The sequence below is a fragment of the Diadema antillarum genome, unplaced genomic scaffold, assembly GCF_040938485.1.
Source record: "Diadema antillarum isolate AM-2024a unplaced genomic scaffold, OU_Dant_1.0 seq00001016_RagTag, whole genome shotgun sequence".
Classification (NCBI taxonomy): domain Eukaryota; kingdom Metazoa; phylum Echinodermata; class Echinoidea; order Diadematoida; family Diadematidae; genus Diadema; species Diadema antillarum.
Genome location: NW_027271851.1, coordinates 318,674 through 586,435, shown reverse-complemented (window position 1 = coordinate 586,435; position 267,762 = coordinate 318,674). Strand labels below are relative to the sequence as shown.

Below are 267,762 nucleotides of genomic sequence, written 5' to 3'. Positions count from 1 at the left end.
TGTGCTGTACACAAGTTTTGTTGTCCCTGTTCTGCCTCAATTTGACTTTAGTTTTTGCTTCTTTTAGTTTCGCTACTGCATATGGCATATATTTTGTGAGTCTAATTTTTCGTGTATCAGGACTTCCTGCTAATTTCACGGGTGGGTTGCATTTGCGATTAAGGAGCACATCACTGAACGGAGGTATGCACGTACATCATATTCACGTTAGGATCAGAGTTGATTTTCTGTGTGTTTTAAATTTCGAAGGGCACCTGACTCATGAAAATAAAATATTAGGCATATACAGCATTTGCTCAAACATAATTGCATTCATGGAAGCAATATTTCCACAAGGCAGAGCCATAATAGCAAAAAAGAAAATGATGACAAGCATGATATAAAGTAATGAGTCCAAAATGGCCTCCTTTCACGAACGGTCAATGACATCTGTGTGACCACAAGTGACAGTCACATGATCAATACCTTCTTCTCATTGGTGGTTTTTGCCTATTAAAAGGGATTCCGTGATTAATTTCTCTCTTTTTAGCATTTTTCAATCTAAAGTAAACTTCCCCTCTGGGTCAGTTTCTCCTTTAATTTGAGACTGGAATCATGTTCATAACAAGATGTGATAACATGACAATTGTGTTGATAACACAAGAACGTTCACAGCCTTGTTTTTTCATGCTTGTTATTCTGCCATTACCTACTCGGCAGAAAATACAATCTGGAGTGCCCAAAGGTTCAATACCCCTGCGTTCTCATGCCTTGATTTATGGCAATCATCTGTGTCTTGCTATACAGGCACACCTGACACCAAAACAGTGAATCTAATCTCTGCAAAAACATCCAAACTGACTACGGAACTAATTTCCCCTAATGGCACCCTCCCCCACAGTCTTTAGTAAACATATTTTGTTCTCTGGACTCACAAAGGTGCATTTGCACCTGTGCCAATTTTTCTGTCTTATATTACCTGTGCAGACTGTAGTCACTTCATCAACACATGGCAGTTGTCTACTGAAAGACTACAGTTAGTATCAATTTCTGTTGAATCCATTCCACTACACAAACAGGAAGGCCAAGATAACATTTCTCTTGTGCTTTCTATCTTGGGCAACTTTGTAAAAACAGGCTTATCACGTCGGTCTTCTGTTGCTCATCCATGCTGACCCCCACCCATATTTCAGGATAAAAGCACTTTTAATAATAGCGACAATTTTAAATGTGACACTGTGCTATACAAGTATTGTGAATGACTATCATTATAATTTTATGAATAAATGAGTGTAGCAATTAACTCTGTTGGCACCTAATCATGATCTGACTGTACTTTGCCTTCATATACAAAAAGCTGCAACAGGCCAGATCACACTCTACTTCAAATTCAAGTGGTGTACGAATGAATGTGTCAGGGCATGCGAACAAGGAAAAGTGAAATAACACACTAAACAAATTTCATACTTTGTACACAGGGTGAGATATCCCATACATTTTGTATATGAGAAAGCTGGCTATCAAAGCTGAATGATTATGCAAAGAGCGACAATTAACTACTGCTATTAAAAGAAAAACTACATCTCTGCTGATTTTCTATCAGTAAGACATACAGTATATGACATATCATAAATCATACACAACTCCTAGAAACCTCTGTTTAGTAAGGCTGTACTTGCCTCAATGACAGTACCAAACCTTAATGTCATTTTGGCTGACTTCTTCCTGAGGACAAAATTTGTATCACCAGGTATCTTTACATGAATATAGATACTGTTGTAAAAGCTGCTATTAATTTTCACAAATTACTTTTGGGCCGCAAATTCAACAACACATGAATATATCGCCGTGTACTGTGAAGTGGCGTGCACCTACAACATTTTGCCAAAATGTCTGTGATCTCCTCATTCACAAAAATATCTGTACGCAAAAATAGACAGCTTTTACAGTAGTACTCACCAACGGTAGGCTTTATTAGCTCTCATTATAAAGGAATAATACACTTAATATTGTGTGTGAGATGTTGATGTGCAACATAGAGGCAAGATGTGAACGAAAGTTATTGATGTGGAAAACAGTGACACTTTTAGATGGTGTGCTAAGAAGAAGCTCTGAAATGACTTCAATCTATAATTCAATTTAGGTCTGATATTTGATGTCTACAGATTCAATGGGACACCATGATATAGACCTGTTTGGTTTTGGTGCTGTTTTTTAATGTATCATTTCAGCCAGAACTGGGGGCTTCAGTATACCTATTACATTTAGTGATTTATGCCTCGACATAGCAATGCACCTGACTCATTCCATAACCCATCAAATCATCTTTTCTTCTTATTGCGGAAGACACAAGAAAATTTTTGAGACAGCTGTGAATCGTAAGAGACAGACCATAGCTACTAGTGTTTCTATCAATACGTATAACATCTGAATGAAACGTAAGACCCAGACAAAATACATAACTTTTCTGAAACAATTCTTATATATGTATACACAATCATAAATTCAGAATACTACACAGTGGTGTCTTATTACAGTGGTCATAAAGATACTTGATAAGTAACTGGGGTTCATTGGACATAGCAGTCTGTCTTACAATACCAAGTGGAAAGTGGTTACAAGTGGTTATAGTCTTTGGCGACAAGTCAAGTAGTTTTGAAAAGTTTCTGTAACAGTATTCATCTATAAGAAGAAACCCTTGGCTTGTTAATGCGTTGAAAGAGCTTGTCTGAGATGTAAACCTTGTTACTGGTTCCATTTTACATGTGTACAGCTCTGTGGCAGAATGATCAGCCTGCGAAAGGAGAAAAAAAACCCTGCATTTGTTTAACTTTCTTTTGGAAATATCAAATATCATACATACCAGCCATTATCACATTGAATGCCCCCTTCCCCCCCCCCCCTCCTATTTTGTTTTCCTGTGAGAGGACAGTCTGAGTTCTACTGCCAGGGAAAGAATGAAAGAGCTTTACATTGCATTTATTATCTTGAAGATGTGCATTGAAGCTCATCTAGGGGAGTTATTGTCTCAAAGAAGTATGATATCATGCAATCTGTAGAGGATCTGATAGCTTTCAAGAGCTCATGGTTCATCCAAATCTTTTGCAGCAAAATAATCAAATTTGGCTTCATTCCTTGAAAGACTTTCCTTACCTTCAGCAGAAAAACAAAATGAAAAAAAAACCAAACAAACAAATGGGTAAATCCTTCAAATTTTTGTCTTGTTAACATTTTGTAACATATCCAAAACATACTGCCTTATATATTCTTTCTACTTCCTCTTTCATGTGTTGTTTTCACTCATAGTAACTGGAATTTAGATTGATAGAAATACCACATAAGTCATGGAAAAATAACCCTTGCTTCCATTTAAAGTTAGCAATACCAAATTTAGTGATTAGCAATAGCTGTTTAATAGAGGTCAACATACTTGTTGCATTACACTCATGAATACAAAACTTTAGCAGAACAATACAGGACTATAGTTCACACAACTTGTGTGAATCAAACCACATTTTATTAGCATTGGGTGATGAACAAGAAATTCAAGCCATAATTCTTCATCCAAACTTCATGTCATCATGTTAACAGGCTGTAATGTCCCATTACCTGCTTTAGTCCGAAAAACGAAAATACTTTACCTGCAATGTCTTTTGTTATTATGGGTACTAAAAGCAGAAATTGACAGATAATGGCAGTGCCAGAATCTTGGATTGGAAGGTATTTATGTGGGCGTATCCAAGATATCTACAAAAGAATATTGTCAAATATATGGCACATACATGTACTTGGATATTCATTTGGCCACATATAAAGTAGTGATATTTAGATAACATAACACAAGTTAATATACATTAACACTGCATGGTCCCTATTAAGATTTCATATTTCATATTTCATGTCCAATTTTGATAAAACTTTTACCATTCTGATAACAAATACATTGGTATTCAATCTATTCATTACAGTGACCTTGAACAAGGAGTGATCGTTCTCGGGGGGGGGGGGGGGGGGGGGGTTGGGGGTTTTGGGGCTTTTTTTTTAGCTTGTTATCAACAGTCATGAGGATGCATCCTACTTTCTTCTTGGTACAGAGCATTCTTTATCCGTGTGAAATTTTCTGCAATAAAACTTGTAAAGTGATGTGCCATGACAAGATAATTTGCAGAATCAAGTGTGGGATGACCCTGTTGAAAATCAAAGCATGAAGTTTAAAGGTATGATGTAGCACAATTATGACAAAAATTTGCAATATTCGAGGCAGAATTTGACGAAATTTCATAGACTCAAATGCTTAAAAAAAAATGGACATATATCCTCGGCTGTGATTATTTTCATTTTCAGTCAAATGTTAAAAATCAATTGAAAGCCAAAAGGGCACTATATTACCAGATGTTTGGAACAATGCTTATACTTGTAAATCTACCCACTTTCGATTAATTTAACTGTATCTTTCATGAAAACTGATCAACACTCAAATCTTAGAATGCGATAGCACCCTTCTGGCTCTCAGCTGACGATACTTGCTGCCTTTTGCATCCAAGGTGCACTGTTAAGTAACAATGAAAAATCACGATTGTTTGCCTGTTTTAGATAATTTAGTGATGACTGCATGAAATTCAAACTTGGCGGAAGGAAGTTCTTCACAGAGAAGTTATCCTAAAAATACGACTCATCATGCATTTTACAACTATGAGGAAGCGTTCACAAAGCAATATACAATGTTTGTGAGCTAAAAAATCCTAAATCCCAAGGATTTACAGAAAGTCCGCTGCACTATACTGTAAAATGAGAAACACTTGCCACAAGAAACTTTTGCGAATTGGAGCCAACAGCCCTTTTCATGGTATGAAATTTTCACAAATTACAGGCCATACATGCTTGTATGATTGTATAAAAGAAAAAAGAAAAAGAAAATGTTGGAACAATGATCTTGGATCCTAACAACAGCGCGTTTAATATCATACACACTACACCTGACAGTGATCTCAGTGTCACATGTAGACACCTGCACCGCTTTATGCATTACCATATGCATATTATCTACAACATGGATTTGATTTCTGTGAAGAAAAAACTGAGGATTTATAGCATGTACAGATAAATTGAGTATATATTCAAATTCTGTGTGCAACTTTTATCTGTTTATGCATTTTAATGATATGTGAGCGTTCAATGGCTTTTGCTTCGTAATTGGCTTTTGCTTTTTAATTACTGTCCACTGTATCCATACATAGTAATGAACAAGCTTCACAAATGCATGTATTGTAGGTCTAGACTAGTTCTAGACTATGACATTCTAGACTATGAATTTGAGTTTTGCTCTTGTGCCATCCAAGGATGCCTAGGAGGAATGTGAAGTGCTGAAGCATTCTTTCCAGGCATTATCACTTTTGATACAAGACAGTGCCTTCTCTAGTTGACTTTAGTGCTACCTCATCACTACTGTAGAAGTTATGAGCTTTTATATTTATGAGACTTGTATAACAAAAAGTTTGTTACAAATTGAGGTCAATAGCATAAGATATGACCCAAAACTGTTTCTGGTTTTGTTTTTGTTTTTGTAAGCAATTAGAACAGAACAAATCAAATGAAATAAAAAGAAGATACTGGTATAACTATATTCTCGAGGCTGCAACTCCTGGAACTTATAAAAACCATGACCATGGCCAGTACTTAGAGAGACTACAATTAAATTTCATTGTATTCCTAGTACTTACTACAATAAGCTTGGGATGTAATAGAGCAACCACACAAATTCATTTCAAAGCGCAGGTCCACAAAAGGTAAAAGTTGATGAGTACAATATTATCAAGCCACCAAAAATGGTAGAAGTTTCATAACATTTGGATGTAAAGTGAAAAGAGTTACTGAAAGTTAGAATATCACGTTTTCATAACACAGCAATGTTGGCTGGAAACATGCAAACTGAGTGAGTTAATGACGGCACTGCTTCACAATCATCCTCAAATATGTGTAAAAACTTTTATGAATATATTATGTTTCAGATTGGTGTTTAAGCAGCTACATGTATGTACTGTATAACCCATAAACCTTTACAGAACATGAGACCTTGCTCCTAAAAACACAACAATGACTCACTGTGAAGGGTACAGAATACTCTTGCTGACATCATTTTTTTTTTTGTAGAAATCAAAAAAAAAAAAATATGAGTACGAAGAAGATTTGTGTGTAGTTGATTGTGAGACTTGTGACATCCATCTTCTTTGTCTGTTTATTAAACTGCAGCCAAAAGCACCATTTAGATAATGTGTGTGCTATTTCAAAATCCCATAATTATGATCTTCTTATCTTGATTCAATGAAGCCTTGATCACTCTGATTAATAATCCCCTTGAATAATAACATGTAGGCTTATCGTAGTATTACCTATGAAAACAATAAATACTCAAGAGACACGGTCCCTGGCTTGTTACACATCCTACATTTCAATTCAATTCAATTCAATAGTGTATTTATTTCCATCATCAAAAAGAAAAGAAAAAGTTGACATAATCCAAAGTGATACAATTTTTTCATTTTTCTTACACTCGTCTGATGAAGGATTTTTTTTTCCAAATACAATATAAAGTATATGCACGAATTTAAAATGCCTAACCGTGTATTTATAAGGTTTGTTTGTTTGCTTTTTTATTGTTGTAATTGACCGTTTACCATAATTATCGTGCAGCTGTGTGAATGGGGGGGGGGGGGGGAAGAGGACGGATTTAACGTGTGCAGCTCTGTGTTCAGCCTTCTTGACCGTCCTCAACATGAACTGCAATGTCAAGCAGCAGTCAAAGCCAACGGCGAGTGAAACAAAGTAACAAAAGAAAAAGAACAAAATCCATTAGAAAAAGGAGAGGCAGTTTCCCTTGAACTTCCTCTATACGGAAATCATTCGTTTTTTGGTTGATGCTAAAGATTGCAATACGTAGGCGTAGCGCTGGACTTCCCTTCCCAATTATCCGTAATCGGGGCTTAGTGACGGGATGCGATGCCCGAGTTGAGGGAGAGGTACCAACCTCACTATCCCACGTTACACTAAATTGATATTAGAACTCAAATGCAGCCTATAATAATCATGTGCAAGTGTTATAGTGCTAGAGCGCAATGGTGTAGTAGAACTGGACTACTATAACAGGAGAGTTGGGGTTCGAATCCCGCTAGGCGCATTCTCAGTATGACCTCGGAAGAGAAAATACATAAAAATGGGTACCTGACAATGCTGGGGCAAGGTCCTCTTAACCCTCTGCACGCCAAGTTATTTTCTTGTCCAAAAGTATGTGTGAGTGAAATTTAAAGGACAAGTCCACCTTCATATACATAAGGATTGAGAGAATGCAGCAATATTAATAGAACACATCAGTGAAAGTTTGAGGAAAATTGGACAATCCATTCAAAAGTTATGAATTTTTTAAGTTTCTGCTCAGTCACGGCTGGATGAAAAGACTACTATAGCTTGTGATGTCACATGAGTACAACTATATAAAGAAAGAATAAAGAAAATTCAATATATTTCCATTTTTCTCGCATAACAAAAGAACACTCGACTTCTCTCTTTCAGAAGGCAGGGGGAATAATATTACCCTTAACATACAAGTCAGTAGCAAGTCAAAGAAATGTGCACTTTATTCAAAAAGTAAAGTTTTGTGAAATTCTCTTTTTATTTTCCTTGTATAGTTGTACGCATGTGACATCATACACTGTAGTAGTCTTCTCTGCCAGCAGTGACTGCGCAGATACTTGAAATATTTGTAACTTTTGAACGGATTGTCCAATTTTCTAATATTGCTGCATTCTCTCAATCCTTATGTATATGAAGGTGGACTTGTCCTTTAAGCACATTTGACTCAGTGGCACAGAAAAGGTTAAAGGGGATGATGGCTAGTAACTGATCAGTGGGAATCAGTGAGAATGCTGGGGAATGATTGTTCCAATCCTTGTGGGATTCATTTAAGAGTAGGCCTACATTATGTATCTATTGTTTTGTGAAAATTATTTCCTTCAGAATGGTCTCATATTCAAGTAATGTGCAGTTTACCGTTAACGATCGCCCCGTCACTATACAGGCATGCTAACCTGGAAACATTGAACTGTACATTACTTGAATATGAGTTCATTCTGAAGCAAATAATTTTCACGCAAAAATAGATACATAATGTACTCTTAAATGAATCCCACAAGGATTGGAACAATCATCCCCCAGCATTCCAACTGATTCCCACTGATCAGTTACTAGCCATCCCCTTTAAAGAGAGCAGTGCTTACTCTATACAGCTGCCATTCTTGGTAATATCACTATCCTTATTGTGTGTTTTTTTTTTCACTTATAGCGAGCTTTAGATCTACGACGCGAACGCTAAAGACGAGGCTATTAGGCCAAAAATGGTGTTCTGCACATGCGCGAGACAGCTGTTTCAATATTCTTGTTCAACCCTATAGATGCTACGTCGTCTTAGCGTTCGCGTCGCAGATCTAAAGCTCGCCATTATCATAATGATAACAACGAAGTGCGCAATTCTCTGACTGCGAAAGTATATTAGACATTTGATGCAGTATCACATAGAGAAATAGATTTCACCATTATATTCAACAAACAAACAGAGACACAGGTAACAGCACAAAAAAGTTCAATGTTTGTCTCTTGTAATAACCCGAATACTAATCGTTCGTTGATAAGGCTATATAATAAGATAAGAGTCAGCTTTTTGATGAAAGAAAGATATCATTGAGAGTGGTGAAGGTTCAGGTGCGAATTTCTTCACTTTGTCTCCCTCTACAAATTAAATTTTATATGTAGAGGGAGATATAGTTTTTTGTTTTTATTTTTCCACCTGAGAAGATGGCTGAATAGCCCATATTCAGCTGCACTAGCTGGTCCTCCGTGGGGTCCAGTTGGATGTGAGGCGGGACCACTTCACCAGGTTAAACACCCTGCTCTTTGCGATGAATGAATGAAGCGGGATCTTTACGTGCATGAGTTGTGACTCTTTCACACATGGGACCGCCATTTTATGTTCTATTCGAGGGACAGAGTGTTTGCCTCTTACTTATAGAGGGGACGGTATATAACACAAGATTATTCATCAAGAATCGAACCCGGGTCCTTTGGATGTGGAGACAGACTTGCTGCCAACTGTGTCAAATCACGGCCTTATGACAGTGCCAGTGGCATGACAGAGCCAATATAGAACACAATGATGTAACACATGTAGAATAGGCTCATATATAAATAAATGTATCTCATATACATATATATATATATATATATATATATATATATATATATATATATATACATACATATATGCAAACACAAAAACACGAAAACAGTAACAGCATGTAATACAGAGAGCTAAACCTATAAGAAGTTTGTTCTTATAATGTCGCACATGGAATTTTGTTGATACAAAAGATCCGTGGTACCTGCTCTAATTAGTGTGGTTGAAAATAATGTGGCGATTAACCTTTGGTTTTTGGGGGTTTATGTTTTGTTTAGTTTGTTTGTTTCGACTCCGCTTATACATCGAAACTGCCATTTGGAAACCTTGGAAACAGAACAAAAAAAAATACGAACCAACTTTAGATTGAATGCTTCGTAAGCGTGGTCTAAAAACACACCTTCGAACCATTGAGCAAAACCACCACCGTGCACCACCACCGAAAACAAAACAAGGCAAAACAAAACAAAACAAAACAAAAAACACATACCGCCTATCCTCTATGTTGATACCTTCCACATTTATGGGCTAACAAGGGAAAAGTAGCGTCAGCAGCATGCTTTCTCAAATCTAGCAATCAACATTTTGATCGGGATTTTCAATACTTGATTTTCAAAATATACAGCGATATTTACGACTGGACTGGACAAAGTGCATCTTCAATGGTTCGCTCAAATAAATCGGACACTGGCTGCAACCAAAGGGTGTGTGTGCTTTGTGTTTCCAAGGCCACCATTTGCAAAATAAGGTCATGTAAAATGCTTAGCAACGAATCGAGTGTATAAAATCAATCCACTATTCAACATCTGTTGCACGCTCAGGCTGTTTATTTACGCATCACTGTCCGAAATCTCACATGGGCCTCGATAGTTGTGAATCAGATCTCCCATTTATTGTCATATTCACATATTTTGTTCTTTCTCAGTTACCGTCAATATGATGACCAGTCAGCCTATACGCTGAGAGCAGGAAGTTTTTCTTACAATATTCCATCTCCCTCCAATCATTTGATGGTGAAGTAAGATATCGCACACCTCCAAGTATTACAAGAATATAACATATCATCTTCTCACAGTCCCACACCAACTTTAAGAAATATGTGTATGTCCAGTCTTTGCTGATGTACACGCCTATATAATACCATATTCCACTTCTACACAGTTGGGGCCGACACTCGGTCAAGCTCTTTTAATGATAATGGTCTCGTGGATTTTTCTCCACTTGCACACGACTGATGTGCAACTTGATTTCTCGTTTTGTGTTACAAATGCCAGTGATTACTATTGATATAACATTGACTATTCCTATTGTGTTATTTCGATTTCACACTAAAAATAATAATAATAATAATAATGAATAAAAAATCCTATGGTTTGAAGTACTCATTGTTTTCCGGGATCTTTAAATATTTGAAGGATTGTTGATACACCTCGTCACCTCGATTAACCATTAAACGTTCAGCTTCCCGTGCAAGCATGTTTAGTTGTTTTATTAGTATTATAGCCACGAGTACTGGACGTGCGGCATTTATCACTAAGGGTGAGCACTCGATCGTTCAAGACATCCTTATCTCATGATAAAAATCATCTTTGAATGTAGAGATACCTCCTGGTTTTGTCTGTCACTATAGATACCTCTAAAATGCAAATACACATTGCTAACAATGCACCACATTGAAAGACCTATGCTCACAAACAAACACATCCAAAAATACACGACGCACGCTCTTATATATAGGTTAAAACATGTTACTGGCAGCCCAAAAGTTTTCCCGAAATCTGCTAGGCATAGCAACAACTTATGCATGCAAACTGGATTCCAAGTTTTGAAGAGAAGTGAAAGGTATCAGGTCAATAGCCATATTTCTGAATAACTGAAACCGCCTAATTGAAGGAAAAAAGAACAAATACAGGAACTTACGCGCATCAACCCAGCAATTGCCGATAAGATCCCCTTGTGCCCATACTGCGCATGCGCTGACACTGAGTAGGAGGCAGACGGGAATCGTGTGTAATCCTGGTAGAATCATCACGTACAGTCTGTGTTACAGGATATGTAACGGAAACAGGACCTGCAAGATAGAAACGAGTAAAGAGAACATGTTATGCATATGCCCTACGTAAGCCTGTACAATAGCGAACACAAGTTATAGTTGAGTCGGAAAGGGGGGTTCCCATGCACCCTATACATATATTTTTTTAATCTACTTCATCTAGACCAATTTTGTGCGTAGATTTCAAAAATGCAATGTTAACAGGTCAAAGCGTGTCCCATAGTGTCAAAAATCCATTTCCATGGTAACGCATGGTGAAAATTTCAGTATCTCATAAAAATACATGTAACCTTTGATAAAATTGTTCCAATTATCATGGCTTTGGTCTCAAATTAATTATTAATTGTTATGGGGTAAATTTGATATTAATTAACACCTTATAAACCCATCCCTAAGTAGGCCTATCTGTTTCTGTATGATCAATATTCCACTCCCATCCAGAAGGCATATATGCGTAAGCACTGCGTAATGATAATAAGTACTTAATTATATGTTTAATGACGTTGACAAAATGATAATTACAGTAAAAACAACCATGAAAGTACTCATAATTATTCAGCGCTAGAACCCCACGAAGACACTCTAGTTATTAATGACCTATAATGAACCAATAAACTTTACAAGCACATGTATTTTTTTTTCAGGTGCGAACATATATTTCAGCAGTCTTGAGAAATCATACTTTCGAACTCAAGTTTCCTTCATTAAGAGAATAATAATAATTATAATGATAATAATAATGATGAGAACAACAAAATAATAATAATGATAATAATAATGATGAGAATAATAAAATAATAATAATGATAATAATAATAATGATAATGATAATAATAATAATAATAATAATAATAATAATAATAATAAAAATGATAATAATGATAATATAATAATAAAAAAAATAATAATAATGATAATAATGATAATCGCATGGTTCCGACATGGCTGTATTTGGGTGTTTTGAGCCAAGCCAAATCATCTTTCCTATTAGCATTGGTCTATTCCGACAGATCATGTCTCAAATCTCGACAGAGACACAGCCCTTGTTCTGCTTAAAGGGGAGTTTCGGACCAGTCAAAACGTTCGTTTGAGAGAGAGAGAGAGAGAGAGAGAGAGAGAGAGAGTGAAATCTCATAAGCAAATCAGTGAAAGTTTGATCAAAATCGGTTGGAAATTCAAGAAGTTGTGAAAATCGTGAAATCTCGCTAATTTTCATAATAAACTTCTTGAATGTAATGCAAATAAGAGAATTGATGATGTCATCACCTCGTAACTTGCCATATTCGAGTAGTTCGCACAAAAAAAAAATCATGAAATTTCCAGATTTTGTTCAAACGTATAATGATTATATGCTCTGGATAGTCTTAAAATCCTAATATTTCTGACTGGTCATTATTTTGATCCAGCTAGGAATAACACGATGTTTTCCGCTTTTACAACAGGAAAAATCGTCTTTTTTTTTCAACATGATCAAGGGAAAATTGTGAAGTGATAACATCGTCAGCTCGTTCACTTGCATTACCATACCAAATGTTTGAGAAGTACACTGCAAAAATTAGTGAAACTTCTTATTCGTATGACTTCCCTAATTTTTATCCGACTTTTAAAAAAAGTTTATTCAGCTTTTTTTTATACTCAGACTCTTCAGACTATAACTTCGATCTGTTCCGGAACTTTCCTTTTATGCTCGCTCAACACAGTGATTAACAGAAATTTTGATTGCTATGATACGTTGTGTCGGTGATGAAAAGTAGTTTGACTTCATTCCAAGGACCTAATTTTATAGGTACTTACTATTTGCTCAATTATTTCTTCTATCAATTCTACCATTCCAGCCTGTTTTCCCCCCGACAGTCAGATAGTTTGATGAATCACACGAACCATAGCGAAATTCATTAATTAGATTAATTGCAAGTATCCTTTTATCCAGCTGTATGAAGTATCAACGCACTTGTCATTTCAATATCATCATAGTAAAGACATGATGCCAATAGTTTCGAGCGTGCATTATCTGATGATTTATAACTTGACGAAATTATCATAATCAATGGTACATTCATTGCAATCATTGGGCTTACGTATAAAACGGAATGTATAACAAGAACAAAATCGAAGTAAACGACTGCGCAGTTACAATCTGCGCATGAGCAGACGGTCATTGGTATCTGCCCTGCGATGGTATGGCCGAAATATTCGCTTTCAGATGTTTCAAAGGAGCATGCTCCCACCTCCCTGATTAACCCGTACAATGGACGACACATATGCGTGGAAGTGAATACTATAAGTAGGCCTACACCTTTTCTTCCCAAAGTACACTCCCATGTTTTTGGTCGTTGAAAAGGTGTTATGAAAAGTAAAAAGCAAGTGAATTCATCGATTCAAAAGATTCATCGTGTATAGAAATGACGGCAATCAAATACAGTAAGATGAATACATACACACATACGTACAGAATACATACTTATACATAGCCAATAAACTGTTCCGTGAATGTATATAGCATGAACGCTCATAAAACCGTAATGATAGTTGTAGCTTTCCTATAACAGTTAATTGAGACCGAAGCTTTGGGATATGCGGTCTCAATAATGGCAGGTGAGTGCAGATTTTGTTCAGGTTCGTTCTGCGAGAGAGAGAGAGAGAGAGAGAGAGAGATGGAGAGAGAGAGAGAGAGGGAGAGAGAGAGAGACAAAAGAGAGAAAAGATGAAGAGGTGAGATGAGACAATGAAAGAGGAGGAGGACCGGGTATAAACACACAGCTATAGTCCTCATCCCATCACCCTTAAGAGAATAAGGAAGTCCAATCGCCCACAAATGCTTGAGTGAGCACGAACAATGGGTGCGTGACGTCATCGCATTTGCATAACAATAGGTCGCATTAGCATAACAATGGGTTAATTTGCATAGGAGGTTAGGGCGCCCTCTTCGGTATCTAGGCAACGGGTAAACAAACAAATCGCGGGTTGATCGGTCGTCATAGCAACAAGCAAACACGTCTCTCGATGAAAAGAAGGATTAAAGGAGTTCTTTTGTGCAAAAGTTATTTCTGGACGCGAGAACAATGCACGCGCTGTCGCGATTGTTCGAATGTTTGCTTGACAACCAAACATAGATGGCGTGACTACGTCGATCATCATTGGTCGATGCAGTTTGCGGGAACTGATACGATTTGTCAAGACGGTACACGTGATCTACGCCTTAGCAACGGGAGAAGCGATGTAGCGGGTATAAAACGGCGCGCCGTTCAAATCCTCAGTCATACCTCTCACTCTGCTCTTACAACAACGCGTACCAAGCATATCAGCGACGTCTGCAGTTCTCTGTTCCTACTGTATAACGTAAAATGAATCCAGGTATCTACAGCAATGCGTCTATGGCCATGGAACTCGCCGAGGCTACTCTCGCGGACGAACAGCGAGAAAAGGGGTGGCAGGTGGGCTACAGTGAGAGGGAGGAAAGAGCCTACTTTTTTAATGCGGCTCTGGGCGCGACTCAGTGGGAAAGTCCGGCCGACGGTGTGAGTAGCGAGACTGACGGCCCTCGAGCCGGCCCCTTGATGGAGCAGAGGCCTTTGACTCCCACACCTCCAGCCGGTCTGATACCACCCCCGACTCCCAAGCCAGCAAGGTACACGAAGGACGTGTTCAGATTTCCAGAGTCAGCAGGTCCCACCAAGAGAAGGATGAACTCGGTAAGTCAGATTTATCAGCTTATTTGTAGGCGAAGTTGTTTAAGGGATGGGTAACTCTTCATATCGATGTTATTGCATTTGACTCATCGCGAGCTATATTAGCATCTTGAGTAACCCCTGCGTTGTGTTTGATCTCACCATGCGCAGGTCTCCGAAGGTGTTGAGGATCAATCAACAGCACGGAAGAAACTGAAGCTGAACATCGAGCCAGCTCAGGCCCAGGATGTGGAGAGTGACATCACGTTCCCCCCAAACGTGCATCCTGTGAATATAGGGGGTAAGAGATTTGCAGTCGTCAAAACTTTCAACAAGGCTGTGTACGTGAACCTCCGCGAGTACTACACGGACCCCCTCACGGGCTCTCGAGCTTTGGCTGGAAGGAGGGGCATCAATCTTACTCTCGAGAACTGGGAAAATCTCTATAGTAGAATGAAAGAAATCGATCGTGCTGTGGTCGAAATGAAGAGGAAGGCCGAAGGAACGGATTGCTGAACATGGCCAGTCAAGCAATTTATCAGATACGTTTAAGTAGTATTAATTAGATATTACTCTTGTGGACGGTAAACCTAGATTTTGTATTTCTATTTCTTTGTTTGTTTATGTTTTCTATTGTAGATGACATCAAGGAGTTCTGCAACCTCGTGGAAAGTTTCGTAATTATACAACTTTTCGCGATAGTCAGCGCATTGGGATTACCTAGCCCTTTGGACTGCGAAGGTTGCCAACAGAATTACCCTACTTCGTACCACGCATGCGTAAACTTCAAGATGCCGTACCATTGGGACCGGGATAGAATCGCAAAACATATGGTTAGAGGCGCTCATAAAGTGAGCAAGGCCATCGATAATGGCAGACTTTTCAAAAAGTGGACATTATTCTTGAAACATGCCCGTCCTGACTTAGCGGCTCTCGATGCTTTCCCAGCTGACGCTGTACATTGGGACAGAATGGTCCGAAACAGACTGTTTGAATATAGCGTGAATACCGATCAGTTCCTGGATGGCTATCAGCTGCTATACGACAAGTGCAAAAGTTTTGACTTCATTTCTTTACAAGAGGTTATCAATATACACAACCCTAGCGAGAAACACAAATGGGACAGTAATTTCGAGCAAGAGTACGGGAAGACTTATAGTTTTCTGGTTTCGGCAGACCATGATTTAGCGGATGAAGAAAATGAGGATCATCCGGACGAGGAAGAAGGAGAGTCAGGGCATTGATACATTGAAATATTCATCGCTGTATGACGTAAATTTTAAGCGAAATATTGATCGTGTCAACGTGTGTATTTAATCAATAAAGCGTGCCGTGAAGAACTTGAAACATATCTTTGATTACTGTCTTGTATTTCCAAGTTTTGCGTATTTGACCGGTGAGTGACCGAGTGTGTGAATGCATGTGTGTATGCTTATATATATGTATACATACACATATACATATATGTATGTGTGTGTGTCTTAGAATAAGCGCTAAATGGCGCTATAGATCTTTGTGTATGCGTGTGTGTATGTGCGTATGCATATATATATATATATATGATACATAAATATATATATAATACATAAATATATATACATCTGAGATACAACTTACTCTTAATCTACGTATAAACAAGACGCGTGAAATGAAAAGACAACAACACAAGGTTCGTTCTATGTACATATCACTCTTTTTTTTATTATTTTCCAATCACAGCAAACACAGCAATCCGTATGATACAAATCGATACAAAGGTAATCAGGGCTGAAACAAAGCCCGGGAAATCTGATTTAACACTATGTTGGGATCATGTACCGACTTGTTCACTCGATAGTAATGGTCGATAAAGTCTCTGACGTAATGGTCGTTGTGATGGGTGTCCGAACTGAAATGAGAAACTATGTTTCCGAGAGTGCTTCCTCGAGAGCGATGGATGAGGTAATAAATGACGTATTGTCCGCACACTGTTGACAATTCTCCCTGGATACGGTGCCGGTTATAGGTTTCCGCGCCAATGGTATTCCTCCTCAAAAATGTCTCGATGCCCTCCGTCTGCACGTTGTTGCCGTAGGAATCGAAATATTCTCCATTTCCCCTCCCGTCGAAGTAGACAGCCACCCAATGGCTTCCAGGTAGCGAGGCAGGGTCCAAATTTACCACGTAAGCCGATGGTCTTGGTACGGGATCAGTGGGTAAGAGATCGGCCGGGTAGACCCCTTCAAATATCCTTCGGGTCCCCCTGTCATGACGTAATACTCGGCGAATTTCCACGCTGTCCATCCTCGTTTACACTGTGTAGTCAAAGAGGACGTTCCTGGCTCGATCAATTTCCAGAATGTTGTCAAACTCGGCATAAACTACGATGTTCATGCCCTCGGTCAGTTGGTTGTCAAAGTGCATTTCCAGCCTCAGGTTCCCCTGCCTCTTCAGGCTGAAGTGTTGGCCGGATGACAGATCGGGAGAGAGGTCGAATGCGTAGAGTGCGTAACCTCTGTCGTAGTCCTCCCGACTGATGTGGTTGCCTGTGTCCTTGAACATTTTATCAGTTCCGGAGAACAGCGTCTGGTAGGCTCTGATAGAGTTTAGCCCCGGTGTGTCTCCGTAGGAAGGGGTGATGGGTTTGGACGGCACTTGCACACCGTCCACGTACAAGAACAGGTAGTTCACTCCAAAGTGTTTGAAGTTGAAGGGATTGTGGCTGTAGCTGCCGTTGAATGCCTTGTTGTTGACGCAGCCTATGATGATGCGTTGCGGTATCTGTCCCAGAAAGAGGTGGTCCTGCTGCAGAGTCATTTCACCTCTTGGCACGGAAAGCACTTTACACGTCACACGACGCACGGGGTACTTTGCCGTGCCTTTCTCCAGAGCCTTGGCGTGTCCCAGCATGACGGATGGAGCTACCCTGACCTTTCTGACAAAGAGGGAGCAGTCCTGGATGACGATTTTGTAGGCCGCATTTTCCGTGGCGGACATCAGGCAGAAATCGGGTTTGGTCCTGATGAGTTTGACGCGCATATCAACCCCATTCAGGAGGTGTTTGGGTTGAAAGAAGAGATCGTTGTGTAGAGGACCGATCAGTTCCACGCTTTTTGACTTCTTGATGAAGGCGTGTCGCTTTTTCAGGCCAAGGTTGATTGAGTCGGTTGCCAGGGGATCGTTTTGATCCATTTGCCCAGAAGTGTCTTTGTAGAAGAGTGCGGTGGTCAGTTGGGTCTGTTTGGCTTCTGGTCCGTACTGTAGCAGAGACTCAATCATGGCGCGATAGGGATAGGTCGGGGTAGATGGCGTGATGACGCGGTCATTAAGACTCACATCCACTTGAGAGAAGAGCGAATGCAAGAACAAATTGACCGGTCCTACCTGATCGGTATCGACCAGATTGTCGCCATTGGGCTTTGTCACCTTGGCCTTCACGTAGAGTTGACTCTGCGACAGGTCCAGATATTCGCTTCCAGATCCCGCTACGTGGAATTCGATGGGTCCTCCGTCCGAAAACTGAGCCACGGGGTGATATTCCACCCATTGGCCCTGCTCTATGCTGGTTTGTGTGGGAGGGATGGTGAACAAATCCAACTCGGACTTGACACATTCGCACGAATCCTGATGCACGAATGCCATGGTTGCAGTATATCTGTACGTCCTTACTCGTCAAAGATGTCGGGAGATCTTGTCTGAACGTGGGTTCTGGCTCGACTGATGGTTCCGGGATGACGTTGTCTCCTTTTATTACGATGACTCGTGGCAGGCTGGCGCTTCTTGCCCGCTCTGCGTCTGGCTTTCCTTTTCCTGGGCATTCGAGATGCAAGCCGTTTGGTCACTGCATCCGCCGCGAACTCCACGCCAGCACCCAGAGCTTCTCTGGCCAATTTCTTTCCTCCGCTGGACAGAGCTTTTTTCACGATAGCTTTCCCACCTCTCTTGAATAGAGGTTTAAGCAGGGGTAGAGCAGCACGCAGACCTCTGGCCAGTAAACCTCCGATGCCATAGCCTTGCTGTATTATACCGCCCGAATACACCGGTAATCCATGACCGACTTGATGCGTGTAGTAATCTGCGTACATGCTCGGAGATACGATACCCACCATCTTGATGGCACTATTTTGACGTCCGTTTTCTCTCAATTCAAGAAAGATGGAGACTTCTTCCGAAAGTGTAGTTTCACGACGACCTTTCCACGTTGAAATGGAATTTTTCTTCCGGTGGAGTCCCTTATATCGATTTCGATCGTCTGGAATAGCTTCCTGGCAACCGGTACGTAGTGGGGGCGTTCGTACATGATATTGATGTCTTTCCCGTGTCTGTCTCGAACCGCAACGGTGCGTAGCAACGGGGCCCGGGCATCCCCCACAATCTGATGTTCCACGATATCGCTGTATACGTAGAGATTGTGGATGAGATCCAAATCTACGGGGTAACTGGCCTTACGGGAATGATGTATTCCCTGGTCATCTTCGAATCCTAGCATAGCTGCTAATGTACCCGAGAACTTGACGGCGACTCCAGCGTCTAACATCGTGACGTAAACCTTCTGAGAAACGCTGTTGTAGCCCAACTCAATTCGTCCACGAAACCTCTCCGGTACTAGCGTGAGCATGAAATGTTTCGCATTCTCGTAATAGCCATCTTCCAGGGGGTAATCAATCCAGGTTTCGCCATCATTCGTGCTGTACATAATGCGGGAGTGTGGGTCCGAACGGACGTAATTGTACCAGCGATGCGGATAATGTATCTCCACCAGTCCGGCTTCCCATTCTCCCTCTAATATCACGGTACTGGGAAGTTTGACCTTGAATGCAGAGAGGGTGTTTTCGGGATATTCTCGCAACGAACTATTGCTAGGCAACGTCACGTAAAAGGACGAGGCAGATGATGAAGCCATGGTGACTCTTGTCCTTGTGAGCCAAAGTTGACGGAGGCTTTTGTTTTATTACAGTTTCACGATGTCAGTGACGTAACTGTTGAATTTGTCGGGATATCCCTGCCACTTCACCAGGTATTCCGTGATACCTCTTCTTTTCCGTCTGCCGATGATGCGTTCGATCTTGTACACATCATCGCGGGGTGGGGTGACCTTTTGAAGCTCTTGGGCGTAAAAGGTGCCATCCACGCGTTCTCCCCCAAAGTCTTCCAATCTGTACACGGGAGGGGAACGATCCACAATGCCGATGACTTTGAAAATTTCTTCGGTCCATTTTGGTAAGTAGCCTTTTCTGAATGGTTGGGTTGTCATGGCGATCCTTACTCGATCACCCTGCTTGAAAGGATGATTTTTCCGCTTCCGTCTCCTCCGATTGTACAGGTCTCCGTACAGCGTCAACCACACATCTTTTTCGTTGGTATCACCGACTTCCACGGGTGCTCTCCCTATGCTCGAATGCGTCCTCCGATTATAAGCGGAGACCAAGCGATCGATAACATCGATGTATTTGCGGGTGTTCTTGCTGGTAAAGTATTTCCACATCCTTTCCTTCAGAGTCCTGTTGAATCTTTCCACCACGCTGGCCTTTGTCTCGTTATGAGTGGTAAAGAAAGTGATTTCGCTGTCTTTAAGCAACTGCTGGAAGGCTCTATTGGTGAATTCTGTACCCTTATCCGACTGCAGCTTGTGAGGCTTCCGCCCTTCGGCTAGTATTCTTTGAAAGGCCTTCACCAAGGTTTGACCTTTCTTGTCCTTCAAGGGTATGACCCACGCATACTTTGAAAATATGTCTATGCAGGTCAACAGGTGTTTGAAACCTTTGTTCCAATTGGCCAGGCTCTGAAGATCTACCAAATCCACCTGCCATTGATGGTCAATGCCGTAGACCACAACTCTATTCCGTCTGAATCTTCGCCTCAGGCCTTTGTGTAGTGTGTATGTTGGCTGTTGACTCAACCAATCCCTGACTCGGTCCCTCCTCACGTCGTTTCTTTCGCTTTTGGCAGCGCGGTAGACACCCTCCACACCACCAAAGCCTGCGGGATGATGCGGATCGTAGTATATCCTCTCCAGCAACTCTTCCATCTGGTGTGTCGTTGACGCGTATGTTGATATTTCCCTTGCAACAGGCCAGAGCGCATCTCACGCGTTTCAGTTCCAATCCGATGGATGGAGTCCAACACCCCATGTTTGTCCGTGAAGTCTTTGTTACGGAATGACATCGTATTAAGGGGGACGCTTCCATTAATAGGGAAACCAGACTGGTGAGGTTTCGGGCTTGGCTCTGCGTTTCTTTTCCGACGATGGTAAATGAGATGCCCTTGCGTACATGTGACGGGATTCGTCCAAACTGATCCTACCACGCGATGCTATCGAATGTTCCCTGCCTTCTCTCTGCATGAAACGCCATCGATCTTCGTTCCCAATCAGTTCCTGCGGTGGCCGCAGAGTGGCCAGAGCGTGAGCAAACTTCTGCCAGCCGTGGGGGTTGAACGATTTTCTCTTGCGCAACATATCATTAATCAGATCGATGATGTGCATGCCTTCGCTTCTCTGACCACCAACGATCAATTCTCCAGCCTCGTTGAATCGGAGAACCCGCGACGGTGCCTCTTCTACCAATGTGACCAGCTGTTCCGCCTTCTTTTTGAACGTTTTCGGCACGCTCTCAGCCACCTTCTGGACCCAGGATGTAGCGCTGGATTGTGCTCCGGCTGCATCCGTTCCACCTGCGGCTAATCCCGTAGTTTCCGTGGCTGATGGGTAGGGCGTGGTTTCCACTTTAACGGTCATGGATTGGTTCAGCTTTTGATGCATGTTCACATAACTCAACAAAGCTTGCTGATACAACTTTACTCTCTCATCAACCGGAATATCACGTCGGCGCAAAATGCCTTGCATTTGTTCGTCCAGTCCATCCAGACCTTGATAGGTGGGTGCCAGGCTGTGTTGATGGGATGCGTGAAGCTGTTGGGCCACGTCATGAGGAACAAGCACCATTTTCCGAGCATGTTGCATGTTTGCGAATTATTTCTTGGTTCTTCTCTGTCTACGACGAGCTATACCCTTCTTGATGCCCCCTATGACGAGCTCGCCCAAAATGCTGAGCACGGGTACAGCTAGCGCGCTGATAAAACCTCCTTTCTGATTGACTAGTTTCTTTTTCTTCTCTGTCAGCGAAACGGTTCTGCTTCCGAGAGTTCGAAGAGTGTTTTTGTGACACCGCAAGTTCCGCTTCTGCTGAGAGGTTAGCGGGACGTTACCGTGCAAAATGTTCAGCGCGCATTCGCAAAGACATTCCACGAGGTCCTTATTTGCACCCTTCAGAACGCCGTTCCTCTGTGTGCGACTTCCCTTTGCCAGGACGTGGAGATAGGGAGCGTTTGCCTCTAGTCGCTGAGACATGACGAATGACGCTGTCGATGCTACTCCGACGATATTTATTGCTAAACTGATACGTGGAAGCTATGATACAATGTTTTATATCGATCCAGTCAACTCGAAACGAGTCACTTCATGACGTAGGCGATGTTCTGTTCCCCCGGGAATATATTACTCCTCAGCTGCAGACGTTCGTCCGTGTCTGGCTTTAGGTCGATGACAAGATAGCCGTAGGGTTTAGAAGTGGCATCCTTGTATGCTTCATGAAGAAATTTCCCATTCTGTGGATAGATCTGTTTGGCGAGATGAGTTATTTGCGAACCATCTCTGGGATTCTTGAACAAGATCATGTAGTGCGCGTTGAGACTGATGGTCCGACTCTCTTTGCCCTGGTGAAACAAATTTTGACTGATCAGAATGACCGACAGGTTTCTGTGATGACTCCCTTTGGTAAAGAGATGAGAAACCCTTTCGTCCTTGTTGGCTTGAGACATGAGATCGTCGAGAATGATTAGATTGGAATTCCGACGATCGAATAAGTTTTCACGAGAAAAAGCATACGATTCAAATTTCTTTTATTAGATATCTCATTGAACGTGGCACATTTCTGTACAATTTATAATTCACATATTACAGAAAGGTGTTTTACATACATGCAATTATTCTAACAATGTTGTAACGGCTGGATAAGTGCATTGAATGTCGGCATCATAACGCGAATTGTCAGTGGAGTTGATGGAACGGCAACACAAGGGACCCGCAAATTGGCTAGTGAAATGGCAAGACTATTGACAGGTTGGCAAGGGACAAGAAGATATGGCAAGAACGAAATCGGCATAGAGCCAGCAAAAAGGCAAAGAGATAACAGTGATAAAAACATTACACAGCGTTGCACGGGGTACGCCTCATTCAAAATGTGCGCATCGATAAAATAACAAATCGCAATTCATGCCGTGAAAATATTGCTATAAATAATAGTTCAAAAACCATCGTGAATGGCGCTTAAGAAGAATAGAGGCAAGAGGGTAAAGAGGGATAGTTGAAGATTAAGCTTTCGGATTCAGTATCCGTAAGGAACAGTATTGTAGTCGTCTATTCTGACCCGTTTGTCGTAGACAACGCGATGGATTTTGCTCTCCGTTCGCGTCACGACACCCGCGTCCTTCGTGCGCGCGATTCTGTGGGGGTTGGTGACTGTAGTGAGGCCGCGCTCACCCCGAATCATCTCTTTAAAACTGTCAAAGTTGACAAGTTGCGCATTGCGATGATTCAAGGTGATTCCTCGCACCTTACAAGCCCCCACAACTTCGGCTTTCTCTTTGCTGGAAAAAACTTTGTAGGTGTAGTTTTTGGGGCCTTAAGCAATGAGTTCGGTAATATAACTTCCAACCCCAAAATCTTTCTCCAGCTCGTCCGTCATGTCACCCAGGAAATTTCCCGTGGGAACATCATCTACATCGTCGTTTTTGAGGTAGATGATGGAGTCCGTGTCAGTGTACAGAACGTTCTTCTGCAGCTTTTCCAAATAAGTGTACAATTTGAGTCGTGCGTGGCAAGTAGTGAATGCTGCCAGCACGACGTTTGTATTTGGGAGCACTTCTAAAAACTCGTCCTCGGGGACATATTGTATTTGCGCGAGGTTTTCGTGCGGAAAGTCAACGGTCTTGACCTCTACAGTCGGGTTAGTGAGGATGGAGAAAAATCTCTCCGGACTTTCGCAGTATTCGGTTTTTGTCAAGTTGTTTCGCTGCCCCAGTTTGCCCCAGAAAGAGTTGAGGCAGATTTTGGAGACGGCGCGCAACCCACCGTTCTTTTCAATTTTGCTTTCGTCTAGCAATACCCCCTCTTTCTTTTCGTAGGAATCGATGTAATTTTTCCTTGCCTCTAAAATGTCGGCATTTAACAGATCAGTTTCCGAAAGACATTCTGAGGGCCATCCGCTCGACTCTTGTTTGACCTTTAGAAAGAGGTCGATGTATTCGCTGAACAACCCTCCCTTTTTTGTTTCGGGGTTGTATTTTGTTTTGCGAGGGTAGTGCCAGACTTCGTAGATGTCTACGATTTTGTAGCCAAGTTCGACGGCTTTTTTTAGTTCCTCACTAACCCAGGTAGAGAGCAGGGCCCTTTCTTCATCGGAATGGTCACAGGGTGTTGTTTGTTTGTCATTGGCGCACGTTCGACAGAGAGGAAAGAGAAGTTTGCCCTCCTCACTTCTGTAGGGGAGGACAGGATGAAAGAGTTGGCGTGGAGGACACACCATACATTTTACAAGTCCGAAGTAATTGCCAATATCGTCAAAGTTGTCCGTGATCACGGTGGGATGTCCTAGCGGAAATTCGGCATACTTGCAAACCCAAGGGTATAGACTACAAACATCGACATACTTTATGCGTTCATCATTCTGTACCCTATGGTACAATTTTAGCGCATTTGTTCTCCCCCCATAAAATGCTTCGCGCGGTTGGAGGGGTTCCTGGAACTGGAGAGCGTCAACAAAATTTGCCACCGCCAAATCTTCCTTCATCATTTTCCTGAATTGGCACTCCCACATGGTTACCACCGTGTACCCTTGCTTTCGTATGACGTTCAGCCGGTACATGGTGCGGTCATATACATCTTGGACCGTTTCATCGGATCCCGGCAGAACGACATCCCGTCGAGGGTAGCAGCGTGGACAACCGTGCCACAGATCCCCCAAAAATTCGTAAATGGTGTTCGTTGTTCTGTCGTAACCATCGACGCGAAACCTGCCAATGCGATGCTCTCCCCCGTTCCTAGCATGATTAATACGTACGTCGTTTTGGTGGCTAATCCACTCCAACCATTTTAACGCCAGAAGAGAATGTCGATCCTTCCATCTATACCCGTGAGTTGGTATGAGACCTATGGAATTTGGTTTCAGAAATTTGGTCCTAAACACGGTGTTACAAGCCGAAGCAATGGTAATGTTTTTGAAGGGGTCGATATTGCCCGTTACTTTCATGAAAAGCGTACGAAAAGCCATACAGCCCTCCATGAGAATTTGGACGTCGGAACGACAGTATGCCAGAATTTCGTCTTCAAAATCAAAATGATCGTTCCTGTGCACTGAGTACCAGGCTTTGAATTCTAACCGCTTATTTTCAGACATCCCATCGGGATCGTAGTAAGACTTGTCCGGAAGTGCTCCCTTGTAGTCTTGGTTCTCGGTCTTGTTGAAAAAATGAGGGAAAAACCCTTTCTTTAACTCTTTGAGACCAAAGGTAGAGGGAAAAGAAGAAAGAGGCATGGCGAGAAAGCTCAGAGAATCAATGACTTTTACATCATTGACTTTAAGGCTGAGAATCTTAGCACCATTCATGATGACTTCGGGTACAATGCCTTGTCTGTGACAGTATTCCTGAAGAAACTGGGTATCGTATGAGCGGGCGTTGTGAGCGATGGCAGTTACTCCCTCGTGATCCTCCTCCGTGCCAAATAACCATTCGCAAAATTTGTCCAGCGTGTCGTCCCCTTTGAAAATGTGTTCCCTAATGCCACAGGTAGTGCAAACGTTGCCCCCCTTATCCGCAAAACAGTCTTGACACACTTTCAGTGCAATGCACAAATTTGGAATGTGTTTAAAGACAGGCCCGTGGTCATTTTGCGCCACTTTGTCATCCTGTCTGCATTCGAAATAAAAAAAGATGAATTTTTGTTTCTTGCATTTCTGCTTTTTCTGACTCTTTTTCTTATTCTTTTGGTTCAGGTTGGGATCGGGAAGAGTTCTCATAAAACACTGATGCCCTTCTTTGATCACCCGTGTTTTGCATCGCTCGCAATATCCCATCCTACAATCGTGTTTTTCTGATTTTTCTCTCCTTCTGTCGATTAAAACGTTGCACTTCTTGCACCTGTGCAACAGTTGACAGATGGATCGCTGTTTTTCAGTTTCCAAGGGCGTCCGATGAATTTCGAAACACCTTTCGCTCTTGAAACACCTGCCACAGTCAGGACACTGTACCCAATTCTCTAAACGACAGTTTTGTTTGCTTTTGCAGCAATTGCACGTATCGAGGCAGACGTGCTTCGATACTTGATCGTACCCCTTGAAGCAAACCCTACAGAAATAACTCTTACGTAGGAAAGCGGGCATGGCGACGATGACGTCATAGTGCCCGTTATGAAAGAAAAGGGTCAATAATTTGCCATTCTCCGGTCCCTTGTATATTAGGCCATGCGTTCCACCATTGACATACACGGCGATTTGGTAGCCTTTGTCATGGAGATACCTCTGGAATTGTTCTATTTCCGGTAAACCGCATTTTTTGGTTTTGTCCACTCCAGCCGCTTCGTACAATTCCGTGGCTTTTAGAGTTTGTGTTTTAAATCGAGCTGGTTCCGTAATATGGCGAAATGTTTGCGGGTCCTCACTTTTATTGGCATGGGCCATAGCCACTGCTAAAGCCCTCCCGCAACAGAGATTATCTTTGTTCGAAATTTGAATGAATCTCTTTTTCTTTGCGATGAAGCGGTCCAAAGGGATCGTGTTTTCGCTAGATTTGCCTCCCTCCGGCATCTGAATGTGGACAATCTTTAGATTAAATCCCCCCAAAAGCCGAAAATCTTCGTTGGACTGTATAATTTGCTCAATGATGGACAGGATTCGTTCCACCACCAGCTGATCTTTTCTCGTCAGAGGTATACCCGCATCCTGCTTCAAATTGGGAGAGGATATGACAAAGCCTACCTCATCGCCATTATCAAAGTTTGCCGTTACACGCGTTATGATGCTTTCAAACAATGCACTTACCACATCGTGTACAGCGTAGCGTGCCAAAAGGGTCTCTAAAGGGCGTATCCTCAATCTGTAATCCACGATGCGCCCTCTGAAACGCGGCGCCTCCCTTTCTTCCCTCTGCTGAATGGAGTAGAACTCTCTAATCCGTTCCTGAAAAAAAAAAATGAATAACCGACATGAAGATATATCTCGCCATATAATACATACATACACATACATACATACAGATGTCATTAGGTAATCTAAATACGTATATCTGATGCCCACACTTACCGAAAGATTTTCTGGCGCATTGACATCCCTCTGCGAGACATCCCGATCCGATATCTGGCTGTCGGAAGGTTGGTCGGGATTCTCGGCACTGGTTGACTCCATCGGCTCGGAAAATAAATCCCTTTGCGTGTCCACGATAGAGTCAAGTTGAGAGGGAGCGTTGAGCGAGTTGTCTGTCGGTGAATGAGAGGATGGTGGGAAGGACTCTTGCGTGCCGTATATATCCTGGCTGTCCAGAGTCTGAGATTGTTCCCACGGTGTCATCTATGTCAATACAATGATAAAAGAAAAAAAATAGGACAACAGTGAGGCTGTCACAACGCACTATCCTATATGAAGCGAATAAATATGTATTGTGAGCAGACACTTACCACCACGTTATCACCTTGGCCAGCTTGGGGAATATCGGGATCGGAGTCTTCACTCTCCAGCTCGTCCCAGTTGAGGAGTCTCCTGCGCTGCTCCACCACTTGCTGCCTCTGTTCCCTCCTCCTTTGCGCATGCCACCTCCGTCTAGCGCTCGCCATATATGTAGTGTAGAGGGCTTGATGTTCGCGCTCGTCTTGGCTAGTCCATTCAGGAGTCATGTTTCCGGACATACTAGACACGACAAGGCAAACGGAGAAAAATCTGCTTACAATTTTTGTCACGATTATAAAAATCAATAGCACTCACGATCATGCGCTAAGATGTCGAGAACGTAAATTATGAATGTCTTTGAGACCATATGTTTTTCATGCTTACAACAGTACACGTATACAAACGCTTGACGTAGAAATATTGACCTAAAAAGTCACGTTATCTTACCATTATACTCCCTACCTCAATCACAATCTGCATACGCCTTAAGCGTACATACTTGGCTTTATCTATTTTAACTGTCAATCTCGTTTGATACGGACAACACGTTCTCGTCTCACCTGTTCAACGATGTAATCCAACGAATAATATGTAAAATCGATACACTTTTCTGAGTGCCAACGTTCACTGCAAGTCAGAACTTGTCCCGATGATGTCTGCTCTTCCAGAGTTGCTTCGTCGTCAGGCTGCGGAGCTCGAATGATGAGGCCGTTGTCAAGACGGCGATATTTATACAACTTTTATGTTTATGTGCCCGTTACCTATGGTTACAACAAATACCACTTGATGACGGTTGCTACGGATGATGATTATAATTCCTATTGATCGTCATCCTGTACTACCCACATGCACCACTGGCACTGACCCTTGTGGAAACCCCTGACCGAAAGCTGTCTTTGTTCGCCCCTATAATCCCTTTGCACAGACACACGCTTTAAGATTTGGAGTAAAGTAGGGGTCAGTACCACTTTTGGTCCAGGAGTTATAATGTCTCAAACTTGAAAACTCACTATATAAAAATGACCACTTTAGCTGTGACCAAGACCTTGTTGGTCATAAAAAAGTCTGCGCGCACCAAGACTACTACACGCACCACCGGCACTGACCCTTGTGGAAACCCCTTACCGAACGCTGTCTTTGTTCGCCCCTATTCACCCGCTCTGGGTCCGAGGATTCTAACAATAGAAACGATTTGCGATATCGATTACTTTCTCCTTGGCCTTTTTACGCACGGAGCTCTTGCCTTCATACACTGTAGCGGTCTATTATCGATTACTTTCTCCTTGGCCTTTTTACGCACGGAGCTCTTGCCTTCATACACTGCAGCGGTCTACTATCGATTACTTTCTCCTTGGCCTTTTTACACATGGAACTCTTGCTTTCATACACTGTAGCACTCTACTAGACAGTGATGGTGCAGACAGTTTCACGCTGACCGTGCCTCGAAGGCGTCTCATTGCCGTGGAAACGTACATTCTGCAACGTGGAAACTACCTCTAACTTATACCCGCATCTCTTGTCTACGGATTTCGTGTCCTTTAATCTGCATCTCTTGTCTCCGGATATCTCCGACCAGAGTTACAACACATAGTTGTATACATAATCATCATGAACAACGACCTTCTGGAGCCGGTAAAGGTCATCGCCCTGATACAAGCTGTGCTTAGTCGATTATGCTGCAAACAGTTTCTCGCTGATCGTGTCACGAAGGCGTCTCATTGCCATGGAAACATACATTCTGCACCGTGGAAACTGCCTTCCAACATGCCTACATCTCTTGTCTACGGAAATCACGTGTCAGAGCTAGTTTCCCCCTTATCTCATAGCTGTATAATCGTCATGAACAACGGGTTGACGAAACGGACAGACGTAGGTAAGTCCCATTATACCCGATTTGCTCCATATCCGAGTCAAGAACGCGAGCATTATTTTGCCGTGGCAACCGAGAAATCATTCAAACAGGTGCCATTTTCCTCTCTCGTCTCTTCTACAATAAAAAACCGCCATTTATTCCCGCCATTATTTAAAAAAAAACCGTCATTTTTCGAATATTCTACCGCTTTCCCGCCAAAAACCAACCGCTATGTTGTTTGTTTACCCGTTGCTTAGTTACCAGAGACGTCCATGACCTTTCTGCGTGACCTCCTATGCAAATTAGCCCATTGTTATGCTAATAACGTTACATCATCGCACCCATTGTTCGTGCTCACTCAAGCATTTGTGGGCGATTGGACTTCCTTATTCTCTCCCTTAGGATGCGCAACGTCATACATCAAACAGTTAACCCTTTCTATGCCAGGGAGTTTGGACAGTGTGTACAATACTTATGGGATTTTCAATACCAACTGGCACCCATATATAGCACACGAAGAGTTAACCATTACTGAACATAAAGTAAAATAAAGTCTTAAATAAGTTGGCAGACGGATCCTCGTTGAGTCACACGGCTTCGTCCTACCAGGTCCATGGTCCTACACATTCATTGGGCGGATCATATAATTTACAGTCCATATCGGTAAAACAAACAAACAAACACGCAAACAAACAAATAGTAATGAGCCTTGACTTTAATTTCATGCCATCTGTCATACAGCATTCTTGAAAGATGGATGACAACACCTACAAAATGTTGAAAAACTTTCAATAATAACCTAAAATGCCAATCCCTCCTATAATGGATCGTGTGATTATGTTCTCTGCACATGATCTTGATAGATTCGTATACAAAACGTCAAAATATTCAGTGTAAAAGTTCATTAAATCTGTCATACAAACATTTCGTGTTCCGAAAGTGTTTTATTGCGTCTTACTTATATCTTTTTTTATTTCTCAAGTGATGAAGCCGCCATTCCAGAAACTCAAATTAAGTTTTGTGATATGCCTATACGAAAGGACTCCGCATTTCAGTCCAAAGGATGTTTGTTTTCATATAAAGTTCACTAAAGCAACGAAAAGTGATATGTACTTTCGAAAAGTGATATAGGCCTACTTACGAACTTTGTTTGGTCAATATAGAGATAATGTAGAATGAAGGCACTGGTGGATGGTATTTATATGCGATAATTATTGTCATAGAAATAAGTACTGAGCACATGAGCATTTCCCTGAGTGTGGGAGTGTACAAAACGGCGAGCTCAGGGATGAGGTACGGGAGGGGCACCCGGGAGAGGTTGTGGTGCTGTGCGATCAGGCCATCGAGGAACTGATACGGGTTTGACTGGCTAATCCATTAACATGCTTCTAAATAAACTGTACATGATGTACCGTATCATCGCTCACAACTCGTCCATTCACATTCCGTGCTCTCCGCGGTTTGGGAGTTAGGATAGCAAATAATGTTTACATCGCATTGGCGTTGACAGGCAATACGTTAGTCAAAATTTGAAATCTACCTATCATAAGTATGTCTGCTTTGCTCATATCATACATACAATCTAGACAATATAATCTGGAAAAAATAATCTTGTTTGATCCTCACTTGACGTATTTGACATTGTGACAAAGTTTTGATTACGATTTGATTACAAAATCAGTTGTCACTCGAAACAATCTGGACTCGTCCTACCAAGGAGGTATCCCTATATATACACCTCCTTAAAGGACAAGTTCACCTTCATAAACATAAGGATTGAGAGAATGCAACAATATTAGTAGAACACATCAGTGAAAGTTTGAGGAAAATTGGACAATCGATGCAAAAGTTATGAATTTTTAAAATTTTTGTGTTGGAACCGCTGGATGAGGAGACTACTACAGCTTGTGAGTCATATGCGTACAACAGTATAAAGAAAATGTAAAGAAAATTCAACATATTTCCACTTTTTTCGCATAATAAAAGAGCACTTGACTTGCCTCTTTCTAAAGGCAGGGGGAATAATATTACCCATAACATTTGTCGATAACGAGTCGGGGGAATGTGTACTTTTTTTCAAAAGATGAAATTTTGTGAAATTCTCTTTATATTTTCCTTATATTGTTGTACGCATGTGACATCTAAGTTATTCACACATTGCAGTAGTCTTCTCATCCAGCGGTTACTGCACAAAAACTTCAAAAATGCATAACTTTTGAACGGATTGTCCGATTTTCCTCAAACTTTCAATGATGTGTTCTACTAATATTGCTACATTCTCTCAATCCTTATGTTTATGAAGGTGAACTTGTCCTTTAACTCGACTATCGAACAGAGCTCCTGTTTATGTAAGGCACTGCATCCATATCAGAAATGGGCGTGGCTGTAGCACTTGGCTTCAAATCAGAATCCGGGAGCATTAACGTGGCAAGGAAGAGATGACGAGATGGATTTATCTACAGAATGTAGCTTCTGAAGACGATCTTTTTTTCAATACTTTTTTTTTTTGGTCTTTTTTGGTCGGGTAAACAATTAATTTCTCCTAAAGCATCAGAAATGTAACAAAAGTTTCTGGATCGTGACCTCAATAGGAAAGAAAGTCCATACATATTTTTACCATCCAGGGCAACATTAATCCTAACATGATGAAGGCCAAGTCGTAACCATGACATTACATGATCAATACACAATCCGCTTTCAATTTTGCCGTCATTACCTCACTTCTCCAAACAGCGTTCATGTTGATACATGCTCTCTAACGACATTCAGTTCGATGTTCATGATTACGCAAATACCGTCAGGGAATGAGAAAACCTTACAGTGTCACCGACAATGATTCCAACTTCGTTCCCTGACATAGGAAGGGCTCAGAAGTGAACAGCTGGTCTATAGTAGGTATCATGGTACTGCAAGAAGGCACCAATAACGGGGAGGAAAGTGGACAAGCGACTTGTAAAACTCGCCAAGGCGCCACGGCACCTTCGCGGCCTGAACATGGCACTCATCCAGTCTCGTTCAAACTTTTCAGGTCGTCCACTCGTCCTGAAGACGTCTTAAAGGGATGGTGTAGTTTTGGTTGAGATGGGGCTTCAGGTTTCGACTTTTTGTGAGATGATGAGAAACCTCTTATGAAATATGAAAGAGCATGTAGGCCTAATTCTAAGAGGGATTCAAAGATTATTTTATGAAAATGGGTTTTGAAATGATCGAGATATCCCAAAAAAAGGAATCCTATTTAGAGGTGGAACCCACCTTTTATTGGGATCGCGTTGTTTTACTTTGTTTTTGGACATCTGAGCCATTTCAAAACCGATTTTTATTAAATAAAACTTTAAATTCCTCTTGGAATTTTATGCTATGTAACATTTTATAAGTGGTTTCTTAGTATCTCGCAAAAAGCTCAAAATTCAATCCTCATCTCAACCAAAACTATACCATCCCTTTAATACCGAGTTTCAACGAGTCGCCTTATCGCATCACGTACAGTAGCAATTAGCATCAGGCCTTGGTTGTTTTGAAGTTGTAGCCAGCCCCCAACAAGAATTTCACCCTGCCACCGACGATCTCTGCAGGTTTACATTCCACAACAGCCATCCACACGTTGGGGTTCAAGTCCACCAGATGTCCGAAGGCGGACCCAGATTTCTGACCTAGATAGCTATACAGGGATATCATCGCACTGCCCGATGGCGTTGGGTTGTGGAGCCATTCTTTATACTCGGGTGTCCACACTGATCATATTTGTAACAGGGTGTCTCTTGTAAACATGTTGACATTCTATGACGTTAAAGCAAATGTGATTTTGTTTACAGATATATAGGGGGAAAAAAGACTTCAAAAGAAAGAAAGAATAATCCAAAACAAACAACCCTGAAAGTTTGACTGAAGTCGCAGGCCTACTCTCAAAGCGAAAACGTTATGGAATTGCAAAATTTTCGTGCTTTCACGAAACGCTGGTGACATTGGTCCCAACAACGATAATTATATCAAACCAGATGATGTGATGACAATCCCTCTCATCTGCAATTATTTCTCTTTCATCCTATCCATGACTTTACAAAGAAGAAAGCACTAATTGCGTAAGAGAAATCCAGAGCTGAAATAATTCAGAAATGACGACCTTTTAAAAGGGCATACAGTTCTAGAATAGTTATCTAAGTAAACTTTTTCTATTTTAAGTGTGCCAGCGTTTATGTCACTCCATCCACTGAAGTCAACTTGTACTCGGAATGAAGCGCGACTTTAAATGGATGGTGTAGTATTGGTTGAGGTGAGGATTCAACTTTCAACTTTTTGCGAGATACTTAGGCCACAAACCACTTTATGAAAGAGCATACAATTCAATAGGAATTTAAAGTTTATTTGATGGAATTTGGTTTTGAAATGGCTGAGATATCAAAAAACAAATAGTAAAACAAAGCGATTTTAATAAAAGGTGGGTCCCATCTCTTATTAGGATTGCTTTGTCTTGGATATCTCAGCCATTTCAAAACCAACTTTTGCTTAGTAAACTTTGAATTCCTCTTAGAATTATATGGTCTTACATATTTCATAAAGGATTCCCATTATCTAAAAAAAAAAAAACAACAACAACAAAACAAACGTTGGAGACCTAAAGCCCCATCTCACTTGAAACTGTACCATCCCTTTAACTCCGCGAAAGTGAACTGGTGAAGTCGACCTATTACACTTTATCGTGGTCACGGTGACATTGCGGTTACAGAGTGATTTCCGCAAACCTTTGACAAATAAGAACATCATTTTGGCCAATTACCTGGTCACCTGACAAAAGTCGTCAGGGTCAACGGCTCTTTATTCCGACTCACCAGAAGTCCTGGCAGCCGGTCAAATAATTATTTCTCATGATATTATTAGATACAACTAGCACATACATAGAATTCTTCACATTTCTTTACATTTTTATATCATATAAAGAAAGGACCATGATAATCATGATTCTTTTCTTATCATCTCTTTCCCATACTTGATCGACAAAAAAAAAAAAATCCAAAAAGTGTAACTAACACAAGCCACCATTACAGAGAAGATGTTCGCCACAGGATATTATTATGACCATTGCATAGGCTGTTTTCCTAGCTAAATCTTTCAGCTGTATATATTATGTTAGAGACCATTGCAAATTAGCGTTGATGATAAATATTCATGAGGCCAAGTGAAGATCACTTTCAAGCAGTGGCAAATTCTTGTCACAATAATCGTCACGGAAAACTCTCATGTCAAACTCATCAAAAATTGAATAAACACTAATATTCAAGTTCCCTGGTAATTTTATTCCGTGTGACATCTTCACATAAAGATTGACTGATACAACGAAGGCCTACAAATGACAGAATTGTCTAAAAACGACTGTCTGGCATGATAGCGGATGAGTGAGTCGCCACCGGGCGTTTCGCCTGTATACGTCCCGCGTTCGCTTTCTTTAATGCAACACAATCCCCATCCCACAAACAAGGTGTCAGGACCTTCTGAAAGCGACTCCAACTTCCAGTACACATTAAATGGCTCGATGGTATAAATTGGATGTTTCGTTTAGCCTTGATACATGTGCGAAAGACAATGGGACGGAAAACCTCAAGAAAAACAAGGAATGATCATTTCAAAAAAGAAAACCGGCATCTTCCTGGTGAGCGTTGAAGTCTAAAAAACGACCCATCAAATCGTGAAATGTAAACAAGCAAAGAGAAATTGTGGTCGTTGTAACATATACGGAGGCACATGTTTGGGTAGCCAGTCGCCTGTGTGCGTCTCTCATAACACGTGATAGAAAATGATACCCTCTACTTTTTCTTTCTTTCTTTCTTTCTTTCCTTTTATCATGGGCTCGTTCATTGCCCTGTCGAGATGATCCTTCTGCTCGGTTTCTTCTTCCAGGCTATTCATTGCCATCTCAGTTCAAAAGTCGTGTCAAGTTTACATTATTTCGACTGATCTCATTTTCTCATCTCAATCAATGGGTGTTCTCGTTTACTGTACTCACATGCTGCTTGTTGTTTGTTTGTTCGATTGTTTCTTTGTTTGTTTGTCGGTTGGTTGGTAGTACCGAACTCATAGCTAGGATCCAGAGGAAAAGAAAAGTCAGTGTCAAACTCTGATGTTGTACGAAGTGCTCTCATTGTAACAATGCTCAAAGACTCAAATCAGAAGGATATGCACGTTGGATTCAATAAGACAATTAATAAGATAATTCAAAGAAATAAGATTCCTGTTCCATGGCATTCTCTGCCCCTCGTACACCCAAGTAAACAATATGTTGACATTATGTTACCGACATTTATCTAAAATCAATCCCCCCTTCTCTCTCTCTCTCTCTCTCTCTTTCACAACAGAAAGAAAATCACATTTTAAAGGCATCATTTACCATCTCCAGTAATTGCAGATGAAACAAAACCCAGCTTTTGTGCTTCAAAATAATTCTAAAATGGGAGTTAGGGATAGAAACAACCAATGTAAAAACATGAATCCGTAGAATAAATGTTAAGTATTGTTGAATGTACAAAATGTGAACAATATAATAAAATTGTTTCTAGACTAAACCGTCTAACAGTTATAGTTTATTGAGAAAAATAGTATTATCTCCTTATATTTTATGCTTTATTGTATAAATTTCAACATGGTAGGATGTTTTGTGATACAACTGACCTACACTTTAATAAATTATGCATCAATGTGATAACTCGGACATTTTCCATCACTGCTACCAATGGTAAACAATACCTTTAACCACCTCTTTCTCAAAAGAAAATTCGCAGATATCTAGGTACGTCAAAATTAAAGAAAAAGCACTGTCAGTGCAAAAAGACAATTGTTGGTGATGCAAGCAAGCTTCCAGTCGACTCGATGAACTATAACAAATTCCAACCACATCCAAAGTGTTTGATCTGTTAAAACATGGATGTAGAAGTGAAGCAGCTTTCATTTAAATAAACAAAAGAACGATTTCTTTTTGGTCAGACGGAACAATGACTACGAGTCTGATAGATATAACTCTTCCGTTTGCCATTGTTAGCTGTCCATGGACCATGGTTTAATCTCTCCGAGAAACGTGCTATGCTGTGCTTTGAAACAAAACATACGATTTTGTCCTTATCAACCAAATCACTACGTGACAGTAAGGGAATCTCCTCTTCATGTTCAAGCTGACTTTGTGAAAAAGGAAGTGAAAAAGAACAATGTAAGTTCATCGATACTTTTGTCAATAATTCACCCATTATGACCCCATTACCCTTACAAATTTATCATTACGAATCCGTTGCAGCACCTTTTCTTCTTGAATTCAGGTCACAACGAAGAAATCTAGCGAAGGTTTGTGAGCTAGCAAAGTGGGGGTCTTGTCCGGCTATATACCTAATATAATTTGCATACCATGATTCTGACCGATATTACTGCTTCTTGAAAATACGACTGTAGCAGCAAAAACATAGGAAAAGAAAACAAAACAACAAATGAATATCTATTCCGACCTATCCTGATATCAATGGAGCGTTCCGCAGCTCTTGTTGTTACGGGGAGGTGCAATTTATCAACGACTGCTTGATTTTATTCTTTTTTTTAATCATATGGCAAAGTGGGTTTTCACCAACTGACAAGAAAACGTTGCCACGACGGAAGTCAGAGTTGAGGTGCTCATCCCGTGTGAAAATAGCTCTGGCTATGCGGGAGGGGTATATAGTATCAAGCCTCCTTATGAACGGAAGTCCATCAATTCACTGCTTTCAAAAAAGACACATTCTAAATAGAAAACGTCCATACGAAAATACAGCACGCACACGCACACGCAGACCAATAAAGAGCGGTCTCGCCATAACGCCATCTTAAGTGATCATTTTGCGATAATTTATTGAGCAACTTCCTCAAGCCGTTATGAGAAACTGATGGCGAATTAATCTAAAACGGCAATGGATTAGACCTGCTGTTTACACCATCCCTAAATACACTATCTTACCGCATCCGCACTTGTGCTTGTAGAGCTAATAGTGTTCAGTGGTTTTTGTGATGTGTTATTCACTGAAGATCAGTCCTCAGATCCCATTATATTTGATATCCATTGATTAAAACTATGAGAAGAAAGTGATTGTGAGGAGGATGACAATCATGGAAGTATGGGTATAGTGATTGTGGCTGGAATAATAATACAAACAAGAAAACCAATAATACACAGCAAAAACATTGGTGTTAGATTTAACACCATGGGTGTTAAATCTAACACAGATCAAATGTCAACAGAGGACCACACCCACAGGTGTAGAAAGTATGTTGTGATGGTGTTGAAAAGTGTTCACCTGGCACTTCGTGGTGATATATTTTTGACAGTGCGCTGGTGTTAATTCAACAATGACACCTCATGGTGTTGATTTGATATTGCTGGTGTTAATGTCAATGGTAAAACACCCGTCCAGCTTCAACAGAAGACCACATTAAGTTACTGCGGTGTACATGTGTTCGCACCTTTTTTTCTTCAAAGATCAAGTACTTTATCGGAAAATTCTTGATCGTCTTATTGAAGTTCAAAATCAACAAGAAGAACAGTAACAAAAGTAACAAAACAAGAAATTATTTTAAAAAAAAAGTTTTATATTTTGAAATAACACCCGGAGGTGTTAATCTAACACAATAAATGAGCACCGCAAATTTAACACCAGCTCGGTGTTTCATATCTAACACCGGATTTTGTGCAGTGCAACTACGATAGAAATAACATATTTTCATTATTATTATTATTATCATTATCACTATACTGTTATTTTCGAAATTATCATCATCACCATCGACCATTCACGAGATACCTTCACGTTGTCTTAAAGTTGTTTTTGTTGTTTGTTTGTTTTTTTACCATGAAAGCAACATCGAGGCTTCTATGTTTTTATATCTTTCTGGCCATTTTGTGGACTTCCAAACCTTTTTTTTTGTCCTTAGTCTCAACATATTTTTCTTCTTATCTTCTTCCCCATAGGGGCCAACATTTTACAAGTACTGTCTTTTCAGCAGGTCCCTCCTTTTATCGCACATTGTATTTTGTTTACTTCAACATTTTGATCACTTCAGTACTCATTACACTGTATAATTACTATATAGGGTTTCACTATATTGTTATATACTCTGTTCATATTATTTTGTTTACCTTATTCTCTGTTCCAAAAGAAATTCCCTCTTCTTTTCCATGTTTTAATTCACGCTGAACATGACGGGAGGTAAAATGTCCTTCCTGTAATGTCAATGTATGTTAATAATAGGTATCTCTTAATAAAAGTCGTTTGCTTTCCCAACCCATGACACGGGAAGTCTTAGTAATTTGTTTTCTTGGTGGAATTGAACAAATAAAATTGAACTGAATTGAATTGAATTAAGTGACTCGAATAACAAGAAAAACAGGAAAACAAAGAAACTAAATAAGGTAGTTTCTATGTCTATAATATGTAGTTTATGAAACACCATATTTGATAATATAATCATTCTCTGTTAAAGAAAGACAGGATACATTCTCACTACCTCACTCAATTATTCATTATCACAAGAAATCAGATCAGGAAAACTCCTTCAACTTTTCCTCTACAACACTTTTCATGAAGAGAAAACGGAAGATATGAAATGATCATGGATGATATTCATAAGGCTCTAAAGACAATAAATGTAAAAGCACCTTGCAAAGAGTATATACCAGTGAATCTACATAGTCAGCCAAGCCATTTGTCATGACCCAACGAAATAAATCATGGTATATATAGGTCCTGCAAGCAGAAATATACAGGCATGGGAGATGAATTTTTATTTTCCAGTAGAGCCTACTATACATAACAACGCACGGGATAGAACGTGCTTCATTTTAAAGGTATTGTTTACAGTTAGGAGCTTCAAAAATGTTCTAGATATTACATTTGATGCATATGTAGGTCAGTTGTATCACAAAGCATCCTACCACATAAAACTTTTGCACTAAAACCTAGAATATTAGGAGATATCACTATTTTCTCAATAAACCATAACTGTAGGCCTACACGGTTTAGTGTAGAAACAATTTCATTATAACATTTTGTATATTCAACAATACTTGACTTTGATTACACAGATTAACATTTTTGATTGTTTCTATCCCTAATTCACATTTTAGAACTATTTTGAAGCACTAAAACTGGGTTCCGTTTCATCTGCAAATGGTAAATGCCTTTAAGATCACTCCGCCCTACCCCTCACTCCCCCCCCCCCCAGCCCTTGACTCGTTGAGGAAGCGGCACAGTAACGACCCAACACCCCACCTCTCCCCCTTCACCCCCCCCCCCCCTCCTCCTCCTTCGTGTCACTTCTGTCATCCAGGGTATATTTACCAGTCAATGCCAATCCGGATGACGGCAATTAATCAATCAAGACATTTCTGGCAGACCGTCAACCTTCTGAGGGAATCACTGATTTTGTAGAAAACCTTCAGATGGGTGATTCAACCGATCATGCAGATTTTAGCATGTTTTCGTAACTTATGAGGAACGTTTAGGTATGTCTGACTGTATATTCTGTATTTCTGTCATGTTCTGTTTTCATTGAGGAGTTGTTAGTTGATGCAAGTATATATCAGCGATAAAAAAAAGAACGAGCAACCACAGTTCTATAATATATCAGAAAGAATTTCGCATACGAAACACATTGCATTCAATGTGGAAAACAGCTAATTCATGACGTGGTAATTGTTAGGAATAAGCTACAAGGTAAACTGGTGATGCAGAATCACAATGTTACCATTAAGACAACGGAAGGATCAAAGTCCAGACATTGCCATATAAATACACAGTGTATTCATATCCATTTCAAGTCATTTTGTAGAGGTAAAGATTAAAAACAAAAGAGATAATAGAGAGAGATGCTGCAATGAAAACACAGTATATAGGGCCTACATCACATTTTACACATCCGCTTGTTAGGGCCTATTTTGTTTGTTTCCTTTGGATTTGTTTTATTTCTGTGGGATTGCGGCGAAAACATGCGCTCTAGCCAGATATCAGCACTTTAACATTACTGCAACGATTTACACGTCCATTTACATGAAGAACAGAATCGTTCTCTGCATTTCTATATAGAGCGTAGGTATAGAAAGAAGAATGTGGAATTCAACTGATCATGACTGTATCTAAAGTGATGGGAGTGACCTGGAATGAGCAAGTAACTTTACAAGTAACTTTACTAATGATGACGATTATGATGTATACAGCTATAGCACTTCAACAACAACTTTGTTGTACTTCCAGTACTTCACTGATAGTGCATGTAATGGTCGTAACATGGATAATTTCAGTCGCCTTTATGTAAAAACATTAGATTTTAAAAAAAAAATCATTTGTTTACAGATGTATTCCAATTTTAACCACTATGAGAGCATAATGTGATGGAAATAAAGTAAGACAGAATGAATGAATAATCAAGAAGCACTCTATGAACAATGTAGGCCTATAGACTTAGATCTGAACGGCAAATAAGTTAGAAAATCGAACGTCTTGAACTCCATAGACTGGACTAGCGACATTATTTTAAAGCCTGACTCAGGTATATATTTGCCTCGAGCACAACACATAGCTCCTTGTCATCAGACCTGCCTGTTTGATTTTTCCTCCTTTGCCCTCCTCGAAAACAAAAACAAAAATAATAAATAAGAAAGAAAGTAGGACACGAAGTACTTTTGATGACGTCACTTCACGCGAAAGATAGCTGGCGGGAAATTCTCCGCGCGCTACGGACACCTGTGGCTCGATAAAACGCGATTATCTCTCTCGATGAGGAATCGTGACAGGCGTTTATTGAGTGGTGACCGTGATGACCGTAACTTCTTCACAAGAAAACAGGTTTCTAATTCATATCTACTACAGTTTACTCACCCTACCCTTCTCGACTTTCTTTGCGTCTCAACATTTCTCTTACTCTGTGATGGTTTGCTTATTCAGATCCACGGAAACAGGTGATGTACTTAAATCGTCCCTGGTCCCCGCAATTGTATCCTTTTTGCCAGATGATTCAGGAGTCTCGTTTTCAACCCCTTGCTAATTTCTTCTTCAGCACATAGGTTTTTTCAAAGAAGGACGTGACCCACACGCACTAATCTATATAGTAATGGGTGGATGAAATTAACATACCACAGAAAACTGGAACGAATATTAAGGTATTGTGAATAATCCATTCAATACAGTATTGAGAAGTACAGTACTTCTCAGTGAGTCCTAAAGGGCGTCTAAAGATGGTTGTCTTTGTATAGGGCATGCATATTGTGACTGCGATGTCATTCGAATAGCAGCTAATGGATGTTAATGATATCAATATCCGCAAAGAATTTTCGTGTTTTGTTTTTGTTTGTTTGTTTTTTTTGGGGGGGGGCAAATTTTGTGAATTTCGTAGAAAATTTGCGTTTTTTCAAGCAAAAATGTACCTTATGGCCATATTCTCCTATAAATGCCGTTGTTTGCAGATATCGATTTAAGAAAGAAAATCAGTACTTCTTTCATACCATGGCATAGCTGTAATAAGGAAAGGGCATGGCATGTGAAAGACAGATCTAGAAATAGGTTTCACAGGTCGATCTGTCCTCAAGTTTCTGCCATGTTTCTGCCACTTGACTAGGAAAAATAAACTGCATTTATTCATTAATTGATTCATTTCATTCATTCATTCATTCATTCATTCATTCATTCATTCATTCATTCATTTATCATTCATTCAGTAATCATTCATTAATCATAATTCATTCATTCATCCATACAGTCAATATCAATCAATTCATTCATTCATTCATTCATACAGTCAATCAATCATTAATTCAGTCAATCAATCATTCATTCAATCAGCCAATCACTCATTCATTCGATCATTCAAAGCACATAATTTGCATATTTTCATATATGTATACTCATCACATCCTGATCAAAAGATCGACGCATCTCTTTATGGGAGATAGAAGGGTAAAGAGGTAATTTTCTATTTCTTAACAGCGTGGCGCCGGGACATCAAATTGGACAAAAATTGTTCTGTTGCCAAATGTCATTCACAACTTGTCTAGGTCACAGATAGTGTGGTTATTCATCTTCCGTGTATTTTATGAGTCTATTTTTGCTGTACACTCGTTCTACGAGGGGTATTCCAAAGGATAAAGGCAAGAATGTACAGTAAACATATTTATCTTCCTTACCTACTTCGCAGTCATTTTCGTCTTACCGCAAAAATGTGTACCTACTCATCATCAAGTATATAAACATATATGCCCACATCTGGTCTGGATTACTTTAAGAGGCCTGGGCTATGTGATCGTGTGGCAAGTGAATGGGTGAGTATTTCACGAAGAGCATGGCGTGGACAACGTTTATGCTTTCAATAGTTAATTATACGTATAAGTGTACAATACAGTTCTTTTGATAAACTTGGGAATCAAAAAGACATACCGTATAGTATTGTAGGGTTTTCGAGATTTGAACTTTTCATTATCCACCTACAAGCGTAAAATGTTTGTTCAACCGAAAACACATGACAAAGATAATAAATCTGGAAAAAAAGTCACGATTCCATTATCAGAAGACAGGTCTGTTTAGGTAGATTAAAAAAAAATATGAACGATTGTTGTTATGCTTGAAGTTTCAACTCGGACTCCAAACTTCATCATCCCTTTAAACCCAGATTAAATGGATCACGGCAGGTCGGAAGGAGGTAGGAGTGGGGATTGTCAGAGGTTTTCCTCACAATACACCTGCTGTAGCAAACAGACTCACCTGTTATATACATGAGCAAACCCTAGGGGCTGGATTTGTCCAAATCAGTTTACTCTTCTCACATCAGGTTTAACACAGGCCTATATCATTCACAAAATTAAATTAAAAGTACCGGTTCCACTTTTAGAAATGATAGGATATTTTGAGAAGTATTTGCTCGAGCTTTTGTCCAGCTAGGTCAACAAACAACCAATGTTCCGGACCATTTGACTACCACACATATAAGAAAATATGTTGTAGATGAAATTCTTGTATGATTATAATTGCACCTACATAATTGTGTTGAAGGACGAAAAAGATACGGAAGCTTTAAAGTTTCATTCTATACTTGACGACATGATGAGATAATTATTCTATCTTGATATTCATATCATGTCATTATTATTTGAGACATACATGATCTTGCCAAATCGACTTCCCTAAAAAAGTGTACTCGTATGTCGACGTGGCAACATACAGTACTTTATCTCTCCAAGTCGACTTCCTACAAAGTGTATGTCGACAGGGCGACATGATGTGAATATTAAGTCAGCTTGAAAAGATGAAATATCTCTCTAATTGTATGTCATCAAATAGAATGACACTTAAAAGCTTCCGTACGATGTCACTGCACAAAGTATTCATCCCGCGGAGTAAGATTTTGTTTCTTTGTTTGTTTCTTTGCAATTTCATCACCATTTCCATCATCATCCCGATTAAAATAAAAACAATCACCCTATAGACTGTGGTAGTAATAGCGGTAGCAGCAATAGTGGCAGTGGGTGTATAGAATCAATAGTAAAAAAAAATAGTATTACAAATGCTTCATATAATGGTACGCATTTGAAATGTATACACAACAATTATTATTCATAATATCATATATGTGATAACATAAGGAAAAGAAATTAGTCGGGCGAGTTTCAAGAGAAAATAATCCTCTATTTTCGAAGCATAGTGTAATATATAGGCCTAAGTTACAAAATATTAAGTAAGTCTGTGTATAGCCGGAGACTTTATCCAAATTTTGGCCAGTCGCAACATCACAACTTACACACATGCATTACACTTTCACAATAACGTGATCTTCGAATCAGCCATCCCTACGTACTTGATTTTTTTAAACACAAAGTCATAAACAGTTATACACTTACATACACACAGACATATGGACACGGATTTTTATGGCCGCAATTATTGGTATTAAAAGACATCTTAAGAAATTAATGAATATTAATAATAAGCATCGTTCGGCCCCTCTCCTACTCACAGGACCTGCCTTATCTCTTAACAACCTTCTTTACTTACGGCTCCCTGTTCATTGCTCGCTTTCTCCTTTTTTTCAACATTATTTTCTCTCATTGTCTCGTCTGCGCTACTTGACTCACTTCCCGCCAAAGAATCGTCATCTCAACCCATATAAATTTATGATTTCTCCTCCAGACTTCTTCGGGATGGTTTCAGATGCGGCAAAATGACAAAGTTTCCTCCTATGTTTAATCCTCTTCCGCTATGATAAAGGACAATGGGGTATACTAAAAGGAAAAGGATGACTAATGAAGGAGTATCTCTTACTATTAAAGTGAAGAATATTATTGAAACTTGTCACGTGATATAATCACTTTCGACAGCCGCGACGCAAGAATATTGAAGACATTTTCCTATTCTAAGATGATGGTAAACAGTCCCATCAAATGAGCGACTTGAATTTTAGTCAATAGAACTTCATCAAATGTGATGATTCACATAGCCTCTAACGCAGTTATAACTTCCTGATTTCCGTGTATCATAATAATAATTATGTTTTATTGCTCCACTATTGCTCTGTTGTCATGGCGTTCGTTTCCAGTTGACTGAGAGCGATAGAATGTCGTATTTACGCTTGTATATAATAGACCTACGCTACACAATACTGCAAAGACGTCTGTGACGAACGAGCGTCATAGGAGTTATAGTTAGGATCTCGGCACCATTTCATCAAACATTTGGCAATAATGACAGTTAACTTGGCGAATGTTCTAATTCAATTAGTTATATCCTGGCTGTCAGCACCACGGTGAATATTCTTGTAATAATGTGCAGAAATTGGATCATTGGATATGACCCCATTTGATGCGTTGCAAAACGCATTGCAAAAGACGATTTGCATTCATGTATATAGGTCTGTTTGATGATCGCCACTATTATAGTGGGTCTGCATATTGGTTACTGTAATCTAAGGTGTCTGGTCAAGGACAGACCTAGGAGGAACACTATAAAACACAGTGTGGGAATGGCTTTTTTTTCACATACAGGTATATCACGTTTAGGTCGATGATCAGTGGTATCTTTGATCCATGCAAACCTAATCTCAGGATGCAAATGACGCATGTGGGTCGCAACAATTCCAACTGAGAGGGAGACTACTGATACTGATAGGGAAAGAGTTTTCCTTCACCTTAATGGAACCAAATTTGCATCCTCGACAAAGTTACATTGTAATACCTTCGTATCATGCATGCGGAAGACGGGGTATGGCAACATTGTCCCTCTCGTCAAACAATATTAAATATCAATACATAGATTCCTGCTCCGTGTGGTGAGATGAGGCCCTTGCTCAAGATGACATTACAAAAGAATGAACGATTAGTATCTCCTAGACTAGGACTACAGCTCAAATGGTTCAAACACGACTGGACAGTACAGTGTTCGATGGTAAAAGTGGGGGTATGATGAAGTCGTGAGGTGGCAAGAATCGCGATCTGAAACGCGTCCCTTTCTGACCTCATTCTGACATAATCACGTCATTGTGAAGCCTTTGACATAGGGAATAAATTGAAATATTACCTTCTTTCTGGTACTGTCTTTCAGTTTCCGCAATGATACCCTTATTGACATATTGTTATCATGCACATCCTAGAAGATTGCATCAAACGGTACATTAGTAGCAAACAGCATCGTTGGAGCTAAAGCTGAACATTATTCTCTGATTGCTTCATAAACTGAAAAGATGATAACATTATGCAATCTCCATTTGAAAAAAAAATATTGTTAATGTGGAACAATGATTATGAGAGGCTAACGATACCTTACGTATCCCTCATTCGTCTTCAGCGTCGGAATTTATCATGCCCGCAGCTGCAACATCTGAGTGTCAATCGCTTGAGGCAAGATGATTACTTGGGTATGTGAATCACATCCGTTTATTCTGCGCTCTGCCACCATTTGCGAGTCAAGATATTTGAAGCGCACTGAGCTCAAGCGATCATCTTGCGCCGAGTGACATGATAATGCTCCCTATAAGATTCACTCTGCGAGGTATTGCGGTTCGATCAGTGTAATAGTGCTGGTTTCGCGTGGATGAGGATATTTGGGTATCGTTTGTGCGTTCGAATACTCCTAGAAGTAGCTTGCTGGCTGACATCACCATGACCCACGTCGAATGAGTCCAGCTCCCATTACCTTTAGCCTTGACCGAAGACTAATTTCCACCCTCAACTTCTACAATGTACACCCGGAACAATGATTTGTTTAAGTGGATACGCTTCATATCTTGTATCATATATTGTTATATGAAATGTATATTGAAAATCGACATAATGATGTGATTGGAGCAAAGTACAGTGGTTTTTAGATTAAAACAAAAAAGTAGGAAGTTTATTAAGGAAATTAAAGGGTCAGGTGGCCAAAAACGTCACAGCAGAGTCATATAACTTGATTGTTCATGTATAATTATACTTGAGGCATTATAACTCATCGCATGCATTGAAACCGGATAAGGCTTTTTATGCATTGATTGATAGATAATAATTTATTGGAAAACATGCAAAACTATTACATTAAAGGCTACATTATAATGATATTGCATATCATATGACATTGCCAAACACAATTATGAGAAACAACATAATTATATAAAGACTACGCAACGTTTCAATAATAACAAGTATAACAATAATATCCAACACTACATCCAGCGTCTTATTAAATTGAAGGGTAATTATTCAAAATATATTACACTGAAGTCAACTTTATCAAAAACATAGTAATTCTTAATAAATTATCTGAACTGGGAGCATTACTCTGAGTAGGTTGCCAACACAAACCAAATCTTTTTGACAGCCTGCTGTCTTAATGATCTCTGTGATTGACCAGAATGTTTAATTGTCACTTTCTACAGGACTTCAGTTTGATCGTACAATGCTCACGCTTATCCGATGACTTAAAGGAATACTGAAGATTTCAATTTTTCAAAACTACAGATTTGTAATGTATTTTTTTATCCACACTTTACCTTAGGTAAATATATATACATAATTCGTAATATAATCTATATTTGGACTCTAATAATCAGCGTTGTTGAATTCCGTTCATTATTACTATCATGATAATTACTGCATAGAGTTAAGATTACGGTTAACATTCGTTTTACAAGGGAATCTGAGGGAACATAATTATCACACACATTTAATTTAAAGAAAACTTGACTCTTATCCATACTTATAGGGGAAATAAAGCCATAAATAACTTTGATGGCTCATACAGAGCTGTACATTCTGGGTTAAAGTTCACATGTCTGTGGTCTTTCTTGTGTTTTCATTTCCGTGTCCGGGCTTGGACGCGAAATTCAGCTAATCCTGTGGCCCGGTCCACCTCCGAGTTAGACATTCTCGTTGGAATTGCTGGCTTGAGCATTTTCCGTTTCCACTTCCACCCCAAAATTATCTGAGTATAACAGATTACCATCTCGTCTTGTTTCAGTTGAGGGAGGGAGAGAGAGATAGGGAAGAGCGAATATATAGAGTGCAGAGACATGCTCATGATATTATGCACGATATATTTATAGCGACCTCCGATGTGCTTAGCCGTCACAAGCCCATCGCCATCACAAAGACTTCAGACACTTCCGGGAAAAAAAGAGAGGGGTGGAGGGTTGTTCTCTCTTATATTCAGTGCTCTCGAACGATGCATTCATGTGATGTTAAAAGGAGGATACGGTTTCGATTGAGATGGGGCTTCAATTTTCCGACGTTTTGTTGGTGATAATTTTTTGGGATAATGAGAACCCTCTTATGAAATATTAAAGACCGTACAATTCTAAGAGGAATTTCATATTTATTTGATGAAAATTGGTTTTGAAATGGCTGAGATATCAAAAACAAAACGATCCTTAAAAAGGTGGGATTTACCTTTTATCAGGACCACTTCCTTTTACTTTGTTTTCTTTCTTTTTTTGTTATCTATTTTTGATATTTTGAAACCGAATTTCATCAAACTAAACTTTGAATTCCTCTTAGAATTGCATGCTCTTTAACATTTCATAAAGTGGTTTCTACGTATCTCTCAAAAAATTAAAAGCTGAATCCTCACTTCAACCAATACTATACCATCTATCCCTTTAACAGTGATGATATCATCAGTTTCTTATTACGCAACTCTCTCCTCGAAATTCAGATGGAACAACGGCAACATCAAAGGAACATTTTGTGCTACCGTGTGTTTGTTTGTTTTTGTTTTTAACTAATAGCTGACAGCACGATGATCTTCGTACTAGGTGAAAAGGTTTAGATCTTCTAACGATAGTATAATGCGTTATGTTGTTGTGTTATATTCGATGAGATTATCATATTCGCGAATTTTTATAATTACTCATTCGATGTTTTGTTGCCAAACTTACTAAATAAGTTGTATGTTGAACTGAATTGGATATTATGTTTATCTAATGATGTCCAGAAAATTTATATGTGTTATAAGACAGTGTTGCTAGGGGTTTGTTTCTTCACAACGTCTTTAGATAATTATTGAAATTGTAGATTTCCTTCCAGCTTGAAAAAAAAAAAGAAATTCCGGACAAAATAAATAGGAATGAAATCGTAGAAAAGTGGAAGAAGAAAAATTTCTTCTTTTTCGGGGAGGTGATTAAAATACCAAACGGCTTAAAAGAATGTCAACACAGAGAAACGGTGAAAGAAATGTAGGCAACTTTACTTTTAATTAAAAAGATAGAAATAAAGAAAAACATAACTCCTTGACACCGACTAAATTGAGGACGAAGCGATGACACAATGATAACAGGGAGATGGAGAGAGACCTCGATCCTTGACAATAAGTGATGATGATGATGATGATGATGATGATGAGGAGGAGGAGGAGGAGGAGGAGGAGGAGTAGGAGGAGAATGTAGAAAATTTTTACCTATATACAGTCTGATCAACCTGGCCCACTATACATGCTGCACCTAACCAGACTTTGAGCTGCGTTCCTGTGGTAAATACTCTTACTTTATACAATAAAAAAGTCTAATAAGTGAGACAAGTTAGTGCGTCTGGAGGTGAAGCCAAAGTAGAGAAGACTGAAACAAGATCTGACTTCATCACTTGTCACACAGCTCCGTTTACAGACGAGCCTTTGGAAGAGGAACGCCACCCCATCCCGCCACACACATTTTCCCCTTGACCACTACGATATGAGGCTATTATTTCTAATTCGAGGCAATGTTCCAATTACTGGGGTACGACCTATTAACTTGCAACGCCTTTCAACACAAGAAGGCCGTCTGTTGCGGAGATGTCAGAGAACTTGGCAGTAGTTTGAACACCTCGTGATCTGGTGCACTTTTTTTTTCTTATTCGCACTAGCTACACTAGCTATCATAGCATCAATTTTATTTCTCCTTTTATATTCCCATGACGCTGAACACAATGGACAGCTGCATGTGTGATATTACTGTATGAAGGGAAACTGCACACCTCGTTCAGGTTGACTACATTAAAAAAAAATAAAATAAAAAGCAAGTCATGTAAATAGAGTGGTGAGTTTACAAAAAATGGAAGAATATTCTGATATTTTAAGTTTCCGTTCCTAAATCCAAAAAGCGGTCACAATTATTACATTACATGAATTACGTAAAAGGTGATATTAAATGCAATCGCTTTGCAACTCTTTTGATTTGAAAAGCAAACAAAACAAGCACAAGAAAATCACGCAATTTTGATCGACGAATACTATACCAACTATACACAACTATACTGGCTTCCTATATGTATATAAAATTGATAAGATGTCAAAATTCTGCAGTTAATTGATTTCATTTCTCTTTTTGATAAAATGTCAAAATTCTGCAGTTAGGCCCCTAATTGATTTCATTTCTCTTTTTAAATGCGTAAATAATGTGGTATAGTACATACGTGATAGGTCATTAGGAGGCTCGTTGTGAGATATATATATATATATATATATATATATATATATATATATATATAAAAGAAGGTGTGAAGAAGGTGTGAGGTGTGCAGATATATAAAATACGGATGAACCTGATGTCAACCGAGTGAACTTGTTGCAATACTTCTATATATATATATATATATATATATATATATATATATATCATATTCCTCATTATATTTTCAAATACGATTGTAATGTATGGGTACTCACAAAACTAATCACTGCCTGGAACAGAGAATGTAGAAATTATGCATTTGGTTTATCTAGGAAGAAATGTGTAATAATTGAAGGAAACACAAGGATAAATATTTTGATAAAATGTCATTATCGAACATTATATTTCTACAGCCAAACTGCATTCCGCCATCGTTGAAAACAAAGGCACAACTCGGGAGAAGCACGCAGAGATTTCAACAAACGTAGTAGGTGGTGCTTATCGGATCATTGTGGCAGTGTAGATCTCTAAACAAGACATTTCCTTTCCCGATAACACTTTTTCGGCGAGACTCGAGCGGAAAATTATGTTTATGACTTTCCCCAAACATTCAACTCCGTCCATTCTGCTAAGAATTTCCTCCCCGATGACGGCACGCACATAAGGCATTCACCTCCTTTTTCACTCGAGTTGACGTTCGAGACAGAATGACTGATCTATTTTTGAAGTCTCTCTTTTTTTTTTTACGAATCAAGGTCATTGCCATGGGAAATAAGAATCAGAATTACACCATCCATATCCTATCTATAATGAAGATTATTAATAAGGCAGTCATCTGGTGTCATAAACTCTTTGCAAGTCACGTTAGTTTTGAGTGCAATATTTGTTTTATTTTGAGAGTTAGTTTTGAAGGTCGCTGTCATGCCAAAGGTACACGTTTGAATTGAAAGGACGTTGCATGCATGGAGCATCACAAAACTGTTCAAGGTAAGTATGTTCATTGACCACATACATCATGGTGGATCGCCATTATACAAAAACATAATACATGTATAGGGAAAATGTCTTCAGAAATTGATTGGACATGAATAATCTATTAACAGTGTTGAAATAATCTTATCTGTGATGTACCTATTTATGTTCATACCCTTCACACTAAAAAATAAAGGTTCAAATTTGCACCCTATTTGTCCCTATACAGCACCCTGGGGTGCATATTTGCACCTTTTATTATGCAAGTAGAAAATTAAATATCTTAATATTCATATTCGTACCTACAAAGATGCGGACATATCCATTAGAGTGTAAGTTTGATCTTACAAGTAAAACCTTGGAATTCGTCATCCAAATGTTTAATTCACAATGTATTAATGTTTATGGTGCATGTTTGCACCCTTGATTAGCACAAAATTGAGGGTGCAAATAAATTCGCACCCCTGCAGGTTCAAAATTCAGCGTATTGCACCTCTAAGGGTGCAAATTGCTTAATGCGGTGCAAAGTTGCACCCATTAGGGTGGTTGAATAGGGACAATTTTGGGGTTCAAATTTGAACCCGTATTTTTTGGTGTGTTCATTGATATATGCAATATACTATATTCATACAAACTATATTAGCAGATGCGAACCAACCGTAACTAAAATAGAATGACACTAACGACATACATTTTACGCATATGACAATAGTGTGTTTGTATGTGTATGTGTGTAGGGGTACGTCTGTGTATGGCCTATGTGTGTGTGTGTGTGTGTGTGTACGGGGGAGGGGTCGTGAGTGTGTGTAGAGAGAAGAATATGATAATTGATAGGGAAAGGTTTCTTTTTCTGTAGCTCTATAGGGTCCGTCTATTCATTGTCGACACGCAGTGTATATTTTTAAATCACACGCACGCAGGACGATCATGGGGAATCAGATTCGGAAGTTCAAGTTACGCATCAGAAGGGTATTCCCTAATCGACAACATCTGACTCTTGAAGACTACTGATACTGCGGTATAATAACTTAGACAGGTTCTCGTTATACATGGGGGGGGGAGGGAGGGGTGAGGTTCAACTTACCATTAAAAGTATAAAACGTTATCTCTTTTTCGAGTTTGTTTGTTTCTTCTCAATGCACCTTAAAGAAGACGAAAAGTATGCAAAAGGGAACTCAAAGACAAAGAAAGACTTTCACTAAAATATCGACACTTTCTTCTGGCTTTACTGTTCCTCATTTCAGACTTTATCAGTACAAATCTCTCCCCATACACAATCATGTAGCACTAGAAACACAACATTAAGGCCTCAATGATAAATACGATTTAAACATTTCAGCAACTTCTGATGATATGACTGTCTTACAGAGCTATCGTCACTCACGGGTTATCTACATCAGTTACCCTATCATAAACCCCTAACTGATGCCTGAAAGCGTCCGTCTATAATATGTTCTCGCGGAACGTTATCACCATGTAGGCCTGTACAATCTTCTCCGTAAAGCGATATATAATGAGCGTTTCCCGAGAGACTTGAAATTAAGAGGCAAAAGATATAATGCGTATTTCCAAAAGTGAGTATCATAATGTTGTCTTGTGCTATTACAAACGTGAATGATCCATTGAAGTTTCCATGTGCTTTTTTGTGAGACTGAGATATTACAGAGAGCTGCTACTGCAGATGAGCTGCTAAGTTCTGTGACGTCACAATCGACGTGATGTAGGCTACATGAGAACTAATCAACGTCTCTAGTTTAATAGGGATCCGGGGATTCAAGCACAGCTATATTTCCTGTCTTATTAGCATCGCCTTACCGCATTCGTTTAACGAAGCAATTAGCGTCAACAGTCGATTTGCTGTTGTAGTTTGTATAGGCAACTTTCGTAAATCGAAAACCGATAATATCTTCGAATCAAAACTGAGTTGCCAAACGACGTTGATGCCTCACAATTATTCGGGAAGGTCAATCAGCAAAGACGGGAAGGGTGATCAGAATTCTCGCGAGTCTGGTGACGCGATCATCTGTGATTCAATCGCGCCACACAGGCTGCCCAATTACCAAGTTCATTAATAAAGTAATCTACGACCTCATGCAGGTCAGCGTGACATTTCATCTGGTAAAGATGTTAGGGGATTGTCAGAAAATATGCAGGCTGGACAACACAACCTATACATAAGGCAGAACGAGGCTTCGTGCGCATTTTGCATAAGTATACACTCCGCAACCTGCACGGAAAATACGTATGTTAGGTGGCCGTCCGCATAAACAGTCGTGAATTTCCTCTGTAGTAAAGTGCATTATTCTGGTCTCCATTACATTAATTTGTTTCTTTGTTTATTAATCAGTCTCTTGATTAACACAAGTAAAATATGGCAGGAAATTGATGAAATTATGAGCACAATGCAACGACGTTAAGAATCCTGTTTACATTTTAAAACCCGAAGATCAGCTTGCTTGGGTATCTCAAATAAACGACTTTTTAAATATTTTTATTCATAATTCCAATCCCATTTGTTGCTATCGATGTCACTGACTTTATTACACTCTGAAAAGCATCGACAGCAACGAAAACATAACATTTTTTACATATTCATTTCGGTAACTTTTAGGCCTACTCGAGAAAGTCGCTTTACTTCTTCTCCAAACAAAATCATGAAAATGCTAATTTCTATTTTTGTTTTCCGACTACGAAGCAAAATGGTGAGTGGTCAGCTGTCAATTATCTTTTACTCTTGGATATAGTGCCCGATGACCACGATGACTAGTGACATTATGTCCCTATAGGGTAAATCATCTCCGGCTAAAAGCAAGACTATACTCGTTCCTTTACCCCTGGACTTCCACAGCTATAAGTCCAACTCCCCCCTCCCTTGGGCTTCACAAGCTGATCTGGCTGATCTCCTATAGTTGCCATACTATAATAAGTCATGATATGGGATCCCATCGGTTGTCATAGCAGACCTTAATCGTCACAGCTAAATTCGTCACTCTCACTTCGATCATAATCCCATTATTGTATGAAAGACGTGCGCCACAAACACCCTCTATAAACGGATCGTCAACTCTTGTGCTTATATTTAGGTATATGAAAGTAACGATAATAATAGTAATAATAATATAGTAATGATAATAACAATAAAAATAATAATAACGATGATAATGATGATGACGATAATAATAATAATAATAATAATAACAATAATAATAATAATAATAATAATAATAATAATAATAGTAATAATTCAATTCAAATTCAAATGAATTCATTACGAATTTTCTGCATTGAATATATATCACAAATGAAATAGTCATTTCTTCCATTTTTTTCAAGACAATGAAACATGCAGTGCGTACATCCGAACATAATCGAGATAATAGTGGGTATACGTGTACAGATTGAAGAAAAGAATAAGAAAACACGTCAATTGCGAACCACTCGGGATTGAATCAAATGATCAGACTGAATTATGGCGCATGTATTGGTAGTGTGAATGCAGAAGACTGTCGTCAAATAAGCATATAGCTTGAAGATACGACAGCCTTGACCAATTGATTATGATTTCTGTGATAACAATAATAATCATTATAATCATAATGATAATGATGATAACAATAATAATCATAACAATGATAGAATCATTAAATAACGGTAACAACCACAACTTTAAGAAACGTGTTTCACGATCAGGCAAACAGTGGAACTTTTCTATGATAGGAAACCTTCAAATAGTTCTAATCCGTGTCGATAGATTCTAAAAACGATCTCGACAAATTACTGGAAGGTTGAACTTTTAAATACTGTGCTGCAAATTTAAAACCATTCGATAATGGTCAAGCAAACTTGGGAAGACAATCTTCTGAAGTTGAAACACAGGGTAAAGCCTGCATGCGGGAACAATCATCGATGTTCCCTTCTAGTATACTATTGAGTAGGAAAATGTCCTTCAGAGTAGAGACTGATAATCCGTGGATACTTACCCCGTACTAAACTTGTTCTTCTTCCCATATACGTCTGATCGGATATTCTTTTCTCTCTTCAGTGAAATTGTTTATCCAATTTACATAAGGGAACAGTAATAATGAAGTTTCTTTCTTTCTTTTTCTTTCCTTTTTTTATAACGTAAGAAGACTTCACCTATCGATAGTCCTGATCCAACACGTTATGATCAAATTTAGTGTCCGGTTCTATAGCGATGATGCGCTTCGTTCGATCTTGTTTTCAATTTCCAGGAACAAAATGGCACGTTGTTGTGGCAATTCTAGATTCAGTTAGGTACATGTATACTGTTACAATGGAGGCAGGGTACAGTAAGTATTATCATTCATAGACTAACATCATACAAAGTGTTAAGGAATGTAATGACACGTTGTTGTGGTAATTCTAGTTTCAGTGAGGTACATGATTATATACTGCTACAACAGAGGCAGGGTACAGTATCATCATTCACAGACTCATATTATGCCAAATGTCCAGGAATATGACACGTTGTTGTGGTAATTCCATATTCAAGGAGGTGCATGTATACTGTTACAATGGAGGTAGGGTACTAGCATTATCATTCACAGATTCACATCATGCCAAATGTCCAGGAATATTATCACACGTTTAATTGTAGTGGTAATTCTAGATTCAGTGAGGAACATATACTGTTACAATGGACGCAGGGTACTAGTATATCATTCACAGACTCACGTCAGGCTCCTCTACCAGCAAATAAACATATATACTTACCACAGCGTCTGCTTATAGGCCCAGATGAGGGACGAGATAGGTTTTCCTATGTAACAAGATATCCAGGTCTTATTTTTCTTCCCTCGACTGTAAACAGCTAAAATTGGTCACATAATAGTCACCGTTCCGTTGTTTGTTTTGAGCAGTAATCCCTCTTCGTGAGAAACACAAAAGTGAAAACAGATGTACTTGGTAAGCTTTATCGAATTCCGAGGTCGTGGCCGAAAATAAGCCCCTGGTGAAGCGTGCTAGTTCAATGAAAACACGGTTGATCGACGTCGAATTGGCAATGCTGTGGAGGAAGATCTGGAGAGAGTCGACACCTACACGCTCAACAGCAGACGACATGCGAACAGCTGACGGGTGCTCGCCATCACGAGCGCATCCATCCCGCAAAATGTGCTGTTGCAGGTACGCGCGCTCGATTGCAGCCGCTAATACGCCTGGCCTTGCACGCCCAGCCCACCTCACGTCGAACCTTAATTCGGTAATATCAATTGTGATGAAATTACGTCCAAAATGAGGAATCCTTCAGTAATTCGCCTGAATGCAACTTATGGACCTCTATGTTTTTAAAGGTCATTGCAGTGACTACTATGTCAGCAGGCAGCATTTCGGATCACGTTATTATCGTCATCGTATTGTGTCAAACAAAAAACGTTCGTCAGGAAAACAATCTCTTGCTTGTCACACATGAAGGCGAGCTACTCAGGGATACTATAGCAAATATGCTTGTGGGATCGTGCTCCTGGAGTTCAGAAAAAAGACTAAACACCGCACTGTATCTTTGCAAAATATTTTTTTCTAGTTTACGCAGAAATTCCGTCACGTAGCTATTGCCTATACTCACTTGTACACATTCCAGTCTCTTATTAACAATTATCTTTCAACCTAATCTTTCGCTCATAGTTCTTCATTCTAAAAAATGAAATAATAAATCAACGTTTTAGATGTTGTCACTTCTCCAACCTTTTGTTAAATGTTAAATTTAACACTCAAAATGTTGAACTATCATTTTAGAAATGGTAAATCCAAAGTTTTAAGTGTTGAATTAAACATTCACAAAAAAGGTTGGAGGAATGACAACAGTTGAAATGTTGATTTACCATTTTAGAGTGATCTGTTGTTGATATTAATCCATCAATATTCTTCGTTTTCTTTTATGAATCAATTTTCCTGGCAATCCTTGACCAATGAAGATTACGCCGTTTCATTATTTCATTCTGTGAGCAAACAAATAAAATTTGTAATATAGGCACAGCAAACCATGGCAGATTAAAAACAAACAAACAACAAACATTTACAGGGGGTCACGACACTTCCTGATGAACAGTAAACAGTGCCTAGTATGAACATCTATAATGTTCGTCAAAAGATGGCGCAGTTGCGTTGATCAGAAACGATATTCATCGAGTCTTCATTATGGGGAAACTGAGCGAAGTCGTGTACTATGGGCTCCTATGACAACTTGTTCACTACTAGTATATGGCTTATGAGTCGACACCCTGAAATGTCATGACAAAACTATATGATTATATTGGTTTTGTATGATGTATATCTCTCTGTTCCGATATTGCAGTTAGCCCGTTGAAGACTAGTTCGATTATATTCGGGCAGGCGTCTGTGGGAAATGTGTGTTATAGCAAATTCAGCTCGTCCCCGACGGGTTTGGTTCCTGAGAGCGATGTAAAGAAGAAGACAAACACACACACACACACATACAAAGCAAACAAACAAACAAATAAGTTACAATAAATATATTTTTTTGCGTTCATTGTGCTGGACTTGGACAAAGTACATGCTAATGGTCGTTTCGTCTGCTGTATACGTTTATTATGGTTTATTATGTTTGATAAGGTAGTGAATCTCGCAGTGTCGACATACACTTTTTGAGAGGTCGACTATGTCGCCTTGTCGACTTAATAAAGTAGATAAGTCGACATGGTAAGTTACAGCTCTTGACATGTCGACATGATATGAATATCAAGTCGACTTGACAAGGTGAAGTATCTCGTCATGTCATCAAGTAGAATGGCACTTAAAAATTTCCGCAGGCTTCATGTCATTTCCTGGCAGACACCAGTGCAGTCCGTAGGAAAATCACGCAAAATCTCCTGATAACGATAAGTGCCGGTATATATCAGGGCACCGATCATGATAGTGACACTACCCCACCTACGGCGAGTGTACAAGAAGTCGACGCACGAGCAACCTGCAAGCTGGGGTCCGAGGATATTTTAGTCGATGTTTTCCAATCTATCAAATTGTAAATAGGCTTACGTGAAGTAAAAAAGAATGGAAAAACTAAATAAATAAATTTGAGGGGAAAAAAACGAACAAATGGACAAACGACAGAAGACATGTCAAATATACAGACACAAGCACACACTCATACCCACACATCACAACTTATAGGCCTACACCACGAACGCACAAAGAATGTCCGCACATATACCATTCAATTATTATTCAGTTCAACTTCATTCAAATAATACCAGAAAAAGCAATTCACTTTGGTATTTCTGTACAACGTAACAGAATTAGCAATTGAGACATACATGTCATTAATTTTTCGATACAACAAATAAAATGACAATAGTAGGGCCTAAAGCAAATTGTCACCAACAGAAAAAAAAAATGGCAGATCTGTGTGTGTACACAAGTATACACACACAAACATACACACACATACACAAACACACTCACGCACACACACACACACATACACAACCACCAATAGGGCCTACATTATGCACATTGTAATCATCTCAGACACATTTGACGTTAGGTAATAATGTTGTTTGTTTGTTTGTTTGGTTTGGTTGCATTGTTCCTATATACTCGTACATAATCATCTCGTTTTCAGCCAGAGACGAACACTGCGAAAGAAAACGGAAAGTAAATGAAATACATTGTGTAAACCACAAACATGGCCGGGTTGGTTGTTTCAGTGGATATAAGAATATCATTTCAACGAAATCATTTCCACATACTGCCATAGTTTACCCAGAAATTCGTTTCAAACAGCGTATTAACCTAAAGGCCTCGGCACACCGTGCACGGTAACGGCAACGGTCTGGGTTTTGTCTTTCTTTGTTGAGTTTTTTTTTTTTTTTTTTTTTTTTTTTGTTATGGTGCGCCGTGTCTGGTTCTTTTACTTCCCCGCTAATAATTTCGTTACAAAATAAATCTTTAGCTCGGGATTTTGTTGCTCTTGATTTTGACATGTGTTTAAGAATAAAATTTGGGGTGAATTTGTACCGATCTAATTATTGATTTTTTGATTTATGTATTTATTTATCTTTTATTATTATACATTTTTTAAAGTTTTTAAACAGAACCAGACATGGTTCCTTTTGGCGCACCACAGCTAAAAACCGGACAGTTGCCGTTACCATGCTCGGTGTGGCATTAACACACGCATGTCCAAACGCATAAAAATGTAGGTTAACAAATGCAATTAGGTGAGCTATTGTGCCAAGAGAATGTAGACCGCGTAATGACCAGCGTTGAATCAACAACATTCATTGTAGCACAGGACAAAAAACAAACAAACAAACAAACAAACAAAAACGCTGCCTTTATCTTTCACAAAATGCTGGGGGTTTGGTCTGAGTGGGAGACGGGTATGAAATCCATTCACAGTTAACAATGCTTGATGTGTGCGGAGTTATTGTTATGACTGAATCGAATTTCGTGCTTGAGGATGTGGATTGGAATGAGTTCACTTCGTGGATTCGCATGTTTATCATGAAGAAAAACACTCCGCTAAAAGACACGGAAGCACGTTCTCATTTTAGATCAGCCTCAATTAACCTCACCTCTAAACACACACACACACACACACACACACACACACACACACACACACACACACACACACACACACACACACACACACTAACACACACTAACACCAAAAATTTAACTTCTCTCTCTCCCTATTGCTTCACCTCAGATACACAAACTTGACCATGGTGCGAGTTAGTCACTTTAGGCCCTCCAGAGATTGGATTCAATTTCACGTCGAGAAAAACATGTTGTCACGGGACAAACAAACAGTTCGAAAAACAGTGCGAAGAGGGGAGTTTTCGTCCTATTTGTGTGTGTATGTGTGTGTGTGCGTGTGTGTGTGTGTGTGTGTGTGTGTGTGTGTGTGTGTGTGTGTGTGTGTGTGTGTGTGTGTGTGTGTGTGTGTGTGTGTGTGTGTGTGTAGATGTAGGTATGTTTGTGAGTGTGTTAATTATACGTGGGTGAAACCACGCAGCTTCAAACTGTTGTTGAGAGGTCGTGATTTTACATAGAACGTGGGTGAGAAACGTTCTAGTATTTAATCATTATATCTCAATTTCAACCACTTTGTATTTTTATTCCTTCTTTCTTACTCCTGCTCTATATTATCCGATATGATGTGTTTCCACACTTTGTGATGAATTTCTCTGAAACTTGAAAAACAAGAGGATATTGATTATCGTTTTTACTCATTCGATTAAGCCTATATACACTTTGATAACTCGATCGATACACTTATTCTTCAGACGAACGTAATGGGAATGGATGTATGGTACCATATTCCTATCGAAGCTGTTTCGTATCGGGATAGCAGGTTGTGTGTTACAGAGTGTTACAATAACGATTCGTTATTTCGAAGGTTCGTTAATCTGAAAATGAAAAAGGATCGTCATGTTGAAGGCTCGTTAATCCTAAAGTTTAATGTAAAAGGATAGTTATTCCGAAGGTTCGTTAATCCGAAAATGAAAAAGAATCATTATTCCGAAAGTTCGTTAATCAGAAAATGAACAGGATCACCCATCCACGCAAGAAAACGAGCGAATGATGCCGACCCCTTGTTGTTCGGTCCAGGTGACGAGCAATATAATCAGCAAACAGCATATCAACCAGGCACATTGTGCCATACGCTTGAATGAATGTTATTCAGAAGGTTCGTTTATCCGAAAATTGAATTCCGAAGGTTCGTTAGCATACACTGTCTTCACATTTTTGGATGAACGAACCGTTTCGGATTAACGAACCTTCGGATTAACGAACATCACCCGAGTTGGAATCGTATCGATCATATCGCTCAGCTTACTTCACCTCTCGGTGATGTTGCCGTTATTACTCCAACCATCAGGGAGGTGGAAGAAATGCTTTCTTCCACCTCCCTGCTCTAACTCATACACAGTAATGGTGAGTCACGAAACGTTGGAAATCAATTTCCAGCAATAGCGTCGATTCTCGTACCTGCTTTGTCTGGAGCGACCTTTTCAGAAATTTGCCGGTCTTTGATTTGATTTGATTTTTATTTGATTTGAAAAAAGTCTGCTATCAGATTTGAAGCTGTTTTTCAGCAAGGCCGTGCATATACGTCTTTGTGTATATTAAGGACGTTTCGTAGACATGACCTGAATTTAGTCATTGGCAAAAAGCCATTTGCAAAACAGGTGAAAATAGTGATATCCATTTGAGTAGAAACTCGCTAATATGAGAACATAATAAAATAGCGAATGAGAACACACTCGCGTGACCATGTTGTTTTCAGGTTACACACAGGAAAATATTGACTTACACAGAAACTCTTTCTGTGTTCAAGTTAATGAAAATATACAAAGTAAAAAACAAACAAATATGAAAAGGCTAACTGAAACTGTGGACAAAATATCAGAAAGTTTGGGAATTTTAAAATGTACAGTGGCTTATAGTCTATTATTTCCATCCGTCGAAAGGGTGAAACATAATACAAAACAAACATTTCAAACTTCATTATTGTCTTAACAATTTGTAAGAAATACGCTTGGTACATGATGATCTATAAAATGTATTACAGAATAATCAATGTATACAAAGAACTGGTCAACGATAATTCGTATAGTTTTCTTTATAAGAAGACCCAAACCAGCAATTCAACAATTTTATTGCTGTTATTATCATTTTTTTTTTTGGGGGGGGGGGGTGTTAATGGAACGTACCTTCTGTGTTGTTTAGTCTGTCTCAGTCATTTTAATGGCTGTGAAGAAGGCTCACATTTTCCTACTTGTATATGAAAAGGTAGGTCCTAGTATACAATTAGATTTAGGTATGGACTATATTAACACTAATACCTGTTTTTCTGTTTCGAGATGCCGTACAGCTTAATACAGACATCTGATTGGATGTGCTCTCTGTCTCCACTTTCACTCCGAATTCAAATAACCTGTGGGTTTGTTTTTCAAGCTAAAGTTCAAATTGACCTTCTTTTTCTTCTGTATGTTAAATTCCTTCATTCTATGTAAACATGTTCGAAATGTTAACCGCATTCCCCAGTGTAAACAGGCATGATGTGATAATTTTTTTTTTACATGGAAATTCCAAATGAAAGTTTCAACCTTCAACATGTTGGTATCAAGATGACGGGGGGGGGGGGGGGGGCTTTAGATGAAAACATGCGGTCAACAAACTCCGTGGCCTCAGACTGGAATTCAAAGCAGCGGCTCACTAAAATCTACATCTCTATACAGCGATCTTCGCGTGACTTACGACGGCAGGTGTAGTCGAATGCGAAAACAACAATCGCGTAATGAAAAAGAAAGTATGCCCTACAATAACTTTCCCTCCCTTTTTCATCTACCCTTTACCCCGATCGCTTTTACTTCTATACTCTCTCCCATGAGCGCTATCTCCCCCTTTTCCTCTCTCTCTCTCCCTGTACGCCTGTCCATTATGTCTGTCCGTGTCTTCCTCTCAGCTTCAATCTCCCTTAATGAATGGATCAATTTGTCTACAGATCATATACACCTATATCGGATCTGCAAGATCACGTAAATAGAGCAAAAATATACAAAATGACGCAACTGTCTGTGAGCGTGGATCAACGACAGAAGTTGTAAAGGAGGCGAAAGACGGCCACAATTTTCTTCCTACGTAATAATATTTCTGCTCTGTGTGAATGTACGTGCATGAATATTGTGTGTAGTTTCATGTGATTATTTGCGTGTCTGATCGGTTTGGGTACAAATTACTGCGACATATTGCAATTTTATGCAACATTATGAGACACTTCAATATGTTTAGGCACGACGCTAATGAAGCGACGTGTCCAGCTTTCAGACCAAGCATTCTGCTTCTGGATATGGGGAAAAAAATTGTCCTGGAATACAGACAACCTTTCACTGGTGTCCTTTTCATTGAGAAAAAAAAAATCATTCGCACTCCAGAGACACTTCAATTTTTGTCTTTCAGTTCAGTGCTTTATTTCCATCCAACAAAAGGTTAATGCAAGTACAAAACATAGATTAATATTATGTGCATTGTCATCAATTCGTAAGAAGTTAATACAAATCATAAAGTTTAATACAAAATAAGTTAATGAATGAATAGAAACAATGCATATTTTGCAATTGTGAGAAAAAGTAGAATAAAAAGAAAGAGTATTTTACTGAAAGCGAAATTTATTAAACATTGTTAACCCGAAAAACAGTTGTACCATATATCATAACAAATATATCAAAATTTATTCATTTACAAGGAGCATTTTATAATTGATATGATGTTACATAATATCAAAAAGCAACCCGTATAGATAGTATTTATTTTATATTGTTATCTTAAGTTGTTTGGGGTTTTTGTTTCTGGTCTTTTTTTTTGTATAAACAGCACATTGAAAACCACTTTCAAGTTCAAGTTCCAGTTTATTTCCATTTTTTCGACAATAATATAATATTATCTCACTTTCTTAGTAACGGAAAGGACGTAAAGAAGACAATATGGATTAAACAGAGTAAACAATAATAATTGAAACTGTGATAGAGAAACGATACATTATAATGAGTATTTAAGTATTCAAAGTGAAGTATCAGTGTTCATTGTGCGAAAAAATGGAAGGATCCACTGAAAAGTAATGCTTGTAGAATGTGAGCCCCAATTGGGAAAAAAAAAATCATAGAAAAAAAGTGTTGAAACAGCAACAACAACAGCAAAAGTTTAAAACGAAAAACTTTGAACAAATTCAAGCTGCAGTCATCGCGAATGACAGGACAGCAGAAAAGCATCATAAGTGTTATCTAAATGAGAGCATCCGGGCTCTTTATGAAACGCCTTATGAAACAACTCCAACATGGGCTTTACTATCTTACGAGGGAAACGACTGACAGGGTGGTTGCTCAAGCAAGAAATTGTGGTAAAAAAAAAAGAGATCAAGCATCTAAGGACACTAAAATATAGGTCTAGCAGACAAAACTATACAAATCAGCATAATCCATGAGAAGAAATAACAGACAAACAAACAAACAAACAAACAAACAAACAAACAAACAAACAAACAAACAGATAAATAGATATTGATAGATACGAAAACATACAGATAGAGAAACAGCTAGCTAGCTGGATGAAAAACAGATATGTAAAATTAGGTAGGCAATTTGAGCGCATAATGCCAAAATTTACTCACGAAAAAAAAAGTCCTAGATAAATCGAAAGCCACAGCTTCGTTTGTTAAAAAGGATGAGGATTTAAGATATTGTGTATCAAAAAATGGGATGACATCATCACCTTGGAATGTCATTATTTTAACAGTAAATGCGGTCACTAGTACCATTCACATGAGATATGTTACAGCATTACAAATTGTGTGTGGTTTGTTTTTTTTTATCCCCGAAAAGCCAGTTTATTTATGTCTCTCTCTCCATCTCTTTTTCTGTTTGTTATTCTCTCCGACGCACTCTCTCTTTCTTCAAAATATGAAATGATGCTGTTGTTGACGTAAGGCAGCACCGGTATATCAACCACCCGTGTGTTTTGATATTAATGGCGGAGGAGGAAAAATCCATCTGATTACATTTTATTTGGAAATTCAACGGGGCAAGAGTAGCCACTTATCCGGAACACGGAACAAACAACACCTTATTATCCACGTTCTCAGCAGGGATCCCCCACTATTGCATGGCGGCGAGGAAGGAGCCCTTTTCATACCCGAAGTTTAAGCCGACGACGTCCAAACTCTACCCATCATAGTTTTCATTCATTCAGTATACAGTGTACAGTTCATTTTCCACATGTAAAGGGAGGAACACCCTACCTAGCACATCATTGAAAGCGCAGATAAACATGACGTCAGCAACTGCACAATATTCAAATATTACGTATAAACCAATAAAATCACTTCCAAGACATTAACTTAGGCCTACATGAAAAGTTAAGAACAAGGACTTACATGGGGGGGGGGGGGGCTCAATCAAACACGATGTGGTTTATAGCTTCCATGTGCCTTTTTTATATTCAAGTCTGCAGCGGTTACAGTTCGTTATTCCGAAGGTTCGTTATTCCGAAGGATCTTTATTCCGAAGGTACGTTATTCCGAAGTTTAATTATTCCGAAGGTTTGTTAATCCGAAATTGAAATAAAGTTTGTTATTCCGAAGGTTCATCAATCCGAAAATGAAATAAGGTTCGTTATTCCGAAGGTTTGTTTATCCGAAAATGAAAAAGGCTCATTATTCCGAAGGTTCGTCGCGGACCCTATTTCATTTTCGGATCAAGGAACCTTCGGAATAACGAACCCTATTTTTAGGATAAGCGAACCCTATTTAATGTTCGGATTAACGAACCTCTATAGGCACAGGGAATTTGTGTGTTTCGGATTAACGAACCTTCGGAATAACGAACAGCACCCCTGCACCTAACCCAATTCGACGCACGATAAAAACTGCCTTGGTTCGCAAGAATAACAAACAAATAGTTATACAGTATGAAAGAACAGTTATCTAAAGAAACTCAAGTCGGCAAAACACAAATAAGACAATATGATACATCCGGCTGTTAAATATGCACAGTAATCAGGTACGACGTATTTTATACGAAAGTGACATCGCTCCATGTGACAAAAACAACTGATACTCATAGATCATCATTTATTTTTGTAATGTCCCTAAGTAAATAAATGAACAAAAACATTATGAATAAATGAAGAAATAAAAACAATAAATGATTATAAATAGACAAATAAATGAAAAATTCATACATTTTGTGAATACACACACACTCACACACACACACACACACACACACACACACACACACACACACACACACTCACACTCACATACACACACACACACACACACACACAAAACAAAATAAATAAACTAGCCCTTGGTGTACAATGCGTACACGCAGCAATTGTTATACAAGGTAACGTTGATGAACCTCAGCATGTGCATTTAAGTGCACGCAATGCGAAATAAAAGACAATTATAGTTTAACCAAATTATTTTTCAAACAATATGTGGCTGGTGATAACTTTTGGAAAGAAAAGAAAAGTCGAAAATCGTAGACTGCCAATTTGCAGCATTCTTTGAAGAATTCGAACACAGAGTGGGGGCACTATCTTGTCCATGACGACATTTTGTTTTTGTTGTTGTTGACAAAATTACGCAGCGTTCATCAGACAAGACACTAGTAATATAACACGTCATCTCGTATCTGATGTAACTGTGGTATTGACGTCAAACTTGTAGTCATCAACATTCTATCTGAGACAACCTCCTCTTCCGGAAAAGTTCAACGTGCTTGTCTCTTTGTCTATGCGGGAGAGAGTAATCGTGTGAGTGGGTGTGTGACACGGAGGGAGAGAAGGAGCAAACGTGAGAGAGAGGGGGAAGGAAGAAAGGGGGAGCTATAGAGAGAGTGGAGGAAAAGGAAGGAGAGATAGTCAGACAGGAAACAGACAAAGAACAAAAAGAAATTTCGGGGGAAAAAAGAATTAGAGATAATACAAGGGATACAGGGAAATTGAGGAAGAGAAGGAAGTTTGAGGGGGGGGGGGGCTAAGAGAAGGATATCAACGTAATGAGAAATCAACTTATATTGGGGGAGAAAATGGGCGCTTTGTTTACGTGTTTACTTAGTTTTATGAATCATTGACAATGGTTGAAATCTCAGACTTTATTTTATCAAAATAGGGCCCAAGTGAACCGATTCTCGCAGTGCTGATTCAGTCATTGTGTTCGTCTACTGAAGATGACATAACACAATCCAAATTACATACCTTGGAATTGCATTCGTCAATCATTTTGTACCTGCGCAAGCAATCTACGTATAAAGTCTCATGCCGGCTGTTTATTTGATTTACAAACCACTTACAGTTTCCTGGAAATCTCAATACTGAATATTTTGGGAGCGAATTGTTTCTAAAGTAATAAAAATACACTACCAATAAAATGCTGAAAGCTATGAAACGTATAAACCTTCGATGCCTAGACTCATCATGCCAAGGGTGTCATCCGCCGTCGAGATTCACGAAGACAACTGAAGGTATTACGCTCCTATACGTAATTGAAAAGTCATTACTTTTGGAATTACTTGAGCGGCCATAATAGCAAGTATTGAAGTGTATATATACTGTACATATTAATATGTAAATCACTATTGTTGTTTTTGTAATAACGGCTATTGACCGATTCGGGTTCGTTGAGGGCAGCAGACATTTTATGGCACAGGGCGCAGCCATAGTGGGTGTATCAGCCGACCCCCCTGCTCTCCCCCACCCCGGGGCAACATGTTTATCACGCACTTGTAACAAAGGTTCGCGCACTCAGCAAGCATTCGCGCACTCAGTACGAGACGCCTAGGCTAAAGCAGTTTTTCATTCTGCGCGCGTGCTAATGTAGGGAGAGGGGTGGGGGAGTGCGGAGGGGGGGGGGGGGGGGGGGGTCGGCTGATACACCCACTATGGCGCTGCCCATGCCAAAAATACACATAGCGCGTCACAGAATCGGTCAATAGAATATCAAGAAGATGGAAAAGAAGAAAGCTCAGACGTTGCATAATACAAGGTGATAACGAGAGGTAGAAGTAAACAATACTGGAGAAAGAGAGAAAACAAAAAATATATAGATCTAATAAAGCATGGGATGATACCAAGAGGAGGAAAACTTGAGAGAAAACACAAAGAAAGAATCATGGGAGCAGCATCTACGAGGGGGTGGCTGTTTCACGACAAAATTAGTTTTTCGTTCTGAAAAGGGACATAATATTCGCTGTGAAATGTTCAGCAAAACAAAGGCCATCGTCAAGCAAAAGAAAATCTCAAAAATAGCCAAAGGTTATTAAAGGTTATACTGTAAGTGCGCTTTGTTGCTGAAATCAAATGAAAAGATATAGGAGTCAAACTGATAGAGTAACAAAATTCCTGGATATTTATTTAAGTCATATCCACTCATATTGCTCGAACGACAAATCAGTAATTTGGGTGAATCTTCCTGTCTTGATAATTATAATGTATCGATTTGACCTCTTAGCACGTAGCCCCATAACAACTACAACAACAATGACCACTAGAACAAGAGAATGATAAATTCTGAAAATAATGTACAATCACAGACCTCTTTACTTGCAGTTTAGAGTTAAGAAAACACATCACATTTTGTGTGCTTTTTGTGCCAAATGGAAAAGAACCCCCCATGATAAAGTTATGGTATATTCATTATTATTATACACTGTTCAAAGTCCCTGACACAGAAAGGAAGTTTGACGTGAAAATTGAAACAAACAAACAAACAACGTAATTATACTAGCACCGATGTGAAAATAGAAAACATTATAGGCCTATCCTTCACTATAATGACATCTTATTCAGTGCACATTGGGCACGTGCAATAGCATCTCAGGATTGTGACCAAACAAAATATTGCTATGATGTTGAAGATGTTGAAGACAAAATGCCTACGGAGAGAAAAAAAACTCAACAAAAAACAAACAAACAAACAAACAAACAAACAAACAAACAAGTGCTGTCATACCGTGACGTAATTTTCGTGGAATAATGCACTCACAATATACCGTGAATAATTACATATCATGCGATTCGATCATCCTTTCTTTTCATCTATTTAAGCGTACATGAGTAAAGAGCGATACATCGGCCTCATCGACCATTGTGCATAAAATCGCGTCCACCGCTATCTGGGTGTTCACTGATTTTCTGCGCTGGAACATATTTCATTTTAAACAACTACATTACATGACTTTTTTTATCCGTTGGGGATATAAACATTATCATAACACTGTTCTCGACACGATAGTGAAATTGTGGATTAATCGGTGACAGAAAATAGTGCTATTCATGCTGCCACCTCTGAATCCATAATGTCAACTATTAGAGCCTCTCATACAGTGCATGGCAATAAATGAAATATTTTGTCATTGTTTATTATCAAAAATATGAAAAATAGAACACTATGAAGATATAGAATAATATTGAATGGAACATTGCTAAACTGATTGCTAAAAAGGGACATTTTCATGTCAACTATCCTTATTAAATGTGATGAGGATTAAAGTGGTTTCTTTCAAACAGTGAAATAGATTGGAGAGAACAAACTAAAACAAAAACAAAGACAAAATTCGCCTTAGTGGCGCTCTCAAAAGCTTCACTGGGTTGAATTTTTGGTTCGCCCGAAGTTGACATAGATTTCGAATTACTCTCTTAAAAAAATCGAGTGAAAATATTCACTTCTAAAAGAGTGAATACAAAAAAAAGAGTGAATTTAGAGTGAAATTGGAATGAATTTTGAGTGAAAATGTTCATTTTCACTCGTTTTAGAGTGACCTCAGGGATCACTCCAAAATCTTCGAGTGATCCCTGAGGTCACTCCAAAATGAGTGAAAATGAACATTTTCACCCAAAATTCACTCCAATTTCACTCGAAATTCATTCTTTTTAGTAGTCACTCTTTTAGGAGTGAATATTTTCACTCGACTTTTTTAGAGAGTACCACGAACCTTGTCTCGCTTTTGATTGCTAAAAAGGCGTCATTCTGTCTTCTGAAGATAGAAATAATTTTCAACATTACAAACGTCTACAGTGTGAGACTGGATATGTACGATGCATTTTTGCGTGACGATTACACAGCAGATTACTGTTTTAATGGAAGATGTCATTTTATTCAGCTTAATTCTGTCAATATCACTGTGGAAGACAAAAAACATGTCTACATTTACATTTTTGAAAGAGATCTGTATGCGATATGACTACTATCTGGTACAGACATTCGCTGTTGTTGTATCGGATGCGTATACGATGGGAATAGCAGCATATATCGTATATTTAAATAAAATATTCGGTTGCAGTTCAATATTCCGAAGGTTCATTATTCCAGAGGTTCGCTGAGCCGAAAAGAAAAATAAGATTCGTTATTCTGATGGTTCGTTAATCCGAAAATGAAGGTTCGTTATATTCCGAAGGTTCATATAAACAAAACTGTAATATAATTCGCTATTTCGAAGTTTCATTAAGCCGAAACTGACTCTAAGAAGATGCATAGGACCTACATAATTTATAATGAATTTTCGGAATTGCGAACCTTCAGAATAACGAACCTTATTTCATTTTCGGATTAACGAATATTCGTAATAGCTAACAATACCCGCATATAAAGCCCTGTAATCATTATCAGTATTATACATTATAAAATAAATGTCTCACTTTGGGCACAATGGAGGGCTGAAAGCGCAACTTACCCTGGAAAGCAAACTCATACAGGATATTTCGTTATATGAGGTGCCGTAGTTTTGCATAATAATAATTATCTAATAAGTCTTTTAGTTTACAGCAACGGACCATGGATGTAAGCAGGGACTGTTTAAAGTTGGGGTCAGGGGGGGGGGGCATGGGGATGACTGAGTCCATACATTTTGATCAATGGAACTGCTCTGCATGCGCTCTTCATCCCAGAAATATACATTATTTTGTACTGCACTTTTTCCCCGATCGCCACTTCACATAGGATGGCGCCCCTGTTCAACAGGCCACACGCTAGTTACAAGATCTAAATAAATTCATGAAATGAATATTCATGACCAGCTGAAAAGCAAAGTATTACTAAATCTCTATATTGTCACTCTGAGTTAAAATCTTCAAGCTGTAGCTTGAATCCCTGTGCGAGATGTTATAAATCAAATCAAATACTGGTAAAATCCCTCTTGACCCAGATGTACTCTCAAAAAAGAGGAAAAATGAACTAGGAAAAACAAAAACATTGGGAAAATGGTGCCCTTGCCCGCTTGTGCACTATATACGCCAACCGTATGGGATGACTAAAAACACATTATTATTATTATTATTATTATTATTATTATTATTATTATTATTATTATTATTATTTATTCGGCAATTCAATATACAATATACAATAGAAGCGGACGCAGTAAAAGCTGATGATATCGCCAACAACATTGACATTATTTCCTTTTCTTCCTTTCTCTTGATATAGCAAAGGGATCGTATACGGGAGTGGCGCGTTGATACTTTTGCTATGGAGTCGTCTTCACACACCGACTGCATTGCCTTATTCATTTCATCCACTTTGACTGAATCTGAATGTCTCATTCAGTAACGAAGAGTGTATGACAATTTCACATCCGGTTATCATTACGTACATTTAAAGAAAAGGGGGGGGGGGGAGAAAAAGAAGTTCAAGAGAAAATGGGCCGAGACACTGCCCAATCATATCATACCTACCACCCCCCCCCCCCCCCCCCAATCTTCTCCAATACCTACAAATCTTCTGATTATCATTACCTGACGAGAAAAATCGTCAGCGAAAACACGCGTCACAATGCGAATTCTTCCAGTTTTCGGCCGGTGAAATTATTATGGCCACTCGTTTTGGTTCGTGGTTGTTTTAGCGGAGCGACGGGCGGACCCATCCAATGGGGGCAGGTGGTGTGTTGTTTTCGTATTTTCTGTGTGTTTTATACGCTTCCACAGTTAGCGCCGCACGGCGAAGTTGTTTACGACAAATACATCTTTTCAAAAGGAGGTTAGCCATTCCGTGAACGTGCACCGATGGCACACACACACACAAACACACACACATACACTCGCAACTCCGGCGCGGCAGCAATCGCAGCTGCATGAGAGCGATGCGAGCGAACTACTAGTAGTACACACTCGAGATGGGATCCTAGCAAGCTAGCTAGCTACAAATGCCTAAACGTGCTACATCTGCGCTACTAGACAGACTTCAGGATTTTCTGTTATTCATCGATTCAATCACTGATTTTGGAATACAAAATTCTCTGTGCTTGTACTCGCCACAAACCAACGTTGTGCATTTATCATTTGAAGGCCCTCGTACTTATTTGATGTAAATGCTCGAGGAGATTCCGAGTGATGCTGCCGAGCACAAATCTGGTCGGGTGATACGCACGAGTACTACCACAAACCCCGCTCTCCGCAGCGGCAACCGGGAAGAATGCTTGAGCGCTCCCCTGGCCAGCTGGTGCATAAACTGCTGTTGGAGCAAACTTGCCTTTGCCAGAGGAAAGCCACGAACATGAGAGCATGCACGACACAAATTTGACTTGAGTTTCATCTACGGATCGAACTTTTGATGAAAACCTAATTTGGATATATAACGTTTGATTAGTACTTTCGTGGATCTGTTGTAGGCAACTTATTCTCCTCCACACTTTTGTTCTTGCAAGGGATATTCACCGCTATTTTGCTATTGATACGAGCGTTGCAGAGAAGCAGACCAACGATGGATGAACTTGGGATGCGGAGAACATCTGTTCTTTCGCTTCTATTGTTCTTGGGACTAGTTTTCTCACCGGCGTGTGTAACGTGTTCATCAGAAGTCGGTAAGCACTGATGCTGGAATTTCTCGCGCTCTTTCGACCTGCTTTCCTTTGTGAAACCTTGACAGATTTTGGAAATTTGGAAAAGTGTTTCTTTTTGTAACAATTGTTTCATCCAATAATGAGGTCTACAATTCCTCGTCTGAACAAATTATATTCTACATGGTCCCAATTGTTCAACAAAAGTCAGGTGCCCTAATAAAAACAAAAACAAAAAAACAAACAACAAAAAAACCTCTCTCACAACCATTTGTGTCAAACTCGAACCTCAACATAGTGTATTGATCTACTTTTGATAGGGGCTTTACTGTAACCACCAATATAATGTAAAAGTCAATTAGTATTTCTTCAGTGTAGCTATTGCCATTAATTTTAATAGGCCAGGTAAATGAGATTGACCTTCTATTTGATTAATGTTGGTATTTTGTGTTTGATATTTCATTGCCACATCGATTATACCACCAGTTGATATGATCTTTTATGAATGAAATGTATTTGATATTTGAATTCATTCAAAACCTGCTCAAGGTATTGTGCCTGTTACAATATCTCATAAAGAGCTGTCCACAGTTGGATACATTGTAGGAGATTAGAGAACAAATGTAAATTTAGTGTTGAAACCAAGATATTGTGCAATATTATAATGTTTGACACATGTACACTGGTGAATCTATATTTTGTGAATTTCAGTGTACCACTTGTAAGTGTATTTATAAATAAATTCATGGCTTGTATGGTTTTAACAGAGCCACTCAACATTTACATGAGTGCAAATGTAAGACATGTTTTCAAACAATTCAACTGAAAGTGAAACAAAAGTATTCCAAGCCAGGTCATTATGAATTCATTTGTACATCATTTAGTAATTATTTCTTTTCCATTAGTTAGCAATGAATCAATTCATTTTCATCATGAGTATGATAAGAAAATCATGGCACATGCAGTTTTATCTTTGATTGGGATGTGCCTCACACTGTGTGCAATGAGATATTCCCATCTGATACTGTATAGTAAAGATAATCTTAGCAAAGTACCTGGTACCATATTGTATTAAATGATCAATACACATACACATCAAACTATAGAAAGACATATTATGTGTATGCATGAACATTAATTGCCGAAAACAGAAAATACTTTTTGAAATGACTTTGACGCTTTTGAAAATTATTATGTTTTGTTGAATTACATTTCCTACTTCTTTTTTTTCTTAGTGAAACTTGTTTTCCTTCATACATTGTAGAACACAATTTGTCTTAAAAAAATACATTATTCATGCAGTATCCACAAATATCTTAAATAGCTACAGAGTAGGCAAAGTAAAGCAAAAAGAGTTAAAAATACTCAGGGCTGAACTTCAACAACTGATCAAGTGTTTTTTTTACCATAACTTTGAAATGGTTTTATACATGAACATGGGTAGCCTTAAGGGAATTTTAGAATTGTCTTTTTGTGTCACATATCTAAATCTTCATTCACATGACGTAGGTGGTACAGTGAATGACGTCTGTTTCAAAGTGAAGTCATATTCAGCGCTCAATCAGTCCAAGGGAGGAAGACATGGCCCTATCATTAAGATATAGGCCCTACACCATATAAATCATTATTTAAAAGATTACCCATACACATAAAGTACATACAAAAACATTGTATTATGGGGTAGGTGGTAGGTACTCATTTAGAGGATGCTTGACCTGTCCTCCTATTTTAATAGGATGAAAAACTACTCTCCCACAATTTGTTATTCATTGAACACTGGATTTGATTAAATGAAGATGGGAAGGAATCTACATGAACAGCATAAGGGCCTACCAACCCCAAGATATGGAGATTGTCATTTAATACAATGTACAATGTATAATTCTCATTGCTTTGACAGTCAACATAATCACTTGTCAGTCGTAGTAGTAATAGAAATTGGCCTAGTCCTTGTGCGTGTAATTCTATCTGATGACTGTAGAAGAATGCATGAACACCACACTTACACTTGCTCTTTCATGTTTGTGTGGTTGTGGTTCAGGGGTTAGCTCACCCATGGACCTCGCCATTCTTTGCCTGGGTGCTGTGTTGATAAATTTTGCCCAAATTACATTCCTGGGGTCACTGGGTCACTCCCTTCAGTGCTTGGCTCTTCCAACATTGCCCTGGTCCCTGTTTCAGCTGATGCATGTGTGTGCACAGCATGCATACAGGTAGCAGTGTTCTCAGCTGGAAGAAGAGATTCTGGGGTCTCCTTGATATTAAAATTCAAATATTGTCACTAGCCATGTTTATACAGAAAAGTTAGTATCACTGATCAGAATTGCAGTGTCGGAACAAAAATTGTATTACAACAGGCCAAAGGCAGATAAAACCACCATTCAGAGTCTTCCTTTGTTTTTATGGACTGTGATCAATAGAACAAATAGACCAAAAGCAGTATTTCTCGTCATTCTTGTGGGAGTGTGTGTGTGTGTGTGGGGGGGGGGGGGGGGTAGGAGAAAAGGGGGGTCTGGTATTTCCAGTAGTTACAAGTCATTAACCTTGAGAAGTGGTGTTCAGCAAGCCTGAAACTTTCATGAATGGCAGCGCTTTGTCCGCTGCTACTCCGCTGAGTAACAATGAGCCACAATGGGTGTTTAGCAGCACCATTGAGAGTTGAGATGCCCTGATCCCAGGCGCTTCCATGAGTGATCCTTGATCTTTGCTATTCCCATACATGATAGTATGTTCTCTGTCTGACATCATTGTGTTGACTTACTGGTATTAAAGTTCTTCTGTCATAAATGCTCCTTTCTATTCCCCCCCCCCCCCCCCCCATTGCTGAGGTGGGTGTTTTTTCCCCCTTTCCTGCAGATGATATTCAAGAGTTCTCTCTCTCTCTTGAGTTGATAAATTCAACTTTGTCTTCATTTGTAAAAGCACTCGGAAAGGAGGTGGCTTTTTCCCCCTGCACAATAGCAAAAGGATTTAGTTACAGTTTTTGAGGACAATGAGGCTTTAGAGAGAGTAATAACGGTGATTTCACCCTGCAGGCATCCTAAAAACTGCTGTCATACTCATACTCAACAGATCTGAATGGTATGATGTGACCAAATATAATTATATCAAAAGTGAAAAAGTGGGAATGAGTTTCAGAATTAATCTGAATATTAATATCAGCATTTGAAAAGTCTGTAGACCATGTAGGTGGTAGTACACATTTGTTTACATGTGAATAGCAGATTCTGCATGTACGTACAAAGTGTATAGGCCCTACAGTGCTATGTTTTCATTAGTCGCGCAATTAGTCTTGAATGGACATTATTATTTTGTTATCATTATCAGTTGTTATTATTGACTGTTGACATCATCACAATTTCCTCTTATTAAATTATGGAAATAACACCAAAATGACCACATTCCTAGTGAAATTGTGGATGAATTTTTCTGAATTTCATAAGAAATATATATTGGAAGTTACATCTACATGTATACCCTTTGCAGTAAAAGCCTGCAATTCTATACTAGCTACTATGAGAAGACAGTTGAAGGAATCTGGTTCAAGGACAAGGACAAGGACAAGGACAAGTGTAATGACTACAGTGATACAACGTGTAGCTAGTGTCATGCTCTTTTTTAATGGAAGAAGGTCTATACTAAACTGGGGACAAATATCACTTTGGTAGGGATCAACTGAGGCACAAGATAAACTGTACAATGTTTGAGTGTAGCGCTGTGTGTGTGAGCATTTGGCCTTCATTTCACTGATGCAGAGTGCTTGAGATGTATGATTGTTTTGACTTTCAGTTGCAGTGTAGCTGTAGATAGTAAGATGGCTGTTGGACACACAGACCTACAAACATGTATGGTATGTGTACACTGTATAATGCAGATTGCATTCTTAACTTGTAGGAGATCTGATCATACAGTTTTTGTCCCTTTTCTGGTGCCTTACACTTGAGGACAGTTACAAATATCATGCAAATATCCACCCCAGCCATGCCTTTCTCTATTTTGGTCAAGCCTGATGGGATGGTAGTGCAATGCAGTGTGAGGAAGGGTGAGGCTGACTCGACATGGTTGGGTTTTGTACTGCTGCACTGACTTTGCTACCAACTGCAATCACAGTTGTCACGCCAGGAATGCTGGAATTTTCCAGAGCTTCATATTTGAAGTGCTTCGGACAGTTTAGGGCACATGACAGGCTGGGGGGAAACCACTCGGAATTACCTTTGACCCCAGCCATAGGGGGAGCTGGCGTAAAATCAACATCTGAGGTCATATTCCTGTTGCCACAGGGGAGAAGTTCGTATTAAAGCGGCTTCTTACGGTGAGGGTCCATTAGAGCCATAATTCAGAGTGTGTTGCTCTCTCTCCAGCCAGTTGCAGATTCTGCCTCAGAATAGATTGTGAAGATGCAAAGCCATTTCATCTACCGATGTGTGTGTGTGTGTGTGTGTGTGTGTGTGTGTGTGTGTGTGTGTTTGAATGGATGGGGGGGGGGGTGATAGATTTGGCAGGGTACTGAAGAAAGAGTGAATGTCATGGGAGAAACTTTACATTGTACAACTGTACATCATTGTGCAGAGTGTACATTCTATTAAGGATTTGGCCGGATATGAGAGAAACAATGTTTGTGTACATTGTATGTATGTTTATCAAGATGTAGGCCTACATGTTTGTATGACTACAAGTAGGCTGCGGACTCAGTGGTAGCTACGTACAGTAGGTACTTTGTAGCACTGACCAGTGTTAACACAACAGTAGTGTAATTTATGCTAGCTGACTAAAAATCATAGTCATCAATTGAAACATTTTACAGTAAAATTCAGAGTATGTTTATGTAGGGAATATTCATACAGTAGGTAAATAGAGTGAGTTTTTAAGGATTTTTGATTATGTTTGAAATGCTTCTGTCTTCACTGCTTGGAGGTGTCTAGATAATAGAGAAGTCCAGATAAGAGAGGGCTGAATAAGTAAGGTCAAACTGTATTTGTAGACAATGCAATGCGGAAATGGACTCTAGAAAATGTTAAATTCTACAACATGTATGTTTTTTTTCTTTTTTTTAACAAAATATTTTTACCAGCCCAATTTTCAATGAACTCCATTTGAAGATGGTATCAAATGTTTGCAAGCCATTTGAGTATAATGTGCCCACAGGCTTGTAGTAGTAGCAGTCTGTTGTGTTTACAACCCTAAGCTGATGTATCACGTGGCAGAGAGATCAAATGACCTTTGACTTGATTGTTATTGGTTTGAGTTTACTAACAGATAACTGCTGTATGGCTAAGCGTCCCAGGTCTGCTTGTGTGCTTGTGTGGTAACTAAAAGGTAATACATGATGTAGTTCTTGTTTGCATGCCTAGATGTTATCATGGAACGTCTCAAGCATGAGCGTGTTGTTGCCGGAAGTGATCATGTCTTTTACAGTATTAAAAGCATATTACTGTATACTTTAGGTAATTTAATCATCTTCCAATTTCAAAATGCAGTCTCTGCAAAGATGGGTGAATTTATAGAATCTAAACTTTTGGTCCCATTTCATAGAACTACCCTGTATTTACACCAATAACAGTCCACAGGATAACTAACATACAAATATTCACAGTTTTTTTTTTCACTTTTATGTTTTAACTGTGGTGACTAACATTAAGTTTGTCATCATCATCATCAGCAATCTACATCGATGGCAAATTTGAAATTTTGGCCCATAATGTGTCAGTGCTTCAATGGAAGGCAGGTGTGAGCTTCATTATGAATGTGAAATTTGCAGTATTACTGTATTATACCTTGGTATGCACATACAGCTGTGGGTGTGTTTAGCAACTCACTTCTGGCCCAGAATTAGGTTTTCAAACAACTCTCAGGGAGTCTTGGGCAGTTGATATGCAAAGCTGTTTTGATTATGGGGTTAAAAACAAGGTTTTGATATGCTGAAAAAAGTGCAATGCACACACATGTGAGCCAGAAACTTGTTTCTGCAGAGTTGATAAACGCGAAGTCATCTTTTTTTTTTAAAGTACATTTTTATGATTTTTTAAATAATCAAAGCACAAGAGCATATTTTTGTCATGTGACAGCATTAAGGAGGGTCACTGTAAGTGCATGTCAAAATTTGTGTCATTGTTTTTAAAAGACTGTATCAGTGAGATAGAAGGAAAGCACCTTGAACTTTAATAGGTTATTTTTTGCAGAGACCAAGTTAACGCTTCGATGACGTTGGAGGTGCACAACAAGTGATGGCTGTGTGAATAATCCTGAATGCTCCCTTCTGTTTATGCCGGTAATAACCATGGGATTCACCCTCCCATGTCTTGCATCATTGCTCTAGCTGCGCCGCATTCTCTGGATCTTTTCTCTCCGAGTGCATCGACGAGATTTGTCTGCCGCCACCAGCTTGCGCTAGGGTGGTACCCCACGACTACTTCACACGGGGCAAAACAAATTTCCCATCCTTTGAAATGCAGCGGAGTGCTAAGTCCCATTGTGGAAGGCTTGTTTGGCACGGCGCTGTAAATGTTCAAGCTTTGTGCGCCCACCTTTTGTTTGTGTCCATGTAACTTTCTACGCTGGCTGGTTTTCACCAGGTACTACAAGATTATAAAGAAGAATAAGATGTCCAGGGAAAAAAAAAAAGAATGAGAGAGAAGATCTGTAGGTCTTTGTAAGAAAAAGGAATTCTTGCTGTACTCAGCACCGCTAAACTATTTCACTGTTAAAAGGACAGTCTTCCAAGAAGAACGAGAGAGGAAAGAAAGAGAAGAGGAGTGCAGAAGAAAGTTATTCTGTATACCTGTGTAGCTGAAATAATGCCACAAAGCGGTTTGAGATGACATCAAATCGCTTTGGTGGCATTTGAACATAAGGAGACATGAAATCTGAGATTCCTTTCCTTCAATGGGTCTCCTATTTACCGCTGTCTCTGATATGTCAGACTGAAGTCTCGAGTTCTTTGTATTCTCAGGGTTTCAAAACTAGGCTTTTCCCAATACTCAGTAATTCCTCACCCACTCCCAACAGAACTGACAGTAAAAAAACAGAGCGACAGAGCACAAGTAGTGATTGAGTTAAATTGTGTTAGATTAAAGGGAACCAGATCCCAAGGACTGTCTTCCATGAGATCAAATTGTACCTTCTGTCTGTGGTGAATAGAATCAATTGGGCGATGTGTGCTGTAAAACGAGGAATGTTCGCTTACATTTTTGATTTTACATGAATTTCATGAGAGCCAAGATTCGCAAAATTAAAATGCACATGAAAGTTCTTATCTACACTATATGCATTGAATGTTAGAGGCAACTCGTGAAAATATGTTTTACAGTATGTAAAGGCAGTAGTGAACTCTTCATTTGGATTTGCTGTATACACCAAATATTTCGTGAGATTTATATTTGCACAAATTTCGCGAGTCAGGTGCTATTCGCAAAATTAAAGACACGCAAAAATAATGACTCTAATCCCAATATGAATGTGACGCACACATATATTTCTTGTATTCAATACAGTACTCCAGGATCGCGAATTTAACCGCTCGTGAAATCGTCGGGAAGTCCCGATTCACAAAAATTTAGACTCGCTAAATATATGGTGGACGCAGTATGATATATGACCTGAGGTATTTAAGAGCCAGCTCCCCATAAAGGATAGGAAGTTGGGTGTTAATGTACACTAGCTTTATGTTTAGAGAAATAACAGCTTATGTTAAAAAAATTATAATCCAAGGCAACCAGTTGTAGCATATGGAAGAATATAAGAAAATAAAACAAAAACTATGATACAGTTACATCAGTAGACAACACTCAGTCTAGCCTCCTCATTGCAAACTAATTGAGAAAGTTTGTGTTCCAAGGCAGTGAATACTATTTAGATTATGATATTGAACACAAGGCAGACTTCACTTATAAATTAGAGTTTCACTCTTTAGAAACACAAGCCAGTGTCTCGGGTAGATATTCATGTTCCTCATGTAGTGTCACAGAAAAGTAGATCCTGATTAAAGTGAGCATTCTCTTTGAATCAGTGCCTGAAGCCTTATGAGTGAGTAAAAATCGGTTCATCTTCCTAGGAAAGAAGGATACAATATTCACCCTGTGAACAAAACCACTCTTGAAACTCATTTTCAGTAGAATCTACAGTATGTGCACGTAGGTCCTACACAGTACATACAGATATTTTACTATATTGAGAGAAACACACCTGTGCAAAAAAAGGATGGCAATATTGCTTAAAGTGCAAATCCATTTACAATTCTATGTGTATAGAAGTTGGCCAGAGTGGAAGAGGTTTCATCTAAAGTAGACCTGACATAGAACATTTTAAAAATCTTCATTTGTCCCATATTTAAAAGATGCGTTAATATTAGAAATAGGTATTTCTAAAGTTTTCGAAAGGGTACATTTCAGGGATGTTGGGTTATTTTTTGTTTCCAATGTGCATTACCGCCAATACAATATGATCTTTTTAGAACACTTTAATGAGAGATAACTCCCCCCCCCCCCAAGAAAAAAAATTGCATTAAAAACAAGCTGTCTATAAGAATGTATGCTAAAAATAAGAATTTTGGGGCAAACATATTAAAACACACATTGTAAATTGATATTGTGAAGGTAGATGTGAAGGTCAAATGAATAATATTCATTAATTTTCTTTTCTTATTTTCAATTAAATGACTTGATATTGATCAGAGAAAAGATAACAACAGCCCCTAAATTCTATTGAACACTGTTTTAAACCATTGGGCTTAGTGGTGAACATCCCTTACATGGATTGTCACATTTTTCTCAGTCCACAACCCTGAAATGTACCCTTTTACCTTGGAAATGCCCAATTCCATTCCTTTGTTATGTCATATCTGAGTTTGATGAAACTTCCTATTATATTATTTTTGTGTGAGCTAACTCTACAAATTTGCATCGCACTTTAATCAGTGATTCTCCCACGGAGGTATCACACTCCTTGGTTCTCCTCTCTGGGATGCAAGTTACCCCTCCAGAGCCCTGTGTTACAAATGGCTTGGTAACCCGATCTGCTGTAAACAACATCTCTGTTCATATCAGTGCATACCAGTTTTTGAATGCAGGTAGTTTTTCATGTTTTTTATTTCCTGTAGATAAAACAACAAATCTGCTAGTATTGCTCTCTCTCTCTCTCTGTAAGTAAAAAAACATGTTTTATCTGTATTGTAATAGACCAAGTGAAAAATGAAAAGGATGAAGCCAGTCTGGAATATTTTGAAGACCAGAGAAGAAAAAAGGAGAATATTTCTGGTCAGGTGGTAGTGCAGTTTACCACTGTTCCACATTAGCAGTGTTGGTTCAAATTCCAGGCTTACAAATGTAGTCCTTTTTTTTCACTTGGTTTATCATAATTGACCTGTTGAGGATGGGCTGATTTTGCTACAACATTTATTTCCCATTAACACCTGCCTGAGTATACTCGGGAGTAGTCTTCAACGGGTTGATACAGATCAACCATTATACATTATATGCCGCATTACCTTTGGAGAGCAGCAAACAAAGACAAAAACAACAACAACTTGTAATGCACACTCCCTCACCTCCCCCATCTGTATCTGTCTGTACAAACTGGATATTGCATTTTGTGCATTTTTGGTTATATGAGACAATATCTGCCACATTTCCGTTTGTATCATTGCAAAAATGAGCCTCTTCCCCATGTACATGTATGATTGAATAGAATATTTACATACAGGTAGAACTGGCCTGTCACTTGTTTTCTTTGCATAATTTCTGTGTTTGTATGTGGGAGAAAATTTTTGTTTATAAAGTCTATCGTATACTTTGCTTTTAGTGCTGTTAAACTGCTTTGAAAAAAAAGATACCTGAGAGAGGGCAAAAATGGGGAAACAATAGTGGAAATGTTTGTGAAATCAGTGTGGGAGGTCAAAATAATCTGGTATAACACGTTGATTCTGGTAATTTGGATGTTTGCTACGATCGATTAACACCTGTTTATTGTTTCATCTATACTGTACTCTCTGTGCATGGTGGTGTAATCTTGTGCTGATGGCGCCTGACATGTCCCAGGCGTGGACCCGTGTGGTAGGTGCATCAGGAATTGGGTTTTTCTGTTGTTGATGTAAACAGGAAATGAACTTAATTGTAATATCACTATCGCTTTCATGAAGGAGCAAAAGTTAACAGATAGTTTCCCATATTATGGTGGGGGGAAAACAGAAAGAGAAAAGGAAGGAAAGAAACATACAAAAGTAAGAGATGGTTTAAAAAAAGAAAGAAAAAAGAAGTGAGAGAAAGATAGAGAAGACTTGAAAGAGAAAGAGAGGGAGAGAGAGAGAGAGAGAAGGGCAGGGGAAAATGAGAGAGATAGAGCAGTGAGTGCATGAAAAATCTGGATACTGATTCACAACCAAGGTGCTTGCAATGTATTTTCCACCTAATTTCTTTTCCTCGCATGGTACACTGTTTGCATGCCGTGAGGAAGATGGGTACTTCAAGCTGTTCAAGCTCAGAGATGGTTACCTGTAGGAAATATGTGACTGCACTTGTGGCTCATTTGCGGTTCTGTTAAAAATGGGCACTGAATGAACAAGTAGTTGGGCCGCTACATTGGAAGTCGCTGATGAGAAATGATTTGTGTACTACTACTATCTGGTTCCTCAAGGGTCCGTGGTTGTAGAGTACCCCATAACGGATCTTTCGTATGTCCTTGTCCATTCGTCCATCGTCCTCTTGCATACATAGGTTAGAGCAAAAATGAGTGTAAACTCGTTCTTAAAGTATATGGCTGGCTAGAAATGTACATGGCTAGTAGTAAACCATATGCAGTCAGACTCATCAAATTTGAAGCCTAACCATGACTTTTTACTGACTTGCCAGGAGATGCAGGGTGTGTATTACCTACAACAGGTTCTCTTGCTAAGAGCTTTGATCAATGTGGCCACCGACCTTCAGTATGGGGATTGTACAGTGCAAAATGTAAGAACGCATTTCAGAATTTGACTAGAAAGCTGTCATGTGGCACAGACATCAGTAAAAAAAAAAAAAAGGCAGCCAATGATTGGTGTATTGTATCATGTTGGCCCAGGATTTCGGCTGAGGCATTTCTTGGGTTGGCATCACGACCTTGTTTGTCAATCACGGTGATCAAATATGATGCGTGTTTGTTTCCTGCATCTAATCCCCTCTTTGGATTAGAGCTGACTTATTTACCCTGCAAATAACGTCAGGGCCAGACCTAACATTATTTGCATGATGCAAATTTTTCCTCCCCTCCATGTTGTAAGGGTGTATTTTGAGTGACCAAACAAGAGTGACTAACGAGGATATAAACGGACCAGGGGGAAAAAAAATCCCTGGTCATTTGTGAGCCGCGATTTACCATTTTCATGTTTGTGCTGAGCGTAAAGGTGACTTTGCTTATCTGAGATGTGTAGCATGTTGCTTTACAACTGTAAATGTTAAGGAAAAAAGCGAGTGATTGAAATACTCTCAGCATCAGTTCAATAATCAGTGTTGAAGTGCTGTCTTCTCCTTGCAGTAACGTGGAGTTACATTGTAAAACCAGAAATGTTCGTGTGCATTTTAATTTCACAAATTTCGCAAAGAGCCAAGATTTGTGAAATCAAAATGCAAGCGATAGTTCTTGTCTACACTAAATTGCATTACAAAGTATATGCATTGAATGCCAGTGGCAATTCACAAAAATATCTTTCTTTACAATTCAGACAGAATACATGTTTTTTTCTTGGTTTCATCATTCTTGGTTCATGTTTTTTTTTTTCTTTCTTGGAATATGATATACCAGTGTAAGGAAAACTTGCGTGTAAAAAGAAAATAAATAGGGAAAAAAAAAATCAAGGAATTAAGTCACAGCCACATTTATGAGAATACATAAAATTAAACTGTAGACACCATGGATAGAATTGTCTATTCATACCAGTCACGTTTCCTTACTGTGTGTAGGCACTGTTTAACATTCATTAGACTCTCACTGTATACAGTAAATGATCAGGGTGAATGCTGCATTAAGGGTGTGTCTGCAGGTCTAAGGATTGAATACCATAATTTGTAGCTGTGCCTTTTGAACACACTGTTATTATCTTCTCAATGGACTTGCCTCTTTCTTTCTGAGAAATTGTTTTTTTTTTTCAAAGTCTTGCATGCATCCATGGGCATTGAAGTGAAATCCTTTTCACAATGATTTACCAACTTAACTATCAGTACTCCTTGAACTTGTTGAAGAAAAAAAAATAAATAAAAAGTAAGGTGGAAAGGGTGGGAGATAGGGTTGTAGAAGAGAGCTGGTTTCTCATGAGGTCATGAGGGTGTCCTCAGGCAGGGTTTCCCATACAGGCTGAGATATCATTATCCTCTCTCCCCCCTGAAATCCAAGGTCAAGGGCATGCTTTGGGGCATAGCAAGTGATCTAGGGCAACCTATCTTCTGTGTACACACACTCTCACCCAGTTCACAGTGATTCCAGCTTTTGTGCTGCGATGCAATTCCTACAGGGAACCGAGTCCCACCACCACACTGAGTGAAGGGCATCGATGTTTCCAAGGTCTGAATATGGTCCCATTTCAACCCTTCGTGTGAATTGTGCTGCAATCTCAGGGCAAAAGCTAGAAATTTATTTGCCCAGTGCAGTAGCTTGCCCAATTAATTGAAGATACCACATTCATTTGCATCTTGACAGTAAACTTTCATACCAACAACAACAACCAAAAAAAAAAAAAAAAAACCCTCACATATTAAAAGTGTAAATGCACTCACTCAAAAGGAATTTTCTGCGCTCACACAACATCAATTTGTGCTCTAATAGCTGCAAAATATCAATTTCTTTGTAACACTTTGTCTCAAGAACCTTAGAGTGTTAGAGTACAAATTCTCTCCAGGCACAGACATTAATGTTTTATAAGTGAAGTGTAATACGATAATATCTTCCTTGACTATTCTCAAAGTCTGTGTGACAAAATTAAGATATTGTGTGATTTTTCTCCCATTTCCAATTCTGAAAGTGTCTGAGATACCTCCTTGTATTCTAAGAGCAACTCTAGCCGTCCAGATGTGTTATTTATTTATTTCTTCTCTCTTTCTTTCCGCATTGAGATATTTTTCCATGAAAAAAAAGCATTATATGCACAAAATGTTGATATTATACATTATGTACTTTGTAGATCATACATTCAGGAGTGGGGGCTTTAAAGTTTCATGACTTTTTTTCTTCTCACTTGAGAATAATGAATAAATTATCCGTGACCATGTTAACTAGACTTGTAATTCCAGTTAATGATTAGAAATATGAATATTAAAGATTTAAGTCGCACAAGCAAGCAACTTAAGATTTTGCATTCCAGTATGGGGAAGTTAATAACTATGAGCTGAGCCAAAATATGTTTGTAACTTTGTAAATGTGTACCTTCATATACATATACCTTAAAAAAAGTGCTTTTAAAAAAAGAAGTATTTTCTTTTGCCAGTGGTTATAAAGCTATTGTGAGATAAATTATTTTATTCTTTTGATTCTCAAACAATGGATATACTGCTACATGTTAGCGAGAAAATACAGTGGAAATTTGCATTTTGAGTATTGTAATAAACGCATCTTATCAAAACATTTTTTTTTTTCCAGATTTTAGAGAAAACCCCTTGTGAGGCATTTGTACTGCATGTGAATACAATCCATTACCATAGGTGTTTAGTGTTTAAAAACTAATAACAGTAATATTGACGTCAGTTGGAAATACAGTGCCTACAGCACATAGAGTGAGATAGAGTGTGTTTAATTGTCGACTGACTTCACACTCATCACAGGCAGTGATACAGATATATATCCAGAGTATGCAATTTGCACAACACAATTGAAAATGGAGCACTACACACTTACTCACATATACACAACCACATGTTCACACACACATCAAGTTTGTTTGCATTGATTTGATGGCTCTTCATGCCTCGCAAACTTGGGAATCCCGGCTGAATGAATTGTCATATTTGTGAATGATCCAATAAGGTGAAAATCATTTGTCTTACACCATCACAGACACTGTGCAACTATTTGTGGATATTGGGGGAACATGTGTGCTTGTTGTATTATGATAGGTATGGTGTGTATGTATGTGGGATGTGTACATAATTTTTAATGATGTAGTTCTTTACTGAGATGCATGACTTGAGTTTGTTGTATGCCTCTAACCTCTAGCATGATTTATGAGGCTGTAAACAGTCTAATCAGTCAAAGTTAATTGGTTAGCAAGCGGGTACTTTGGGCTGTCAATATTTTACCTGATTGCTCCCAGCCAGATCTTTTCGCGGCAGTTGAAAAGGGGGTTGAACTTTAACCAATTCAGAAAATCCTCATCGTGTACTGGCCTCTTAAATCCTCTTCTGCTGTGCATGCCTGATTTGGCGGGTCCGTTTACGGTGCAAAGAGTGATTAATTATGCGTAGCAGAAATGTGTAATATGTACCTACCTGCCACTTAAATGGGCAATCATTCAACTCCGCTGCAAGGTACATAGAAATTCACAGGGCCCTGGGTTGAATTTTCGTAATTGTTGGTTTAACCAGTATTTCACCTCTTTATGTACACACACACACACACACACACACACAAAACAAAACAAAAAACACATGCCTGCATATATTTTTGACTGACAAACCAGCTTTCCTGTTTTTTTTTTCCTTTCTTTTTCCTCCTCCCCCTTTAGAAAAGAAAAGTTTTTGCAGTTCAGTATACAACCTGTAGTAGTCAAAGTATGATGTTTTAGCTACAATATAGGCCTAATGCACAAAGAGGGAGCTAGATTAATACAATTTGAATCTTAACTGGAGAGTTTGCAAAATAGGGAATTGCGTTGGATATGAGTTAGTGCTCATTCTAATAGCTTGTGATTTATTTGATTTTTCTTTAGGGTTATGTGGTACTAAAACATCTCAATAAAGATAACTGAATTTGAACTTCTCTACACTACTTAAATGTAACCTTCAATAATAAAGATGAGACTTCTGTAGTTTCAAAAAAGTTGTGAGTAAATCAAAATTAGAAACTGCAGTAGCCCTTATTTGCAAAGTCTTGGTGAAGTTGTAGAGATCTTGAAAGTAAATGATGTTTAATATTACATTGCAATATCATTATTATGCACCAAGGCTGTTTAATATCGCAATATCATTATATTATAATCTAGACTGTTTAACTTATTGCAGTATTATTTCATGTACAACATTGTGTAAATCTACATGTGCAATGAAGCACTGAGATGCCTCACTGAGTATATAATTGTTTAAAGCAAACTTGAAGATATACTCTAAAAGTGTATATTTACGCGAATATATTTACGTGAATAAGGGGGTCAGAGACATTTCTGCAAGTTGTTTTTTTTAGCGATGAATGTAATACTGAAGCTATAGTATTACAAAGTGCACTAGTGCCTGTGTATTTCTGATATTTTTGTATGCTGTTTAATTGGTGCCAAATTCATGAAAATGAAACTCTCGTGAAAACAACAGCTTTTACAGTAAAAAGAAATTGTAACTTGAGAAAATATGAAAAATGAGTTCATGTGTCTTTTTTTTAAATGCTTGAGCTATGTAGGTGCTACATTTCTTTTTCCTTTCTTTTTTTTTTGGTCATTCATAACAGCAAGGCCTATTCATATTATACAAGTGACATTTGGTGTAAAATGAGACAGCTTCTAAACAGAGCCTCACCACCTACCTGTTCAGTAAGCCCTGCCCCTGGCTGGTGGCTGAGAAATTATTGGGTTTTTATAGGCCTTGGGAGCATTGTAAGGCTTTCTGTTGTTACCTATTGTGAATCCCAATGAGTGATGAGTGCCCAGATATCCAGGTCTCTGAAAGAGAATCAGCAGTTGATTGAAATTGTTTCTTTCTGTGGGTAGTTTGGTGTTGACTCTCCATTAATATCAATCTTCCGATCAGTGGCAACTCATTATTTTCATTGTTTTTTTGTCTTGGTTTATTTGTTTATATATTTATATATATATATATATATATATATATATATTTATTTATTTATTTATTTATTTATTTATTTATTTATTTATCTATTTATTTATTTATTTATTTATTTATTTATTTATTTATTATTATTATTTTTTTTTTTTGGGGGGGGGGAGGGGGCTTTTTGTAACTTAGGTGATGTTGTCCTTGTTATTTCATGACTGCAGTGAAACATAACCCAACAGGCCTGTAAAGTTTGAGTAAGATTAGACAAAATGAAGAAACATTGTCAATCATGGGTACCATAAAATGGGGCACTGCTTACATGACTTTCACCTGGCATGTATAATACTTTGCTTTTTATTCATATACATGTACTTCTCAAATATGCTATTCAGAGAATTTATTCAGAGAAGTTTCTGACGAATGAACTGAATAACGTTTTACAAACACAAAACAAGAAGGTGTATAGTAAAAGATGATCGATATGGGTGATGACACAAAACTTCCAAGATTGAACCATGCTCATTGAGGGCATCATAGAAAGTACAGTATTCATCCCACCTGCCCAAATGGGACTTGTATTGTCCAGCCCCGTATGTACATTTAACAGGCTAGCATCCAGTCATAATACAATGTACTTGTTCAACAGTGAATTTTTATTTGCCCAGTCAATCAGTGCAATCTGCATCCATAAATGAAGAAATTTAGAAATTCAGAAATTAACCCCTTACATTGTAGGATAGCAACATTCTATGTGCTAATTCCATTGAGGAGAGGGGTTCTCCTCTCTTCCAATCCCATGGGATTGGGATAGAAATGTCAGACTTGTAAAAAAAAAAGCAAAAAACACAACCACAGTAAGTCACTGATCTGCTTGGCAAATGATCCCCACCCCCCCCCCAAAAAAAAAGGGAGAGAAAAAGATATTCTAGTAGTGGTACAGTGTATATGTGGCATGAAAGTCGTCTTCAAGGATTCTCTCTCAGCCTAAGATGTGAAAGTTGTACAATTGCATATGTGGTAGAAATGAAAACACACAAAATTTAACCTTAGCCACCAACAACATTTGCAGAATCCAAGTTGATGTGGATATCGTAATATACAGACTATCTCTGTCAGTTTTATAAGGTTTGATGAATATTTACGTCATCGTCAAGGTTTGAGAGGAGAATGCATCACTCAGGCCATGTACAGGGGTTAAGAAAACCTGTCCCATTTCATTAAAGATAACCATGTGAAATTCACCACGTGTTCATTGCTTTTGCAAGTCCAGTGCCAGTGAGCAGTGACTCTACATAATTACGGAAATTATGTCATTTTACTCAATCCAAAAAAATTATATTAGAAACAAACCAACAAACACATAGGAAAGAAAGATGATACTGTAGGGTGCCTCTTGTACAATTTGTACATGACTTTTTGTTTCCCCCTCCCCCCCCCCCCCATCTAAAAAATGATCTTCCCTTGGAGGGGGTGTGATCTGATGAATCATGAATGTCTGTTAACATGATGTGACTTTGATGACATTGTCTTGGCCTGTCCCACTGTGGTAAATGTGTGGGGAATACAGTACATGTATAATGACAACAATGGACCCTCTTTGTGTCAATGTTTGCACTGCTTAGCCACAGTCAGAAAGAATTTTGATTTATATATTCATGGATTGAGACATAAATGGGAAAGGCAGAATCCACAAAAGAGGAACCTGCACACTATAAAGGTGGGTTCATGACCCCCATCAACTTTGTTTGTTTGCTTGTTAACTTCTTTCTTTAGATCCTTGCTCTAGCGAATCAATTTTCACCCCTTCTCCCTCCTTGACTGGAAGGCCATTCTATTTGTAACAAAAATCACAATATTTTCATGGAAGAATGAAAGTTGATATGTGTACTGTGCAAATTGCCTACCAGATCATCACTAGCAAAGTGGCATCATGCAGATCAGAAGGGCTTTTTACACTTGCAAATTTTTGCTTAGTCCCGTACTTGTAGGGCTAAGGGGGGGGGGGGGGGGGCCCTTAGCCCCACCGTTGGTACCGGACTTTCCTTAGCCCACTTTCTGTTTACACTTGTTTTTGCCAGAGTGGGCTAGCCCCACCGATAATCCCATACTATCTGGCCCTGTAAAAAAGCAGGGTTAGCACCGCAATTGCGGTGCCAAGCAAGCGAGTATAAACAGAACGAAGAAATAATCCGGGGCTAAGCGACGAAGACGAAGTCCGACCCCCACTGACCAATCAAAAACGAGGTAATCAAGTGCTGCTGGTGCGTGCGTGTACTTGTACAGTGCACGGTGTAATCATGGATATTTATGTGGTTTGGATAGTACGGGACTAAGAAATACGAGAGTAAAAAAGGTCAGTTTTCTCTTTAGCCCAGGACAAGAGCTTAGTACGGGATTTATTGGCGAGTGTAAAAAGCTGAAAAAATTGGTATGGGATTAACGATAGTCCTGGGTCAAAGAAAGTACGGGGTTAAGAAACACAAGTGTAAAAAGGGCTCAAGTGCCATATTTCTTACTTTGCACATGAAGTTTGCTGTGCGAAATTGCTGTTAGAGTGCCCAATGAAAAAAAAAAATCCCAATCTATTGTCACATGACATCCACTCAATGTTTATATTCTCAGAACAGCCACAAATGTAGATGCCAGTGAAGGCTGTTAAAGCCACAGTTGCATGCAACAGACTACCAAGTCAATTGTGGATGCATGTTATGCTGGCAAAAGCTTGCAATTTTTGGAATATTATAATTTCTCACTGCAGCATGAATTGACAACGACATAGAAAAAGAAAAAAAATGAAGAAGAAAAAGTAATCTTGTGAATGCCACAAGATTTCATCATTGAGAATACCTGGTAGGCCCTGGGTCATGTGTACCTGTGGCTGAGTATGCATGGTGGCATGGTTCCACCATCACAGCCTCTGTGATGGACAAATAGAACAGCCAGTCGCAAGTTCTGGTTTAGAGCTAGCTAAATCTGTGCTGATAGAGAATCCAGATGACCTGGCAAACTATGAGGGGGACAGCATGAGGTAAGGACTTCATTCCTAGTGGACATTTTGTTACTGCAATCTTCCTTGCCAAATGCCTGCAAAAGAATTTCAATATGTCATTTGGCAGGGATTCGTTTTGCTATTTTTCTGGTACCATAATAATACCATGGTACCATAATTTTTGTGGGATGAAGTTTCACCGCGGTTCAATCCTGTTGAAGTCAATTTGGTATAAAGAAAGCATCACACTTTCTACAGATCTAACAGTACAACTACAACTTGTATAGCAGTGCAATGCATTATTAATCCACAGACGAAAAATACAACTAAGTCTACAATTATGGGCTGAGTTTGTAGACTAAAATAATGTCCTTCTGAATTACCGTCCAGAGTTATAGTATGTTTTATCATTATTGTTAATATGGTGAACACATCGTAATGGGGATATTTTGGCATTGGGATCATTATTGCGGATTGCTAGGATTTGGTAGCCAGGATAGCAGTGTGTAGGTGTGCATCTTAAAAAGCACAAGATGGCGCTATACAATGCTGTAACCCAGGGAAAGATAGTACCCCGCGTTACGCGATGTGGTCGTAGATCATATTGTATAAGGGACAGTTTGAATCTTTGTACATTGGGAATCTGCATTGTAAACCATTCAGAACAGCAGTTGAACCAAAGTCTAGAAATTTCAGGAAACTAGGGAAGATGGGAGTCTAGGCTCCATGAAACACATCCCTGTTTTGATCCTTTGGCTTTAAAGCTCTGTCATCATGCCATAGATCTGTTGTACACTGGTGTATCAACTCTTAGTGTTGTGTATTAAAAGCTGAGTAGCAAGTGGGCCCAACCACTTTTTCACATAATTTACACATTTCCCTCATAATGTGTGCGCACTCTTGACTTTGTATTGCCCAAGCAGGTACACATGTGCACGTATACAACATAGGCCTATGGGTGTGTGAAAGTATAAAGTGTGAAGTCCATCATACCCTTTGTGGAAAGCATTTAGAATTCAAGAGGCTCATTCTAGTGTGCCTGATGAATTTCAGAGTACAGATGACATACTGTACATTATACTGATATTCGTAGAGTTGTATTCAAATTTTCTAGTGATGCTTGTCCAGCGGCACTCAGATCATCTGCTTTTGTTTCATTGTGGTGATGATGATATTTCAGTAGGAATGAATTCTCATGTACATCAGTACCAGAGAAAAACATATAACACAAAGCAAACGTGTTGCTTTGAAATCTGCATTTCTGTTGGGACAATTGACTTATGCATCAGTCGTACTGACATATTGAAGAAGAAGTTCGGAATTTATTTATTTTTTTATTTTCGGTCTTTTCTCTGTCCTGAGGATAAATTCATGCAAGCCAGACATACAGACTCAAATTTCAGCGTGATAAATGATTCATCCAAACATGTGGTTGAATAAGAATTTATTTCCAGAGGGGACTGAACGTGAACATTTTGCTCTTATCAATGGGGATGCATCGATGGACTTGCCAAGATCTGCATTTGTAATTTGCGCTGATAAGTTTCAGCGGGTTGGCTCAGTTTCCATCATACGTCTGTACTTTCCTTCTCCTTCTGCCCTTCTCACGAAAAGGTCAGAGAGGTCGAAAATGTCAATACAATTCACAGGCTGGCACTTTATACACCTCTAGTCTATACCGATCACATTCACACAAAACATCATTTCAAACTCTATGGCAGTTTGAAATAAATGGGAAAAAGACAGTACTTTAATAAAAGAACAAAAAAAAAACCATGCATTAACAAATATTTGATGCAGGTATAAGTAGAAACTCTGTGTACATGCATTCATTGTATCATAAGTTTAAATTGTGAAAGATTTCATATTCCCCAAATACAGTGGAGACTCAGTCTAACAAGATCCTTGGGACCAAGATGATTGTTTTTTTATGTCAGATACTTTGTTATTTTGTTAAAATATCAGTAGTCAATAATGAATACAAAATAAAGGAAATGAATTCATTGGGACCAGAGAAATTAGTTTGTTTTATCAGGTATTTTGTTATATCAGATCTCTTCATTTCAAGTTTCCTCTGTATAATTTATGAAAGCTTGAAAATGTGCAACAATTGCTCTGTTGTGATATAACCTTGATTACCAACATCAAAGAGATGAATCATATTATCCTTTACATCCTATATCATACATTTTTTGTATGTTGTGCAGGTTGCATTTCTAAACTGGGCAATGCCATTGTCTCCACTGTGAAAGTGTAAAGTTAAAGGAGCAGGTGAAAGCATAAAGGAAAGCCAACTGCTATTGGTAAAATTCAACTGAACTGCTCTTTTACAGAGGTACTGTATGCTTGACAAAAAACCCAACAACAATGACAAAATATCCGTAAGATATACTGTAGAGTGATTACATCAGAGTGAAAATTTCAGCAAAATAAGGGCAAGTTTTTGTTTTTTCCACTTGCACATCATTCAAATGTGAGTTGGAGCTATAACTTTTTCTGATACTTTTATACATAGGGATCTCGAATTTGTTTCGAATAGGAAGGGACCACAAGATAGATTTTTTGTGAATTTGTGTAATGAATTGAATACCAAGTTTGTGTCAGTGCTAGATATGATAAGCAAATATTCATGGGAACACTGTGACACAATCTTGTAAGTTTATCAATTTCTATGTGTACTGTTTTTGGGACACAATTATCAAGAGAGTGTACAAACGATTGAGGGAAACAGGAAAGTTAGGATGGGGGGGGGGGGATGGGAATTAATGTGCATTGTGATATACATTGTATGATAGTATGCTAGAAATGTATTCACACTTCTCCTGTAACGAAAGCATCGCATCCTGTCTTCCTGAGTCATGCAGTCCACGCAAACACGTCGTCGCGACGCCGCGGGGATCTGCACATGCTATGCCATTAGTGCCACTCATGCAGGCATCTCCTGCACAGTTGCACTTGCACAATACACACACACACACACACACATACACACACACACACAGACATGCATACATACACATACAACCTTCTCCTCTTCCTCTTCCAACTAAAGACTGCTCCTACAGAGAGAGAGAGAGCATCCCGTCTCCCCGAGTAACGCCGTCCACACTGGTGTGTGTGCTGTTCCAGTCCCTTCGTCGGCTGCTTCGTCTAGCATCCCTTTCCCTTGTGTAGTGTGCAGCGACGAAACCATCCTCTCTGCCAACAGCATGCAAACAACGGTGACCTTTAGCACAGCCACTGACCCACTTTTCCCACCCAGCACAGTCTTTCTTGCTCTCAATATTTGATTTAACTTGGCGGTAGAAAGACAGAGAGGAGGAGGAAGCGGGAGAGAAGAGAGGAGGAAGAAATAGAGATGATGAAAGAAAAGAAGATGGTATTTAAGAGAGTAAAAGAAGCGTCGAGAATACGTGTAAATAATTCTCCATGCTTTTGGCACCTTGCATTGTACATTCAAACTTTATACACATGATTAATATACATCGTATATTATCCAGTTTATAACAAGGGAATGTATGTTTAGGTGAAATTCAATTCCCTTTTCACTTGAGTTAACTTCAGGTAAAGGGGTGAAAATCAAAACAAAAAGAATGCAAACAATTTCAGTAAGCTTGAAAATGTGGAAATTATTTGATCTTTATGTTTCACATGATCTCACAATACAGTGTATAAAGTGTGCACAACTACCTGTGTATGCAAATTGGATGAGGTACGATTATGTTCCCATCACCTCACAATTCATCTGTTTGTTTATTCAAACTATTGAAAAAAATAATGTTTTTTATTGTTGCCAATCTAGCAACTATAAGCCTTTCCCTTTGTAAAGCAATCATTGGAAGTTGGGAAAATGCAAGATATGTGTTTAAATTTCAAGTAAAAAAAATGGATATCAATGAATACAGTTGAACCTCTATTATCCGGCCTCCCTTTATCCGGATCTCTCTATTATCCGGACGCAATCTCGCCGTGATTTTTTTATCTTTTTTTAAGAATTACGGGAGGAAAGGGGGATTCCCAACTCCTTGAGAACTCCTACACAAACACACATGAATTACATATACTTGATACATTTCTTAATAATTATTTAGATAAATCATCCCAAGAATTTATAAAAGAAAATGATTTCATTCTTGCAAACACGAACCTCTATTTTGGGGTCTGTTACTGAGTGTAACAATGAAAAGGTTGCAGTATACACATTACTACATGTGGTACTACAATGGGCTACATCAGTATATGTACATGTATAAAGCATTGAGTCTCCCGTATCCGGCCAAATCCCTTATCCGGATGAGCCCCGGTCCCGACTTGTCCGGATATGAGAGGTTCAACTGTATTTGTATGTAGATTTATGGTAGATCAGGCAGATCTGTCACAAAATGTAGGTGAAGATTCATCACCTCGCTTGAATTTATGGATATAATTTTGACCAAAGTTACTTTTGTGATAAAATGCGAAATATGCAAATTTCCAGAACATTCTTTATATTGAAATGACTACTTTAATAATGAAACTGCATGTAAACTTGAATGTGGAGTAACGTTAAACTCTGAAGCTACAGCAACCTCATTTCCATGACGGGGAATCCCCCCCTTATGCATTAAAAATGAAGATCACATCATTTACAGCTAATGCCAACTCTTAAATCATTTTGCGACTGTAAGTGCACATCAATATGAAAGATATCAGGTTACTGATGCGTACCATACCGTAGTTGTGATTGTGTGTGTGTGTGTGTTTTTTTTTTTTATTCACCTTTTTTCCTGTTCACATTCGACGACGAGCAAACTGTCCTTCGACAGAACTGCTTGTCTCATGCAAAATGCAAGCTTGAAGCAGCGTTTTGACCAAATTGCTCTTGGAGAAATGTCATGACTCAGATTGAAAAGCCACTGTGAACATTAAAGGCATTATTTACCATTTGCAGATTAAACAAAAACTCAACTTCAGTGCTTCAAAATAGTTCTAAAATGTGAGTGAGGGATAGAAACAACCAGTGTAAAAAAGTTAATCAGTATAATCACTGTTAAGTATTGTTAAATATAAAAAAATGTGAATGATAGTTACAATAAAATTGTTTCTAGACTAAACCGTCTACAGTTATAGTTAAGTGAAAAAAATAGTAAACATATCTCCTTATATTTTAGGCTTTATTGTAAAATTTTTATATAGTAGGATGTTTTGTGATACAACTGACCTACACATATGCATCAAATATGACAGCTCGAACATTTCTGAAACCACTGCTCCAAGTGGTAAACAGTACCTCTAATGATGACCATCAAATGATAACTTCCAAAGCATGAAATGCAGAATGGGGAAAAAACAAACCCAATTTAGTTCCTTTCTGTGAGGAGTGCAAAGGTAGATCTCGTATGCAAGATGACAAATATCATTTTGTTTATGTTTTCTATTTGTTTATTTTTTTTATTCGTAAAGTTAAAATCTCAATGCATCCCTTGTATCTGTTCAGCACCTGGCTGTGCCATGTTTGCTTTTGAGCATGGGGTTATCATATTCTCATGCAGCTGCAGAACAATGTAGTCTTGGCAAAATTAAACAATGTCTGTTGATATCACCTTGATATAATTCTAATCACACACAAGTATAGTCCCCTCCCCCCCCCCCCCCAACTCGGTATACCAACTAACCACTTCCTTTTTGCCCCCACCCATAATTAACATCCACAAACTTTTTTTAAAAATTTTATTTTATCATTATTATTTTTAGTAGTCCATTTACTTACTACGTTACTATGTCTTTTCATAAATCCCACAGCTGGTAGAAATAGGAAAGGAGTGACATGTATGGTGCATTGTGGGATATGAAATTGCAATTTTTTTTTGATGCTCATTGTTCACACTGTACAATTTCATGTCATTTTGCAAGAAAATATTGGAGCACGGCCCAAATCTCATAAAATAATGCATTATTTCTGTTCTCACCGCAAAAAGTAATTTGAATCATGACCGACGCACAATAAAGCATTATTTTGAATGAAAAGAGAATGGCAGTATTGTAAATGCAAATGAGTGAGGTGATCCTACACGCCTGCGCGCAACATGCAGAGGTCAAGTGTAGTCACACTTTAGGTGTTCACTTGTGCACTCCTGGTAGAATGCAGAATTACTAGTCAGCAGGCACAGGCAGAGCACATAATTATGCTGTACTTACTTCTAATTTTTCCCTTTTTATCAGGACTACAACATTGTTACTTTACGATAGTAATACATTTTCAGAGAGTATAACTTCGTATTTCTTTTTATGCCTCCGCCACGAAGTGGTGCCGGAGGCATTATGTTTTCGGGTTGTCCGTCCGTCTGTCCGTCCTTCCGTCCGTCCGTCCGTCTTTCCGTCCGTCCGTAATGAATTTTGTGGACAAGGTAACTATCAAAAGCTGTTGAGGTATCCTAATGAAACTTGGCATGTATGTGTATTAGGGGGTGAAGTTGTGCCTATCAACTTTTGGGTGCACGTGCTCAAGGTCAAAGGTCAAAAGGTCAAGGTCAAATACATAAAATTTCACTATTTCCACCATATCTATGCAATGCCTGAAGATATTTTCTTGTAACTTAGTGTATGCATGTATTACCCAATTTAGATTCTCTGGTGAAAGTTTGGGTCATGAGGTCAAAGGTCAAAGGTCAAAAGGTCGAGTAAAAGTATTAAAACTTCTTTTTTTTCTCTGTAAATTGGAAAATTGTTCAAGGTATCTTCATGGAACATAGTATATATACATGTACTGACTGGCAGTGATTATCTAGAGAATGTAGGGTTCATGGGTCAAAGGTCAGGGGTCAAAGGTCAAGTGCAACACTTCAAAATTTTACTATTTCCCTCATGTTCATGCAATGCCAGCAGGATTAGTATTTTTTTTTTACACTTGGTGTATGCATGTGTAACCTAATAGAAATTCTCTGGAGAGTTTTTTTTTCTTTTTCTTTTTTATTGCCTCAAAGGTCAAAAGGTCAAAGATCAAGTGAAAGTGCTGAACTAACTTTTTCCTCCATATCTCAGAAGTGGCTCAATTTATCGGGAAACTTACTGCATATCTATGCATGTTCTACCTGAAAGTCATTATCTTATGAATTTTAGGGTCAAAGGCCAGATGAACATGGTAACAATTTACTATTCAGTACAGAAATTGCACTTTTTCTCCATACCGGTACCATGAAAATTACTCAATCCATAAATGTATGAATGGGTCAAAGTCAAGTTAAAGTCCTTAAATCCCCAAATACATGCTCTCCTATTCATCCATTTAAACCAAGGTCAAGGAAGGTGAACATTCAACACATTTGTGACAAACTTGTCATTTCAATATTTTGCCAGTTTTGTGAAAATGTAATCACACATTGTCCACATGTACTATCTAGACCTATTAGGAGAATCATGCATTATGGCGGAGGCATAACAGTCGCCATAGCGACATTTCTAGTCACAACATGTAACAATTGCTGAAAAATCTATAAAGCGTTGTTAGTTGAGATGTAGATGGAGCTCCATATTTTGCGTGTATGATCAAAAAGAGCTCGCGGTGCGCACTAGCACAGCATTCTCGACACATTACAGAAAATAATAGCACCGTCACCGTCTTGGTTTTTACAGTCATGCGATCTAGGGAGAATTATGAGGATGAAACCTCTGGGTGTGATCTGTACAATGAGATAATGCAGGGTGGGGTTATGTATTGTACAGTCTTTTGAGTTTTGAAGCAGACTTGCATCACGTCTTTCCTACACGCATCTGAAGTAACATTTAGCCAGTCTTGGTCGGATGGGTTTTCCAATCACGTTTTGCCTGATTCTTGTTCTTGGTGTGTTATTCTATAGGCTGGATTGGTCGACCTCTACATGTATATTTACAAGTTAGAGTTTAGCTTGACCTTGCATATACTTCTGCCATTGTGTGTGCATACAGTGTACATTCCCACATACTCAGTTACATGTAATTTGATTGACAGGTATGCAGACCATGGAGCTTGTGACACAGCCGTTGTAAGGAAACTTGTTTGCAGTCGGTGTGTAAACTCCTTTTTCTGTCTGTCTGAACACTGTCACTCAGAACGTGAATAGAAACACTGTATTTCAAAAACCTCTTGCTAGTACTCTTTTGTTTTCTCGCACACACTTCACACACTGGCACAAGTTGGCTGTTTAGCAGTAGTGGGACCTGTGCTCTGACAATACCACCCACATAGTCTGAGCGAGAACTGTGTTTACATGGAACATGTAGTACATCTCCAGTAAGGACTTCAAGTCAAACTCATGCCTAATATTTGTCTATTTGTCAATATGGCCTCGCTTTATGGGACACATTATCCATTTTTTTATGTGTACACTGCCCCCGTTCTGGTAGCATTGTATCAACAGTTGCAGAGTCAAAGTCTGGTACTTCCAACACACGAGGGCTCCCCACTCTTGCAATCCTGCAAACAATTCCATGCTTGTCACTGAAACTGGGTCATGAGTGTCTGCACATGAACTTCAGGGAGATAAGTTTGTTTTCGCCCGAGCTGTGTAAACACTCGAAGGCTTGGAAGAGATATCCACCACAACACTGGCGGTGTGACACAGAAATTTTCACATGGACGAAGATCTCGCAAATAATCACTCACTAGAATGCACTAGATATGGATTTATGTAGAATTACAGAGATTAAGTATAATCATAATTTGCATTTTTAACACTGCTTGTAAATGCGGGGATGGGGGCAGGTGGAGGTGGATGAAAGAGGAAAAACACAAAGCTGATGAAAACACAAAGATGAGACTGAGAGAAGAGTTTCAGAAACAATTTAAACAAAATCTCACCGTACCAAATGGAGTGGAAACTTCCAGGGAGAAGAACTATTGATACTGTACCAAATTGCCAGCCAGTGCATCTGGATGTGAAGTTGAGTACAGTGTATCAAGTCGGATGATGAATGTATCCTATGATTAATGTGTGTATTTGTGCGTGGATGTGTGGTCTTCTGGGAATAGAGATAGATGATATGCAGTAGAAGGGAGATAAGGATGGAAGGGAAACTATAATAACTAGCTGATGACATCATCTCAACACTCATAATGATTAATTCCATGTGCAATCAATGCTTAATTCATGGTGCGTAGCATTTATGGGGGCCTCTCAATATGTGCATTGTTGTTTTGTTGTTGTTTTGTGAATACGTAATGTGTTTAGCAGATCCCTTCTGGTAGTGATGGCAAGGCTGTTAACCCGTTGAGGACGGTTTGATTTTGCTACAACACGCATTTCCCATGGACACCTGCCCGAGTATACTCGGGACTCGTCCTCAACGGGTTAATAGGAAGAGGCTGAGTGGGAAAGGGATGGATGTCGGAGGAGTAAGAGTGACCCAGATGTGTGTCGTGGGTCAGTGAGGGAGAGACCTTGGCCATTCAAAGGGGTCTAATGAATTTTTGATGAACAATCCATCACAAATTCTGCCATTCTCAGCTCTCTGGTTCCGCTGCGCCATTCGCGACACTGAACAACTGTGGTGGGTACCTAGCAACCATGCCCTCATTGAAACAATGCATGCCGTAACCAAAGGAATGATATGCAGTTTGTGTGTTTTTAGCCGGTATAGACAGAGGCAATGTGTCGTTGTTTTGTGTCCCCAACTGGCCGTATTTGGACAATAACCCTGCAGCATCCAGCTTGCCTTCATGACCTAAACCTTGTATGGCACATATTCGTTCTGTACAGAAACCTGGTGGACTGCGTATTAAGTCTGGGCATTTCAGAATTCAGTATGGAACGGGTTAAGCAGCAACAACAAGAAGTAGTAAACATCAGTTATTATCAGTTGAGAAGTACAGTGACATTTATAGTGTAACAAACATGCTGTGTAGAGATTTACAACTCTTTCAGATAAAAAAGAAAAAACCCTCTCTTGTAATCATCTTTATCAATCGTGATCATAATCACATTTTGAGTTACGGACCTTTCAGATGCTTGAATACAAAAGCGTAAAGCTTTTATTAGATGACGGAAAAATCTCTCTTATAATCATGTCGATGAATTGTGTTTGTAATCTTGATTTGAGTGATGGAGGTAGGGGAGCAATATGAAAGGAAAGACCAGTAATAACTCCACGTTAGAATACATGTGTCAAATTTTGCCCGTAGAAAGTGTGTCCCAATTTACAAGCAAGTCCCCCCTTCCCCTTCAAGTGCTCGCAGTTTGTAGGTCAGCACTGCAGAATGAGAGAGGAAAAGGAAGGCATGTGGGTGTTTCCTGCTCAAGCATGATACCCGGAGTAGATGTGGGATTTCTAGGATGAGATGCAAATAAAGGCACGCTCAGAAGTGAGGAGGATACAAAAAAACAAAAACAAACAAACCTTCATTTGTTTGCTAAAGCAGGGAATTCAGCCAGTGGTCAGAGATGGTGGTGACAAGCTGTGACCGCAGTCATGAATACCATGTGACATTTAAAGCCATTTATAAGCAGTCTGGCCTGGCCTGGCTTGGCCTGGCCAGAGCAATATGTTTACCCCTCTCCAGCAAGAGAGGAATGCCAAGCAATGTATATTGCACATCTGAGATCTGGTGGAGTTCTAAATCTAAGGATGAGGGGGGGGGGGGGGAATACAGAGACACTTTTCTCTGTGTAAAAACTTCGGACCTATGTATTTTTCAGACAAACATGACCGCTATTGTTGTGTATGATGATTGCAAAATTGAGTTACATTGATGAAGTGTTTCAAATGTCAGGGATCCCAATGAAGAACAGTATTCTTTCTTTCTCTTTCAGAAAAATTTCAGATTGATACCCCACTCCCCACTCCTGTAAAAATACTTTCTCCCCTAATACAAATGCATTGTCTGTCATATCAAACGTTAGAAATCAAATTTTGTTTTTCTCATTCTGTCAGTGTGGTTCTCTTCATTCAATCATTGCAATTTGGAACACATGCGAAAGTTTCTTACAAATCTCACTACGTGAAATATTATGCTATGAAATATGGATGCAGAGCTGCCACGCCTCCCTGATTCTGCAGGAGTCTCCCTGAAAATGTCAAAATTTGTTCGTGTCTGAATAAGAAAATATTAGAATCTCCCTGATTTGGGAATTATTTTCGCCCATTGAAATGCATGTATTAACACACAGATATCTCCTTGATTGCTGTGTGGAATCTTCCTGATTTGGATGTGGGAATGTTGGCAGACCTGTGGATGGTACTGTAAACATCTTGGCAAAAGTTGTATGTGGTAGCAGTGCTGTGTGAATGATGGCATGAGACACAAGGTAACAACATGACAGTGCAGTCAAGTTATATACAATGCATTCATACTACAGACACAGGTATATTGTTTAAAATATGATGGATGGCATTGGAATATTCAGTTAACATGAAATGTACATGAAAACTAATTAGGTGATCCGAGTATCCTCTCGGATCACCTTCTGTATCTGTACTGATTCTTTATTCTTCTTTCTTTATTTCTTTATTTCTCCGCAAAAGTTGTGCAAGAGTTAGCTCAGAAAGTGCATTGCCTATCAATGTCAAACTTATACCATATATGTATCATGTCGCAAAGACGACAGCGCAAGTAAAATCATAGTGATCAGTCGACCGTGACGTCACTATGACGTCATTATATGAAAACACATTTTCATGCATATCTCATAAATGGAATGGAATTTTTTAATGTAAATTACGTCACATATATTTCAAGTCAAGCGGGTTCTACTCATTTTCTCAAAAATTCATATTTATCTTAAAACGCGCGCGTACGCGCGCGTTGAAATATTTGTATGCTCAAATCGAGCTCAAATTTTTTTTTGCACACGTTTCAGATCATTTGGAGCATTTTTTGAAAAATTGAAAAAATTGGACGACCGCGTACGCGCGCGCACAGCTAGTATGCAATAGAAATTTTCAGTTTTTTTACACGGATGGGATGTCCAAAATGTCAAGGAATATTTCTACCAAGTTTCAAGTCAATCCGACTCAATATGACGTCATACGGGCCCGTCAAACTCAAAATTCCGCGCGTGCGTCAATGGGGATACACAGTGCAACTATGCCAAACAACCGCCAATTTTAAATCGGATTTTACTCGTCAGGATGGACGGTGACCCCCCATTTTCTTGACATATTCTGAAAGCTGATGAGTTGTACATGTTATTTCATGGGTTGGCTATGCTGACAAAATGATTAAAAGATATCAAATTTCTTAATAAAGTCAAAAAAGTAAATTTTCAAAATGACGTCATCAAATTCCAAGTTTACTCGAGCGTATCTCACTTATCCTTTGCCATTTTTCACCCAAATTTCAATATGTTGAAGCTTATGAAATGTTCTTTCATAAGTGTAGAAACCTAATTTTGATTTAATGACGGCATCACCTCGTAAAAATGGATTGAAAGTAACCTTGTCAAATTTGACCAGTTTACGTGTAATCTCTATGGCAGTGCAGTTTTTCTGGAAATGAAAATTGACATTACTATCTTTATCGAGCACTAGCTCACTTATGCTTCGGTGAATTTCTACAAGATTTTGATATGTTGTAGCGGAGACTTTGGGCTATCGTAAGTGTGCCCTTCGTTTTTTCATACGATGTCGGGATCACGTCAAAAAACTTGGTTGAAATTAAAATTTATCTTCGATGTATTGAAATATTTCTTTCTTTTTGCAACTTTATATGCAATAACTCAAGAAAAACATTCCCTATCACCACCATATTTTGCACATGTTTAGTTCATGTCACGAACATTATTTCATAAAATAACAACTACTTGATCAGACGCCATCTTGGGTATGTAAATTAGGGTCAAAGGTCATAAATGTTTCATCCTGTATCTTGGTGAATACATATCCTATCTTTCCCATATTTTGCACACGTAAAGACCATGTTACAAGGATCATTTCACAAATTAACTACTTCTTGCTCAGATGTCATCTTGTCTATGCAAAGTTGTGTCAAAGGTCATATGTACTTCTTTCTTTATCTTCGTTATGACGTGGTATCTCTATGGGAGGGAATTTTTTTAAATGTGAAAATTGACATGATTGTCTTTATCGAGCACTAGCTCACTTACCCTTCGGTGAATTTCTCCTCGATTTTAATATGTTGTAGCTGAGACTGTGCGCTATCGAATGTGTGCCTTCTTTTCTTCATACAATGTCGGAATCATGTTAAAAAACTTGGTTGAAATTAAAGCTTATCTTCGATGTATTGAGATATTTCTATGTTTCTGCAACTTTCTTTGCAATAACTCAAGAAAAACAGCCCCTATCACTCCCATATTTTGCACATGTTTAGTTCATGTCACGTACATTATTTCATAAAATAACAACTACTTGATCGGACAACATCTTGGGTATGTAAATTAGGGTCAAAGGTCACAAATGTTTCATCCTGTATCTTGGTGAATACATGTCTTATCTTTCCCATATTTTGCACACGCAAAGATCATGTTACAAGAATCATTTCACAAATTAACTACTTCTTGCTCAGATGTCATCTAGGTTGTGCAAAGTGGGGTCAAAGGTCATATGTACTTGTTGTATCTTCGTTATAGTGTATACAGATTTGGTACCAAAGATAGCAGATATGACTCCCTTTTCTAAATGAGAATCCAAACATCACACGGCCAATGTCTCTGACCACAGATGAAACCTGCATGGTCATGCCTATTGCGATCAGGACTTGAATCATTGATTAAAAAAAAGATCGGATCACCTTAATTTGTCAGTGATGACAAATTACAATCTCTAGTTCTTATTTAAAAAGGGATAACTGTTACCTTTAAACAATGATGCAGTATACAATATTGATAGTATTAACATAAAAGTAGGATGTGAACAACCTCCATGATAATGTTGAAGGTTCTACCGTGCAGCAAAATATGATAATCCTTTTAAAGTTAAATGTTGTTACATCTGAAGCTAAATCCCATTCCATAGAGGGTGTGGTTAGAGGATACGAGAGAGACGTCTCATGCTCCACCAACGTTCTGAGAGCATTTCCAGCTGTAGAGCAGTGGATTGAATCAGGAGTGTCCATCCTCTGGAGAGACAGTCTGAAGTCATCGCTGTTAGTGATCTGATTTCTGTGAGCTACAGTTATGTTTTAGTCGTAATCTGTAGCTAGTCCTTTATTGCTTTGCCATACATTTATTCTGAATTATTTTGATTGCTTGTTTTGTGATCATCTTTAAATATTCATCATAGATGTAACATAAATTAGGGGGAGCGAGGTATGTTTGATACTTATGATACTACTAATGCCACCAAGCGTACTCTTAGTTTTGATTCTTAAACCACATTGTGTATTCCAACAATTACATGAATATTCAAAAAAATATATAAATAGTATATCCTATTGTGCTTGTGAATACTCCATAACATTGTTGTTTCTCCAATATGAAGCGTACTATGACACACAGTGTCCAGAGTATTTGATTCAGGAACCACACTTGCATCGTGTTCGGAATTGTAGCATGGGCAGACCTACCTTCTCTCTTCTCCCCCCTCCTCTTAAAAGGAAGAGGAAAAATTGACAACAAGGAATGACAAGAGGAAGACGACAGAACAGAACAAATGAATTTGCTGCCAGGGATGGACAATATGACACATGCAGATGCGAACCGATGTAAACAAAGCTGTGATTTGATAGCCAGCACTGGGCACGCAATGGGGACAAAGATATTTATTATCATTTCTGGCGGAAAAGCAGAAGTCATCTTCTGAAGACGGCAGCATCAATAGTAGGACGGAAAAGGGCTGCGGTTCCTCGAGGGTCGTATTTGTGCATCAGTATCTATTTTTTCTCAAGATTGATATGGGGTATTTTGTTTTGTTTTTGAAGCTTTCTTGGTGAAGTCGTAATGCAATATGACAAATACACGATGCGGAGCATTTGTAGTAATTGGGCTCATGTGAAGAGTGTATTAAATGAAAAAAAAAAGAGAGAGATGTCAACAATTATGCACATAAAATGCATAATGTATTTGCGTGACTAGACAGACATGCTGATTAAGCGACAAATGGGACACATGCATGATGTTTCTGACTTGCATTTAGTGATGCTTAAAATGGCTCTTGACACACAGACACCCAAACACACCCAAACACATACACATATATACACACACAGACACACACACGGACGTTCCCTTCCCTTTCCCCCCATCCTGTGCACACGCCACCGCAGCACCGGGCACAAAAAACCCCTATGTACACACCACGCTTCCACGGCCGATCAAAACATATTTGCCAGGGGATGGCGGAGTCGTGGGCTAAAAATAGTTATTCTGTCAAAACAACTTGACGGTGTGCCTTGTGATGGCGACATATTGCTTCCCTCACTCTATGCAGGTTCTCCTTATCATGAGCTCCCCGTCCTTTTTTCACCCGTACCATCCTCCTTTACCTCTTCTCACTCTGTCCATTTCTTATGTATTTGCTGCTCACCACATTTTCTTTCTTTCTTGTTTTCTCTCTCTACGCTTTCTCTATCTCATCATCTGCTGCGAATCCATGTTTCCGGCACGTCGTGGAGCAGGCTGTGTGATATGAAAGCACTGTTTGCTGTGAGCTCGCGCGAAAGAAATGGTAACCTTAATCAGTTTTGAATGTTTGATGAAAACAGTCTGATAAATGATTTGTTTTATAGGGAGGAAAAAGGGATGCTCTGTGCTCTATTAAGGTAGAATATTGTGGTCACTTTATTTATTTATTTTTTTAAGGGGTGGGGGTGGGAGAGTCACTGCTCAAAGGACTGGGTTGCTCTGGTTTTTAAATTCTGAATTAGAAATAGAAAATTTCATCTGTTTTGTACAAACTATATTGATGACCAGTGGAGAACAAAGAGGTTATTAAATCACACAAAGTCTGTGGATTTGAGACCTTCTCCCTCATCAGGCCCTAGATGATTAATTGGTGTGGAAGTCATTTTCGGTAGGTACTTTCAATTAAAGCTGGTGCATGTATTCAGATTTGAAGATAGACTCTAGAAATACAGGCAACTAATTGTGCAGTTAAAAGCATTGTACTTGTTTGGGAATATGTAAAGCCTCTGTGACTTTTTTGTCAAAGGAAGGAAGTATTAATGGTCCTACCAGTAGTGTCATTAGCCAGCGATTTGGAAAAAAAAAAACTAACTAAATCATGAAATATATACAAATTTGCAAGGTTTTCTGAAAAAAAAGAGAGGTTTCTTTATATTTTTTATTCCAATGTTCTTTTATACCTGTATTCAAGTGAAATTTTGTTTGTTTCTTTGTCAGATGGTTTTACTTTTGCTTTATTTTATTTTTGGGTCTTGAGTTTTCAGTGTTTATATACTAAAGGATGACACATCGCTACTGATACCAAACAAACAAGTGTCCAGAATATTCACATTTCCAGAGTGAGGGGAGAGTGAGGCACAATTGCTGTCAAAGATTGAGGTCGTGAATTTCGTGGTATCCCCGGGTGCTTGTTTTTCCACGTGGTGACAAAGTGCTCATCAGGTGGCTTTTGAAAAGGGGTTCATTTGAAATTCTAGGAGGATTTTCAAAATTGGTTTTACGTTAGCTTTCGTCTTGCAATGTGATTCGCAGCTTCACCGAGGGGGGATTTGTAAGTTTATGGAGAGAACAGAAAGAGTGAAAGAGGAAAAAGCCCAAAGCACGGTCCATGAGAAATGAGTATTTGTTTGTCATCAGTTTGCTATACCTCTTTCACATGAACCTTGACAGTGAGCGATGGTTGTTTACAACCCCAACACCTGACTCCTGATAGGCACCAGGCACCATCTGCAGTGGTTCTCACCGGTACACCGGACGACGGAGCAAACTCCTCCTCCTCCTTGCTGTACTCTGATGCCCTGCCCCACCCCCTGCCTGTTCTTGGTGGGGCATGAGTACTGTAGTAGCTCAGGGTTGCAGCATTCTTCCTTCTTTTACGCAGTATATCATGACAATTATCTCTTCTACATGCTCTCAATGCTTTGAAACGAGAAATACTTGCAGCATGAAATTTTTGCAAATTTGAGCCAATGGCCTTTTTTCGTGGCATGAAATTTCTGCAAATTATCACTGGCATTCAATGCATATAGTGTATAAAGCCAAGAATTTTTAAGTGCTTTTAAATTCTGCAAATCTTGACTCCTTGTGAAATGTGCGAAAATTTCATGCACACAAAAATTTCTGGTTTTACAGTAGCTGCTGTCTTTGTTCATTCCTTCCATCATCCTTCCTGCATATATCCTACATTGACTCTTTTCCTTTTCATCCCTCTCCTTTGACCCTAACCCTCAAACCTTTTTCCTTCGCTCATATTTCCGTGCTTTAACTCATTGAGGATGAGTCCAGAGTATACTCCCGCAAGTGTCTATGGGAAATGCCTGTTGTAGCAAAATCAGCCTGTCCTCAATGGATTTAAACACCCCTAATACCCATTACCTCAAGCTCCATCCTCAAGCTCCCTTCCTCGAACTCTTCCCTCACACCTCTCCCTCCAAACCCTCCTCGTAATATATCCTTTCTCTCAAAAACCTTCCCCTTCTTCAAACCCAGTCCTCATACCCCCTCCTCCAATCCTCTTCCTCTCGTACCCCCTCCCCCAAACCCCATCCCTCATACCCCCTCCTCCAAACCTCTTCCCTCGTACCCCCTCCTCCTCCAAACCCCATCCCTCAAACCTCATCCCTCCCCTCTGTCTCACCCATGTTCACTTTCTTTGCTCCTTCCTCCCCTATCTGGTATCTCCGGGAGCTAATACAATTTCACTGCATAGTCCAGGAACCATGGATAACCTTTTCCATAAATCAACCTAATGTGTTGTCGTAAAAACATGTTTTCAGTCTTCATGCAAAGTAGAGATGCATTTCAAAGATGAGCTAGATATATTAAAGTCTAGGGTGAAATATTTCAAGTATGTGGACCGGGAAACTGACAATGAGATGCTTTGTTTATTGTTAGAACATGAGTGTGCACACACACACACACACACACACACACACACACACACACACACACACACACACACACACACACACACACACACACACTTAAAACTTGGCAAATATAGTCATGTGCATACATGTGCTCATCTACTATTTCAAATATTTTCAGGAATGAAAGAAGAGCCATTTTAGGCGTGTTTTGATATGTTGATAGTCTGTGTTTTTGTGACAAAAGAAAAAGAAGAGATTTCAGGATTAAAAGTATAGCACACATGAGTGTTGTGACTGCTGTGGGTTTGTTTGCTGAATTTTGGCAACTTTAAGGTCACCATGCATGAATTACAAATTTCTTTTAGTCCATGGTATATAATAGGCCTGTGATAAATAAGGACCAATGGTTCAACAGTAGATGATTAAATGCTGAGGGGGAGCTCAATCTGCAACCCCTGTGCATTTGATCTGATTCATAGGGACACTGCTGAGAAAACATTTGAGTCTGCTGAGAACTACACTCACATCTGGAATCTTGTATTTCTGTTGTGTTTTGTAACATAGTTGGCTGCATATGTGACTGACCTATGCATGCAAACATGAGCAAGAGTCATTTTATGCGCTGTCAATCAGATTAAGCACATTCTTTGACATGAGGTAAACACCTTTCTAAGGTACAAGTTTTGGAGAGAGCAAATGTAGAAGTGTAAAAAGAAATAAAACAAAATACAACAAAACAACAAAGGTAATGGTTCTCACAAACAATCACCCACAGAAATTATTCCTCATCTGCTTCCCGTTCTTATTCTGCTTTGCAAGCCAGTGTTTGAGTATAGGAAACATGTGACAACCTCCCCCCTTCCCCCCTATTTGTGATACACACCACTTCTCACCCCTTCTGCTAGAGTGAGCTGTAGCCGTGCCATGAACTTTTCACGCTAGAGTTAGCGACCAATCAGCCGGTACAAGGGGTGCCATCCACGGCAGGCTCACAGGTAATGAAATGTGGCGACTCTGCAGATGAAGATGAAGGGGAACTGTCTTGTAGGGCGTTAGAACATAAGTGATATCCGCATTTTGGAGATAACAACAGAGGGGTTATGAATGAAAATTGGTGGTCAATTCATCTCACCTCTGATATCGCCCAAAATACATGGATGTATAGATCACCCATTTCAATTCCTCGTTTGGATAGTAGGACATCTTCATAGACAAGGCAAATATTTAAGACTCTGACAGAACTTGTGTCCAGGTTGGAAAGAATATCAAACTCTGACAGGGGCACTGAATCTTTCAAGTGAAACTGATGCGATTGTAATGGATTCCACTTCTTTTCTCTCTACGTTCTTGATTCTGCTTCTCTTCTCTCTCTAAAAACAAACAAACAAAAACAAAACAAAATAAAAAACATTGATGCCAAAAAGAAAATATTTAAATCAGGATTTTCTTTTTTTTTAGTCAAAGTCAGGAGTGTGTAAAGGGCATGAATTATCCCATGAAAAGTCCCCCCCCCCCCCTTTGGCTCAAGCTCATGGATGTAACAATTTCTTAAAATGTCTGGGTCCCATTTCATAAAACTTGTTATCAGTAACAACTGCCACATTTCCCCTACAAATTTGCTCTCAGCCAATCAGATGCAAGGATTTCAGTAGCTTATACCAACTATCGTAATTTGGTAGTGTTAAGTTTTATGAAACAGGACCCTGGTGTTGATTTGTACTGTGGAAGATGAATTAAGTTCCATCATTAGTGAGGCCCAGTGCATGAAAATTTTCAGTAGCAGTTTCAATGGCATGGATTTAAAGTTCAATGGATAGCAATCTGTAAGTCTACATGCACATTCCTGTGCACAACACAATTACCGTACCACAGTGTTGCAAGAAAGAAATGATGTTATTACCATCCCCTGTAGTTCTTGATACGCAGTGCTTGATTTAGGAGTGGAGCGTGATGCAAAACAAGTCACTTGCTGCTAATTCTATTTAAACGAGCCATGAAAATATGTGAAGAAAAATAGAGAAAATGAAAGAGCTTTTGTCCTGTCAGCTTTGATGGCGGTGCATGGAGGGTCATGGCCTGTTGTCTGCTCCTGTTCGATCTTCAGTAGATTGAAAAAGGGTGAGGGCTTGTTGCCTGCTCCTCAAATATTTACCACCACTAACTGTGTGTGCAACATCCAGCCAGAATGTCATGCTTTTAACAAGTGTGTCAAAGTATTGATTGATTCCCCCTCCCTGCCATATTTATCTTCATAACATTTACACCTTGAATAGTCAGCTGCATATCTGCAAAATGTCTAATCAAAAACAAACATACAAACAAACAAACAAACAAAGAGGTTGTTGTAGGTTTGTATCATCATTTGGTTTAATGCCAGCCACCCACATACTTTTTAATTGATTAAATATTACATACATCGATGTTGGAACATTGTTATGATACGACACTCTAGTCGTCTTATGTTAAAATGGTCAAGAATGGAAGTGTCAAATAATACAGGATTGTAAAAGTGTAGTCAAGCTATGTGCCACATTTAAATGATGTATTGTTTGCCGTGGTTTTTTTTCTTCTCACTTTTTCTAATAGTGTAACTTAAAATCCAATTACAATTGATAATCTTTTGATTGTTTGTAATGTCATGTGGACCAGGAGGTTGAGAGTAGCTTCTAAAGTAGAAAAATTGATTTTTCTGACTCCCCACCCCCCCCCCCCCCAAAGGAAATGAGGTTGAGATGGCTCTTGTTTGTTTGGTGAGCTCTGCACCCAATGGAAAACGCATTGTTGGACATGACTGCCATGGCGCGAAGATCATTGGTAATTGAATTAAGATCTCGGTAGCATGAAGGGCAATTATGCTTTCTGCAGAGTTTGCAGACGCGGGGCCCAATTGTGCCGACGCATCGCAAGTGAGCTCCTGTTTGCGCCACGATTGAGCAGATTCTGGGTTGCCTTTTTTTAGCTCACCTGAGCCAAAGGCTCAAGTGAGCTATTGCGATCGCCCTTCGTCCGGCGTCCGTCGTGCGTCGTGCGTCGTGCGTCGTCCGTCGTCCGTCGTCCGTCGTCCGTCGTCCGTCGTCCGTCGTGCGTAAACTTTTTACATTTTCATCTTCTTCTTGAAAACCCCAAGACCGATTTTCATCAAACTTGGCAGGTAGCATCCCTAGGGGGTTAGGAACTCAATTTGTTAAAATGGGCACCATGCCCCACCCAGGGGGCCCCCAGGGGGGCCCAAACCCCCCAAAATTAAGGAATCTGTAAAAATCTTCTTCTCTAGAACCAGAAGTGATAGAGCTAAGTTAATACTATGAGTTAGTACATTGATGACTGTAGTTTCAAGTTTGTTCATGGCAGAATCAGGGGTGCCCCCCTTGGGACCCAGGGGAGGGGGTGGGGAAGGGTTCTAATGGGGCCTAAATTGTACATTTTCATCTTCTTCTTGAGAACCCCATGACCCATTTTCACCAAACTTGGCAGGTAGCATCCCTAGGGGGTTAGGAACTCAATTTGTTAAAATGGGCACCATGCCCCACCCAGGGGGCCCCCAGGGGGCCCAAACCCCCCAAAATTAAGGAATCCGCAAAAATCTTCTTCTCTAGAACCAGAAGTGATAGAGCTAAGTTAATACTATGAGTTAGTACATTGATGACTGTAGTTTCAAGTTTGTTCATGGCAGAATCAGGGGTGCCCCCCTTGGGACCCAGGGGAGGGGATGAGGAGGGGTCCTAATGGGGCCTAAATAGTACATTTTTATCTTCTTCTTGAAAACCCCATGACCCATTTTCACCAAACTTGGCAGGTAGCATCCCTAGGGGGTTAGGATCTCAATTTGTTAAAATGGGCACCATGCCCAACCCAGGGGGCCCCCAGGGGTCCCAAACCCCCCAAATGAAGGAATCTTTATAAATCTTCTCTAGAATCAGAAGTTATAGAGCTGAGATAATATTATGAGTGAGTACATTAATGACTGTAGTTTCAAGTTTGTTCATAGGAGATCCAGGGGTGACCCTCTTGGGTAGGGGGGGGGGGGGTGGTTGGAAGGGTCCAAATGGGGGCCTGAATTGTACATTTTCATCTTCTTCCTGAAAACCTCATGATGGATTTTTGTCAAACTTGGCAGGTAGCATCCCTAGGGGGGTCAGGATCTCAATTTATCAAAATGGGCACCATGCCCCACCCAGAGGGCCCCAGGGGGCCCCAATCCCCCCAAATTAAGGAATCTTAAAAAAAATTGGGCCCTTATTGTACATTTTCATCTTCTACTTGAGAATGCCTGGTCAAATTTTGGTAGAGCTGTGAATGATTTAGATTAGTGACTGCGTGAAAGGTGAACTTGCGATACTCAGGTGAGCGCTAGACCCGCGGGTCTCTTGTTTTTTAATCTCCCCTGAATGATCTGTATGGTCTTCTCTGTTTTAATGGTATTTTCTTACCTATTTCTCTCTCTCTCCCATGTTTATATACTGTGTAATTATTAATGTGTTTTAATTCCCCTGCAACCAAGTGTGAAACTGAACGGTGATCTTTGATTCAGCAGGGGTGGCAGAGATATGAATGAGAGAACCTAGCCTGCATTTTCTATGTGATATCCATGTTCAGCAATGACACACTCGCCAGTAATCACCAATTTTACACTTGAGGGCACTGTAAATCTGTAGGAAATCTGCTCCTGGGCCACATAATTGTTTGAGCTTGCCAGGTTCTTGCCAGGATCTTTTTTGTGCCTCAGCCCGAAGGATGCCAGCGGCATTATTATTTTTTTTTAATTTTCTTTTAAAGGGGCAAAAGAGGGTTGGAAATTATGTCATACTGGACCCATGAGGAGTACACGTATGGAGACATTAGTGCATGCAATCATGATGCAGTTACGTGTACTATAGCAGTATGAATTCTTTTCTGATCTTGTCTTTTCTGTATAACATAGATTACCATTGCTTTTCATTATACCAAGGCTAGTAAACTGGAATAGATTGATATATCTGGCACAGTTAAGATTATGGAACATTTTTCACCAAGTTACGTATTACTGGAACACACATACAGAACTGTGCAATTACTCCAAACCTTCGAACCACATACCCACAATGCTGTCGATTCCTTTACTGTGAGCTGTATGTTGTGCTGATGTTTCTTCTGTATTTTGAATACCTGTTCCATCTGGGCAATCTGTCTGCCTATCGTAGTCAGTAATCAGTTGTTCTTGGGCTTCCTGTCATGAAGAGATTTGCACAAAAAAAAAAACCAACCCAACAACAACAACTCAACAAACAAACAAACAAACTCAACAACAAAACAACAACAACAACAACAACAATTGTAGGCTAAGACATATGCAGCTACAGCTTTCAGCTTCCAAGCGAAATATTCCCGGCTGATTGGTCATTACCCAGCTGCCACCATGGAAACAGCAGAGGTTGTCTCATGTGTTGCTATGGATGTTAACTAGTTTATGAAATGGGACCCCTCTGTGTGGTTTCAAGGAGACCTAGAGGATGCCGGGGTTCAGAGTTGTTTACAAATTTACCTCCCGTGTGGCATGTCTCAAGGTACACGTTTGGCAGCTGCACGTTCCATGATGACAACGAACCCTCGTGAATGCGCCACTAAGTCTCGCGATCAGCCTCGTGAACAAATACCCTTGTGAGTTGCCACTTTACCCACCTCTACCCCCGGTTGACTTTCCACCTTATACTGTTAGCATTCTCATGATGATAATGACAGTATTTTGTGACAATGAAAATTGTGATGATCACTATCGTGATAATGATCATGGAAAGAACAAACACACAAACAAAGAATAAAAGCTGACAAGACAGGTTGTAACTATGATGATAGGGTGTTTGGCTGTGATAATAGGAGTGAATATCAGCTAATATGAAGAAAAAAAAATATGACAATAAGGTACAATAAATAGGGTGTTTGTTTTTTTGGTGAAACTTTCCAAGCCTTTTTTATGCTCTTTATACATACAGTAGATGATGCATTTCATTGGTCGTATTTTTACGTTGCCATCAGGTATCCGACAGCTAGTCATTGTACATTGGATGAATGGATGCTTGAGTGAGATAAACAAGGTGATTACTCGCTGGCGCATTTTGCTGGTATTTAGTCAGGCACTGGCAAGCTTCACGCTGGCATGCCTGCTTTTAGCCGGCCTCCCATGACCGTGCTGAGTAATCTGCAGTTGTTTACCATCAGCAGTAGATCAGGGCGGGAGAGTGAGAGATAGAGATAGAGAGATGGAGGGGGGAGAGGGAGAGAAGGAGAAGATGAGAGAGAGAGAGAGGGAGAAAGATGAGAGATAGACCACTGGAGAGATGACTGGATGGAAGAAATACCACATCACTGAGGAGAGGGATACTGATGGAGAGAGAGAGGGAGAAATATGGAAGAGGAAAGAGAGAAAGATTGGTGATCATAGGGAGAGATGTAGGATATGGTAAGTTAGAGCTTCCCAGGGTTTGTAAGAGAGAAAGGAAAAATAGGAGTAAGAGATATTTAGAGAGAGAGAGAGAAAGAGATATATAGATAGACAGATGAAGAATAAGAGATGGGTAGAAAGACAGATACAAACAAAGAGTAAGAGATGGGTAGAAAGACAGATAGAACGATAAAGAGTAAGAGATGGATAGAAAGACAGATAGAAACAAAGAGTAAGAGATGGGTAGAAAGACAGATAGAACGATAAAGAGTAAGAGATGGATAGAAAGACAGATAGAAACAAAGAGTGAGAGATGGGTAGAAAGACAGATAGAAAATAAAGAGTGAGAGATGGATAAAAAGACAGATTGAAAGATAAAGATAAAGAGATGGTTGTGAGTTAATAATTGAAGAAATCTCTTTACACAGTAGCCAGGGGCCTGATAATCTACTACACCAACTCCCCCTCCCCCCATGCGTCACTATGGAAGAAAAGGGGGGGGGGGGGTAAGATTGCCGATACCCTATCCCATCAGAGTGAGAATAGTAACACTACCAACAGACACACAGGCTGGGAAACATAGGAGACCAGGCTGTCTTTGCACATTCCAGATATATTATAATATACCATTCATTATCTCTCTTTTTTTTTCTTTAAGCTGCACTTACACATGTGCATTCCATAAGCAGGACACACAGTGTATGCGTACCCTTATATTTTAGGTGCTTATGCTAGTATAGATGCTGACATTGTTTAAAATTGAAAAAAAAAAATGAAATGTCAATCAAACATAGTTTTCATAGTCCACCATTCAGGTGAAACTTGCCCCTTGTGTAAAATGTGCATGGTATTTTTATTGTCATGATTCATATGGTAGAACGTTGATAGCTTTTTAAAACTGTACATATGTGTGTTTGTGTTTAGTATGATCTTTTTATTCGTATCAATCATTATATGATATGAAGAGGCACATGCAGAAGTACGTATCATGCCACTATTATTGTGTATGTGCGTAAATATTTTCATATGAAATGGGAAATTAAGAAATCAGGAAACTTGCAAGATTTTATTTGTAGGTCCCAAATATACAAAGATTTTATTTCTAGGTCCCAAATATACATAGTGGAATATTGTTTTTTAAGTGTTGCATGTGACCCAGAAGAACACAGTGTGCATAAAATACATGTGTGTGTGTGTGTGTTTGTACTTATGTTTGTTTGTGTGTGTATGTTTGTGTGTGTGCTCTGTATGTGTATATTTGTGGTAAGTAAGGGTAAATAATCGCAAACCAGAAGCCATGCTGGACAAAAGTGGTCAGTGGAGCCATCTAGTATGTTTTACTCTCATGGAATTTATATACATGAGCACAATTTGGACGGGATACCAAGTTTCAAGTAGATGGTTGAAGATCACCTGTCTTCATGAAAGGTATGAAAGCACTTGGAAGGGAGAATAGATTTCCTGCATCATATGATTATCACAAACGATGAGGAAACAGAGAGACATAGATCAGAAAGAAGATAGATAGATAGATAGGGAGAGAGATAGAGAGTGCTTCTAGTTACTGTACAATTTTCTTTGTGTGACGGCATCAGTTTCATGTGCTAATAACTGTTGGAATGAGCATTTTAGCATTCTAATAGTGTTGGTGTCTAAAATCCGTCCTTGAACCAGAGAGTCATCTGTGATCATTCTAGTCAACCCGCTGTCACCAGAAATGACCAGAATACTGTAAAACGAGGAATGTTCATGTGCATTTTAATTTCATGAATTTTGCGAGAGCTAAGATTTGCGAAATTAAAACGCATGTGAAAGTTCTTGTCAACACTATACGCATTGAATGTAAGACGCAACTCGCAAAAATTTCATGCACGTAAAAGGCTGACGGCTTCAATTCGCGAAAATGTCATGCTGCGAAAATATTGTTTTTTACAGTAGATCATTTCACCATCTAATTTTGGTATCACTTGCATGAATGGAGTGCATCAATGCAGGTAGCAGTTTGTACTGGCATTTTACTTTTGTTTCCAGTGCCAGCACTCCATGATTGTGTATGTGTTTTCGCTCTATACTCTCTTTTGGGTGTGCTTGAGTATCTTCGACAACGGCAGTAGCCCAGTTTGTGATGACAACTGGGTCAATTTGTTCAGCTCAGTTTTTTGTTTTGTTTTTTTTTTAGCAGAACATTGTCACTATCTGTCTTATGACAAAGATGGCAATGAAATCTATTGTCTCACCACAGATATCTTGAAATTTGAAATGATGGTTCTATCAACCAACCGATTACACATGCACCTCCAGTGGGACAAAAATACTTTTGAAAAAAAAAAAGAAGCTGAAATGTTGTCATAGTACACCATCTACCAACTTCTTTGTGCAATTTTTCTGTTCATATAAGTTTGGTGAAATATTTGTTGCAAGATGATGATTGTGTATATTTTTTGACTGTTTTTATTATCACTTAAAAGAGCATTATTTCGATAAGCGCAATTTATAGACATTGAAAGCTAAAAATCTCCAACATGTATGAATCTCGACATGCCAAGAAATGAGAACCAAAGGAAGCATCATATACTATTTTTTTTCTACTAAGTATCTATGGAATTTTGCATTGTGATATCCACAGAGATGTAAAATTGATTTTTAAATCAAGACCGCTGATGTATGATGTAAGGCATTTGAGGTTGAAAAATGTTGTGACAAAAAAAAAAAAGAAGATAGAAAAACGCGTTTCTCACATTGTAAATTCCAGACGTAGCAGAGTCATTAGTACCTTTAAAGTATAGTATATGGGCCAGCAGGGCTAAATAGCTTGTACATGCAAAGGATTAGATGGTATTCAGATGTTGTTGTGCTTTGTTTTGGATTAGGCTGTTACACAGTCATCCCCGAATTCATTATCGATTCTTACTGTGAATGCCACAAATAGAATCATATTTGAATAACAACTGATGGCAAATGCGTGCAAGTGTATAAATAAATTCCCATTGTAATTCTTCTCAAGAGGTAGGGGGAAAAAACAAAAAACGTCCTAACCTGCTCGCACAGCAGTCTGATCCTCACACATCGTAACATGGTTTTCTTACACAAACACAGTCACCAAGTCGACACTTTGATTATTATGAGCATAAATTCACGCAACACAGCACTCTAGCACACATGAATGCTTTTATACATTTTGACCAGAATATATATGTACGGGGGTGGTGGGGTGATGTGCATACATGTGTTATTGATTGTGCTTTTCTAAAAGAGCATACATTTGTAAGTTGAGTAAAGAATGAACACTGACACGCTAGATATAGCTGTAAATGTAAATGAAAAATTATTTGCTATTTTGAATATCTTGAAGCTCTCTAATTTCAGTGGATTATATTGGCATAAATGTCACTTCATATAGAGTGGGTCAAACATGCATATCACCCATGGTTTAGGTAGGGGGAAGTAGTAACTTTCTGTTTGACAAGGAAAAAAAAAAAGATTTACAAAAAATATGCATGCAGCTGTTAATGTGAGTATACCGCCACTTGAAATGCCATACTTCTAGCAATAACAGAACATTCCTTGAATTTCTTTGTACCATCATGTCGATTATATGTCTGTTTGTTTATTTGGGGTTTTTTTTTGTATTTGAATTCATTAATCTTAAAGATTTTAATGAAATAATCCGTCTTTGAGATTCTCTGCTATTTTCTACTCCTCTTATGTCTAGAATTTAAAAAAAAAAAAAATATCCTTTCCCTCAGCCAGCCTACTGTAGAAGTAATGCTGCATAATTGATGGATAGCCACTTAATATGCCAGCACTTACAAGGGTATTGTTATTTTCATCAGGACTGAAAACCAGACATGAATGCTATAGAGCTGAAAAATTCAAGGGATGCTGGAAGTTTGTGTCCACGGGGAGTGCATGAAATACGGGTAGTGTCTGTGGGAGATGCACCATACTGTGGCGCGGACAGCGGAGGCAGTGCTCCTATCGCCAAGCAAACTGCTGCTTATGCTTATTCACAGCAGATGAGGAACACTGTGGCATGCCTCGTTCTGTTTTAAAGGGTCACGTGATGTCTGTGAAACCGGGTATGTCTCGCCACTTCCGAGATTCCACACGAACAGTGTGAGGATCAGAAAAAGAAAAAACGCACATACACACAAAGGAAAAATTACCCATGATTTCTGTATTTGCTGTGTTGTTGTTTTTTGTGTGTAGGCCTATATTTGTGTGTGTGTGTGTGTGTTTGTGTGTGTGTGTGTGTGTTTGCTTGTTTTGAGGATTTCGATGAATTTCATGAAGTATATCATGATTCTGTGCAAGAAGTTATCGTATTTTGCCTTTGGTCGGTGACATTCTGATGAAGTCACTGATAATTCGTATTAAAGTGAGGGTTAGCTCACTCCTGAAGCAAATTGCTGAGGAAAAAACAAACAGACAAACAAACAAGCAAACAAACAAACCTTGCAAATCCAAAACAAAAGCCCCCCAAAAAGCTCACACCGTTTGATGGATTTTGCGATCATTGTGCCAGGCCCCGGTGAGAGGAGCTGACGGCATACTAGCTAGAAATGATGCAGAAAACAGGCAGAAGTGTATATAGGGGAACACAGGGCACATATTGTATGCCAGCACTCCAGGTAAGGGTTGAGGTGAGACAACAAATATTGAGATGCTGACATCCGGCTGCCGACCCTTTAACATGTTTACGTCCGAACGAACCGCAGCACTTCCACAGGATAAAGGAGAATTGGCAGGAGAGAGAAGGAGCGAGAGATTGAGACTGCGGGGAGAGAAGAAGGAGAAGGAGAAGAAAAAAAAACTGGAGCAATCACTCGATAAGATTCCTTACCGTGTAAACAACTTGGCAAGGGCAGCATTCACACTCGAATATTCCTGATGATTTGGATTAGAATTGACGTAGAAATAATGATGAGATACGTGGACTGTCTCGAGACATTAGTTTTCATTTCCACGGCCATATATTCAGTGATGGCCAACAAGTGACTGCATAATTATGTTGAATTATTTCATAATGATGCTGATGCAGTTGAACAATTTAATTGCCAAATATAGTCATCTGTGAAAGTTTGGATGAGAGAGCATCCCAAATTTGCAGTGAGAAAATAGTTGCATATTTTCCCCCCATATGAACTGGTAGTAATCAGAGATGATCAAAATGGAAATGAGATGCGTGTGCACTGATTTCTCCTGATTAGGTATTGCATTTAAAAACGAATGTGTGTGGGCTAGACAGGTAAGTATCCAAGCAAGATTTTTTTTTCTTTTTCTTTTTTTTTTAATGGCTAATATATCCATTCTGCATACCAGTAATAATAGGGATTTCACAACTGAAACAATAGAGAATAAATCTAATTTTGATAGGAGTTGTAAACAATTTGCAATTGTTCTTTAGAAGCATTTGTCATGAAATTAAATTTGTGGAAAGGGGCAACACCCAATGGACTGGATGGTTGTTGTAATATCTTATAGACTCTTAAATGAAAAAAGAATGTGTGAAATGTTACAGTTTTGTTTGTTGTGTCAGAAAGTTATGTAGTGAAAATTCTTTACTTCGTGCCTTCAGGAAGTCATGAAGACATCATTTTCCTCCTGTGTGTGAGGTTTAAAGATAATATAAAGTTTTGGTACCTCAAAATTTTCCCTGAATTTCCTTGTCTTAGTTTGTGTTTCAGGTTAAAGTACCTTTCATATAACTAACACTGTGAGACTTACTCACCCCAGAGTGCTCTCATGTCTTAGTAATCATGCAATAATGGTTTCGTACCAGAGCCATTAGTTTGACTCACCGCCGTACGGCGGGGTAGTACTGTACACGTAAATGCGAACAGAAGCCCCATACACATAGCTACACGTAACTGCGACCAGCAGCCCCATACGCATAGCTAAATGGGGCTTCGCATTGTAGCATTCAGGATCATGACAGACTGTAGTATCGCGGATAAATATCAACTTGAAATCCAAACATTTCTTCAATTTGAAGACTTACTAGTTAAGTTGAAGTATTGAAAACAGGCTTCGGGCAACGTTTGTGGTTCTGCCAATAGACCCTTTCTGTTCGAATTGATGACTGAATGTGACTCGGTCGAGAGGACCTTGGAAGAGCTACACTGAATACTACGGCCAGCGCATGCGCATACATCACATGCGCACAAATTTCAAATCCATGAACGGATAAGATGTCCGTGGGCTAAGCAAAAATTTACAAGTGTAAAAAGCCCAGTGTTTGGAAATATAGATAAACAGGGCTCTGTGGCCTGGTGGCTCAGGGTCACTAAAAATTTATGTCTGGTCACCAAATTTTAAAATGGTTATGTTTTGGTGGTCCTATCAGGCTAATAATATTCCAAAATGTATTGTTGCATTTGCTTATTTTGGGCCTCTACATGTCTTTTTTCAGGCCATCACACAGCCCACTCCGACTGCTGAAGAACTCCTTTGAAAATACTTTAAAGAAACATGTTTTACACTAAATTGAGTAATTATTTGCTATAAAGCTGAAAGCAAACGTGCTTGGATCACCAAACACATTTATCAGATTGCATTTGGCTAGTCATGGCCTGGACGTGCTGTCCGATTGAAATTCAATTCCGGTGTTGCATTTGCAGTCTCGAGAGTGTTCAATGACCTCTGGAAGACAAGTGTAAGGAGATGGAGGTCACTTGACCTTGTATTCACTTCCATCCATAATGGCTGTGTATAGGCCTTGGTATATATTTTTGCATGTAAACTGGGTCAATAGTTCTGCATTTGATTGGACATGCCATGGAGTTTGTGAACAAGTATTGTGTGGAATTTTTTTTTCCCCCAGTCAGTGATGAGCTCACTGAAGTTTCCAAATACAGTGTAAATCTAGCCAGACTCGTGTTTAGTCTGAAGAATGCAATTTGCAGAATGTGGTTACAGACAACTTCCTTTGCAAGTGTGAAACACCTGTAGTGTGCGTGTGGAGGACACAGGATCCCACCCAAGCATGTTTGTTTCTATGGAAACGTCTCTCATCAACAGTTCTCTCTTTGTGAAAGATTGCATTTGTTTTCTAATGTTGTCATGTATTATAAATGCTCTTTTTGGACTAAATGTAGAGCTGGACCCAGATCAAGGGTTAGAATGTATGTATATGCATATGTTCCCTTTTACTCTGCAAAGTAACATAGAAATCAGTGTTTGGGAGAAATTTTCATGAAAGCAGGGAGGTGAGACACCTCCCTGATGAAAGTGAGTGAAGTTACTAATGATATATGTTGGTAAGCTGTTGCTGGCCAGAGTTTACTTTCTATGATTCAGTGTAGCCCTATATGAAGAGTAGCCATTGGGACAAGTAGCTTGAAATAAAACAGTGTGAAAGTTATCATCATAGCCTACCTCAAAGATACCAGTTTATGATAGATCAGCTGCAGATATTGCATCTAGAGTGCAAGATTCGAAGCAAAATATGCTGAGACATAGAAATGATGGTTAGCAACAGTTCTTGATATCATGCCTGTATGTGTTTGTTTCATGAGAACTACCACACTTTAATAGGCCTATAACATATCCTGCATATATGCAGTTTCATGTGTGTTCATGTAAGTAGCTTTATGTGGAGTTTAAGGTTAAAAAAGTAAGTGCACATTAAAACGCGACAAAGGTCCGCCTGTGGCAGCTCCACAAACACTGGTACAATGTACTACACATACAGGGTTGAGATGCCCTTTACTGATATACATCTCCTTTTTTTTTGGGGGGGGGCTACACTTCTGCTTCTAAAATTAGATTGTATAGGAAGAACAGACTTGTGGCATTGGCAGTGAAGTATAGCAAATTGACTTTGCAAACTTTTTTTCTTCAGTTTTTCCTTCTTTTTTTTCTTGTCTTTTATCTTCGGAGCCTGTCCATGGCCTTTGTGAGCTTTCCAGAGGCAACTGACTCTAAACGGAAAATTTATGGTCAGCAGCCAAGCTGGGGGAAAATTTGTGAAGGACACTGGAACAAATTGGAAGAAAAAGACCCAAAATTAAATAACTGTCCGAGGAGCCCCAGGATCCTTGAGAAAAGAGCTCCCCACTGAATCTCATGATCCAGAAAAAGTGGCTATTGTGCCCGTTAATGCGTACTTTATTGGCAGAAAGGGGCAGTGCCTGTTCGATCAATCATAGCAACAAATGTTTATCTGATTGATTTATCCACGACCCACTCTATGTATCTATTCATTTATGGGGAGCCAATAGGGACATGCTAATGCAGATGACACTGCTTGTAGGTTGAGCTTTAAGTAGGGAATAGTTCACCATTCCTTTTTCATTGTACCTCTTAATACTCTTCTGTAAATGCTACACCATGATCACAGAACACTCATTCTCGAGCCAAACTAGAACATGGAGCGTAGGACATATAAAACATTGACCCCCAGTGGCAATTTGTGCAACACCCCATGCACACTGCAGAAAATGATGATTTCTTTATCCGTGGAAAGTCTTTGATTTTAGCAGTATCAAGACTGTGTGTATAGGCACCTACTCTATTCCATTTGATAGGGGACATGGTAATGTAAAACATGATACATTCGCGGCATGAAATTTTTGCGAATTGGAGCCAACAGCCTTTTTCGCAGCATGAAATTTTCGCAAATTGTCACTGGCATTCAGTGCTTATAGTGTAGACAAGAACTTTCGTGTGCATTTTAATTTCGCGAATCTTGGCGCACGTGAAATTCACAAAATTGAAATGCACACGAACATTCCCCATTTTACAGTACTCACTGTAGTTTTGGGAGGGCTGTGTAGTACAGTAACTAGTCAAGGGTAATGTCCAGCCTTGCTTGGGACTGGAGAGAAAATTATCTTGAATGGACAGAACGTGAAATAGAATTATTTTGAAAGAGTGGAGTGTGAAATTCCAACTTTTTGCCAACTAGAAAATCCACAAAACTCCCAAAACAACAAGAGCATCGAGATCACACTTAAAAAGCAAGGCAAGGAATGTAACAGTTCTGCAAAAGTTTTATCAAAATTTGCCAGTTATTGTGGCCATTTTGACCACAAACATCATATCAAGTAAACATCTCAAAAGCTGCAGTCACTACATGAAGCTACACATTGTTTTATAAACAACCATGTATTTTGCTTCATGTAAATTGGGCAGTGTGACCACAGACTTCTCAAGAAATTACCAGCAAAACTTCCTGGGAAACTTCCTGCATGCACTTTAAAGGAATTTTCTCACTTCTTGTGAAACTATGCATCAATCTTGTGTAGTGTGACTGTGTGCGGGTGAAACTTTGAGAAGTTTGTCACATGATTAGATACATATTGTTTATGCAAGTATTGATTTTGCTTTGATCTTCATGCTTACAAGTGTTAGTAGTCTTGATTTTTTTTTCAATATCTTTCTCGGAGATATGGTAATCCTGGGATATTACAAGGTGAACTAATGACACATGCACACAAAATACTGAAGTGTATGAAGAATTGACTTCAGTGGCATCAGCTGTACTGTATATCCACCAGTTTTAATGTTTTTTTTTCCTCTCTTAGTGTTCCTGGAAGGGTAATCGCCAAGTGTTATAATTTCAATCTTATTGAGCATGATGAAGTAACTTTAAAACATGAAAGCTGTGAACCATCAGCTTTTATCGCTCTATTAGTCCCCATATTAAGAAGAAGACTATAGACTCTCCATAAAGTTGTCAAATCAAGTATTTTAGTGAAGTTTTACGAAAGATATTGAGAAAAGTAAGGGGACCAACTTAACTAACAATCATGAAAATGATTACCTTAATCTCTCTTCTTCTCTTTTTTTCCCCTCTCATCTTGCAGTTTGTGGTTCTATGGACATCCGGAATAATGTGGCAAACTTCCGGAAGCTTGAGAACTGTACTGTCATTGAGGGCAACCTCCAGATTCTACTCATCGACCACGCCCAGCCAAGTGAGTATGAGGGGCTGTCCTTTCCCAAACTGCGCGAAATCACCGACTACCTCATGATGTTCCGCGTCAAGAACCTGCCGACGCTGCGGTACATCTTCCCCAACCTGGCGGTGATCCGCGGCGACAGCCTCTTCTACAACTACGCCCTCATCATCTTCGAGATGTTCGAGATGCAGGAGATCGGGCTGCCGAGCCTGACGGCGGTGATGCGCGGCTGGGTGCGCATTGAGAAGAACATCAACCTGTGTTACATGTCCACTGTGGACTGGTCCCTCATCCAGGTCCAGGGCATGGAGAACAACTTCATCAAGGAGAACAAGGCGCAGGACGACTGTTTGAACTTCTGCCCAGAAGAAGACGGTAAGAGGATCTGTCGCCAGGCCACTCCCAGCGGTGATGTAGCAGAACTCTGCTGGACTGCCCAACACTGCCAGAAAGGTGAGAGATATGCTGTGTTTGAGGTATTTTTTGCAATTCTGTCAGTACGTATGAGTCAGCCAACCCCCCCCCCCCCCCCATGCCAAACACACGAAAAGGAAAGAAAGATATCATGCAGATAAAATAAAAACAAGTTTTAACTGGCATATTCATGTATGTCCAGATTTGCTCACTGTAGATACAGAAAGTCCTTGCACTCATGTGATATGAACTGGTTACGATTATGAAAGTAAAAAAGAAGAATAAACAGTAGAACACAGAGTGCACAGAACACAGAGTGCACACATGGTTACTTGTAACGAAACTCCCTAGCGGCTAGAAGAAAACATCTTCTGCGGGAAGCTCTCAAGAATTGCCCCAGGTAATGCATAAATGGATAATGATGATATGAAAATGATTCCAGGAGAAAGCGGCCGAAGATTTGGTATTGAGGTTGGCTCTTCTTCTGGAAGGGATTGAAGGAGCCCCCCTCCACCACAAGATCTGCCCCCCTCCACCACAAGATCTGCCCCATGGGGCTCAAGGGGTGACAGTTTTGCCTGTGTGGTGCATGATGGGGTGCAATGTGTATACCTAACCCTCGCCCCCTCATCACTATATGGCCAAGCCTTGGGCACCATAAATCATACATTTTTCTAGTTACAAAGCAACAGTGAATGTGAGCTGCATGGGGTCTTCTCCATGTGTGTACATTCCCTTCCACCCTCCCCCCACCCCCCATCAGAAGTTTGGAAACTAGTGCAAACTTTCAGGCAGTTTGATTAAAACCAAACCATACAAACAAGAAGACATCACATATCGTAGATCCAAGAAATCATTCGACAAGAAAACTGCTTCAGTTAAAAATGATGATGGGCAGTACCAATTTCTTATTTTTCATTGGATAGTTAATAGGCCCTTTACTCATGGTAGTCCCGCATACCCTTCCTGTTGTAGTTATTCATTCTTGTATTCTCATTATGGCTAAACAAGCTCCTAAATGTCAAGAGGATGCCATTGGCCACTCTGTTATTTCTGCAGTTTAAAAAAAATAATTGAAAGAACATTCTTTTTTGCCCACCTTGTGGAAAAAATAGTTTTAGTCAAGTATTTGCATGAAAAACGATTATTATCATTTTTCTTGAGTTCTCATCATCTTAACTAGCTAGAGGTAAGCACTTGGCTGGCATGATAATGTCAGATTTCACTATCACTTCTAGGAAAGGGCCAAAGAGGATGTTAGATCTACCGCCACCATGGTATTAAGATGTATCTTTTTATTTAGATTTAAGATCTCATTTTCTTCTAGATGTAGCGTTCCAACCTACCCAGGAATGGCTTTTATGGGTGTTTCTTGTGTTTGCAGAGATGCAGGTCAGTTTGTGTTGCCAATAAACATACTACCAGTGAAGATGAATGGGCAGTATAAAATGCCCCCATTATGGCTTTCTGATTTATGGGAGAAGGGTTGGGCGATATAAGATTTAAGCCTGTACTGGTATTGGGATACCAGAACCAGTGCTCGTCAATAAATTTCTGTGGAAGTTTTAAAAAGAAAGTAAAAGCTTTGCGTAGAGATTGATATATCCTGATACTTGATGATCAGCAGGGAAAAAAAAATCCCAAACAAAAACTATCATCCATGTTCTTTCAAAGGACTTCACTTCAAACACTTTGACTCTGTAAAGTATAAATGAAAACCACTTCAAAATCTCTGCTATACTGTACTCATATTTATATCTGATACAAATCTTTAAAAAGAAAATACAATTGGATATGTTATCACATCTGAATTTCCATCAATTCAACTGTCCATAACTTTCACATTATTTTTGTTCCTCCCTCTATCTATCAATCTATCTGTCTATCTATCTATAAAACATTTAGCTATCTATCTATCTCTAACTGATTGCGAATTTGTGATGATGGTATATTTCTTCTCGCTGATGTCTGTAATTATTTTCTCTTTTTTTGTGTGTCTGTTTCCATGGAGTCGTGTTATTCCTGCCTTCTCCCTTTTATTTGTTCCATTATCTGGTTGATCCAAATTATCTCTTCAAGGGATCGTATAGTTTTGGTTGAGACCGAATTTCAGGTTTCTAACATTTTTTTGTGAGATAATGAGAAACCTCTTATGAAATATGAAAGAGCACGTAATTCCATGAGGAATTCAACATTTATTTGATGAAAATTGGTTTTGAAATGACTGAGATATCCAAAACAGAGCAATTCTAATAAGTGTGGGACCCACACTTTATTACGATCACTTTGTTTTACTTTGTTTTTGGATGTTTCAGTCATTCCAAACCCGATTTTCATCAAATAAACTTTGAATTCCTCTTAAAATGGTATGCTCTGTACTATTTCATAAGTGTTTTCTTGGTATCTCGCAAAAAGTTAAAAGCCCAATTCTCATCTCCACCAATACTGTACTATCCCTTTAAGATTGGAGAAATTGACTGTTTGCTCTCAGAAAAGTTTGTTTCATTTTCAATGGGATATTTGTAGAAGCGCACATTTGATGCGACGATCACTGAGAGAAACAGAGAGAGAGAGAGAGAGAGAGTTACCATTTGTCTTTGCTGATCAATTGATGATTCTGTTTAGAGGGTGATTTTTTTGTTTTTTTCTCGTTGACGTAAATCAAGGTGGCATGGAAACGTAATATGCGGGGTGAGCCTCTAAACAAACAAACACATGATACGCCCGATGCACTTTGATGACAGACAGATGCATACTTTGGTGTGATCAAGAATGCAATGCTAGTGTCCCAACAGTGATGAACAACCTTGGAGTAAAGGTGATCGCATATGATAACCACCTATAAATAAGACAGCGTGTCCTAGAGATGCCCTGGACTGCCAAACTACAAGCAAAAATTAAAAAAAAAAAAATCCCATAAGACTGGGATGGGTGATCGTTTAGTCATTTTACAAGTCAATTTGTCATAGCTTGTCAGTGAACTACTCTTTGCTGAACTGCCTGAATCTGGTGCAAAATTTGCTCAGGTGGGTCACGAGCATTGTATGTGCATCTGAATTGTGCATAATTGCGCTTGGCTCATAATCTCCGTAACGCAGCCCATGTGCAGCCTAAGAGTCATGCTCAACTGGAGTCGATCATTACCAGTGAGCTTTTGCTGCAGTAAACACACTATTCATTGACGAACAATTCCATTCTACCTGGGCTGCACTAGCCGTGGTTTTTTAAATGTACTGCCGTGTCCAGCAAACAAAGATTGATTCAGTCGAACAACTATAATATCTGACTCCCTTTTACTCTTTTAACTTGTTCTTTTCCAGATTCTCAAATTCTCAAATTAACCTTCATACAGGACTATTAAACCAGGTTAGTATTGGCAGTAGGTTAAAGTGAAATGCTATTAGTGCTGTTTAAGTTCCCTTTGATAATTAGGGGGAAAGAATTAGACCAGCCGAATCGCATGACTACATACATTATGAAATAGGATGTGAGATTAAGGCAAGGGGTTATGGCATTTGAAGTTTCATATCATTGCAGGTAAATCACCTCTAGTGCTTATCTACCAATAACTGGAAGAAGGTGAGGATTTTGTTTTTGTATAGGGAGACAGCAGGATTGGTTTTGAAAAGAGGTACCTTACGAGAGAGAGATACAATACATAGCTATAGATAAGAAGAGGAACATCAGAGCTGAGATGAAGCAGGTTTGTTTACGGGGAGGACGAGGCTAACGTGCACCGCAGAGTTCTCTGACGTCTCTGTTGCTCTTCTCATTTCCACGAGGCTTCCTTGAGCAATGACTGCAGTCACGTAGCACTTTTCCTCCACAACAAAATGGGCTATTTGTGAGTAGGGAGCAGCAATGGGTGTTTATTTTTCAAAATGCTCTGTAATCTATACTTCAGCTGAAAAAAAAAAGAAGAGAAAAAATCCTATGAGTTTACACTCCAGCCAACCTTCTGGAGTCGCAGCAAAGAGCAATACCGCCCCAAGTGAGTCATGGGTGGAACATCCCAAGAATTTTGTTTTGATCGTAAATATGTGAATTTTGAAGGCAAACCTAGTCATTGAAAATGGGATATCAGGGCAAAGAGTTACAAGAGAACACCAGAGAATATAAATATATCATCTGTTATTCATCCTCAAACCTAACCCCATGTCACCCCCTAGAAATATGAAAAAAAAAATAATATGGCATAGTGACATAGTTCTCTTAGAAAGGAAAAACAAAACAGTGATACCAAGACAAACTTTAGTGGTCATGTGACCAAATGAAAAAAGTGGGAGAGAGAGAGAGACAGACAGACAGAAAAAAGAGATCGGGAGAGTAGCATCTATCTAGGCCATTTATTTGTGCAAGTACACATGTATATGTGTCTTTATGGTTGAATGTACACACCATCTAAAACTGAGGACCCACAGAAATCCTTTAAAGCTGCCATGGCTGATAAGGTACCGTAGTGTGCAAAACTCTTAGAAATTGATATAGTACTTAGGTCTAAGTCTGTGTGGGTATGAGGTGGTGTGTTGTGAAAGTACACAACTTATATATAATTGTGTGCAGTAATGAAGTCTGGTCTTTCTTGCATAATGTATTAGGTAGGAGGGGGAAGAGACAGGGTAGATTTAAAAACAAGGTTGGTAGCTACTACTCTGGAGCGTGTGGATTGAATGCATACCATCATTCCCTCCCTACAGTACTTTCTTGAGTCCCCCCCCCCCCCCTTCTTGGGAGTCACAAAAGTAAACACAGTATCGATGACTCGTGTTCACTTTCAGAAACATGTTAGTATTGTCATACCTGCTCGTGTAATAGTAGAACCTTTGTAGTCTATATTCCCTGACGAGGGTAATAAGTCTCCCTCATGCACTGTGAATTAAGGCACAGACCAACCAGTATTTAATTATTTTCTCCTTTTTCCCCCCCCCCCCATTTTCACTGCAGACTGGATGGAATGAATACTGCTGTTATGTGTTGAGAGACACAAAATTAGCAAAATCAAGTCTTTGTTCGTTGTAATGTGATGCCCCATTGCAAAATTCTGAATAAGTATTATGTTAAAATCAAGATATGGATGAAGGGAAGGCTATGTCCTCACTGAAACGTTTGCTCTTGTATTGCTGCAGTATGTCATCGACCGTTTCACGCTGCCATCTCATGGCTTTATTTCGTCCTTAACCCGTTGAAGACTAGTCCAGAGTACAAGTAGTACAACTAATCATTACACCAAGCATGATGATTTGATAAGTATGTTGAGCAGTACTGTAAATGTTCATATTTTTGCGTGACTAATTTTTCGCACTCTGCTGGGTAACATGAGTTTCGCATGTTTTTAATTCCAAAACATCAACAACAGGAACATATGGCAAGCAAAAATATTCGCGTGCTTATATTTTTGTGCTAGTTTCTGGTTGCGCGAAATGCGCGAAAATTTCCACTTTTATAGTATTTTTTTAAAATTTGTGCTGGGCTCATAGCAAAATGTAGAAGGGGGAAAAAGAAACAAATATGAAGAACAATGATTTGTCGCCACTTTTTTTTTTTTTTCATTTCAGAGAATGTGAATTTGCCTGTGTCAAAAAAGATGCAAACAAGTCTACATTTCTCACTGAGTACTTCATTCACAATCACTGTGCGTGAACGGCGGGAGCCTGGTTGATATAGCTGTTTTCTGCAGTGGCACAAAACATATTAATAATTCATGATGGCTTGTCTTTTTCCACGAAGAAAAAGGTCAATACTATGTGAGGACAGCAATGTGTGGGTCAATATGAAAATCAAGTGTTTTTCCACTCTGCTATACTGTATTTCAAACCTCATCATGGGCTTATTCCAGGGAAATAGCCACGTCCTATTTCTATCATCAGACTCAGCAACAATAACATCTCCCTTAGATGCACACTTGACGTTCTCCCTTTAATGTATGTATTGACCGGGTCTTCCATTTTGTTTTAAGTTCTGCTCGTACTAACACAGCCATGCCAATTTTTGATTGAATGGCAGGTGGCTTATCAAAGAAATTTACTGTCTGTTTTCATTCATTTTGTTGTTTTTGATTTATGTGCAGAACTCTCAGTGAGAGATATAAATTGTTCTTATTTCTGTCCCTGCCGGCAAATTATATTTCCTGCTGATTTCACGTTCCTTCTAAACTGTGGAATATGAAAATAAAACTTGCTTGTTTTCAATGAATAATATTTGTCGAAAGTAATAAGTTGTGATTATCGATTAACTGATAGGATTTCTGAATTTAACGTGTTTGATGAGAAAAAAAATGACGTTTGAATCATGAAAATATATATTTGTGATCTTAGAACAGTAGTTCAGAAATTTAGCAAGAATATTTTTGCCAATTAAAAAAAAAAAGATTCTCCTTCCAACTCAATATATCTAATGTAAAGGAAAGATTTCCAGTCATATAATATCATAGTATGAAGTAGAATAAGTCAAATGTTTGGTTCCCCCATCCTGTTCCTAGATATAAAACAGCACACCAATAGGTACTGCTCTATCAGGGTAAGATGTTGAAGTACTGCTTTTCTCATTAGGCGCGGTCAGACTGGCAAAATATCGAGAAGTTTAAGATCGCGAAGTTTAAGATCAAGTTTGGGTCAACGCGCGCAAGAAAGAGTGCGCCGTCCGATGGCCAGTGATTGTGATGTAACAATGCACATCTGAACATGACAATGGCCTCGCGCTTCGGAGACACCGCCCGCACACAGATTGAGAAGTTAAATCGCTGGAATTTCCCGGGAAGTTTGCAGTCACACTGGCAAAACTTCGAGATCTTAAAGATCGCGATTTAAAACTTCGAGATCTTTTGCCAGTCTGACTGCACCTAATTTCTCTCTCATGGAGATTCACTGTAGAGAGGGCAGTACTGAAACAATGATTTTTTGTTTAAAATTATTAAAAAAACCACAGCACCTTTTGTTTTCGTCTCTCCTACAGCTACGCAAAAATTTTTCTCAAAACATGTCTCAGAGATATCCTTTTGTAGGTCTAGTGGTTACAAGATTCAGGAGCTTCAGATCAAGTTTTGTTCATCGAAAGAAAACTTTATGAAAGTGTTTGTAAATTGTATGGGTGTAATATCATTTTGAATTGAATTGAATTGAATATCACAACAACCATTGAAGAGAATATCGGGAACTATGTACCCTGTGATGTAGTATGTAAGATTTTACACGTAAATCTGATACTATAATCTACAAGGTGTCTCTCTACACAACTTTTTTTTTTTTCAAACTTTCAAACTGAACAATAGGAGAAAGAATTCTACCTATACCATATAAATGTAAATATTTCATTGCTAGCAGTCAGGTTTGTATGCTACGTTCGAATGAATGACATAATCTCATGCACCCATGCGCAACGCATGGAGGTCAAGTGGGGTCACATTTTCTGTGTTTACTTGTGCACTTTTGGTAATGCGTAGTTATTGTGCAGCATGCACAAGCAGAGTATGATGGAGTAATCACATCAGATATATCTCTTTTTACATGAATAAAACATTGTCACTTCACAATAGAAATACATTTTCAGAGCGTACAGCTGACATGTCTTTTCCCGACACAAAGCCTAACAATTGCTGAGAAAATCTACAAAACTATGGTAGTGTGGAGATATAAATAGTGCTTGGTGCTTTTCATGTACGACCTAATAGAGCTCGCCATGCGTAACATTGTCAACACATTATCACAGAGAGAAGATACTTTGTATCTCCACAGCCTATATAGTTTTTACATTTGTGTGAAAAAGCGAGAATTGCTAAAAAAAGCTTTTGTTCAAAGACATACCAGAGACATTTTTAGACTGTCTACAAATTTTATTTCATATTCTTTTTTTTTTAATAAGTATGTTTCTTGCTCATTAAGTATAATGTTCAGTTTTGGTAAGTCTAAAATCAAATTTGAATCACCTGTCCCCTAAAAACATTTCTCAGTTCATCTGTTGAGTAAGATGAGGGTGTTAAGGTTCCTATAACCTATGGCATTAGTTGCACCTTTATGCCCTTATCTTTCTCAACAGACGAATTCATGTTTGGTCAGTCGCGGTCTGGAAGTGTTTTCCAATGTTTCCACCTCTAAAATTTCTTATATTGCATGGCGCATGTTGGTATGTAGTCTTGCCTGCAAGGTTACCAAAGAGTTGTATGTTTGATTGGCAGGCATTGAGTTTGTGACACAGCTGTTGTGTGGAATGCCATTAGTATTTTTAGCAGTCTAGGAGGAGGCCCATTTCAGTGTCTGAACTCACCAAAATTCAAAACATGTTTTTATTGAAATGTGCTTGTGGATGACTGTAATCAGAAACATGTCCTTTTGTTCTTCTGCTAAGTTATGAACAGAGAAGTTTGCATTGGTTGCCAGCTCTGTAACATATTCATGCACATGTTTTGTGTGATGTCGGCGATGAAAACCAGATTTGGTTGTTTTAAAAAGGGTCTGGAGAGACAGACTAATGTGTAGCATCTTTCTTTTCGATCATGTCATATTCATTTGTGTGCAGAGTTATAAATTCTTATGAAATGTTGTTATGTCAAGAAAATGAAAAAAATGAGCAAGGACACATAATTCCCCAAATATATGGACTTTGTGAGGTCAAAATAAATTCCTATGACAATATGATTATATATAGGCGTATTTCTTGACTTCCATCGAATATGATGTCTTTTTCCCCCTCTTGTTACGGATACTGAACGCCGATCATCTATTTTGGAAGATGTCTGGAGCCCTCATTGTTTGTCAGGTAAACAAGTCGACATTGGGAATCTGTTGTTGTGCCCTCATTGATTGCCGCGATGCAAAGAAGGGTTTCTATGGTATCGCTAATGACTCTCTGGCTTCGCCCAGATACCCCTCGTGGCGTTGCGTCGGGGCACCTTGGAGTAGTCTTCACCGCAGCACGTGAATGGATGAACTAATTCATGAAGCTCTGCGAAAATTCTGCTCTGATGCGAGAAACTTCTTCATCTGTGGCATCTAGTCCTAGGCTCTTCATTGCTGTTATTGGTTTTAGTGACAACGATAATATTTAGCAATGAGGATAGTCATGATAGTGGCATGAAAATGGTGGGGATTATGATAATTCTCTTTATTTGTTATCATTGTTATTATTATTGTGATTTTCAGTATTTTTTTTTTGTTATTACTGTTTTTATAAACATTGCTTTTGCAATTATCATTTGTGTGCATTACTATCACTGTTACTGTCATCATCGGTATCACAGTTATATTCAGTAATATTCATTACCATTGAAATGAATCAACCATCTATTAAGAATGATTATCATCATACAACGTGTACATCATTACTGCTGTAACTAGTAAGTTCTAATAAACAAAATCCAGCTGTACTTAGTGGTTTTACTGTTACAGATGGATGAGCACTGCTGAGTTTAGACAAGCCAAGTCTAGGTGATGAAGGTTGAGAGTTTTCTATTTTTTTTTTTTTTAGTCCACTAAAGAGTTGTTTGTCACATTTGGATGCTGCGGCAGTGTAGAGAGGGCCTTAATTGTAGGCAGCCTAATTAAGCCTCCTGCCATGCAGGCAGCATGCCCAAGGGAACAGGGATGTAGTCATAGAAAGAGAAAACAAAAACAAACAACACACATAACAAGGGGGGTACGTTTATGGGGGGGGGGGGAGATATACTAGTGTACTACCAGTAAATCATTAATGATCACAAATCCAGAAAAACAACCTCACGCTCTTAGCATTTTCATTTTTTTTTTTTTTTTTTTTTTTTGTTTGTTCATAAGCAGCCACACTACTAGTGAGGGGATTTTTCTCCAGGGATTTTTACACATCATGCCAGAAGGAATTGCCGAAATGCATTAAATAGTACCTGTTCATTCAATGCTATTGATCATCTGTGTGTCATGACCATATGTGCATCATCTCTCCCGTATGCTGCTTGTACAATAACAGAGCACAGAACCATGTCTAGTAGCAGCAACAGAGACATTTTATTTTTATTTTTTTCAGCTAGTGCATTTTTTGTTTAACTTTCTTTTTTCGTTTTTTGGAACCTGCAAGTAAAATATGCATGCCAGCATGGACAGCGTCCAAAACAATTTGTACGTTATCAGCCATGCAGAATGATGGCATGCGGTATTATGTATAGCAATGCCAATAATCAGAGAGTCCTGCATTTGTGTGGGTGAAGAAGTGCAAACAGAAACACATATGGTACAGAAAAAGTAATTCTCATTAATCATACAAGGAAAGCAGTATTTTTCATGTAAGTTTTAAAAAATTAAGCTCATTCTAAATGTGCTTTCCCACATAACCATATCAGAGTTAGTATATGTTCGTATTCATTCTACTATTTTTTTTTTAAGCACATAAGAAAGTGACCTTTTTGTTTCTTGCTGGGAAGAGTGATAAGTGAATTGGTATGATGATGTGATGAGCACTGATACTGTATTGGAAGAAAAGAACCAAAACAGGATGTGGGTAGAAAGATAAAGTCTAGACATTCTATATTATTTTCTTTTTCTCTCTCTCAACTTGTCCAGAGATAAGAGATAAATGTATTTCAGAACCTTTCCAGTCATGAGTATACATTTTGATACTTCCACAATCTCTGCCTTTATCTATATATCAGAGCTTTGTGTAATGAAAAGTTTAGTCACATGTATCAGTGTTGTGTCTGCCTGGGGACTCGCATTCCATAATAAGTCTCAAGTGCTATCAAACAATAAGTACACGTCAGAACTGTCATGCCATCTAGTTCCAAGAATCAGAATGATTTTCAGCCCAAGGGCACAGTGTGTGCTTTTATTCACACACACACACACACACACACAGTGAGTATGGAGATGAGTAGCCCTTACATCAAATATTGATTTAAAAGGACTCAACCCCTCTCTCTCTCTCTCTCTCTCTCTCTCTCTCTCTCTCCTCTGCTCATAAGTAAAGCTTTTACTGAATCTGGTTAATCAACAAAATACTTAACATTTGCGAAAAAATTTCCAGAATGAGGTGCTGATGAACATTTAGTAGATAAAAGGATGTTATCGGGGGGGGGGGGGGAAGAGAAGGAGATCAAAATTGGTATAATCAGGAATCAGGAGCATAGGCCGAAATGTTGAGCAGATGATATGCTGAATACATTCAATCACCCAAGGTACTTCATCCATCTGAGAATGAATAATTCAGCCTTTCAGTTGAAGTATTAGAATATACATGGGCGTACATTTTATTTTAATCATTTCATTTCTCTATTTGTCCAACAATTGTGTAAAAAACATGACATGGAAGAAATACTGAGAGGCACTGATACAGACAGAAAGAGAGAGTGTGTGTGTGTGTGTGTATGTGTGTGTGTGTGTAGGATACGGGGAGAGGGAGAAAGATAGACAATTAGACAGACAGACAGACAAACAGACAGAAAAAAAGTGAGAGTCACAAGTGGACATGTGTACGTCCTGAGGGCTACTCCCAAGCTGGAGAATCCATAAACATATTTTTCCCCAATGGCCTGGAATGCAAACAGATCAATAGATGTTGTTATCATCTGCGTCCCAGAGTGCAGAGCAAACAGGGCCAGTCTCCTGCATCTGCAAAGCAGAGGAGTAATTCGCACAGGGGTATTGATATATATATATAGTACATGGCTTGTACCTTTTCTCTTCCTTTCTCGAGAGGATGGGCAGATACAGCCCAAGAAGTGAAGATGATGTTCATGCTTTTGTCTTTCACTCCTTGCCCAGAATATCTGTGAACTGCGTTGTTTCATGACATCATGTTCAGATGTAATGCAGTGGCTCTGAAGAAATAATATCTGTGAATGTTCGTTGCAGACAAATGACGCTATATAAATGCAGTCTATCATCGCCATCATATCTTGTCAGAGTCACAGTGTTTTTTTTGTTGCTTTTTTTAAATTAATGTGCATATTGAGGAAAACTTAGTAAGTCTTGTTTCCAAATGCCTGGTTAAGGGTAGAATATGAAAAGCCCTTTTCTGTCATGACTATTAGATGGACTGCATAGAAAAAGAAATCAGACATCTGGCTGTTTACGGAGAATATGCTTGGAACTACCCATGTAGGCTTGGGCGTAATGTACTGTGACAAAATATTTGCAATTTCAGTGTCACAGTTATATGGTTGCATTGTTATCTGTTTGTCTAGATACATTTCCTTTCCCTCTCATATCATCTCATGCATCCTGTGATACTTCTTACCATCATCTTGAAAGAGTGTAGTGAAATTGGCATTGATAATGACAACATGTATCTTTTCCATTCCCTCCTCCCCCCCCCCCTCCTCCCTCCCCATCCTTTGCTGGGACTTTTAAGGCGATATATGAGTGTACTTCTGCCTGTTTGTCTGGTAATTTGCGACTATTGATTCAATTACCGTGTTTTGAGCGGGGAGACAATCGGCTGAGATGCTCTGATCAAAAGGCAGTGCAGATGGGGAGACGGGATGAAATTGATTCATACTGAAGTGACGGCAAGCAGCTAGGGTTAAAGAAAAAAATATGTCCAATATATCGCGATTAGTTGAGAAAATGTTGACCCATTTTGTGCGCCAAATCTACAGATGTATGAGCAGCGAAGCTGGTAATTCATCAAGCGTTCATATTTGTTTGCTTGGATTTATTTTCGGGGGGGGGGGGGGGGGGGGGGGGGGGGGGGTCAAAGTATAGATTTTTTTTTTTTAAGCTGAATGGGAAATTTGACATAAATGTCCCAATTTTAGACATACAGTATGAATTTTTGTGACATGAAAAAGGTTCTAACCATTTTAAGATTTATTTAGAAATTCATTTTTTTTCCCCTGTCTATTGGAGAGTTCATCAGAAATTCTTGTTATGGCATTTTTTTTTTTTTTGAGAGAGTTTGTCAGAGGTTCTTGTTGGTTGTTCTCTTGTACACTAAAAGGATTAAAGCCATCTTGTATGAGCACAAATATAGAGTTTCAGGGAAATTATTGGGGAAAAAATTGAAAAGGGAACTTCAAATGAGTCTTTGATTGAATTCATTTCTAAGTCCCGGTCATGACGGTGGTGGGGGCAAAATGGAAAACAAGTTAATCAGATCTAGTTCAGTTAATTCATCAAAGAAGGGAAGCTACAGATAGCCACATCAACTTTTCTCCAATCCACGGCAACAAGGAGAATGCTGTAGAACACAAACATGGAGCGGTGGAATTGCAGGAGGAACAACATCCCTGTGACGGATTGTAAGACCATCAAGGCCAATGAGGGCAGTGTTCTCTTTCAATCATCAGGAAAGTTATTTGTGTCGGGCCGGCATTCACTCCCTATAGGAGTGCAACATAAATTTTCCCTCTTCCATCTCCTCCATCTCCCTTCCCCCCCCCCCCCCCCCCCCTCCTCCTCGCTATGGATGTTGATACACATATTTCAGTGGATTGCAGGCATCTCAGGGCATGAATTGGTATTTTGTAATTGAAAAGTGCACTACGAAAACATGTTTGACCTTTTCTTCTCCACCTTCCTTGCCCCATCTCCCCTCCCCCCACCATTTCTCCTGCTGGTGTGCTCTCTCTCCCGCTCTATCCATTCTCTCTATCTCTCTATCCACTCTCTGTATGTCTTTGTTGAGAACAAGGGTAATGCAGAGAGAGTGGGTTAGGGGGGGGGGATGGGGGGAGGAGGAGGAGGAGATGCAGGGAAGGAATGGGGGAGAGTCTCCTTTAAGGAAAAATTTGGATTCAGGAGAGTTTGGTACTCAGGAGAAGATGGAGGCTGTATTACCGCAATCTGAGCACAATATCGGGAGATCACTCCATGTTGATGCAGTGGGGGCAATGCATTTTAATGAGGTTCAACGTGGCCCGCTCGCTTGTTTGCCACATGGACATAAGGAACAGAGGCAGTGGATTGCACTCAAGGAAAGGGGGGGGGGGTGGGATTATACATACTGAAGTGGGCAGTGGATGTCTCATTCCATAAACTGGAGATTTATTAGCAATCAGAGAATGAGAAAGTATGTCATTTCACCTGAAACATGCGCACCCTCTTCCTCTTATGGTCTTCATAATGATAAGTGATTTGAGTTTAGAAAGAAAAGAAAATGCCCACAGCTTATTCTGTAATCATCCTGAATGCTTACCTTAAAGTTCACTGAAGTATTTCACAGAAGAAATAATAAATGGAATTTTACTGCTGCCCCTTTCAATTATGGAACCATTAGGCGTATTTGCAAAAGTGTATGGTACCGTGAACTGAAATGTAAATAAGCCTTCATGTTGCTTTGAAGTGAAATTTCTTGTTGTAAAGTATGGCTTATATATATGCAATCCTCATTTTGCCCCTTGTATTTTTATGACTCACTGACTGTAGCACAATAGTCAGACAGAAAACTGTGTTTCTTTTTTTTTTGCCTCCGCCACAAAGTGTCCCAGGAGGCATTATATTTTCAGGTTGTCCGTTTGTCCGCCTGTCCATCTGTCCGTAATCAATTTTGTGGACAGTATAACTTAAAAACCGTTTGAGGTATCCTAAAGAAACTTGGCATCTGTAGGACCTATGTATGAGTGGACAAAGTTGTGCCTATCAACTTTTGGTTGCACATGCCCGTGAAAAGTTTTTGGCCTTGGGGTTAAAGGTCTAAGGTCAGGTTAAAATGATAAAATTCTACTATTGAATGCTGAACTTGCCCTTATCCCCTACTTTTGAGATTACTCAGTGCATAAACTTAGTAAAACTAGGTGCATATGGCCTACATCTGTACATGCATTACTGCACAATTACTGTAAAACGAGGAATGTTCGCGTGCATTTTGATTTCGCGGATTTCGCGAGTGCCAAGATTTGCAAAATTAAAATGCATGCGAAAGTTCTTGTCTACACTATATGCATTGAATGCCAGTGGCAGTTCGCGAAAATTTCATGCCGCAAAAAAGGCCGTCGGCTCCAATTCGCTAAAAATTCATGCCGCGAATATATCATGTTTTACAGTATTCTGTAGGGAAGATTTTGGCCATGTGGTTAAAGGTCAAGTGAAGATGTTAAAATGTCATTTTTTCCCCCATATTCTCAAAATTATTGAAAAGTATTGTCATAAAAGTGGATGACACCAGTTAGTGATTATTTGAAGAATTGAGGGCCAGAGGGTCAAAGGTCGAGTAAAAATGCTCAAATTCCCAAATACTTACTCTCTTAAACAGTTTTAAAGATAATATAAAGTTTTGGTACCGGTACCTCAAAAGTTTCCCTGAGTTTCCTTGTCTTAGTTTGTGTTTCAGAATAAAGTACCATTCATATAACTGACACTGTGAGACTTACTCGCCCCAAAGTGCTCTCATGTCTTAGTAATCATGCAAAAATAGTTTCATACCAGAGCAAAGCGGGCTCTGAAAAATTCGAACGAGCCGTTAGTTTGACTCGACGTGGTACGGCGACAATCAATATACACGTATTGTACGAAACCATTATTGCATGACTACTACGGAAAGACATGAGAGCACTTTGGGGCGAGTAAGTCTCATAGTGTTAGTTATATGAAAGGTACTTTAACCTGAAACACAAACTAAGACAAGGAAACTCAGGAAAACTTTTGAGGTATCAAAACTTTATATTATCTTTAATAGCCATCCATCCAAATGAAACCCTGTTCAAGGAGAGTAAACACTCCACACATTTGAGTGACAAACATGTCATTAGAATTGTGAAACTGTCGTCTCACATTATCAGAATGTACTTTAGACCAATCAGGAGAACCATGCATTATGGCGGAGGCTTACCAGGAGCAATAGCAACATTTCTAGTTTTAATACTTTTTTTTTCGGGGGGGGGGGGGGATAAGCGTTTCAGCACCTGCATTCTGGCTAAGAGATACAGAATGAAAGAAAAAATTGTAATTGAATGTCGTTCGTATGTGTTTTGTCGTAATTTGATTGAATTTCATCCTACTCTGTTCAAGTAATTAATTGAATTGTGCAGTGTAGGTTATGTAGACTGCTATTTAAAGAGTTCTCAAAAAGTTCTTGTAATTTGCCAACGTATTTCTCTGAAATGTTCTCCACAAAATATCACTTGTAATGTCTGCAGCATAGAAGAGAAATGATACATAGTCTTTTGATAATCAGCTGACAATACAACTAGAAGGAGAGTAATGCAAATATCAGACTGCGATTCACTAGTGACATCGTATTCATTTTCTGTTCTATTTCTTCTTCTTATCAGCCATCAGCCATTTTCATATTGTGTTAATTTTTACCACTTAGGGAAGCACATTCACTCATATATATCGTCATTGGAATCACGATTTATGTGAAATGCAGACCCTTAAGCGTACCAGCATCTGTTTTGATGTTATCTCCACAGCAAAAAATAGCTCCAGCTGAATTTTCAGTCACCGACACATTTCATTGGTGGATACTTTGACTAAAGAGGGCAGCATAAATTCAAACATCGTTTTTGCAGGAATCGAATCTCAAGTCATGATATTACAACTTGACCAGGTTGACCAAAAGTTACTTCCAACAAAGAGATGTCACTTTGCTAGCAAAATAATTTTTCCATTTTCTTCTTTCTCAATGTTGGCATGTGATCCTTTCCACATCCATCAGCTCACTTTCTCATTACCGTTGACAAATACGATAGCTGGGAAATCTGTCTTTTGAAGGCAGTTAGCGATTACTGTAAGATGATACTTTATTAAAGGATAGTAATCACTTTTTGTTTTTAGCTATGAGTCACTGTATTGATTTATGACAAGATGCTGGACATCCTGGGTATTTAGAAACCTTTGTGGGAACTGGGTATGCTGTGCATATACTTTGTGGGTTTTGCAATATATAGGCCTGAGGTAACAGCTTCAGAAATCCAATCAAATAAGCTTTTTGTGCAATATTGACCCACCAGCTGTGTAGTCCTGTTGGAACTCTGTAAGGGACAAATTTCACTTGACCCATATATCTCACAAAATGTCATATGACCATGTTCTGAGGTTAGATCTGCAATGCGGAGAAGTGGATGGCTGAATGAATGAGGGGAAGGTGAGATTAATTATCAAGATCAATTATCAATTAATTTTCAAAAAGTGCATTATTCTTGTTATGTGGATTTATGTGGTTTTGTCATAGATATTCACTGTCATGTTTTGCTCTATCAAAGTCAATAATTAATTATTGAGAAGTGCATTATTCTTGTCATGTGGATTCATTTGGTTTTATTGTAGAAAATCACAGGTATGGTTCACTCCTTGCATACGAAGTGTTGGAACCTGGTCCTCTGGGCATGGAGGAAGTGGCAGCCAGTCACCTTCTGGAGGTAGACTGACTCACTTTGCTGTAATGCAGTCAGTCGGTCTGGTTCTTGGAAATCTTGAGTCACAATATGACGAAGAAGAGATGGCTCATATTGGGGGGGGGGGGGGGGTAGGATAGGAGAGGATGAGAAGTAATGGTAGCAAGCTAATCAGACTCTAGATGGTCAATGAATACATAAACAATAAAGATGACATCTTTAGTGGAAGACAGCACAAGAAAGGAGAAGAAAAGGCATTTTTTTTCATATATATTTCAGCCAAGGAAAAATACAACTTTCTGCCTCCTGATCTGAATGTTGCAATAGTTTCTTGTATGAATTATAGAGAGAAAGAGAAAATACAAAAGTGTGTGCACGGGAAGAGGATGAAGGCATGATTTCAGCTTTAAGAAGACCTTGACATTGAAAGACATGAAGTCAGCCAAGATGTTTGCGCTGGCTGCACTAGGGGGAGAAAGTTTAGGTGGAGCACAAACAACAGCGCACGGGGTGATGAAATTTCAAATTGAATGATTGATATCAACCCTAATGCGGAATGCTCTGCTGCTTGTCAGTAGCCTTGACAAAAGATTCTCTGACATTTACTTTGAAGTGTTTACGTTTATCTTATTTTCTCCCCATCAGGCTTTCTCTAAATAGTCACCTGACATCTGGATTCATCCTTTGCGCTAAACATTCCCAAACTTACTTTACTTTCAGTTCACAATAGGTGTAAGGGAATTAGCCCCTATACTGAAATAAGGAGAGAACAGGACAAAAAATCAAAAAGTGGAGGGGGGGGGGGGTTTGATGGTTGTGGAGATGAACAAGAGGTTATGAAGGAGTTGGGTTAAGGGTTAGAAAAGCTATGCAGAGAGGATTTGTGTTGGGTAAATGTCCTGTCCAAGAGGAATCTCAAATTGGGAAGCTAGAGCCAACAGCTCAGGGCAAGAAGTGTGAACTGAGATAAGGCTGGCATTGGGCTGATGTGTGTGATAAACAAGGGGTTCATGGCCATTTCATTTCTTCCAGACTTCGCCTGCTGTTAGAATCCCGCTCCCAAGTAGCCAGCTCGACAAGTGTATGTGTATATGTATGCCTGCCAAAACTGAGTTATTCTCATCCCTCTACATCCTGCAAGGAAAGGGAAGACTTTTCCCAGGCACTGTATATATCAGCATACTGTAAAAGTGGATATTTTCGCGTGACTAATTTTTCGCGCTTGGCCGGGTCGGAAGAGTTTCACGTGTTTTTAATTCCGCGGAATCAAGACATCACGCACAGGCACATATGGCAAGCAAAAAAATTCGCGTGCTTTTATTTTTGCGCTAGTTTCTGGTTGCGCGATATGCGCGAAAATTTGAACACCGCGAAAATTTCCACTTTTACAGTATGTCAACATATCTTCATGATATATAGGGCCTATTGCTTTACAACATGAGAAAGGAGAAAGCAGTGAAAGTGTTCAATACAAGTGTGTCTGTGGTATCTATCTTATGTAATTTCATGAACAACATTGAACTTCTTTTTGTAATGTATCTCTGTGTCCACACTTAATCTTTCCAAAACTTTGCACAATTTGAAACCTTGTGATGTTTTGTCCCGAGTATTTACAGCGACTCACATTCTGGACCTCTGATCTGCATTTTGTTGAAACTTGACTCTCTGGCAATTTTTTTTTTTACCAAAGTTAGTATAGGCCTACTTGCTCACCTTTCACCAGAATGATTTACCAAGCAAGTTTATCGTTTATGTGATTACCACTGCCCTGGTAATCTCCAATCTTTAGAGTAGACACATGTAAGTCTGAAGGTGTTATAGCTGGTTACATTTTGTCAACATCCTACACTTGCGTGGGGATCCATGTTTGCTACCACAACTTTAGCAGGGCATACACATTACATAAAAAACAAGTGACCCTCCCAAGAAAAAAAAAAAAAAAAAAGCTTCAAGTTTGAGAACAAGCAAACTCCCACTTCATCTTGTTGCTAGAAAGATCAAGGAACTGGGTGGGAGGGGGGGATGACATAATTTTTCTTTTCTTTGCTGTTGTCAAGTAAATGTGCCCACTGTTCTGGTGTGTTGGAAGCTCTTGTGGCTTGTGGATGTGCTTGGAGCTGCCGAGCAAAGCATGATATCCTGCTAACTTCCCCCTTGCCTTAGCCAGTGGATGATGGAGGACGACCTGAGGAGATGCTGAGTAGTGGGGGTTAATCCTTAGGGTTATGCAGGAGCTGCTGGTCCAGTGACCTTGGCTATTCGGGGATGAGACTTCTTGCTAGCCCTACTGGAGTGGATGACAGATTGGTGCCGAGATGAAAGACGCATGATGGCGAAAGGTCTGGTTCACATGCAAGAAATATCGCTTTTTGGATGGCAATGCAAAAATTTATTGCATAACAATCATTAGGTAAAAGAACTTGAATACATGATCGCAGGTGAAGTGCTCTAGAAGGCGCAACTGCAACTGCTTGTGGAATCATGCGAATTTAAGGGGGAAATGGTTTTGTAAAGTTTCCACGTTGTTTGCACACACCAGAGACCATCCATTGCAAATATTCTGGATAAAATGCATGGCAGTGCAAATCATGGTAATTAGTGATTTTTTCTTTCTTTCCAGCATCCACACTGGGTCAAAGAAGTTATTTTTTTTTCAGTATGCACACACAAGGTTTCTAAAATTCTTTTTTTTTTTTTTTCGGGGGGGGGGGGGGGGTGATGATGTGTGAATATCAAGAGATTGGTTGTGGTGGTGATTGTAGGTGTGGGATGGATGCAAGGTAGAGAAAGGTAGGGCAAATGATAAATGCCTGGAGGAATAGGATGGAATGAGTCGTGGTAGTAGGTGTGGGATAACCCATTGGCACATAACATTAGATTGAATGTCTGCCATGCTGTGATCATCTGATCTCCTCTCCTTGACTGATTACAAAAAATGTCAAATTCTCGGGAGGGACATGAAGCAGCAGCTATTAAAATATGCAAGGCATTTGCAACACCCACTCCAAAAAGTTGCTATGACCTGCAGTGGAAAATTGAACAAACACCATGAATCTTGCATGTTAGGAATAGCTGTCATATGTCATTACATGCGCCGTTGTCCTTGCAAATTTTTAGGTAAATACATGTACACTCCCCTTCATCCTCGTCCTTGGGCGCGCACACATGGCTGCGTGGCAGTGCTAGTTTTTGCCGAGGGCACCCGGCGCATTTCATTAGATACACTGGTTCACTTGTGTGTGCGCTAGTTTCTCGTACATTCACGCCAGTGTGAGCACAACAACATGACGATCAATACATAGCTGATTGCTTCTGACATAGCCGTGTAGGTAGAGATGAATGTTGGTTTATGAAAATCAATCATAAACTATGGCTGGAGAGAGAGGAGAAAAGGATAGAGACAGCGAGATACAGAGAATGAAAAGAAAACAACAACAAACACATGATAGGAGGTAGAGGTGTGGATTAGCATCTAAAGAGCGTCCATTCAGTACTATTTTTGTGTGTGTGTGTGTGTGTGTGTGTGTGTGTGTGTATTGTAATGAACGCCCAACAAATTTCCTCAACAAACCTTATTACAAGGTGCATGGTGCCAATCATGTGATGCAATAAGGCTAGTGAGAGTTGAACACCAAAATAGACTATTACGGTGTCTTGAGACATAATTTCACACTATGCTAATTTGCTGCTTGTCCTATTAGTACTTGATCTGAATGATCAATCTATTGCCATCCGAGATTCATTCGTTTCCCACAGAATTGATACATGATGCATTGGGTTTCAGTGCATAATTTTTCAGTATCACTGTATAAGAAGTATCTCTGGAAAGACATAGAACATATCTTTAAACAATGAAGTGTGTAGTCATAATGTTTTAGAAGTTTGAGGAAGTTACTGTGAGGCTGATATGATGAAACCGAGAAGACACCAAAGTGAGGCACGTCTTTTTCGTGTTTGCAGTAGTACGGTGAGCATCGCGAGTTATCCCTCCATGTTGTATGACAGCTGAGTGACAGAATTCTGAGAAACACCAGGAATCTCCTAGGCAGTGACAATGATGAAGACTGACATATCAGGATAAAGGATCCAAACTCCGCTGGAGATACGATTTTTAGAGCTAGGGGTCTTTATGGGGGAATCCTGCCTCCGTATACTGTGGAATTGAGAAGGGTTTTCGGTGGATTTGCCTCCTTCGATTGGCATATTTTGATATGCCCGTGCGGACCAATCTGTTTTGGATAAAACAGTAGGCAGCAAAAGCTTCAATTATAAAGCAGTTTGACATCTGGCATTGCCCCAGATTGACAGCCTTGGAATAGGAATACCTGATCCTGTAGCTCTCTACAAGTTTGAGAAGTCAAGTTGAATTTTTGAAAATGTTTTGCTTTTCTTGAGAATGTGCCTTTTGCATAGAGTGTTAGAGAAAGAGGGGGGGGGGAAGGAGATATTGAGGTATAGCTGAAGAATGGAATACTGTAAAAGTTAAACCAGAGACAATCACGGCACGAAACTTAGCAAATTGTAGCCAATGGCCTTTTTCGCGGGAGGAAACTTTTGCGAGTACTCCTGGCATTCATTGCATTTGTTAAACAAAGGCTTTTGTGTGCATTTTACTTGAATCTTGGCTCCTCATGAAATTGCTTAAGATTTCATACATGCAAATTTTCTAGTTTTACAGTATACTCGTGTTTTCTGCCTGTGGATGTGAGTCTGGTATTTGCGAAACCCTGCTCCGTGTGAAAAGTTTGAGATACTACTACCAGTAATGTAATGGCACATACTGGACACATGTGCTTCTCAGGTTTACCTTGAAGCTACCATGCAGTTACTTCTGTGCCCCTAAAGGACATCAGAGGCATAAAGTTTAAGTGATTGCCATCTTTCCATTCATCCATCTCACCTTCTGTCGATTTCTCCGTCTTTCCAGGACATGATAAAAGTAAAAGTTCTTTAGGTTTTCATGATTTGTAGCCCAGATATGTATGCTACCTGTACAATTTATGTGTAAAGTCACATAAAACTAGATCTGTCGTCTTTGGGACATGATACATATAAGTTTGAAATTGATAATCAGAGGACTTTCTTAGCTAACCTCTTCACAACTTTTGAGGAGAAATAAGAAGAAGAAAAAGAAGAAGAAGAAGAAGAAGAAGAAGAAAGAATCCGTACAAAAACACAAGGTGATCCGAGAGGATACTCGGATCACCTAATAAAAAATCCCCATCAGTGAACGTGATCAAGTTTTTGCAGCCATAATTTGAGCTGGCAATGTCGGAGGGCAACATTATTTGATGAGAAAGATAGAAATGAATAGACAGTGTTTTGCACAAAAATAATACAGTGACATTTCAGAGATCTCTCAAGATCAGCCAGATCTTTAGCAGAAAAAAATGAAAACATAAAAAGGCTTGTGAAAAACAAACTTTTGTACGATAAATAGAGACATTAAATTCGTAGTGGTCAAGATCAGCTAACTTCAGCGAAATGTAAAGGAAGTGTCATATTGTAGCAAAAAGATAAAAATAAAAATAAAGGTGAATGCCTGAGAAGGTTGAGACATCCCAGTTGACAGCGGATGCTGCAGTCGAATTTTACCTGACTTTGTGTTTGTCACTCTCTCTGTGTTGGATGAAGACAATAGATGTAAATACCAAGGATATTCTCACCATATTTGACAGCTTTTGAAGACAAATGTGAAGATCACAAAATGAAAAAAAAAAAAAAAATTCCTTACACCAGTCTCAATCAGGGAACGGCACATCATTCAAGCCGCGGACATAATATGTGACATTTAGATGAGATACAAAGTCATTGATTGCTGCTGCGTTCATGAAGGGTTTAAAGGAAATGGAACCAGGAGAAGCACTTTCTTTGTCCACTCACCTCACTCAGTCCTTCTATTTCTTCATGCGTCCAAGATATGACCTCTGTAGAGATTTTCTGCTCCACCGCAAGTCACCTAAGTTACCGAATGTGTTGTTGCTGTTGTTGTTTTTAGCTTGTCTTATTTTGTCCTGTAGTGGTACCTAGGAAACATCAATCTGGAGTGGTCTGTGTGTCTACGGAAGTTTTTGCTCAACCATTTGAATTGAGAATGGTTCTTGGTATCTCAAAATATTCTGGAACAAAAAACAAACATGAGCATTTAAACAGTTAAAGAAGATTTAACCCTTTGTATGCTTGGAATTACAACTGGCACAGAAAACCCCATAGCATTGTATGCAAGCACTGTCCAAAGTCTCTGGCACAGAAAATATGATGCAGGTCATATGGTCAATGACAGAAAAAAAAAGAAGATGTTTCTAGTACCTACACTGTATTCAACAAGTATTCCTTAGAATTGATAAAACCTTCTCCACTTGTAGAGTCTTTGACCAAGTGACCAAATCAAAAGTTGATCATGTGTAAAATGTGTCAAGTTATTTTTGAGTTGAGGGTCAAAGTTTACAAAGGCCAGGGGTTGTGATGATAGTATGACTGGTCAAAGTGTGACTGGTCAGTCAAGTGTAAGATTATTAATTATTGAAGGCCAATGAAGTGACTAATTTGGAAATGTTTTGCAGGTGAATGTCAGACTCTGAGCTGAAGCTCTAAACTTTGATTTTATTTCTAATGGTAGCAGATTAACAAAGAAAAATAGGAATGCAATCAAGCGTAGTACTGACATGAAGCAATTAGATGAACCATTTTAGTGATGTGTCTGAGGTCAGATCACAGATAAATGATGTGAGGCGATTTTATTAACATTTGGATAGATTTGATCACCTGGAGAAAGAATGAAGTGCGTTGAAACAAATTAAAATATCTGATAAGTGCCGAGGTTTGCTCTTTCATGCAGAATCATTGATTGGTCAGGTTGAAGCATTAGACAAAGTTTGCACCAAAGAACACAAAGTGATGATTGTAGAGCAGATGATTTGGAACAAAACAAGTTTTCCTTGCTCAAATTTTGTAGCCATTTGATATAATCTCTTTTTTTTTCTACAAAGATATGCAGATCAATTTCTTTGTGCCCAAAGGTGGATCTTGAAAATGCCTCCTAAGCTTTAGCAGTAGAATCCCTTTATTAAAGGAGATTGCTATTGTTTGGAATGAATGTATCTAGACTCAATATTTAGTGTGCATTTGCCTCAGCTTTCTTGGCCCTGGATAATCGGAGGATGTAGAATTGTAATTGCACATTTCCTCATCACAGAACCTGGCATTTATCGAAAACAGTGGGAGTATTTTTATTTTGAGATTCAGATAGAGGGTGATTTGCAAGATCCCAAGCTGATCGGTAAACTTGTTGTTATTGAAACAATGCATCACCAATGACAATCAGCACAGAGAATGAATTATGTATAAATTTTCTGCATATAATGGGTTTACATCAATGCAGGATAAGATTATTTTGCTTGTAACTGTGCAATTTTGTAGGATTTCTCTTATGAATTTATAGAGAGGATTTAAGTGATTCCTTTTGCCATTTATCCGATGACTTAGCGGACATCAGCACATATCCTGATTCTTTAGAACAGATATTAGGTTAGAGCAAGTGAAAACAGGTGAGAGATTTGATGTATTTTGTACCATGACTATATAAAAACAGGAGGGAAAAAAGATTGCCTTGGGGCATTCAGCCAAGATATCGGCTCTTTCTTAGATATGCCTGACGTCAGTATGTATTATATCTATTGTTTAAAAGTTTGTTTTTCTTTCTGTTTCTGTGTAATATAGTGTGAAATACACTGTTTCAATGGTAATGATGATAAAATTGGTAATGCTTAGTGTAATGACCACAGTTACCATCAAAATTATTCAATTAAAATGGAAAATTCTGAATGTCAATAATGATTTGATGATGACAATAACTCAAAGGTAGTTAAAAACATTATGTAAATGTGTCAAGTGCATATATTTCATGTGTTATGAAATTTATCATAATGGCTTGGTTTTTTTTTTTCAGACAATGAAACCAGCACCAAATCAATTCTTTCAGAGTAGAAGATGACCAGTTTGAATAATAATGATAATGCTCACTTTAACAGTAAAATAGGGCTTCTTGTACATATGTGATGAACTGGGAACATTTTGACTTCACTGTTTGGATCATTAGTATTCTTTTTTTATGCCTCCGCCACGAAGTGGTGCCGGAGGCATTATTGTTACTGTGATAATGATTACAGTAATATTGAGAAAAATGATTATAATGATAATGATATAATATTACTATAATATTCATTTCAAATGCATTCTTTTAAATCTCAACTTGTTTTCCAGTACTATACTTCAGCATTCATCTTCAGTCGGAGCTGTTGAGGTGGTTTTTTTTTCTAATTTGTTTGTTTTATATCGGGTTTTTTTTTTTACACAAAACATTGAACAGGAGAGAAGAAAATGACCTTAATCAAGTCAATTCCTGTGAGTTGTTTTTAGGGTGTCACAAATAGGCATTGGTAGTTTTTGATCATTTCCAGGTAGAGTCAATAGGGTCATTTTATTCTGTGAATCTGGGTCAGGGTGGTAATGGGGTCATGTGGGTTGACAAAAGCCAGGCTGTCCCTGTTTCTTGTTTATATTTTTTCATCTTTCTTTTTCTCTTCTAGACTCCAGCCACATGCACACACACCCAACATTAGCAGTTTTTAAACTCCTGAGTTTTGAAACACACTTCGAAAGCTGTTAGTTCATGTGCGTGGACACATATAGAAAAAGTTTTGATTATTGTGATCTATATCAGAATGTCTAAAAAAGACCCCGTTTACAGTGCGGGGCCGGGCTCGGCCGCGGCTCGGCCGCGGCCGAGCCCGGCCTCAATTGCGCGGCCGAGCCTCGCAATTTTGTCCGTTTACACTGCTGGGCTCAGCCGCACTTTTGATTCAAACCTTTCAATATTTTGTCGTAGTGGCGCTCTGCTTGTAAACAAATGCAATTTGGTATTGTCTGGTTTTCAGACCCTTTGCCAAATTAATTCCGTGGCGACGAAGTCGCAGTTCGGGCAAAGGCCTTTGCCGAAGGAAAGAATCCTTTGCAGGACAAAACCACCTTAAACTATACTAGTTTTCGACGTTGAGGGGGTTAATATCCTGAATAGCGAAAGATACAGGCAGAGGGTTTGGAAGTCAGACTAAAATTGGCCGCGCAATTGGCCGCGCATTTGGCCCAGTTTGCGTTTACACCAAGAAAAGGCCGGGCTCGGCCGCGGCTCGACCGCGGCCGAGACCACCTCCAGAGCGAGGCCAAATGCGAGGCCAATTTGGGCCTCGCATTTGGCCTTTTGCGCGTTTACACTGAAGCGGGGCTGGGCACGGCCGCGGCCGAGCCGCGGCCGAGCCTCGCACTGTAAACGGGGTCTTAGTCCCATTTATTCATTTATCTATCTATTTATTATTTTTTAACATCGCAATAATTTGCCATGTGCTGTGTGTTTTAACAGCATGTGGAGACTTTATTTATTTTTTGAATCCCATAATGCAACTCACCACTGTAGGTCTGCACACTCTGATGCCCTAGGTCACATTCCAGTCACTGTCATGTTTCTTTTTTAATTTTTACAATAATTTGTCCTGTGCAACATGTGTGAACAGTGGCAAATAAAATCTATTTCTCATTGCGACGCAAGAAGCGATAACTCCAGTGTGTGAATGTAACTTATGTCTGAGGCAGAAAGTAGGCCTACTTATTAATGAAGATGTGTGCAATTTGTATTGACATTGGGTACTTCAAAGGAAACCAAAGCCCAAATATAAATGTGGATTTAGTGAAAGCAGCAATATTAATAGTAGAACATGTCATTAAAAGTTTGAGGAAAATCAGACAATTAATTCAAAAGTGAGGAATTTTTAAAGTTTTGGTGCTTTTTCACTGGATAAAGAGACTTCTACACTTCATGGCATCGTTTTTGGACAACCATGTAAAGAAAATTTGAGAATTTCATAAGATTTCATTTTTCACGAATAGTACAAATTTTATTGACTTGTTACTGACAAACTGTATGTTAAGGGCAATATCATTCCCCCTGCTTTCTGAAAGAGGTACTGTATGTCCAGTGCTCTTTCATTGTTCTAGAAATGTGAATTTATGTTGAATTTTGTTACACACAGTCAGTCATATTGAAACCACCTCAATATGATGCTTCTTCAAACCTCCCAATCATTCTGAATTTTGAGGAAAGAATCTGAATTTTGACCATTCCCAGCTCTTGTTTTAATAGGAGTTTCTGATTTTTCCTGATATCAAAAATTTACTTCTCACTCCTGTGGGAATAGGTCTTTCTTTCCTACTTCTGAGCCAAATCTCCTGTCTTTTTAAGTTAGAAAGGTTGGAAGGTCTGTTCAGAAACATAGCTTTTTGAGTTCTACATGTTAAACATGCCTAGCTATTGAAATTATAGACAGGAGGTACATTTCAGACATTATTGATTGTCAAGTTCTAAACGTACATCAGAGTATTTTTTTTAAATATTTCTTAAATCACTGTGACTTGCACTTTTCTTATCCTTAAAGGGGATGGCTAGTAACTGATCAGTGGGAATCAGTGGGAATGCTGGAGGATGATTGTTCCAATCCTTGTGGGATTCATTTAAGAGTACACTATATATCTATTCTTGTGTGAAAATTATTTGCTTCAGAATGGTCTCATATTCAAGTAATGTGCAGTTTAATGTTTCCAGGTAAGCGTCCCTGGTCAGTGACGGGGCATTAACCTGCACATTACTTGAATATGAGACCGTTCTGAAGCAAATAATTTTCACACAACAGTAGATATATAATGTACTCTTAAATAAATCCCACAAGGATTGGAACAATCATCCCTCAGCATTCCCACTGATTCCCACTGATCGGTTACTAGCCATCCCCTTTAATGTGAGTGGATATTATTAGGATAATGTATGATGGATCACAGTAATCGATAGTTGAGTTCAGTTAATTATACAATTTGTCCCTCTGGAGAATTTCCATCCATTTCGCATAGTACTGGTAGAAACACACACACACACACACACACACACACACACACACACACACACACACACACACACACTTTTTTTTGTTTTCAGTGATCTTTTTATTAATTCCATTTCCTTTGAGAATATAACAATTCAAAAAAAAAAATTACACACATTCTACATAACATCTGTCATAAATCATGTAGATATTCCTACAGTTATGAGACATAATCCATAATCCATAAAACAAGAATAATCATTCAATTCATTTTAAGGCAGATATCAAACAGAAGAGAGGAAATAGAATGAATTATCCGATCATTCCTTTTTAACTACAAAACAAACAAGCAGAATTCATATATGCAATTGTGAGCAATTTAGCCAAACACTAAAAAAACAGGAAATGAAATTTCTATTATATCAAAAGAACGATGACAACAACAACAACATAAACCACCCTCATTCCCACCTTTCCACCATACCCAACCCTCAACTACTCATAACTTTAAACTTTAAACCCCCCCAAAAAACAAAAAAAAACAAAAAAAAAACAAAACACACACACACACACACACACACACACACACACATTTCTGTCAATCATATCAATCACCTTTGTGCTGCCTGAAGGGAAGAATGGAGTTTTGACGGGTAAGGGGAAAGGAAAAGGAAGAAGGGCTTTTGTCATGAGTGCAGTGGGCATGTCAGTTGTTGTCCCAAAGGGTGGATTTGCATAGAACTTGTAAGCAAGTTCCTCTGAGGTCAGTGTGAGCCCCGTCAAATTGGTTGGGGTCTACATGGTCATGTCCTGCAGTGTCCAGTTGACAGAAGTGGAACAAGGAAATCTTGCAGGGCTACAAGTTATGACACCACATGTGATGCCAGTTTACATATTTGTATTTCAATTCAGTGGAGGACTGTTATGTGTATCTGTCTTGCCTATTTTTAGTGAATAGGATTGCAGAGATTTTTTGTCGAGTCCAGTGGGCCCAAATATTGTTTAAAGTTGCAATTTCTTGGATCAATCATAAGTCCTCCAATCAATTGCAAGTTTATGAGATGGGGCCCAGGGCCCAGAAGGGTTTCTGTCTCTGTTTTTGTTTTAATTCATTTGCGAACTATTTCCAAGTCTATGCCACTTACATGGACTGTTTCCACGTCTTCTACATCACATATACTTTATTTGCATACCTTTTCACTGAGGTTTATAGTCTGTTGTTTTCCTTGCAGTAGAAAAGAGTAGATAATGACAATGAATTCAATAAAATCAGAAGTCTAGTATAATTCAAGAGCAAGTGATTATTTTTAGGTCAAGCAGCATTTATCGCATGAAGCCACTTCCAAATTTCATGTGAAGAAAAGAACAAAACAGATGAATCGAGTGGATCGAATGATGCAGACTTTATAGCTTTCGTGGGACCTCCTCTTTGCAGTGCTTGGGCTTGAAACACAAAACTCAGCTGATTGTAGGCCTGTTGTTAAAGTGCCAAATTGCTCCTGAAAGATCCGATTAAGGTGGTGTGGAGATCCTGCACGTAGTCCAAGAAGTCCAATTAGGGCGGTAGTTTTTACAGAGTCTGGAGATATTACTGCAAGATTTTACCGATGCAACTGGATGTTTCTCTTCCTTGCTGTGCACTACATTCTTCTGTGCTCAAGGGATCATTTTTGTTATTCATGCCCGTTTCCTCTTTAGAGCTGCATTATGAATCCACCCCCTTTCTCTCTTTATCCACTAAACGCAATGTAAGTGATCATTGTCGGAATAGATGCCAGATCTGAGGGGGAGGGGTCATTCAGTGCAAACATGTTAAAAGTTTCTGTCAGGGTTTTACCAGGGAGGTGCCCACCTCCCTGGTTTTACATTGGAAATTGAAACTGGATGGTAGTAATTTCATTCAGGTGTCTTCTTACAAAGTGACTTTGTTAAAGCAGGCCTTTGAGATGCTGAAGTGTTACCAGTCTATTTCAATATCAGTCATCAACTGTCTTTAACCTTCTTCATGTCCATGCATGTAGCTACACATTTAATTTGCCAAGCTTTTTCAATAGCATTCACCTAATTTGTCCGAACTTGATTACTAATATTAGGTATATCAATCCCACTCAGATGTATCCACGTATCACTACAGTTCAACAGAAAGATCATAATGACACAGTGGGGACTACGTGGATTAGGTAATCTTCTTGTCATTGGTCATTAGTTTCTTGATGTCTGTGCCAATCACAAGAATGCATCCAGTGGACGTGCCAATTGGTGAGCATAGCATGTGAACTATTAGATAAAGTGTGTAATATTGTCATGGCACACTGTCAGAAATCCTCAAACCTTCCTGACTGAGTTGCATAATGATGTCCAAGTGTTTAACAAAACAATCCAGCATAACAAAAATTTGAGAATTGTGCTGTTACTACGTAGAAATCTGTGAGGAAACATCACCATGCCAAAAAGAGGCCTACTGAATGGTCTATCCTAACACTTCTGTCTGCAAAATAGTGATTGTGTAATAGATCCTATTACTCTCTGATGTTTTTCTTTTTGAGGCATCCAGGATCAATATCAAAACCCTACTTTTTTTTTTCAAAGATTGATATCTAGACAAAATCAGATATTTAGATAGCTTGTTCAGGACCATTCTGCTCAGATTTGTCAACGTGGCAACATTGTCAACCCACGAAGTCCTTGGAGAAGTTTGCCGAAGAAATCATCAATTTGTCATCTATAGATTAGCATCTTAGAATTTCTCTACATATCTTGTGTAGGAAAAAGATTAAGTGGAATTGATTGGATTCATCAAATCTGGACAAATCTTTAAAAAATGATGCTTACAAAAGGTTGCCAATTTGAGGAAGAAAAAGAAGCTGATGTTTTCTAAATCATATAGCCAATATAAAAAGAATTAGCAAATGTAGTAGGTAAAAAGCTCTTTTTTGTCATTTCTGCAATTGAAACACAGCTGAAGTCAAATTATTTTTTATTTTGTTTTACCATATGAAACTTCAATTATTGATAGTTCTGATGAAATAAAAATTAATATACAGATGCAGCATCACATTACAGAAGTGTTGGTGTGTGGAACTTCATGGATTCTTCAGTGCCTTTAAGGGTTCTTCCACCCTTTTGATAGTCTTGAAATGGATTGATACTAGGTTACCATTAGCCCACAGTTGGTGAATTGTGAACATCTGGTCCCATTCCCTGGATAGTGCTCAAACCTGTGGGCGACTTAAATGAAGGAAAATAAGGATTGTGTGTCACAAGGCAAAACCAATATCCTGCTAATCAGAATCACATGACTGAAGGTTTCGAGTGTTTTCTGAAGACTTCAGGTGAAGCCTTTCCCTTGTGTAGGATGTGTTTGTGCCTGGCAACCGTGCCCCTCAAGTCAGAAGTTGAATTGAAGGCTGAGGCTAATAGCCCTTTCACATCGAGCGAATACTGAAAAGCCAGAACCATTTGCGGCATGAAACTATTGCGAATTGGAGCTGACAGCCCTTTTTCGCGGCATGAAACTTTCATGAATTGCCACTGGCTTGTGTAGATGAAAAACTTTCGCATGCATTTTACTGTCAAGAAACTTGGCTCCTCGCTAAATTTTGTAAAGTTTCATGTGTGCAACAATTTTGGTTTGACAGTATGGTGCCATCAAAAGTGCTCTCAGGAAAATGCAGCTTGATGTGAACGCTCCACTGCTGCAATTGTTGCAGTATTTGAAAGCAGAAAATAAGAAAAAGCCACATTCTGTACGTGTGAGGTCTGTGATGAGCTCGAGAGAGGTATTGCTTTAGAGGTATTTTTTGGAAGCATTTTCCACAGATATGCTGCAATTGGCAACAGTGCAGGTCTCGATGTGAACGATACACATAAATAATGTGGAATTAAAAACTCTGCTTTCCGTGCCTGCGAATTGCATATAAACACAAGAAAAGTGCCCTGTGTGCTTGACTGGCAGATTGCAACCTTTGCATTACCAATTTACTGTTTTGATTAATGAGGTTAAAAGCAGGAAATAACAAATACAAATATATCACCTTAAAATCCCTATGTAAATTTTCAAGCTTTTTGTATTATTTATATGATCAGTTAAACAATGCGAGTGAGATTTAGAATAATGTTATTAACCTTCAGATTGGAATGGATTTGTATGCATGCTCATTCAATTTCACTGTGAGACATACATAATCAGTGTTCATTGTGATACAATGTATGTAATATATTGTGTCCAGCTGACATAGTATAGATACACTTGAATTTTCAATGCCATGTGAGTCACCAAATATGGTGACATTTTGTAATTTTTGTGACCAAATCAATATTGGTAATTTTCTTTTTTGGTGATTTCAGAACCAGCAAAAAATTGTCATCTGAAAACATTCCACAATGCACTGCAGTGATGACGTACATCCGCTTAGTGCATCTCAGCTCGTTCTGCCTTTGAACACCCCAGGGACCAAAATGCAGACATCGGTTGCTTGGTGTAAATGCATACCGAAGCGAACCATGTACAATGTCAGTGAAACGGACTAATGAAATGTCAAAGTAATTTCAGAATGAACTCCGCATGTGAAGGGGCTGTTTCTTTTCAATGCAAACTGTAAAATGTGTCAATACAGCTGAGGTTCATATTTATATTATTCTCATGCAAATAATATGAGTCGATGATGTCACAGCCCCACAAGTCTCCCCTTGTGCATGCATCACGGCAAACCGAATGGTATGCGCAGGATTAGCATATGGGCCCTATAAAGCAAAGTGAACAGATGGTCTTTAACTCGTTGATAACAGAATCACTTTTGATTCTTATGCTACACTAAAGGGAAGTGATGCGGTGATGACACCATTGTCCAGTCTAATAGATTGCATATTATCTGATCGTGACTAATTTCACTGTCTTGTTAAACATGTGAAACTTTAGAACATCACGATCATTCATTAAGGCCTACACCATAGATTGTCAGATGTTGATGAAGCATCCATTGTTGATTAATTGATTGATTTGATTTGATTTCCCCTTTGTGTTTACAATAAAACAAAAACAATAGGCCTTTAACTACAATGACATTTTTTATAACGTAACTTAAGGTCAAATTATATATGTTAGCAACAAAAGGTAATATAAAATGGAAATTAGAACCAAAGTGGGGGGGGGGACCTTAATCGAAAGCTAAGCTTGTATTTCTTAGGCCCATGTTCTGTTGAGTCAACACACGCTCACAGGTGTGGAGCTTCCTTGTCATGATGCTACAACTTGAAAGATTGCCACATGATATTAGAGTCTAGAGTTGATAGACTAGCCGAGTTTGAATTTGTCCGCTCTCTGAACTCTGCTGATCATCTGACCTGGCCTGGTGTTTGTGGCCAAGCCATGGGTGGACAAGAGGAGGAGTGAGGTTGAAGCAGAGAGATGCAGTCCCGGTCCCCTCAGCACCCCGCGGTTCCCGCTGGCATGGCATCACGCCTCCCAAATGTCAGGGAGAGGCGGGACGGCATGGTGATGGGTGACAAGCATCTAAACCTTGTCATCTCATCCTGCCCCCTTCCCCTCTCCCTCCTCCCTCCCCCTCCCCTCTCCCTTTTCAGGTTCACAGGTAATTGTTCCTGTGGGAAGGGAGGGGACATCTCTGTTCTGACTCCAAAGGGAAGACTCGATCCTCCTATAACATCAGCAGAACGCATGTGATTCTCATCGACATCATCATTAAATGCTAAAGACAACTCCGCAAGATTTTATAGTGTATTGGACAAACTTTCATTTTTTATTTGTTGCCATAAATGTCGGTAAACCCTCATGAACATGGCTGATGTAGTTGCACTGCAAAGTTGCACCGCCCCCCCCCTCACACACACACACACACACACGTTCTGCAGGGATACCATGTTTCAGACTGCCTGGCTTGTGCTGTGTGAACTTCAGTTCTCCCCCCTGTCGCGGAAACGGGTTCATGAGAGTGGTTGTTTGTGACAGTGGGGACAGAGAGAAAGAGAGAGTATGGGGTGTCATCTTCAAGCAGCGCGTTGTCGGACGTTATACCTTTCAGAAGCCATTATGACCGCAGGAGGGTGATGGAATGAGAGAGAGTGAGAGAGCGGATGCGTAACCCCATGTCTCCACTGGCATACACTACAAATGTAAACAAATTTATGGAGCGATCCATGCAACCTCTCATGGATCTCACAACACACATGTTGGCAGTGCACATCTGTCTGATCCTTGGTCGCTGCACTTTATATTCTTTTTTTTTTCTCTATCGATTGGATTGGAATATGTTGCTTTGAATGTACAGCTCCCAGCAACTATGTAAGATCTATTGGAGGTCATTATCGAAACAGTAAAGGGTAATATAGTATTGTAATTGTCGATTTTTTAGTGTAAGAATTTATTAAATGTGGCTTAAAAGCTTCTTTTATTATAGTAGTAGTAGTAGTCGTAGTTTATTCTTTATTAAAAATCACACCCGTCACATGGACGGCCGGCCTAAAAAGGCCTATGAGTGATACATATACATCAAACATTATAAGTAATACAAAATATATAAATGTATCATGTAAGACATACAGACAATAAAAAATAATCTAACACAACAAAAGAGAGAATATGGTGGGCTAAATAATACATAAAAGAGATATTCAGTTGTGGGAATATGATAAATTGTATATAGTAATAAATTGTAAAATTATATGTGCACCAGTGACTATTTGTCTTTCAGTTGTATTATAGAATCATGCTGCGCTTACCATCAAGTATTGTGAGTTAAGTTCATCGTTTCATATTATTCATTGTTTATTATATACTGACTTTAAGCTGCGGAAAGGAAAAAGAGGTATTAGAATGATAGTTTGATCCATATTTATGAGCACCCCAGTAATTCCCATTGATTTAATTGTAAAGAAAAATATATGATGATAATAATGGTTAATGATAATGGTAATGATAATAATGATAGCAGATGGATGGCTGGATGGATGAATAGATTGATTGACTGAAGGCAATGAACATGGATCGAGTGCTATTTCATGTTGAATATTTGTTGACTTGTCAGAAAAAAAAACCCACCCCAAACCAGGTCATTTTGAATGGGTTTGACATTTGTAGAAAGCAATGATAAAAGTGTAATCTTCAAATTATCTTCAAATTGGACATGCAGCATGGTAATAGCCATGACGCGCGTCACTTACTGGTGACCTATCGGGAAGATTTTAGGATGGAAGGGAGCTGGATGCAAAGGAGCACATGACCTTTTTAACCCGTCTTCTAAGGTGTTGTTGAGCGAAGTTACGATCAGTGGGTTTTATGCATTCTGACTGCCTGTTTGTCAGGCAATTTTGCTCTGTCGGTCAGCGACCAATGAGAGCTGTGTGACTGTTGATGTCCACCTCCAAATGTCACCCCGACTCCCCACTAGAAGATCCAAGGAACCGTGACATTTAGCTGCATCTTGATTGTGCAGCCACTTCCTCTGGTACAACAAAAAACCCAGTGTCATTATTTCTAGTCAACAGGGCAATTTGTTCTTTGATTCACTGGTATCTATTCCCCTTAACCTAGGTGCATTCTGTCGATGTGTTGTTGTTGTTGTTTTTTGTACAAAGTCAGGAAGAGCGATTTTCATGGTTCAATGACACACACACACATACACACACACACACACACACAAACAGACAAATAAAAAAGAGAGAAAAGTTTCAGGTGCTCAGCTACGTGAAAGCTTGCACATGGCCATGTGTGTTTAGTGCCATAGAAACCACACAACTTTCAAGTGAATGGTAGCAGCCATTCGAGTCTCGGGGCCAAGATTCTGGTTCAACCATGACCCTGGCCAACAAATGATATGGAATGTGTTATTCCACCAGTGAAGAGCTTGCAGGAGAAACAGGTGTGAAGTGTCCTGGAGCCTTTTCAGACAGAAAAGAGAACTTGTTTATGAACGTGTTTCACACCAATATGTAGCCGTTTATGAGCCTGAAAGGGAGCTGAACTTGCCATGAGTGTGATTGATCTTGTCACTCACAGTGATTTATTGTTCAAAGTTCTAAATGATCATTTTCCATTTGCATATATCTGTGTTCTGAAAATTTCGACATCTCAAAGCTATGCCATTATGACAGATGGTGAACACAGGAGTGATCATTATTATTATTATTATTATTATTATTATTATTATTATTATTATTATTATTATTATTATTATCATTATTATTATCATCATCTCTATTGTGTATAAATTAAGAGTAGTTATTTCATTGTGAACTCTTATTTTCATGATCATTATTTTACATGACAACGGATTATCTTGAATCTTGAAGCGTAAAATTTAATTGTGATATATATAATTATCATCATGAACAACCTTAAAATTATTGCTCATGGAATATATGCTTGTCCCAGCTTATAACCCATCTTCCAGTGAATTTGGTCAGCGGTTTTACACACTGTTGAAAATTTAGAGTAAATGCTTTGTGTGGGTTTGTCCATCCCACAAAACCACTCAGCCCTTGTTTTTTTTTTCTGTGTGATAGAGTTTATGACACAATATTGTGGTCTGAATTGTTGTATCAACACATTTACAGGTTATTTTGGTCGCCATTTGCTGATGTTCTTCAGTAGCAGTTATTGCACAATGAATGCACATTTGCTGAATATCTTCCTCTTCATATATTTGTAATGACAATTTGTAGTATACTACTTGAAATGCTAATCCTTACTTTTTTGTTATCATTCAAATCACAGGTGAAAAAGAAATAATGAAATAAGGTCCTTAAAAAAAATTAATGGAGTTAAAAAGCTGCAGTCATCACAATGAATAAAAAGATTACCATGAGGTGTTGGGCAACATTGGCTCTGTAGACTTGCAGTGAAATTGATTTTTACCTCCACTATAAAAGGAGTTTATGTTTTTGTTGGTGCTGGTTTGCTTGTCTGTCTGTTTGTCTGTTTGCAAAAGAACTCAAGAAGTTATGAATGGATTTAGATAAAATTTCAGGAAATGTTGATAATGACGTAGGGAAGATATTGAATTTTGGTGGTTATCTGGATCAATGTCTGGATCCATAATTAAAAAAAAAAATAAAGGATTCTTTATCATCAGGGCCAACAAATGAGGGAATTTCAAGCAGCACATATTTGTACGTGCTCTAGATGCAGCAAGAAGCCAAGGTAGAAACAAAAAAAAAACTTGTCGTTACCTTTAAAATTTTTTTTTTTTTTTTTTTTACCTCTTTGGGTAGAGACATTAAAAAGGATTCATTAAGTCATTTGGAATTAATAGGGCCATTTTTGGCATATAGTATGCGAATATGGGTGGAAATGAGCTGCTCGTCGGAGGTCTGCGCTCTCCGAGCGTTTTTCTAGTTACATGGGTTTCTTTATGAAGGAAAGTACAGAAGTAATATGTGCGTTTGAGCCGAGTGGACAGGAAGGAGCCGCCCCCTGATTGGCTGGTCAATAACATTTGCCAATCTCGGCACCAACGGAAACCCCCTGGCTTTATGTCTCTAGACAGGTGTAATTGTGCGTAGGATGGTCACATTTCCAAACTGGACTTTACCATTATTTCCTCAATCATTTGTATCTAATGAAAACCAATAATGTCCCCCCCCCCCCCCGCATCTTTTTCGTTCTTCTTCCATCTCCCTTCATCTCTTGCTTCTCTGTTTCTTTATCTCTTTACCACTTACAAAATTGATTCTAGAAGTGATATGCATATGATGATTCATTCTACGCTAAGTAAGTATGGAGGTATAATCATGATGTGGCTATTATGCGGACATTTGTTCACGCCTTCTACCTTAACTCATCTCAATATAGTAATTTATATCTTTTTTCAACATGCTTGTCCTAGAAACTCTGTTTTTCTGACAGGACTTTTCTTTCTTTGTTTTATCAAAGGACAGGGAATGGTATTTTTTTTTATATCATGTTTGAAATTTCAGCATAAGGAGTCCCAACACTAGGAACAATGCTTAAGAGCATCAAGAAGAGAGAGAGAGAGAGAGAGAAAAAAAAAAAAGTTCACCCGGAAGGTACAAAATGCAGATCACGTTGTTCAGGATCATGGAAAGCATTATGAGCACACAAGTAGGGTCGGGCAGGATAGTTTTGCCTTCTTTGTTATCATATTGTCACCCTCTGTCTGTTGTTTGTTAAAAGGAGATTAATTTTGAATTCAGAATTGTGTTGGGGAGAAAAGTGATCAGATGACCTTTTCTTATCATTCTTTCAACAAAAAAAAAACAAAAAAAAAACCACACACACAAACACACAGAAGAACCCTAAAAAGCAAAACAAAAAACAAAGTGGTGACGAATTTGGCTCGGGGCAACAAACAAAATGTGAAAGGAATACTTGAAGAAGGACATCATAACGAGATGTAATACCACATGACAATGAACAACACGTTAATTTATCAAATGATGGAGGGGAGGGGGTTACCAGTGTGGTTTGACGTCATCATGCAAACAAGTTCCGAGTATCCTGTCAAAAACATGTTGTGTTAGTTAAGACCTTCTGCGTGTGTGTATGTGTGTGTGTTGTTGTTGTTGTTGTTTGTTGTTTTGAATGAGGATTCTTTGTTGCACACCATTCCACTCGGCCTGAAAATTTAGCAGCCAAAATAAAAAGAGGACCTGTGGTGTATTTGTATTTGTTTTTGTATTCTGTGATATATATATATATATATATATATATATATATATATATATATATTTTGTAGCCAACATTTTTCTGTACCTTAGTAATAATTGCTTTGATCGGAATGCATATTTCAAGCCCATAATTAAGTAATAATGACACTAACACACACAAAAATAAAAAATGTAAGGAAACATGCAAAACTAGGCAGAAAGTTCTACAAATAAATTTGTTTTCAAAATTCAGAAAAGTGATAATAAATTTTGAATGGAATTATGAAACTTTCTATGACCTTCTCATTTGCAAAAATATCTGCAGGCAAAAATAACCGCTTGTACAGTATGATTCATATCTACCTCTGTTAAGTATGTACCATGCTATACTCCTTGACTACACACAAAGACAAAGACAAACTCTCACACCCACACACACACACACACACACACACACATACACACAGCACACTTAGTGACTTACATTGAGAGAACAGAAAGGCATAACTAGTTACAATTGAGTGACATGTCTACCATGTTAAAGTGCATTGCATTACTTTCACTGTATCCCCCCCTCTTTTTTTTTGATGACGATAATGAAATTGGAAGAGAAGGAGGGGAGTGCAATGTTTGGCTAACTTTTTGTTGGAAACAAGTGAAATTAGGACTGTACAAAGCTGAGCAGCAGCTGTCTCTGTCTATTTCGCCCCCCTTGATAGCTGAACGCAAAAATCTTCCACCTCCAAGGCCTGCCAATTCCATGGTCTAGGACAGAGGATGATTTATGATTTGTTTTTGACTTGAAACGCAAGGTCTGTTTTAGAGGAGTCAGATTTCACTTATTTGATTTTGCAGGAAAGTTGTCTCTGACCCGCCAGCAAACATTTTTTTTTTTTTTAAAGGAAAGGGCTCCCTCCCCATACCTCTCTGTTTCAAATTCCAGTGACGTACACAAGACCAGGATTGAGATGTGAAGCACATATTTTTTATTTCTAATTCATGTGAATATGAGTTATTATTTTATTTTGTTTTTAAATGATATGGCCACTTAGGAAGCAGTGAGTGCTTGTAAAACACTCATTGCGTGGGACTAACAGATTTAATGAGGATAAAGTGCCTTGCATAGGGGCACTACCACCTGCAGTCAGGGGGAGTTGAACCAGGAACATCATGATTGATAGTCTGTGGTCTTACCTATGGAACCACAAGAGCGCTTCAATCTTTAACTCTTAACGTGCCATGGTCGCCGAACGGCGACCTTAGTCCTGACGTGCCATGGTCGCCGATCGGCGACTAAAAAGAGCAAGAAAAGCATTGATCATTTAAGTTCTTGTGGTACCGTAATGTGTTACACCAAGCAACTGCCAATGATATGTACTGGTAGCTGATTAGTATAGCCATCGTTTCCACTAAAAATATGAGCATGCTTACATTGGAAAGTTTTGAGTAAATACACGATTTTTCAGCTAGTTGTATTTTTTTCGCGTCGGGAAAATCCGCAGCGGGCGCACCCTCTGCGAGATGTGTATGGGTCAAAAGTCTCATAGGTAAACCACACTAGCAAAGGAATTGCGCGTGGACAAAGGCCTGCCGATTTCAATAGAGTACGCCCGCCCGCAGTCCGCTTAGACAAAAGGAGGATTAGCAGGTTCTTCCTTCTCAGGTGGACAAAAGACACTATTCCAGGGCCCGGGACTATTGCTTTAGTTGCAAATACAGGATCTGGGACTAAAGGACTCAGATTTGGGAATGAATTACTGAGGCAAAAAGAGAAATTGCCAAGACAAAATAAACTGCTAGTATCTTTGGAATCATACAATTCTAGAAGACAATTTTGTTATCATTTGAAAGAGGAGATGTTGCTCTAAAACTTTCTCACAGAGTCAAGGGAGTGTTCCATTGAAGAAAAAACACGACTGACTCTTTTTTTCCATACTACACGAAAATCTTTAATAACTTTTTTGATGTATCAATTATTTCTGCAATATTTCAGGTTCAGATAGAAATTGTGGCAAACTGACTGCATGACTCGAAAGAACAAACATTTCTTGATATATGTTGTGTAGAACTCAATTAAAAAAAGTCAATAGTTTCAGAGATATGGCGGTTTTAAATTTCATTGTTAGTCCAGTTTCGAAACGTTCTGGCGTTAGGTAAAAACCTCTGGCACGTTAGGGGTTTTGGGCCTGGCACATTAAGAGTTAATGTGAGCTAAAGTATATCAAATTGTTTATCTGTGTTTCACAAAGAAGTTGTCAAAATTTGATCATTTTCTTCATTCATTTCATGAACCAGGCATCTAGGAAATTTCAGAAAATTGTCCTCTCTATAATGTTTATTTGTTTGTTTTCTAATTAGATATTCCTACATTTGTACGTGGTGACAAGTATTTTCTTACATGTATATTGACTTGATATCCTTCATTAATGTAATTTCAAAGAAACCTTTACAAAAAAAAATTAAAAAGGAGACATCATTCATCAATTTTCAACCAGGACGTTGAAATCCCCCCACTCCTTTAGTAGCAAGAGCCACCATTCTGATAAGCTTGTTATCTAGAGCAAAGTGTTGTGAAGTAAATAGTTCTTTATTTTTTCATTACTTATTTATTAAAAATTGAAAAAGTTATTGAGAAAAAAAGAAAATTTCATTTTAGAAAAAAAAATTCAATTTATATCATTGTTTTCTTTCATTGTGTGTTATTTTGATTCAGTCGATATTACTTTTTTTTAATTTGATGTTTGTCTATTCTTTTATTTCTGCAAAGCTTAATCATTAACTAATACTTATAGTGAGTCAGTTGAAAAATTAGAAGCAATCAAAGGGCTTACAATGCATTACTACTGGTGAGCTTCACAAAGTCATCATTAAATAACTAGTTGGTATAGATAATTGCAGGCACGTTTTGCAATTTGTCATGTGAAAGTTAGAAGAGTGCCACTAGTTAAAAAACAATCTTATCTTTGTAGGGCTCATCTGTGAAGTCATAGAGACAGAGCATTATTAGAATTTAAATTGCTAATATCACACATACCTTCTTCTTCTAGACTTACCTGGGATTACTGCAAGACTTCACAATTTTTCATGATATTTGATTAAGTTTAATATGCCCTGTCAATATGCCTTGAAATAGATAAAAGGGGGAATCTTTTTATACCTTGGCAGGTTGTACTGCTATATAATATTAGTAACATTGCTTGTAACACTTTGCATAGGATGTTGTGAGAATTCCCATGGTGAATTAATAATTCATGATGGCATAATAACAGACATCAAATATTCATTCCAGCAGTCGCCTTATAGGCCTATGTGATTGTGAAGGAACGTGTTAAGAGTAAAGCTTTAGGCCTAGTTCTCCTAAGATTGCAATGTGAGATAATGGCCCAAAGCCATAGGAGACAACAGATATCAACTCTGGGGGCCCCATAAGCCCTTTGATTAGCTGTGATTGGCTGAGTCCATTCTTTAGCTGCTTTATTTTCTTTTTTTTCCTTTAATGCTGATTTCATCGAGAAGCTCGCAGTTATATGGACTCAAAGTAAGAACCTTATATAGAAATGACATCTTATTTACTATTAGAATATAGCTGTGTTGTATTCTCTCTCAGGGTGAGCTTGTGATAAACTCAGGGCACTCAGTTGTTTAATTTCTTGATATATATAATGTACCAGCCAGAATTGCTGAAATGTGAAAATTCAAAAATTCACCTGAACGATATACTGTACCTTGGAGCATGATGCGCTTTCCGTCCCACCTTTGTCTAGAACTTGTCAAGCATAGACCCCGTTTACAGTGCGGCGCCAGGCCTGGCCTCAATTGTGCGGCCGAGCCTCGCAATTTTGTCCGTTTACACTGCTGGGCTCGGCCGCGCTTTTGATTCAAACCTTTCAATATTTTGTCGTAGTGGCGCTCTGCTTGTAAACAAACGCAATTTGGTATTGTCTGGTTTTCAGACCCTTTGCCAAATGAATTCTGTGGCGACGAAGTCGCCCTTCGGGCAAACGCCTTTGCCGAAGGAAAAATCCTTTGCAGGACAAAACCACCTTAAACTGTACTAGTTTTCGACGTTGAGGGGGTTAATATACTGAACAGCGAAATAGTACAGGCAGAGGGTTTGGAAGCCAGACTAAAATTGGCCGTGCATTTGGCCCAGTTTGCGTTTACACTGAGAAAAGGCCGGGCTCGGCCACGGCCAAGCCGCGGCCGAGACCACCTCCAGAGCGTGGCCAAATGCGAGGCCAATTTTGGCCTCGCATTTCGCCTTTTGCGCGTTTACACTGAAATGAAGGTGGACTCGGCCATGGCCGAGCCTCGCACTGTAAACGGGGTCCAAGAGGAGCTTGTTGCACCAGGATTTGTAAACACATTCCAGTTTGATAGGTTGGGGGGGGGGGATAGGAATGTGCATTGAATGTGCACAGAGACATCAATTCCTCTTTGTGACAACACTGCAACAGAAGTGCAAAATGTTTTCTTGGGTAAGTACAAGTACAGTGCACTCGTGTCATAATGAACACGGTTATAACGAATCTCTCGATGTAACGATGCAATGATTCGTGTTGCAAAATTATTATCTGTTATATCTCTACATTTATATCCCTTATTGTCCAGCTGTAATAAAATTTTGATAAAACAAAAGAGAACTGCTGGTCCTGAGGACTTCGTTACAACAGGAATTGGCTATATATTTTTGTTTTTGCTTTTGTTGGGATGGATGTGTGTTTTGTTTTTGTTTTTGTTTTTGTTTTTGTTTTGTTTTTGTTTTTTGTTTTTTTTGGGGGGGGAGAATTCACGGGTTGGTCGAGGAGGCAGTGTGTACCACCCAAAAGAGGGCGATTGTGGCTAAGGCTATGGTGTTTGTCAAGAGTAGGAGGCATGAAATCAAGAATCAAGATCCGTTTTCATCGGGAAGTGTCGCTGTACATTAAAAATCGCTGTGTTTGAGCTTTTCCAATCACACTAAACGGAAGAATAACAAAATTAGGACAAAGTTGCTCGTGTTTGCCACCATCAGGCATACATGAAGGCCCTACTTGAATTGTGTGCAGCCCACAACTATGATGGTTCTGAACTTGTTTACATGTGACTAGAGGGAGGGGTCCCAGGAGACAAGTGCAAAATAATAATGTGTTTTTTTCTATGCACAATGAGCATTCTCAATGTATATTACCTCTTGGCAAACTTTTATGCAAAGTTCTGGCAGTGACAGATAGCACCCACAGTAACAATGCTGCATTGTGGTCATCTTCCTGGTGGCTCTTGGGATGGTTGCCCCGACAACTTCCATGCGAATGTCCAGATTTTCTAATGTCACGGTCTATTTGAATGGCCTTTCATATTAAGTTTGTGGACTATTGTCCAGGTTTACTGGTAGGCCTACACATAACATGTTCATGCTCTGGGACAGATAAGCCAAATAATGATTGTCATGGTATCTGTATTAGACTTTTAACCCGTTGAGGACGAGTCCCGAGTATACTCGTGCAAGCGTCTATGGGAAATGCGTGTTGTAGCCAAATCAAACCGTCCTCAACGGGTTAAAAGCAAATGATATTCCATTATCTTGTATGAATAGATACAGGTCAAGAAGAAAAACAGACAGCCTATTCCTACTTTCATTTCTTTGTTGCCAAAGAATTTCTGGTAGTGTGAAATTATGCCCCCATTTATGTGCTAAAAGCAATCCGAGAAACATACCATTAGTTATTGATTATATCTTTTTAAATGTAGGTTCATATTTACTGAGGAGCCCCACATACAATATGAATTATGTATTCATTACTCAAATCTCGGCATATTGTTGTTGGTCTGTCTTGTAACATCTTTGCTCATATGCAGTAACCAGTCGCTGACAGCATTCTTGTTCTGTTACACAAACATGAAGAGAATCCTCGCTTGGCTTGTCAAATGGATTAATCATCCTCTGAATGAGAGTTGATGAAGCTGAATGGGGAAACTGCAAACGATGGGAAGACTGCGCAGGCGATTTCCCGGAAATAAAAGTCTGCTCGATCTCCGTCGGTGAATGTATCGAGGCGGGAGTATGTGGAGTGAGCAATCCATTCAATTTCATCAGAATGTGGACCTAGAATAGAGGAGGAGTAATGGGCACATCATGTGATGAGGGGACTGAAGCAAAATGCCAAGTTCAGGAATCTGACCTCTCCTTGCTCAGCCACTGGCATGTTCATCAAAAAAAAAAAAAAAAAAAAAAAAAAAAATCATTTTTGTCCCTCTAGAAACAGCAGTAGAGCATCATGATAGATTGATGTTTGCATAGCCGAGTGCGGATTTAAGGTATCATATGGATTATGTTTGAGGTATTTATTAAGTACATTTGCGGGTCCTGTTTGCCGTTTTATAGCACGGGAGTCTATTTTTAGACGATGCTTCAATGTCCACAACATGATATTGTGATGGAATTGCATTTGCCAGAGACATTTCTGCTTTGATCTAATCTCATTTTGACTGTGCCTCATGGAGTATGCTAAATTTGATCAGTCATAGCCATGATAAATTACATTTCCTGTGGGATGAAAGATGTAAAAGCTTGTGGTATGAATGTTTTATGCCCTGCTATTATGCCTCATGCATTAAATATTGTTTGGTTAGAAACAGAGATTACTGATGGATGTCTGTCACTTTCAGATCTTTGCCTATAAAGACTATGCGTGGGACTAAGGTACCAGGTTTCTCTACAAGAATGATGACACAATGACTGCATTGAGAGAAAGATTTACACAAACAAATTTGCTGATAAAAAGGACAAGAAAGAAACTGCTCAGGGAATATGTCTAAAGTCTTGTCATGTAGCACTGTGTGTTGAAGCAGGTTAACCCGTTGAGGACAGTTCGATTTTGCTACAACGTGCATTTCCCATGGACGTTTGTCCGAGTATACTCGGGACTCGTCCTCAACAGGTTTATAGTGAAAGAGGAGAGAATTGGATATTTGGCACACATTCGAGGGGGGAAAACATAATATCATAACATTTTAATCTGATTTGCTTTTGATATTGTGTACATGACCTCAAGTTTGGACCACACAAGATTACTAAACAAACGAGATGATATTGGAAAGTGATAAAATGCTCTCTTCGGGATCTCATGAATATAGTCTCCTCTCCCACCCGCTCCTCCACCCCCCCCCCCCCCCCCCTTCAAGAAAAAGGGACAAAAATTGAAAGTGAATGGAACTTTGCATTTACGAGCCTGTTTGGCTCCTGGGTTGGTTGATTTGATTTACAACAGAAATGTAATGGGAAGAAAACAAGAAAGGGAAGCGGCAGAGAGATGATGGGAAAACTGTTGGTTTAAGTCTGAGAGAGAAAAAACAAAAATTGGCAGAATGGGAGACCGGTACTCCTTTCTCCCCACAACCCAGCATGGTGGCAAGTAGCTGGCGAGGATCGGAAGACACACACTGCTGGAGAGGTAAATTGAGTGATTTGGTGGAAAATGTGCCCAGAAATGATGGGGTGGGGGAGGCTAAGAGGGATTGTTAGGTTTATGGTGAACTTGAAAAAAGAATAAGAAAGATTAGGGGAGGGGGAGATGGAGGGGAAGTAAGCATCGCAGGGTCATCACTTCCGAAAGAGAGATATTTTCCATGGTGTGCATAAAAATAATGAGAAGACTACATGATGCAGAAGGGAAGGGCAGACAAAAATCTTCGAAGTCTAGAAGTGATCTCCATCAGTGGAAACAGGAATTTTATTCTCATATTCACTTAGTATTTTGAATCGGTCAGCAAAATTCATTCCTTTACAAACTATTTTTCTTTATTATGCAGAACAAAAGAAGGGAGCAAACGGAAAACAGTATTTTTCTATTTGTTTACTCTCATCATCTATCTATTTTTCTATCTATCTATCTATCTATCTATCTATCTATCTATCTATCTATCTATCTATCTATCTATCTATCTATCCATCTATCTACTTATGACAGTTGTAGAGAGGCAAGCAGATATCAAAAAGAGAATAAATGCTGAAAGAGGATCAGTAAATATGAACAACATCAGCAGAGTTTAAAAAAAAAAAGCACACACAGACCTGAAGAAGAAGAAGAAGAAGACAGACTCGTCAGTGCTTGGGGCAGGGTGCGGGCCGTAGGGAGCAAGATTGCAGAGCCAGAGAGAGAGGGGACTGTACTCCTCTGCATTCTTAATGAGATTTGAGGTATCCTATCAAAAAACTATATGTATATGTGTGTATATATATATATATAAAACAAAATAATGGCCCTGACCTTACCACCACCCAGCGGGATGAGGATGAAACTGGGGAGAAGAGCAGGAGGAGACTCAGAGGGTAACCTGCCACCGGCCTACAGCGCCTGTTTTCCACTTTGGGGGGGGGGGGGGGATATCTTTTCTTTTTTAGTGCACTCACCTCTCAACTCCCTGTCCAAACGAATTCATGTCTGTGCCCTGAGTGAGTGTGTGTTTGTGCGCGCACGAGCCGGGATCCGCTGTCATTAGTATGATTGATTGTTGCCATGGTTACCATGAATAAGCTAGTAGCAGTCTCTTGTCAAACTGCTGACACATGGGAGAGCATCTCACACTCCAGCCGTGGAGTGTGAACACTCGCTCATCTCTCCATCTGAACAAAATCATAGTATAAAAGAAGCCAGAACATTTATCTTTAGTTTATAGCTGGGCAACATCGCTACCATACCTGTGCAAATGAGTGTATCACCAATAGAAAGATAAATCATCAGTGGCTTAGTCATTGCTGTAATTATCATTTGGGTGAATAGCATTTAATCTCAGATGATGTGTTATTTATAGCTAGGTCACTGTCACTGCCAGCACACAGATGCATAGGCTACTTTGTCATTCCTACAGTAGTCTCTTGCGTGTTGTTACCTGCCGGAAGGTCATGTGTAGCATCATTAATTTGCTCGTGCATATGAAAGTTATACACCCTAGCTGATAAGTTGGCCTTCATCAGTATCATCCTTGTCGCCACGCAAGATTCCTCTCCGCCCCCCCCCCATCCCATCCTTTTGACACGTCAGCAGTAATCTGGAACACAACAGTAGTTATCCTCCACCTTCAAAGAGCAAGTACGAGGACACTAATGGCTGAATGCAGCCATCTCTATGAGGTGTTACCGTGGCAACAAGAGCCATCTATTTTTTAATTTTTTTTTCCCCATTGTTGCTTCCATCCGGGGGAATGACAGTAGGGTGAAAGCCAATGGATCATAAACCAAAACACATCAAGATTACTATGCTACCAGAAATGTGCTGCATTTAAGAAGCTTGAACATCCGGTGAAGAGGAGAGAAGAAGAATTGATGCTAATGTTGTCTTCATGATAAATCAGATCATGGTGACAATAAGAGTCAGACATGCATAATCAGAAGATACACACATGCACACTCACACACATGTATATGTTTATGATATATATATATATATATATATATATATATACACAATTTTATATCTACACAAACATACATCATACAGGTACACAGTGCACACATCTAAAAATAGACAGTGAAGAGGAGAGGAGAATAGTTGAGGGAGAGGGATGCAGGGGCTGCAAGGTCATGCTATGTCATTTGCTGTACCAGCGTATTGCTAAAGAGGGGAAGAGAACTGTGGGAGCCGCTTCAGTGGTGGGCACAATAGTTCAATGACATTTTCCGTCTAGCGCGCGGTGCACTCGCCCCCATGCCCTAGCCACCTGCCGCGCCAGAGAGGCCCGCCGAAATACCGTGGCCAATCATCTCGTTTACCTTTGAGATGCAGTCCTGATTGTCCCCGGGAGTTCTTCCAGTCCACAACAATTGTTTCACGTCGCCCTGACAACGCACCCTCCCAAGAAAGCCTCATCCGATCAAGCCGGCATTATTGCATTCATTAACTTGTTTTTTTCAATCGCGATGTTTTCAGGCTACCAAAATTTGATTGAAATCAAAATGTCTTTCTGACACTGCTCGTTTACTTGTATTCCATCTCAAAAAAAAGAAAAAAAAAAACATGCGCACACACACACACACACACACACACACACACACACACAAGATCAAAAAGACAGAATCCATCTGAAGACTGATGCTGGGGTTGAGGTTTGTCACTTTACCTCTGTGTAGAAAGAGCATATTATTTTGTGACCTTTGCTTGCCAGCATTACCTTTAATGGCAAAGCTTTATTGATTTTGCTTTCGCTTCATATTTTTGAATAATGGTAGTTTGGGAATTGGGTCAGAATTCTATTTCACCCGCTGACACTGAAGTCTGGTCTCTTCTCTGCAATTTTGAGGTGTTTTCTTGAAGAAAGAATGTTGTTTTGAAAGTGGCAAACATGTGGTGACATTTCGGATGGGAAAAAGAGCTAGCAGTGATGTTTCTCATTAAGGAGGTGGGTTGTGGTTGCTAAATCATCAACCAAAAGCACGGCTTCATAATTGTATTTTCTGCACAGGCCAATGAGAGAGTAGGTAGGCTGTGACATCTTTGCCGCATACTTTATTGTTAATATCAATATTTTATGGAAATATGACACTTTAAAAATTCCACAACAGAATTTATCTTATGTCCAACTTTGGCAAACCCTGCACCTGATTTTATTCTTGTGTGTTAACTGAAACGTGGAGTGATATTACACTCAGTGGGTCATGCATAACAAAAAGTTACTATAAGAGTAGAAACCTTCAGCATTTGGCCAATTTCTGTGAATTTCATTTATTTAAGTAGATTATTCCAGTGTATAATTTGATATTTCCAGAAATATTTACATGGTATCATTTTTCACAATGATTCTCTGTAATATTGCAAATTCAAAACAAAAAAAAAAAAAAAAAATCCACACCCTTGCAGTATTTCACATAATCAATATGGTTTAGTCATAGTACTGATATAGCAACAAGATGCAAACAGTCAATGAAATAATCTGACAAATGTTTGTTTGTTGGAGTTACTTTGATATTGGATGAATCATCCAGCATACTGCCCATTTAAGGCTGTAAAATGGAGCTTTCTTGGCTTTGTAGCCTTGAGTTTGTCGGTAATGATAGCTCATTATATGTGTACGTTAAATGTCACTAATATGATTTTGGGGGGTCAAAACAGTTTCATCATGAATTGTGCTGGAGATATATTAACAAAATATGTGTCTTGGGGCCCATTTCATTGAGAGATGTGCAGTCATGATAAGTTTGCAGTGAGTGCTGTTTCCATGGCAACAGTTGAAATTCTCATGACTGATTGGTCATTCCCTGACAGCGTCCAAAAGTAACTGCAATTACTGCATCTCACATTAGTTGCAAACCTTCCTTGGGCCCCAGAGTATACCGGTATGATCTAATGAGATGTAAAGTTACAAAAATAAATTTGTAACAGAGCACACATCTATGCATGCACACACACACACACTCTCTCTCTCTCTCTCTCACTCACAGGTAGACCTGCAGACACAGAATCAAATTTGAAGGACCTTGTGTTATGATTGGCAATATAGACATAGACTGACATTACAGATGATTGTAACTTCAACTGAATTGGATATCAACCAAACTGCTGCTCATGTGTTGCTGCCTGTATTGAAATTGGGCACACTTCTCAAAAAATCATGATTGGCCAAATGCTGGCTGCATATCAGCTTACCAAATACCATTGAAGGAATATTTTTGGTAATAATGTACATGTATGGATGCAGTTGAAAGTTTTGCGTGTCTTATGGTCTACATAGGAACTTTGTCTAAGAGCGTGTTTCTACTGAGAGCACCTCGCATCACCGCGAATTTTGTCCCCCGCATGACCTCGTATTTTATGACCACTCGAGCTGTTTCTACTGAGCGATAAAATACGCGGTGATGCGAGGTGACATGCTAAATGCGGTGAATCCGGAAGTCGCGTATTTTCAGGTCACTGGTAGGTCACTGAATTTCGTTTAGTCTTCCTGTCCAAAATGCCCCTCACTAACATTTCCTGCCACTTTGTTATTAGGAATCGTTGCAGGTCGAGGGTCCAGTTAATGCTCTCCCGGGGCTCCGACATACTAACACAGTATTCCAGCGAAAACGAATTAGGGAATCTACAACTTTGAGACGATATGATTTTATGGGAAAATGAACGCAGTGTAAAAATCAGAGTATATAGTATAATAGGCTGTTGGGCACGTAAACAATAGACCATGAATGCATGCAATTCACAATCATGTACCACCTCATATACTGCATTTAGTAGGAGTTGGTACAAGGTATGCGAAACTACGGTCGCTGTGTACACACTGGTGTCGGAGTGTGCGATGAACCGATTGAAAAGCGCGGGGCGAAAGCTCCCAATAATTTGAGACTTCCGGTACACCGGGAATTTCGCTACCTGGTGTGTTTCTACTGAAAATCGTCCCTCGCATCACCGCGCATCGACCACCTCAAAAGGTGCGGAGCACCTCGGATCACCGCGCATCGGCCACTACCCGATCTGTTTCTACTGAGGAAAAATTTGAGGTGTCGCCGCGCATCACCGCGTATCACCGCGAATCACCTCACATCGCCTCGCATCACCTCGAATTTTCATCGCTCAGTAGAAACACGCTCTAAAAGCCGAACTTCCTAATGCTGCGATGCTGAAGCTCTTAGAATTCTGGTCTGATGACATCAAGAAAGTTTCTTAGGTTTTCCATTAATTTTCTGTGACAGTTGCAGTGGGCTTTTAATTACCATCTTTTGTATTGTTTAGAGAGAAACACTGGCGGTTGAGTTATTATAAATTTGTCAAATATGTAATTTTCATTTTATTTTATTTATTATTATTTTTTTTTGTCAAGCCCCATTATGGTGATTGCGGGATGAAGGGATCTGAATTGTGTCTCTGAATTGCCCATCTGAAACATTGCAGTGTACTGGTATGACACCCACATGACATATACCATAACTGGTAGTTGGAATGCAACCATTTCTCCAGTAGTCACTAACAGTAAACTTGGGTCAAAGATGCACTCAGTGGCATCTCCCTGTACAAATGGTGCTGTCAAAGGTCTCATGTCAAGGTCAAAGGTCATGATATGTCACTGAAGTTAACCTGCAAGACTCTCTTTCTAACAGCTTTGTAACTTAAGCTCATTTAAACCAAACTTTAATCGGAAATGGACTGTGGATCTGCACATTATGGTACTTTCCAAGGCAACATGCTGTTTGTCAAAGGTCAATTGAGGTCATTTATCTCATTTTTTCTTCTCTGAGGAAGACTGATAAAGTATTGTCATGGACATTCACAAAACTGTGCATCTTTGTTTTTGATAGTGCAATTTTCTGCTGGTACCTTACATATGATCTGTATGTCGCTTTATTAATGTTTTACATTCATCCTCTAAAAAAAAAAATGCAGTCCAAATTACCGAGTACCTACATTGTAATCTTCCAATTGCTATGTTTTTGGTTTTATTTTTGCAAGACAAACATTTTTGCTTTTTTGTCGATGAAACAGTGACTTGTCAGACATCCACAGGCTGTGTGTGTGCTTGTTAGTGTGCTTGTGGGCACTGCATTTATTAATAAGTTTCATGATATACACTGCACTTCTACAATGTATTTTCCCCCAAAATCCTTGATAGGCAGAATGATGAGTTCTACAAACTGGCTCATGCATGTGTTTCTCTGTAGCAACAAGATTCCAGGGCCAAATTTTGGTGAAAAAAAAAAATGGTTTTCTACTTCCTTTCACATGCAGGACACTGACAATAAATGGAAATGAGTGGAAACACAGAATGGCTGAGGAGGGAAATAAAGAAAGAATGCACAGAGTGTAAGAAGAGAAATGGGCTGGGCAAGGGACACCCCATTGTTTAGTTGTCTGGCTGACTGGAGCTGGGCTGGCCTGTTTGGCGTCAATGCCATGGATGATTTATGTCAGAACAAACATCTTGAAGACCATGGGCAGTCTTAGGATGTGATTATAGGAAAGAAAACACAAAGAAAAGGAAACACACATTCACATGCACGCACACACACACACACACACACACACACACACACACACACACACACACACATACATTATGAGCATGTACAGGCATAAACATTGTATTGATGAAATTCAAGAAAATGGACTTCACAAGATAATGACCCTCCTGATAGTATTTGTCAGAGAGGGTTAGATTGGATATGTTTGCTGTCTCTATCTCTTTTTCTCCCCCCTCTCTCTCTCTCTTTCTCTTCAGCTCATGCTCTTTTTGTGTTTCTCCTGAAGGAGGAAGGAAAAATGTCGTCTGAAATTTTCAGCCGAGAATCACAGAAGAATGGTGCCCAGCATATGGAATCAATAGTTATGATTTTAACTATATAATCATGTGTAAAGTGGGTATCTCATTGGCCTGGAGACTAGGCTGTGACCTGATATAGGCTCAAGTGTCGCTAGTTGAGGAGACATTACTGCGATGTCTCTGCGACGTCTCTGGGAGAATAGTCTGGTCTCCAGTCACGAGAAATTTGCTCATGTTTGATTGTTTTTTTCTCTGAGACACGCAATCCAGTTTCCAGCTGGTCTGCGAGATGTTTCCGCAACGTCTCTCCAACGTCTTCTTAGTTGCAGTCAAGTTGCGGAGACTAATTTTGTCTGCAACGTCCCCGAGACGTCTTCGCGACCTTCAGAGACCCATGGCCATCTACCGGTGACGATGTGGAGACATCGCAGAGAAGTCTCAGTGACTGAGAAGATGTTTATCAAAGGTGCATACAGGCCTCGAATTAACCGACGGCCACCGACGGCCATGGCCGTCGGTGCCCCTCTCGTTGGCCGCAATGCCTTTGGTTTTTTGATCAAAGTTACGGCCAAAAAAAATGTGCCCTTTTTCTTGGGGCCGTGGTGCCCTTTTAGAATGAAAGTTATTATTTATGACGTATGATATGCCCTTTCTCAAAGTCTCTTTAATAAGCTTGAACAACTTCCCTGATCTCAAATATCATACCTTCAGTTCACTCGCGTCCCGATATATCTGATTCAAACTCTTATCTTTCCGAGATACGAGACGACGTGTACGTACATGTACGCCCGACCGGCTTTTACCGTCCCGACTGCCTCCGCAGCGCAGCGGCCGCGAGTATGTACTCGGTAGGCAGCGCATATTCAGATAGAGTAGTAAAGAGTGAACACCAAGTTCACCAAGAAAAAAGAAAAATCCCACGATGCCAAGGTGTGCCAGACTGGGGAATGGGGAGGGGTGGAGAGAGAGAGAGACCAATCAACAGAAGAAACCGCGCGCACTGGCGCATTCTTTGAGGTCATGAACTGTCTGTCACAGACTAATCAGAGCAATCTACACGCGCACGCAAATTCCTTTGCCTTGTGGTTTTGCCAGCCAGCTGTCGGAATGTGCTTTGAAGTTTCATGGCAGCCTGGCCTGGCTGGCCTGAAAGGGTGTCGAGTTTCAATCAATACCTACTGTTGTTTTATTCCTGTTTTAAAAAATGTCGTTTCACCTGATAGAAACGCGGAGATCGGCAATGTGTTACAGCTGTAGGGAAGAGGTTTTTGTTGTGTGTTGCACTTTGTGTGTGTGTGTGTGTGTTTGTTTGTTTTTCTCGGTTTGTTTTTCTTCTTTCTTTTTTCATAAACACCAAACATGCCCTTTCCAATGTGGCCTTGGTGCCCCTCTGACTGACTTAAGTGCCCTGGCCTCTTGGAAAAAGTGCCCTTTTCTAAATGGCCGTGCCCCTCCAAAATCCTATTTCGAGGCCTGTGCATAGTCCCGGTAGTGTAGAGGGCGCTGTTGATGATACTGCCGATCACCATTAGCATTGATGCGAAGATTACTGAAGTTGAGCTGTCATCAAGAGTAAAGTGCGTGGGTGTTGCTAAGTAACGTTGCCTTCGTTGTCTTCTCTGCGCATCACGCAGCCTGTAGTAATGCCAGGGTGCGTGCTTATGTGCTTGTTATTATGACATCACAAAAGAAGTTTGCTATTTGTCATCCCCCTCAGCCGAATCATGAGCCGAACTGTGATGGGACCACTGACTACAGTGAATCAGACTTCTTCGGACTCGGGGAAGTGGGCCACAGCGTAAGCGCCAAAGAGGAGTCGATAGCGTATAAATCTCTATAGGAAACTTGCGCCGTGCGCCTGCATACGCTTTTGACTAAAACACCGGGACCATGCACCTTTAAGACGTCACGATGACATTGCAGCGGCGTTCCTGCAACTTCCATGCAAATATTTAAAGTTTTGTCGCCTTGTTTTGAGACATTTGGGTTGCCCTTTATCGAGTCACCTTCTTGGTGAGAACATCAGCCATTTTTTGGTCTTTTGAGAGCTTGAGTTGCAGCAGTGGTGATGACATCTGATCCAGTGAGATAGGCCTTTAAGATTCTTGACTTGTCTCCTCTTGTTGCGGTGCACTGTATGCTGCCAATTTTCATCACGCATATTGTTAAAGAATATCCCCCAATTTTGAATCGTTCCATAAGCATGTGATCCGTCTTTTGTTATCATCAGAGAATTTTACATGTTTGTCATCATGGAGATGAGATTTTTTTCTTATTGTTTTTTTCCCCGATTCTATTTCTCCCCAAATGTTGGTATGTTATGAATTTTGTGAATTTTCAGTGGAGCATAGAAGTATGCATGTGCATCTTCAACAAAGTTGCCAGGAGGGATTTATACCATTATTTAAAGTCAAGGAAGATGATATAACACATTCTGTAGTCATAATTACTGGGAAATCTTTGCAGTCTGAAGTTAAATGACATGTGCATTATATTTTTGCAGATGAAAGAAATTAGCCTCTGCGTTTTAGAGACTTATTTATATTAGTGTTGCATGTGATATTCAGAATTTCGACTCCAAAATGAAAGAATGAGGTTTGTGAGAGCTGCTGACTGTTAAAGTTGCCCCGGTTACATCAGTACAAAGTTTGCAATATCCCAGTGTGTCGTATATTAAGTGTGATTATGCGCCATTGAGCGTATGAGTTGGAACTGCCCTAAGTGGACTTGATGCAAGCATAAAGACATACTAATGATGTTTATGTCGTGAGAAGATGAAGCTTATGCGATGGCTTACTCTGGTTTTACATAAAGCATCTGTGTGCTGTCTAGAAGATGAAAATTGTGACGTCGCCCCCATTACACACACCCACACATTTCAATAATGATGCACTTGAAATGTATTGGAACCGATCCTTTTTTTTATTAAAGCAGGAGGGGCATGTTATGGTGTAAAACTACTTTTTGTACATATATGTATCCTTTTTCAGCTTTACTAATGACTTGAAATATCAATGCAATCAGGCAGTCTAGACCTAAACCTCTGGAATAAAAAAAAAATAGGCAAAAATATACTGTTCATTTATTTGTATTTCATCATCACATATTGATATCAGTTTGTTGTGCAAGTGGGGTCATTTTGATAATGGAATATTAAAAAAATGTTTGTGAGGTTTGTTTGTTTTTTGTTGTTTTTGTTGTTTTACATGTCACTATAATCCCCTCCCCCTCCCCCACCCCCCGCCTAAATGGGCATTTGGGCAACAACCAGATACAAGATATCATACTTGTCGCAAAATTTATGTTATACTCTCAACCATACATTATCAGTGATCATTGAAATTATAAAGTTTTGTGCAAACAATATTCTCTAAATTCTGCAGTTAAGGATAGTATATGGGAAAAAAAATCTAAATTTACTTTGAGATCATTTAAAGGGATGGTATACTTTTGATTGAGGTGGAGGATTTAGATTTTAACTTGTTGCAAGATAATTAGAAACCACTTATGAAATATTAAAGAGCGAACCATTCTAAAAGCTATTCCAAGTATATTTGATGAAAATTAGCTGAGATATCCAAAAAGAAAGTAAAACAAATTGGTTGTAATATTAGGATGTCTTTGTTTCTGGATATCTCAGGCATTTCAGAACCAATTTTCATCAATTAAACTTTGAATTCCTCTGTAGACATGTGTGCTCTTTAATATTTTTTAATTTTTTAAAGGTTTTTTAATTATCTCACAAAAGAGTTGGAAACCTGAAGCCCCATCTCAACCAAAACTGTAGGCGTATTACCCCTTTAAAGTGTAGTGGCATAAGGACCATGACTACTGCTTACATTAATGTTGCACTATCTTGTCTTGTGCAGATACTCACATACTCTGTTGATAGAGGGGAATGGGCGAGCAAAGCTTTTTTCAATTTGATTGATTCTATGACCCCGTTCACACCGCCTGACCACTTTTAGGCTGGCCCAAATTGCGGTACTCGGTGTGCGTTTACACCGAGAATTTGGGCCGGCCTATATATAGAATATTCTGACGGTAGCGGCGCTCTGCATGTGAACAATGATTTCATTGGAGCGCGCCCGCGGGAAATGTGTATTGTGTACGTATACAATTCTGTGAACGTGTTCGAACCTCTATCGTATCGATTCGCCGCCACTACCCGACAAAAATCAATTTCACAGTTTCTCACAATCCTTACCTATGCACAAATTTTCTGGAGTGAGGAAAAAAAAATTACAGAGATGAAACATTGTGAGACATTGCAGCACAGAATTCTCCGCTCCTTCAAGACAAGACAAGACAAGACAGCATGCACTATATAAGCACTCATAACATTACGCAATTACGTCACGATCGCTGCGGAAAGGAAGCGGGACTCACATTTGGTACCGCATTTGGGCCAGCGTGCGCTTACACTGAGAATAGGTCGGCCCAGGGCCGGCCCGAGACAACCTCCGGAGCTTGTCCAAATGCAGGTCCAAATTTGGTACCGCATTTGGGCCAGCGTGCGTTTACACCGCCTTTTAGGCCGGCCCAAAAGTCGGTGTAAACGGGCTCTATGTCCTTATCATATCAAAAGAAAAGAGTGGGAAAGCAAAACAAAGAACAAAAAAAAAATGATGGCTAGAGATATTTCAGTCACTTCTTGTTATATATACATCAGCAGGTTCAGTAATCAGACTATTGGAAGTCAAAATTGCGGCTGTTAAACTTCTCCAGATGTCGAAGTTGGGAGACAACAACATGCTTGTATGTAGAGGATTTGAAAGTAAAGATATTTCTGAATCAAAATTTACAAGTAAAGATTTCCTGATTGCAAAGATGTATTCGCCTGCCTGTATCTCATTTCCCCAATTCAGAGTCATGGTTTCTTACATTCCGCCGACCATCTATTGGGAGCCTAAAACCTGCCTCTTGTATTCCCTCTAATTGATGACGACCATTAGCATGACCCAGAGACGGCTGGATTTCTGACGCTAATCAATAAAGCCAAATGAGACAGTTATGTCTTCCATGCTCAGTGATTTTTCAGAGATAATGCACGAACTTTGATATTTGTGCATGTGATCAGATTGTCGTGTTACTGGCATCAAAGGAAGCAATGCTTCCGATGCGACTGAACTGCAGCTCCGTCTTCTGATGGAGCTGTGTCTATTTGTAGCCCTCTCGATGTTTGAAAATATAGTCTCCATTCAGGAGTAAGCATAAAAAAGTAAGCCTTAGAATCTGGCTAACTCAGTGAGAAGTATCTGAGCTGGTTCAAAAAGTTATGTAGCACCGTGAGTATTTTGAAATATTTACTTTTGAAATGATCCTAATATATGTCTAATGGCAAACACATGCTGCATACAAAGTTGCACTGTAGAAATGGACATGTTCACACATTTTGTGCAACAAAAACCAACATGGAAATAAAAGCATGCAAAATTCTTTGCTTGTTTAATACATGTAACACTAGTTTAAAGGACAAGTTCACCTTCATAAACATAAGGATTGAGAGAGTGTAGCAATATTAGTAGAACACATCATTGAAAGTTTGAGGAAAATCAGACAATCCGTTCAAAAGTTATGAATTTTTAAAGTTTTTTTGCAGTACCCGCTGGATGAGAAGACTACTGCAGTGTATGAATAACTTAGATGTCACATGCGTACAACAATGTAAGGAAAATATAAAGAGAATTTCACAAAATTCCATCTTTTGAAAAAAGTACACATTCCCCTGACTCGTTACCGATAAATGTTATGGGTAATATTATTCCCCCTGCCTTTAGAAAGAGGCAAGTCAATTGCACTTTTATTATGCGAAAAAAGTGAAAATATGTTGAATTTTCTTTTATATTTTCTTTATACTGTTGTACGCATATGACTCACAAGCTGTAGTAGTCTCCTCATCCAGCGGTTCCATCCAACACAAAAATTTTAAAAATTCATAACTTTTGCATCGATTGTCCAATTTTCCTCAAACTTTCACTGATGTGTTCTACTAATATTGTTGCATTTTCTCAATCCTTTTGTTTATGAGGGTGAACTTGTCCTTTAAGTTTGGATTCTGTGAAATTCAAAACATGCGATATCTTACCCGATTTAGTGCAAAAAAATACTCATACGAAAAATTACACTTTTACAGTAGGCCCTATATCACGAGTAACTGCCAAATTCTGCATGATGAAACGATGCTCGCTTTTACAATTAAAGCCTCAGTAAGCCTTTGGAAATGACTGAAGTAATATTTTAGCAGTGATTCTGATTTATGAAGTTAAACACCATATACTGACACTTGCTTTCGATATTAAAGTGCCTTGCAATTGATAATGTGAAGAGCTGTCTTATTATGTTTGCTCAAAGCCAAGTACACAGTATCTGTAAATATACTTGCTGTATTACTCAGAAATGCTTGAAATCAGGAGGAATACTCAAAATTATGTTGGCAATCTCTCCTATATGAGAAAGACATCTGATTGTAACCCTCTTCTCCCCCTCCCCCTCTCTTTTTTTGTTACAGTGTGTCCAGTGAGCTGCCCACGATCCTGCTTGTCCAGCAAGCAGTGCTGCCATGAACAGTGTATTGGAGGCTGCAGTGGGCCCCTGGATAGCAACTGCATTGCCTGCAGACACTTCTTGTACGAGGGAAGATGCTTGGCCAGGTGCCCCATTGGAACCTACGAGGTACTCAGCCCTCCTTTTTTCGAGGCTGTATTTTTGGTCCTTTCATACACTCGTACATTCATTATGTTTGTGGATGATGTGATTAATTTTGTATCAAAGAATGTCCAAGAATGTCTGCAAAGCCAAGAAATATCTTGCTTTGAAACATCACGGGAATTAGTGTTTCACTGGAATATTTGTTCGTAAAATATGCCATTTTTTGCGCAGAAGGGATATAGGCAAATCAGATATCAAGATGGTATCCCCTGAGATATTATACTAATGATGCACAGGATAGAGTGTGTTAGTGAAGGTGCGGCGCGCTCGAGAGTATTGACAATGGTGCGACATGCACGAGGCGCACTTCACTAACGCCACGAAATAATCCTGTGCATCATTAGTTTTATAAAATGGGTCGAAAACTAACAGCATTATTCACGTACCTTTGTGGGTCAATACCAGTCAGCTACATGTAGCACTCGCTCAAAAGTCAAGATGTCCGAAGATGTTCGTCCCAAACATTTACGCACGTCGCACTCGGAAATCCCGCACACTAAGTACTGTACGTACGTACGCTATGTACTGTTATGCACAAGAAAGGCCGCCGGCTGTTGTGGCAGCCCGCGGCCCGAACTAGAAGTTGTTTACAGGATTGACAGCGCGTATAGTAGCGCGTGACGCACTTGTAACAACTGATTGAGTGCGCACTGCTAGTGTAAAACATTGTGACGTACGTCAGGCCAGGGAGGTGGAAGAGAGACTCTTCTTAGTGCTTACCTGAAGAAAATAATGCACGCACACGTGACTCATTTCAGCGCTTCCAATTGGCTACATTCTTGAACCCATTTTATAATCATTTTTAGCAGCAGTTTACTCAACTCTTCTTCAGGCAATGAGCTTCCATAGTGGAAGGGTTAAAGACCAGTAGGGCATTACAGTCATATATTAAAACAGAGAAGGGGCTTATGGCATATAAGGTCAAGGACAACTTAGACAGTGTGCATGCACGTCATAGTCAAATTCATGCAGTGTTTATATGAAAGTGACTGCAGAAATGACACACTCAAGAGACTAAGAAAGAAGTCCTCCTATCTTTGTCTTATCTTTGATTTTATTTTCATCTTTTTTTTTCTTTACTTTTTTGCTAGACATGGGATGCGTTTATCTAAAATATTTTCTGAGGCAGAATCACGATCCTAAATGCATATAAGGCATTTTCGGGGGTTAGATAAATGCAACCGTGTTTTCAAACGCGTTTAGAAAAGCTGATTTGAAATGCCATTCAAAAGGCGTTTTGAAACACGTTTGAGACCACGATCGCCTTTCTGCAAGTAGATAAACACGACGCCGTTTTGAAACGCATTTATATCTCAAGGTCAACTCCCAGCTGTTTCCAGTTGTGTTTTCTGCCCACTATTTGGGTGTGAATGATGAGGCATGTTTGGTGGTACACAGTTGACCTTTACTTCCCGGGTCGAACGGCGCAAAGCAGCTGCACAGTGACATCACTTGAATCGCGATTGTATGATGGTTAGATAAACGCTGCACCCAGAGAATCGCGTTTCAAACCATGTTCGCAAACACCATTCCAAATGCGTTTTGAAACGTGATTCTCTCAAGTTAATAGATAAAGGCAGCCATGGACACAAAGTTTAAGATATGGGTCCTGACGTTAGTGATGGCTGTTTCAGAAAGCACAAAGCAGAACGTTTCTATAAAGGTGTGGGGACGGATATGAAAAGAGGGATTGTACCTTTAAAGGCTACTGGTAATTGAAAATCCACATCCAAAGAGCATGTCCCCTGCTACAGTCAGCCAGTCGAAATAGTCAATGTTTCATTGAGTGTTTGCCAAATCACACACACTTCAGGATGAAGGTCAACTCTGACTTCAAAGGCAAAATAATCTAATATAGATTAATTCCCCAGGCTCATTATGCGGACAGGAGAGAGTGTAGCATAGGGCACAGTGGCAAGGTATTAGCTGCAATGCCACTGAACTCTTTTATGTCCTGCTTGGATTTGAAGCACTTCGATGTATGCCCACTCTGCATCAGATCTCATTACACCCCATTTGTGATAGAAGTTGTGTAGTTCCTGTTTGGATGTTCAAGAAGAAGTCAGCGGTACAATGTACCCCCCCCCCCTCCAATCAAATTTCATATAACTCACTCTTCCCCAGGGAATTAGTCACTTCAGGAATGCATTAGAATTTACTGCAGCTTTTTTTTTTTCCCTCTTGTGTACTAGTAATGAGATATCCATCCACTGTTACAGCAAAATGCACCTCATTACTTGGAATAAAGTTTACATGCATTAGTTGTTGCAATGTTGGGCAAAGTCTCTAAATGATTTCTGGTTTTAAGGAACCCAGACCTTGACATTCTTGGACATTACCCTCCGCATTTCCTTTATAATCTCTATTCTTTGTTCCCAGGCCCCACTCCATAATTATGTTCTATTGTCCCTGATTCCCTAAGACCCCATTTTCCTGGGTCCCATTGCTCCCAGGTACTGCAAAATCTTGATCTGTCCCCATGAATCTTACTTAGTTTTCACATTCTGTTTCCTTCACTGCACAGCACCAGTTTTTCCATGACCCCATGTTCCCGGGTCCCATTGCTCCCAGGTCCTGCCACATCGATCTTTTCCTATCCCCATGATTCTTAGTTTTCATGTTCTGTTTCCTGTAGAGTAATGCACAGTCCCTGTTTTCCCATGACCCATGTTCCAAAGCCCCTTTTCTTTCAGGTTCTGTCCTATCTCTCTCTGTAACCATGAATGATTGTTCATGTTCTGTTTCCTTCACGGCACAGTCCTGGTTTTCCCATGACCCCGTTTTGGGTCCATAGCTCTTATATTAGGCCCAGCCACGTCTTTCGCTATCCCCATGGTTCCTAGATTTCATGTCCCATTTCCTGCAGTGTAAAGTCCCTGTTTTCCCATGACCCCATGTTCCCAGGCCCCATTTACTTCCAGGTCATGTCATGTTGCTCCCTATCCCCATGATTCCTATTTTTCATGTTCTTTTTCCTGCTGCACACAGTTCCTGTTTTCCCATGACCCCATGTTACTGTTACTGGGTCCCATTGTCCCCAGGTCCGGCCATATTTCTCTATCTGCCATAATGTTTTAGTTCTAATGTCCCATTTCCTGCAGTGAACACCCAAAATGTTCCCTTTTTTGCTATGTTTGCTAGCTCCTTTGATCCCTTTTTGCCCACTCCTTGTACTGTGAAAATTCTGGTTTCACAGTATCTCTTTTGTCTGTAGAAAAATATTGCATTGAAATACCATCTTTTTTCTTCTTCCACTTAATTACCAGTTCATATAAAATCTCTTAACCCTTAAACAGAATATCAGCAAGAGAGTTAGTGGGAATAGCATAACTATAACAGTCAAACCTGCCTTAGTGTCACCTGTTTATAGCAGCCACCTGTCTATAGCAGCCGTCTGCCGTATATGGCCACTAAAAACAGTTACAATTTCCCCCCCCCCCCCCCGAAATGCCATGTTAATGACCTTACCTATAGTGGCCACCTGTCTATAATGGCTACTTCTTTTTTTTTCATCTCCCTTGGGTGGCTGCTATTGACAGGTTTGACTGTATATGCGAAGCAGGTTTAAAGTGATTTCTCTCAATAGTTACATGTACATCACATTCAAAGGATGAAGAGCTTACTGTGACTAATTGAATGATTTTATTCACTTTACTTCAACATGGGAAAAGTTCCATATCATTTTAGTTACATGATAACTTGTTTTATCATCCTTAATACCTGCCTGAAAAAAAAAAAATCACATTAAACAAATATACTTTCTGGTACTAGTTGTTCTTTATTCACAGAAGTATAACAACTTGGAAAAAATGCAGGAGAACCGTGGCTCCTTGTTATATTTTGATGGATATGACAGAGGTCTTTGAAATGCTGTTCTTTGTCATTATAGGAGCTTTGCTACATTGACACAGAATTATCTGAGATTAAAGTGGTGATGCTATCATGAGATAGGCTTTGGTCATTTAGGAGACCAACTTTGTATTAAAGACACATTTGAATACTGTAGTTTCCAGCAGCTGTAATAAAAGACAATGTAGGTCCACTTTGGTGCTATTTTTCTCCTAAGTAAGAATGCCATTCAGTGACACAGTTTGGGGAAATTATCAAGAGTGAAGGGAATTGTGAAGTCTGCCACACAGCATGATGTCCACACAGTGCCATATTCATAACAATATTGTAGATTTCAAGAATACCCCGTCAGCATATCATCCCGGAGGTGACAAGACATGGTTTCTCAATTAGCACATACTAAAAAAGTAGTGAACACCTAAATACTGATTTGTGTTTTGAAACATTACAAAAATTCAAGCCATTATTTACCATTTGCATATGAAACAAAGGCCCAGCTTTAGTGCTTCACGATCTAAAGTTCTAAGATGTGAGTTAGGGATAGAAACAACCAGTCTAAAAATGTTAATCAGTATAATCAGTGTTATATATTGTTAAATATACAAAATGTGAATAATAGTTATAATGAAATAGATTCTAGAATTAACCCTCTACAGTTATGGTTTATTGAGAAAAACAGTGATTTCTCTTTATATTTTAGACATTATTACAAAATCTTTATATGGTAGGATGTTTTGTGATACATCTGACCTTCAAATATGCATCAAATGTGATAACTCAAATAATTTTTAAGTCACTGCCCCAGTGGTGAATGATACCTTTAATTTTGTGAAAAAACCTGCCCATTTCAATATTGAATAAAAAAAGTACTGATATAAGTCTTCAACGTTACAATGATTATTAAATGTAATCCCCCCCAAAAAAACAACAGCAACAACTACATCATTTGATTTTCAACATTCATGTTATTTTGCAAAAATGTTGCAGAAAAGAACAAGTTTTTTGCTCTCCTAAAAATTCATTATATTTGAGATATAAGGTTTTGTCACCACCCCAGGGACGATATCCATTTCTTCTCATCACGCTGTAAAATTTACATCATCATGTCCAAGCTGCGTGTTTGTTGCAAACTGTTTTGGGGACTTTCCCTTTTCTGGGACATGACGGAGCAATTCTAAGTCTGTCCTTTGAATTAGATACCTGCAGTAAATAGATCTCCCCTTCCAGCAGTGGAAATCTCCTGTCATGCTGATGTGTCTAAAAAACAAAAAAACAAAACAAAATGAAGAACAAACAAAAAAAACCCCAAAACACCAGAAAACACACTCTGTTATATTCTTTTTGGGGTTTTGTGTTTGGTCTGTGCTCCATTTTCCTCATCCACAACCTCTGTGTCAGTTGTGCTGGAGGAGGATGCCGTGAATGAATGGGACGTGTCTCTCATTTGGCACGCTCTCTCTCTCTCTCTCTCTCTCTCTCTCTCTCTCTCGCTGGGAGCCCAATGTGAGGGCAAGCAGTCGGCGATTGATTTTGTCCGTAGCACAAATTGCAGCATTTGGGGCCTCTTGAGTGGCTTTCGAGATTAGCATGTCAGACTGGAGGGGGGAAAGAAACAACGACAACAATGACGGCAAAGACAGAGACTATGCAGCCATTTCTACCTCGTTCATCTAATTAAATCTCAAGTGATTTTTGAGTTTCAGCCCTCAGCTCTTTAACTAAGGCCAGTCGAGGTTGAAATGGCTGTCTGAATGTTTAATCTAAACTGCTAGCTGCGAGATAACAAATGGTTTGCATGTGAGCTTGAAACCATGAATATGCTTAAATAGAATAGCAATGAGCATTTTAAAGATACGTAAATATATGCCCAATTTTGGAGAGAGGGAGAACAAAATAAAGAAATTCTTAATTATGTGCTGAGGTCCCTTTCTTTATATGCTTGTAGAAAGTGTGTATTAATGTATGTATCTGAGATATTTTTTACTTCAAAAAAATGTGGCTGTGCTTATGCAAAGGTTTATTAGATGTGTTTCCGTAGCTGAAGATGATTTTTTTTTTTTTCATCATTGGTTTTTTTGAGGCACTCTGTACTGGGACAAGGTCGTGGTAGGGTTTATTAAGAGAAATCTCGATGTCACAAGTGATGACCGTTGTGTGAGATTAGACGTGAACAACCAGAGGGTCGCCATCATCGTATTGTCTGGTCTGGTTTGCTCTGATGATGTACTGACGTTCCTTTCTTCTGCCTAGGAGCAATAAAAGGGGTTGGGATGGAATGAAAATTGCTCCGACGGTGAATTGCCAGTCAATTAGTAAATTATTTTTTGAAGGGACAGTGAAAATGCAATGTTTTCACAGATGTGTATTGTGCTTTACTATAAGCAAGTGTATTTACCCAGAACATCTTGCCTTTTGTGATTTTGAGATATGTGCGGTGTCTCCTTCTCATGTGCAGAAATGTGTAGTTCTTTTTTTTTTTAATCACAAATCATTTTCTGACTTTGTCAATCTCACTTTTTTGTCTAACATAACTTTTTCTTTTTTCAAACAGTTTAAGAATCGTCGCTGCGTAACCAGTGAACAGTGCCCCCAAGGATGGAAGCTGTTTAAGCAGAGGTGCATGCAGGAATGTCCTGGCGGTTACATGCCTGATAGAAACAACACTCGTCACTGTCTACCATGCAATGGAACGTGTCCAAAAGGTAGACTCCTGACTGTTTGGTTTTTTTTTTCACATTGTAGCCCCTGTTCATTACAATAAATTGTCTACTCAGTAGATATCATTTTGAAATCACTAGGTTTGTCATCATGCAAGAGACATTCAGGAGCTGAATCATAGTAGAAAATTTTTTTTTTTGCAACATGTCTTTGTTGATTTTTTTTATGCCTCCGCCACGAAGTGGTGCCGGAGGCATTATGTTTTCGGGTTGTCCGTCCGTCCGTCCGTCCGTAATGAATTTTTTGGACAGGGTAACTATCAAAATCTTTTGAGGTATCCTAATGAAACTTGGCATGTATGTGTATTAGGGGGTGAAGTTTTGCCTATCAACTTCAAGGTGCACATGCTCAAGGTCAAAGGTCAAAAGGTCAAGGTCAAATACATAAAATTTCACTATTTCCACCATATCTATGCAATGCCTGGAGATATTTTCTTGAAACTTAGTGTATACATGTATCACCCTATTAAGATTCTCTGGTGAAAGTTTGGGTCATGAGGTCAAAGGTCAAAGGTCAAAAGGTCAAGTAAAAATATTAAAGCTTCACCTTTTTTCTCTGTACCTTGGAAATTGTTCAAGGTATCTTCGTGGAACATAGTATGTATACATATACTGACTGGCAGTGATTATCTAGAGAATTTAGGGTTCATGGGGTCAAAGGTCAGGGGTCAAAGGTCAAGGGCAACACTTCAAAATTTTACTATTTCCCTCATGTTTATGCAATGCCAGCAGGATTTTTTATTTTTTTTTTTTACACTTGATGTATGCATGTATAACCTAATAGAGATTCTCTGGAAAGTTTTTTTACTTTTGTTTTTGCCTCAAAGGTCAAAGTTCAAAGATCAAGTGAAAGTGCTGAACTAATTTTTTCCTCCATATCTCGGAAGTGGCTCAAGTTATCTTGAAACGTACTACACATTTATGCATGTTCTGCCTGACAGTGATTATCTTATGAATTTTAGGGTCAAAGGCCAGATGAAAATGGTAACAATTTACTATTCAATACAGAAATTGCACTTTTTCTCCATACCTTGAAAATTACTCAATGCATAAACGTATGAATGAGTCAAAGTCAAGTTAAAATCCTTAAATCCCAAATTCATGCTCTCCTATTCATCCAATTAAACCTAGGTCAAGGAAGGTGAACATTCAACACATTTGTGACAAACTTGTCATTTGAATATTTTGCCAATTTTGTGAAAATGTAATCACACATTGCCCACATGTACTATCTAGACCTATTAGGAGAATCATGCATTATGGCGGAGGCATACCAGTCGCCATAGCGACATTTCTAGTTAATAGTGAAAAAAGGTAGTATTTTTTTATTCATTGTTTTGTGATCTCCACAAAGAGCTACACTTTGGCAAACTTAAAAAAGAAATGTTTTGTTCTATGAATTCAATTCCTGTGCTTCCCATTCAGTGGCTTCATATGTCAACATGAAGTTATCTGTATACAGTGACAGCATACCCTTGTCTGAGAAAAGAAAAGTAGAACTGTCTTCTTTTTTTTTCCCCCTTTGTTACTTCAAGTTGAGATATGGCAGTGTATCGTTCAGAGAAGATATTTTATGTTCCAAACATTTCATGTTAGTTATTGACTTTGGGTTTGTCGACATTATTTGTTGTTTGTGTTTCTTTTTTCTTCTTCTTCTTTTTTTTTGGGTGGGGGGGGGGGGGGAGGAATTACACAGCCAGTACAGAATAAAAAAAGTTTGAAACAAAGATTTAGCTCAGTGGTATTTCTCCCCCCCTTTTGTTGTTGTTGTTGTCTTTCTGCCCTCTTCCTTTACTCCATTTACATTCACCATTTCATGTGCAGTTTGCAGAAGCAAGACCATCCAGTCGGTAGAGGATGCTGCGGGCATGAAGGGATGCACCATTGTGAATGGGACACTGACCATCAGCATACACGGAGGAGGTATGTAGCCAATAAAACCAGGGATAATACAGAGGCGGTTTGTGCTGAATTGTGTGTGTGTGTGTGTGTGTGTGTGTGTGTGTGTGTGTGTGTGTGTGTGTGTGTGTGTATGTGTGTGTGTGTATGCATACACTGTATTCTACCCTTTATGAATGTATTTGAGTGCGTTTTTAATACCCGTTTGTGTGTGTGTGTGTGTGTGTATGTGTATATGTTAGTGTGTGTGTATGTTTGTGAATGTATTTGTGATTAGCGTGTATGTATGTGTGTGTGTATGTATGTATGTGTGTGTGTGTATTTGTGTCTTGGGCTTCTTTTGTATGTATACAAGAGTATTCTTTAACCTGTTGAGGACTAGTCCCAAGTATACTTGGGCGAGTGTCTATGGGAAATGCATGTTGTAGCAAAATCAGTCCGTCCTGAACGGGTTAAGAGATGTATAAGGAAGAGAAAAAGAGAGATGCACAAAATGGAAGGACCCACTTGATGTAAGTTGATCTATTAGCCAATTATGAGGTGCAGGAAATGGAAGGGACTGACTCCGGCAGAAAGTCTACCTCTGATTTATGCGTAGATGAAGGTAAAGGATAGGCAACTTTTGTTCTTTTTCTTTTTTTTTCCCCTTTTTCTTTTTACCGTACCTTTTGTTGTCCTCTCTTGATAATTGCTGTAAAACGAGGAATGTTTGCGTGCATTTTAATATCGCGAATTTAGCGAGAGCCAAGATTTGTGAAATTAAAATGCAGGGGAAAGTTCTTCTTTACTATATAATAATAATGCATTGAATGTTAATGTTAGAGGCAACTCGCGAAAATATCATGCCGCGAAAAAGGCTTTCGGCTCCTATTCGTGAAAATTTCATGCTGCGAAAATATTTTGATGTACAGTATGTGGGCCAAAGACACTCATGAAGTCTCGTGGATTTCTCATTGATTATTTGCAGTGGGCCGCAGGCACTCAAAGATTGCGTGAAGAAGGCATTAGAATAAGCAGTACGGATCCCATAACTTCAATTATTGACATGCCATTGTCTGTGATTTGGACGAAGCTGATAGAACTATAAGGCTTTATTTCTGACCTACATGTAGTGGTATCTAGTCAGATACAGGAGTAGGCAGTTGAGGTAATGTTAGCTGAAACCCTGAATAATGTAACAAAACTGTACTTCGGTGAGAAGAGGGAATTGGGGGAGAGAGGAGAGTCTGCGAGCTAGAGAAGAGAGTAGTAAGCGTGATGTGAAGAGAGGCATTTGGTAGGCCAGAAATAGTATCAGTCGTTGCTTATTAGTGGTATAGAGAGAAGAGACGAGAGGGGATGGGAGTACCAAAGGGGAAGGCACATAAAGAAATCCAAGAGGTACATGTAAACATCGACATCAAGGGACATCGTAAACCATGTGCAAACAGAACGCAACATGATATATTTATTTGTCAGTCTGAATATATCAGGTCTCCTCAATCTGTGTCATATCATACCAAAGATTTGAAACTGAATGCATTTTGCTTCACAGTAGCAGCGATTATCACAGAAATAAAAAAAACCCAGAGCAAAGACCAATCTGATGCACCTTGAAAATGAATGAACCCTTTAATGTTCGGCAACTTCCAAATATTGCACGACAATGACACTTCATGTTACAGTCATTAGTGAAGCAGCAAGGCATTGTGTTTGTCCCGTCTTCTCCCATTTTTGTATATCGACAGCTCTTCCCTGCCCACTTCTTGCAATTTCCTCCACCATGTGTCAGAATTTGCGATTTTCAAGTCTGTATAAATCTTGGAGCGCAGCTAGCCGAACCTTGAATCTGTCGTTAATGAGGAGGCATGTGGTAGGTTCACTGTCCCTTGTTGATCAGTCGCAATTGACAAAACAGCTCGTTAGTCTGTGGCTTCTCTTGAATATTGCTATGTTTTGCGAGACGGGAGCTTTTTTTGTGTGTCTGTTTTTGTCTCAGTCCCCTGCTCCATGGCTGTTTGTACTCGAATGATTCAAATGCTGGTAAACATCCTGTTTTCGCAATCGGATTGCAGGCGTGTGGCTAATTGCAAGAGAAAGGGCAGGGCTCCATTTCATACAAGGTTGCTGACTGTGATGACAACTCTTGCAGCAGTGGCGGATGTCATGGTAATGACAAGAATCCTCGCATTTTTGATTGGCTGTTGCCGACAAGAAGTTGATATCCTCGGCAGGATTGCTGTCCTAACATCTTTTTATGAAGTGAGATCTAGTAACCATACTCATGTGCAGATTGAGGGGATGCAGATGTGCGGTAAAGCATCCGTGACTTCATGTGGTGTGACACTTCCGCAGTGTGTGGACACAATAATTGTCCAAACACCATTAGCCATTTTTACGAGCAAAATATCATTTTCAAAGACTGTTATCCAGGGTCCACATGTAAAATTCCTTGTGAATAATGTTTGTATGTATTATCTTACGGAAATTCTAAGTGATTAACCCATTGAGAACGGACTGATTTTGCTACAATACACATTTCCCATAGACACCTGCCTGAGTATACTCGCGACTAGTCCTCAACTGGTTAATGGTAAAGAGAAGAGAAAAGATAATTACATAAACAGGACCAAAAAAGATTTCTGTAAGGATTGTAAGCCATCTCTCGTTAGTATTCCTTGACTTAATCTGAGAGAAAAAAGAAAATAGATATTATAGCTCATATTAATTTATCCTCGCAGTAAGAAAGGTTTTGCTGGTGGAGGGTAGGGGAGTTGTTTTGTTTGTGTACAAATTGAATTTCAGGATCCCATTGTAATTTTGTTGGAGTGGATCTCCACAATACATGTCTATTCCACTATGTTCTGGAGGTTATGTACTAGCAGCTTGTTAGGTGCAAAGAGATCTACTGAAGATGTAGACACACATGTCACTGCTGAATGCTGGCATTGGGTGAAACACCAGGGCCCCATTTCATAAAAGATGTTACTACTGTAGGATGACAACTCTTGCTGGAATGACAAATTTCCACAGCAAACAGCCAATCAGGAAGCTATATTCTTGTCATTACCATGACAATAGTCATTCCAGCAAAGAGTTGTCATCAAATAAACTCTTTATGAAATGGGGCCCAGAAGTGAATGAGACAAGAAAAGTGGGGCATAGAGTATACCTTGAGCCTAAGTGCGGCTTGAGAACCTGTCACATTGATGTGCCAGGATATCAGAACTTAAAGGGGAATTGCAGACCAGTCTAAAATTAGTCTGAAAAGAGTAAAACTCTATAAGCACGACAGCAAGAATTGGTCAAAATCGGATGAAAATCGGGGTAGTTATAAAATTGAAAACTTTTGCTAATTTTTTTGCAAAATAGTTCTCAAAAAATTGATATGAGTATGCAAATAAGTGAATTGATGATGTCATCACATAAACATTTTTCATTGATGATGTACTAAAAATTTACCCCCCAAAAATAATTTTTCTATTTTCTACTATGAAATTGCACAGCACAATGTTATTCCTGACTGAATAACTAAAACATAATGATCAGTGAGAGATATTGGGATGAGGGACTGGGGCATAATTGCATTTGGAAAAAAAATTTTTGTGCAAACCAGATGGCAAGTTGTGAGGTGATGACATCATCAATTCACTCACTTCTATATTCCTATTTACTGTTGAAGAAGTGTTCTGTGGACATGAGAGAAAGTTCAGACTTTTATACCTTCCTTCAATGTTCATCCAATTTTGTTAAAATTTTCACTGTTTTGCTTGTAGAAATTTCACTCTTTCCTATCAGACTAACTTTTGACTGATCTAGAATTATGCTGTAAGGAAGGACTTGCACAGGGGCAAAGAGGAATGCATTGTGCCACTATTTTGCTTCTGAGCAATAAAACCCCACTTCTCCCCTCATACCAGTGGCAACAATGTAGAATCACTCCCCCCCCCCCCCCCCCCCCCCCGATCATGATTATGCCAGCTTTAGGTGGAAATCCTTGCAGCCTTTATATCATTTTGCCCATCGCTTCTGAAATCCATACGCATTATTAAAACAGTACTGATCTTCCAGCAAAACTTCAGGCAGTACTGTAATGCCTTAAAGTATAAAAAGATAGAACCACAGACTGATTAGAATTCCTATACGAAAAGTATTTGAAAATGCTTCTTCTTCAGAATGAAGGTTTTATTTGGTTCCCATGACATTTAGATGGTCATCATTTTCCAATTTCAATTGCGTTTGCACCAAGCTCTCGCTCAGCCCATACAAACAAACCACGTATCACCATACCGTCATACAGTATAATTGCTAACCTTGAAAGAACACAAAAGGAATCACATCATTAATGACTACCCCCCCCCCCCCCCCCAAAAAAAAAGAAGGAAGAAGAATATAACTAAATAAATGGAAAAAAATAGAAGAAGCACTCAGTGGGTATGATACTTTCAACAAAACATCACAAAAATATCTGATTTAGATACTTAGAAGCCATATGAGATAGGAAAGACATGGCTTTGTACACAGAGAAGAAAACTGATGAGAGAAATGGAGAGGGATGTCTGTATCCTCTACCCTCTCTGTCTAGAGAGGGATAGCGCCTTGAGTATCTTTTTTAGGTAGAAATGTGCGCTTTATAAGAGTCTCACTATTATTATTATTATTATTATTATTATTATTATTATTATTATTATTATTATTAGAGGAGACAGACAGACAGAAAGACAGACATGCATTTGCAATTTACTGTACATACCTGTATGGAAATGTTTTGAATCTTGTCATTGCGATCGCTCTTCGTCCGTCGTCCGTCGTCTGTTGTGCGTCGTCCGTCGTGCGTAAACTTTTTACATTTTCATCTTCTTCTTGAGAACCCCTTGACCTATTTTCACCAAACTTGGCAGGTAGCATCCCTAGGGGGATAGGATCTCAATTTGTTCAAGTGGGTACCATACCCCACCTGGGGGGGGGGGGGGCCAGAGGGGCCCAAACCCCCCCCCCCCCCCCAAAATTAAGGAATCCTAAAAAATCTTCTTCTGTAGAACCAGAAGTGGTAGAGCTAATTCAATACTATGAATTTTCAATTAGTACATTGATGACTGTAGTTTCAAGTTTGTTCATGGCGGAGTCAAGGGTGCCCCCCTTGGGACCCAGGGGAGGAGGGTGGTGAGGAGGGTGGTGAGGGGTCCTAATGGGGCCCAAATTGTACATTTTCATCTTTTTCTTGAAAATGCCATGATGAATTTTCACCAAACTTGGCAGGTAGCATCCCTAGGGGGAGAAAATCTCATACTCAGGTGAGTGCGAGACCCCCGGGGTCTCTTGTTGTGAAGTTCCGGCACATTCAAAAGGTCACCATGACAGTTATGCCCCTCTCAGCCACTCCCACGTGGGATGATTCTCTGTATGAACGGGCTCAGAGGGGCATAAATTGAAGCGCTTCAGGACAGCTCCTGGGCCAAACTTTGTGTATGAATGGGGTACAGCACTATACAGTGTGATGGTTGGGGTTTCTCCCCAATCCTCTCCCATTTTATCATGGACAAAGTCTTTGAGTGCTGGCAAGTGGCAGCTAATGTTGGGATTGGTGTGGTTAGGATATGTACAGGTTATAGGCCTACAGTGTACAGCCGATTGTGACAGATTCAATCCTGGCTGAGGTCAGCCCTCCTGAGATCGGTTAATCTGGTTGGATCAGGATTGAGCGTGGTTGGCAGTGAAGAGTGTGTGCAAGTGTGCAGCCATTCTCTTCCTCTCTCCCTCCTTCTCTCTGCCTCTCTGTCTCTCTTTTTGTTCTCTCTTTCTTCTTTCTCCTCCTACTCTTTCTCTCCCTCCTCCTTTCTCTCCATCACTCCATCTCTCTCTCTCATGATGTGTGCCTGTGCTGGCATCTATAAAGCTTGTCTAACCCTACAGATCAGGGTTCATATAGACAGGGCTGATAGCTTGTATGTTCTTATGATATTTAGGGGTTTTTTTTTTTTTTGGGGGGGGGTCCAAAATTTTAACGAAAATTTTGTGTTTTTTCTTTTAATTGAAAATGGTTTTTTTGGGGGGGAGGGAATATTTGTTGAAACATGCTTAATATGAGCAATTTTCCCATGTCTGAACCAAAATATATTTTCCTTTTTTGTGTGTGCCTTCAAATCATATAAATGAATACTGAATATTAGTAGGTCTATAGATTTGGTCTGCAGAGGTTAGCAACCGTCCTATCCTATATTTGTGTTATGATATTTGAAATCATAGACAAAAACTGCATAAGAGTACTTTGGGAGAGAAATTTGTAAATAGGCTTTATTAGTATAATGCTAAGAGGGAATGAGACTTATTGTACGTTCGCAATGGAAGTTGTGATGCAGCAGCCTGCAAGGCAACATGCAGCACTTTTCCCCCCTCACCTCTGGCTCGCTTGACTCCCCGTGACCCAGCTAGGGCGGTTGATGAGTTTAGCGCATGTTCGGAAAGGCCCAGTGGATGGAACCGGGTGGGACCGCGCGGATAACTCCACCTTTCCAAGCTGGGGAGAAACGGGAGGGGAACCCAAGGTCAGGGATGCTGTCTGCTTCCACTGCGGAAAAGGAGAAAATCACTCCTGACGTACTATTAAAAAAAACTACCTTTGCAGCCTGTGAGCTCCATCAAATGTATTACATACAACAACAACAACAACAAAAGATTCAAATGTCTTGCTAAAATAATGGTTTAGTGGAAGGCATAGCGGTGTGATGGTAAATCACGAAAGATGCAAAATTGCATAGCTAACATGACTGAGATAGTGAATATAACAATCAAAAGGCCAGGGAACAGAAAGAAGATTGCTACTACTTGTAAGTCAGACAGTTATGAGGCTGTAATCTTTATCATTTGGTTCAGTTCCTATTTCATTTACTGTTGCCTTGCTATTGCCTTATCATTATTCCTGATTCTACATGCTATTGCAATGTTTTACACTGTCTTCATGTAGGCTAATGAACCCCTTTCCCTTTGCGATGGTTCCAAGCAAACCACAGGCTAGTTGCCTACTTCTCATCAGTGAAAGAAGAAGAACTTACCAAACCTAACCCAGAGTCTAATTTTTCACAATCAGGACATCCCAACAATTTTGCGAGTGGTTAAATTTGTGATTGTGGACTACAGTACTCAATGGAGAAATGTATGCGCCCACATCACATTCATGTTGGAATCAGAGTTAATTTTTTTGCTGTGTTTTTAAATTTGCAAATAGCACCTGACTTGCAAAATTCACAAAAATACAAACTTTTGAAATATTTGGCATGTACTGTAGATGATACATATCACAGTGTTCACTGTTATGCTTGGCCATTTGTAAATCTCCATCGTAGAGAGAAGGAAATCAGATTATCTTCATTTGTTCTCCAGTTGTCTCTAGAGACTAAACATTCACATTGTATCAAACACTTGCTAAATGAAACATGACAATGTTTCAATACTGTCGTGAACATTGAATATAAAAAAGCATTTGTATCCCTTTTATTAGCCCATATTTTTTTAAATTAGAATTCTGACTTCCTGTGTAAATTAATGATTGTGATTAGCTACATGAGAGAAAAAAAAGCAAACTGCCTTTTGTACAGTGTAGTTATGTATGAAAAGAAAAAAAAAAAGATTATCACTGTATGTTTGTGGTATACTAATAGCAGTCCATGTACAGCGTAGTTTGCACAGATTCCTGCTCTGGTGTTGCAATTAGGTTTCTGGACTGATTGACGGGGGAAACAGTGCGGACGCATGACAAAGTAGAGTGCATTTGTAGCTCAGCAACAGTGGGGCAAATATGTAGTTGTTTGTCCAAATGATGACCTTTTAATACCCACGTAGCAAGTCCAGGTTTGGCGTACCTCAGGTGCAAATGAACTCTTCGAGTTGCAGAGTTCCGTGAGGGGTTGCCAGAGTGCACAATTTGCTGCCGTACTCCACGCCAATTTGTTTTGCAGTCCTGGATGCTGCGGCCTAACGACATCCAGTGGCATAGGGCCTGTCAGTCTTCGTATGCGGTGAATGGGATGGCTTGTGTGTATACATGTGTGTGTGTGTGTGTGGGAGAGGCGCTGATGGAAAGAAGGGCCTGACATTTCAATTTTCTGAGAAGTGGGGAGTAAAAATGGCTCTTTTCCATACTAATTGCTAAAAGCTTTATTAATTCTCTCTCTTAGAGCATACATTGATGAGAGAAAATTGACAACAACATCCATGAAATTAACAAAAAGGTTTGATGTGCACATTACTAGGCCAATTAATGACCTTCTATGGGAAACCATAATCCTACCAAATATTATTTTGAAATATTTAATCGGAATTCATTTCCCTTTAAATTGCATACATAGTTCCAGTGTCCAGCGTTTGAAAGGCATCTCCTGGAGAGAAAATTTTCTCATTGAACTGCTTTGTGATATTGTATGAGTATAATTGAACAGTACAGAATATTGCTGAAGCCTGGAAAACAGAACTAAGTACTCAATGTGGGGAAAAAACATTGCATACTTTGTATGCTGGACAAATTACCCTATGGATTCATATTTTTATGCTATAAAGAACTCATATGCACAGTTTATCCAATTCTGTTATTTTGCATATTATCACTTTTAATGAAACTTATAACTTTTAGTCAGCTGTTGGGATTATTGAAAAATTTATGTTATGCTCACACCTCTTACAGCTTACTTTGAACCTTATATTATTCTCTCTTTTTTTAAGAAAAAAAATCCACCAATTTTTCTCTAGGGATGCTAAGTTGAAATTTTGGTATTAAGTGCTTTTCTGATGCCAATGTCATCTTTCAACTGATGTAATTTTGTCCCCTGTTTGTTTCCTGAATTTGTATGTCAGAACACGTTTTATAGGGTTGACTGTCCTCTCTTCTGCATGGTGTAAAGAAAGTGCAAGTTTGCTCTTTGCACATTATTGAAGACAGAGCGTCCTTCATCTTCTCTTGGTAGAAACTGGATCTTCAAAGGGAAACATTACCACATGTTCACATCGACATTGGTGAAGGGAGTGAAAAAAATCTGAACTACCAGAACATTTGAAATTTCCATTAAAAATTGAACAAAAGGGCTTGGGTTATTATGATTTCATGTGTAATTCTCCAGCAAACAGTTTCATCTGTCAGAACCTCATCAGTTGCAAGTGAGTTGAGGTGATGATATCATGACTTCACAAGTCTCCAAGTGATTTATACTTATTTCTTCAGACTAGTCTTTTTAGGCGAATGTATTTGAATATTAAATACATAACTAGAGAAGCACTCTGAGAGCACAGACCTCCGCCAAGCAGCTCATTTCCACGACTGATTTTGTTCCCGAAATGAGATCAGTGATTTCCACCCATACGTATGCACACTGAAAATTGCCAAAATTCCCAATATACATAATGTAGAAGCCTTTTGTTACATCAACTTCCAGCTGCGCGGCGTGCCTCGTCCTAGCAGAAACTAGAGCATGCACCATAGTGCGCGTATGCAAACCTCAAATGTGCAGCTTGAACTACCAAGTTTATTGACCCTACCAGCAGAAATATCGAAAATCCTTCATAAAATCCATAAAGATTCCGTAATAACTACCAAAATGTAATCATCTGTTCCTTGTGTCATTCTCAACCTTTTCTGCACAAACTGTAAGTTTCTTTAAACCTTTCGTCCAGTCACGTGACTCGCTGTGATACCGGTTGACTCGAACATGGAATAGGGCATCGCTTTAAATTGTGTGTGTGTGTGTGTGTGTGTGTGTGTGTGTGTGTGTGTGTGCGCGCTTGTGTGTGTGTGTGTGCGTGTGTGTGTATGCGTATGCATTCATGCGAAGGAAAGTAATGAACTATGAAAGTGGGCAGAGGAACCCGTGGAGTAAAGTTGCCTATGAGGTGTGTGTAGGTGGAAATGGAGAAAGAGTAAGGTTGGTGGGTGGAACATGACACATGGTTTACATTTTGCTCAGACTGGTACCCCTTGGCTCTATTGGTCTGGCTGCAGAGGAATGCCAATCACAACCCAGAAAACAAGGTCACCTTTAAAAGCCCTATGTATTAATTTTTGGAAAACCAATCCCAAAATGAAATAATACTCCAAAATTCCCAATCTAATGAACACCTGTCTCCATAAACATATCGTGTGACATGCATGTGAAGGTAGAGTTTTGGTAGTCTCCCCTTCAGACCCATAATTAGCCCTTTCAGTACAAGACTCTGAAATTATTGCATGAATTTTTTAAGTGCCAGAAATGCATGAATTTACCAACCAACCAAAATATTAATTTCACTGGTACTAAGTATGAGAGCAATGTATATGCAATTTGAGCAGGCATTAGCTTCACCCAGCTGCATAGCCTACTACATGATATTCACGTTCCCAATAATGAATTCAACCACCAACATAATTGTCTCACAATTCCGCGATTTATGAAATATTATGTCTACAAAATATTTGGCATCTATAGTATTCAACATGTCCAGCTGTGTACTGTGATGCGTAAAACCTTGATTTGTTTGAGAAATTGCACGATCAAGCTTTGATTAAAAAAAAAGCAACAACAAAGAATTACCTCTGAGGAACTGTTATGTGTGAATGAGGACTGTTGAGGAAGATCAGATACGAATACGAGAAAGAAAAACAGGTAATGAAATGTCTGTTAAGTATTGCTAAAGCCTTCTGCAACTAGGAACTTTTATGTTTTAGTCCTTTAAAGAACTAGCAAGTTCTGTCCATAGTGATGTTCAATTTGGAGAATTTTATTCTAGACAGTCCCTCCCCCCCCCCCCCCCAAAAAAAGACACAACAACAACAACGTCAAGCAATAACAAAATCAACAGTTAAAGGAATCAGTGTACCTTCATACACTTCATCGAAGTCAGCAAAGAATACAAAGCTTTCTATTACACTAATTGAGGACGAGTCCTGAGTATACTCGGGCAAGTATCTATGGGAAGCAAACGTCGTCAACAGGTTAAGAATTGCAAACCTGTATGACAATGTTATTGCAACTAAATAGAATAATGACGGTGCAGTTTGAGAGAAAAAACAGAAATAATAATAGTACAAGTATTCAGAGCTAATGGCAGAAAGAATAACTGCTGGTATTGAATGTTATTTATGATTCATGAAAACTATTGTAGTTAGAAATAATATCAAGAAAAGATGAATTATCACACCTGATGTAGATTCATGACTGTGTGTAACAGGATGTGTGGATGAAATATGACCAAGATGTGAAACAAGTGGAGATGTAACACTTTAAAATTACACTTTAGGAATGTCAGTGGGTGGATGTAAGGATAATATGTTCTGACATATCTGTGTCTTTAGATCATTGCTTCTGAAGGTGATATTCCTGGCCACAACTTGTTCCATTATGCTAGATTGCTAGTCACATATCACATCAGCACTAAAGAAGTTTGCTGTGAACATTGCTTTTGCATAACATTGAACTGGAAGACTCGTGACCACAAATTTAAACTCCATCTATGTACGTACAACAGCAAATACTTGAAATGTTGTCGGGATGACGACATAAATGAGCGGCATGTTTTGTAACCAGCGTTGGTCTTCACTTGTCAGAAGGAGTTGGAAGAAGGAGAAAAACAAGCAAAGCAAGAAGATAAAAAAAGGAGGGGAGAGAGGAAAAAACAACAAACAGAAACCCCTCCTGAACTCCCTTGTGTAGGTGGATTAGGGGGAGCCCTGGAAATGCCGGATCAATCACATGAATTGATCCGGCCGAAAACATTGCCTGGGCAGGCCTCGGCCCAGCCCCGGCACTGGAGGAAATTTGTCATAAATAGTTGACTTTTGACCCCCGACACAAATTCTCTGAGAGGTACCCAATCCCCAGAGTGAAGGGTCTCGGCTCTCACACGATATGATACGGCGCGGAGACGCACCCCTCTCTCGTGGGGAGGATGAAATCGTGTCTTTACTCATGTAACGGCTTTTCGTGCAAGAATGCTTGAAGTGCGGTGCATGTGGGATGCCAGTGACTGGGCTTCGTGGCACCTCAAGACATCTGCGGGGCTGGGCGAGACCATCACATGTGTAGCTTGCTTGATGGGTCTTGGAGGACTTCATATCAGGCTTGTAAAATAGTGCCAGTGTCACCAAACTACAAACCACTGAGATGTGTAGGCCTACTTGTCAATGGAAACAAAGGGCATCCCGGATTTTCTCTTCATGATGGAAAGGATGACAACAGCAAATCAGCTGATTCAAGAACTACAATTTTCTCTGAATCAGCATTGGAAATAAAACTTGTGGAAACATGAGTTCCCCCTTTAATTCTTCAAAAAAAAAATAGATAAGAAATAATTAGTATAAATATAAGAGGATTGCTCAGGTATCTGGAATGAGCAAGAAAAATTTTTGATCTCTTTACCCACACATATAGGCCTACTTCCCTCCTACAGAATTTCAGACACAAGTTCATTTTCAGATAAACAAGAATTTCTTATTTTATATGGATATATTACCAGCTACATGAAATGTATCAGTTAATTTCTTCATTTGTTGATTCCATTATCGCTACTAGGTGTATTACCCAGTTCCTACCATCTATAAGCATTTTTAAGCTGATCCCTACACGATTCTTTAAAAAAAAAAGAGAATACATAAGACTTTGTTGAGGACCCTTAGGTTCCAGCAGGCAGAGAATAATCAGTAGGTTCATTCAAATTTATGTCGAAATACTGCAGTATTTGCCCTGGTAATTTATGACGTGAATGCAAATACACCAAGAAATATATTGCGAAGCACTGTGATATTTAGGGTGGTAATTCAAACATCGCACCAAAATTCACATGCAAAATTTGAGTATGAATCATGTCATGAAATACCACCAATTGTATAGTTGTATATTTCTTGTATTACCTTACACAATTCCCATCGCATTCCCTGAAGGGGGTATCTCACTGAGCGGCGAACGTTTGCGAACGTAGCGAATTTGAGATTCACCAACTTTCCTGACGAATGTTTGCGAAAAATCAAAGTTCGCTTCTGCCATTAGCGACAGTTAGCGACTTTTAGCGATGTTTAGCGACAATTAGCAACACTTCAGCGAATGTTTGCGAAAGTGTTTGCGAAACACAGGTGGCGACTATTAACGAATGTTAGCAAATGTTAGCGACAATTTTGCAAATGTTAGCGACAGTTTTGCAAATATTAGCAACTGTTCGCAAATCCTTTGCAACAATTTGCGAATGTCCTTGGACCTAGAAAAAAGTACCTGGCGATTATGTATAGTCAGACCCATAAAATGAACGTAAAGCCTTCCACTGAATTCAGGTCTCTTGTGACAACCGTTCAAGATGGATTTCCAGTATATGGAAATAAGTTTCTGCCAAGAAGAGGCTCAACGTGTTGCTATCCTTGAAGAGCTGCTTTGTCAGGCTGCTGCTACAGCTATTGTGCAGCATAAGAGAAAGAAAATAAAGAAAAACAAGAAAGGAAGAAGAAAAGAAAAACTGTTTGGGTCAGAGAGTGGTTGTTGCAGAGAACAGACTTTGGTCAATATGAAAAGCTTTTGCAGCAATTACATGATAGAGATGTCAAGAGCTTCAAGAACTTTCTTAGAGTGGAACCTTGTCTGTTTCAGAAGCTTTTATATAGGAACCATATGGTTACTTGTTCGCTAACAGTGGCGAATCAAATAAAAATGTTAGCGACACCGTATTACGACCGTTTGCGAATTCTTACGAGTATTTTGCGAATGTTTGCAACTGTTAGCGAAAATACAAATTCGCAAAGGTTCGCAAAGAAATTTTGAACATGTTCAAAATTTCTTTGCGACAGGAAAAACTGTTTGCGACAATAAAAACCGTTTGTGAACTTTCTTGGGACTGTTAACGAACCTTTTGCAACCCTTTACGAACCCTGGCGAAATCCCAAATTCGCTACGTTCGCAAACATTCGCCGCTCAGTGAGATACCCCCTTTACCAGATATGGTCAGTGCTGACGTTGGAGAGGTTAGGCCATAAATACCATCATATTTATACCCCCGCCAAACGAAGTTTGAAGGGGGTATATAGGAATCAGCGGACGGTCGGTCGGGCGGTCGGTCGGGCGGTCGGGCGGTCGGGCGGTCGGTCCGTTGCAAATCTTGCGTCGCGAACTACTTCCTCAGTTTTCAACCGATTCCCATAAAACTTGGCACAGATGTGTGCCTTGGGTTGTAGATGTGCAAGACGTATTTTTTGACAGTACCCAAAAGTACGTTGCCATGGTAACGGCATATTATGGGCAAAAATGGGTACAAATCTTGCGTCGCGAACTCCTCCCACAGTTTTTGATCAATTTTTATGAAATTAGGTACAGATGTTCATCTGAATATGTTAATGTGCAAGACACATATTTCCGCAGTGGCAAAAGTACGTTGCCATGGTAACGGCATGTTATTGGTAAAATATAGGGCAAAATGCTTCATGGCAAAACTGCTTCATCAGTGTTCTTCCAATTCTCATGGAATTCATATTGAATGTTTGTCTTAGGATATAGGTCAGCATGACACATTTCTTGACAGTGACAAAAAGTATGTTGCCATGGTAACAGCTCACATATTATGAGCCAAAATGATGGAAAAATTTGTGTTGCAAACTACTTCCTCAGTTTTTGCCCAATTTCCATGAAACTTGGTACAGATGTGTGCCTTTGGTTGTAGATGTGCAAGACATATTTTTCGACAGTACCCGAAAGTACGTTGCCATGGTAACGACATATTAATGGCAGAAGATCAAGGAAAGATCTTGCGGATTTAACTACTTCCTCAGTTTTTTGACCAAAGCTTATGAAATGTTGTTTTGACCAAAGCTTATGAAATGTTGTTTGGTGGGGGTATAACCAGTCGCTGTAGCGACATTTCTAGTTCATGAATGAGAATGGATGCCTTTGTATTTCGCCATTGAGAATGATACAAACAAATTACTGTGGTATTTAATCACATGGTAATTCAAATGTGAAGGCACCTATTCTGAACTACAGTATATGTTGGATAAGAAAGAGTCATTCTAGGGATAATCCACATGACATTTAAATTACCAAAGCCAATGGCCAATCAGCCCGCAGACTGTTGTCAGCTTCTATTCTTGTTTCGTGCAACAGGGCCTACATCTGTAGCTGATCCCAATCAGTACATCAGAGGTATGACAATAGTCACATATGAGCACCCTAAGGACAAACAGCTGCATTTGATTAATGTGGCTGACTTCGGGCAATCTCCAATTTCATTTACTTATTTGTATTCCCATTGTACCCTCTTTTGATTTTGTAATGTGATTCAGAAATTAAAGCAAATATTTCAAAAGTTATCCCTTCCCCTTCCTATCTCGCTTTTGTAATCATTATATATTCTTGTTTCCTGCACCTGGATATCTTTCTCCCAATTATTTTTCTCCTTTCATTTTCCCATCTCGGTTTCCAGTCTCACTTTTTTTTTAAGGGCGGAATCAGCATTTTGGGGAGTTTTCATTGACCATTTTAACATGGGTTGAGAAACATAAATTACATTGCTGAATTACAATCAGAATTATTATCTATACATACACCCGAGGAAGGCTTGGTGGATTCTGTAGTTTTGAATTTCAGAGTGAAGAAAGGAGGTGTGGCTTCTTTCCAAGTTCCAATCAATCACTCTTGAGTGGTACGGCACGCGGATTTTCTGCGGAAGTGGATGAAAGGTCACCATAACAAGCTCTGCCTCCCCAAAAATATGATTTGGGGGTCAATCTGTATACAGGACGGTTTCATTCCATAATTCTTGAGAATTGTCAGCGGAAAACCCCCCAGGACCATCATTTAGATCACAATTTGAATTACAATTGAAATCACCCTCCTAGTGGTACCAGTTTACATACGCATAGTCAAAATGCATCATTTGAATTATGATTCTAGGGATTCATATAGGCATAATCACTAGAATCGTGATAATTGCTTACTCTCTGTATGTGTAAAAAAAAATGACCTTAGTCTGTGTTTATCTGAGTTGTCTCTGTTATTTCACTGGGATAGAGGGTGTAATCTTGAATCTTCCTTTAAGCATTTTTAAAACCTTTATGAAAGCATTTAAATGAACGACTTCTGACATTTATTGTAGACACTCAAGCAGCTTGAGATTTTTAATTATGGTAGTGGTTGAAAACACATTTGTTATGCTCGCATTCACTGTCAGGTTCAAAAGGAATTGCTCGTATCTCACCAAGATACTGCCGCATGCAGCGGTGTAAAGAGAAGTCAAGATATACACGGATGGCATGGCACCTCAATGATACCCAGGTTCAGAGTGCATTGGCAAAGGAGATAAATATTGCACTCATCATCTAAATTTGACATGTTCGGAAGGCGTAAGCCACTGGCCCCCATCATCCCGTACCCCCTCACCTTCCAACCCAGTCTCTGTAATCTGCCACTTAGGAGACAAAATAAATGACGACTGCGTGTCTGCAAGTCTCGTATGCGCGGAGGAGTGGCATGGAATCATTCAGAAAGAGGCCATTGAAGCCCCCTAATGAAGTCAGAGAAGAAGGAGTCGTTTGTGTATTCAGAAGTGACATAGATATGACAGTCTGAAGGAAAGAGACACATATTTCATGTTCTCACAAAATGTTTCAGCTGCCCCACTAGCACCAAAAGAGGAGGGATTTCTTTTGCCAATCGCTTGTCGCCCAAGGGGAAAGACTGTTGAAATTCATCACGCGAGTGATTATGACCTTGACTTTGTATCCTTTTGGCAGTAACTTCACTTGAAGTGTATGTCTGGACGTCCTGCCTAAGCTGGAACTGTATCCCTTTTGTCAAATTCAAGTAGAAATATCCTCTCGAAAAAGGGGTAGGCCTACTTTTTAGATTCTCCCTCAAAGTTGAGGGCCAGCAATATCATCATTATTGTTCCTGCTTTATGGATACAAAAACTTTAACGGTTAAAGTAATGGCTTGCTTTTTACATGTAGGCCTAGTTGATGTCATGCACATTTAAATTCACAGAGGTCATTAAATAACTGTTCTAAGTATGACAGGAGCACATCAATGACATGATGGAATACAAATCTTGCCCTCGTCAAAGCATATTCCTGCACAGAAAATTACATTGGAGTTGGAATTTGGCGATTTGGTGCCGATGGCCTTTGTCGCAGCATGAAATTTTGGTGAATTGCCACTGGTATTCAATGCATATCGTGTCGACAAGAACTTTTGCGTGCATTTTAACTTTGCAATTCTTGGCTCACAAAATTAAAATGCATGCATATATTTCTGGTTTTACAGTATTCAGTCCTAGTACTTGAACTTTAAGTGTAGATTTAACTACAGTTTTGAAGGTGCTAAGCACTTGGTGACCAACCAGTCTCAGTTCAGGTAAGTGACAGGTTGTTCAGAGCCAGTCACACTTCACTACACAAATGAGGACCTCGATCAGTAGCCTGCTAGTGCTGGCACGAAAGAGTAATATTGTGTGACAGGGGAGGTGGCGTGCTTCGTCTAAACAAATGCAACCTTGCCGTGGCAAACATTCCTGAGGTTACAATTGCATGTAGGAAAATTCAGAGAAGTCAGGTATGTTTCTCCCGAGGAAAAACATTCACTCTTTGGGCAAAACATTTTCCTTGGCAGTCCACAAATAATATGCCAAGAGAGGCGAGGCTCTGGACCCCTGGAGGCTGTCAGAAGGGAAGGTTTGAGAGAAGGGAGGGGGTCCAGCTAAAAGTAAGCTACCAAAAGTATAGTTTGGTGTGTTGTCTTGTCCTCTGGAGTGAGATCTGGCCCTGGGCTATATAGAGGAGTGGGTGTTAGAAAGGAAAGTTAAAGATAGGGAAGGGGATCCAGCTAAGGAAGATGCAAAGGCGGTGATCTAGACCTAGTCATGTATTTCTGGAAAGTTGTACGGAACTTTTAAAGTGCAGCAAGAGGGTGACTTGCTCAAACTGGTTTTGGACAAGAAGAAAACTGGTTAAGGCACAAAGTTGTGTTTCAAACAAGGTTCTTTGATAGGTGAGTTTTGAGAATTCTCGTTCTTTCTCTCTTGTCCTAAACAAGGTGCCTTGATGAGATTGAACAAAGTGCACAGCCAAGTGTGCGAACATGTTGCTTCCTCTTTCCAAAGAAGGCAAACTCGCTCCTTGGTTTAAGCATTGGGAAGCATTGGTAAGCGTCAGATTTACTGGGGAGGTTTTTTTTTTTGGGGGGGGGATGGTCGGGCATCAAGCAACAAGAAAAGTGCTGTACACTTTGTGGTATCTTTTTGGAAGCATAAAGTCTCTATGGTTTTAGGAAGCAGACCTGGAGGTGGGCAGTGGAGTGGTGTCGAAGAGAAAAAGACCTGTGAGAGGTGATCAAGGGTGTCCAGCTGAAAGGAAGCTGAATAAAAACGGTTGTGTAGTAGATCAAGATTTGTATAGGCAGGCTCCATACTTCACTGGACTCGCCAAGGAAGACACCCCAAAACCAGGGATGTGAATCATCTTGCTTCCCTAGCCCAGAATGGATGGTGAACCATGTGGTCTAGGGGCTTCCCCTATACAGATCCTTCTGTGCAGAAGACATTTCAATGCCCAAAGCTTCCTCGTACAGCAGGAAAGTGATGGCTACAAGATAACTACCACAGGATATTGATTAAAGACATGAACATTGTCAAAGTGTGAACACTTCTCTTACATTTCCATGATAGTTTGTTCAGAATAAAGGAGGGTGCATTACAAATCATTCATGTTGCAAATAGACTGTTTGGAAAGTAGAATTCCCTGAAATTAGAAACTTGTTATTTTGCATCTTTATATGGCTTTCTTACTGGTTCAAGCAGGATTGACATAAGAATCAAGTATTTCTCTTTCCTTTCCATGAGACTGCCGATGGCATTCCTACTGAATTTGAAAGAGGCCTTTTTAAAGCACTGGATATTACTCAAAAGACCTTTTCTAGGAAAGCAAGAGAGTTCAACAGTTCTAGTACCAGATTGCACTCCTTGAAAGTGCTGGCCGTGCTATTTTCGGCACGTACATTAGCTGTGCAATTTAGCCACTTTCCATTCAAAGTATTTTGTTTGTTGGTAGCTATATTCCATGATTTCATTTGCAGTTCTTGGAAGGGAACAGGGCACTAAAATCATGACTGCTGTTAACACTATGGATAAGGAGCATTTTTCAAATGCTGCTGAACAAATTTAAAGGAATGACTCAGTGTGAAATTACCTTCGACTGAATGTGAATCATCGATGAGTGTCATACAAAGTGCATTTCAGTTCAAGAAATGTCCATTGTGTCTTTTGTGAAGATACTTAAAAAAAGATTGCAGGCCCGAGGTTTATGTGGTGCTGTACAGAGCAAAATTTGCTTCATTATGATGGATTAGAATAAAGTAGAACCAGCTTGTAAGCTGACATTGTGAAGAAGACAGAGGAATACTTAAAGAAACAGTAACAATGGCAAACAATAGCTGGGACAATTGTACAAGAGCCTATCATTTCGCCAGGGGACATCATCAGAATGCTAGGAATGTAGATTGTCAGCTATTAACGAGAATGAACAGAGAGGGAAAAGAGGAACAAGATTTAAGAGGGTGAGAAATAAATGGTGCGCACAGTTGGAACTCAAAAGCTGAGGAGGTCGTGCGAAGAATACCAACCCAGGACCCTTGGCTCCCCAAACCAGCTCATTTTGGTCAAAGAGCAGCTTTTATGGGATCATCTTCTCCCAATTATCCCAGTCGTAGTTGCCAATTGTTTTGTCGTCCTGTCAGGTAGTGTGCAGGTATCATTTGACAGATGCTAATTGACCTAACCCTGGGACTTGGCACTCCTCCCCCCCCCCCCCCCATTTATAAAAGCATTGCTTCTCCTTGTACGAAGAGGTTAAGTGACTTATCCCAACATCATTTGTAGGTGCATAAATAGGATCATCTCTCTTTAACCCTTCATCAATGACTATGGACTAGTCTGCTAGTCCAGGCTCTAATGTTGATAACATATTTGACACAAGGCTGTCTTGCATTGTGCCTAACAGTCTGTAGGAGATAATGTTGGTGTTGGGAAGATGAAGAATGCTGTGGTTATTGAAAATAGTGTTCTGTTCGTTGCATATAAGTGTGCATATTTAAAAATGTGGCAGTTCTAAAACTGGCTTCCCATACCACTCCTGGATTCATTATTGGTTCTTGCAGTATATGGCAGCAGTGGTCCCACTGAGCTCATTTCTTTCTCCATTGTGTCATCATGTAGTGTTTTACATGAAACTAGACAGGATAATTAATTTTACGTGGTAAAGATTATCAAAGTTCTATCGGCCAATTTGTAAAACAAGACCTCCACTTTCATTTCAGTGTGTCCGTATTCATCAATGCAAACTGAGGTAATTTTTAAATCAAGTCACTCGAATTTGTCTGATGATACTGTTCCTTGAACTTGGGAAGAAAAGAAGAAATGTGCCTATTTCATTTGACCTCTTTGACATTGGTTACTGAATATCATATTTCTGTCTCTGAACATGCTACAGGTTCATATCATTCTCACTTCCATGCTTATACTTTCAAAGGATGAAGTAAACTAGCAAGACACAGGTGTAAAGGGAACAGCAGGGCTTGAGCAAATGTCAGCCAGCCCTTGGTTGACATTTCAACTGGTGAGGATGTGATTTTTCTTTGGCCAAAACAAGTCCATAAAATGTTGCTTTCTAGATTGCCCCAGCCCCATTTTAGGGCATGGAATTGGAAACATTATTCTGTTTTAATATAAACAAAAAGGGGGCCTTGGGATGGAAGAGAATGATTCATGTAAGGAAGATGATACCAGTTTTATGGAGAGAACTGTAGGAGGAGGAAAAGGAGGATGATGAAGGAGAAGAAGAGGAGCATAAGTGAGCGCAACATTCCCTTTGTCCTTCGGAGTTCAGGGAGTATCTGCTCCACTGGGAGAGCTGAAGGGTGACATACAGGTGCACCCAAATACTGCGCTGAGACTTTGTTTTCAAATTGAAAGCTGTGTTGAAATATTTGTTATCCTACAAGGTGAGCTGATCTTGTCTGGTCTTGACCCTCCAATCATGTTGGGATGCCTTGCGGAGGGCCTGAGGTTGGTTGGTTGGTAGGGGAGGGGATGAATTTCTCATCCCCTCTGAATGCCCCCTTCTGCATCATGTTTTTCTTGGATGTGATTCAAAAGAGCATTTCAAAATAAACACTCAGCAGGGTGAAATATCTGAGCAGAAATGGGGATAAACTAATAGCCTGGATGCAGGCTTCTGAGCATTGCCCCCAAACCATGTTTTTTCTCTGGCATCAGCGGATGTCTCAGAAATACTTCTGGAGGGTGTGTAAAAGTAGGATTTATTTGATTTGAATTATTAGTAGTAGTAGATGGACCATGTAGCTGTAAGGTAGTAGATCCTGTAGATTGTTATTCTACCAGGCTGTAATGTGCAATAATGGTTGTGTTTCTATAATGTCTACATATGTTTGCCCAGATATTTCACCCTGCTGTGTGTATCTGAAAAGAATGAGACGACATCTTAACCAACACAAATGCAAGGAAGAGCCAGATGAATTGTTCATGCCGCTCTCGTGTGAGCTAGGATTAATAGTCCTCCACCTCAGTCGCTCGGTAGAACACAGTCTTCCTTGTCCTATCTCTTCCACCAAAGCCAAGACTATCACAAGCTATTATCTTTGACTAAATGTTTCTAGAGGTCAGAGGTCAAGTCTTGTTTGTCTCTCATCTGCCCTCAGCAGTTGTTTACTCAGAGCAGTGTGCTTAGGCAATAATATTGCCAATTTGAAGGGTCAGCAAGAGTTCCTCTCCTGCCATCATGGGCTTAAAGGTACCATCTACCTTTGAGAGCAGTGATTTTAAAAATGTTTGAGTTATTACATTTGATGCATATGTGTAGGTCAGTTGTATCACAAAACATCCTATCATATAAACATTTTGCAATGAAACCGAAAATTTAGGGAGATATCACTATTTTCCTCAATAAACCATAACTGTAGATGGTTAAGTCTATAAACAATTTTGTTATAACTTTTGTTCACATTTTGTGTATTTAATAATATTTAAAATTGGTTATCTTAAGTAAAATTTGTACAATGGTTGTTTCTATCCCTAACTCACATTTTGTAACTATTTTGAAGTACTGAAGCTGGGTTCTTGTTTTATCTGCAAATGGTAAATAATGCCTTTAACATTTTAGGAGAGAGGGAGCGAAAGGGAATAGAAAAAAAAAGGGAAGCACTGGTATGCAAGTTATTTTACTTGGGTGAAGGTAAAGTGAAACCAGCGTGCCCCCTGACTGTAAAATGCATCAATCAAGTGCTGTTGTTGCTGGGTCTTGCCAGATAGGAACTGCATGTGTGCATTTGCACGGCTGACGGCAAATGAATGAATCACTGAATGAATGAATCGGTGACAAGTTTTCCTGGCCGTTGTGCATTTCCAGGCAGGCAGGAGAAAGTGGTGCTTCGCAGAAAGCGAGGCGCATGTTCGTGGAATGTTTGACGGAAGTCCACAGCTCAGAAGTACAGCATGCAAAGCAGCCAGGGATTGCTAATGTTAATAGTTTGCGAGTGATAAGGATCAGTGGTGCCTATTTAGGAAAAAAACAAACGGGTATTCTGACATGAACAATCAAAATACCATGCAACAGCCATGCATGTTGCAATTATGCAAATATAATAGTGTATGTCAGTCTAGCATGACCTATTATTAAAGAAAAGCAACTGAAGGATGGTGTTCTGAAATTCTTTGTTGGACGATTTTTCTTCCTAAGTTCCTAAGTTTTCCTAGGGCCTGAAAATCTTCCCAACTTTCTTCCTAACGTTTTTTCCCTATAGGCCTAATATAGAAGAATGTAAGGCAAATATGCAAATGAGGATGAATTCTTGGAAGATATGCAAATTTCTGACTTAGGAAGAAGTTTGGATTCTAGAATGCACTTAGGAAATAATTTTAGGAAGATATTTAGGAAAGCCCCAACCCTGTCCTAAGTACGTTGTTAAGACACAGCAAGATACAACACACCATGGCAGGTCTGCATCCTGCACACACTTTGAATTACTGTAAAATGAGAAATGTTCGTGTGCATTTTAATTTTGCAAATTTCGCGAGAGCCGAGTTTCGCGAAATTAAAATGCATGTTACAGATCTTGTCTACACTATATGCATTGAACGTTAGAGGCAACTTGCGAAAATTTCATGCTGCAAATAAGGCCGTCGGCTGCCATTCGCGAAAAAATAAATGCTACGAAAATATCGTGTTTTACAGTAGACTGTCACAAACAGTGACATCGAACAGGTAAGAATGTATGTGAGGAATTTAAAAGGAATGACTGCCTCCACTCAAACACACACCAATTCCACTTGCCTAGGGGTACGTTGATCCAAACATTTGTGCCATTATTCTGAAGGTTCATTTTTCCAAAGGTTCGTAATTCCATCAGCAGACAAATGTTAGTAGAGGAAAAATTAAACTCAAATCACCTCTCTGTTTAAATATTGATAGTATATGCATGAATTTGTAGGGCCTACTGTATATGCTTTTATTTTCGCATACAGATATTTTTGCAAATGACGAGGTCATAGACATTTTTGCGAGATGTTGTTTTCGCTAATCGACGCTGACCCTTACGTTAATGCTCCATAAACAAAACGCATGAAGACGTTTTCGCATGTTGTTAAATTCGTGATCCAACTGTGATTCGCAAAATTCGCGAAAATTAAACCCTCGAGAAAATAACAGCTTATACAGTATATAACACAGAACATCACATTGATAATTAATATTGACGTTATCAAGGACAAAGTTCAGGAATGTTCTAACATCAGCAAGATTCTATAGTATGTATGTACACGATATGTATGTGTGTATGTACATCTGCAAGTATGTATGTATATACATCAGTGTTTTAAACATACGTGTGTATGTATGTATGTATGTATGTATGTTTATTTGCAAGTATGTATGTTTGTGTGTACATACATGTATGTGTGTATGTACATGTGTATGCATGTGCAGGTGTATGTGTGTATGTTTTGCATACAAACAAATAGGAATGATGGTTGTTGATGCCTAAAACCAGACAATACCAAATAATAGTATGGCTGACGAATATTTACAACCATCAAATGTGCTATAATGAATATGTTGATAACCAGTCAAGAAGTAACAAAGTCCAAAGGCGACAGAGTGCTGTTGCTGAAACTTGACTCATGTGTGATAGTTGATGTTTACCACTCCTGCCCAGGACAAGTTCTGAGCCTTTGACTTACCTGTTGCAAAACATTCATGGATTAGAGATAGTTTTTTAACACATTTGTTATTTTGAACTTCTGTAAGTTTCTCAAATAGATATGAAACCATTGTGAAATTGGTGTATAATCCTTCAAAGTTTACAAGTGAGCTGTGGGGGCATTTGTTGTAAAAATCATTATGCCACTATTATTTTTTCAGCCTACTAAATTTTATGAGATATTTAATTCAAGCTGAGAGGGAGTGAACCATTGATAGGCCTGCTAGAACCCATTCTTCTTGTTAGACTATTTTTCACAATTGCAGTAGATATCATGGAAGAAGAAGAAGAAGAAACTGTATATTTAGTTACTAGTTATCAAGAAATGTTGAGAAACAACTGCATGCAAAAACAAAATTTCTAAAGTCTTGTCAGTCTAATCATGGTTAACTAAAACTGGTGATTCAAATAGGTGGTTACAGTGGTTTCTATTTCTGTTCTTTGGTATCAATATTTTATGTTGACTATTTCATTCTACAATTGTACATGTATGTCATCATCACAAACAAAATTGAAGAGGTTGCTGTTGACATGATATCTTGGTTATTGAGGTGAAGAATGTAACAGATTCATAAATTCATGGCATACAAGAAAAAAAATGAAACATTCTTTGCAGATGGTTTATGAGGAATCAAAGTCGGAATGTAGTCACACAGCAACCAAGTTGTTCAAATGTGAAGTTCAGTTGAATTTATAGGTGTTCTCTCTCTTTCTTTCAATGAACCGTCAGGTAATGTGGTTACTGAACTTGAGAACAATCTTGGCTTGATCGAAGTTGTGACGGGAGCGTTGGTCATCCGCCGCGCCAACTCCTTAGTCAGCTTGAACTTTCTCAAGAAGCTGCGACGTATTGAGGGACAGGAAGACGGGCTGGAGATGAAGTAAGTGCAAGAAATCGCTTTCGTAAGCCATGGTCACTTGTTTCACTACTGATATTTTGCTTTTCTGGGCAGTGTGACCGCAAACTTCTCGACAAGTCACCAGGGAAACTTCCTGCATGCACTTCGAAAGTTTCTCACTTTGCACAAAACCGCACATAGTTTTTTGTGTAGTGTGGTCACACATGGCTGAAACTCTGAGAAGTTTGTCACAGGATTAGATTTTTATTTCATGTTGTTTACGCACTTTGCATGCAGTTGCTTGTTTGCGTTTACATTGTTTGTATTCAAGAAGGGTCTGTGTTTTTTGCCTGTGTGGAGCATGCATGTTGGAGATAGAAACTACGGTTAGTTTTGCATCACTAAAACTATGCATAGTTTTGAAAGTTATCGGGAAGTAAACTGCACAAAGTTTCGCATAGTCTGACCGTGGCCATTGACATACAATCCATAGTGCATGGAAGATTACGAGAAAATGCTCAAAAGTATTGAAAGATTACCTGTACCCAATGGTAGATCCTAATTTGGAGAGCCTCAAGGTTTCTAAGGTAGCAAGTGACATTGGTATTCAATGCAATATTTTTATTTGTGTATAAATCACAAAAGCTCATCAGGATGGTAAAAAACAAGAATTTGAAAATTGATAAATGTAAGGCCTCATAAGGTAAACCAGTTGTTTCGATGGGTTATTTTCAGGTAAAAACTTTAAAGTAAAAATTCACTCTATACTAAACTAGACTGATAAATAGAAACACTAATTTATGTATTGAAAGTATCATTAAGATCAATTGAAAACTAAGAACCTCTTAACATATTTCTCATGTTTTCACAAATTAGTGGTTTTGGTCACAGTCACATATATGCAGAGTTAATAATGACATGGAAGAATAGATGTAGATAAACACTAGAATGTTTTATGCCGTGATGTTCAGCTACTGTATGAGTTTGATAACATTGAGTACAGCTGTAAGATTGTGGGCATTCACAGGGATCCTCACTCCTTCAAAGATATTAGATATACAAAGACTTGCAGTTACTTTTAAACAAGTGCTGTATTAGATCTGTTTTAAAGGAGCAAGAATTGAAGGTTGTTTTTTTTTTTTTTTGTCCCTAACTGTGGAAATGAACAATGAAAGTGGATCGATCATCTATTCAGCAACTTTTGTGGTGATTGCAATCTTCTACGAGAGTCATTCAGAATACCATTTGGCAATATGACTGAAGGAAATTTATTTTGACATCAAACAATGGCACTGCTGAAGGACTGAGCATGGAGCAGTTGATTTCTTTCTGAATTGACTGCACCGTCTTGAAAAGGGCCATATTGAGGAACTGTGGAGCTGTTGGATCGATGTATTATCTTCCTTAACGTTGGCACCCTCTATGGTGGCTTGATTGATGAAAGTAATTCATGTCCATGCTGGGAAGGCAAGATCTTTGACTACAAAAGAGGTGTTTGTTCGAGTGCTCTCCATGCATTTTTCATGTAATATATCATCTATATACATTTGCAACCACGACAATGGTATATCACTCATTATCAGTGAATTATATCAAGCTTTCATTTTCATTATCGAGAAAAATGCTCATACGATGAAAGGAACTTAATCAAGGATCAAGTTGCAGATTTCCAGTATAAAGCTGTTAGTGTTATTTTTCTTGACGGAAAATCTGTTTTTCCTCAATGGCAACCCCTCCCCCCCCCCCCCCAATAAAGAGATCCTGAGATTGCCAAAGGCAATTGCAAAGGGGGGGGGGAGGAAGAAAGTGGGGAAATGCAGTCTCAGACAATGATATGAATATATTTTCAGAATTTACTGGAAGTGGTTGTCTTTTTGGAAGCAAACTTTTTTCCATGCAGAAGTTGACCTACGATGAAAGGAACAAAGGCAAATGAATGTTTTTAAAGATTTTCAAGTCCATTGGTAAATCTGATTAATCTTTTACTGTTCTGTTTTTATTCTCTCTAATGTCATTCAAGTCAATTTGAGCGCAGATCATAGTTTTGCTTTCTAAAAGGGGGATTTTCCGGCGACAGAGTTTTACCTGATTGCAGTCGACATCTATCGCTTTAATATCTAGGAGAAGAGCTGTTCTGTCTGAGTCATATACTACCAACTTGTAATTTTTTTAATGTAAAGGAAGAGAAACCTTCTGCAATGTTCCTTCCCATACTGTTATGCAATTGATGGTAACTACCTGCATTAAATGTTCACATTTGTTTTGTCTGTGGCCCTACATTTGTATGCTGCTGTCAGTCTCTGAGAAAAATTTTGCTGGCTTGGCTTGATACGATGTTGTATTCCCCGCTGTCAAAGTCTTTGAAATCTGAGCCTCCTGGTGTATACGTTATGGTGTTATCTTGATTGACGTCGCTGTTCTCCGATGTGTCTGAGCAGCAAAGGGGAGCTCTCGCCAACTGCCGAAGAAAACATTCAATCAGTGGCAGACGAAGTAAGCCAACAAAGTTTGTGCCCCCGGGGCGCCCGGTAGATTTCTGGGATGGGAGGAGGGAGGACGATTGACTGCAATTGGTGCAAAGCTCCGTTGCAAAATGAGGTAGACCACGAAAAGGCCTTGTGATGGATGGATGGATGGGGAGAGAGAGAGAACCAGTTTCTCTATCACATTTCTTCGGCTTTCATCGTGTGGTCTGACTTCTAAAAAGAAAAGCAACAACAGAACAAAACAAATTGTGGAATTGAAGGTGTCAAACAGAAATTCAGTCGCAGACATACAACACTGGTTGTGATTATGCTGTCCAGTAGCAATGTTTGTCAATGGACTGAGCCAATTCTGACTTTCAGAGGTTTTGATTCTTTCATTTTGTCGAGTTCATGAGGGTCACTGTACCAGATCTAGGAGATAAAGTATTGGGGGTGAACATGTTTCTGCTTGAGGGAGCAATGAAGCATACAGTTGTGTTTGCATAGCAACTACATGGGGAACAAAATCAGAGAAGGCAAATAAAATGGAAACAATTCAAGGTTTCTCAGTAATTGATTTCAATGCAGGTTTTCTTTTTTAGACAGTTGTCTGTTCCCATGTCGTCATGGTAGCCAAGACTTGTATTATTACTAGTTCAGGGAATTATGACAAATTTGTTTGGATTCTTGTTTTACCGCATGTTATGGATGGATAACTTGGTAGGTGCAGACACACTAATTTATTTTACCATGATATTAACACGTTTTCTTATGATCATTATGCTAGGTCTATATGATGATATGTATCCCATACACAGAGCTTGCAATAGCGGCAGCTTTTAACCCACATTATGAATACAATACACCTTTCTTTGCGTTGCGTTTCACATTTTAGTAAACTGATGCCCGAAAAAGAAGAAGATAATACTCATTTAGAAGATGTTTGTTATCACAGCAATGGTGTTATCTTTATTGTCTTTACATGATACTGCAAGCTAACACTTTCTTCAAATATTTTTTGTTTCCTTTCTTCTCTCATTGTGGTAATTGACAGGAAATACTCCCTCTATGTTCTGGCAAACAACAACCTCCAGCAGCTTTTTGATTGGTCGCTGCATCGTAACATTACCATCGCCAACGGGACATTCTTCTTCCACTACAACCCGAAGCTGTGCTACTCCGAGATCCAGGGACTGCACCGAATTGCGGGATTGAAGGAGCCACTCAGCAACACTGATGTCTCTCTTTCCTCCAATGGGGACCAAGTGGCATGTATGTCTGCCATACAAAGGCTATATCAAATACCTCTTCCGTGTAGTTTCCCAACCCTCCCTAACCCTAAACACACACACACACACACATACACCACCACCATCACCACCATGACCATCACCACCACCATCACCACCACCATGACCATCACCATGACCATCACCACCACCATGACCATCACCACCACCATGACCATCACCACCACCATGACCATCACCACTACCACCACCACCGCCATCACCACCACCGCCATCACCACCACCATCACTACCATCATCACCACCACCATCACCACCACCATCACCACCACCACCACCACCACCATCACCACCACCACTACCACCGCCACCATCGCCACCACTACCACCACCACTACCACCACCATCACCACCACCACCACCATCACCACCACCATCACCACCATCATCACCGCCATCACCACCACCACCATCACCACCATCACCACCACCATCACCACCATCACCACCACCACCGTCACCACTGTCACCACCGCCACCAACATCACCACCACCATCACCACCACCACCACCACCATCACCACCACCACCACCACCATCACCACACCACCAATCACCATCACCATCACCACCATCACCACCACCATCATCACCATCACCATCACCATCACCATCACCATCACCATCACCATCACTATCACCACCACCACCACCCCCACAGTTCAGAATTGATCAAAAAAAGATCAAATCAGGGTGAGATGTCATGATAAGAGTGATGCTGTGGTAGCAATTGCATTGGAAACTGCTTGTCAGCTTTTTGGGTTTACATATAAAAAGAATATGATTCCATAACTTCACAAATAATGTTTGCAAATATTGTATCGTCTAATCATATTTTTGTTATTATGCTTAATCATACTTCAATTATATACTGAGATGCAAATAAAATTATTTCGTTACACAAAAGTGTATGTGGTGATGAAAGAATGAAATATAATATGAATTTGAATTTGACTTTGAACATTGCCTGAAGTCAGGAAAAATGACACCAACAGCAAACAGATCTAACGCTTCTCTCTGAATTTCACCAGGTAACACTCAGCGACTAACAGTCATATTCCCGGCATCTTTCGGCAAACTGTTGATGGTGGAATGGTCCCAGCCCAACAACAGCGCCCAGGACACAAGAGACATCGTGGGATACATCGTCTCGTACCGCGAAGCGTAAGTGTAAATCAAATCGCAAAACCGTGTGCAGGAACCTGCAGGAAGAGGCGACAGCCAGTGGCTTGTCAATCCCTTCTATGTCCTTTATACTTTGAGCCATAGCTTGCCAAGTTCTTTTATTGGTATTATGCGTTAGCTTTAAAGGGTGTGTACAGTTCTGGTCGAGGTGAAGATTTAGCTTTTAACGTTTTGTGAGATATTCAGAAACCACTGTATGGGATGTCAAAGAGCATGCAGATCTAAAGGGTATCAAAAGTTTATTCGATGAAAATCGGTTTTGAAATGGCTGAGATATCCAACAACAAAGTGAAACAAAGAGATACTAATAAAGTTGGGGCATGTCGCCTTTTATTATTAGCACTTTTTTGGATATATCAGCCATTTGAAAACCAATTTTCATCAGATAAACGTTGAATCCTTCTTAAAATCACATGCTCTTTCATATTTCATAAGAGGCTTTTCATTATCTCGCTTAGGAATGTTTAAAACATGAATCCCTACCTCAACCAGTACTGTACAGTTCCTTTAAAAGAATAGAAAGCCACTCCCCTACTTTGAGCACAAAAGCCAATGAGATCATTATGAGGCAATGATGTCATTTCATCTAATTTGCATATGTGATCGAAATGATATCACTATTTCATGAGAATATGTCAAACTTTCAACTTCCATGAGTTTTTAGTTTGCTGAAGAAAGGGTTACAGTATTATACCCCACCCACACATAGTGTGTATGGGTTTCAGATGTTTATGCATTCTGCATTTCCCATGCCACTGAATAGCTTTTTTTGGGGGGGGGGGGGAGGGGGAGGGGAAGGGGGAGAGAATGACACAGAAATGCAGCATATTTACAAGACCAACCTTTCCTCTGCTATCATGGTAAAATTCCCTGCCACAGGCCATTCCGGAATGTCACCGAGCTGGATGGGGAAGATGCATGCGGGACGAGCGCTTGGGATGCACAGTACGTTAACCCGGACCACACCGCCACACTCATAAACAACCTCAAGCCCTGGACGCAGTACGCCTTCATGGTTCGCACCTACACCATCGCCGGGGCCCAGTTTAGCGCACGCAGCAACATTGTCTACCACCTCACCAATGAGGCTGGTGAGAATTTTAGTGGACAGATACCTATGGCACACTCTTCTTTTTGGGTTTTTTCCCCACTTTTTTCGTCCAGATGTTTTTTATCTATGCCCTTTCAAGATTGGCTGGTTTTCTATGTATTCTAAAATTCACAAAACCTATTATATATAACGTTTCTTGAGGACCCAGTAAAGGTTCCATGACATTTTCTCCTGCGACATTTGCGCCCATAAAATATCTGCACGCTAAGCCAAACCTAAATTCTACCCACAAACATAACCCTAACCCTAATCCTCACATTAAATTAAACTTTGAATCCTATCACAAATAAGACCAGAGCAATTGTTGCAGAAGCAAATGTCGTGTCACCCCCAGAAAGACCTATCCAAGTTACTTCTTTTACGTACTAAATACATTTTGATGATAGGAATCCAGTTTGTGTGCATCAGTTGTTGCAATGTCAGGCAACCCTGAGGCAAAGTTGATAATTTTAGGTAACATCCCCAAGTCAGAAAGGTATGCATTAAATATTACTATCTTTAGTAAACCTTTCTCTCTTGTATTGCAATATAAGTATGTGTCAAATGTATAATCCTGTTGTCTTTCATTTTGAGAAGATAAAATTGAAACACTCTTTCAGAAGCCACCATTCAGAGATTTCGCTTATAGCGCATACTTTATAGGAAAACAAACAAAGAACTGATGAGTCTTCTATCATTAAGACCATATTCGAAGAACCCCTTAATTTTTTATTCAGTGTCCACGTTATAAAAATTTTCTTTTATAAAGTGTAGTTTTTGCGAGGTGATCTCTCTGGTTTACATGCACCATGCCTCCCATCAAGGCATTCATCTCTGTCCTCTTGCTCCTGTGTCTTCTGTCCACCCCACAGTTGCCTCCCCACCCAGCTCCCTGAAAGTGACGTCCAACTCCTCCTCGGAGCTGGTGGTGACATGGAAGCCGCCGGTGAACCCCAACGGGAACCTGACCCACTACAGGATCAGGTGGCAGCCCCAGTACCTGCCCACGGAGGAGTTCGCTAACAGGGACTTCTGCAGGGAGAGTGAGTAGAGTAGACCAGTTTCGCCTGCCCGCTTGGAGTTGGCCGGAATCTCTCGTTTGTTGGCCATCTTCCTTGAGACCAGACGTATTTACTGTTCTCTGCTCATCGATTTTTACCAGTACGGGAGCAAACGAGTTTTGGGAAGAATAGTTTCAGAGATATTCTCAGCTTAGAAACAAAAGGGCATCAAAGAAGTCTTGCACTTGGTCTGTGGCCTTCTTCTTCTCAACTTTCTACTATGTGATTGCTAGTCTAGTGATCAAAAATATCATCACATGCTTATATATCTGTTACAGTCATACATAGATCAGTCTTTCCCCGTTTGCATCTGTCTGGATGCTGCCTCTCCTAGTCCCGACAATTTCGTTTTCTGCTGTTCAGACTTTCCTTCACACACATCACTGGTAGGGAATCACTTAATTTATGCGAGGGTCAGCTATCATCTCCCTACTGACATTGTAGCTAGGACAAACATGTTTTTCACAAAGTGTAGCACTTGCAAAGTCTCAGCAAAGTCGCAGTAAGCATTTTGTTTGAAAGTATTTGCCAAATTCCCATCTGATCAGGCAGACAGGTTGGGTTGAGACGTTAAAACATTTTGTACCGATGATCGATGCAGAATTGCCAACCCTGAAGAAGTCGGAGTCCACCACGGACCCAGTGGATGTCCCAGAAGAAGAGGAGCCCAGCAACACCGGAGTAGGGGACGGGTGCTGCGCCTGCCCCCCTGATCCAGAGGACCTGAAGCGGGAGCAGGAAGAGGCTCGCTTCCAGAAGGCCTTCGAGAACAAACTCCACAACAGTATCTACGTCCGGAGGTAAGTCGTCGGGGTTTTCCCGCCCCGCCCGGCAACGGCAAACTCCGCTTGAATTTGTGATGTGCGGGTTACCCTGCAGTGAGACTCCTTGATGTCTTTTCAATGATGTGATTTTCTTGTACACCTCCTGCCGCAAGACGTGCAACTGCATTTGGGAGAGAGTTTGCTTCAATTATGCAAGCAGTAAACCACCTGTCATTCAAGGACTAGGAAGATTTTATCTGCATCAGACAAGATTATTTTTTTTTTTACTCCCCCAAGAATATTACCAACACACGGTGAAATGTTTTACTTGCAAAAATGTAAGAGCTTCTGTCAAGTTTAAATGCAAAATTAATGAAACACTTGAAAAACCATTCAGAATATTTTCACTTTGATGTGCAGGGAGAAATTTGGAACCCAAATATGTGCATGTATTGGTAGCTTGATTAATATTCTTTCTTTTCTTGGAGCAAGGGAAGGGGGTAATTGATCTCACTCTCTTGTGCTTTGCTTGTCATTGCCTTGATTTGAAGGTGGGTGTATGGGAAGATTGCATCCTTGATATCAAGGATCAATCCATGCCATAATATGATTAGTGGCGTGATCCTTGTAACATGGATGAATGACAGAGAGATTCTAATGACAACAACTGTACCAGTCTTGCTGCATTGTGGCCTCTCTGCACCCCCCCCCCCCCTCACCGCACCCAAGAAAGAAAAGAGAAAAAATGTACAAGTTCTCCCAGCCTTGGATGGTCCCACTAATACTACTTGACTCATAACTCTATGGCTTCTGCAAGGAATTGAAGCCCGACATGTGCAAGTCTGCCAAGAAGAGAATAACATTCTCCCCACCACCACCCCACCACTCCCCTGTCAGATCAGCTGTATGAACTGAGGCATGATAGACAGGATGACGTCTTATCACGGCATTATATGCAGCATCTTGTCTTTCTTTATATTCTTGTCTTTTCTGCAATTAACCCATTGCTTGCCAGACCTCTCCTTGTCAGCAACTTAACAGTGCAGTGATTTGAGAGTGAGATAACGAGAGATTGTCTTCGGCAGTACAGAGTTGACTAACTGTCAGTGTTCGAAGGTTGTAGCCCTCCTTGGCATTCCCTCGGAATTTCTAATAAATTTCAATAAGTGTGAAGATGTTATCTTACACCAAACAAGCATGGGACCAGTTGAACGTCAGACTTACACACCGTGCCTATGGGTGTGGCATGTGAGAAGCAAAAGTAAAATCGTAACTTTTCCCCTCTATTCCCCATGTGAATGCCAAACTTTTCGTAACTTTTTCCTTTGATAACATGAGCAATTTATTGAGCAAGAGTGACAGTTTGACTATGTACTTGACTATGTACTTGCTGTCATACGTCACAGATTACTGTGCACTCATTCTGCATGAGATTCCACCCCATACCCTTCCTGGCACACACACACACTCACACACACTCTCACACATACTCTCTCACACACATACAAGCGACCAACTCTCCTGATCCACATCGCAGGCCAAGTTGCAGTGTGAATGGGGTAGTAGCTGTTATGGCATGGATGCTGAATGGTATCAAGATACTGTGAAAGTGGAAATTTTCGCGGTGTTGTAACTTTCGCACATTTCGCGCAACCAAAAACTAGCGCGAAAATAAAAGCACGCGAATATTTCTGCTTGCCATATGTTCCTGTGCTTGTTGTCTTGATTCCGCGGAATTAAAAACATGCGAAACACTTCTTACCGGGCCAAGCGCAAAAAATTAGTCGCGCGAAAATATCCACTTTTACAGTACTATAAAGATGGGAATGGGCACAAGGTGTAGACCAGCCACATCCAACAGCAGCCTGATTGAGCGATGAAGTATGGAGAGAGAGATAAAGACAGACAGACAGTTCATTATTCAGATTTATTGGATTGATTAACATTTTTTTTTTGGGGGGGGCTGGTAGTATGTCCTATTGTAGTTGTGAGTATTAAACAAGATATATGGTAATCTCTAGAGCTATAGGAATGTTTGTCTCATCAATACAACAGTTTTTATTGTTTTTTCCTGTATGAGCCATCCTTGCAATCTTCTTCCCTCTCACATATCTCTTTCAAAAAAAGTATGCAGACATATAATATATTCATATGCAAATAGTATATTCTCAGAGTGCTTTATCACAATTACAGACATCACATGATTGCTCTCGGGTGCAACTTGCCATGCAATTCTGCTTCAATGAGCCCTTTGTTTTCAAAAAAAAAAGGATATGCTGTGTATTATGTCTGACAGCACTTGCCACGTTTTTCATCAAATGGGTTGTCAAGGTAGCAACAAAATATTTTGTATTCTACCCTCCAGCAAGCTCTTCATGTTTCCACGGTGATGCCCATCAAAAGTTACGTCTCATGATGCCGTAACATTCCTGAAACAGTAGCACTATAGGCATCAGAGTATAGAGAGCAATTAACAGACTCTTGGGTGCGGTTTGTTTTCCCGCAGTTGCAAAATTGATATGGGTTATTTTGTTGGTTTTTTTTTTTCCTCACTCTGTGCCTTGTATGTTACATGTGCACTGAGTTGTGAAAGGCACAGAGTAGTGAATCTGCCAAATTAATGAGTGGGTCTCAAAATGGTTGAGGTGCCCAGAATAATAGAGATACATCATACAGTAGGTTGCATAGCATGTTATTAATATGATGCAAGCACTTCTTTATTTTGACATACTGTTTTGTTGTCGTTGTTGCTATTTTCCTTCATATCATGCTCCCAATCATATCAAAGCTGACAATGCATCACAGTTAGTGTCCCCTCTTGCTGTTCTGTATATGTGACCCTGCACCACAAAACAAACAAAAAGTCGCCAGACATGAATTTTTTAGTTAAGACCATATTCTGAAAGACCAGACTTTAAGCTTTAAAATGATGTATAACTCAAATCAAATGGACTCTCCTAACCTATCTAAATATTGGAAAGAAAGCACAAACTCAGGAAAAGTGTGAACTGAGAAAAGAGGCTCTGAAGTACAGTGTCTATTCAAGCGCTTAATCTTTACCAAGCCGTGCTGGCTGTGCGATGAATGGGACAGAAAACAGGAAGTAGACCACCTGAGTAACAACAATGAAGGGATTATTAGATTAAACTGGAATTAAGCAAGCCTCATTAACACATTCTGTCCATAATTAATGCCAACGTTCAAAGCAGTAGCATTATCCTTTCAAAAGTTATTAGAGTTGTAAATGAAGAGTGTGTACAAGGTTTTTCAGAAATGAAAAGGGGACTCTAAAGACACACCTAATAACACTATTCTACCAAAAATGATCGAAATAAACTGCTAAAAAAACACACTTTCCTGCCCGTTTTATGATCCCAAATTTTAACATTATGTAAAAAAGTCTTGTTCTTTCAGAAAATATGAAAAAGTCAAGAGCGGCTAGGTTGACCCATTTCACTTATTTTCAGTCCTCACGCAAAATCAGTATGTGTGACTTTTTGTTCGTTTTGTGATGCATGGTCACATATAGTACCAAAAGGGATACATCTATCCCTTTTCCCATTGTGTGTATACTCGACATTATACTTGGTATTATTGATTCTCATCACACAAGAATTTGCATATCGTAGCGCTTGCTCAACTGCCTAGCCCACATATGTGCCAAAATTTGCATTCAGGTCAATATTCAGAGTACTAATAAATCATATCACTTCATATCAGACCCACAGAAGAAGAGTGTGAATGTGAGGTATACACAAAATATCTCTTACTACAAATGTATGAATACCCAGTATAGAGTTAAAAAAAAGAAAAAAAAGATACTGATGTATCTAGCTCTAAATAATTGGCATGACCCATTCTATTCAAATGAACATGAGAAATCAAACTGATCAAAGATAATCAGATACTGTATATGAAATCCTCATCTTGCTTGCTCCAGAAAATTTGGCTCACGCATTTAAAGGGGCCTTTTCACATGTATCGGCAGCCCATATTGATTGATGCAAATTTTTGGTAGATTGATGCATTTTGAGAGAAATTTGATTGTGACATGTTTCCTCTGCTTAGAGATAAAACTTATAATGTAAAGTATTATATATATAAATGATAATAAGAAAAATCCAGGCATACTGTAATTGGTTTCCTGCTTCAGAGTTTCAAAAAGTCATTCATGGGATGGTCGTCTTATGTGTGTCGGATGTTTTTGCTTCCATAAATTCAATATTTCTGTTCATTTCCGCTTCATAAAAAAAAAAAATAACAGACAAAAACAAAATTGTGCAGGCTTCAAATGAAAAAGCTCTCAGACTATTGAAGGCAAGGCCTACAATTGCCTTTAATAAGCACTATTCATTCGGATGTATGTGACTCTTTCCTTTTTTCAAAATGAGAGGGCCAGATGCTGATGCAAACTATAGTAAGCATGTCTAGGTTGAGATATTCATGAAAGCATGAAATCAAACAAAATGCAGGAGCATGTTGCCTCATCTATTTTCTCTGTGGGCTTTAGATGAGATTTAAAGGTGAAGCGCCAGTGCTTAAAGTGAGAAGAAAGGTGGGAAGTGGATGACAAGAGACCATAGGGAGAAAAAGAAAAAAAAAACTAAGGTAAATAGACAGGTTGGATAGAGACACAAAAAGGACACAGACAGATACTGAAAAAGAAAGAGAGAGGGAGGAGAAACAGATACTGTAAATCACATAGACAAAGAGTCAAACTGACAACTCTATGGATATTAGTCACTCGAGAGACAACCAGATTAACGAGTAAACTATCAGACAGACAGACAGACAGACATGGGAACTCAGACAGACAGACACACACACATACATGAAAGCACTTAATATGCAAACAGGCACTACCAAAAAAAAACTATGACAAATAGACGTGCACGTGTATTCACAGACACCTGCCCACTTTGTATTAAAACGCACAAACACAAACACACATACAGAGACACACATACAAACATACGCACAGACGGACGGGGACAGGAGAGCTGGATGGGACGCAGACGGAGAATGATTGATGTGCTTGTTTACGCAGACAATAATGATATCCCAAAACAAGTTGTCTCACGTCAAAGCCAATCCAGGGTGGCTCTTTTCATTCTCTCCCTCTCTCACTCTCTTATTCTCTCTCTCTCTCTCTCCTCTCTCTTCTGTATTACTATCTATCCCTCTCTGTCTTTCTGTCTCTCTCTCTCTCTCTCTCTCCCTCCCTGTCTGTCTGTCTGTCTGTCTGTTTCTCTGTCTATCTCTCTCTCACTTGATGACAGCATTTGATTGCTGCCAAAGCCCAAGGATGGGACATAATTTGGCATGATGTATAGCTCACCCAGGATGGGGACTTGCTGAGGAAGTTGCTGGTTCCCCATTCCCTCCACACGATAAAGGGGAAGATGACACCCTTATGTCATAAGAACAGCTCTCATTGCATTCAAAATAATGTGTTATTTTTGGTTGTGATTCTGATTGTGATCCAAATTTAGACATTTTTCAGTGTGAACAGAAATAAGCTTATTTGGGTTGCAATCCATATTGCATTAAGTTTGTGCAATTTTTTTTTTTTTTTTTTTTTGCAAAAAAAGCAAAAACAAAAATGTAAAGTTGTACAGTGTGAAGAAAAAAAAAGAGGGTTCTGCTTCTGAGGTGGAAATTGGTCCAGGAAGTGATCTAGTGTACCAGGGGATGATTACATGGTTGAATGATGGTGAAAGAGATGACAGATTAAAACTGATTCTCTTCACTTGCACCATCATGACACAAACACTTAGAAGTGGAATGCACTGTTGTGTTCAGATCTGATGTAAAGCTATACCAAGAGGAGATGGAATTGGGTGTCATCTCACAATGATCAGTGTTCAGGGGTGATGAAACATGATGTTGTAGTTGTGTATCACATTCATGTGTATAGTGGATCTTAACTCGGCTCGTACTCTCTCTGGTTTTTTGCCACTTGGTCTAATATCAGATGGTCTACTACCCAGTTTTTCTAACACCACTACGGCTAAACTCATTTGGTCTTCTATCAATTTCGTCTAATTCCCATTAGGTCCAATTCCCCCACTTCGTCTAATGCCCAGTTTGGCTAATTATCATTTCGTCTAATGACCAGATGGTCTGATTGCAATTTTGCTTCCTTGGATTTTATCCCATTTTGTCTGATAAACTGAGGGTATTAGATGAAATGGATGTAGACCATCTGGAAGTGGACCAACTAGCAATGAGGTCAAGTGGCAATTGGACTAGATGGTCATTAGACAAACTGGTTGTAGACAAAACAGGATTAGACCATGTGGGTTGAGACTCAATGGCTATTAGACAAAGTGGGAGTAGACCAAGTGATAGATCACCCTCTTTCCAACCCTCTATATCAACTCACATGGACTACCAGTAACTGTCATTAACCATTTCTCTGGCCTGATCACCATCTTAACTGCTCTTTTTTATTTCAGAATTTACCAGGAGATAATATCTCTAAGCTTTTTGTTCCTTTTAACAGGATGTCATCCCGTTGTTGATTAATGCCTTCCCTCATATGATATTACCCTGTCAATGAGTCACTGCTATCAAAATACTGTAAATGTGACAGTGTGAAAAAAAAGAAAAGAAAAAAGAAATGGATTGATTCTCATCTCCCCTGCATTCCCTTTAACTGTATGTTTAATGTTTGTTTCCTTCTCTGTCTCAGGGGGAAAAGTACCACAAACCTTTTTTTCAGCCTCTGTAGTTTCCTCTGCAATTCGTTATCCCCACCCTTTTCTTGTAGCCATTATTCCTATCATTACATGCTGCATTGTCTTGTAACCATTATCCCTATCATTACAGCCGTGCAGCCATTGTCCATAACATTCATGTGAATAATAAAAGCATACAAGTATGTTTCTAGCATGCATTCTTTGAGCTATCAAGATAGTGTAGTGCACGATGTTAAAAATGAAAGCAATTCCAGTGAAAGTGACACAAATTTAGTAAAAGCACCCGCTACAACCAGGCATTTTGTAGCATATCAATCATGCTCATTAATTCATTTCATGCCAACATGTATGTAGAGGGTCACCACCATGTGTTTGAGCACTTTCCATTACTTTTCTTTTACCTTTTCATCTAGTTATAGCTCATTTACTTTCTGTCTGTTACCCCCTCCCCCACCATTAAGATTCACCACCTTGTGTGTATAAACTATGGTCACACCCCTACCCTCATCCCTTAATCCCTAATCCCAAACCTCCTCCTCCACTCTAACTAATAATGTTCTTGACTCTGACTCTTTCATCTTACACCTCCAACTCAAACCTCCACTAACCAGGGACTACAACAACTTATTTGGCGGGTAGGTACTAACCTTTGCCGTATGGATTGTGTTGCCACGCTTCAGAAGTATCCAGCAGTCCTGCACGAAAGTGGAAAAGAAAAGAAAAAGAAAGCATCAGCTATATGTGCTGCACATAATTATAATCTTTGCCTGCACATTGTGAATTTTAAAAAAAAGACGTGAAATGCTGCATGCTGGGTGTGTGTATAAGTGTGCGCATGCGCGCACTGGTGTTAATGTTTACTGGACTTTTTTTTCCCCCCAGCAAATACTATCAAATGTTACCTGTCAATATTGGAGTACGCTATACATGTCTTTATTCCACAATGCTTTGGCGTTCATTATAGAAACATTGTATATGTAAGCTTGTGTGGCTTTATGTACATGTATATCAGTTCTGCTTATAATGTGGTGGAGGTTTAAAGATAAGGTTGTGTGTTTTCACAAAGAGTAGCTACATTGTAAGTCAACAAATGCCCCTTTGCTAACCTTTCCAATTTTTCCTGAATAGCATCTCAAAGATTTGTATGTGGTACTGGAAAAGTCCTGGTGGAATTTTGTCTGAAAAAAAAAAAATACTTGCACAAATAGAATAGTTGAAGTTTCTTGAAAGTGAGACAAAGATATGAAAGTTATTGCCACAGTGTATTGAAATCATCATAGCTTTGTCATAAAATTTACATGACAGCAATGCTTGCAAATTTTTAACTATGCTGTGCTGCATTTATTTCATAAATGCTTTTGTGAAAAGTTATGTGGCTTCAAAAAAAAGAAAAAAAGAAAAAGAGTTCTGAAGGTGTTTTCCAAAAGTGCTCATACGTTGAAGGGAATAACAGTCAAGGTAAAAGGTTACCAAAAGGTCACCAAAAATGTTTGTATTCCAACCAGAAGTTCTGCCAGGTACAAGTCTAGTAATAACGTCATTTGGCGTCATAGATAGAAATAGATTGGGGAATATTTTCTTTGTGCCAGGAAGGTTAAAGGTCAGTCCCTGGTTAGAGCTCAATATCAATAAACTTCATCGACATGTAAAATCAACATGGAAATGAAGGACAGTGTCCATATCTCACATATACTGTAGTGAGCTAGCCAGTCACTTTAGCAGTAGTTGAAATGCTGTTTGTTTGTTTTTTGTGGGGGGGGGGGAGTTGGTTGAAAATATAGATAAATAATCTCCCCTTTCTCACATTTAGACTCTGACAAATATTTCATATGCGTCTTCAATACCCTAGTTTCAAATGAGTAGAGCATTTCTGTAAATTTCTACATCAAACACTTTTTTGCTGTATATTTTGTGAAGCCTAGATGTTGCCTCTAAAACATGCATAAGGCAACATAATGCATATTATTTTTTTGCTGCCATATGTTTTTTTGCTTGGTACATGTCAGTGTGAAAGGTCAAGACTGATGAATTAAAGTGACATCTGAGAAATTATGACCAAAAGAAGTTGAATTAGGAAATGTTGTAGTGATCCCAATTAATCTCTTGGCAACAGTTTATGATTTACATATATAACTGTGCTACATTTGTGCAGTAAATTGATTTTTGTGTGTTTGTGTGTGTGGGGGGGGGGGGGAGGACTTGTTTTGAGATATCTGTCTCATGTTGCCTGTTGTGTGTAATGTGAAGAATCTATCATCATAATTCTTATTGTGCTTGGTTGCCAGTGTAATGATGTAACATTTAAACATTTGAGGGCATTGGGAAAGTTCCTGTATTTATCAAATATTATTTGATGTTTGCACCAACATTGTTAATCGACAAAGGTATCTGTTAGTATTAATATATCTGTTGGTCTCATTATTTCATTCTGAATGGTCACACAAGAATGTGATATATTATCTTGCATGCTTCACACCTTAGAAAGAAATACATGGAATCGTGCAGACATTTGTAAGTCTGTGGGCATATCGAATGCATGCGTCATCTACTCTCAATACTGCAATATTAGCACATTATGTATAAAAATATTTGTCATCATATTTATTGGCATATATGACATTTTTGTAGCAATTATGTTGAAAAATTGATATTCTTCCATTCAACAGACTACTTGTCTGAGGTACGCTGTATCTTGTCAGAGATTCTCAAAGTATATTAGTGTGTATGAGTCTTCATAGATCCTAGTCCAAGGTCTACCAGACCACACCCTTACACAGGTATTTCATCATCATATTGTTCCTATGCTGGTGGTAGAGTTTAACCTCAAATTTCTTCCTGTTTTAGGCCCGACTCAAAGCGTCGTAGGAGGAGGGATGTGCCCAGTGAGCAGGACCTCACTCCGGAATCCACCCTCTCCCCTCCCTTGCTGCCCCTTGTCTCCCCGACACGCCCCCCAGGGGCGCCGTCTGGCAATGATTCCTCCTCCCCGTCTGGGCAGTTCACCCCGAGCAGGCCGCCTCCTCAGGCCAATGCCACCACCACCACGTCGGCCCCCTTGGTGAAGCAGCGCAACCTGAGCGTGGTGGAATCCTTCCACCTGGAGGGGCTGGAACACTTCACAGAGTACCTCATTGAGGTCGAGGCATGCAACCTTGAAGGCTGCAGCCAAGCAGCGGCCAAGTATGGCCGCACCATGCCAAAGGGTGAGTTACTACCTTAATGGTAATAGTGACCACTCCTTTTGTCGGAATCAACTTTGCCTGTATCTCTTTTAGAATTATATGCTGTTGTTGTCATCATTTATGTGGGTGATTTTGTTGTTGTTGTTATCATCATCATCATCATCACCACCACCGTCATCATTATTGTTAATATAATTATTTCATTTGTATAGGTCCAAGAAAACAAATGAAAGAAACATTGCTTCTTGTATGGTGTGTAGGTATTGTGCAGTGTATAATGCACATATTCTCAAGCTCAGATGCACTATTAGATGGTCTGCCTTAGTACGGACAAAGCTAACCATAAACCTGCTCTGGCTTAAATTGATAGGAAATTGAATCAAATGTTTGAAAGAAAACAAAAATACAGGCAAAAAATCATAACTGTCCAAACTCAACTGATCTTTACAACAATTTGCATGATCTGTGAGTTACTAATATAGCTGAAGTTTATGGTGTTGTCTCTGTTGAAGAGCAGTTGAGTCTGAGTGAATGACACTAGTGGTGGTCAACCTCTCTCCTCTCCAGACTCAGCGGATGAGATCAGCTCCACAGTCACTGTCAATCACACGGCGGATAACAGGGTGCGCCTCACCTGGTCGGCCCCCCATAACCCCAATGGCATCATCGTCATCCACGAAGTCATGATCGAGAGGCGTGGCGGAGGCGTGGTGGGCCAGGATGAGCGCAACGTGTACACCATCGACGGGGGCACAACCGCTGAGACAACAGTAAGCCTCTTGGAAATTTTCTCTTTTGAATGCTGCAAATGTCATAGGGAAATTCTTAAGAGAAGGCTGAATGTTTGAATGTACAGTATGCTAACTAGTGAAGGAGAACAAAACTGAAAGTGACAGCATTTTTAGCTCACCTGAGCCAAAGGCTCAAGTGAGCTATTGCGATCGCCCTTCGTCCGGCGTCCGTCGTGCGTCGTCCGTCGTCCGTCGTGCGTCGTGCGTAAACTTTTTACATTTTCATCTTCTTCTTGAAAACCCCAGGACCGATTTTCATCAAACTTGGCAGGTAGCATCCCTAGGGGGTTAGGAACTCAATTTGTTAAAATGGGCACCATGCCCCACCCAGGGGGCCCCCAGGGGGGCCCAAACCCCCCAAAATTAAGGAATCTGTAAAAATCTTCTTCTCTAGAACCAGAAGTGATAGAGCTAAGTTAATACTATGAGTTAGTACATTGATGACTGTAGTTTCAAGTTTGTTCATGGCAGAATCAGGGGTGCCCCCCCCCCCCCCTTTGGGACCCAGGGGAGGGGGGTGGGGAAGAGTTCTAATGGGGCCTAAATTGTACATTTTCATCTTCTTCTTGAGAACCCCATGACCCATTTTCACCAAACTTGGCAGGTAGCATCCCTAGGGGGTTAAGAACTCAATTTGTTAAAATGGGCACCATGCCCCACCCAGGGGGCCCCAGGGGGGCCCAAACCCCCCAAAATGAAGGAATCCGCAAAAATCTTCTTCTCTAGAACCAGAAGTGATAGAGCTAAGTTAATACTATGAGTTAGTACATTGATGACTGTAGTTTCAAGTTTGTTCATGGCAGAATCAGGGGTGCCCGCTTGGGACCCAGGGGAGGGGGTGAGGAGGGGTCCTAATGGGGCCTAAATTGTACATTTTTATCTTCTTCTTGAGAACCCCATGACCCATTTTCACCAAACTTGGCAGGTAGCATCCCTAGGGGGTTAGGATCTCAATTTGTTAAAATGGGCACCATGCCACACCCAGGGGGCCCCCAGGGGTCCCAAACCCCCCAAATGAGGGAATCTTTATAAATCTTCTCTAGAATCAAAAGTTATAGAGCTGAGATAACACTACAAGTTTGTTCATAGGAGATCCAGGGGTGCCCCTCTTGGGTAGGGGGGGGGGGGGGAGGGGGGGGGGGGGGGTGGTTGGAAGGGTCCAAATGGGGGCCTGAATTGTACATTTTCATCTTCTTCCTGAAAACCTCATGATGGATTTTTGTCAAACTTGGCAGGTAGCATCCCTAGGGGTCAATATCTCAATTTATCAAAATGGGCACCATGCCCCACCCAGAGGGCCCCAGGGGGCCCCAATCCCCCCAAATTAAGGAATCTTTAAAAAATGGGCCCTTGATATTGTACATTTTCATCTTCTTCCTGAGAATGCCTGGTCAAATTTTGGTAGAGCTGTGAATGATTTAGATTAGTGACTGCGTGAAAGGTGAACTTGCGATACTCAGGTGAGCGCTAGACCCGCGGGTCTCTTGTTTTTTTTTACATTCCATGTGTGTAGAAGAGTTGTGGAGGCAGAATCTTAATCTAATGGAATTATGTTAAGATTTCATTTCCACTGAAACATTCAAGTATTCTGCACAACAGCCCCAGTTGTATCTTTTGAGAATTTTTTTTTTAAAAGGAATAAATGTATGTACATGATGTCATGGCTTCCATCTTTTATTGTCACACAGCCAACTAAGAGAGAAAACTTTTTTTTCAATGAAAGCCAACAACATTAAAGCAGTTTCGTCATGGAATACATAGACGTATACCACTTTTTTTTAAACAAAATGCATTGCTCAGCAAGCGTGTCATCAGGATAGAAACTCACTCTTCACGTAAAGATGCTTCCAGAATGAGTCCAAATGGGCTTTTTGTGAGCACCATTCATGTTGTTATAAAGACAGTGCATAATAAAGATATGTGAGCAGCCATATGTGAGTATTCTTTGTGACTATATATAATAGGAAGATGTTATGCCTTTATCGCACCATGCCCGTGTCCTCTAGACTCAGGCCCAGGAGAACATAGAGTGCGTGTCTGCAGAGGTCTACCGGCGAGATCTTGGAGCGGAGGTTTCGGGGCTGGCAGTGGGTAACTACACAGCTAGGGTTCGGGCCGTCTCTCTAGCTGGGTTTGGTCCTTGGACCAGGCCTGTGGTCTTCCAAGTTGCAGAAATCGAAAAGAGTAAGTCTCAATTTCATTATCAGAAATGCAAACTGTTTTCATATATTTATATGATATTGACTGGCCTCGAGGGAGATACCAGAAAATATTGCCCAAACTGAAAGAATATTGCCCGAGTCAAAGACAAGGGCAATATTCTTTCAGTGCGGGCAATATTTATCTGGTATCTCCCTCAAGGCCAGTCAATATCATAATTATTACCTATCCCCTAGGTAAATTAAGAAAATATGTGAATACATGAAATCATCAATTTGTATCATTCAACTCCAACTTCAAAGATACATATATATGTAGTTGTAACAGGCGAACTTCAAACATCTGAACGCTTTTACGCTTTATTTTTACTTCTGTATAAATTTGGAGAGTTGTAAAACTGATGGTTTGCAATTATTGAGCACAAATGGACTAGTCATTGTTTGACGCGTAGTGCTGCTATAAGTGATCGACCTTGTATGAGTTGATTGTTATCAGCGTTCTTCTGGGGTGCGTGTAACCGACACCCAGCGACGTCCTGGAATGTTTTCTTTTCGTGGTTGATCGGAATGTTTATATTTAAAGCAGGGAGGTGGGGAGAGAGATTCCACTCTTTCTCTTCCCACCTCCCTGTGTAAAGTGAATGGCGAAAACCGGAAGATTGCACTGTTTGCACACAAGATTGTTTTGTGTACGGTACGGTGTGTGTAACCGACACCCAGCGACGTGGCGAAACGAATGTTGACTGCTGACCTTTGACCCTGCAAAATAACAACTGCTGACCTTTAACCCTGCAAAATAACAACTGCAATTGCCTCGCAAAACTACCTCGTAAAGGTAATAATTTGTGTTATTTTGATGGGCTTTTTTTTCCCAAAAATACTACAGGTTTTGTGGAAAACACATGTTTTTCCAAAATTGTGCTAATACAAATGTTGAATGAAGGAAATATAGCAATGTTTTTACACACTGACACACACACGCACACACACACACATACATTGTACAAATATGCCTTTTCAGCCCTCAGAATAGTGCGGTGCTGTTCACAAGGTTATCATCCTTGCATAATATGTCAACAGTCCTACCATCAAATATTTTGGAAACACGGGCCTCAATTTATAAATAACTATGTGTCTAATTTCTCTCACAATATTTGCTTGGGTTGTACTTCATTAAAATGCTTTACTCTTGCCGATGCACTGCCTGCAGAGTCAGAATTGAGAAATTGATAAATGTTGTTTTTTTGCAAAGCTTCATTTGAGTTCCTTGACAAGTAGTCACCAATAGGAATGCAGGGAATCATATTCTGTCGTGAAGTATTGTTGTTAACACTGGAATTTCCATTCTGTTCTTGATTAATGTAATGCTCAAGAACTTACTGTAATTTCCCTTCCAATTTGTTTTTCGATCTTCTCCCCTCACTCATTTCATGTCAAAAATGTCACATCACCTTCCCCAAGCTCAAAAAGACACAATTTATCAGTTTTCAGCTGTAATGACTGAGTGTTCTCGTAGCTGTAAATACTCAAAGTTCTGTTCTGCATTTGCACCCGACAGTTGGGCCTACGTCGCCGCCTACATCTGTCTTATCGCCCATGATGGGTGTGACTATCGCTGTCAGCATCGCCGCAGTGATCATCATCTTTGTCTTCATCATCATCTTCATCAGATGGCAGTAAGTCTTCCGCACCTTGATTCTAATACAAAAGCTCTCTATGTGTTCATGCACAAAGGTATGACCTGTATGTGAAGCTCATCCATCAGCATTTGGTTTCTTGCCCTATAAACTTGTTCAAATTTGTAAACCGTAATATGCAATATTTCTGCACAAGAGTTATTTTAATATGAAGGTGTGAGAAGGTGGATGTAGCCTTTTTAGTGACAGTTCTTTTGAGGGTGACTTTGCTGATTGGTTAAAAAAAAAAGAAAAAAGATAGGTATGACAAGGAGTTTAAAAAAAGAAAACATATCTGTATGGTATATATACATTACCAATTGTAAGGAAAACCTAGTTACATTGTGTAGAAATGCATGGGTAACTCCATACGTAATAACCATGAGTGTAATGTTATCATCTTAATTTTTTTTTAAGCGTTTAAGATTTCCAGTGCCATTACTGCTATTACATGATGACTGATGCACTTCAAATATAAAGTATTGACAGTATGAGAAAGTCACATTTAATATGTCAGTGCTGAATGCTTTATGTTAATTAATGCTTGTCTTTGGGGCAAATATCAACATAGATATGGAAAGTAAATAGTTTTCCTGTCATAACACCCACTTTATATATATTTCATTGACATATTAAAGCACATGATCCTTCCTTTAATTTTTCAAAAAATCCAAAGTAGATAACTATAATTTTGTTGAACAGATATTCCATTTGTTCAAAATGTGCAGCACCTCTGTTTATTTATTTATCTATTTTAATTTTTTTGTTCTGCAAGGCCGCAATATTTACAACACTAGTCGTTGATGCTTATCACCCTTAATATGTAAAGTTGAGATTCATCTATATATTGGTGAATGATTAATTTTTGTTGTTCCTATATAATTGCTTCCATCACAGGTACCGCAAAGATCAAATGCCGGATGGTGTATTGTATGCCTCAGTCAACCCAGAGTATATGAGCACAAGTGACAGTAAGTCTCTCAACCATCATATTATTTGTGTTGTTTTTCCTTCCCTCTACATCTACTTCCAGCATAGTTGTCACATCTTGAAGGTACTCCATTAAACAGTGATGGTAATTGTTTTAGTGTGTTGTGATCTTGTTATGATAAGTTTTACAAATATTGCTGCTGAGTCTATAAGTGAAGCAAACAGACATTCAGTATTAAAACTAATCCCCACTTACTTTGCATAACATCATTCTAGCTTTGCACACTACAATATTGCACAGATGAAATCTAAAACTTTACTTCTCCATATTTTCAGTTTCAGTAGTGTGTTTGGTGTTTGAAAATTGTGGCATTGATTTGAATAGGCCACCATTGTACCCACTGTAATACTTTTTTAAAAAGTTTTCTTTGTCTGTCTGTCTGTATGTGTGTGTGTTTGTGTGTGCGTGTGTGTGTGTGTGTGTGTGTGTGTGTGTGTGTGTGTATTCCACACTAAAATGCAGGGGTTGTAAAAAAAAAAAGGCAAAGGGAATGATTTTGTTATATCAGACTTCCAATTCAATATTGCAGTAAAATACAGAAAGTTCCAGGTATACAGCAGTCTTTAGGGATTGTACAATACTGGTTCAGTTGAGGACTCAGGTTAATAACATTTTTGGGTGAGATAATCAGAAACCTCATATGAAATATGTAAGAGCATGTAATTTCAAGAAGGATTCAACATTTATTTGATGAAAATTGGCCTTGAAATGGCTGAGATATCCAAAAAGCGATCCTAATAAAATTGACAGGCCACGACTTTTATTGGGATCTCTTTGTTTTACCTTGTTTTTAAGATATCTCAGTCATTTCAAGACCGATTTCCATCAAATGAACTTTTGATTCCCCTTAGGGTGGGATTTCACGGAGCACGCGAACGATTTGCGAAGGACGCGAATGACAAAATCCAACATTCGGAAAAGTTTTTCTCCGAATGTTTTCCGACAATGAAGCCGAAAACTATTCTTGCGAAATTTGTGCGAAGTTTCCACGACGTATGTGCGAATGTCGTGTGCATCATTGCTAAAGTACAGCATGTTACGTACACGAAGAACACGCGACGGAAATGCGAACAACGAAAAATGTTCATTAATCATGGGAGAAAATGTACCCAAGGAGAGGTGGAAGCTGTCTTGAGTTGAATTTTTTTCTTTACTCTATTTCTCCTTTCTTTTCCTCTCATTTGTCTATGGTGTGCCTACATATATTTTTTTCCCTAGGACCTATCTCCGCTAGTAAAGCATTTGATTTTTTTTTTGCAGTTCCTCCAACACATAATCTCTATAGTTCAAACGAAATTTTACCTACTTGAGAATAATTTTAGGTGTATTCTGCGATTTTTTTTTGTATATCATATCAAACATTTCTTTCTGTTTGCTAGTTTTTAATTTCTTTTGTTACTATAGTTGTTAATAATTGTTTGATGTTTAGATGTATGGTAAGACTTTTATAAGTAGAAAACGTATAGGTCATACATCCCCCAAACGTGCGGTAAACGTTCGCGAGAATGTATCAAAAGGTACGCGAACAGTTTGTGATTACGTCGTAAAATGATCGGAAAAACTTTGCAGATTTCGCGTAACATACGCGAGACATTCTCCGAAGTTTCGGAGTCTGTTTGGGGTTTCACGAACATTTTGCGAACATCACGCGTGTCTTGCGAAGGTCTTGCGCATATGACGAAGCTTTAAAGACACTTTCGAGAACAATTCACGAGCAAATCCCGACTAAGTGTGCGGAAAAGGTTCGCAAGAAATTTCAAACTTTTTTGAAATTCTCGCCGAAGTAAAAACGACATTCGCGAACAATTGACGACGCTTCCGAACCCTCACGTTTGTTTGGCGATCTTTTGCAGACTAAAATGCGAATGCTGGATTTTGCCATTCGCGTCATTCGCAAATCGTTCGCGTGCTCCGTGAAATCCCACCCTTAGAATTGTATGCTCTTTAACATTTCATAGAGTGGCTTGTAAATATCTTGCAAAACATTACAAGCTGAATCCTCACCCCAATCAGTACTGTACCAATAAGCCGTGACTGACACAATCCCCTCTACCTTTGGCTCCAAACCTTTTTCCAGTGTATGTTGCCGACGAGTGGGAATTCCCCCGCGACAAACTGGAGGTGATCCGAGAGCTGGGCAAGGGAAGCTTCGGCATGGTGTACGAGGGCTTGGCTAAGGGTATCCTCCCAGAGGAGGATATCTCCCGTGTAGCCATCAAGTCAGTGCAAGCCAACGCCTCCATGAGGGACCGCATTGAGTTCCTTAACGAAGCATCAGTCATGAAGTGAGTGTGTGCCCCTAAAAACCAGAAATTCTCACGTGCATGAAACTTTGACAAATTTCGTAAGGAGCCAGGATCTGCGAGAGTAAAATGCTCGCAAAAGGTTTTGTCTACACAATGCATTGAACGCCAGTGGCAATTTGCGAGTTTCATGTCACGAAAAGGCCATTGGCTCCAATTCATGAAATTTTCATGCCAGGAATATTTCTGGTTTTACAGTATACAAAGAGTTCCTTTTCGAAAAGGTGCTAAATCCATTTTTATCAAACTGGACTTTTGGACAGAAATGTATTCATCTGTACAGTCCCATACAGGTAGATAATAAATCATCCCAGAAAAATACACAGAGTCACATAAACTAGTCACTAAAACAATATTTACCTGGTGTACATCACCTTACTAAAATATTTGTTACAAAAGGTACTACATCCACATAATCCAAAAAGGATATTCTTTAAAAATCAGTGTAGACACATAAGATTTTTCCAAGGCACATTTTCTTTATCCTATAATGGGGTACTATTATGGGACATAAAGTCATTTTTTGACAATGAAAAGACCCCCCCCCCCCCCCAGGAAAAAAAAAATGAACACACAGAAAGAAGTTGCTGTAACTTAGGTATTGTTGCTGTGGAAACAAATACTGAAGTGTGTTCTCCCCCTTCTACCAGACTCATTGACACACATCATGTGGTGAGGTTGCTGGGAGTGGTGTCTAAGGGTCAGCCCACCTATGTCATCATGGAGTTCATGGCCCAGGGCGACCTCAAGAACTGGCTGAGGGCGCGCAGACCGGAGAACCAGCAGGACTTGCCGGTGAGTCTGGGGCACTTTGAACCAGGGACCGGGACTTTAGGGTCAGCATGCCAGGGGGGCAGATAGGGAAAGAGGGGAAACTGAGTGTCATGCTCTGAATGAGTAGCAACCTGCCCTGTTTACATCCATCCATCAGTAATTCAGAGGGAAACAAGTCTCTGCAGTCTCTAGATGAACGCGTCTCCGTGTCTGTATTTGAAATTGTAAAGATGTCCCTCACTACGGTAGTAATGAGTTGATATCTAAACCATCTCCTCATTTCTAGTCAGGTTAACATGACATTCAAAGTCTTGAATATTACAGTTTGATAATTAGCTTGTAGTTAAGCCCCATGCAGAAAAAGTCAATGATTAGCAATCTTTCAGATTTGTTGATGATCAGAACTACAAGGTTTCATGGGTTTATGGTCTATCCATAAGCCATGGGGGGTCCCATTTGAAGTCTCCACTCATGTAGACACAATAAAGAATGAACTCTGAACTCAAATGTTAGCGTGACCTGTCAGTGAACCTTATTCCCCTGTCTCTTCTTGGTCATCCTCCAGTACGTGGATTGCACTTCCTTATCGTCACATATTATTTGGTTTATTGTAAGTCATGTGCATAATGTATTTCTTGTGGTCCTATGGTTTAATCGTCGAGTGGGACTCTCATTCAAAAGTTAAATCTAGAAGATGTGTGGAAGATCGTGGTACTGTAAGAGGGAACCTTTTATCCAGGGTTCAAAATTAAAGGGATTTTACAGTTATGGTTGAGACCTAATTTCAGGTTTCTAACATTTTTTGGTGAGATAATGAGAAACCTCTTATAAAATGTGAAAGAGCATGTAATTCTATGAGGAATTCAACGTTTATTTGATGAAAATTGGTTTTGAAATGGCTGAGATATAAAAAAAGAGCGATTCTAATAAAGTGTGGGACCCACACTTTATTACGATCGCTTTGTTTTACTTTGTTTTTTTATGTTTCAGTCATTCCAAACCCGATCTTCGTCAAATAAACTTTTAATTCCTCTTAAAATGGTATGTTCTGTACTATATCATAAGTGTTTTCTTGGTATCTCGCAAAAAGTTAAAAACCCAATTCTCATCTCCACCGAAACTGTATTATCCCTTTAACATTAATCTTTGGTGGCCGGTTCGGGTCACTAAAATCTCTTAATCTGAAACTTATGTTGCCTGAAAAAGAAATGTGGTGGCCCGAAATAAGAGCAAACAGTACAATCCATTTTGAATCTTAGTTTCCACATCAGTCTACCAAAAGATAACTATTATTGAAATTTGGAGGCCTGACATCAGCCCTGGGCAACCGCTGATATCGAGCCCTGTCTTATCATTGATAATTAGCCTTCGTGTAAACATAACTAGTGTCTCTCTCTCTCTCTCATCTTCCTCTTACTCCCATACTTACTTGCCTACCATGCCCATCCAATCCCCCCTCCAAACCCCATCCATCCAAACCCCACCCATCCAAACCCTGCCCCATCCAAACCACACCCATACAAACCACACCCATCCAAACCCCGCCCATCCAAACCACACCCATACAAACCACACCCATACAAACCCTACCATTTAAACCCCACCCATCCAAACCCCACCCATCCAAACCCCACCCATCCATCCAAACCCCACCCATCCATCCAAACCCCACCCATCCATCCAAACCCCACCCATCCAAACCCCACCCATCCAAACCACGCCTATCCAAACCACGCCCATCCAAACCCCACTCACAGCTGATTGACAGGAAGAGTGTGCCTACCCTGAAGGAGCTGGTCAACATGGCAGCCGAGATTGCCGACGGAATGGCCTACCTGTCAGCAAGGAAGTACGTCCACAGAGATCTGTCCGCCAGAAATTGCCTTGTGTCTGAGGTCGGAACCTGTAAAGTTGCAGGCAAGTGTCTTAGCACCGTACTGTCACACTATACTCTCCCTGCCCTAGATTGTCTGTTTTCTGTGTATTTTTTTTTCTGTATATTTGTCTCATGCATACTTCTGTATTTTCATCTTCGATATCCTCGTTAGCGCCTTACCAGTTGACAATTATGTTGCTTATTGTTTTCAACTTTGGTGATAATGAGTTCACTCAGGGATGCCAGTTTTCCGGCAATAGCCGGAATTCCGGCTTTTTCATATTTTGGTGTCCAATTTCCGGCTTCGTGATATTATTTCCGTCTGTGTGGGAAAGCCGGAAAACACGAGAAAGAAAGAAAGAAAGAAAAACGAAAAAATATGATCATCTAAACTTACGGGACATTCACTTTCACGATTTCCGTAGTATGTTTCGCATATACTTGGGCATGAGAATATCACAAAACAACTGTCATGCAAAACTAGCGCGATGTTGCTGCTGCTTGCTGGGACATGCAACACGTGCGATGATAGCGATCGAACAGTGTGTGGTGTTTCTGTGCGATGTACTATGTGCGGTCGCGGTGCATGAATCATACTGCGCTCTCGCTAGCTACATCTGTACAGTGCTGAGACAGTGTGGTGAGTCGATTGAGTCAGCTGAACGAAGCAAAACTACGGATTTTACGGCACTAGGACTTCTTTATTTTTGCTACAAATTCCTTTTTTTTTCTAGAATATGACCACATTATTGTCTGGAAAGCGTTATACCAGCACGTGCGATCGCGATCGAACAACGTGTGGTATTTCTAGGCGATGTATAATCGTGCGGTGCATGGATCATGCTGCGCTCTCGCTATAGCTACAGCGCTGAGAGAGTGTAGTGAGTCGATCGAGTCAGCTGAACGAAGCAAAACTACGGAGTTTACGGCACTAGGACTTCTTTATTTTTGCTACAAATTCATTTCTCTGGATTAGATTTGAGGGAAGAAGAGCCCTCAGAAATGCTCAGATTGCACCAGAGAGCATCTAAGAACCCCAGAGCTTCCAGGGCCCTTGAGCGGGCCCTGGACCCCAGCCGAAGGGACTTCGCGCTTCGCGCCCGTGATGTGCGCTTCGCGCACATCAGTTTCGTTCACAAAAAAATTTCCGGCCCAAGAGCAATTTGCCACTGGCATCCCTGGTTCACTGCTATGTACGTGGAATATATTTACTGTGCACATATTTTCTATGTTTATCACTCTTCCTCATATCTCTGTCTCAGTCTATCTACCTACGGTTTATGTGTTTCTAGCTACATGTACCTAGATGCCTGTCTATGTATCTATCTATTTCTCTGTTCTTTGTGTATCGCTTTGTATGTTAGAGGAACATACACTACACTTTTTGACCTTCTGCTGTACAGATTCTTCCTTTAATTATTCACAATTTGATAGTGAGCAAGTAATTCTTCATTGAAATGGATATAGATCACAAAGCAATAGGTCAATTCCTGGACATGTTGATATTTTGTGACGGAGAAAATGATGGTGTACTATAGATGATATGACTATAAGGAAAAGCAGTGCTGTCACTGATAAGGCTGTCCATTGTAAAGTGGACTTTATCTTTTTATACCAAGAAAAGAAAGGATGATGCTGTTGAGAGAAAAGAGAGAAAAATAAAGTTGTGTCAAGAAATATGTTTTCACAGTTTTATGTGGGCCTGACTAAAGCTTTTCCCAATGTATGAGCTTCGTGAACACATTGGTAATAATTATAAGTTTGAGATGGACATTGATACGTACACGTAAGAACGAGTATTGCTATATTACAACTGAATCACTAATTTGAATATTAAGTATATTGTATGTGCATAATTACATACATATCTGTATAATGTTTATCAAGTGTATATTTTTTCATGTTTTCTATCATACCGTCTGACTTTTTATTGTGTCCGCAGACTTTGGTCTTGCCCGAGACATTTACCAGTCGGACTACTACCGAAAGGAGAGGGGCGGCATGCTGCCAATTCGCTGGATGGCTCCAGAATCCGTCAAAGATGGTGTCTTCCAGATGAGCTCCGATGTTTGGTGAGTTACGTCAAGATGTGATGTCATAAGATTCTCTTTTACGAACATGATAATTTTATTAGGCAGATTTCAATGCAAACAGTTCGTAGACTTGAGCAGATAAAAAGACACAATGCTTTCAGATCTTATGCTGATGCAACCAGATTCGATCACTGAATAGAAATAAGGACAAGGCTGTCACTGCATTAATGTCATGCAAGACAGGTATTGTCAAAGGTTCAAGAATTTGAGAAGTTCTTGCCAAAGTGAAACAGAAGATCTTCAAAGAACCATACAAAGAATTACATAATATGACAGTTTGTAAACCTGTCCTTTTTTATATCCAATGCAAGAACATATAATGGAGAGTCCAATTTTGAATGCAAACTTACAATTAGTATTAATTGACATATGGAGCATTAGTCCTGTTAGCCCTGAAAGACACCACTTTGTTCCAAGTTGCATTCCTTCGTTCACAGACTCTTCTTATCTTAGAAGTTGTGAATTCAGTCAAACTTGAACAAGTGTTAACTCATTGATACTGTAATCCAGATGTGCCATGTATCCACCCTATGGATAGTCACAATGACTCAATTACAGTTGGCTGATTGTGACAAGGCATTTCTCTCTTTGTATTCGTTATTTGTGTGATTTACATATCTTGAATTCCCATGAGTTGACAATAAGGAAAGAAAGACCTTCCCAACACGTATTCGTATCAAAAAGATTTAAAGAGTGCTTCGTTCACATCTGTCACATGGCAGGTCTTATGGAATCTTGTTATGGGAGATGGCCACACTCGGCGAGTTGCCGTACCAAGGTCTGTCCAACGAAGAGGCAGGGGAGTACATCAAGGGCGGGAATGTTTTACGGCCACCGGAGAACTGTCCAGAGAAATTGTGAGTAGCACTCCCTGATTTGACGTTGGCATCCGTTGTAGAAACATTGCCACTGATTTGTAAGATTGATACTGATGCTACTCGCTTTATTAGATGGCAATGGTAACAAACTCGTCATTTGCAAAGTTTTATCATGTAGAATCTTGATAGCAGCAATGCAAAGTCATTACTTTTTTCCTGTCTTATGTGCTACAAATACAACCAGAAACTGTCAGGCTAAGGCAAAGAACAAAAAACAAAAAACCTAATGTGGCTGAGACTTATCTCATTTCCAGCTTGAAATATGATTTGAAGTATTGTATTTGAAAATGAGTAGTCTTGTTTTTATTTAAACATAAAGAAAGATGTTTTGACATTTCATGTCATGAACTTGCTTTACAGGTGTATCAAAGGTGAGTTAAGAATGTAATGAATGTTGTGACAGGAAACTCTATACAGTATTTTAAACAACATGACACTAGTGTCCCTTTCATCCGTTTGTGAATGCCATCCCTAAGATGCTATGCTATACTATTTTCTTGTGTCTTTTTATCAACCTCTCCTGCTCCCCGCCCCCTCCACTCGCCCTCCCCCTCCATTCACCCTCCCAGACATGAGATTATGATGGCATGCTGGCAGTACCAGGAGAAGCTGCGACCAACGTTTGGTGAGATCCTCATGGTGTTAGACGACACGGGTCTCCTCCTCGACACTTTCCCCCAATACTCCTTCTATCTCAACGAGCAGCTGAGGGCAGGCGACGCCCAGGAGGGTCTCTCCTCCAAGGAGCTGGAGAAGGTGTCCATCCTGGAGCAAAGGCAACCCCAGGAGAACTTATACACCAATATGGGGCCTAATGCCAGCGGGACCCCGCCCACCACGGGGGCCCAGGGCTCACCCTCCACGCGAAACGGAAACGCAATGGGCAACGGCTCGGTTCTGCACGGAAAGTCTCAGATTGGAAAGTGCACGGAGTGCTGAGGGCGGCCCCCTCCCACACCCTATGTGCCCACGGAAGCTTCATATATATCTTTCAGCACCTAGCGTGGGGAAAAATCAGTTTCTCCAAGGGTGTGCTGATATTTGAATGCAAAATGGAATTGCAGACTGTGGATGAGCGCAGACAACAAATCCTATTTTGCAATTTGCAAGGAGACGCACTGGATCAGACCATGTGAAGCTAGACTTCCTGACAGAAGGTTCATTACAGAGATTTGTGCAAAGTTGAAGTCTTCGTGCAGTTTGTTTGTTTGGTTTTTTTTTTTTCATAAAGAGTCTTAGATGTCAGTTGGCTGTTCATCAAACTTCAATTTTCGCAGCCCTGTGAATATATATTGGGTTATGTTCTCGAGTCTGCACCAAGATTCAAGGTGAGGGAGGAAGGTGAATGGAGAAATGCCTTTTGTTTAGAACACTCTATACTGTCTGCAGGAAAAAAAAAAGCGAATACTTTTGTATGTGCTTCGAATTCGTAAAATGATGCAGTTCAAGTTTTGGTGGAGGAGCCATCGTTTGTCCATCTCCCAAGAAGACCAGTGATCGCGGGAGAGGTACCAGGATAGAGGAATTGAGCGAAGCCTTATCTACCTGTGATGTTAACCCTTTACACTCACTCCCTGTGGAGGAAACTTAGTTTGGGTGGAGGACAGCTCTCATGTGCAAGAAATATTAACAAAGATTGTTGCATGTGCTGTCTGGCATTTCTGAGAAAGACAAGACCATCAAGAAAAAAGAAAAAGATTATTTTGTATCGACCAATCCATCACTGAACTTTTTGTATACATTTTTCTTGTGTTATTTTGTCTCTTCTTTTCCTTCTCTCGGTTTTTTGTTGTTGTTGTTGAAAGGTATCATGTCGCGATTGTCATGTCAAACTGGTGTACTCGTGAAGTTCACCTGGGCAGTCACATTGATTGTTGTGAGAGCAGTCGGTCTACAGTATAGTACAGTTTTGAAAGCCAGGAATATAATTACTGTTTCTTTGGTGCAATATTGGTTTTCAAGACTTTGACAGTGGAAAACACTACAGAATACTGTATCTTGCCTGTATCGCTAGACTCAAACAACAACTGCCCATGTCCAATTTTGCATCTCTTTAAGTAGCCATGATTGTAAGTTGAGGTTGCTCTTTTTTGTTCTTCTTGTTGTTGTTGTTCTTTCCAGAGGGATTTAAGGCACAAGTCATTGTACTATCAGTCCATAAAAATTTGCCTTTGTCAAAATTCCAAGTGTCTACAATCACTTTTAATGTAGAGAAAAGACAAGGATATTCTCTGTTTTGTCTGTGTGGTACTCTATGGCATCCTTTGCTGGTGCCTTGTTGATAATGATGAATGTTCCGTCAGTACAACTCTTTATTTCTGCTTTAATATATCAATACCAGAAATCTACTGATCACCAAATTCTTTGCTGACTTTGTGTATTTTAATTTTAGGCCTGTCAAGCAGGCCATGTCTAGAGTCAAGCCTACCAACAATGTGGGGTATTCAGAGACTCCAACCCAAAGTACCTTCTGATCTGGAGATTCTCCCGCCTGAAACCCCTAGCAAACGGGAGACTCAAAGTTGATGTGTGCGAAGCACGAAATTCCCAGGGTTCTAGATGCTCTCTAGTGCTATCTAAGGATTATTTTTTTCAACATACGATAGAAATATGTAAGAAATCCTTTCCATCGGGAGACAAAGAGCCAGGGCGGGAGAAATTAAATCTCAAACGGGAGAACGGGAGATTTTGCAAAATTGGGTTTTCGGCGGGAGATCTCCCGTCGAAAACGGGAGAGTTGGAGTCTCTGGGTATTGCACATATAGCTCATATTTACGGCAAGAGACAATTTGATAAATCCCTTGTGTGATAAGTTGGTGCGCTGAGGGTCAAATGCTGACTTACATCTGCATCCAGAAATGCTCCGACTATTAGAAACACCTTTAATTCAAGTATTAGTGGGGTGGAAACGAGGTCGTAATATGACTTGACATCATTTTGCCCTTCCATAATACCCCCATTCCACAGAGATTTTTCTCATTGGTCACTCATCAGAAGCAAAGTTTGTTGCTTCCGGCCACCCACCGAAGTGTATCGGATTGCAATCTGATGAATCCGACTTGGTTGGTCGAGTATCAGGTGAGTGTCAGATGTGTGATCTTCGTCGGATGATCTTGCCTCATTGGATCACCGCCTGACATGTCTGACACTGACCTGATAGTCGACCAACACAAGTGGGATTTATCGGACTGTGATCCGATACACTTTGGTGGTTTGCTGGAAGCGATAAACTTTGCTTCGGATAAATGACCGATGAGAGAAAATCTCTGTGGAATAGGGGTATGAATGTAGTTGCTCATTACATCTCTCAAGGATTTGTCAACAAATTTTCAAAATATGGCTATATCCATAAAAAGCTGTGTCCTCTTCTTGTCGTTGAAGGATGTGCCCGGTAACAGCCTCAAGTTACCACCACCACAAATTGTTGTGTTACCCACAAGGCAAATATTCATGCAGCTGATTGCAAAACCTCCAAAATTTAAGAAATGACAGGTGTTTCGATTAGGAGAGCCTGTAGAAAACTAAGTGAGACCAGACAAAGAATGTGAGTGCTTTGACTCACTGAATTTCAGATGATCAGTCTTTTTGCCTCTGAGACTGTGATATTCCATAGTTTTGATATACGGTACATCTACAGCTAGTTCCAGCAAACAGTAGGTTAATTAGAAACATGGTGTGGACACATATATCTCGGGGGAAATCGGGGAGATATCGCGGGAAATTATATCTTTTTTTCTTTTTTTCTTTTTTTATATCTTTCTCTTTTTTTAGGTTACATAAAATCAAGCCGCTCAAAAATACATTTAAAAAGAAAATATTAAAGATGTAATTGTATATTTCAGAGGTGTTATACTGTCATACCAACCACCTTGCAAGAAAGATCATTATTGGATGAAAATTGGTTATTAACAGCAATGAACCATAAAAGGTCTTCATATTCGTTTTCCATTCTTGTCTGTGACTGTCAAATATTTTCATCATGTTAAACTTTTCTCCATGGTTATTTGTCATATCTAGGTAGAACTTTTTACAGCAATTTAACTTGTCACAGTAAATTTTTGAGAGTTTTTTGTGTGCTATATGGTGTTGGTAAGTACTTGTCCAATGAACTTTAATGAATTGGAGGCAAAACTAATAGTCAGTGGGTAATAAGATTTTGACAATCATTGAAAATTTTCAAGGTTTATAATGGTGCTCACATCGTTTTTTGATATGATCATAGCATATACTGAAAGAAGGAGCGTGCATTTGCATTCCAAGTTTGTACTCGGTGTAGTGTTAAAGAGCATTATGAAGGTCTCTCTAAAGAGCTTGTAAATTATGAAATGTGCTATATTGATTTTGTCATGTGAGCGTCTTTTTGTCTCGACATTGTCAAGAGTTTAATGTATCCTTTTTCGTTTGTCTCAAGTGTGCGATGTATGCCAGTAATGCAGTTGATAACATACCTAACATCTCCAGTGTACTATTAAGATTATCAAGAGTCAGTACCCCTTTTGATGTACAAGTACTATAGAACCTCAATGTAAAGAGGTCAGATATATAACAAAAGCCTCTCATATAATGAGGTGATTTTGTGGGACCCAACTCTTGATATCTCTATATATTTGTACTCTGATGTAGTGAGAAACCTGATGTAACAAGGGAATTGTCAATAGGTCCTTGTTATAACGAGATTCCCCGTGCTAAGAAGAGCTAATTAACATACTTTCTGCATGACCAGGAAATGGAAGGGACCTGGCTGTCCAAAGTATGCACATTATTACCTGTCATCACAAAAGGCCTGAACATTGATTCCTGCTGCTGCTTTTTATGCCTCCGCCACGTAGTGGTGCCGGAGGCATTATGTTTTCGGGTTGTCCGTCCGTCCGTCCGTACGTCCGTACGTACGTCCGTCCGCTTTCGTTTACGCGATAACTTGAGTAATATTTACTGGAATTTTACCAAACTTGGTCCAAGTATGAAGTATGATAGGGCAATGATTTGATTAGATTTTAGGTGAAATTGGCTAAAGGTCAAAGGTCAAAGGTCAAGGTCAAATCATGAAATTTATCCGTTTACGCGATAACTCAAGACTGTATGGAGCAAATTTCACCAAACTTTGTTGGAGGATGATGTATGATGAGACAATTACTTGATTAGTTTTTCAGTGAAATCGGACAGAGGTCAAAGGTCAAAGATCAAGGTCAAATCCTAAAATTTATCTGTTTACGTGATAACTCAAAACTGGATGAAGCAACTTTCACCAAACTTGGTCCGAGGATGATGTATGATGGGACAATTAGTTGAGTAGATTTTAGTGACATTGACAAGAGGTCAAAGGTCAAAAGGTCAAGGTCAAATGCTAAAAATGTTGCTATTTCCCCCATATCTATGCAATGTCCGCAGTTATTTTCTTGAAACTTAGTGTAGACATGTACTACTGCATAAAGATTCTCCAGAGAGAGTTTCATGTCATAAGGTCAAAGGTCAAAAGGTCAAAGGTTAGGTGAAAATGTTGCAATATCACTTTTCTCACAAATGGTTCAATGTATCTTCATGGAACTTGGTACATATGCATGTACTGACTGGCAGGGATTAGGGAATTTAGGGGTCATGGGTCAATAGTCAGGGGGTCAAAGGTCAAGGTCAACTCCTCAAAATGTTATTTCCCTCATATACTAGTATATGCAATGATTGCATTATTAGTTTTAAAATTTAATATATGTACATGTATTACTTAATGGAGATTCTCTTGGAAATTTCCAGCCTGAAGGTCAAAGGTCAAAGGTTAAGGTTCAAAGGTTAGGTTTAAATGAAAAAAATATATATATATTTTGTACTGTAATTACACTCTTTCTTCATACCTTGAAAATTATACTCAATGCATAAACTTATAATAAGGTCGGTCAGAAGTCCAGTAAAAATTTTCAATTCCCCAAATATGTGTACCTGCACTCTTTAATAGACAATTATAGCAAACCCAGTTCGTGGAAAGTGAACATTCAAGATATTTCTGATAAACCTGTTATTTCGATATTTTGCCAGTTGTGTGAAACTGTCATCACACATTGTGAAGACATTGTACTATACACCTATTGGGAGAATCATGCATTATGGCGGAGGCATCAGTCGCCGTAGCGACATTTCTAGTTTTTTTTTTTTTTCAATTCTGTCGATTTTTGTGCTTTCCACTGGTTATTAAAGTGTGTTTAGCTGAATCCTCAAAAAAAAAAAAAACCTTCCACAGAAACAGAAAGATAATAAAATACTGTAAGAACATAATTTTTTTTAGAAGATAGGCCTCAAAATTTAGATGCAGTCATGCTTTTAGGCGATTGAGGAAACTGAACACAAAAGGTCAATTTTAGTTGCTAAAATTATGTACTTTGTAAAATTAGAAAAATTTTCAATATCAAAACATTCCTAGACATAAGACAGGAGGTACAATGTATTTAAGATATCTTAATTGCTCTCTCTTATGAAACAGATATCAAATTTCTTGTATTCAGCCATTCATCAGATTTTGGAGTTTTTGTGGTTTGAATGTAACTGACCATATCTGTACTATAATGAGAAATGGTATTATCGAGAAAACCTGTATCCGGGTCTGCGAACAAGCATGTGATATTGCATTAGTGTATTCATTTTTCGAATGTACTTATCAAGAGTGTAACTTGTAAGGTATGAATGATATCTTCTTGTGAGAGCAAAAGAGAGGGAATGAGCGCCTATGTGCAAAATGTCCTGTTTGTAGAATTGATTGAGATGTCAGATGCCTGTCATTGTTAGTAGTACTAACCAATTTCTGCTCCAGATTTGATGTTCATGTTTATCTTCTCTTCTTTTTTTTTCTTCAAATTTTATCAACTTGGCATACTACTTTCTTATAATGAAATTGCTGTAAGACATGCTCTGTTTGTCTGTGCAAGCCACCACATATTGACTGTCTTGCTTCAGCTTTTGTGAAATCCAATGATCTGTCTGTCAAGGTTTTATTGTCAATTCATGGAAACTGTTGGTTTGATGTTGGTTTTGGGAGGTTTTCTGTTTTTCAAGGGAATTGTGTGAAATGGGCCCTACATGCCGTGTATTTAACAACATTGCTCACAATTTGAGTATTTGTAGGCTGTTTCATTTGTAGTTATCCAGTGGCTATTCTTAAAAAAAAACTCTTTAAACTCCTTGAGTACTGTGGGATGGGTTGTTTTTGCTGTTTTTGTTGTTTGTTTGTTTGTCTGTTTGTTTGTTTTTGGTCTTCTCTGCCCTTCTGGATCCCTCAGTGGTCACATCCCATACTGCTACTCTGCTACCAGACAGCTCAGCCTGATAGATGTCGGCAGCTTTGAACACACCACTTTCCCCCATCAACCCTTCATCACCTCCACAGTGCACATCCGATGGTATGTCCATTGTGAAAGTGCGTACTTCATAACCACGCTGTGCCTGCAGACGGGGACTCAGGAATTCATTAGCGATGGAGTAGCGGTCGGTAATTTTGCGACCCTTTCTTTTTCTTAATAGCGTGTGTGTAAATTCTCCCGCAACATCTGACCTGTTGAAAAGTAGGGACCATTGAGCTTTAAAAATGCTACTTTTGATGATATCATATTCTATGTGACACAGGGGAACAAGTGTCAGAGGTTTTCTTTGGAAAAGTTGAAAGAGAGATTTTTGTGTTCATTACTACAACTTTCTTCTGTTTATTCATCTTCCCGTTGCAGCAGAGTTCAACTGTTCATTGCACATGCCGTTCCTGCCACATTTGCAAACAAAACAAAAAAAATATATATAAGTCTGTACCTAGCTCTGGTAATTGATGTGCAGAAATATTTGAATTGAAATGTATTAACTGTGTACATACAGCATTCAAATGAGGTGCAGACACATGCCGATCTTCATTTTGTCACTGAAAGTAATATGGATGATTTACAAGTACAAGTACATGTGAATATGTTGACTTTTCTTAAAGCTGTGCAGCCTTTCTTCCATGCAGAGTCAAAGAACTCTCCCGCTCTCAGTGGGAGATCTCCGGCTTGGCCTAAGATCTCCGGCTTGTAGGCCATTTTTACTAAATCTCCTCGTGCTCCCTCCTGCTCAAGTTCAAATTCTCCCACTCTAGCTATGTGTTTCCTACTTCAGATGTATTTTTTCCCACCCAACTGTAGTTTTGTCATTTGCTCAAAAATAAGGCTAGGATACATGTAGCACCAGAGAGCATCCATGACCCCAGAGCATTAACGCCCTGTGATAGCATTGGTAAGCAAACCCTTGACCCCGGCTGCAAAGGACGTCGCGTTTCGCGCTGTTGATGTGCATTTTGTTTTCGTGATATGAGTCTCCAATTTGTTGGGGGAAGGGCAGGTGGGAGAATCTCCAGTGTAACCCATTGAGGATGGGCTGATTTTGCAACAACATGCATTTCCCATCGTCACTTGCTGCGAGTATGCTCGGGGCTCGTCTTCGACGGGTTAAGAGAAGCTTGGGATTGGAGTCTCTGTCAATAACCGTTTCTAATGTCAGAGCATAGTGTAGGAAGGTGTTTCTGAATTGTTGTATAGTTTACAGGGGCATGATAGGAGCAGCCAGACTGGAGGAGAAAAGCAAAGCAAAGTTTTATCAACAGATATGTGGAATTTCACCCCACCCCCCCAAAAAAAAAAATAGTTTGTAAAGACAATTGGTTTTTTTTCCCACTCTTCCCCCCCCCCCCCCCCCCCGTTATTTTAATCACACAAAATCTCCTCTTGCCATTGTGACTTAAAGTCCTGCCAACCCTGAATGAAGGCAACACTAGTAAAATCCAATATCTACCATCATTCACATACAACCATTCAACTAGGTGTCAGTGGAATTGTGTTGTAGGTGTATACAGATATGTCTCATAATAGTATTCTGAACCTCTGTATCTGACACAGTCTATCCGTGCATTTCAGTACAATTTTTTTTCGGGGATGAGGGGGAGGGGGTTATACATGTACAATTGTATAGTCCATGTGTTCAAGTAAAATCTTAAGGATGTACAACATTAATTCGATAGAGGAGAACAGGGAAGGGGAAAAAGTGGGTGTGAGAGGGGTATGGGAAGAGAGGAGGAGAGAGGGGAGGGAGAAAGGGTGTGAGAGGGGGGGGGGTGGGGAGATTGAAGAAAGAGAAAATGCGATAGGATTGTTTGTGCAATATTCTGGATGAGCCGATATCCCAAGTTGTGCTGTATTTGAGTTTAGTTCTTCTCACACATTAGTGTTTTTGTTGGATGTAAGTCATGCCATTGACAATCCTGTTTAGATTGCAGATAGTTTCCTGTAATTGTGTTGGGGGGGGGGGGATTTAGGATCTTGAGGAAATGATGAGTGAAGCTCATCACAATAAAGAAAATGGGGAGAATGAATAAGGGATGGAAATTCAACCAAATGAGTCCTAGATCTGGTTGAATAGGAAGAATTGTAGGGATTCCACTGAGCATCCCTTTAATGTGGTGATAGTCACGATGCATGTAGTAGAGAGTTACTGAAAATGCAATGATATGTTAGTAAGGCATTACTTTCCTGTTCATTCAAGCTATGGTGTGACAGTTCTTCATTACCTGTGGAAATGGTAGAGATATGGATTTTCTCAAATTTCTCATGTCATAGGTAATTACAGCAGAGCTATTAAAACCAGGCAGTGACTTTTCAAAAATACCCAGAGAAAGATAAGAAAACACTGTGTATTAGGATCAGAAGCCATGATGGATTGCCCTGTTCTTGAAAACAATTCTGAGGTGCTTAAGAGGGAGAAGGGAGGGGAGATTTGTTTTTTCTTCGTAATGATTGGTCAGTGACAACATACAAGTAGGTAATAATGTACAGTTCTGTATGCAAGTACAAGAGATGTTTTCTAAGGATAATTAATCATGATAGTGTGTGGTGCATTCAAACTAAACTCATCATGATGTAAAGCACATAAAAAAGCATTATAATTCTTATGTGTTTTTATGCCTCCGCAACGAAGTGGCTGGAGGCATTATGTTTTCGGGTCGTCCGTCCGTCCGTCCGTCCGTCCGTCCGTCCGTCCGTGCTAACGAGAGTATGCTTGTGTGGCTAGGAGAACAATAGTGCACAATAGATGGCCTTTATTCCGTCAGGCTTGTGTGGCTAAAATTTTTGCTTGTGTGTCTATTTTAACAAAAGGGAGAACAAAGGGGTAGACACACAAGTATATCACCGTGAGGTTGTCCGTCCGTCCGTCCGTCCGTCCGTCCGTCCGTCCGTCCGTACATCCGTCCGTCCCGTTTTGTTTTTGTCGATATCTCAAGAACCGTGTGGTGGTTTTACATCAAACTTGGTATGAGGGTATATCCTTGGGGGATAATACTTTGTGTGGATTTTAGGGTCACAGGGTCAAAGGTCAAAGGTTATTTTGTGAAAAAAAATTGAAATTTCATGTTTTTCTCCATATCTCGCAAATGGTTCAAGGTATCTTCATGGAACTTAGTATATATGCTTGTACCGATGGGCAGTGATTATCTAGGGAAGTTGGGGGTCATGGGTCAAAGGTCAGGGGTCAAAGGTCAAGGTCAACTCCTCAAAATATCACTACTTTCCTTATATTTATGCAATGAATGAAGGTTTTTTTTTTAACTTGATGTATACATGTATTACCCAATATATATTCTGTGGGAAATTTCTTGCCAAAAGGTCAAAGGTCAAAAGGTCAAAGGTCAAGTGAAAGTGCTGAATTGCACTTTTTCCTCCATATCTCAAAAGTAACTCAAGGTATCATCATGAAACTTACATATTTATGCATGTTCAACCTAACAATGATTCTCTTTGGAACTGTGAGGTCAAAGGTCAAAGGTCAAAGGCCAGGTTTAGATAATGCTATTTTGCCATTTGATACTGAAATTATACTTTTTCTCAATACCTTGAAAAATTACTCAATGCATAAACTTATAAAAGGGTCAAAAGTCAAGTAAAAATCATCAGTTCCCCAAATACCTGCACTCTGACATTTTAATCATTCATCCAATTGAACCTAGTTCTAGGAAAGTGAACATTCAGCACATTTGTGTCAAACCTGTCATTTTAATATTTTGCCAATTGTTTGAAACTGTCATCACACATTTTCAAGACATTGTACTATAGACCTATTAGGAGAACCATGCATTATGGCGGAGGCATATCAGTCACCGTAGCGATATATCTAGTTAATTTCTCTTTCCCCAACCTCCAATGTTCTGCGTGATGAAGGACGAGTGGTCACACCATAGTAAAAATTGTGTTTATTGGAAGAAAAAAAAAAATGAATTCACATTTGAGCATACTGTTTTGCCTGAAATTTCTTGGTGTTATTTCTGTGAAACAGAAGAAAAAAATTGGTCATGATGCAGTCATCGAACCCTGAATCGTTTAAAGGGTGTAAAAAGAAAATAAAAGTAGTGCCTTGTCAAAAGTTCCATAAGGATTTGTGGACTGTGCTAACCCAACTGACAAATATCTCTGATATCAAGATCTGTACAGAGCAAATTATAAACATCAAGTATCATTTGTTATAGTATGTCCCATATATCATACAGTTGATGTACATTTGATGGAAGTGTGGGTTTCCATTGGTCAGCTAAAACTTGTGTATTTTCATGAAGTGTGTACCAGTACTCGTTTTTATGTAATGTCCATCGATGTAGGATTTGAATCTGATTGGTGTAGTGGTATAGACGGATCCATCTGGCCATGAATTTGCATAGAATGCATATTATTTTGTACGAGCCTTTTTTGGGTATTGCAGAATCTTATATGAAATGGGTTGATAGTTTCTCTCTCGTAACCATGGATGGGATGAGACCTGCTGCATGCATTTACTGCAGTCAATTATGATTGGTTGTGATCACAAGACTTGAACCCTCAAAGGCGGGGCTCGAAAGTGATGCTCTTCGATTCGTGATGCTGTCATGTACATCTCGCCATCTCTCTCAAACAACTGTCGCCACATTTTGATACTGTGAGAGGTTAATGCAAACCCATTCCATCTATTTCTTAATGGGGGTGGGAATAGAAGTTGATTGATACCTACTGTTATTCTTGCCACAACTCAAGCTACCTTCAAAATTATTGACTGTCATTTCTGAATCCACTGCTAGGCATTAGTAGACATGTATAAAGTGACAACTCGTGAGGGGAAATAGCATCTCAACATGGCATACCATTTTACATGATGAATAAAATGTATACATTGAACTAGTAAATGAACAAAATTGTAATTATGCTGCGAAGATGGCGTACAGCTATTCATGTAAAATTGAAGAAATATAATAATAATAACTCATATAATATGTGAAGATTTCTTCTTGAGCAATGTATTTATTTCAAAATCAAATTGTCTGAGATAGTGCATTTCAGATGTTGTTTTTGTGGAAATCTGAAAGCCCTGTGAAAGAAAGTTACTTATTGAATAGAAACCTCTCCTAAATATGAAAATTCATCCCTCTGTTTGAGGTGACTGTTACAAGCAGAGTAAAAGCAAATATACACAACAGTAAAAGTTGCAGTGAGAGTAGGCAAAAAAAAAGAAGAAGGAAGAGACATGGAATTGTAATGTTTTTAATGTTTGCACAATACAGCGATACTAGTCACAACCACATACACAAATTAGATAAGATGATTGTATTTGATTAACTGAAAGACCAAACATTTGATTTCTGTAGTATTTTTGTATACTAACCCATGGGAGAATTGCAGGGCAATGCGACCATCGTCTTATTTTCATTTGCATTTATGAATGTAGTTGTGACTAGTGTCCATGTATCATGAAACCTGTGAAGCTTTCAAGGTCCCAAATATTTGTATTCATCCCCAATTTCATTTACACTTCTACTACCAGTGAGTCTGTCTGTTTTGACAGCTTTCGGGCGGAGTGGAGTTCCACTTTGAGTACTGTGACATCACAGGGTCTTGAGGGGTCGATTGGCTCACTGACAAATTAACGACATTTGACACACAGTAATTGTGTTCGTTCTGGTTGTAGATCAGTTGATCTTTGATAGTTAGTGATTTTACAATTCAGAATTTGAAGTGACGCTTGCTTTGTCAACTCTGAGATCTGCTCGGATTGCAACCGTCTAATGACAAAACTGTCATTCATTCATTCAGAGAGGTGAAATTACAGGAAACAAATTTGGTGAGCTAAAGTGTACAGTAAAGTGTACAGCCAGCAGTACTCCCTTTTATAGACAAGTAGTTCATCTTAACCCACTGGATTTTTCATCTAATCACAAAACTTTTGGAAGTAAACGTGTAGTGCTGCCAAGTACAACTACAACCCAGTACCAATGTTGATGCTTTTTCCCTGTCGGTACGTGAATCAGGTGTGTCATTGTATTGTTACTACAGTACTTAAGGAGACTTGACATGTATTCTTACAAAAGAGAATTTATTTCTCTTTGTATCACCCCCCCCCCCCCATTAATTCTTCAAGTCAAACAGTACTTTGCAAGGAATGTTGAGCTCAGTTTTGCTGTTAGCAAATCATTTGTGACCCGCTACAACGAAAGGATCCTAAAGTCACTGACGGGTGAGCTGAGAAAATCGAGTTTGAAGTCAGATCACCAAAATATGTCAAAACGTTTGGATTTCTGTTTTTAACATAATTTTGTAGTCTAATGTATCTTCTATCATCTGCCGAAATTTTGAAGCTAAGTGATAAAAGGAAAGGCCTGAAAATAGAATTTTTCTGGGCCATGATTGGCTCGCCCGTCAGCGACTTTAGGATCCTTTTGTTGTAGCGGGTCACATTTATTGTCACTGGCTAAGAGGAATAATCAGCCTTTTAAGCTTTCGATAAACTACATTAAACATGATATGTATATCCCAAAGGAAATATTATAGTAGTATTATAAAAAAAAGTACTCATCAACCGTATCTATTCAACCTTTATGATGAAGCCTTGAAATTTACAATTTATTCAAAAATACTCATGCAGCAAAGCTTATTCTCCTGCAGCAAATCTTATCAAAACTAAAGAGACTTTTGTGGAGTCCATTCCACATAACGCTGCAAGTATTCACTGGTTTTGTAAAATGGATTATGTGTAAACAATGCCTAATACTAATAATTTGTGTATCTAAAGTGACCTGTCTCTTTTTAAGATGTTTACTCACAGCTTTCTTTGTGTAGATTGAGAGTGGTGAGGTGAAGAAAGTGCTGTAAAAGTGGACGTTTTTGTGTAATTTTTTTGCAATCAAATTTAGTAAAATGAATTTTTGCATGTTTTGATTTTGTGGATTCAGAGATGAAATATTTTTGCATGTATATGAGAAGCACAAATAATTGCGTGCTTTTATTTTTGGGCTGGTCTCATGTGGCGCGAAGCACACAAAAATTTCCACAGTGCAAAAATGTTCACTTTTACAGTATTTGGCACAGAATTCTGAGAAGGGGGAATTTTACATTGGAGGCAAATATGGGGTAAAAGTATGTGATATGCCTATAGAAAATTACTATAAAATTATTTTAAAAAAATTACTCCTGACTGACCAACTAATATGTGTATAACAGAGGTTCACAGTTTTTATGTGAAGACCAACTCTATTTCTGAGGAAGGATGTATTGTATGCACGAGTTAAAGTGAAATATTCATATGATTTCATAACTGTAGTTTATATATTCCTCGAGACAAACTTGAATGTGCTGTACAGGCCCTCTGTTGCCAGAGTACGGCCAGTCTGTTTCCTGACCGGGCTTGAGTGGTGTCCAACGAACGTGCCTCTCACAAGACCGACTTAAAAATTTGTACTTCCTAAGATATCAAGAGGTGCATGACAGGATAGGCTACTGCAGAGGCCTAGCAAGTGCTGCCAATTCCACTTAGCTGGTTTGCACCAGGCCAGAGTTGCAAAGAGATTGTGAGCTACCTGAGCTGCAGCACATTTTTAGTTGCATCTAGGGCCAGTAGATGGAGAGATTGTTTTCTAAAAATCTCCCCTTATTTTGATATTTTTTTTTTGATATTTTTTTTTCAGTCTGATTGTCATATAAGTGTTATTATGTTATGGTGTGGACAGAGTTCACACGCACAACTCCGTTGTCATAAAATGTCATTAATATGGTGTCCCTCTGGTGAAAGGCCTATTATTTTTGTCCGTGTCACAGACAGCTTTCTGTGGAAGTTGTAACCAGTGTTTGTACTAATTACATGTACCTCAACTACACTGTACTTTGTTTTCATGTTGTGTAATGACAATGTAAACTGTGCACTCATTGTATATTATGTACATGGAAAGTTACAGAAATTGACTCTAACAAGATACACACAGATGTCACATATTTAATATTAAAATTTCAAAAAGCAAATTGCCTGTCTCTGTGTATTCATTCATGTTATTTAGCTCATATTCTCTCTGTTTAGTACCCATTGTTGCAAGTCTGGTAGTATCCACAAAATATTGAGTCACAGCCTACCAGATTATAATTACCCTGAAACAGATGAAATAAAAGGCATTAAATGCAATATCAAATCATGTCATCTCTTGGCGGGAAGAAGGAAAAAGGGTTTTTTTTTGACAAAAAAACAAATAGCAAACCCAAAAGATGAAATGTGTAATGACAATGATGATGATGATGATGATGATGGTTTTGCAAGTGGCTAAATTTGTGATCATAGAGTACAGTAACGAATGCAGAAATGGATGCATGCTTGTCGCATTCATGTCGGGATCAGAGTTAATATTTTTGTGTGTTGTTAAATTGGCAAATAGCACCCAACTTGCACTATGTGCCACAATAAAATCCCAGCAAAATATATGGTGTATACAGCATTCATGCTACGACTAAATGCATTAATCAGATATATTAGGTGACTGGGAAGGTAACTTGTGTAAGTCAACATACAAGTTTAAGTCGACAGATTTTAACCAGTGGCATGAATGTCCACTCTTGCAAGGTTTATGGTCACATTCAGTTCAATTCAATCACCAGGTATCATGCATCATCCCATATTTGTGACACAACTGACCAGACACAGTAACAAATGGGCAAGAAAATACAAAATACATTTACATGTACTTTTTTAAATTTTATTTCAAGGTCAACAATGTAACACTTACAGACGAGTGAATGGTGCATTGTGCGTAGAAGCCGGTGATCTTGGAGCAACATTTCCACAAACACATTGTGTTTTTATCTCCTTTTAATGAGTAACCTCAAACTGCATAACCATAACACATTTTACTTTTGCTCCTTGGGAGAAAGATGCAATATACATTTGTTCATAAACAGCTTGTTTCTGGTCATAAAATATAATCAAATATGTACAGGATGGCTTTTTCTCTGGCCATCATAACCAGCGCAATATTTTTTTTAAAAATCAAGAATGTATTTGACTGCACAGATCACTGAATGCTCTAAAATTCCATGTTGTCAAACTTAGCCAACTTTTCCTCTTTTCACAAGTGAGATGGATATTAACTAGATGGAGTTGAGGGGGGACAAAAAAAAAATAAATAAAGGGGATTTGAGTGTGATTACAGTAAACCCCACTTAACCAATCCCGTCCTTGCAAAGTGATGTGGCAGGAATGATCATCTTATCATTACTCTGGCAACTCTGAATTTTACTGCTGGTATGTGAGAAAAACTAGAATGAAACTTATCAACTTCAATGACTCTCAAAAATTTTTTTTCTTCAACAAAACTCAAACAATTTGCCACTTGAGATCATCATTAACTTCAATCTCCTGGAAATGTGTTGCCAATCTGAGGATAATTAAACAATTTAGCAATTCTGTGACCTAAATACACTGGTATATGACCAAAATAGATCCCAATGAGAGACAGGTTTATTCTACCTTTAATATAAAAACCATTATGAAGGAAATTCAGTTCTGTAGCTCACACAAGTTTCATCCAACACAGGAAATTTTGAAAAAACTAGAAATGTCGCTGGTGACTGGTATGCCTCCGCCATAATGCATGATTCTTTTAATAGGTCTATAGTACATGTGGACAATGTGTGATTACATGTTTCACAAAATTGGCAAAATATTAAAATGACATGTTT

General features: G+C 39.3%; 2 protein-coding genes across 2 annotated transcripts; both read left to right on the top strand.

Moving 5' to 3' along the window:
* Window positions 1-71,879: 71,879 nt before the first annotated feature.
* On the top strand, window positions 71,880-194,464 carry LOC139742707 (insulin-like peptide receptor). Its single transcript, XM_071653233.1, has 5 exons — window positions 71,880-72,666; window positions 125,693-126,241; window positions 185,718-185,881; window positions 192,318-192,468; window positions 194,308-194,464. Exons 1-5 carry the CDS (start codon window positions 72,567-72,569, stop codon window positions 194,412-194,414), a joined length of 1,071 nt encoding a protein of 356 aa, XP_071509334.1. The 5' UTR covers window positions 71,880-72,566; the 3' UTR covers window positions 194,415-194,464.
* Window positions 194,465-212,605: 18,141 nt separating this feature from the next.
* Window positions 212,606-251,716, top strand: LOC139742716 (insulin receptor-like). The gene is made up of 18 exons (XM_071653242.1): window positions 212,606-212,666; window positions 219,346-219,496; window positions 222,974-223,191; window positions 224,261-224,393; window positions 225,294-225,505; window positions 226,377-226,547; window positions 227,167-227,365; window positions 236,875-237,233; window positions 237,780-237,982; window positions 240,010-240,187; window positions 241,721-241,838; window positions 242,736-242,809; window positions 244,907-245,114; window positions 245,783-245,927; window positions 247,664-247,823; window positions 249,725-249,854; window positions 250,598-250,732; window positions 251,323-251,716. The coding sequence occupies exons 1-18, from the start codon at window positions 212,606-212,608 to the stop codon at window positions 251,690-251,692; spliced, it is 3,225 nt and encodes a 1,074-aa protein (XP_071509343.1). The 3' UTR covers window positions 251,693-251,716.
* The last annotated feature ends 16,046 nt before the right edge of the window (window positions 251,717-267,762 follow it).

Bases quoted from the DNA above. Each gene is read 5' to 3' on its own strand.
- LOC139742716 (XM_071653242.1), top strand. From the start codon at position 212,606: ATGGTTTTAGGAAGCAGACCTGGAGGTGGGCAGTGGAGTGGTGTCGAA. The intron at 241,839-242,735 runs GTAAGTCTTCCG...CTTCCATCACAG, and splicing joins ATCATCTTCATCAGATGGCA to GTACCGCAAAGATCAAATGC. The intron at 245,115-245,782 runs GTGAGTGTGTGC...CCCTTCTACCAG, and splicing joins AACGAAGCATCAGTCATGAA to ACTCATTGACACACATCATG.
- LOC139742707 (XM_071653233.1), top strand. From the start codon at position 72,567: ATGGATGAACTTGGGATGCGGAGAACATCTGTTCTTTCGCTTCTATTG. The intron at 72,667-125,692 runs GTAAGCACTGAT...CTCATCTTGCAG, and splicing joins AACGTGTTCATCAGAAGTCG to TTTGTGGTTCTATGGACATC. The intron at 126,242-185,717 runs GTGAGAGATATG...TTTTTGTTACAG, and splicing joins TGCCCAACACTGCCAGAAAG to TGTGTCCAGTGAGCTGCCCA.